Source organism: Mobula birostris, chromosome 10 (genome assembly GCF_030028105.1).
Source record: "Mobula birostris isolate sMobBir1 chromosome 10, sMobBir1.hap1, whole genome shotgun sequence".
Lineage (NCBI taxonomy): Eukaryota > Metazoa > Chordata > Chondrichthyes > Myliobatiformes > Myliobatidae > Mobula > Mobula birostris.
Genome location: NC_092379.1, coordinates 117,821,392 through 118,109,749, shown reverse-complemented (window position 1 = coordinate 118,109,749; position 288,358 = coordinate 117,821,392). Strand labels below are relative to the sequence as shown.

Genomic DNA, 288,358 nt, shown 5'->3' with positions numbered 1-288,358 from the left:
GTGCACAGGGCATCTCTTGATACAAAAGATTACCTGGGATATGCCATAAGCTGTGGTGGGGTGGGAGGAAGTGTGGCAAAGGATGTTGGTGTTGGTGGATGGGGTGCTTACATGCATGCGTACATGCATTTTACACAAAGTAAGGAAAATGCCTACGTGGTTCAGACCATAGTTTTGGGGAACAGCTTATATGCCAAATGAAGTGAAAGGCTGCAACTTGATTCTGTGGCACTTATATGTATAACATAAGAAATAATTGCGACAACAGGCATTGGAAGTTAATTGTCCTGGGAACATGTCACAGTTCCCCTTCAAAAACAATTTGCCTGCTGATATTATCAAGCACTCAAACCAATTGGCTCAGCTAAGTAGGTGGAACTCTGAAGACGGAAAAGGATTACATGTGAAACACATGAAGGTCTACCTCTCTGAAATTTTCACTGGTTTGATTTGAAGGTGATTAATCATAGGAATGGTAGTTAGAGTTGCAGTTTAGATCTACCATACTAGAGGGAAACATGTCACAAAGATTTTAAAGTTAAATACATTTTCCGATAAAGTATGATTTCTTTCAAAGGAGACGAGGGAGTGACAGGATCAAAAGTGAAAATTGTAAACATGTTAGCAGCAGGATGTGTTTTTCAGGTTTCTATTGCCTTTACCAAACGGTGCTTATAATACACCAGTGTAAACAACAGGATGGATATGGACAGACTGGTGACTGAGCAAAAATAAATCACAACTTAGTAATTTTGATACACTTGCCTTGGTACCTAACCCACTCGAAGTGTTGTTTTTAGTACAGGAGAGTCATACAGCATTGAAACATGCCCCTCAGTCTTACTTCTCCATACCAAACATGGTGCCCACCAAGCTAGCCTCACTTCAGAACCTGAATCTGAACCAGCATTAATATCACCAGCATATGTCGTGAAATTTGTTAATTTAGCTGCAGCTGTACAATGCGATACATAATAAATATAGAAAAAAAATAAGCAAATCAATTACAGTAAATATATATGTGCATATTAACAGTTAAATTAAAATTAGTGCAAAATCAGAAATAATAAAAGTGAGGTAAGTGTTGATGGGTTCAGTGTCCATTTGGAAATCGGATGGCAGAGGGGAAGAAGGTGTTCCTGAATCATTGAGCGTGCCCCTTCGGAGTTCTATACCTCCTTCCTGATGGTGACAATGAGGAGAGGGCATGCCCTGGATGATGGGGGTCCTTAATGATGAACACACCTTTCTGAGGCACTGCTCCTTGAAGATGTCTTGGATACTACAGAGGCTAGTACCCAAGATGGATCTGACCCATTTTACAATTTCCTATGGCTTCTTTTGATACTGAGCAGTAGCCCACTGCCACCCCCTGTACCAGACAGTGATGCAGCCTCTCTGCGGTACAGCTGTAGAAGCCTTCCTGTTTAGCACATGTCCCTGTAAACCCCTACTAACTCAAATGTTGTTAAAATATTGCTATTGCACATGCCTTAATCACTATTCTGGCAGATTATTCAACCATCAGGCTCTTGAACCAAAGAGGATAACTTCACCTGCCCTATTATTGAAATGTTCCCATTACCTATGGACTCACTTTCAAGGACTCTTTGCCTCATGTTCTCAATATTTATTGGATATTGGTTTGTTATTATTATGTTTTCTTTGTGTGTTTGTGTAGTTTGTTGTCTTTTGCGCACTAGCTGAATGCCAAAATTAGTATGGTCTTTCTTTAATTCTATTATGGTTATTATTCTATTATGGATTTATTAAGTATGTCCACAGGAAAATGATTGTATATGGTGACATATGCATATGTACTTTGATAATAAATTTACTTTGAACTTAGAACTTTATTCCTTATACACACTACCCTCTGTGTGAAGAAGCTGCCCTTTGGTCCCTTTTAAACCTTTCATTTCCCACCTTAAATTTAAGCCCAGGAGTTTTTTAGTTTCTCTTCTTGGGAAAAAGAATATGCATGATCACCCTATCTATGTTTGTATATCCTTCATAATTTTATACACCCTACAGTACGGATAAAGTCTTAGCTGCATAACCTCTCCCTTTAACGCAAGCCCTTGAGTCCTGACTCAGGCACTCAGGTAATTGAAGAAAATAATAATAAGAAATTATTTTGGAAATATTTAAAATGGAAAAGTTGACTTACTCCCTGAGAATTCAAAAAGAAAAATGTTATCAAATCTGGAATAAATGGATTGAATATATAACCCCAATGCGAGCAGACTTTAGATGACTCTCCTAATGATTTATACTGCTCTTCTCATCAACACAGTAATATTGCTAACGTAAGCACCCCTAGTCTAAATGTTTACTGTTTTTGTTTTCTTTTGGAAAATAGAGAATTAATACAAGTAAAGGAAAAGATTTGGGAAAGGGATAAAAAATGATAAAATTAAGTAAATAAGTACATAGGGATTGGATAATTATGTCTGGGGGCAGGAGCAAGCATGAACAAGTTAGGATATAAACACCTACAATGGTTGTTACATAGGCTTACATACAACATTTTGGACCAGAAAGAAATGGTCCAGAAGAGATATATGGAAACTATTGTTACTATGTTTCTTAACAACTAATACCATTACTTAGCCTAATAGATTAGAATTACCACTGTACATAATTATCTATTTAAGTGTCTAATTGCCTTTTATATCATCTCAATGTGTACTTAAGAATGTATAAATAATTAGTTTTATACTTATAAAAAAAATGGAAAAGGTTGTAAGTGTGAAAAAAGTACATGATACTTGTGAATTCCTTATCCAAATAAAAATAAAATTTAAAAAAAAGAAGAAAATAATATACAGGTTATTTATGATTATAAATTCATGAATGAGAATCACAGATGCAATGTTTTAGAGGGTCACAGATGTCCTAGCTATGTGGAAGATAACACATAAGGAATTTTGATTTATGGTGAGCATGTGTTGCTATTTTTGGGTGATTTTTACTGCATGGTCAAATATACCAAAGCAGGTCAGCCAGCATCTGTGAGGGATTAAACAGTGCTTGTGACTCATGGCAATGAATTCTAATTGGTAACTGGAAAAATAGAAATAAAATCGTTTTAAATTTATAAAACTTAATAAAATAAATTTTATATGATTCTAATTAGGCTACATCTGGAGTATTGCATTCATTACTGAAGTCTGAATTCCACTGGAGAGGTCAGAGTCCCGTTGTCTACGAGCTCACGAGTCCACTGGAGGCAAGAGGCCTAGAGGCCTGGAGGCCTGTCCTGGGTTGCAGGACTGCTTGTGAGTGTGAGTTGTTGGACAGGTGGGAGGACAGGAAGGGTTTGTTTTGCTGTTGTTGTTTTATTGCTTCTTGTGTTCTGTGTCGTTCAGCCAAGCATTGTGGGCATACATTCTTGGCGCCAGATTGTGTGGCAATGCTTGCGGACTGCCCCCAGCACACCTTTAGGTGTGAAATAGTGTCATTGAGACATACAGCACAGTCGCAGGCCGTTTGGCCCATCTGCTCCATGCCAAAACCATTTGAAGGGCCTACTCCCATCCACCTGCCCTGGACCGTAGCTCTCCAGACCCTTACTATCCATGTACCTATCCAAACTTAGCTTAAACTTTGAAGTTGAGCTCACATACACTACTTGTGCTGGCAGTTCATTCCACACTCTCATGACCCTCTAAGTGAAGAAGTTTCCCCTCACGTTCCCCTTAAACCTTTCACCTTTCACCCTTAACCCATAACCTCTGGTTGTAGACCCATCCAACCTCGATGTAAAAGCCCGCTTGCATTTACCCTATCTGCTTGGCACCTTGTTGAAAGCTGAAAGATGTCCACCCTTACCCTGACTTAAATACTAGGCCTTGTCAAATGCATGAAAAATCCCAAGTCTGGAAGTAGGACAAAGTTTACTAATGCTCCTGAAGTTAACTTCTGGGGCCGGAAGTCAAATTATTGGACTTGCACTGAACAGGTTTCTATTGCTTTCAATGGTTGACTGTGCTCATCATATTTGGCTTTCTTTCTTTAGAAGCAGCAACCAATAAAATTGTAAAAAAATTGGCCCTTGTAATAAGCAATTCTTTACTATATAAGGAGAGGCTTTACAAAAATATCTTAAGGTGTTTTTCTTAATTTTTGTGCATTTGCCTGATCCTTTCTTAGCTCATTACCTTTGGTTGCAATCTCTTGGCTTGATCTTGGTCCAATCTCACTGAGAGCACTTTTAAAATATATAGCCTCTTCTAGCCAGAAGAGTCATGGGATAATCTGTCTCAGCCCCCTCCCGAGCTGTCTGTCACCATGGAAGCCCCAGCTTTCAGATAATTTGATTCACTCAGCATGGTATCAGGAAATCCTTTCTTCACAGGGCATAGCAAAGGCTTGGTAGGATGAATACTGTATGTACTCCAGATCATGATGTGCTTCTAGTCAAGATGTTCCAATTTTCCTGCAACTGTGACACCATACAAAGCAGAATACTAACAAGGTCTGTTCTGTTCACACGTCAGGACAATTAGACCATATGACGATAAGATGTAGGAGCAACTTTAGGCCATTTGGCCCATAGAATCTGCTCCACAATTCCATCATGATCAATTTATTATTCCTCTCAATCCCATTCTCCCTGTAACCTTTAGCTAAGTCCTTTTACCAAAGTGCATGACCATACATTTCCCTGCACTAAATTCCATCTTCTACTTACTTATCCAATCTCCTAATCTATCTCAGCCCTTTACAGCCTACCTGCCCCTCTGCCTGACTTTGTATCATCCACAAACAATTGTCCACGCAGCCCCCCTCAATACTCAGAAAACGATGGCAGATTGAACCAACATTGCTATCAAATTGCATTAATGCACAGGTAATTTGCATAAAGGGTTTGTGTTTAGCAAGGATTACACCACACCTTGTAGCATTAGTCAAAGGGCAAACAGGCTGATTTCACAGAAGTGAGGTATTTGCAGTTTTATTTTAATTCTTAACTATTATTTATCATTTTTTCATCCTCTGAAATGAGACCCCTAAGATTTCTAGAAATTATAATTGTGAAAATCAATCTTAGAAACCGTTTGGAGTTGATAATACAAGGTGCTCCAATTAACCTAGACCTTGCCCCCTCTCCTTCCCATCCCATGCTGTCTAATATCCTGTCACTGCACTTCACCATTAACACTTTAAACCACTTTTTATAATGCTGCTAACATTGTAAATACACATTGGTATTTATGTATTTATGCTCATTTTATTCCATACCCATACTTTAACTTCTAACTTTATTTTTACATAATTCTTTATAATTTTTGAACGAGGTTTTTTGCTGGTTATGCCCTGACCAACGCACCACAGCAAATTCTTAATTCATGTAAATGTATCTGGTCAATAGAGTTGATCCTATATTCTTTGTTTGATTTCAAGTTCCTCTCCACACTTTGTGGTGCAACCTTGCCGTTTCTTCAGTGACTTATCTATTTTTTACGAGGCTGAGTTGCTAGCTCAATGCTCAATCCAGCATGGATGGAAAGCATGGTAAGGTGCTGGCCAGATTCGAACCTGGAACCACTCACATCGAAGTCCGGTGCAAATGCCCCTACACCACCAGCTGGCTAGTTCAAGTTCAAGCTGAAGTTTAATTGCCATTCAACCATACATGAATATACAGCCAAATGAAGTAACATTCCTCCGAGACCAAGTTGCAGGACACAGTACCAACGGTCACACACAGCACACGGCACCTGCGGCACATATAATTACGACGGCAGTAAACAAGTAGTCACGAAAAAATAATAATTTCGCCCAAGTCTCTGAGTTTCAAGTCCTGTAGATTGACGGCGCATGGGATGTTGTCCTGGGGTCATGTTTCAGCAAGAGCAAGCATGCGCAAGTGTAAGTGCAGTCGCAGACTAACGCAATCCACTGAGCGAATACTGGAGGCGAGCACCCAACCCGGCATGGTGCTCATAGAAAGCTCAGTAATCAAATAGCATACCACTTTCTTATTTCATATCAAATGAACTTAAAGCACAGAAGTAAATATAATTTGCTTGAATCCTCTGAAATATAAATTCAAACCACAAAATTTAATGATATGAATATATATGTAAAAGAGATATGGATCCAAAATGCCCATAATTTAAATTAGGCTGACATTTGGCTTAGTGCCTAAATCAAACAGTCCTGAGTTGATGCAGAATCAGGCAAGAGTGACCTCTAGTGGAGCCTCTGATTATTTCCTTGAGCAGCTGAATTTGCTATTTACGGTTCGAGTTCACCAAAGTGGAATACATTGCTCGTCATGGTAATTTTGCACATTTAGCATGTGTAACTGAGTATTCTTAATCTAATATGGTGAAGAAATTACAGTCATTGTGATCCTCTTGCTGTAGATAATAAAGCTGTAAAGGCATTCAAGGCTAATTAAGATATAATGTCGTCTTTGTAGGAATAATCTTCCTGTAATTATAATTCCTACTACGACTGAAATAAGTGTTGAAGTACCCTACTCAAAGTTCAAAGTAAATTTATTATCAAAGTACATACATGTCACCATATGCAATCCTCAGATTCATTTTCTTGCAGGCATAATCATAAGAGAATCAATGATAGACCACACCAACAGGGCAGACAACCAGTGTGCAAATACAAAAAGAAAGAAATAATAATAATAGTAATAAATAAATGATAAATATTGAGAACCTGAGAGGAAGAACCCTTGAAAGTGAGCCTGTAGGTTGTGGAAACATTTCCGTGATGGGGCGAGGCCATGTCTGTTGCTTTTTATAAGTTTTTCCGCACGAGGGTTTTGGTGCTTCCATACCAGGCCGTGATCAGTCAGGCAATATACTCTCCACCACATACCTATAGAAGTTTGTTAAAGTTTTAGATGTCACGCTGAATCATTGCGAACTGCTCAGGAAGTAAAGGCGCTGCCGTGCTTTCTTCACAATTGCTCTTACGTGCTGGGCCCAGGACAGGTCCTCTGGAATTGAAAGTTGCTGGCCCTCTCTATACCTGATCTTCCAATGAGGACTGTCTATGGACCTCTGGTTTCTTCCTCATGACATCGCTAATGAACTCCTTGATCTTGCTGACATTGAGTAGGAGGTTGTTGTTGCGGCACAACTCAGCCAGATTTTCAATCTCTTTCTGATTCATCACCACCCTTTGATTTGGCCCATGACAGTGGTGTCAACAGCAAACTTGGATATGGCATTGGAGCTGTACTTAGCCATGTAGTCATTTGTGTAAAACAAGTAGAGCAGGGGGGCTAAGCACACAGCCTTGTGGGGTACCTTTGATGATGGAGACTGTGGAAGTGATGCTGTTGGCAATCCAAACTAGCTGGGATCTGCATGTGAGGAAATTGAGGATCCAATTGCACAACAAGGTATTGAGGCTCAGGTCTTGAAGCTTATTGATTAGTTTTGAGGGGATGATAGTATTGAATCCCCAGCACTATTGGTAAAACCCGAAGTTTTGACGGGGTTCCATCCCCATGAACTGTTCAAAACATGTTGGTGATGAGGCCACAAACCAAGTTCCTTCTTGCCTGCAGCCGCAAAACAACCAGCCACAGCTCTCCTGAACACTCATTTATGGGCTGTTAATAAGTCAGGTATTTCTAAGCTGGTGAGGACCTGTAAATATAAATCTCTCTTACATGAAAGAACTGTGGGTCTACAGCGATGTTGATCTTGTACCAGAAGCTTTTAGGGATGTTCTTTTGAACTGACTTAATGCTCTGGTGCTCATGCGATCTCCAGGGCAATTCGGTGAGCTAGACTCTTGAGAATGCAGGTACAGCCAGGGGCAGTTGGAGATGGATAGATGCTGAGTTGAGGCCTGATGACAGAAGATGAACTCATGGTTAGCTCTATTACTCCATGCCAATAAAAGCATTGAGCAAAATTAAAATCGCTGAAGATGAGAGCAGAAAATGAACAGATGCTTAGCGACATCTGCCTGCATTTGACCAGTCTAACCTTGAGCAGGAGGTGTCTCATGCCACCAGCTTCAGGAGCAGTTGCTACCCTGCAGTTATTGGGCTCCTAGAGAGGCTTCTCAAGCCTCAATGCTGAATGGGTTCCGCAGTCTGGAATCACTTTTGGGGTCTCTGTAGTTCATGCTCTATGTGTTTCTGTTTACTTTTTTTAAACAATTTGATGATTTTATCAAGGCGTCAAGGACAAACCAGTGTTCAGCTCACTGCGCCGTGAGGCCTACTCACTTCGGCACTGAACTTCCTCAGTGGCTGTGGCCTGCTTCCACTAGGCTCCTGGACTGGCTTCACTCGCCTCAGTGCTGAACTGGTCTCACTTTTCAGGGACACTGTGGTTAATATTCTGTGTGTTACTTGTTTACTTTTTTTATTCTTTGCACAACTTGTTCTTTTATCGCACATTAGGCGGTTGACGATCTTTGTTGTGTGGTGTTTTTTAATGGGTTCTATTGTGTTTCTTGTTTTTGTGGCTGACTGTAAGAAAACAAGTCTGAAGGCTGTATATAACATATGTACTTTGACAATAAATGTACTTTGATCTTTGAAGGCTAAGGGCATTGCACACCATTTCCTTCTGCATATCTCCTTTCTTCCTACTTATTGATTCCTTCACAGAGATAGCCAGGTGTTGATGTAAGCTCCTATATTGCAATAATGTTCTCCAATGGTAATGATTCTGGCATGAGCCTCATGGCTGCCACCTATACCTCCCTGCTGCTCCTGAGGTCCTCCCATTACTATCATCACAACATTTCTGCAGGGTGCAGGGGCTCAAAAATGGTGATCAGGACATAGATGGTAGGATCTTGCCCAAGGACCACCTGGCCTTCCGATGACCTGTGCTCTCAGACACTATTTCACTCTTTCTAAATATCTACAATGACAAATTTTTAAGAAGTTCAAAATTTTTTTAAAAACTTCAAAAAACAGACATTAAACAATTGATGTAAAATACAAAGTTTGTATAAATATTAATTGAAAAAGGAAAAAGAACAATTTTGCTTTTAACTGATGTTTGACAAGGCCACTCAAAAGAATGGGGCTACATTAGATGCATCAGTAATGGGTAACGTAAAACTGATGGAACTGTTTATTTCCTACCATCATGCAGAAGGTACAGGTGCCTTAGATCCCACAACACCAATTTCAGGAACATTTATTAAGTTACAGTCATTAGGCTCCTGAACCAACATAGATAATTTCATTCACCACAATTCTAAACTGATTCAACAACTACAGACTCACTTCCAAGTACTCCGTACAACTCATGTTCTAGGTGTTATTTATTTTTTACATGCATAACTTGGTTTCCTTTGCACATTCATTGTTCTTGAGCCTTTATTTATGTGTACTTTACACAAAGTCTATGGTATGTCAAAGTTCAACTTAAATTTATTATCAAAGTGCATTTATGTCACCATATACCATCTTGAGATTCATATCTTATGGGCTGTAAATGCCTGCAAGAGAGTAAATCTCAAGATAATATATGGTAACATATACATATTTTGATGGTAAGTGTTACTTTATTTTCAACTTGAAGTGCATCTGATCACTTAGTTCAGTAATTTACTAACAACTCTTGAATTGCTTAGGCTGTGGAGATCTGGCATGACATCAAAAACCTTGACAAACTTCCAGATGTGTGGAGTGGAAGGTGTATTGGCTGGCTGCATTACAGCCTGGTATGGAAACACCAATGAATGGAAAATCCTACATGAGATAGTGGATTCAGTCCAGTACATAACTGGTAAAGCCCTCCCTACCATTGAGCACATCTACATGAAATGTTGTCGTAGGAAAACAGGATCTATCATCAAAGATCCTGACCACCCAGGCCATGCTCTTTTCTCACTGCTGCCATCAGGTAGAAGGTACAAGTGCCTCAGCACTCACTCTACTGGGTTCAGGAACAGTTATGACCCCTCAACCATAAGGCTCTTGCACAAAAGAGGATAATTACACTCATCTATTGAGATGTTTCTACAACCAATGATCTCACTTTACAGACTCTTTGTCTTGGTATTTCATTCTCTCGTTACTTATTGTTATTTATAGTTGCATTTCAACAGTTTGATGTCTTCTATGCTCTTGCACTTTCATTGATCCTGTTTACAGTTACTATTCTATAGATTTACTGAGTGTGCCCGCAGGAAATAAAATCTCAGGATTGTATGTAGTGGCAATTATGTACTTTGATAATAATAAATTTTATTTTGATCTTCGAACTTTGATATTAAGGCAAACTGAGTTCATTTGTACTATTCCTGCTATCATGGAGGTAAACTTAAAAGTTAAATCAGAACTTGTTTTTGAAATGAATGTACTGCGTCTTCTCGGGCTGGATTATCCTGCAGATTGGGAAATCTGCAAGAAACAAGTATATGATTAACAGCTGCGAAGCAGATTAAAGCCACAACGTGACTTATAATGAACGCACAAGATCTAATTAACAGAGTTTCAAGCATTAAGCTCTCTATGTGCCAGTGTCCCAAGCTTCTATGCCCAGTGGACTGTAATACCTGTCATTCACTTCAAAGTTTAGGGGAAGGAATATTTCCAAATATTCAACTTCATGTTTTCCATACCTAAAATAGTGTTTTTGTGTCAGGATAATCCAACGTGGATGTAATTCTGACAAATAGATGGAGTAAATTATCTTATTTGTATGGATAAAGGTTGCCAAAGCATACTATACATCAAGATTCAGTGATAGAAATTATAGCAGTTCCTTCATCATGACGCAGCTCATTAAGGAGAATTCATAGACGGCTGATAAATTAATACTATCCAGATTGTGAGATCACTTAGACAATGGATGAGATCCAAATCACACATGTGTGTATAATGTAAACTTGAAGAAATAGAGGAATACTAAGTTAGAAAACCACAGTGTGGCTCAGGACTCATTCAGGACCAAGAATCTCAAGAGGGTTTTGATAGAACCATAGAACATTACAGCACAGAAACAGGCCTTTCTTGGCTGTGCCGAACCATTTTTCTGCCTTGTCCCACTGACCTGCACCTGCACCATATCCTTCTATACACCTCTCATCCATGTACCTGTCCAAGTTTTTAAATATTAAAAGTGAGTCTGCATTTACCACTTCATCTGGCAGCTCATTCCACACTCCCACCACTCTCTGTGTGAAGAAGCCCCCCCCTAATGTTCCCTTTAAACTTTTCCCCCTTCACCCTTAGCCCATTTCCTCTGGTTTTTTCTCCCTCAGCCTCAGTGGAAAAAGCCTGCTTGCATTCACTCTATCTATACCCATCATAATTTTATATACCTCTATCAAATCTCCCCTCATTCTTCTACGCTCCAGGGAATAAAGTCTTAACCTATTCAACCTTTCTCTGTAACTGAGTTTCTCAAGTTCCGGCAACATCCTTGTAAACCTTCTCTGCACTCTTTCAACCTTATTAATATCCTTCCTGTAATTTGGTTACCAAAACTGCACACAATACTCCAAATACGAGAATATCAATATTAATACGAGAATTCGAGGTTAAAGACCCTAGCCTTGCTAGTTCTTCAGGATAAAAGGTTATACTAGCACCTCCATCATCCCACAAGCAGAGGAACCATTCGGTCAGTGATTCCCCAGACCTTTGTTTAAAACGAGCAGCCACCTAAAATAGCTCCTTATCATTATACTTCTTGTACTCGAGAGTCTGTACTCTCGGCTGCCCATGGACGTTTTTCTGAGAAGTCACCACAGCAGGCCGAGCCTGCAATGGTTCTGGGGCAAAAGCAGTTTCCCCCTCACCAAAGGACCGATTATCATTATCATCATTCCATATATCCCCATCCCAGGTGTCTGGGTCTCCCCTGGATAGCAACGTCGATCTTATCTTCATGGGATCGGGGGGGTATAATTCTGGCAGTGGGCCACCTCCTGATGTTTAATTTGCACTAGCCTACATGCCATCTTAGTTCCCTTCTCCTCAGCTTCCTGTGCCCTATTCTGACTGGTCCTCACCACTTCAGTCATTACTGAGCACCTCTCCTTCATAGCATTCACTTCATGCCGTGCACAATCCTGATTTGATGGAGACAGACGTGAGAAACACGGAGGAACATCCGGAGAAACTTCTGAAATGCCTGCTTCACTGCCACTGCTATTGTGCGATCGAGAATCTCCGGAGGGGAAGGCCCCAAATCCTCGGCTTTGCCTATTGCCTGTTGCCAGGGCCGGAGTCGAAGCACTCGGCAGAGATGGTGCTCGGTGCTTGGTGTCGGAGGCTCGAAGTTTTTGGACGGACTCAAGAGTCGGCTGTGGTCGGGTGCTTCCAGGATGCTGCATCGGCAAGTTTGCGGCGCTGGAAGCTCATGGCAGGGAGAGTTCTTCTTCCTTCTACCTTTTCTTACTACATGGTTGTTCTGTGGTTGGTATTAAGAAGTCCTGGAATGGGATTCCCTGTACATCAAAATGCACATTGCATCCACTTTTGTCTCCAAAATAATATTGTTTTAAGTGCAGTAGCCAGAGCTAAATGACGTCACAATGAAAGGATCCTGTCAAAGCTTTACAGTCCTGCTACATCTACATATTAAAAAGCAAATGAAAGGAGCAAACTCCAAGAACATCACTATCCTCAACAATGCACCTGACTTCTTGCTCCACCCTTGGATAAAAGCTCAAAGTTCAAAGTATAGACAGATACTTCATTGATCCCAAAGAAAGTTACAGTGTCACAGTAGCACAGATATACACATATTAGAAGAGAATTAAGAATGAATAAAAAATAAGTTACCACAAACAGTCTAACGGGAGGGAGCCTTCACTTCCCCGGCTATAGGTTGACTCATTGTAGAGCCTAATGGCCGAGGGTAAGAATGACCTCATACAGCGCTCTTTGGAGCAGCACAGTTAGTCTATTACTGAAAGTGCTCCTCTGTTCAACCAAAGTGGCATGCAGAGGATGAGAAGTATTGCCAGGCTTTTCTGTAGGGTCCTTTGTTCTATCACAGCCTCCAGTCTGTCCAGTTTGACTTCTATAACAGAGCCAGCCTTTCTAGTCAGTATATTGAGCATGTTGGCATCACCCGTGTTGATGCCGCTGCCCCAGCTCACCACCACATGAAAGATTGTACTGGCATCAACAGACTGGTAGAACATGTGAAGGAGAGGCCTGCATCCTCCAAAGGACCTCAGTCTCCTCAGGAAGTAGAAGTGACTCTAGCCCTTCTTGTACACAGCCTCTGTGTTGGTGCTCCACTCAAGTCTGTCATCCAGGTGCACCCCCAGGTACTTGTAGGTCCTCACCACATTCAAGTCCTCACCATCATAGTAAGCTGTCTGTGTGGTCTGCATGTCTGTATTGTTGGGGGAGAATGAGAGTCGCACATCCACCCTGGGGATCCTTCTTTATGGAGACAACTTCTCAGTCACTGAAGTCAAAGAAGCGGTGGGTGGTAAGGTCAAAGGTCCTTACAGGGTGGATTTTGAGTCAATGGGCAGGACAACATTCAGAGATTCATCTTTGAATCTGAATAACCATGTCTCAGTTGTCACTGATTTCATCAAGACCTGTGCAGACCTACCTAAACCAAAAGCCATAGATGAACTAGGAGATATGTGGCCTGCTGAGGGCTAGATCTGTGGTGTTCAAGACTGGTGATCCAGAATTATTCCTCAAGTTCAGGTATAACTTATGGAAGGCTATATTAACAGCCAGGAAACAATTCCGATTGAAGTTAGAGTTGGAAATGGATACTAGTCAGCTCTGGTAGGGTTTGCAAGTCATCACTACCATTGTGGATGTCTGTGATGCTTCACTCCCAGATGAGCTCAATGTTTTTTATGCACACTTTGAAAGGGAGAAAAAGAACTACACCTGTGTGAATCCCTGCAGCATCTGGTTACCCGTTGATCTCTGTCTTGGAGGCTGACGTTAGCACATCTTTCAAGAGGGTGAACCTTTGCAAGGCATCAGTTCTGATGGCGAATCTGGTAGGGCACTATGCCAATCAACTGTCTGGTTTTTCAAGGACATTAATCTCTCACTGCTGCAGTCAGAGGTTCCCAGCTGTTTTAAAAGGGCATGAGTAATAGGATTGTCTAAGAAGGCAGAATGAGCTGTCTCAATGACTATTACTCAGCTGCCTCAATGACTATTACTCAGCTGTCTCATTATGGAGAAGAGAAGTTCGGTGGGTAACAAAATGGATGAGTTCACGGCGCTAGCCAGGCGTCAGAGAACATTTCGGGAGTGCAGTGTTATGTGTTTCACTGGAATGGGGCTGCACAAGGACATACCTGATCAAAACTTTTCCATGGACGGCTTCCAGACCATTCGGGCTGACTGGAAGTGCACTGAGAGCGGTAAGCGTAAAGGAGTTGGGGGCTTACTGTTCTGGTTAACAACAGATGGTGCAATCCGGATCATATTACGATTGAGGAACGTGTTTGTAGACCGGATATTGAACTTTTTACTGTTGGACTTTGGCCATATTCCACTGAGATACAACACTGGGCGGCACGGGAGGTCGTTCCTGCCTGTGGCCATCAAACTTGCAGCTCCTCCCGTGGAGGATCAGACACCCTGAGCCAATAGACTGGTCCTGGACTTATTTTCCATCTGGCATAGTTTGCATTTTGTTGTTTGATTGTCTGTGGTTTTTGTATTGCTATATTTATGCTCTATTCTTGGTTGGTGCGGCTGTAACGAAACCCAATTTCCCTCGGGATCAATAAAGTATATCTATCTATCTATCTATCTATCTGTTACTCAGCTGTCTCAATGACTATTACTCAGCTGCCTCAATGACTGCACTCACAGCTTCTGTGATGAAGTGCTTTGAGAGGTTGGTCATGGCCAGAATCAATTCCTGCCTAAGCAAGAGCTTGGGCCTGCTGCAGTTTGCCTCCTGCCCCAACAGGTCTACAGTCGATGCATTCTCACTGGTTTTCCACTTGGCTTTGGATCACCGAGACATCAGCAATATTGATTACAGCTCAGCATTTAAAACCATCATACCCTCAGTAAGATTCAAAACCTAGGCTGGTGTACCTGCCTCTGAAACGGATCCTTGATTTCCACTTTGGGAGACCACAGTACATATATATCACCTGAGATTTATTTTCTTGCTGGCAAGACTCTTGTACCTCCTCCCTGATGGCAGCAGTGAGAAAAGAGCATGGCCTGGATGATGGGGATCCTTGATGATGGATGCTTTTTTAATGCAACAGCATTCCTTGTAGATGTGCTCAATTGTGTAGGGTGGGGGGGGTGGTTTTACCTGTGATGGGCTAGGCTATATCCACTAGTTTTTGTAGGCTTCTCCATTCAAGGACATTGGTGTTTCCATACTAGACTGTGATGCAACCAGTCAGTGTAATACAAAAAATGGAGATACAAAGGGACTTGGGAATCCTTGTGCGGGATTCTCAAAGGCTAATTTGCAGGTTGAGTCTGTGGTGAAGAGGGCAAATGCAATGTTAACATTCATTTCAAGAAGACTAGAATATCAAAACAAAGATGTAATATTGAAAATTTATAAAGCATCAGTGAGGCCTGAATTGGAGTATTGTGAGCAATTTTGAGCCCCTTATCTTAGAAAGTATGTGCTGAAGCTGGAGAGGGTTCAAATGAGGCTCACAAAAATGATTCCAGGATTGAATGGCTTTTCATATGAAGTGCTTTTGATGGCTCTGGGCCTGTATTCACTGGAATTCAGAAGAATGAGGGGTGATAGGACTTGATAGAATGTATGTGGAGAGGATGTTTCCTGTGGTGGGAGAGTCTAAGACCAGATGACATGGCCTCAGAATAGAGGAACGTCCTTTTAGAATGGAGATGAGGAGGAACTTCTTTAGCCAAGAGTGATGAATACGTGGAATTCTTTGCTGCTGTGGAAGCCAAGTCTTTATGTACATTTAAGGCAGAGTTTGATAGATTCTTGATTGGTCAGGGCATGAAGGGATATGGGTAAAAGGCAGGTGATTGGGTCTGAGAGGAAAATTGGATTAAGCATGATGAAGCAGACTCGATGGGCCAAATAGCCTAATTCTGCTTGATACCTCATGATCTTATGATAGCACCATGCATAGGCCAGAGAGATAAACCAAAGGAGGGTGAATAAAAGTGGCAAAGTGGCTGTAGTGTATGTAGCTGCTGTGACATCACAGAGAACTTGTTTTGTGTGCCGGCAGCTGGGGCATGTAGCGAGGAACTGCTGGAATAGATGTGGGAGGGTAAAGGAGATGATTTGTTACAGCTGTGGTTTCTCAGGCCGTGGTTGGAGGCAGTACCCTGAAAAATCAGGGAAGTGTGAAAATCACTCACCAAAGCAGGCAGAATCCAGAGCAGCATCCTTTCTTACTGATTTGGCTGCTGACCACATTATAGAGCTGATGAGGTCAGACGAACGGCTGACAGCTGCCCCTATTGCCAATGGTGGTCATCCACAGATCTACTTAAGAGGTTTATTAGGGGGCCAGCAATGTGAAATGTTAGTGAACATGAGGTCGTCAGTTTCGATAACTGATCTATCCTTGCTCATGACTGGAGAGGGGATCCACATTACCAGTGCAGGAGGTGAAACAAGGAGGTTGGAGAGAAGTCAGCCCCATGTGGTTGAAATAGAGGGAGTGCAGCTTCCTGCAGATTTTTAGATGTGCTCAAACAATGAAGGTATTATCCTGGGGATAGACACACTGAGTAAAGCAGGTGCTATCACAGACTCTGGAAAAGGAGAAATAACATGCAGAGACAGGAACAACGAATGTTTGTGACCCACAGAGCAGCTAACATGGCCTACTGAGAGACAGTCGCCCCAAGCAGGGAGGAGAGACAGGGCGATGTGAGGGAATCACGTCAGGAGGTCCCAAGGTAGGGGCCGAGTACAGTCAGAAGCTGTTGGAAGTAGTGCACTGGCCTGAGGAGGTTGCAGTGATTAAAGTAAAGGCTCACCAGAAAGGGGACAGTAAGGAGCAGAAAGTGAATGAGTGGGCAGACATCAGTGTGAGGAGGACAGCGGAAGAACAAGGAACTACCACTGCCAATTTAGTAAGATTACTTGGAGCTGTGAAAGACCTTTGAAACCACCTTAAAGTGTTGAAGGACCGAGCAAAACAACAGCAGCTCATTGCTGGTCAGAGAGAGCTGGAGGGAAATGAGGTTGTCCTCCCACTACCAGGTGACCAAGTCATGGTGAGGATGGTGCCTGACAGGCTGGTTTTGCTCCCAGACGGATGGGACCACAGATGGTACTTTTGACAAATAACACAAATATAATTGTGTCTGTGCGCACACTCGGCGAAGAAGTGGAAACACTGGACTCGGGTTAAAGCGTACAACACACCTTGTTGTCACCCCCAGAGACTGAGTGGGAGATCAGGTGTACCCGGTGACAGGGTCATTGCAGAGAACCCATGTGATAAACACCAGCCGGCTGCATCAGACCTGATGGAAGCAGACCCATAGCAAATACAAAGGCTGAGGACACTGAGAGCATGACAGAAAGCCCTGAGTAGCATGCTAAAGTGTAATGCAGGCTGCTTGCTGAAGACAGATGAATAGTTGTGCAGTGTAGAACAGAGAAGAACATTGGGTAAGTGGATGGGAAGGGATCTGAGTTACAGCAGAGACATCAGGTTCCACAACTTCGATGGCATGGCAGACTGAGAAAGAGAATGCAGTCACTCCAGCCTGAACGGGGAGTGAATACAAATGAGCTGGGCCCTTTCAGTGGGTGGGCCAATGATTAACTGGGCCGTCCAGAAGGGGGTGACACCGGGGAGAGGTCCTTACAGTCATTCAAATAGAGATCATCCCAATCCCTCCTGTGCATTGCTGAGCGGGCCCGTGAGCCTGATACATCTACCTTGCTGCAGCCCCTGACCAGAAGGCAACCACTGATAGCCACTGCAGAGATTTAGCTATCAGAAAATGAAGATAAAGAATGTGATTAAACATCAATTGGCCAGCAGGGAAAGAGGCAACAGGCACACAAATGACAAAACTGCATTTTAAAGACTGCTTGTCAAATTTCTGGAACAATCTCTGTTTGGAGTCTTGTAGGTAGTCATTAGGGATAATAGCGTAGATGTAGATGCACATAGGGCAACTGAGGAAGGGGTTCCAAAGTACAGAGCATTTTGGCTGCCCTATTTGATTCGATCCTCCTTAAGGTTTGGCCTTCCTCTAACAAATTTATTTTTGTCCAGAAGGTTCAAGAGGAGGGACTGTTAGGGCATATTCTGGAATTAGGGTGTATAGCAAATAGTAACTTCAACAAGTAACTTCACCAACCAATCTTTAGACCTTAATGTGGATTGCAGATTAAATTTAAAATACAGCCCTGAACAGTCAGTTCCTAGAGCTGTGGCAGCAGACAATTGAAAAACCAGGCAATGCTGATGAATGCTCACTTTGGGTGTCTGGAGTGTGGGTGTGAAGAAGGAGCTATGAAGATAATATGTAATTCAAAGGAAGCATTGTAGATACACTGTAAATAGAGAATTGTCCTTTGATCTTTAGCATATAAAATATTATGCAATATTGGGTCTCTTCCTCTGAAAGGGTCTCAATATGATGCCTGCTGCTCGTTTTTGTTGAAGAAAGCACCTCTGTATCCACCAGCTTCAGTCACTCTCTGGTAACTTTGTTCCCATAAAAATATTTATCTTTACCAGGCAGAAAGTCTCTACTAGCCTTGTGAATACTATTGAATAAATGCAGGACAGGGTGATGGGTGCCCGGGCCATGTCAGCTTGGACCAGTAGAAGGCCTTCAACAAGACATCTCACATGAACATGATGGACGTGCTCTTCAAAATGAGTTTTGGAGAGGGAATCAGAAACCTGGATCCAACTGCTCTAGATAAATACCTGTAGTGTAATCCAAATTAATGGGTCAGAGGCAGATAGTTTCCCCATTAAGTCTGGACTCAGACTCGTCCTCTCTCCCTTGTCTTGTTTGTGTGTTGCGTAGAACCCGTTGTCAGATCTGCAAGGATGGACAAGTGCATATGAGGAGTGATGATGTCAAGCAGTGGATGCACACAAGCCAAAGTCTCCCTGTGCATAGATAATGTTGCCATCTTCTACTCAAATCCACAGTCAGATCAATGCCTGTGCCCAGTTTGAGTTGGTATTGGGGGCCAAAGTCAACCACATAAAGAACGGCTCTTCAGAAACGAGATTGACCAACCCAATGTCCCCTTTACCACCGGGTCTGACTACCTGAAGATGCTGGGAATCTGATTCGGAGGAATTGAGGCATGTAACAAGAATTGGCTGGAGCTGATTGAGAAAGTAAAACAAAATTTGTTTCTGTGGAAGTTCTCCAGTCTGCCCTTTAGCACAAATATCTAGAAAAAGATGTCTGAAGTAGGAGAGCCCCGAGGTAGTCAAAGACACAAACTTTACAACAGGGATGGCCAACCTATGGTGCATGCGCCAAAAGTGGTGCATTGGATGATTAGAAGTGGCGCATTGCATCCCAGTGATAATAATAAAGAAGTAAGCCTACTCGTAAAAAGTATTAACCAAAAACCAATTTGTAGAAAAAAACAGGAATTCAAGTAGCTTAGCTAGAAATAGGTTTTACTGAGAATAAATCTAAAACTTAGCAATTATTTTTAGCGATTTTATTATTTCGTGCTCATCTTTTGGCGAAGGTTATCTTCTTTCACATTAATCTGTTTTCAATTTTAAAAATATTCAATGAGTCAAACTAGGAAAGAAGGACTTTTGTTCTGCAGCCGTTCCATAACTGTTCAATACACGTTTGATACTTGTTTGATCCTGAGGCGCCAGGCGTCTGCACCAGCGATGCGTCGCAGGTGTTTGCCAGTCAGTTTACAATTGACACTCGTGCACTACGGAGTTGTGCTTTGTTCGTCCTTTGTGAACATTTGCAGTTTCGTTCTTTTTCAAAAATTAGGCTTTGTTTTTACATTCAGTTACCCATCACAGTGCAAAAGAAAATCAGAAAGTGATAGTAAGCAGGAATTCAATGAACAGTGGGAAGAGTTCTTATTTATAGCAGGTCTGTCAGGAAAACCTTTGTGCGTTGTTTGTGAAAACACTTTCTCGCATAACAGAAGACGTTCTTAATAGACACTATAAAACACAACATCAGACTGAAATAGAAGGAAAACTGAAGCTAGTGCTTGGGTCTGAGCTACGGAAAGAATATGTGATTAAGAAAAAGGAAGAAATCAAAAGATGACAAAATATATTAAAAGTCTCATTAAGGTAAGTAATGTTTATCTTGTTTTGATATTAAATCAATACATTATGTAAAAATGCTAAATATGTCTATATCAATATATTTTTACAAGAATTGAAGGGGGGTACAAGAGTTGTATGGCTGAACTCGTGCGTGATAAAATTGACGCATGGAACGTAAAAGGTTGGCCATCCCTGCTTTACAGTCAACACGACAGATTCCTCCAAAAGAATCTTTGGGTACATCATGTCTGTGGTGGTACAGTGGTAAACAGCTAGGATACAGTGGCCCAGAGAACTGCTAATATTGTTTTAAGTCCTTCGATATCTTATGGCTTCAGGAAAAATATGGGTAATGAATCCTCTTCCCAAAATCACAGCTAATAAATCCATGAAGAATGATCACAAATTCTCCAAGCAATGTATCCTTTGGTTTTGGGAGAAATTAGGCAAAGCTTCTGAGAGAGACCATGTTGATTACATCCTGAGACAACCAGCTTTTAGTACCACTGCAAGGTGTTCTGTATTCACCTTGCCATATATCCTTTGGGCTGCTACACTCCTGCCACTGAGGAATTAAGAAACAAGTTCCAATTCTTAGTCTGCTGACTGACCTGACAGTTGCCCCAACCCTACTCTCATCCAACCACTTAACCTAATCCCTTACCCCTCCCACCCTGCTTCTGCACAAGTCTCCCTGGCAGAACCGTTCACCTCTTCCCTTCCCGGCAACTTTCAGACACTTGCATGTCTACCCAACCCCAGGACCTGCTTTTTAACTGTTGGCTGTTGTTACGATCGTTAAATATGGCTTACCTTTCAAGGGTCGTGGATCTGGGGAGTCAGCCAGTTAATGCAAATAAGAACCAGTCTTAAAGCAAAAAGAAGAGTTCTCAATGTATTTTAAAGATATTGAAACTGGCCAGCAGGTTTGCGACATTCTGATAACTATCAGGAACTATCAGAAAAGACAATAAATAAACATTTATGTTGATTGATCATCATTAAAACCCACATGATGAGATCAGGAATGTCATAAAGTGGTCATCTCTTGTATTAACACATAACTCAGCTACTTAATGCACAGGTCAGGACATGTCTGTTTTGTCTGCTGATACTCTGATAAACCATCCCTTAGCAATGTAAAAACAGAAGTATACTTTGGGTGTGTGACATTTTGTGCTTGGAACCCCTTGGGCCAGCCACTAGTATTTGAATGTTCAAAGGGGTTCTACTGATTGAAATGTACTGCCTTTGTAAATATGTAACCCTGGAAAAATTACCTGCTTATACTCAAGCAACACACATCAAAGTTGCTTGAATTTCCAGCATCTGCAGAATTCCTGTTGTTTGCTGCTTTTACTCAATATGTTCAAAGTAGGTAATTATAATCATCGAAACTGTACTGAATCATGGACTGCCATCTTTATGTTTGAAAAGTACAAAACCTCACTGTTCAACAGCATTTCAGGAGAGGAGAAATAGAATCTCCAGAAGATGTCCTTGAGAATGAAGATCTTTTACAGCTACTGTCTTCAGTCTCCAGTGGCTTATTCACGGTCACAGCGGCTGCCAGTTCTCCCTCTGCTACAGCTTACTGCAAATGGCCTCAAACACAAGTGCCACACTTTCAATGCATCATTCCTTTCAGTGATGGAGCCTTAAACCTGACATGAGATTGAAATCTACAATATTGGGTCCATAATTATCTAACCTATCTTTTTTCCTGCACTATAATTTCTGTGCTGTTATGTCAGACTCAGGACAACAAAGTGACATTAGAAATAGATATTAAATGCCATTTGCACATACAAAATGCACATAAAACTTCACAAAGGACTCCTTGCTAAATACTTCTGCAAATATTGTTTTTATCGTATATACAACTGACTGGTGTTGGTAACATGGTAGTCTAATAAATGGAACCTCTTGCTTGTGCAGCACCTCGGCTAAGTATCCACTTAAAGATAAAGATCTTAAACATTTGCTTTACCTGTCACGCGTAGATCAAAACATACATCAAATAAAGTCAGCAAGGATCGTAGGCAGAAGCTGGCAGGTGACACCCTGCTTCCGGCACCAGCATAGCATGCCCACAACTCACTAACCCTAACCGTACGTCCTTCGGAATGTGGGAAGACACCCGAGCACCCGGGAAAAACCACACAGTCATGGAGAAATGTACAGGCTCCTGCAGGCAGCAGCAGGAATCGAATCCTGATCTTACAGCTGCCGTGCTGCTGAGGCTTGTTGTGGTTTACCGATAATTCTCTGCACCTTTGTATCTATTTTTATGGCAGTAAACTGTGATCCAATTGATTAGTCTCTCATTCTTACTTGTACTTGGAAGCCTATGAGATTTTTAACTTGATAAGATATATGTATTCCTGATAGAATAAGTATACTTTACAGCAATTCTATTTTTCCTGTTTAACTTATGGTTCTGAATTTATGCTGTTGTGCTTTTGCAAGGCGCTCAGGTAACAAAAAAAACAGAAATCATTTATGGCAGAGACTTATACCCTTTCACAAGATAGATTGGTCTCACCCAGGGTTAGTTTGACCTTGAGGTCATTGCCATTCTGTCACATGGGTGATGTGAGGGTTTCAATCAATTCGTGTGGGCTGGTCTGTTTATCCTGAGTATGTGTCTGCCCAGCAGGAGTACTTCCCTTCCTTGATGCGCCCGACACTTACTGCAAACGCAGCTGCCCCTTGTCAGAATCATGTGACCAGTTCCTTTTTCTCTCTTCAAGTGCTTTCATTGCCAGGAAATCATAAGAGCAAAGGATAGACAAACAAGCATTACAGAATGTTGTGTCACCAATTATAATTCCATGTCATTTTATGCCGTTTGCATCAGTGGGAGTCTTCAGGTTGTTTTTTTTTCTCCCTTTTCCAGAGCTGTTGGTTCCTTACTGGAGTCAGTAAGGACACAAACCCAAAATGTTGTTTTATGTGTACACCATTTTTGTTCTGGTTTTACCAAATTATATCGCAAAGAGCGGAATTGATCCCTTAATGAGATTTATCAGACTAGACCTTACCCCTTCAGTAAATTATATCTCATTCTGTTTCCTTCAATAACGAGATATGTTTAAGGCACACACTTCACTATGGAAGACAGATGAGCTATTTGATTCACATACAAAGCATGTTTGTGTATCAGTACCACATCAAAGAGATGGATGTTCTGTTTGATATTCACCTACCCTTACAAATGGCCAGATCTATGATAAGCAAATCATTAGAGATGAACAATGCTGCCCACTTCTTGCTGAATATTTCCAAGAGCAAAGAATAGATTTACTCACTCTGTGCTTGAGGGCAGTGCTTCACTTTGTCCTGGGATAAAAGAGACAATTTTGCAATCTCAATACAAACTGCATTTTCCAGAAGGAAATTTATTATATATGTATTTCTATTATACTTAAGCTATTCAATTTGTCTGCTTCAACTGTACTTCAGTTAATGTTGTTTCCAAGTTATTTTGCATGACATAAGAGCATAAGAAATCAAAGTAGGGGAGGCCATTTGGCTCCTCATTCCTCCTGCGCTCTTCAAAAAGATCATGATTGACCATTTACCTCAATGGAACTTTCTGCACTAATCCCACATCTGTTCATAATCTAACATCTATAAAGCCATGTCTCAAATGTATTCAGCAACTGAGCCTCTAGAGCCTTCTTGGATAGAAATCAGAATCAGAAGAGAATCAGGTTTATTATCACAGCATACGTTGTGAAATTTGTTGTTCTGCAGCAGCAGTACAGTGCACTACATAAAAACTACTATAGCTTACAAAAAGAAATATAAAAACAGAAATAAATAGCGTAAAAAGAAAGCAAAGTAGTAAGGTAGTGTTCATGAGTTCATGGACCATTCAGAAATCTGATGGTGGAGGGGAAGAAGCTGTTCCTAAAGTGATCGTGTATCTTCAGGCCCATGTAACTCCTCCCCAATAGTAGTAATGAGAAGAGAGCATGGTGGATGGTGAGGCTCCTTAATGACAGATGCCACCTTCCTGAGGCATTGACGTTAGAAAATGTAAGGAGACTAATGTCCATGAACGAGATAGCTGTCTACAACCATCCACAGCTTTTTCACTCCTGTGTATTGGACCCTCTATACCAGGTGGTGATGCAACCATTCAGACACTCTCCATGGTACAGCTATAGAAATACGCTAGAATCTTTGGTGACATACCAAACATCCTGAAACTCCTAATGAAGTATAGCTACTGGCGTGCCTTCTTTGTGATTACGTCAATATGTTGGGCCCAGGGTAGATCCTCTGTGATGTTGACACCCAGGAACTTGAAACTGCTCACCTTTCCATTATTAGTCCCCTCGATGAAGATTGGTGTGTGTTCTCCCAGCTCCTCCTTCCTGCAGTCCAGAATCAATTCATCGCTCTTACTAATGTTGAGTGCAAGGTTGTTGTTCTGACACCACTCAACCAGCTGATCTATCTCTCCCTGTACGCCTCCTTGTCATTAGTTGAGATTCTGCCAACAACAGAGCATCACCTACAAATTTATCGATGGCATTTGAGCTCTTGGGAGAGAGCCGAGTGGTAGGTTAAGTACAGATGCACTTGTGCTGATTGTTAGATAGGAGAGGATGTTCTTCTGATCCACACTGACTGTCGTCTCCTGAAGAAAGTTCACAGGATTCACTATTTTCTGCGTAGCAGAGCTAATATTTCAAATTAATGAACCTTCATAAATAGAAGGAATTAATTTTAACCCAGTATATACAACAGAAAGAGGACAGAAGTGGCTAACACTCTACTTGTTACTACCATCAGGAGGAGGTACAGGAGCCTAAAGACACATACTCAAGATTTCAAATACAGCTCCTTCCCCTCTGCCATCAGATGTCTAGACTGTCCATGAACTCATGAATGCTGCCCCATTATTCCTTTTTTCACCATTCTTCTGTAGCCCCTTCCTGATGGTAGCAATAAGAACAAGGGATGTCCTGGGTGATGGGGGTCCTTAATGATGGATGTCACCTTTTTGAGGCATTGCTCCTTGAAGATGTCCTGGATACTATGGAGGCTGGTGTCCATGATAAAGCTGACTAAGTTTACAACTCCCTGCAGCTTATCTTGACCCTGTGCAGTTGTCCCATCTCCACCACCGCCACCCCGATACCAGGCAGTGATGCAGCCTGTTAGAATGGTCTCCGCAGTATACCTATAGAAACCTGCGAGCGACATAGCAAATCTCCTCAAACTCTGAATGAGATATAGCTGCTTTAGTGCATCTTTGAAGCTGCATCGATATGTTGGATCCAGGATAGACCCTAGACGTTGACACCCAGGAACTTGAAATTGCTCACTCTTTGCACTTCAGATCCCTCTATAAGAACTGGTGTGTGTTCCCTCATCTTACCCTTTCTGAAGTCCACAATCATTTCTTTGGTCTTACTGACACTGAGTGCAAGGCTGTTGCTGCGACCCCACTCCACTAGCTGATATATTTAGCTCCTGCATGCCCTCTCATCAGCATCTGAAATTCTGCCAACAATAATTGTATTGTCAGCATCGTCAACTTTATTGTCATGTAGGTCCATGACTACAAACTTGAACTTCGCTTGAAGTCTTTGTCAATTCATTCACTGAAGCTCATGTGAGAACATTTTAATGCCTGCAGTCAGACGTCCTTCCACTACCAGTCCACCCCTCCCACTGAGAATAAGGGTCCACAACAATACCTTGAAAAATGTGGACCTCTTCCTATCTCTCAAGGTCCATCTCTCAAGGAAGGCAGAAATTGATGATGAAATTCTTTCACAGACTTTAGCTGACTGAGGAAAAGACCCAAACCCAGTACAAATCTTGTCATACTGGGCACTAGTAATCCACGTTTTTCCATATGGAGGAACCTTAAAGCAATGGAGGGTTAGTGCCAAACTCCCCCAAGTCTACTAGTAGAATAAGTGAATCAATATTAGAGTCCTTTGCCAGCCCCATCCACAGCAATGGAGCCTAATTACATTCGGGCAACTCCAGTGGGCTGATCATGTCACCCACAAGCCTGGTATCAGATTCTCAAAACAGATACTCTCTTCTGAAGTTCTTTATGGCAGAAAAATAAGCTGGGCAGAGGTTATCTTTCAAATGCTCTCAAAGCTATCTTAAGTGCAACATCTCCACCAAATTTGTGGGAATCTCATGGAAACCTGTCGAATATTGAAAGTGCTAGAGAGAGTGGATACGGAAAGGATGCTTCCTTTAGTGGGGGCATCTAGAATCCGAGACCACGGCCTCAGAATACAAGGACGTCCCTTTACAATAGAGATGAGGAGGTATTTCTTTAGCCAGAGTGTGGTGGATCTGTAGAATTCATTGCCGCAGATGGCTGTGGAGGCCAAGTGATTGGCCTCTCAGAATGTGGATTTCAAAGACATGGACATTTATTTCTTATCTTCCCCGTATAGTAGTAATGGTGCAGAATCAGAATGTCTCACAGAGTTGGATTGATCTTGGAGAGGTTAGAGAGACTTGATCCCAAAGGAAATTACAGTGTCACAGTAGCATTACAAGTGCACAGGTATACAAGTATACAAATATTAGAAGAGAAGTAAGAAGGAGTAAAAGATAAGTTGCCTCAAACCCTCTAACAGGTGGGAGTCATCACTTCCCCAGCTATAGGTTAAAAAGATGGCACAATATTGGATATATTCAAGGTGGAGGTTGATAGGTCTTTGATTAATCGAAGCACCAAAAGTTACAGGGAGAAAGTGGGATAATAGGATTGAGAGGGATAATAAATCAGCCGTGATATAATGGTGAAGCAGATTCAATGGGCCAAATAGCCTATTTCTGCTCATATGTCTTATGAATCCTCGACATATCACCATTCAAAATGAGATGGCAGATGGTGGGGAGAAGCTCACCACTTCTTGGATTACCCCATCGAGCAGCTCCAGCCCCACCTATGGCAGCACTTAAATGCCCAACATTGTCGTCATCAGCCGCCTCTGAGCATAATGGATGAGAGTGGATGTAAGTTATCTTCGCACGACTGCAGGAACAGCATGTAGAAAGTGGACCAAGATTTTTAACCTTATTTTGTTATCTTCTTTGTCTTCTGAAAAGTATTGTCAGATACATGGGGGATATCTTACATAGGTTAAAGCATGTCGCTTTATCATGCAGAATTCATTAGAGCTAGATATTTGTAGCTAATTTAAATTTGAGAAAGTACATAAGTTTATTGAACTGTTCAAATGCCTCTTTACAGTACTTAGCTTACACCTGACAAGGAACATCTTCTTTTAACTCTTCAGCTTGGCAGCCATGTAAGTGATGAATTTGACGATGATGTGTGAACACTCTAACCTAGTGCTAAATAGGAGCTGGGTGGAGCAGTTATATGCACAGCAGCCTTGCTTGTTGTTAATCACATACCAAAATGTTGTGTGGACCATTGTTAGATAATGGCTCCTCTTTCTCCTCCACAATTATGGGTTCATCTGAAGTGGTTCCAGGCTTTGCTTTGAGATGGTCATCACTTCCTACTGAGGGGTCAACACAAGGTCATGACTTCTTACACTAGGTATGTTATCATTACTTCCCCTTTCCTTCCTAACATTCCACAAAGGTAATGTATAAACTGGGCTTGCATTGTGAGGCTTTCATTAAAACATTTTTGCATTGTGAAGTGTAACAAAAGCTTTTCTCTGCTATAGGCTCATTGGAGCTGATTTAGAAAACAGATGCTTGTGGCTGCAAATTCTAGCCTATAACAGAAAGAATTCTGGAGCATTTGGAAAGGGTGCAGACTGTGATTTTTCTTGCAGTGAAACCCACATCTGCTGTTTCTTACCTCCTGTAATTCAACCTCCTGTAAAGGAAGGTGTGCTTTTCCTTTTCATTTCTGGAAGTTCCATTCAGTAGCATTGCATTGAACGTACTTTGGAATTTCCTCTGAAAACCACTCCACCTCTCTGCCCCTCTTCCCCCCTTTATGGTGTCACTTAAAACTTCACTCTGTGAACAAACCATGGGTTTGTGAATCCGATTTAGTACCTCTGATGTATGTTGTGAAATGTATTGCTTTGAGACCGCAGTACAGAGCAAGATGTAACATTTGCAAGTTACAAAATATCGTAAATTGTATAAAATACAAACAATGAAGTAGTGTTCAGTGGGTTCATGAACCATTCAGAATCTAATGGCCTTTAGTCACCTTTCCTAATATTTTCATTTTGTGGCCTAGCACTGTTTATTTTGTATGATTGTGCATTAGTTGTGACATGAATAAATTCAAAGTTGCTCTTTGGCTACTGTTGGAATTTCCTGCAGTTTGTCCATTATAAACCACACCTCCTCAGACAAGTACAGAGATCTTAAACCTAGTATTTGGCCGAAAAGGGGGCTCATTGGGCTTCTCTTCTTTGGAAATCGATGATGCTTTAAATTTTGAATTCTAAATCTGGGTTGGCCCCTAGATTTTCCTCCTTCCTTCTACCCAGACCATATTCAAAGTACAAAGTAAATTTATTATCAAAGTACATATATGTCACCATATACAAGCTCGAGATTTATTTTCTTGTGAGCATACTCAGTAAATCCATAATAGCATAATAACCCGTAATAGAATCAATGAAAGTCCGCTCCAACTTGGGTGTTCAACCAGTGGGCAAAAAACAACAAACTATGCAAATACAAAAAGAAAGAAATAATAATAATAATAAAAAATAAATAAGAAGTAAATATCAAGAATATGAGATAAGGAGTCCTTGAAAGTGAGTCCATAGGTTGTGGGAACATTTCAGTGATGGGCAAATGAAGTTGAGTGAAGTTTTCCCCTTTGGTTCAAGAGCCTGATGGTTGAGGGGTAATAAATGTTATGCCTTGATGGCACATTGCTTCAGGAAGGCTGATGGTGTTGTTGAAGATGCCTGCCACCCTGATCATTCCCTTTCCTCTCTTCTACCTTCTGGGAGAAGATACAGGTGCTCGAAAAACCTGGACAACATGACCCAAGAACAGGGTTATCCCCACTGCTATCAGGCTGCTGAACAAATCACCTCCTTCACGTCCCCCTTCCCGATGGCGCTGCCATGTTCTTAGACTCATAATTCTGTTTATCGGACAGTTCTTCTGTTAATTTAGCATTTCTTATACCTCTTCGAACGCACAGCTACCTTTGCACCATTCTGCTTTTTTGTGCTCATCACACTATTTGTTGTTGAATTATTCTTGCCATGTGAGCAAGAATAAAAACATTACGTTGCACCTGGTGTGTATGACAATAAACCAAACTGAAACAAAAGCCATTCATGAATATCCAAATAATTCTGTCCTGTAAGGTTAGGAACAGTTAGGAAGTCACGCAGAGTCACAATTCCACCACTTTAAATGAACTTGCATGTTTTTTGATGTCTTGTCTCCAACCCATGTGTTTGTAAGGAGTTTTCCATTTTCTAACATAGCTTGCAGTTGGATTATAGAAAAGTGGTTCATGATTATATAAATTACTAAAGTCCTCTCCTTCAGTTTAACAATCATAAAGAATCATAATCCAAATCAAAATCAGGTTTACTGTCACAGAGGCCACTTTATTAATTACATCTGTACACCTGCTCATTAATGCAAATATCTAATCAGCCAATCATGTGGCAGCAACTCAATGCATAAAAGCATGCAGACATGGTCAAGAGGTTCAGTTGTTGTTCAGACCAAACATCAAAATAGGCAAGAAATGTGATCTAAGTGACTTTGACCAGGGAATGATTGTTGGTGCCTGACAGGATGGTTTGAGTACCTTAGACACTACTGATCTCTAGGGATTTGGATGCATAACAGTCTCTCAAAAGCAAATAAAAAGATTCAGGTTATGCAGCAGTTATGTGGGCAAAAGCACTTTGCTAGTAAGATCTTTTTAAACCTCAAAGGTGGTTTGAGAGGCTAAGTTGTGTATTTCTGTCCAAATTCACATGTTAATATGTGTGTATCCCTCAGATTTTTTGCACCTACTTAAGCTTTGTCTCTTTGGTTCACTGTTTTGTCGCCTTTGCTATATAGATGCAAACAGTAACTTTCTTAACTGTCATTCTGCAATTGGCTGGGCTAATATGAACAAGGGGAATAAAAAAAACTTTTTAGTTAAGTTGGCACCAGGTCCAAGAGGACATATGGTATAACCCCAAGTTCATTTTATACCAGTTACTATTTGGATTGTTGTAGAAGAATATCACCAAGATAATCTTGTATCTCAGTTACTGAACAAATTCCACAACGTTCAGCGTGCTGGTGATATTAAACCTGATTCTGATTTGCCCTGTCCTGATTGAAAAGATTTCGCCCATCTGCAGTAGCAGATTTGTCGGTAATTTCTTACATGTCATATTTACCTTTGTTATTGATTCTAGTCAGTAGGAAATTAATTTGAGGAGCTCCTTTAATCATGTTTAGATCGGAGATCTGATCTCTGTAGGAAAAGTAGATTCACTCCTTTATTGGGAGCAGATCCACTGGGTCAGCGTGTATGGTGAAAAAAAGATACATTCCACCAGTAAGATTTCCGGGGCAAAGCATCCAGAAGACTAGGGCATTAATATTCAGGAGATCAGCTGATGAGGAAGAATCTCTGTGTATTTGTTGTTAGCTGTACTCGACATACACTCTCACACACACTCACTCGCATGCTCACTCTCACTCTTGGCGACATGACCCTCACAACCAATATCATGTGGAGGCCTGAGACAGTTCTTTGGCCTTTATCAGCAGGAAAGGCAGCTGTGTTGGTTTTTATTTGCTTCCCATTATGTGCTTTAATGATCACATTGCTCCAAAGTAATTATTAACATCGCAGTGCAGCAAGGATTCTGTGTTTGATATCCAAATGAAAGAAGGAAGAGAATCAGCAGTAATATTTGTTTTGTATTCTGAGTGACTGAACAATCTTCTTAGCTGAAGTGCCTGACAAAGAAATCGTGCTCACTTGACACTTGGTTTTAAAAAATTTACTTCTAATTGCTTAACTGAAGTTTCCTAGGAAAGGAGAGCAGTTGGGAAGATTAGAGGCTGAAAATTATTGGACTGTTTGTCTGACGCGCTGTAATTTTTGGATGAAAAGCAAATGGCCTGGTATGTGCTCAGTTAGCCCACCTATAAATCATTGGATAACATTAAATGTGGCAGTTTATTTTCATATAAATTAGATATAATACTACAGAGCTGGAAAGTAAACCTTTTAAACAAGTGACTTATTGCTCATTTGGTCTATTAATCTTAGATAAAAGCTCTGGGACACAGTCCAAGTGACATATCAACTGCAACGTCATGTAAGAATTAATTTAGACAGTTTTATTGTAAAAGAACAGGCTCTGCAAATAGATTTGTCTGATTCAGTGGCTAAATATATGGAAGGAATTTGCCGGATGTTCCCTAATACTGGCTACAAGATAAAGTGCTATAGAGGCAATAAATCCCAGAACATTGTCAGTAGGTTCCTATCCTAAAGGCAAAGTGAATGCTCATTACTCAGGAGGGGAGAAAGATAAAGGTATTTTAGCAAGGAAAATTCCTTGTAACAGACTTCTGAGATTTTCAGTGAAAGAAACCATTTCCCTTCGCTGGGGAAAAAACAGAAAAACCTGAAAGTGAAGCAACTAAAAATGTCTGTTTGCTGTTTTATGTCATCCTTTTTAAACTTTGATGATGTTGCTCTGTGCATACACTCCATATCCAATGCACAACTAAGATTCTGAAATCCCCCTTGATGTGGTTATGTTTTTTGTACCACTAGAAACATTCAGACCAGAAGGCAGACAGGTCCAGATTTTTTGTCTCCTGGGCTCCTACTTGTATGTTTACAATCAGGAATGAAATGAGAAAATATATTTGGTCCTCAAACTTGTTTCCCTGGACACTTTCTAACCTGAAACAACAGTGTTGCTCTGAGGGAGTACTGCATTATCGGGGATGCCATCTATCAAACAGAACATTAATCTTTCTGCCCTGGACATAATAGATCCTATGACAATGTTCAAAGAAGAACAGGCAAATTAACCTTGGTGCCCTGGCCAATATTTATCCTACAATTAACATCATCAGTGCAATATTGTTTGTGAAAGCTTACCGTGCATATTAGCTATTGAACTATCTACAGTACAAAAGGTACCACACTTCAAATCATACTCCTCCTCCGTGAAGCAGTGTGGGAAGTTCTGAAGGGGACATGAAGGCCAAGTACTTCAGTCTTCAAATGGGGCTCAGTGGTTAGCACTAAGCTTTACCATCAGCTGCTAGATTGGGGTTCAATTCCCACTGTCAACTGTAAGGAATGTGCATGTTCTCACTGTGACCACATTAGTTTCTCCCAGGTTGTCCAGTTTTCTCTCAAATTCCAAAGACTTACGGATTAGAGTTAGTAAATCGTGGGCTTGCTATGTTGGCGCCAGAATCTTGGCGACACTTGTGGGCTGCCTCCAGCACATTCCCAATGCAAGCGGCACATTTTTTCTGCATGTTTCGGCGTTTTGATGTACATGTGACAAATACAGCTGATCTCCGTCTTCAGATTGTTGGCACCTTTAATCAACTGATCAGCCAGTAGTTACCATTATGGTAATCCACATAAAGATGATAATTCTGGGAAACATCAACTGCAGCTTGTACTGGGAAACTAACACATAGTCATGGAGTCCTAGAGCAACACAGCACTGATACTGACTCTTCAGCCCAATGAGTCCATGACAACAATAATCTCCACCTAGTCAGTCCCAATTTCTTTCATTCATACCATTATCACTTTAAGCCCCTTCCCTCCATGTATCTATCCAAGAGCTTCTTAAACGTACCTGCCTCTGGTGGTTCATTCCATACACTCACCTCCCTCTGTACAAAGAAGTTGCCCCTCAGGACCATTTTAAATGTCTCCCTTCCCACCTTGAATCTCTGTCCCCCCAGTTATGGGGGCTTGTGAAAAGAGGCATTAAATATTTCTAAGTCTGTCACTGAACACAATTTTATCTCTGAGTTTTTTACACGAGTACTACTTTTCACGCTGTTTTAAAAGGAAGTTTTCACATTTTTTTATAATTTGGAAAATGATATTAACAGGACATAAATAGCACAGTGCACGTGTCAGACATGAGAAAGCACAAAATGGAAATTTAATGTTCAAATAGAATTTGTGAATAAATGGAAGGTGTGGTATCACAGGTACATCATAAGTTCAGTTCTAAACAGACTGCTTTAGTCACATCCTGATGCGTACTTGGTTTTTCATGCGTACCATGCATGTTATTCTCTTGTAATGCTTTTGCTGAATGCTCAGCTTATGCGTATAGATGCTGTTGAATCTGGAGATGTTTTGATCTAGAAGGTTCTTCAGAACCCAAGAGTGAGTCACAAATTTTGTGATTATGTTCAACGTTCAACGTTCAAAGTAAATTTATTATCAAAGTACTTTATATGTCACCAGATACAACCCTCAAATACATTTTCTCAATTAGAATAATAACCATAATAGAATCAATCAAAGACCATGCCAGCTTGGGTGTTCAACCAGTGTGCAAAAGACAACAAACTGTGAAAAAAATAAATTGAAAGTAAACATTGAAACATGAGATGAAGAGTCCTTGAAAGTGAAGGAGAACATAGGAAGGAAAATGAACAAAGAAAGCAAGGTCGAGGAATTCTGCAGATGCTGGAAATTCAAGCAACACATATCAAAGTTGCTGGTGAACACAGCAGGCCAGGCAGCATCTCTAGGAAGAGGTACAGTCGATGTTTCAGGCCGAGACCCTTCGTCAGGACTAACTGAAGGAAGAGCTAGTAAGAGATTTGAAAGTGGGAGGGGGAGGGGGAGATCCAAAATGATAGGGGAAGACAGGAGGGGGAGGGATGGAGCCAAGAGCTGGACAGGTGATTGGCAAAAGGGATATGAGAGGATCATGGGACAGGAGGTCCAGGGAGAAGGAAAAGGGGAGGGGGGGGAAACCCAGAGGATGGGCACGGGGTATAGTTAGAGGAACAGAGGGAGAAAAAGGAGAGTGAGAGAAAGAATGTGTGTATATAAATAATGGATGGGGTACGAGGGCGAGCTGGGGCATTAGCAGAAATTAGAGAAGTCAATGTTCATGCCATCAGGTTGGAGGCTACCCAGACGGAATATAAGGTGTTGTTCCTCCAACCTGAGTGTGGCTTCATCTTTACGGTAGAGGAGGCCGTGGATAGACATGTCAGAATGGGAATGGGATGTGGAATTAAAATATGTGGCCACTGGGAGATCCTGCTTGCTCTGGCGGACAGACCGTAGGTGTTCAGCAAAATGATCTCCCCATCTGCGTCGGGACTCGCCAATATATAGAAGGCCACATCGAGAGCACCGGACGCAGTATATCACCCCAGCCGACTCACAGGTGAAGTGTCGCCTCACCTGGAAGGACTGTCTGGGGCCCTGAATGGTGGTAAGGGAGGAAGTGTAAGGGCATGTGTAGCACTTGTTCCGCTTACAAGGATAAGTGCCAGGAGGGAGATCAGTGGGGAGGGATGGGGGGGATGAATGGACAAGGGAGTCGCGTAGAGAGCGATCCTTACGGAAAGCGGGGGGGGGGAGAGGGGAAGAGAAAGATGTGCTTAGTGGTGGGATCCCATTGGAGGTGGCGGAAGCTATGGAGAATAATATGTTGGACCCGGAGGCTGGTGGGGTGGTAGGTGAGGACCAGGGGAACCCTATTCCTAGTGGGGTAGCGGGAGGATGGAGTGAGAGCAGATGTGCATGAAATGGGGGAGATGTGTTTGAGAGCAGAGTGGATGGTGGAGGAAGGGAAGCCCCTTTCTTTAAAAAAGGAGGACATCTCCCTCATCCTGGAATGAAAAGCCTCATCCTGAGAGCAGATGCAGCGGAGCCAGAGGAATTGCGAGAAGGGGATGGCATTTCTGCAAGAGGCAGGGTGAGAAGAGTAATAGTCCAGATAGCTGTGAGAGTCAGTAGGCTTGTAGTAGACATCAGTAGATAAGCTGTCTGCAGAGATAGAGACCGAAAGATCTAGAAAGGGGAGGGAGGTCTCAGAAATGAACCAGGTAAACTTGAGGGCAGGGTGAAAGTTGGAGGCAAAGTTAATAAAGTCAAAGGTTGTCTTATTCTAAAAACTAGCTCAGACTAGAGAGACAAAACACATTTCACTTTGACATGAAAAACACTTTTTCTGTTGAACAGTGTCAAAAAGGCCAAATTAAATTCACTGTAATTCAATGTTGTAAAATGATAAAACAAGAAAACTTCCAAGGAGGGTGAATATTTTTATAGACACTGTACATACAAAAGATACATAAAAATTATGAGCAAGCATAGGGCAGTTAAATTACAAGAAAAATAACAATTGTGCACTTTAATCTAACATTACAATACTGACCTTTAAGTTCACGTTTCCATGGACCATCCCAAGGTGACTGCACTGCTCAGGGAATCTTTGAGCAAAGAAAGACATTTGTGCTTGTTGGCAATCATTCCAGTCCCTGGACATCACTGCAGTAATTTCTCAGGGTGCATGCTAGCATCTACAGTGCATGTCTTCATCTGTCCAATTATTTTGGCTATTGAAGTCTTTGCATCCTTCTCAGTCACACAGACACCCATCTGTGCTTCAGTAATGAAAACACAGAGACGTTATTGATATACTATAGATTGTTAATGCTGTAGAACCAATCCTTGCAAGATATCAATAAGCGCAGGGTCCCAATCTGAAAACGGTCAATGGTGAAGCCCAATGCAGACCAGAGGGCTGATTTGTCTAGTACCTTTGTTCTATCACTGCAAAAGTCAAGATTTCTCAGTGGCTACCTATTTCCCATTCCCATTCTGACATATTTATCTCCTGCCAATATGAGGCCAAACTCAGGCTGGAGGCCTCCAACCTGATGGCATGAACAACGATTTCTCTAACTTCCATTAATTTCACCTGGTCCCTCCTCCTCTCTTTACTCATTCCCAATTCTAGTTACCTTCTCTTCATGAGCACACCATCTCCCTTTGCTTCCCCTTCTGCTTCCCACTCTTCCATGGTCCACTGTCCTCTCCTATTAGAATCTTCTTCAGCCATTTAACTCTTCCACTTATCCACTCCCAGCTTCTTATTTCAAAGTTTCATGGAAAATTCATTATCAGAGTACATACATCTCACCACATACAACCCTGAGATTTTTTTTTTGCAGGCAACTTAGCAAACCTATAGAACAGTAACTGTAAACAGGTTCAATGGATAACAAACTTCAAATGCAAATATAAATAAATAGCAATAAATAATGAGCATGAAATAACAAGATAAAGAGTCCTCAAAGTGAAAACATCGGTTGTGAAGAAGAATAAGTGTAGTTATCCCCTTTTGTTCAAGAGCCTGATGCTTGAGGGTAGTATGTGTTCTTGAACCTGGTGGTGCAAGCCTGAGGCACTTGTACCTTCTATGATGGGTGCTGCTTTTCTACATCAACGTTTCATGTAGATGTGCTCAATAGTTGGGATGGTTTTGTTCATGATGTAAAATCTAAGTCAATGTATTATCAAAGTATGTATATGCAACCATATAGAACATCAAGATTCAATTTCTTGCAGGCATTTACAGGAAAATAAGGAAATACAATCAAATTTATGAAAAACTGTGCATAAACAAAGGCTGACAAATGACCAATGTGCAAAAGAAGACAAATTGTGCAAATAACAAATAAATAATTTTGAGAACTTGAAAGTGAGTCTGTACATTATGTTATCAGTTCAGAGTTATGGTGAGTGTTCACATTGGTTCAGGAGCCTGATGGTTGCAGGGTAATAACTGTTTCTGAACCTAAGGATCTTGTACCTCCTGCCCAATGGTAGTAGTGAAAAGGGAGCATGGCCTGGGTGATGGGTTTCCTTGATGACCCATCTCTTTCTGTAGACACTTCCATCCTGGGCATTGGTGTTTCCATGTCGGGCCATGATGCAACCAATTAACAGAAGTAACACCAGGCCAAAACTGACGTTAACAGCTTCAGGAAGTCATTCCCTATTGAAGTATTAGGAGTAAAGTTCTGAGCAAACAGGACAATCTTCACTGTACCTCTTAAAGAGATACATCCTGAAAGAAGCAGCACTTGCTGCACTCGGGCATGGGAGGAATAAAGAATACTCCCTAGGAGCCAGAGAGCCAGAGACAGACTGTTGAAGTACCCAACACACAGAGAGTATGTTCTTTGTGTATGAGACCTTCCAGAGATACTGACAGATTTCCCAGGGACATCTTCACAATGACGTGGGTGTAGCCCATGAAGACTTGCATTTTGGGGAAGCTGGCAATACAGGTAAAAGTTCATGTTCAATCTGTCTGCTCTGTGGGCTAAAGGAAGGGAAAGCGAATTCTCCTCATCATCAGTGTAGAGGCTGCATTGTCGCCCTAGTTTAGCAGTCACCAGCTGAGAGAGTTGTGGCAGAGATCAGCTGCAGGCTGAGTGATCCGAGACTCAGAAGCTGAGTTTGACCATGACCTTGACCTTTACAGGCAAAGTAATTGAGATGCACATGCAAGGTTGTAGATAAGGTCTCAAGAGGTCACAGATCTCAGTGAGGACATAAAGTACATTTTGAATGGTGGCCCTTGAATTGAGAAAACCGGGCTGGTAAATGCTGGTTATTTTCTGATTAATTAGGAGTGATCATTCTTCAAACTAGTAAGGTGAACATCACACAGCGGATAAATGGTAAATGCTGCAGTATGTTTAGCACCACTTGAGGAAGTTTAACAATGCAAAGTAGTGCCAAGAAGAATGAAAATTCCACTGGGTAAATGAGATAAGTTTCTTAAAGTCACCAAAGATCCGGAAATTTGCATCAATTTGCTCTCTCCTAGTTAAACCAATTTCAAATGGCGCAATGCAAACTTATTGAAGTTTGGTGAACAACTTTCTAGCTCTGATTAATTTAACCCTTACATTTGGGATCAACTAAATAGACTTACTGCTGAGCACAGTGCAAATAATGTCCATGTTCTTTATTACTACCCCCGGGGCACGGGACATGCCCAGGACCGGACACAGTCTTAAAGAAGAAATACACTCAGTATTTTAAAAGGGAACTGCAACAACACAGGACAGCATTAACATAACAACATAAAGCGGTAGTTCAAACCACTTTCTTGTTTCCTTTCCCAAACTCAAGCTACAGTATATTCCCTTTCTCCATGTTTTCTGTCCTCATTGTTTTTTCAGTATGGAAGTAAGAACTAACACCCTGTTTCTGAAAGCACTTTAAAGCTATCTTATATGTTTAATATATGTCTTATATCTTATATGTTGGGTGAGAGAAACTGAAAAGTGTGGAGCATAATCAGAATGAGACAAAGAGAAGAATTGTGCAGAAGGAAGATGATGGCAGAGAAACTCAAAGATCTGAAGAATCAGAATTAGAATCAAAATCAGGTTTTTTATCACTTACATACTGTATGTCATGCATTCTCTTGTTTTGGGTAGCAGTGCAGTACTATGTGTGTGTGTCTGTGTGTAAAATGAGCGAAAATAGTGAGGTAGTGTCCATAGGTTATTCAGTGTCTGTTCAGAAATCTGATGGTGGAGGAGAAGAAGCTGCTTCTAAAACAAACTCCAGTTTCCTGTACCTCATCTCTGTTAGTGGTAATGAGAAGACTGCATGAGCTGGGTGATGGGGATCCATAATGATGGATACATCACCTTTTAAAGATGTCCTCAATGTTGTAGTGTGGATGAGATCACCGGAGAGACAGAGTTACTGGTAGATACAAAGCAGCTTCTTTATTCGACACAACAAGGTACAGCAGGCATCTTACGGATGGAGACGCTTTCCGCAGAAAGGTCTGCTAGCTCAATGTGGGCTTGATATTTATATGCTAAGCACAAAGGCAATCGCTACTTAAAAAGTTACAGACAATGCATAGACAATGCTTCCTCTTGAAGCTACATACAAAATATCACACCATCCTTTCCTTCCGACGCCAACATGTCTGGGTTGGTATCCACAGCCTTTAGGAATGTAAGTTAAGTCTACGATACATTTAGTTGGCATTTCCCATGCTAACATAGAAGACAATTAGTATTTGTAATGTATAGATAATACTGTCTTCGAAACTACAGCATCTGGTCAAACTACGGCGCCACAAGCATCTGGTATTTACACCTTTTTAGGAAGCACATTATTGTGGAAGTCTGGAGGCCAAAGTCATTTAAGTGTATACAAATCATCTACCCCAAAAAAATTCACTCTAACACTCAATGCTTGGAAAGCTAGAACCCATGATGGAGCCGGCTGAGTTTGTAACTTTCTGCAGCCGTTTCTGATCCCATGAAGTGGTCCTTCCATATCAGATGGTGACGCAACCAGTTAGTATGTTCTCCACATCTATAGAAATTGCAGTTGCTAGAGATCTGAAATATAAACAGAAAATAGTGGAAGCACTCAATAGGTCAGGCAGCATCTGAGGAAAGGAAGTGGAGGTATTGTTTCAGTTGGAAGATCTTTTGATAGATCGGGTCTATCAGACAAGAGTTGGTGAAGAGAGAAAGACATCAGTGACAAGCAAAGAAAAATAAAAAGGTGATTGAAAGAAAGTTATTTGCTGTATTTCACAGCTTCCATGAATCGTACCACCAACAAAATATCTTTCAAGTGCAGCCATTGTTATGATGCAAGAAAAAAGGTAGAAAGTTTTGCACACCAAGGTCCCATAAACATCAGTGAGATAATGGCCAGAACATTTGCTGTTATGATGTGAAGTGAGGGGTAAAATATTACCCGATATTCCAGAGATGCCTGCCATGCTCTTCTTCAAAGTAGTGCAGTGGGATTCATTCAAATGATGGGTCAGTGGGTCTTGGTTAAAAAACCCATCCTAAAGACACTATTACGTCAGGACAGCCAGCACTCTCACTGTGATTGTTAAAGTGGTATCAAGCTTGAACCAAAGTCCTTGTACCCAGTGACAGTGAAACCTACCTGAGGTGGTGTGACTGATATGATGATCCAGAAAAGAAAGGCAATCAGGAACCAGCAATGCAAGGTTGATGGGAGCTGATGAATGAAAAAGCTTAGGCTGCAGCTGACAATAAGCAAAAGAAACATTCTTAAGAATTCCGCTGTATTCAATTATCATGTTCTAAACAAATGATTTCTATGCTGTACTTCCCACTCACAAATCCAACCCTTTATGATATGAAAACACTCACTGATCCAGAGTTTGGCACAATTTGTCTAACCTCCTAGGACCCTTTCAGCATCATACGTGATCCCATCCTCACACAATCTCTGTGAGGGCACATTTTCTGTTGTTTCTAGAAAGCAATCCCAAATAAAGCATCTGGCATCTTCCCCCTTCCTTTTCAGTCCTGAAGAAGTTTCTTGGCCCGAAGCATCGACATCCATTAATGCTGCCTGACCTGCTGAGTTCCTCCAGCTTTTTGTGTGTGTGTTGCAGAAATAAAGCATTACCTGTTTCCTGCCCTGCCTAATCTAAAGGGAACCCAACTTTGTCACAGAAACTAAACCTATAGTCCCACTACCTCATGAATTCATGAATATGGTTCTCATCTAGTCTGAACAATTCATTTCCACTCCACGTTTTGTCAATGGAACACAACCTATGGAGATCTCATATTGCTCTCAAATGGGAACAACTTCAGGTTCTGAAGCAGTTACAAGAGATCTAGCAAGTATACGGGTCAGCACTTTGAGTTTGGTCTAGCCTTTGATCAATTTGTTTTACAAAATGAAAAAGCTTAGTGGCAGCACACTAGTATTATTTTGCATTTGCTTTTGGGAATACCATCCTATGCTTTTTTCACTCCATGTGGACTGGGAGTCTTTCTCAATTTATGGTCACTCGGGAGGCGTTGAGAAGAAAGCAATAGCATCATCACAGGATCTGCGTGTTCAGATATGTCTGGGTGCAAGCAGATGTTAAACAGTTTGATCCTCTTTGTTAGGTCCAGCAGAGATGGAAGGGGGTGGATTCTTTATCTTTCACCATTTATTTTTATGGCTTGCAATAAATCCCCAAGAGTTGGAACAACCTGTTGTGCACCTGTAACACAGCAGCTTGGCAATCAAGTGCCCTTCTGAGACATAACCCAAGGGCTGAAAACAATAGAGCAGAGGAGCTCAAACCTTGAGGCTGAATGGGGGAGGGGAAGGGGTGTTAAAACCAGCATAAAATGTTTCTCTGCACGAAGGCTAATTACTTAATTGTTTGCTCCAATGCTCTTCCGATGCAATAAAGCAGCTAATTAGACCAAGGATGTCAGACTGTGGTTCATTCAAAAAGAAATAAAAGTACCATAAAGAACTGGATAAATATTTGACAGATGAAATGAGAAACAGGACTTAAGTGAAATCAGATTATCTGTTATCTATTTAATGCAATTTTTTTAGCTGTGACAGGGATACTCAAGATGTAACTCAGAATTGTTTAATGCCATTTCCAATGCACAAGTGTAAAGGAGAATGATCTATTTGAAACTGTGGATCTGAAGCAGCCCAGAAAAATACAAAAAAAACACAGTAATTAAAAAAACAATAAATATGAATATATAAGATAGCTTATATATATATGTGTGTGTGTGTGTGTGTGTGTGTGTGTGTGTGTGTGTGTGTGTGTGTGTGTGTGTGTGTGTGTACATATAGGGTGATTGCATGTCCATAAAGTGACGCTGGGCACAGAAGTGTCTGTACATAAAGTGACTGACAGGAAATAATAAAGTAGTAGTGGGGGGGTTGTTGAGGGGACAGTTAGTGGGTGGAGGTGTTGATCAGCCTTCCTGTATTTGAGTCTGGTGGTCCTGGTATGGTTGCTACATCGCCTGATGGGAGTGCGACAAACAATCCATGAGCAGGACAAGTGGGATCTTTCATTACATTACTGGCCCTGGTATTCACTACCAACCCAGCCATAAATTATAAAATGTGTACATCACAAAATCTATGAGTTATACACTTAGAATGCAGCAGGCCAGACACCATCTCTAGGAAGAGGTACAATCGACGTTTCGGGCTGAGACCCTTCGTTAGGACTAACTGAAAGAAGAAATAGTAAGAGATTTGAAAGTGGGAGGGGGAGGGGGAGTTCCGAAATGATAGGAGAAGACAGGAGGGGGAGGGATGGAGCCAAGAGCTGGACAGTTGATTGGCAAAAGGGATACAAGGCTGGAGGACCATGGGACGAGAGACCTAGGGAGAAAGGAAGGGAGAGGGGAGCACCAGAGGAAGATGGAGAGAAGGCAAGGAATTATTGTGAGAGGCACAGAGAGAGGAGGGAAAAAAATGAAAATAAATAAATAAGTAAATAAATAAATAAATAGATAGATAAATAGATAAATAGATAGATAGATAGATAAATAAATAAGGGATGGGGTGAGAAGGGGAGGAGGGGCATTAACGGAAGTTAAAGAAATCAATGTTCATGCCATCAGGTTGGAGGCTACCCAGATGGAATATAAGGTGTTGTTCCTCCAACCTGAGTGTGGCTTCATCTTGAAAGTAGAGGAGGCCGTGGATAGACATATCAAAATGGGAATGGGATGTGGAATTAAAATGTGTGGCCACTGGGAGATCCTGCTTTCTCTGGTGGACAGAGCGTCGGTGTTCAGCAAAACGGTCTTCCAGCCTGCATCGGGTCTCACCAATATATAGAAGGTCGTATTTGGGACCACCAGACGCAGTATATCACACCAGCCGACTCACAGGTGAAGTGTCGCCTCACCTGGAAGGACTGTCTGGGGCCCTGAATGGTGGAGAGGGAGGACGTGTAAGGGCATGTGTAGCACTTGTTCCGCTTACAAGGATAAGTGCCAGGAGGGAGATCGGTGGGGAGGGATGGGGGTTGATGAATGGACAAGGGAGTCACATAGGGAGCGATCCCTGCGGAATGCAGAGAAGGGGGGGAGGGAAAGATGTGCTTAGTGGTGGGATCCCGTTGGAGGTGGCGGAAGTTACAGAGAATAATATGTTGGACCCGGAGGCTGGTGAGGTGGTAGGTGAGGACAAGGGGAACCCTATCCCCAGTGGGGTGGTGGGAGGATGGGGTGAGAGCAGATGTGTGTGAAATGGGAGAGATGCGTTTGAGAGCAGAGTTGATGGTGGAGGAAGGGGAGCCCCTTTCTTTAAAAAAGGAAGATATCTCCTTCATTCCTACACTCTGTCCTACGCTCTGTCCACCAGAGAAAGCAGGATCTCCCAGTGGCCACACATTTTAATTCCACGTCCCATTCCCATTCTGATATGTCTATTCATGGCCTCTTCTACTGTCAAGATGAAGCCACACTCATGTTGGAGGAACAACATCTTATATTCCCTCTGGGTAGCCTCCAACCTGATGGCATGAATATTGACTTCTCTAACTTCCGCTAATGCCCCTCCTCCCCTTCTTACCCCATCCCTTATTTATTTATTTGTTTGTTTGTTTGTTTGTTTATTAACTTGTTTGTTTATTTATTATTTTCCTTTTTTTTCCTTCTCTCTCTGTCCCTCTCACAATAACTCCTTGCCAACTCTCCATCTTCCTCTGGCGCTCCCCTCCCCCTTTCTTTCTCTCTAGGCCTCCCGTCCCATGATCCTAGTGAGGTTGAGGCCTACTTATAACAAAGTCAGAGTAGGTGGAGCAGAGTAAAGTTGGAATAAAGGAGGGAAGGCAGATTTGGTGCTTCTCCACCTAAACCGAGGGCGAGGTTTGATTGATCTAAACGCTGAGCCAACTTGGGAGCATTGAAATGTGGCGGCGGGTTCCAAGCCCAGAGTATATTGATGCAACAGGACCCAGGTCCTAGAGTGAGGAACGACCCGATGTGTAGATGATTTAAACACAGGGCCAGATGGATTGAGAAGGCACGGTGTTGGGGCCAGAAGTGAGGGTCTGGCTGGTTCTGCTCGCTGCTCAGTGATGTTTACTCTGCTTTCCGCTGCACTGAGGCTGAGGCTGTGGGCCTGCTCTGGGCTTCGAGTCTGAGGACTCACCTTTGCTCTAAATGCTATTTGCTTACTTCTATTGTTCACGCGATTTTTCTTTCTCTCTCTGCTCCTTGGGTGCTCGTTGGCCTTCCTTTCTTTAATAGGTTGTTTTGGGTTTCTTGTCTTGTGGCTGCCTGTAAGGAGACGAATCTCAAGGTTGCATAATGTATACATACTTTGATAATAAATGTACTGTGAACTTTGAACAGTGAACATATGTTATGAAATTTGTTATTTTGTGGCAGCAGTACAATGCAATACATTAAAATTCACTATAAGTTTCAATAAGAAATATATAAAAATAAATCAATAAGGAATACAAAAAGGGAGCAAAATGATAAGGGCAGTGTTCAGGGGTTCACGGACCATTCAGAAATCTGATGACAGAAGGGAAGAAGCTGTTCCTAAAATATTGAGTGTGTGTCTTCAGGCTCCTGGACCTCCTCCCTGATGGTAATAAAGAGAAGAGGGCATGGGCTTAGTGGTGAAGGTTTTCAATGATGGATGCTGTCTTCCTGAGGCATGTTTTGAAGATTAATTCGTGGTGGCGAGGCTAGTGCCCGGGATGGAGATGGCCAACGTTACAGCCATCTGCAGCTTTTTTCAATCCAGTGCGTTGGAGCTTCCATACCAGGCAACAGCTCAGAGTGCCTTTTCAGGTTTTTGCCCAAATGCTCAAGCTTTTCAGCATTTCTCCAAGTAACTAATTGTGTGGCTCAGCGTTCAGAATTTCTTTTTTTGACAACATTTCTGCAATGGGCTTTATGACTCTTACAATTCATTAAAGGTGCTTTATTCATAATAGTTGTTAAAATCCTTTATTTCACAACTGTGAAACAAAATTGTTGCAGGAAAGCAGCATCCATCTTCAGGGAGCCCCTGCTACCTAGGTCATGCTCTCTTCTCACTTCTGCCATCAGGAAGAAGGTGTAGAAGCATCTGGATTCACACCACCAGGTCCAGGAACAGTTTTCACCCCTCAGTCATCAGGCTCTTGAACTGAAGGGGATAACTTCACTTAACCTCACTTGCCCATCACTGAAGTGTTCCCATATCCAATGGGCTTACTTTCAAGGAATCTTCATCTCATGTTCTTGATATTTATTGTTTGTTTGTTTGTTTGTTTATTTATTTATTATTTATTTTTGTGTTTGCTCAGTTTGCTAGTTTTTTGCACTTTGGCTGAATGCCCAAGTTGCTGCAGTCTTCCAGTGATTATGGTAATTATTCTATTATGGATTTATTGAGTATGCCTACAAGAAAATGAATCTGAGGGTTGTATATGTACTTTAATAATAAATTTACTTTGAACTTTAAATGTTGAGTATTGAACTGTAAATATCTTTTTTTAGATTTCACTTCCGTAAATGTCGATGTTAACTAACTATATCGAATTCTGGCCCAATAGTATCTTTTCTCTAAAGCTCCTTGAAATTTTCAGTATCTTACATCACGCATCACCTTTCCACCCCTGTTATCATTGCACTACAACTACTGTACAGAGTCTTGCCATCTTCAGAAGTTTTCTGATGACTCTGCCATAGTTGGTTGCATCAGCAAGGGAGATGAGGCTGAGTACAGGTCTACGGTAGGAAACTTTGTCACATGGTGTGAGCAGAATTATCTGTAGCTTAATGTGAAAAAGACTAAGGAGCTGGTGGTAGACCTGAGGAGAGCTAAGGCACCGGTGACCCCTGTTTCCATCCAGGGGGTTAGTGTGGACATTGTTGAGGATTACAAATACCTGGAGATACGAATTGACAATAAACTGGACTGGTCAAAGAACACTGAGGCTGTCTACAAGAAGCGTCAGAGCTATCTCTATTTCCTGAGGAGACTGAGGTCCATTAACATCTGCCGGATGATGCTGAGGATGTTCTACAAGTCTGTGGAGGCCAGTGCGATCATGTTTGCTGTTGTGTGCTGGGGCAGCAGGCTGAGGGTAGCAGACACCAACAGAATCAACAAACTCATTTGTAAGGCCAGTGATGTTGTGGGGATGGTGGTGTCTGAAAAGAGGATGCTGTCTAAGTTGCATGCCATCTTGGTCAATGTCTCCCATCCACTACATAATGTACTGGTTGGGTACAGGAGTACATTCAGCCAGAGACTCATTCCACTGAGATGCAACACAGAGCATTATAGGAAGTCATTCCTGCCTGTGGCCATCAATCTTTACAACTCGTCCCTTGGAGGGTCAGACACCCTGAGCCAATAGGCTGGTCCTGGACTTATTTCCTGGCATAATTTACATATTACTATTTAATTCTTTATGGTTTTATATTGCTGTATTTATACTCTATTCTTGGTTGGGGCAACTGTAACGAAAATCAATTCCCCTCGGGATCAATAAAGTATGACTATGACTCACCTCGTGTACACCGACTGTGCTCTGTGAATCCTGAAGACCTTTAATTCTGGCTATATCACGATTTTTCTACCACTGGTGCTGCTCCTTCATCAGTCCTGCCTCTGCTATTCTCTCCCTAAATTTCCCTACATTTTAAAGATTATTTTGGTACCTTCATTTTTTTTCTTCTCTTAGTTTGAATGGTTTTTATGATCTTAGATCCAAGTGAAATTAGGCATTTCTTTTGCTCTGATCCCCCTAAGATGGTGCCAGAGGATTTTACACAGGATTTATTTGAATTGCTCAGTTTTGCCGAAGGACAGTAGGATGCCAGGAAAATGAGGCTGCCCAGCAGACGCTGTGGCTCTTGCACCTACACCTCAAGATCTGCAGGGCAAGAATGCAATCCACCCAGATATCGTTGTAGTCACTGCTAACATGGCGACCCATTGTGAAAGCCTCTCTGACCTCATGATTCAATCACAGCATGCCGCACCTTACATCATATTTTGCCAAAGTGAGTCAGGGCTGGCACCTCCTATTTGTCCACTTCCAAACCAAATCCACCTGATTATGTGTGCTGTTCAGCTCTCGACGACTCTGCACTGATATAAGTAAAAATGCCAAACTTAGCCATCCACTGCAAGGGCACCAGTGGTTTGTGTAGCATAAAACCTGCTCTTTTACAGAATTCTGGCAGCTTTCCTGTGTTTGAAACTCAGTTGCTATCCAGTAAAGGTACTGCTGTATTGGCCAGAGGGATGGCATTGTCAGTGGTAAACAGATCTTATGGGTTCAGCAACCAAAAAAGGTCAGATGCTGCACCATACTGATCAATGACTGTATTTCTGACTCTTTTTCCTTTATCCCAATCTACAAAAGACAATAATACCATACGGTAAATGAGCAGAATTAGGCCATTTGGCCCATCATATCTGCACTGCTATTGCATCATGGCTAATTTATTGTCCCCCTCACTCTATTCTCTTGCCTCCTCCCTTACTAATCAAGAACCTATTGACCTCCACTTTAAATATACCCGATATCTTGGCTTCTTCCTGACTTCATGATGCTCATACCTCTTCAAAGGTCGATAATGGGTTTAAATACTCATAAGTACTCTTTGGAAGTGCTCTGAATGATTGAATGCCTCAATCAGCCTTTAATTGTTCATTTCATTTATAGTTAACTTTAATTATTTTCCCGCTACTGGAAGTGTTAGATATTTTTGACCTTGCATTATACTACAAAAAAATGCTTTTTCTTTAACTATCTATTTATTATCATGGGACAAAATGAATTTGAATTTGAATTGAATTGAATTTATTTTCTTACATCCTTCACATACATGAAGATTAAAAATCTTTACATTACGTCTCCGTGCAATGTGCAACTTATAGTAATTTGTAATAAATAGCATGTACTTGTTTGCATGTTACACACACCTGTTAGGGTGCATTCTCCAGATACCTTATAAGGTAACCGTAGCCTTCAGCCAGGAGCAGATGTCATCAAGTGGTTCCCAACCTTCACAGAGTGTTACGACCCTTAACCATGACACCCTCCAGTTGGTGGGCCGGCAGGGGTGGCCAAGTCACTGCCCATCTGCTCCTGGATTCCAGCTTCCCTTCTCTCACCTACTCCAAATCCAACAAGAGGCTCGTTCTGCCTCTTCCCCCATCCTATGAGCTGCTTGTTTTTTGCTCCTTTTGTCCAGGCCCAGAGCTGACAACAATCGCCACGTTGATTTGGCTGGGAAACCTCTGCAGCCGATCTCCACAGGGAACAACCATGCCTGCCATCCCTTGTCTTTACACTCCTGCACTAAGGGCTGGTACTTCAAGGCCTTTCTCTCGTGGGCCTCTTCCCATCCCTCCTCCCTTGGCACAGTCAGCTCAACCAGAATTACTTTCCTGTCTTCGGTTGACCACAGTACAATGTCCGGGCGTAGGGTTGTGTGCACCACGTCTGGGAACTGCAACCTCCTTCCCACATCGACCCCCATCTCCCAGGACCTGGTCGTTAGCAGAAGATTGGGTTTCGGTTGTTTTCTTACGAAAGATACACAACAGAACGGTTATTATAGCCTAGAAATACAATTGTATCAGTGTGAGTTAATCAGTCTGATGGCCTGATGGAAGAAGCTGTCCCAGAGCCTGTTGGTCCTGGCTTTTATGCTGCGATACTGTTTCCCGGATGATAGCAGCTGCAACAGTTTGTGGTTGGGATGACTCAGGTCTCCAATGATCCTACAGGCCCTTTTTACACACCTGCCTTTCTAAATGTCCTGAGTAGTAGGAAGTTCACATCTGCAGATGCACTGGGCTGTCTGCACCACTCTCTGCAGAGCCCTGTGATTGAGGGAAGTACAGCTCCCATACCAGGCAATGATACAGCCAGTCAGGATGCTCTCAATTGTGCCCCTGTAGAAAGTCATTAGGATTTGGGGAACCATGCCAAACTTCTTCAACCATCTGAGGTGAAAGAGGCGCTGTGGTGCTTTTTTCACCACACAGCCGGTATGTACAGACCACGTGAGATCCTTGGTAATGTTCATACCGAGGAATTTAAAGCTGTTCACCCTCTCAACCCCCGATCTATTGGTGTTAATAGAGGTTAGCTTATCTCCATTCCTCCTGTAGTTCACAACCAGCTCCTTTGTCTTTGTGACATTGAGAGAGAGTTTGTTTTCTTTACGCCACTGTATCAGGTTGATGACTTCTCTGTAGGCTGCCTCATTATTATTTGAGACAAGGCCAATCAATGTAGTGTCGTCAGCAAATTTAATTAGCAGATTGGAGCTGCGGGTGGCGACACAGTCATGGGTATTATTATGAATGTTATTCCCATTTGTTTTCCATTTTTCCAGTCAATGCAGCTAACCCTTCGAAATGTGAATCATAATGCATATAGTCTTCAAAAATGCAGATAATTTGATATTCTGCTTATCATGGAACAAAAAAATCTAGAATAGGACCTGAAGACATCATCCAAGCTTTGTGGTAAACTATCTGAGGTGTTGGTGCTGTGGAATTGTGAATAACTTCACTTATTACAACTCAGAGTTGATTGTACAACTTGCATACTCACCTCAGGGACTCAAAGTTCAAAGTAAATTTGCTATTAAATTACATATATATCACCATATACAACCCTGCGCTTCTATTTCCCGTGTGCATTCACAGTAAATACAAGAAACACAATCAAATAAATGAAAGCCCACACCCAACAAGGTGGACAACAACCAACGTGTAAAAAAATTAAACTGTGTAAATATAATATGAAAGAGAAAAAAGAACATAATAATAGTAGTAAATAAATAAATATGCAATAATTATTGAGAACATGAGATGAAGAGTCCTTGAAAGTGGGGCAGTTCAATGGGAACAGTTCAGTGTTGGGGTGAGTGAAGTTATCCCTCTGGTTCAAAAGCCTGATGCTGAGGGGTGCATGTCCTGAGGTTCCTGTATCTTTTTCCTAATGGCAGCAGTGATAACAGAGCATGGCTTGAATGGTGACTGTCCTTGATGATGAATGCTGCTTTCCTGCGACAGCACTCCTTGGATATACCCTCAGTGGCGTAGAGGGCTTTACATGTGATGGACTGGGCCATATCCACTACTTTTTGTAAAGCTTTCCATTCAAGGGCATTGGTGTTTCCATACCAGTCTGTGATAAACCAGTCAATACACTCTCCACCACACATCTATAGAAATTTGTTAAAGTTTTAGATGACGTGCCAAATCTACACAAAATTCTAAGAAAGTAGAGGTGCTGCCATGCTTTGTTTGTAAAGGCACTTACATGTGTTGTTGCAGGACAGCTCCTCTGAAAAGTTAACAGTGAGGAGTTTAAAGTTGCCGACCCTCTGATTCCCTGATGAGGAGAGGCTTATGGACCTTCAGCTTCCTCCTCCTGAACTCAATAATCATCCCCTTGGTCTTGCTGACATTGAGCGTGAGGTTTGCACCACTCACTTACAACTCAAGTTCTCAAAATTTTATTATTTACAAATTTGTCTTCTTTTGCACATTGGTTGTTTGCCAGCCTTTGTGTATATTTTTAATATAAATTCTATTGTAGTTGTTTTATTTTTCTGTAAATTCCTGCAAAATTTAAATAGGTAACATATATGTACTTTGATAATAAATTTTATTTTGACTTTGATGGATATGCCATTAGATTCACTTTATCAAGAGTTTATCTAATAATGGCTATTTTCAGTCAGCTCAGTGGCTATGTGCTATTAATAAGTGATCAGTGGGAGGGAGCTTGTTTACACTCATTGAACAGGAAACGCAAACTCACTATTGCCTCATAGTTCAAAGGTCACCTGAACCACTTTAGTAGATTTAGTCTAGCTGCAGGTAATTATAATCTCACGACTGTGTGTTGTTCTTCCCTTGAGCCTGAAGCAGGATGGAAACTTCCCTTAATATCTATACTTAAAATTTAGTGACTGAAAGCTTATCCAGCAATAATTGCCAATGGATTGTTGTAGTCCTACTAAAAAAGAGATTTGATTTAGAACACATATTTACCAATCTTGGGCCTATTATTTAGGCAACAGTAGCTATAAATGGAGATTTCTAATTTGGATGATTATTAGTGCAGTTCATTAGAGCCACTCACTAATGGTTAAATCTACAAAGATTGAAAGTGTTTGCTTTCTCTACTTAAGTAAAGTTTCATATGAACCTTCAACATCTTCCTCAAGAGGCTATATCTGAATCAATAACTCTGCCCCCTAATTATTGCAGCACCTTGCAGTAATTCAGATGAGCTCAGCTAACTCAACACAGTTTCTCATATATACATCAGAATGGCTTGATGCCTTACTGCAGAAAGTTAAATTTGAAACCATTGACTGGATGTGTTGCAATTCTTCAGTTCTCCACCAGGTGTCTGCATAGTCTTGTGTTCAGCCGCATTTCATGGGGTTGTCACAAAAGCTGATCAGCCACAACAGTTCGCCATTAAAATTGAACGTACTGATTGAGTAAACTGATGTTGTGGTGAATATCTTTTGGTATCATTTCACATTATTCCAGAAAAATTGTAGTTTTATCAAAACCACTATATTTTAAAAGAGCCTGAAAAGATGATATTTTTTCAGAAAAAGCTACTTTCCCATCTCGATATTTATTGCTTATTAATTAATTATTATTATTATTTCATGTTTTCTTTTGTATTCGAACATTTATTGTCTTTTGCACACTGGCTCCCTGCCCTGCTGGGTGCAGGCTTCAATTGGTTCTATTATGGTTATTGGATTTATTGAGTATGCCCACAAGAAAATGAATCACGGGGTTCTATATGATATGTATTTACTTTGATAATAAATTTACTTTGAACTTTAGGTATTGACTGATTCTTGAGATAAACCATAGATCCCAGCAAAAAGAAGTTATTTTGTGAATTTAAGATTTCTTAAAACACTTTAAAATGAACAAAACATTTTTGCAAGTAGACCTTTCTGTAATATTCAAAATGTTGACAGTTATTATACACATAAACTATTAATCAAAACAGATAAGGCTGGAAATACTCAGTAGTCAGGTGGTAAGTGTAGTGGGAGAAACAGATAATGTCGCAGGTTGATTATTTTTCTTCTCTTGTGCAGTCTCTTCCCACTCACTTCCATGAGGTCATCAAGATTCGCTGGAAAGATAAGCAAACCCCCACCAGCATGCTTTGATGAAGAATCTCAGCCTGAAATGTCAACTGTGTTATTCCTCTTCATAGATACTCACTGACTTGCTGAGTTTTTCCAGCATTTTATGTTGGTCAGTATCCTCAGCCAGGCTGTTAACTCCAGTATTGAGGCCCTTATTACTTGGCCAGCATCACTGGGAAAGACTCGTCATTCCACACCTGACTCCAGTTTTCCAAAGCAGATGCTCTGAGATCTGTTATATGCCATGTCTAGGATCATTGGATCCACTCTGTGAGGTATGGATCAGCACTTCAGATATCGGAAGGAGATAGTTGAGGAGGACTCTCATGATGCCTGCCCAAAGTCTCTCTGTGCTTACCACAGTCACGTCATCTCCTTTCCTGAACATGGGTTTCTGCAAGGAGATGTCATCCCTGCGTTCACCTGTTAACTTCTACTCTTCACAAATGTGGACAGCGAGATTAAGGAATCATGACAGAAGTTTACTGGCTTTAGAACTTCAGTGTAGATTTCACAGCTGCCAAAGTGTTTTAAACATAGAACATAGAACAGTACAGCACAGTACAGGCCCTTTGGCCCACAATGTTGTGCCGACCCTTAAACCCTGCCTCCCATATAACCCCCCACCTTAAATTCCTCCATATACCTGTCTAGTAGTCTCTTAAATTTCACTAGTGTATCTGCCTCCACCACTGACTCAGGCAGTGCATTCCACGCACCAACAACTCTCTGAGTGAAAAACCTTCCTCTAATATCCCCCTTGAACTTCCCACACCTTACCTTAAAGCAATGTCCTCTTGTATTCAGCAGTGGTGTCCTGGGGAAGAGGCACTGGTTGTCCACTCTATCTATTCCTCTTAATATCTTGTACACCTCTATCATGTCTCCTCTCATCCTCCTCCTCTCCAGAGAGTAAAGCCCTAGCTCCCTTAATCTCTGATCATAATGCATACTCTCTAAACCAGGCAGCATCCTGGTAAATCTCCTCTGTACCCTTTCCAATGCTTCCACATCCTTCCTATAGTGAGGCGACCAGCACTGGACACAGTACTCCAAGCGTGGCCTAACCAGAGTTTTATAGAGCTGCATCATTACCCCGCGACTCTTACACTCTGTCCCTCGACTTATGAAAGCTAACACTCTATAAGCTTTCTTAACTACCCCTATCTACCTGTGAGACAACTTTCAGGGATCTGTGGACATGTACCCCCAGATCCCTCTGCTCCTCCACACCTCTAAGTATCCTGCCAGTTACTTTGTTCTCTGCCTTGGAGTTTGTCCTTCCAAGGTGGACCACCTCACATTTCTCCGGGTTGAACTCCATCTGCCACTTCTCAGCCCACTTCTGCAACTTATCAATGTCTCTCTGCAATCTTCGACAATCCTCTACACTATCCACAACACCACCAACCTTCGTGTCGTCTGCAAACTTGCCAACCCACCCTTCTACCCCCATATCCAGGTGGTTAATAAAAATCACGAAAAGTAGAGGTCCTAGAAATGATCCTTGTGGGACACCACTAGTCACAATCCTCCAATCCAAATGTACTCCCTCCACCATGACCCTTTGCTTTCTGCAGGCAAGCCAATTCTGAATCTACCTGGCCAAACTTCCTTGGATCCCATGCCTTCTGACTTTCTGAATAAGCCTACCGTGTGGAACCTTATCAAATGCCTCACTAAAATCCATGTAGATCACATCCACTGCACTACCCTCATCTATATGTCTGGTCACCTCCTCAAAGAACTCTATCAGACTTGTTAGACACGATCTGCCCTTAACAAAGCCATGCTGATTGTCCCCGATCAGACCATGATTCTCTAAATGCCCAGAGATCCTATCTCTAAGAATCTTTTCCAACAGCTTTCCCACCATAGACGTGAGGCTTGCTGGTCTATAATTACCTGGACTATCCCTACTACCTTTTTTGAACAAGAGAACAACATTCGCCTCCCTATGATCTTACATTCTAGTTTTCATGACTTCTTATCAGTTGGATTGGCATCAGGCCCACCTTGGTATCCTTGATATGTTCCCCTTGTCCCTGCCTTTCACTGGGTTGGGATCTTGGGTGTTTGGCTGTCACGGCTGTCTGAGATGCTGAGCATTCTGCAGACTCTACTAACCATCTGTTCTGCAGACTATGGATTTTCTGCTGGATCTCTGGTTCAGGTATCTGTGAAATTCTCTGAGGGAAACTGGAGCTTTCAATCCAACAATGCCTTTTGGTCAAGGCTAATTTTCTCCTCAACTCATTCTCTGCAATAGCTCTTTGTTCATGGCAAAGCCCATATCGTGAAGAAAGTCTGTATTTAGCTAGCTATCTCCTGCCCATCATGTCCCACTTAGGGCATCAATGTTTGATTTCCTGAACAATGATCATGGCCTTTATGTCTGGTACTGATGCTCCAGATCTCAGACTTCACAGTGGTAGTTACCTGTGTGAGGTTTCTTTTAATATTGGGGCTCTGTTGCATATCGACAACCACCATATCCTAATGCAGTGGCAAGGAATTGGAGATGAGCTCTTCTGGATGGAATAATCTAATAATCTTATACATTTGGGGGCAGACATATGAGTGTAACCAAGTTCCCAAGGTTTTCTCTCTCTCCCTCCCACCCCCCTCTCTCTCTTTCTCTCTCTATTTCTCTCTCTGTCTCTCTCTTCCTCTCCTCTCCCTCCCCCTCCCACCCTGTCTCTCCCACTCTCTTTCTCTCCTCCCTCTCCCTCTCCCCTCTCCCCCTTCCCATCTCTCCCCCTCTCTCCTTCTCTCTCTCCCTCCTCCCTCCTTCCCTCTCCCTCTCCCTCACCCTTTCTCCCTCATTCCTTCTCTCCCTCTCTTTCTCCCTTTCCCCTCCCTCTCTCCCTCTCCCCTCCCTCTCTCCCTCACCCCCCCACACAGACAGACACACACACACACACACACACACACACACACACACACAAAACCCAATCCTGATCCCAGGCACACATCTGAATCTCATTCTGAACCTTTGACTCTATCGTGTACATGGTCCCCATTCCCACATTACTCCTGAACCTCAGCTGCAGCCATGATGATTGTGCTGAACATGATGCCAAATCAAATTAATCCCATCTGCCTGCACATGATTCATATTCCCCCACCCCACTCCACTCAGTATATTCTTGTGACTATCTAAATGCCTCTTAAATGCCAGTGTCATGTCTCCTTCCACCAACACCCCCGGCAGTGTGTTCCAGCACCTACCACTCTCTGTGTGAAAAATATTTCCCTGCACATCTTCTTTAAACTTTCCCCCTTTCACCTTCAAGCTATGCCCTGAGCTACTCGATGCTTCTACCTTGGGAAAAGACTCTCAATATCTAGCCTACCCATGCCTCTCTTAACTTTATAATCCTTTATTAGGTCAGATTAGACCAATTTTCTTCTTTTACTTTTGGACCTAATCCATCATCTAAGTCATTTCTAAATATTATAATTGGTTGTGGTCTAGCTCAAATTTATTCACACCCTGTCAATCTGAGCACACATCCATGATCCTGTAACCCGAGACTCTGGTCTCCTGTTGCATAGCCAACTTCATAGTCATAGTCATAGTCATACTTTATTGATCCCGGGGGAAATTGGTTTTCATTACAGTTGCACTATAAATAATAAATAGTAATAAAACCATAAATAGTTAAATAGTAATATGTAAATTATGCCAGGAAATAAGTCCAGGACCAGCCTATTGGCTCAGGGTGTCTGACCCTCCAAGGGACGATTTGTAAAGTTTGATGGCCACAGGCAGGAATGACTTCCTATGACGCTCTGTGCTGCATCTCGGTGGAATGAGTCTCTGGCTGAATGTACTCCTGTACCCAACCAGTACATTATGTAGTGGATGGGAGACATTGACCAAGATGGCATGCAACTTGGACAGCATCCCCTTTTCAGACACCGCTGTCAGAGAGTCCAGTTCCATCCCCACAACATCACTGACCTTACGAATGAGTTTGTTGATTCTGTTGGTGTCTGCTACCCTCAGCTTGCTGCCCCAGCACACAACAGCAAACATGATAGCACTGGCCACCACAGACTCATAGAACATCCTCAGCATCGTCCGACAGATGTTTAAGGACCTCAGTCTCCTCAGGAAGTAGAGATAGCTCTGACCCTTCTTGTAGACAGCCTCAGTGTTCTTTGACCAGTCCAGTCTATTGTCAATTCGTATCCCCAGGTATTTATAATCCTCCACCATGTCCACCCTGACCCCCTGGATGGAAGCAGGGGTCATCAGTACCTTAGCTCTCCTCAGGTCTACCACCAGCTCCTTAGTCATTTTCACATTAAGCTGCAGATAATTCTGCTCACACTATGTGACAAAGTTTCCTACCGTAGCCCTGTACTCAGCCTCATCTCCCTTGCTGATGCATCCAACTATGGCAGAGTCATCAGAAAACTTCTGAAGATGACAAGACTCTGTGCAGTAGTTGAAGTCTGAGGTGTAAATGGTGAAGAGAAAGGGAGACAAGACAGTCCCCTGTGGAGCCCCAGTGCTGCTGATCACTTTGTCGGACACACAGTGTTGCAAGCACACGTACTGCGGTTTGCCAGTCAGGTAATCAAGAATCCATGACACCAGGGAAGCATCCACCTGCATTGCTGTCAGCTTCTTCCCCAGCAGAGCAGGGCGGATGGTGTTGAACGCACTGGAGAAGTCAAAAAGCATGACCCTCACAGTGCTCACTGGCTTGTCCAGGTGGGCGTAGACACAGTTCAGCAGGTAGACGATGGCATCCTCAACTCCTCAAAGACAGTTCAATATTTTTCTCTCAGCTGTATGAGCTGTAGCCTTAGATATCAAGCATTGGTCAAGGACTTTCTCACACACTTTCTGGCGGTCTGTATCCTTCAATCACTTCTTTCGCAGGTTTAGGCTTAAATGAGATTGATGATCTGTGCTGAAGGTCCAAAGGCAATTGCAGATGAAAAAAAAAGACAGAATGAAAGACTTTCCACTGGCAAACCCTGACATGGGTCATTCAAGGAAAAGGGGATGCAGGTCTGCCAACTGGGAAATAGTTAGCAATGATAAACTAGGATATCAGAATGGGGATGTTGGGTTTGTGTTGAGGGTATTGATACAGAGGGTAGTTCAGGGAGGGGGTGCTGGTCATAGTGACACTGCTGGCACCAGTTTACTGGTGCTCTAGTGGGGCACTCTAGTCCCTTCAAGCTTCATACTTATGTCGGTTATCTATGGTGCCAGTTGAGAAAAGAAAATGCTGAAGAAAATCAGCAGTTCAGGATATCAATCTGTGGAATGGAAAGGAAAGTTAACATTTTGGGTTGATAACTTTACATTCCACTTAAAACATCTCCGCAGATGCTGCCTGAACTGTGGAGTAGATTAAAACATTGGCACAACATCGTGGGTCAAAGGGCAGACGTGGCAGAGCAGACTCGATGGGCCGAATGGCTTACTTCTGCTCCTTTGTCTTGTGATCTTGTGAAAGGGCCTGTACTGTGCTGCACCATTCTATGTCCAATGTTCTATGTACAGAATATTTAATCTTTATTTCAGATTTCCAGCACCTGCAATTTTGCTGCTTTCTGGACCAGTTTAGAAAATATTGGTTTGACTGTATGTCAGCCTGATTTTCCCAACTGCAACTGGCCTTGTGCATTAAAAGCAAACCCCCACTGCTTTATGGAGGCCTCTAACAAGTGTAAGGCTACTTATTTGCACATGCAAAAGCCTGTTTCAGATGCAGCCTATGAATATCTATCCTTTTGGCTTTGCCAAAGAAGTTGACAGTACACTTCTGTCTCATATTGAGTCAATGCTTTTTGTCAGCATAAGCTGCCTTTGAATTCCCAACTAATGGCAGGTAAAATATTAGGGTCTCCTGTTGCAACATTAACCAAAGGTCATCAACTAAAGAGAGCAAGAGAAACATTTCTGGTGAAGTAATCACCTTATTCGCTCTTGAAAGCCATGCAGTTGATCACTCATTGAGAATACCTGACTCTATCAGAGTAGCAGAATCACTGAAATCTAAGGCAAAAGAGGTATTTCAGCCACTTATGTCCTGGCTAGCTGAGCTCGGAATGAATTCCGCTCCACAGTTCTTAGTCCGTAACCCTGTAGAATATATCTCTTCTGCTACTGATACAAATACATTTTTTAAAAATGTGGTCAGATTTTCTGCCTCCACTCCCATTTTCCGGATCTTGTGCTCAAGAACCCCACCCCTGAGTTTGTTATACAGTATACTCCCTCAAATCTTCGGCTAGTTAATTTAAATCTCTGCCTCTTAGTCATAAACCTCTCCACTAAGGGAAATATCCTTTCTCTTGCCGTCTCTCCACATAACTATAATTCTCCAGCTCAGACAATGTCTTCGTAAACCTTCTCAATATTCTCTCTTGCAACATTGCATTTTTACTGGAGTGTGGTGACCAGAGTTGCACCCAGACCTGCAGCCAGGGAATAAGTAACATTTTATATAGTTCTAATGTGACCTCTTCTTGCTTGTATTCTATTATTCAACCAGTGAATACAAAAAAGAAACTGTTTGCCTGTTTGCTTTCTTCACTACCTTATTCTCTTACTAATTTCAAGAATTAGTGAACATGTATTCAAAGACCCCCCCCCACACACGCACACATTTCTCTAAATATCCTTCCATTTAGCATATATTCCTTTCCCTGTTTGCTCTTCACAAAAATGCTTTCCAACACCTGTACGCAGCAAATAGTCCATTGGTCTTTTCGTTTGGCCTAATATCTTTTTCATCACTGACAATATTTTGCCAATGGTGGTTTCAAATTCAGAATTTCTAATCATGGACCCTACATACAATTATTTACATATACCACAAAAAGCATTGATCCAATATGATCCTGGAGGAAACCCACAGCTTAGACTTCCAATGCCCTTTTCTTTATTGAGCAATCATTGCTATCAAGATTGCTATGATAGTCATAGTCATAGTCATAGTCATAGTCATAGTCATACTTTATTGATCCCGGGGGAATTTGTTTTCGTTACAGTTGCACCATAAATAATAAATAGTAATAAAACTATAAATAGTTAAATAGTAATATGTAAGTTATGCCAGGAAATAAGTCCAGGACCAGCCTATTGGCTCAGAGTGTCTGACACTCAAAGGGAAGAGCTGTAAAGTTTGATGGCTGCAGGTGATCACCAATTCCATTGTCATCTTGTCCTGCGACTACAGAATTGTAGAAAATGAAAGAAAGAGATTTCAGTTGTTCATTTGCTTAAATTCATTTAAAAAGTGGATAAATTTACCGCCCAGCTCAGAAAAGTTTTGATCCTACTCTATGTAATTTAGAAATCTAGTCATGTTCAGCAGGCTCTTTATACTTGTTGTGGCCATCTTCTCTGCCAGTCTAATCCAGCGGTAGGACTCTCAACTTTCAATAAGAATATTTTGACTTAAAACTGTATTCCAGAAAGAAACACGTAATCTAAGCTAAAACACTCAACAGGATTGAAAGAGATTAGATATTGTACTGCATTTCTGTTCAGGCAGAGATTCAGGATCCACTAGCGTTATCTGAGGCATAACACAGTAACTCTAACGCTTCTCTCAATAAGGTTTATTGTTTAATTGACACCATCAAATGTAATGTATCTGTTGATATATGTCATTCCTCCCTGTGGGACATCACTTGGCAAACTTGCAGCAATGTTTACCGGCAAAGTAATACTGGCTGCATTTCCAACCAATTCATTAACTGCGAAGTGACTTGAGGTGATCCCATGGGGTGCTTTGAGGTGATTCAATGTGAAGTCCCATTGTTGATCCAGTCTAGTCCTTTACCATTTCAACAAGTTACTGAAATGAAATAACGCATCATAAAATCAGTGTTCAGGCACTTCTGAGTGACAGTCTTGCTAGCATGATAGCTGCCCTAAAATGAGGAAGTGACCAAAAGGATTGATGGATTTCATTTTTTAAGGAGATGATAAAGAGGGTGTCTACATGGACATATGAAAGCCCTTCGACAATATCATTCATGGTAGGTTGGTACTTAAGGTTAAAATACAAGAGATCCAAGATGAGATAGCAAATTTGATACAGTATATGCCTGATTTTAAGAGGTAGACTATAGAAAGGGAAAGTTGCTTTTCAGATTGCATACCTGCAACCGGTTGTGTGCTGCAGAGACTGGTACAGGGTCTTCTTATTGTTTGACATATAAATAATTAATTTGGAAGAGAATGTAAGTAGCATGATTATTAAGTTTGTAGGTGACAATAAAGTTGTGACCATTGGCAAAGGTTGACTGCAACAGGATTTAGATCATCTGGGAAAGTAGGCAAGGAAATGGCTGATGGAATTTAACTCAGGCAAGTGCTAAATGATGCACTTTGGGAAGTTAAACCATGCCAGGATATACACAGTGAACGGCAGGGCTCTGGGGAGTATTCTTGAATAGTGGGACACTGGATTACAACTACATGGGTTCTGAAAAAGGTGACATAGCTAGACAGAATGGCGAAGAAGGCATATGGTATGCTTGCCTCCGTCATTTGACATATTGAATATAGGAGTTGGGGCATCATGTTACAGTTATTCAAGTCGTTAGTTAAATGGCATTGTGTATTGTTCTCATCATCACATTCTAGGAAGGAGGTGAGTAATCTATTAAGGGTACAGAAAAGATTCACAGGAATGTTGGCTGGACTGGAGAGCCTGAGTTATAACAAGTGATTGGATAAACTGAAACTAGTGTCCCTGGAGTGGAAGAGGCTAAGGAGAGACCTTTATAAGATTATAGGGGGCAGCAATAGCACAGATAGTCACAGAATACTGTATTCCTCAAAGAAGAGGGAACAAAAATGTCGGGCCAAGACCCTTCACCAGGATTTATGTGTCCTGAAGAAGGGTCTCGGCTTAAAATGTTGACATTTTACTCTTTTCCATAGGTGCTGCCTGGCCTGCTGAGTTCCTCCAGCAGTTTGTGTGTATTACTCTGATTTCCAGCATCTGCAGATTTTCTCTTGTTTGTGGAAAAAAAGTCAGGGTATCATTTTACAGAGAGAGGGGAAAGATTCAGAGGAGATCTGAATTTTCATGGATTGAGCTGCCACAGGAGATGACAGAAATATGTACAAATAAAAGACATTTTGACCAATACATGGATAGGGAAGATTTTGAGGGATATGGGCCAAATGCAGGCAAATTGGACTAGTTCAGCAAAACACTTGGTCGGCATGGACAAGTTCAGTTGAAGGACCTGTTCCAAAGCTGTATAATTTTAAATAACGTCGGAGGGACCTGTGTTGAGGATGCTGGGGAGGGAGGAGTGCTTATACTTCCTAACTATCCGAGGTGTGATGTTTAGGAAGTCTAACACCCTGTTGCACAGTTGTGTAGCCCAAGGAGTACGAATTTGTTCACCAAGGACTGTGGGGCAATACGGATGAATGCCAAAATGAAATTCAGAAACAGTATTCTGACGTAACTGTCCTTGTTTTCTAGGTATCTCAGGGCTAGGTACATAATAGATGCTATGGCATCTGTTGTAGAGCGGTTCTGTTGGTAAGCATATTTGTGAGTGCCCAGTGTGGCAGGACTAGAGTTTTTGAGATGTACCAACAGTGTCAAGCAGAGCTGTGTCCTCGCCCCTACTCTGTTCAGACTGCTATGTGCCACGACGCTGTTCTCTGCTCTCTCACAGACTGATGCAGGAATAACAATTCGCTACAGGACTGAGGAACGCTTCTTTGATCAACAGCTCAACAATGTTGATGCCTTCACCTCCCTGGGAAGCTGCATCACCTCCTCCTGTAGTCTAGATCAAGAGGTCACAAACAGACTTGCAAAAGTTAGGGCAGGCTATGGACGTGTGTGTGGGGAAAACGTGGTGTCTGGCTGAAGACCAGGATGACAGTCTATAGAGCGGTCAATCTGACTTCTCTGCTCTGTGGCTGTGAAACATGGACCCCATACAGGAGGAACATCAAGATGCTTGACCAGTTCCAACCGCATCTCGTGGCAAGACAGAGTCCCCACCACAGAAGTGCTACGAAGGGCCGAGAGTTGGCACAGAGACACTGATCATGAGGGCTCAACTTCCATGGGTTGGACATGTGGTTCAGATGGAAGACAATTGCCTTCCAAAGATGGGATTCTTTTCCGAGCTGGCACATGGCAGAGAGGCCCCACAAAGTGCTATAAAGACTGCGTGAAAGTGTCCTTGAAGGCATGCAATATCCCTGTGACTGGCTGGGAAGCCTTGGCCAAAGACTGCAATGCCCGGAACCTGGCAGTCTGCAAAGGCACCCGCACATTCGAAGAGCAGCAGCTGAAGGATCTCATTCAAAAGCTCCAGGACTGCAACGAGAGATGACCTGACCCTTCAATGGCCATAACATGCCTGACCTGCGGGCGCATCTGCGCTTCCCAGTTTGGGCTTCACTCTCATCAGAGACATCACTGACGTCATCGTCGTACCCAACGGACTTCCAAGAAGACCAGTCTTTCAAAGCAGTTCATGATGACTGGTGCCTGTGCCACCAAGGTGGTAGTCATTTAGCTCTGAAGGTGTAGAGTTCTTTGGTGCTGGGATGATGGTGGTTGATTTGAAGCATGTGCGAACAGCAGCTTGGATGAATGAAGTGTTGAAGATATCCATGAAGAAGTCAGTGACCTGGTGTGCACACTCCCTGAGTACTTGGCCTGGGATGTTATCTGGTCCAGCTATTTTACAGGGGTTTGACTCTCTGCAGAGCCCTTCTCACATCTGCTGCCAATACAGACCCGGGAAGGTGGGGGCTTTCGCAGCTGGCATTATGTTGCTTACTTTGAAGAGCGCATAAAAGTTGCTTAGAGCACCGGGGTGGCATCACTGATGCTGTCAATGCTGTCGGTAATGCCTGTGATGCCCAGCCACATCTGTCAGGGATCATTGTCAGACAAGTGTTCACAAATTTTTTGTGTGTAGACGGTTGTTGCCTTCCTGACTCCCAAGAAGAGGCTTTTCCTGACTGCTCTGAGAGCTGTTCTGTCTCCAGACTGGAAGGCAGCATCCTGGGCTTGTAGTAAGGAGCAAACCTCTGGATTCAGCCAGGGCTTCAGGCTGGGCTGTGAGATGACTGTTTGTGAGGTACCAACATCACCTACACACTTACCAATGTAGCCGGTGATAGGTAAGGCATATTCCTTGAGCTTTCTTTTGCCAGTTTGTCCTTTTTAGTGATAAGGCATATTCAATTGCCACGTTTATTTGAGGCAGCTTTACGTTTGAAAGTTTTGGCTTTCTTTGTCGTTGGTACTGATGAGTACCAATGATATGTGGATTGCTGGTTAATAAGCTGTTGTAAATTGTCCCTTGTGGGTGGTTGAAGGGTAGAATATGAGTGGGCTGTAGAGTCAATGGGAATGCAGAGAAGATACAATTAAATTAGCATAGGATAATGCAAATGATTGCCTTGATCATTGCCACGGACTCTGTAAACTGAAGGATTTGTTTTGCTGCTATATGCCTCTATGATTCTTTAACAAGCAATCTGAATGTACTGTATGTAAAGGAATGTTTAAATTTCTGTGGGGAAATCTTACCAAAATTTGTTTGTAGCTTAAAAAGAACATAGAACATTGCAGTACAGTACAGGGCCTTCGGCCCACAATGTGCCTTACTAACCTACTCTTTGATCAATCTAACCCTCCCTCCTTCATAACCCTCCATGTTTCTTTATCATCTGTGCGCTTAAGAGATTCTAAAATGTCCCTAGCTCACTCAATCTATCTTCATAAGACATGCCCTTTAGTCTGGGCAACATCCTGGTAAAAATCTAGGTAGCACCCAGTAATGTTGAATAAGGGAAAAAGGAGAAGCAAGGATTGATTTGGCTGTCATTTCACCTAATGGCTTAAACAATTTATTTTCAGCTTCTTTCAGCTATTTTTTAAAAAGGTTAAAAAAGCAATATATGAAATTCCAGTGATTTGTATTCTTAGAACGTGGAGAAAGATTCCCAGCATAGGATGACATTAAAATAGATGATCAGAGATTGCTGTCCATTGTCCATTTTTCATTAATATAGAAATGAAAGAATTAGATATTAAAATAAAAGCACTCCTGCATCACTGTCTGGTATGGGGTGAGGGGGGAGCTGCTGCACAGGACTGAAAGAAGCTGCAGAAGGTTGTAAATCTAGTCAGCTCCATCTTGGGTACTAGCCTACAAAGTACTCAGGACATCTTCAGGGAGCGGTGCCTCAGAAAGGCAGCATCCATTATTAAGGACCTCCAGCACCCAGGGCATGTCCTTTTCTCACTGTTACCATCAGGTAGGAGATACAGAAACCTGAAGGCACACACTCAGCGATTCAGGAACAGCTTCTTCTCCTCTGCCATCCGATTCCTAAATGGATATTGAACCCTTGGACACTACCTTACACTTTTTTAATATACAGTATTTCTGATTTTTGCACATTTTTTAATCTATTCAATATACATATACTGTAATTGATTGATTGATTGATTGATTTATTACTATTATTATTTTATTTTTTTCTCTTCTATATTATGTATTGCATTGAACTGCTACTGCTAAGTTAACAAATTTCATGTCACATGCTGTTGATAATAAACCTGATTCTGATTATGAAAATGAAAATAAAAAAAACAGAATAAGTAGAAAGTCAGGCAATGATGTGGAGAGAGAATCAAGGGTAATTGTTTAGCCATAGTGGGGGTGTCTAGGACCAGAGGGCACAGTCCCAGAATACAAAGATGTCCCTTTATAACAGAATTGAAGAGGAATTTCTTTCGCCAGAGGGTGGTGAATTGGTGGAATTAATTGCCACAGATAGCGGCAAGTCACAGGGTATATTTAAAGCTGGGGTTGGTAGGTCCTGGACACAGCATGTAAATGGAAGCATGGCAGCGCCTCCACATCATAGGAGTTTGAAATGATTTGGCATGACTTCTAAACTTGGACAAACTTCGTTAGCTGCCTGTTGGAGAGTATATTGACTGGCTGCATCATTCTGTTATAGAAACACTAATGCTTTTGAACAGAAAATCCTACAAAAAGTAGAGGATACAACCCAATCCATCAAGAGTAAAGCCCTCCCCACCATTGAGCAACATCCACGCAGAGCGTTGCCACAGGAAAGCAGCATCTATCATCAAGGAGCCCCAGCACCCAGGTCATGCTCTCTTCTTGCTGCTGCCCTCAGGATAGTGTACAGAATCCTCAGGACTCATAGCACCAGGTTCAGGAACAAGTATTACCCCCCCTTGAACCAAAGGGAATAACTTCACGCCCCATCACTGAAATGTTCTCACAACCTAGGGACTCACTTTCAAAGACTCTTCATCTTATGTCCTCGATATTTATTGCTTATTTACTTATTCCTTTCTTTTTGTATTTACAGTTTGTTGTCTTTTGCACAGTGGTTGTATGCCCAGCTGGTGCGACCTTTCATGATTCTATTAAGGCTATTGGACTTATTGGGTATGCCCACAAGAAAGTGGATCTCAAGGTTGAATATGGTGACATATATGTACTTCGATATTAAATTTACTTTGAACTTTGAACTTTCTTCTTATGATCTTACGGCCATTATAAGTTAATTGTTCTTCATTCTCCAAAGATGTTGTCTGGTCTGTCGAATATTTTTCACACTTTCTGCTTTAAAATTCATAATGCAAAATAAAGCCTTAGTAAGACTTTGATATTGGTTTCACAGTAGATGGAGAATCTTTCCCAAATTTGACTCTCCTGCCGCACAATAATATGAAAGCAATGATCCTAAACCAAGAGTCCATAATAAACACAATCCCAATGCAGCTCAGACTCAAGCAGGGTTGTGTCATCATTGTAACCTTAGATTTAATCGTTCTCATTACAATTCTGCACTTCATCTCTAAATAATTTAGCTAATCTATAGCATGAACAAGAAACACCTTGAGCCTTTTCCGTCTGTGTTTTAGGACAAAGCCCATCCCATCAGTAATATACGAGTGATATTTTACTTATGTGCACTCTCAGAGCCATCATTGATTCTCTGACTTTCTTCTGCACGCTGTATCGATAATGACCCTGTCTCTGCAGCTGATCGTACATAGGGAGGGATATATGTTTTCTGCATCCAACAAGTCCATCGGAAATGTGCACAGAGAAATTTACGTAAAACGCAGAGATCAAAACAAAATACTTCATCGATATTTGCGCGATTCGACAGATTGCAATTCTAGAAATTTCTATAAGCATAGATGCATCCCAGAGAGAAATTAGGTACCTGGCAGAATTACTAAAGAAGCAATAATTTTAAAGAAACAATTATTGTACACAATTTCTTATTCTACACTGCTTCCCTTTTGTTTAAAGAAAGAAGCTTCAAAATTGCATTAACTTATTTGAAACTTTCCATGTTTTACAAGCCTCTCTGTGATCTTCCCTGTGTTAATTATGGTGACTTGTAGATTCTCCAGATACTGTTCAGTCTACACACTGTGCTATTGCCTCATCATACTCTCAACAGCAAACCACACAATGCACTTCAGGAGCATCTTAAACCTTACTCCATTCCTGAGTATCTGATGTGGAATAAATAGGACAAGTTGCATGCCATCTTGGTCAATGTCTCCCATCCACTACATAATGTACTGCTTGGGCATAGGAGTACATTCAGCCAGAGACCCATTCCACCGAGATGCAGCACAGAGCGTCATAGGAAGTCATTCCTGCCTGTGGCCATCAAACTTTACAACTCCTCCCTTGGAGGGTCAGACACCCTGAGCCAATAGGCTGGTCCTGGACTTATTTCCTGGCATAATTTACATATTACTATTTAATTATTTATGGTTTTATTACTATTTATTATTTATGGTGCAACTGTAACGAAAACCAATTTCCCCCGGGATCAATAAAGTATGACTATGACTATGACAAAGAGATTTTGCAAAATCTATTCTCAACTTGCACTAGATATTTCCCAGTCTTTCACCACCACTAATTCATCAATAGACCATCTCTGGACCTTTAAACTAAATACCAGTACACAAACACTACTGAAGGTTGAACCCCTTCTTTTATTTCTTCTCCTCCACTTTTTCCTCCAAATTGAGTTGGGCATTACTTAACCTCATTTCAGGTTTCCTATTCATTAACATTTCAACAGGAGGATGTCCTGCATTCAACCGGAGAATGTGCAAGGTGTGGTTCAGTAGCATTATGACATTGTTCCAGATGAAACTTCAGAAAATGTAATATTGTTAGCCGTGGCCGAAACTTCCCATGGGACAATGACATCATTCATATTTTTCATACAAATGGTTTCATGAACAGGTATCATTAGTCAATGACCTACTTCTTCAATGAATGCTTTTACCCTGTGAGCTGATCTGGAAGCTGTGTTGAAGAGAAGGAAACTGCCTTATTACATTACTGATCAGGAAGTGATCATATTGAACAGTGGGTTGTTAACTCATATAAATTTTCAAGCAGAGACCCAAACTGGTAGACAAAATACTATCTCCTTAAGATAATTGCACTGCAGAAGAGACAGTCATTCATCTCTTTGCAAACTCTGGATTTTCACACTCTCCTCTTTTCTCAGGGCACTAACCCCACCCATGGCCTGAGAAACCACAGCTGTAACAAATCATCTGCTTTACCGTCCCATGTCAGGAGTGTCTTGCTACATGCCCCACCTAATGGCACACAAAACAAGTTCTCTGTGATGTCACACCAGCTACAGTACATTCACTACAGCCTCTTTACGACTTCTCTTCTCCTTCCTCTGCCATATCTCACCCGCCTGTGATACTATGGCTGAATAGGTCGATCCCACTGCCAGACATCCCACCTCTCCCGCAAGTTCCGGGAGTCTCCCGCATATTGATAGTGGCTCCCTGATGCCCGGGAACTATATACAATATCCCAGAAATTGATTTTTTTGAGAGGGAGAGGGAGCATCCTGATTGGTCTCTCTTCATGCTAAGTAGACCTATCAGTTTTCTCTTTGGGCGGGCTTTACAGTCGACCTCAAAAATAATGACAGTGTTGCTTGCTGCTCTGTTTGCAACGGTGACTTTTCTATTGCCCATGGTGGGTTAAAATGTAAAAGACATGTTGAGGTGAGTTTAACAGGTGTCATTCGTTCATTAGCATAGCTAACGTTATATAAACTAGCTGGCTAGCTGCTAAGGAGCTACTCTATTGATGTCCTACGTGATGAGGCCAAACTCCCTGTAGATTTGCTTAAAGTTGTAATAGAATAAATGTGATAATATAATATAATATAAGTACATATTTCAAAGTCACATTTTCTGCATATACCCAACTTGGTTTACGGATTAGACAAAATCACTAAACAAAGTATTACATACACTCTTGGAGGTCGACCGGGGTGGGGGGATATATGGGGTTGCGGGGGGGCAGGGGTGCTACCTCCCTGAAATGAGTTTTTGCAGCGTGGGATGTCTGCACTGCTATTCCTAAATCTAAAACTTCCCACTATGCTGAGCTCTGCTCTTCCTGAAAACTCCCAGGATTATCCAACCCTGAATACTTCTCATACGCTCAATATTTACAATATTGAGGACATCATCAAAAAAAAGGAAGTGGCATTCAGCATTAAGGAATCTCATCATCCAGGACATGCCCTCTTTTCATACAACAATAGGGAGGAGGTACAGGAGCCTAAGTGTTTTAGGAGCAATTTCTTCCCCTCCACCATCAGATTTCTAAATAGTCCATGAACCTTGAATATTAACTCACTAGTCCTCTTTTGCACTAATTACTTCTGTAGTTTTTGTAACTTATTGTAATTTCATGCCTTGCATTGTACTGCTGCCTCAAAACAAAAAGTATATGATAATGAAGCTGGTTCTGATTCTGATACTAATGTCAAAGGGATAGGACACCAGATTGCTTGCCCAGCTGGTGTAATTGGATGCCTGTACTGTAGCTGTAGTTGGTCTAGATCTGACCCATACACTCTGTTAAATATATCTATAAGTATCTGGAACTTCATCTGTCTGCACTCCAATGTGCTAAGGTCTTCCTGTTTCAAACTCAAAATCTTCCTTCTGCAGTTATTATTCCTGAGATGCCCCTATTGATATCCTTGGAAGTTCTTCTTTACTTTCACCCTAGGAGAATATTCATTGTACTTCTGTCCAGGGTCCTCATGACTCCAAGGTTATCCATTCAAGGATTTGGTAAACAAGGCACATCTGTTGTTTTGTTCCCTTATCCACCCTTAATTTAGCAACCTCTGCCCTCAAAGATCGAGTAACTTAGACCTTGGGTGCCTGTTGATTCAGCTGTCCAGTTCAACTTTCAAAATAGACTGTGGAGTTGACTTCTTTTCCCTTTATGCTCCTGTAAACCAAACTTCAGCTGTTAACCTTACCGTTATACAATGGAACTCTTTCCTGTGATATTCATTGGTTCTTCACTGAATGCACTTGCATATGTGTATGCTGGGAGTCCGATGTTGTCAGCATCGACTCATTCACTGAACTCTTTGAGGTAATGTACTTCCCTCTCAACATCCACAAAACAAAGATCATCTAAAGTAACTGACCCTGCTGTACCACACTGCCCATGATGGTCAGGATCAATGACAGGTCCTTGGGAAAACATAGACCATTTTCCATATCTCGTAGGATATTTTTCGGCTAACACCGATATCAGTGATGAAATCACCACCTGCTCCATCACTCCAGCACAGCCTTTGGCAGCACTTAAGCACCAGACACATGAACAATCTAGGGTTGACACTGCAGAACACTGGTGAGCTACCAATAATAAATACTCCAATCTACAGACAGAGCAAATATCAGCATTTTCTCCCAGGTCAATGCCCCCAGCACAGAAGTCTCAACACCCTTAGTCAACTCCAATGGGCGGATCACATTATTCCTATGCTTGACATCAGATCCCTGACACAAGGGTTCCCAACACTTTCAGGGCAAGACAGTATGAGCGGAAAGGGCAGTATTGTTCAAGTTCTTAAAGTTTCCTTGAAAGAAATGCAGCATTCTCACCCATTACTGAGAATCCTTGTCCCAGTGAGCTGAAGGAGCATTCAGATGGCACATTGTTTGTCAGGAGCATGCAGAAGCTGAGTGAAAACAACACTAGGGGAACATCATGCCCAACTCTCCCTACCTGCCTACCTTGGCTCACATCTGGCAGAGTCTGTAGAGCCCACAATGTCTCTTCTGCCACCTGGGAGCTCACCAAACAGGAGTGGCATCTGTTCATCCTTGGCTCAATGGGACTGCCAAAGAGGGAGGTAATATTTCGGAATTTTGTGATGCTACAGGCATTGCCCTTTCATAAGCTCAGAAAAATGTTGGCAATAATTTATTTTACAATTTGAGAGAAGCAAATATAAATGAAAAAGAGATCAGCACTGAATCCAGCTCTATTAACTGTGCCACAGTGTTGATCATATAATGTCCATGCGCCCAAAGCTGTAATCTTATGTCCAAGTGCAAAGATTGTTTTAACTATTTGGTAGTTATGGGTGAGTGGTAGCAATTTCTGGTTTAATTTGGTTGATGTGCCTGATTCATTTTGTTTGTTTCTTTGTGTGGGAAGGGGAATTTCGGGGTCGATGTGCCTGATCCGCTTTGTTCTTTTTTTTGTGCAGGGAGGGGGATTTGGAGGTTGATGCTCATGTTGCCTTTCTTTTCCTTCTCGGTTTCATGGCTACCCAGACGACTGAAGAACTTCAGAGTTATACCCTTTGAAAATAACTGAACCTTTGAACCTTTGAATTTGGTGTGTTGATAAGAACATGAGAAATGGGAACAGATGTAGGACATTTAGCTATTTAAGAATCCCTACATGGAAGGATTATTGCAGGCAAGTCGGTGGAGTGTTGGTCGAGGTCTATGATAGTTGCATATACCTGGTGGGTTGAAGGCCTGTTTCTATCCTGTACAACTTTACTGCTCTATAAAATAAAAAAAATGATACTGTAAATCTAAAATGTAAATATGAAATACCAGAAATAATAATGAGGGTTCTGATGAAGATTCCTGGATCTGAAACATTAACCATTTGTCTTTTCACAGATGCCATCTGATCTGCTGAGTGTTTCCAACATTTTCGATTATTATTTTGTATTTCCGGTGATTACAGTTTATTGGACTTTTATATACTGGAAATACCATGCAGGCCAGTCAGCATCAACAGAGAGGGAACAAGTTAAAACTTCAGCTCATCATCAGGCTTCAGGAAGTTTCTATTTTGACTTCAGAACGGATTTTAAATCCTGCCGTAATTTCAGGCTTCCTGCATTTTAAGTTATTTTGGAAATGATGCTATGTTTTAAACAGGTGCCACACCTGACAGTTCTGTCTGGGAAATTCATCCTTTTTAAAAACAACACAAAACGTAGTGTTGACTTAACGTCGGGAGGTATTAGTTATACTGGACAGATTTCCACTGAATATTGTGAATATATAATTCCAGGTGTCTGCCTCTTGTTTTGGATTGATTTTAAGCATGGCAAATCTAAGCATTTACCAGCAAATAACTTAGTTGCTAACCTTCCTAAAGTGTACTCATACTTCAGAGCTAATTATTAAAACCAAAGGCACGATCACACATTAATGGGGCAGAAACCTCGCAGGGTGGCTAGCTGACGTGCAGGTCTCAGTGCTGACGCTGCCCGCCTCCCTAACGTCAGTTCCTTTCATTAATTCCACACCCCCCCCCCCCGCCCGAAACAGGACTAGGTGAAGAATGGGACTTTAGGCTCAGTTTTAATTGTGAACTTGGCCACCACGGTGACTCATTATCACGGTGAAAGTGGTGTAACTGGGTGCTATACTTGCCGGGAGAAGGACTGATCGATGTTTTAAAGTACTTGTTGGCAAAAAGAAGACTTTTTTCTCTGTTCCTGCTCGCTCAAAAGAGGACTGGTTGGGTTTTGCTAATTCCCTCCCACTTTCCGGAAAGGTTCTACAGGTAGGTTTCAAAACTAAGGTTAGGTGGCGCGTCAGTTGCTGAGAAGTGTTTAGCTGACTGGTTTCAGATTCAGCCACATTATCTCGCTGTCCTTTATCCTTCTTGCGCCGGCTCTTTGTTTCAGACAGCGGCAGCTTGGCGTTAGCTCGGGAACTGAGGAGAATTCCAGGTAGGTGTCGAGGGAGGGACGCGTGGTTTCAACCGCGAAAGGCGGAAAAGACTCGTCTCTAGTTCAGTGGTGAGCGGCGGAGTCTGCAATTAAGGTTTTATTTATAAACTAATACAATTCGAAAGTCCATGACTCTAAAAGCAGTGAACTTGCACCGAATTGGCAACGGTGAATAAGACCCAAGTGCAGGGTGGGTTTCCACAGATGGATGTGGAAGTCGGTGATAGGGAAAGGCCCTTCGGCGCATCGAGTCCGTATTGACCATCGATCGCCCATTCTATACTAATCCCACACTCGCATTAATAATTCTACTTCCCCGCTCACCCCCTAGATTCTGACACTCGCCCACACGCTAGGGGGAACCTACAGCGGTCAATCGATTTATCAGTCCACATGTATTTGAGACGTGAGCAAATCTTGAACCCCACACAAAGGGAGAATGAGCAAACTCCACGCAGACAGTGCCTGAGGTCAGGATTGATCCCGATTCTCTGGATCTGTCAGGCAGTGGCTTCCCGAGCAATACACCATGTCGGTCAGACCCAGGCTTTTAGATCGTGCTGTATTTATCCCAGGCGACGGGGCTACTGTGTACAGATCGGCGGTAGGATAGCTACCAGTGTAATAATTTACAGAAGGATATTACGATGAAAATGTATCAACATGGTTCTGTGAATGTCAAATCATTTACTGGTCCGGACACCAAGGAACAAGTTCCTGTTGTGAATACTTATTAACGTGACACTGTTAGGCACTTGCGGTTATTGACAGAGCCACCGCAACCGCGGAACTATTGTAGGCGACGTTAAATCAAGGGCTTTCTGTTTGAAAAGTGTGGAAACGCCTCAGACCGACTGGTATCTGATTTGCCTGATGTAAACCACCCTGTTAAAATGTTCTATTTGTGGACCACTGGAAGATTTGAGCGGACAAAAGAGGTTATAGTGCAGCAATGTGTTCAAATTTATGGATATCTGTATTTAATAGAGATTATCTATATAATCTCCAAATCTACGTTTTAAAGGCTTGCCAAGTCCTTCAAAACCATCGTTTTTACATTAGTTTGTAATGTTGTACTGTGTTGTACATCAAAACAAGCTGTAAATTGGCGCCGGGGTGTCGATGTTTGGAGTTAACTTCTCAGAATCCTTGGTGCCCTGGGGTCAAAGATGACTTTTCTTTCATGCTGTTCTGACGTGACTGAAGATGGAATGTGGGGCAAAGATCCGTAAAGTGTCTGGTGAAAAGTTTTTAGGGGAAAGGCAGGAAGGAACTTGCAGATGAGGCTGCAGTCAGGTCAAACATGATTTTATTGAATGGTGGAGAAGAACTGAGGGGCATCTTCTGCACCTAATTCATATGTTCCCACAGATGGGGTGGAGATGAGTAGATGGATAATTTGAGAAGTGATGCATTGCAGGGTTTCTCTCTATTCCGGACATGTTCCAATCAAAGTAAATTTGTAATCAAATAAATGCCCTTGCGGGCATTCATAGTAAATAGAAGAAGCACAATAGTATCAGTGGAAGACCACACCCATCAGGATGGGCAAATAACCAATGAGCTGAAGAGAACAAGCTGTGCAAATACAAAAAAAAGTAGTACCAATAAATAACTAATTAAGCAATAAATATTGAGAACATGAGATGAAGAGATTTTGAAAGTGTGTCCGTAGGTTGTGGGAGCAGTTCAGTGATGGGCCGTGTGAAGTGGAGTGAAGTTATCCCCTCTGGTACACTGATGCTCGAGGGGTAATAACTATTCTTGAACCTGGTGGTGTTGGTCCCAAGGCTCTAGTACCACCTTCTTGAAGGCAGCAGTGAGAAGAAATGGTGGTGGGATGGGTCCTTGATAATGGATGCGCTGCTTTCCTGTGAAAGCTCTTAGTGTAGATGTGTTTAATGGTGGGGAGGGCTTTGCCCATGATGGACCTACTTTTTCTTGGCTTTTATGTTCAAGGGCATTTGTGTTTCCATACCAGGCTGTGGTGTAACCAGTCAATATACTCTCCACCACACATCTATAGAAGTTTGCCCAAGATTTAGATGAAGTGCCAAATCTTCGTAAACTTCTAAGAAAGTAGAGGTACTGCCATGATTTACTTGCAATAACTTGCATGCTGGACCCAGGACAGATCCTCTGAAATAATACCACTGAGGAATTTAAAGTTGCTGACCCTCTCCATCCCTAAGCCCTGATGAGGTCTGGTTCATAGATCTTTGTTTTCTTCCTTCTGAAGTCAATAATCACCCCTTGGTCTTGCTGACATTGAGTGAGAGGCTGTGTTTGTGGCATTGCTGAGCCAGATTTTTAATCTCCCTCCTATATGCTGATTTGTTATCACCTTTGATTTGACCTACGACAGTGGTGTCATCAGCAAACATACATATTTATGACTGACAAAGTTGTGAAATTTATTGTTATGTCGCAGCAGTACAGTGCAAGATACAAATGACTGAAATTACAAAAATATATAAAGAATGCAGAAGAGGCAGAAAAGTGTAAAGTTAATTAACTGCTTCACAGAGGGGAAGAAGCTGTTCTAAAATTTTGAGTGTGGATCTTTAGGCTCCTGCATCTCCTCCTCAGAGATAATAATGAGAAGAGAGCATGTCATGAATGGTAAGGGTCCTTAATGATGGTTGCTTCCTTCTTGAGGCACTACCTCCTGTAGAAGTCCCTAATGATGAGGATGGTTGTGCCCTTGATGGAGCTGGTTGTGTCTACGATCTTCTGTAGCCTCTTTCAATCCTGCACATTGGAACCTCTGTACCAAGCAATGATGCAACTAATAAGAACATTCTTCACCGTACAATTATGGAAATTTACAAATCTCCTCAAGCTCCTAACAAAGCTGGCACACCTTCCTTGTGATTGCATGAGTGTGTTGGGCCTAGGGTAGATCTTCCAAGATGTTGATGCCAAGAAACTTGAAGCTGCTCACTCTTTCCACTGCTGACCTGTCAATGAGGACTGGTGTGAATTCTCCTGACTTCCCCTTCCTGAAGTCCACAATCAATTGCTTGATTTTGCTGGTGTTGAGTGCGAGGTTATTGTTCAGATATCACTCTTGTATGTCTCCCTGTCGCACTCTGTGCTCCTCCCAACAACAGTAGTGTTATCGGCGAACTTATAGATGGTATTTCAGATGTGCCTAGCCCCACAGTCATGAGTGTAGAGAGATCAGAGCTGTGAACTAAGCACACATCTTGGAGGAATCCCTGTGTTGATGTCAGTGAGGAGGAAATGTTATTATTGATTTGCACCAACTGTGGTCTTTTGATAAAGAACTTGAAGATCCAGTTGTGGAGTGAGGTACAGATGTTCAGTATTGGAACCTTGTTGATCAGTACTGAGGACTCGATGATGTAGAATGCTAGACTGTGATTGATAATCAGCTGTTGTCTGTGTACTCCAAAGTCAAATGGAGAGCCAGTGAGGTTACATCTGCTATAGACCTGTTGTGGGGGTAGGTGAATTGCAGTGGGTACAGGTTATTGCTTAGGCAGGAACTTATTCTAGCCTTGACCACATGGATTTAATATTCTCCTTTTGCACCTTCAGTAGTCGTGACGGAGGGAATTTCATGAGTTTGTAGATATGTTGCACTTTTCTGAGAGGTCTCAAGAACATTCTTGAATCTTTAGCTCAATCTGCTTTTCTCTGTTGCATTAACAGGATGTCTGCTTTGGGAGTCTGGCATTGAATATCAGAAAATAATTAGAAACTCTTGCTGGGGATGTTGACCTGGGTTTGCTTAATTTCTCCATGGATTTGGAGGATTTTGCGGAAGCAAAAGTTGGGTGATAACTCTCTAGTGCTTTCTAGTGCCTACTATAGTTGCTATGGTCATGAAATCAAGCAGGATGGCAGGGATTTGTGTGTGTTTGTGTGTGTGGTAGACTGTGAAGATTTTGAAGTCTTGATCTTAAAGCACATATTTTCACAACTTGGTCAAAGGTTATATTTGTACATTTATATGAAAGGCAATGTACCAAAAATGCTCTACTGATGTTGTATTTATTTCCAGTTGCTGCCTACCTCAATTTTTACTTCAGCATTCTCCACAATACCTGTTTAACTTAATGATGCCATCCCAACAAGGCTGTAACTGAACATTTACTTGTAGGTTCTATTCCCTAACTGGTTTACCTTGCTGCTGTCTTGCTACCTAGACTCAAACAGATACAATTGATTGGTGGTGGGGGGGGGGGGGTTGCACGGGGGAATCTCAAGAAATTCCAAATGGAAATGATGGAAATAATAACCAGGCAGGATCTGTTTCTGATGATCTATAGTCAGTTGACTGCTGTTACCAGTTTTCACTAAGGTCATCCGTTCGAAACACTGACTCATGTTTTCTTTGGTTCCACTGATGCTGCTGAACTTGCTGAGAACTTCAGTTCTTACTGCACAAGTATATGAAAACTTGGATCACAGCTTGATTGTTTTTAAATTTGATGAAACTCAGACCTAATGACATCATTTACTGTGGCAAAGCATGTGCACATATCAGTCGTTAGAGAACAAATGCCTGTGGAGTTAGAGGTAAGCTAATGGTGAGGAATTAGTGTTAATTAACCAACAGAAAACCCGATTAGTGGGTCTTTTTCAGATTAAAACAACAATATCCATGGGGTTCCACAGTGATCTGAATGGCCATGGATATTTCACATTAATAGAACATAAAACATTACAGCACGGTACAGGCGCTTTAGGTCAGAATACTATGCCGACCTTTTAACTTGCGCTACGATATATCTAACCCTTCCCTCCTACATAGCCCTCCATTTTTCTGTCATCTATTTACCTATCTAAGAGTTTCTTAGATGTCCCTAAGTGACTCTACCACTACCCCTGGTAGGATGTTCCACACACTCACCAGTCTGTGTAAATAAAAAATTTGACATCTTTGGTATCTCCCCAGTACTTTCCTCTGATCACCTTAAAGTTATACCCCACTGTATTAGCCATTTCCGCCCTGAGAAAATGTCTCTGACTGTCCACTCAATCTATGCCTCTTATGATAAGACCACAAGGTATAGGAGCAGAATTAGGCCACTCGGCCCATCGAGTCTGCTTCACCATTTCATCACGGTTGATCCAATTTTCCTCCTTGTCTTAAATGTAAACAAAGACTTGGCCTCCACAGCTACCCGTGGCAAAGAATTCCACAGATTCTTGGAACAGGGGTACCTCTTTTTCCCTTATAAGGGAGAGAGAGAGCCTGCAGTATGTTGAATTACCGGATGAACGAGCAGTCTTTGGGGTACTGCAAGTCTGTGTCTTTATTGATGCTTGCTGCATGCTTGAGTGCTTGGTGGGGGTGGCTGTTGCTTTCTGCAGGTGGGGGTTTGGGGGGTGCCAATACCTTGCTGCTGCTTGTGCGTGGTGGGGGGGGTACTTTGGGGTTCTAAAAATTGACTGTCATTCATTCTTTGGGGCTCTCCTCTTTTTGTGGGGATGTTTGCGAAGAAAAAGAATTTCAGGATGTATATTGTATACATTTCTCTGACTTTAAATATACCTATTGAAGATTTACCACTCTCTTGCTAAAGAAATTCCTCTTCATCTCTGCTCTGAAAGGACACCTCTCTATTCTGAGGCTGCGTCTTCTGGTCTTAGACTCTCCCACCATAGCAAACATCCTCTTCACATCCACTCTATCAAGGCCTTTCACCATTTGATCAGTTTCAATGAGGTCACCTCTAATTCTTCTGAATTCTCATGAAACAGGCCTCGAGCCATCAAACACTCTTCATATAACAATCTGTTCATACCTGGAATTGTTTTTGTGAACCTCCTTTGACCCCTCTCCAGTTTCAGTACATCCTTTCTAAGGGGCCCAAAAAGTGCTCACAATACTCCAAATAAGGCCTCAGCAATCCTCTTGAAATGAATGCTAACATTGTATTTGCCTTCCTCGTCACAATCTGCAAATTAACCTTTAGAGAATCCTGCACAAGGGCTCCCAAGTCCCTTTGCGCTTCAATTTTTCGTATTTATTTTCTCCATTTGGAAAATAGTCAACCCTTTCATTTCTTCAACCAAAGTGCATGACCATACACTTCCCAACATTGTATTCTATTTGTCATTTCTTTGCCCATTCTCCTAAGTCCTTCTGTAGCTTCTTTTCTTCAAAACTACCTGCCCCTCCACCTATCTTTATATCATCTGTAAAAAGAATTAGTCCCAACACAGACCCCTGTGGAACACCACTAGTCACCGGCAGCCGATCAGAAAAGGTTTCCTTTATTTCCGCTCTTTGCCTCCTGCCAATCAGCCATTGCTCTATCCATGCTACAATCCTTCCTGTAATACCTTGGGCTCATAGCTTGTTAAGCAGCCTCATGTGTGGTCCTTGTCAAAGGCCTTCTGAAATCCAAGTACACAACATCAAGCAATTCTCCTTTGTCTATTCTGCTTGTTATTTCTTCAAATAATTCCAACAAATTTGTCAGCTAAGATTTTCTCTCGAGGAAATCATCCTCACTGTGGCCTATGTGCCTCATAGGCCATAGGCTCTTGTGCCTCCAAGTACCCTGAGAACTCATCCTGAATAATCAACTCTAACATCTTCCCAACCATTGAGGTCAAATAATTGCCCTATAGTTTCCTTTCTTCTGTCTCTCTCCCCTCTTGAAGAGTGGAGTGACATTTGCAATTTTCCAGTCTTCTAGAACCATTCCAGAATATAGAGATTCTTGAAAACATATTTCTAATGCCTTCATGATCTCTTCAGCCACCTTTCAGAACCCTGGTGTGTCCACATCTGGTACAGGTGACTTACCTACCATCAGATTTTCCAGTTTCCGAAGAACATTCTCTCTAGTTAAAATAACTTCACGCACTTCATGACCCCTGACACCTGGAACTTCCACCATACTGCTACTGTCTTCCACAGTGAAGAACGATGCAAAATACTTATTCATTTTGTCTGCTGTTTCATTGTCCCCCAGTCCTCTAACTTCCCACTAATTTTTGCTGTATTATATGCCCTCTCTTTGGCTTTTACGCTGGCTTTGACTTCTCTTGTTAGCCACAGTTGATCCATCTTTCCTTTAGAATATCTTTTTTTCTTTTTAGGATGTATATATCCTGTGCCTTCTGAATTATTTCCAGAAATTCCAGCCATTGCTGCTCTGCCTTCTGAATTATTTCCAGAAATTCCAGCTATTGCTGCTCTGCCATCATCCCTGCCAATGTTCTTTTCCAATCAATTCTGGCCACCTCTTCCCTCATGCCTCTGTAATTCCCTTTACTCAACTGTAATACTGAATCAACTGACTTTAGCTTCTCCTTCTCAAATTTCAGGGTGAATTCAATCATATTATGATCACTTGCCTCTAAGGGTTCTTTTACCTTAAGGTCTGTAATCAATTCTGGTTCATTGCACAGCACCGAATCTGGAATCGTTGATCCTCTAGTGGGCTCAACCAGGAACTGCTCTAAAAGCCATCCTGTGAGCACTCTAGAAATTCCCTCTCAGGGAATCCAACGCCAACCTGATTTTCCCAATCTATTTCCATATTGAAGAACCCCATGACTATTGTAACACTGCACTTTTGGCATGCATTCTATATCTCCCCTTGTAATTTGTGGGCCACATCCTTACTACTGTTTGGGGGTGGAGGTCTTTATACAACTCCCATCAGGGTCTTTTTACCCTTGCAGTTCTTTAGCTCCATCCACAATGTTTCAGCACCTTCCAACCATATGTCACCTCTTTCTAATGATTTGAATTCATTTTTTACCAGTGGAGCAACACCATCCCCTCTGCCTTCCTGCCTGTCCTTTCAATACAATGTGTATCCTTGGACATTAAGCACCCAGCTATAATCTTTCAGCCACAATTCAGTGATGCCTACAACATCATAACTGCCGATCTGCAATTGTGCTGCAAGTTCATCTACTGTATTCCATATACTGCGTATATTCAAATACACTTCAGTCCTGTCAACAGCCTCTTCTCACTACACATTGCCTCTGTTTGTAAACTGCCTATATCATCTTCAGCCTTTCCTTCGATACTTCTTGCATTGAAATATGCGCAGCTCATGACACTAGTCACACCACACTCAATCTTTTGACCCCCAACTTTGATCTCTTACCAAGATCTGCCTCTATAACCTCTCCACTAACTGTTCTGGCACTCTGGTTCCATCCCCCTGCAATTGTAGTTTAAACTCCACTATGCAGCGTTAACAAACCTTCCTGCTAGGATATTAGTCCCCCTCCAGATCAGATGCAAATCGTCCCTTCTGTGCAGACCTGACCTTCCCTGGAAGGGAGCGCAATGATCCAAAAATCTTATGCCCTCCATCCTACACCAACTCTTTAGCCATGTGTTAAACTGTATAATCTTCCTAGTTCTGGCCTCACTAGCACGTGGCATGGATAGCAATCCTGAGATCACAACCCTGGCATCACAAGACCAGGAGACATAGGAGCAGAATGAGACCATTCAGCCCATTGATTCTGCTCCCCCATTCAACTTCTACCTTAAATATGCCCATGGACTTGGCCGCCACTGCAATCTGTGACAGAGCGTTCCACAGATTCACTACTCTCTGTCTACAAATATTCCTCTTTACCTTTGTTCTAAAAGGTCACCCCTCGATTCTGAGGCCCTGAGTTACTGTTGGCTTGAAACTGTCTGGCCATTCTTCTCTGTAAACTCTTATTAACAGGGCATTTTCACCCACAGAACTGCCACTCACTGGATGTTCTTTTTTTTGTTTTTCACACTATTCTCTATAAACTCTAGGGACTGCTGAGCATGAAAATCCCAGGAGATTAGCAGTTTCCTAGATACTCAAACTACCAACAATCATTCCACAGTCAAAGTCACTTAGATCACATTTCTTCTCATGATGATGCTTGATTTGAACAACTGAACCTCTTGACCATGTCTGTATGCTTTTATGCATAGTGTTGCTGCCATATAGTGGACTGATTAGCTATTTGGATTAATAAGCATGTGTACAGGTGTACCTAACAAGTAGCCTCTGAGTGCAAGTAATTAATTGGGAAATAGCTGAGTTTGTTTCTCATCATGAACTTGGGACTTAATTATTTATCTGCATTTCCTTTCTCTGTAGCTGTTACACATTACTGAGCATTGTTATTGTTTGTCTTGTTCTACCTCAATTCACTGTGTAATGATTTTATCTGTATGCACAATGTGCAAGGCAAACTTTTCACTGTATCTTGGTGCATGTGATAATATTAAACCAATACCAATTCCAATTCCAACAACTGGCCTTTGACCTGCTTGGGGAGGCATGTTCTCTTAGTACTGCAGAGAACTGCCTGATTATTGTAGTCATAACCCAGAATCACAAGAATTAATTTAACCACCAGTAACCCAGTTCCTGTTTGAATTTCTGGAGTAGTGCATTTCAGCCTTTATTCTCCCTGCCAGAGAAGACAAATTCTCATATGAAAAGGTATTGAAAATATAACACTGTACTTATTGCTTACTTAGTCATGCCAAAGTATCCACAAAATAACTTGGAGGGATGAATGAGCAATAAAGTGGAGTCTAATGTGGAAAATTTGAGAAGAAAATCAGAATTTTTAAAAAGGTGCCCATGCTATATGGCTATGAAATGGTGAGAACTGAGTTAATGATTGCGTATATATAGTATGATCTGCATATTGTGTTTAGAAGACGCAGAAGGTAAACATCCTGAGATAGAGCAATTAAGGCAACAAATGGTATTTTGTAAGGGTGTTGGAGCAAGGATATCCTGCTGAGATTGTACTGGGCTTTGCTGAGACCATATTTTGAGAGCTGTTTAGAATCTACAGCTCTGTGACTGAAGAACCATTATGTCAATGTAGTGTGGATTTCCAAGATTGCTGTTCCATCCCAGGAGTCAGTGCAGAGCCTGAGATTCAGTTCCCTCTTGGTAGGGAGGCAGGAACAGGAAGTTGCAATCTTAAGGATCAGGCGTTGGCCATTTAGGCCTGAATTGAAGAAAAAAAAACACTTTACCTGGAGTATTGTAAATACAGGTGTCCCCCGCTTTTCGAACGTTCGCTTTACGAAACCTCACTGTTACGAAAGACCTACATTAGTACCCTGGTTTTGTTTTCAGAAGGTGTTTTCACTGTTACGAGGAAAGGCAGCGCGCGATAAAAGGCAGCGCGCGCCCCGAGCAGCCACTCTCCCCCGGATTCGGAACTGCATTCTCGCCGGCATTGCTTAAACACGTGTCTGTGAGCAGCCATTTGCAAGATGAGTTCTATGGTATCGGAAAAGCCTGAAAGAGCTCGTAAGGGTGTTATACTTAGCATAAAACTAGACATAATTAAGCGTTTCGATTGTGGTGAACGAAGTAAGGACAAAGTGAGTTTGGCTTGTGGAAGCTGATGAAGATGATGTTGAAGAGGTTTTGGCATCCCATGACCAAGAACTGATAGATGAAGAGCTGATGCAATTGGAAGAAGAAAGGATAACAATCAAAACCGAATGCAGTAGCGAAATGAACGTGAAACAACTGCGTGAGATTTTCACTGCAATGATAAGTACGACTTTAATTTTGAAAGGCTACATAGATTTAGGAGATATTTGCAAGATGGTTTGAGTCCTTACAAAGAATTGTATGATAGAAAAATGCGCGAGGCTCAGCAGTCAAGCAAGCCTTCCACAGCAGACGATGAACCTCGACCTTCGACATTGAGGCAGGCAGTCATAGGAGAAGATGAGCTGCCTGCTCTAATGGAAGCAGATGACGAGATGACACCCCATTGTCCCACCACCCCAACACCCAGGCTCGGACAGATACCGATTCGCGGAGAATGCAGTGGTAGCCGGGAGGCACACAGCACATCTTTAAGAAGAAAGCAGAAATAAACATGCTAATTAATTAGGTGCCGCCCGACACGTAATTGTCGGCCCAATCGGAAATCAGCACTGATCTGGGCCGACAATTACGTGCCGGGCGGCACCTAATTAATTAGCATGTTTATTTCGGCTTTTCTCTTAAAGATGTGCTGTGTACCTCCCGGCTACCACTGGACCCCTGCGTGCTTCGCGGCAATGTATTGGTCGGCGGCCTGGAGGGTGGGGACCACTGCACCACCCAACCTGCGACGACTCAGCCTAACACACCATCATCAGTGTGCTCGGCGCTGAACCAATTCTGATAAGTGATACTACACTGTACATACATTATTTCTACTTTATATAGGCTGTGCATTTTTACGTGTTATTTGGTATGATTTGGCAGCTTCATAGCTTACAGGTTACTGGAGAGCGCTTGCGCCGTGTTTTTGCCAACAGCGCTTGCGTGAGATTTTCTGCCGACAGCGCTTGCGTGAGATTTTCGCTCCGGAGAACAGTGCAGTAATGATTGTGGAAAAGTATTTCTACTTTATATAGGCTGTGTATTTATCATATCATTCCTGCTTTTACTATATGTTACTGTTATTTTAGGTTTTATGTGTTATTTGGCATGATTTGGTAGGTTATTTTTGGGTCTGTGAGCGCTCACAAAATTTTCCCATGTAGATGGTAATTGCTTCTTCGCTTTACGACTTTTCGGCTGATGAACTGTTTCATAGGAACACTGTACCTTCGGATGGCGGGGGAAACCTGTAGCTGAGAATGGACGTATGGAGAAATGTGGTGCATAGTCAGGGTGTATATTCAGGGCTGTGTCAATAGGTTTTGGATAGTTAAGGTGTCAAGCCACAGGTTCAGATTAATTTTACTTAATTCTGGAATATTCTTGAGGGAGGCAAACTGCAAAGCCTTATTCTGTCTGTACTATTTGTATCACAAAGATTTAAGATTTGACATTTCGATAGTACGAGTGACGGAGACTGAAGAAGAGACTGGACAGAGACTTTTTCCCCCTGGGGCTGTGGAGATTAAGGTGGGGGCCATGACTGAGGTATATAAAATTGAGGGGTATGGACAGAGAAGACTGCAGGAACTTGTTCCCCGATCAGAGATGTGTAAAACTTGGCTTAAGGTTAGGGTGATGGGTAAAAGATTTAGAGGGGATATTGGGGAGATCTTTTCTTCACCCAGAGGGTGGAATGCACTGCCAGGAAGTGCAGAATTAGACTGTCAGACAGCATTTAAGGAATGTCTGGGCATGAACTAAAGGCTGGAAAATGAGCTGAATATGGTTGGGTGCACTCTGGTTGGCATGATTGTGGGCTGAATGCTCTGTTTCTATGTAATTTCAGAATCAAATAAGTTGTACTGTTAGTTCAAATCTGTGGGACTAGAACATTCTGGTTAATTAAGATAAGGGTCTATTAAAGAAAGCTTTTCATCAGTTTGACCACTGTGGGCTCGGCAAAGATTCATCAGATTTATAATTCAGATATCACAATGCTCTTTCCTAGATGTCGTAATTTGACCTTTGTAGCTCTTGGCAGCTTCCAGAAGTAGCTATTCGCAGATGGTTGTTAGTCACAGTTGCCTGTTGCACAATGTGATTTGGATTCCATACACCATTCTTACATCTCTCATTATCACCTTCTGACTTCCCCACCCCCTTCCCTCTTTCGGTCCCTTACTTTAGAAAGATATTTGGAATTAAAAGTAGTCCAGTAATGGAGAGTTGAGGTGGGAGGTTTGCTCTATCAAGAGAAGCTGAACAGACTGAGCCTACATTCTTTCAAATTTACAAGAATGAGCGTGGTCTACTTGACAAGACCCTAACGGATAAGATTTCTAGATGTTTTTCCTCTTGAATGAGGGAATGCAGTTTCAAGGTAAAGGCTTGCTCATTAAAACAGAGATATAGAAATTTCTTACAGAGGGTGCTGAATTTCTGAAATTCTGTACCTTAGAGTTGCAGAGACTAAATCATTAGAAGTATTTACAGGTACATTTTTGAAAGTTCAGGGGATTGAAGGCTATTTGGATGTGCACAGAAAAAGTTGAGGCCTAAGGAAGAAGAACCATGATTAGACAGATTCGTGGGGAGGGCCTGAGGGGCCTGCTCTTATTTCCTTATGGTCGTCTTTAGTTTGTGCTGATGACCCCTTTTCTTCATAGGAGATTCAAGTATTCCAGTATTTTGGAAATGATTTCAAAAAAGTCCTTAAGATTATGATTTTGTAGCCATTTTATAAAATATTATAATCAAGATTTCAATTCTGCTTATTATAAACAGAATGGTCATTGCATGTGTGTGTGGAAATACCTTTCCAAGGTGGTCTATGATAAATTGTTAAATGTGCTTATTTGGAATTAAGCCTATATGTATTATTTTTACTTATACTGAAATCCAAAATGCTGGAAGTATGTGGTAGATCGGGCAGCAAGATTATGAAAAGTGAAACAGTTAACATTCTCAGTCAGATTTTGAAATGTTCACTTCATTTCTCACTCCAGGGTGTTTTCAACATTTTCTGTTTTATTTTTGTATCCAAGTTCCAGTATCTGCTGTTTTTAAATTTTTATTTAATCTAGCTCATCATTGGACAAATGTATATTGGCCATTGTATCCGGCCATGGGTGACATCTGCATTGGTTTCATTACTCTTATATAAGATCAACTTTGGTTTTAAATGCTTCATTCAGTGCTTTACAGGAAGAGACTTTCAGACTCTGCCTAGAGTGGAATAGGGTACATACTTGGAAAAAGTTCTTAAAACTTCTGAACATGTACCACTAGGCTCAAGAACAACTTCTCTCCCATCGCATAAAGATGAATTCTTGATCTCTCAATCTACCTCATTGTGAGTCTTACACTTTGTCTAAATGCATTGCACTTTCTCCATAAATGTAACACAATATTCTGCATTCTGTTTTATTTCCCCCTTTTTTTTTACTGTTTTATGTACTTGTGGATGGAGTGATCTGTTTGAATGTACAAACAAAGCCATTCACTGTATCTCTGTACATGTGACAATAATATATCAATTACCTGTTTGAGTGAGCACTACATTTCAAATCAGGCTATCCAGCACTAAGACTGCATGCCACTCGGTTAAGAAGTCTGCTCTGCAATTCCATCATGGTTCATTTATTATCTCTCTCAACTCCATTCACTTGCCTTCTCCCTGTAAAATACACTACCTATCATCCTTTAAATATACCCAATGACCCACAGCCATCAGTGGCAATAAATTCACAGGTTCACCTCCCCCTGGCTAAAGAAATTCCTTTTCATTGCTGTTCTAAATGGACATCCCTCTATTCTGAAGCAGTGCCCTCTTGGTCCTAGACTCTCCCGTTATAGGAAACATCATTTCCACATCCACTCTATCTAGCCCTTTCAATATTCTACAGCAGGGTTTCTCAACCAGGGTTCTGTGAGAGGTCACTAAGGGTTCTGCGGGAGATCGTGATTTAAAAAAAAACATTTTTTGAACTTCGTGCAATGTGCGATGCTATTACTCGCAGTGGTGGGCAGTGATCGAGCACCTGAGTTAGCAATCTGTTAGAGGTTTCTCACCCCAATATGGCAGTGTGCAGAAGGACCGTGTTTACTTGATTGAGTCTATGCAGATAGGGCAGGCCGCTGGTAATTGGTGAGCACTGTATTGCACAGAGGGGAGGATGGTAAGTGTATTTTCCAAGCATTGAATGGACTGGCCCAACTTGGGCTGGAACGTCACCCTCTCCCTCCTGAGTTACCTCCCCCAACTTCCCCTTAAGCACCGTTGCCTAACTTCTGGGAGCGAACAAACTACCAGTAGAGTAGAAAATTAGAAGGAAATTTTCATTCTAAAGACAGTCCAGAGTGGTGATTTTTGAAAAGGAGTGTGAGATGGAAGAGGAGGATTCTAGACCTCAGCCTACAGACAATTCTGATAAGGTTAATGATGAAGAATTACAGTCTTCGGAGTCAATTCACTACGCTAGTGCAGCAACGAACACAAAAAAAAGTCCGTCTTTACAATGAAAGCTACTTATCAATGGGTTTTACATGGACTGGTGATCCAAGTTGTCCAATTCCATTGTGCCTAGTCTGTGGTAAACAACTTACAAACCTAACAATGGCTTCAGCAAAACAGTAATCTACAAATCACAGTATTGTGACATGTATGACACTGGTTATTTTAAATGACTGTTGGAAACTCAAACAGATTTAAGGTTTTGAAACCAAGGTCAGTCAGTAAAAAGGTTCAGGAAGCAAGTTATTTAATAGCTTTAAGACCAGTTCACTCAGGAATGTTTTAAAAAAAACTGTGAAAACCTGGACAAAGAGAACACCAATCTCCTGCTACGTACAGAAATCCAATGGCTTAGCAGAGGGAGATGTCTCAACAGGGTGTTTGAGCTGAAAGGAGAAATGCAGGAGAACTTTCAAGAAAATAGTAGATCAGATTTTGGTGAGTGCTTTGAAGATGAAAAATAGCTGCAGAAACTAGCCTACATAACAGACATTTTTCATCATTTGCACAAGTCTCTGCAAGGCCCTGGAGAAAATGCTTTGACTTCACGTGACAAGATTCTTGGATTGTAAAGGAAACTAAATTTTTTGAAAAATCATGTTGCAAAAGGTAATCTTGAAGTGTTTCCTCTGCTGCTTGGCTTGAGAGTGAGGAAGGATGTTAGAAAGTCTCGAGTTTTATTGAAAACCATCTGGAAGAACTGTAGAACAAAACTGAACAGTATTTTGCCTCCCTTGTAACACACGTGTATGACAGGGCGAGGGACCCTTTCTCTGAATCCTCTGGTCAGCCTGAGAGCTTGACTTTGAGAGAAGAGAAAGAACTTTGTGAGCTATATACTGATCATGAACTCAAAATGAGATTTACTGACCTGCCCCTGAACAAGTTCTGAATTTCTGTGAAAGAAGACTAGCCTGCCATCTGTAGGAAAGCAATGAGCATTTTGCTGCAGTTTTAACTCCTAACATGTGTAAGTAAGCTTTTTCCTTGTTAAACAAGCATCAAGAGCAAGGATAGAAATCGTCTCATTTTAGTTTAAGGTGAAATCCGTGTGTGCTTATCTCAAGTTCAACCCAGAATTGAAAGATTTATTACAAGTCAAGTCAAGTCGCCTTTTATTGTGATTTGAACCATAAGCTGCTGGTACAATACACGGTAAAAACAAAACAACGTTCCTCCAGGACCATGGTGCTACATGAAACAACACAAAACTACACTAGACTAAGTGAGACAGCACAAGGCTACACTAGACAACACAAAAACTACACTAGACTACAGACCTATACAGGACTACATAAAGTGCCCAAAACAGTGCAGGGCAGTATAATAATTACTAAACAAGACAATAGGCACAGTAGAGGACAAATTACAATATAATAATAAATGATGTAGATGTCAGTCTAGACTCTGGGTATTAAGGAGTCTGATGGCTTGGGGGAAAGAACTGTTGCACAGTCTGGTCGAGAGAGCCTGAATGCTCCGGTACCTTTTGCCAGATGGCAGGAGGGAGAAGAGTTTGTATGAGGGATGTGTGGGGTTCTTCACAATGCTGTTGGCTTTACGGGTGCAGCGTGTGGTGTAAATGTCTGTAATGGCGGTAAGAGAGACCCCGATGATCTTCTCAGCTGACCTCACTATCGGCTGCAGGGTCTTGTAATCCGAGATGGTGCAATTCCTGAACCAGGCAGTGATGCAGCTGCTCTCAATACATCCTCTGTATAATGTGGTGAGGATGGTGGGTGGGAGATGGACTTTTCTCAGCCTTCGCAGAAAGTAGAGATGCTGCTGGGCTTTCTTTGCTCTGGAGCTGGTGTTGAGGGACCAGGTGAGATTCTCCACCAGGTGAACACCAAGAAATTTGGTGCTCTTAACGATCTCTACGGAGGAGTCATCGATGTTCAGTGGAGAGTGGTCGCTCCGTGCTCTCCTGAAGTCAACAACCATCTCTTTTGTTTTGTTCACATTCAGAGACAGGTTGTTGGCTCTGCACCAGTCCATTAGCCGCTGCACCTCCTCTCTGTATGCTGACTCATCGTTTTTGCTGATGAGACCCACCACGGACGTGTCATCGGCGAACTTGATGATGTGATTCGAGCTGTGTATTGCTGCACAGTCGTTTTACTTTATGAGTTTTTAGAATTTATGAAAGGGAAAGAAAGAGATTAATTTCAAGAAATGTAAGCTAAGCTTAACTATCTATTTTTTTCCAAGAAAGATTGGCTATAAATTCATTCTCTACTCGAGCATTGTAAGTTATTTTTGGATTATTATATCTACATCTCACTGATCATGCTAATGTACGGTGAGCTGTAGATATAATAATTTTTATGCAGGGGTTCCCTGAGACCAGAAAATTATTTCAAGGGTTCCCCCAGGGCAAAAATGTTGAGAAATGTTGTCCTATAGGTTTCAATGAGATCCCCCAATATGTTAATCCTTTCATTCTTGGAATCATTCTTGTAAGCCTCTTCTGGACCTCCTCCAATGCCGACACATCTCTTCATAGATAGCGGGCTGAAAACTGCTCATAATACTCCCAAGTGCAGTCTGACCAATGCCTTATAAAGCTTCAGCATTATATCCTTGGGAGCCAAGCGAAGCTCCGAAGTTGCAGAACGAACTCTGTTATAGGTATGAACATTTGAAAGTGAAAAGATAAATTGATAGGAAACTTTGCAAGGAATGTGGCTTTGAAAATAAGTGCAAGGGTAAAGGTGCAGAGAGAATGTGTAAAATCCTTGGTGTTGTCTGGTTGAGGTGTAACCAGGAGTGAAGGACGAGATGTGAGAAAGTGAATGACACTAATATTATTTATAGAACCAAAAAGTTCAAGTTGCTATGAAAACATACAAAAGTTATGCAGGGTGCTGAGTCATTTTCACTGTTGGAAGCCAAAGGAATCTGAGGGGACTTCTTTAAAACTTGTTCAGCAAGTTCTTATCAAGAACATTGTTTGTCAGAGGAATTACCTAAATGTGTTCCCAAGAACTCATAAAGAAAACCCAAAGATATGGGAAACAAAAAACGCACAGAATTACTTTTGGTATATGATTCCATCATTAAGTTTGGGACCTGGAAATAAGTGTTCTTGGAGCAGGTAACTGATGACCTGGGTTATCTCAAAGGAGCTGACTAACTGATTGTCTTGCCATTATCGCCTGCAGAAGATCGATCCAACCTTCCTGCCTGGAAATTCTTGGATGGGTCCAAGGAGAGTTCAAATGCCCCATCTAGGTCTCCTTGAAAACCTATCTAGGTATGATTTACCAGACACATCCTTGTTTATCACTTTGTTGCTCTGAAGGCTGCACAAAAATGCAGGCCAGGGCATCCCATTATCACTATTAAAATCTTTGTTAAATGAATATGGGAATTGTAAACTGAGCCAACATTTAATTGTCCATTCCGAGATGCTCTTGGGAAGGTGGTACTGAGCTGACTTCCTGAACCATTGCAGTCCTTGAAATGTGGGTATACTACAGAATCATAATTGTTCTGTGTCCCAGGTTCACTCACAATTTTTCAGGGTGAAGAACATTATGCCAATATCCAACCTCTTTTCTAACACAGGTACATTGGTGGATATTGGATAGGGAGAATGCAGGAGATGATAAATCAACCACGGGCGAGTTCCAGGACTTTGACCTATTGATGGTGAAGGAATGGCAGTATGTTTCCTAGGTGAGATGGTGTGAGGATTGATGGGAACTTCCAAATGATTTCCCCATGCTTTTGTTGCCCTTGTTCTTTGAGCTGGTAGAAGTTATGGGTTTATAAGGTGCTGTTATAAGGGCTCTCTGTGAGTTACTCCAGTGCATCCTGCAGATGAAATGAACTGCTGCTTCTCAGTAAGTTTGTTCAGAATGTAGATGAGTCACAGACACAAAGGTTCCAGGCCCTTCCCGAACTAAAGGAGGTCCCAGACAGGTTTTGGTAATGTGTCACAGCTGTCTGTATCACCCTCTTATTTGGGACTAGGATATCCATCTGTATTCCAATTCTAGGTTGTTACTCAGTGATTCCTACTGGAAGTACTTTGACTGTATGCAATTTCTGTAATCCTTGAGATGCAGGGGGGAAGGACTGGTTCCTGTGAAGGTATATCGATCAACAAGGAGTCAACAGTTTGGAGGGAGAAAAGGGGAATTATACCCTAAACAATATATTACCCTGCATTTAAAAGTTTATGAAAAGCAAATGTATTACAACTTAAACAACAGGAATTCTGCAGATGCTGGAAATTCAAGCAACACACATCAAAGTTGCTGGTGAACGCAGCAGGCCAGGCAGCATCTGTAGGAAGAGGTGCAGTCGACGTTTCAGGCCGAGACCCTTCCTCAGGACTAACTGAAGGAAAAGTGAGTAAGGGATTTGAAAGTTGGAGGGGGAAGGGGAGATCCAGAATGATAGGAGAAGACAGGAGGGGGAGGGATGGAGCCAAGAGCTGGACAGGTGATTGGCAAAAGGGGATACGAGAGGATCATGGGACAGGAGGTCTGGGAAGAAAGACAAGGGGGGGGGAACCCAGAGGATGGGCAAGAGGTATATTCAGAGGGACAGAGGGAGAAAAAGGAGAGTGAGAAAGAATGTGTGCATAAAAATAAGTAACAGATGGGGTACGAGGGGGAGGTGGGGCCTAGCGGAAGTTAGAGAAGTCGATGTTCATGCCATCAGGTTGGAGGCTACCCAGACGGAATATAAGATGTTGTTCCTCCAACCTGAGTGTGGCTTCATCTTTACAGTAGAGGAGGCCGTGGATAGACATGTCAGAATGGGAATGGGATGTGGAATTAAAATATGTGGCCACTGGGAGATCCTGCTTTCTCTGGCGGACAGAGCGTAGATGTTCAGCAAAGCGGTCTCCCAGTCTGCGTCGGGTCTCGCCAATATATAAAAGGCCACATCGGGAGCACCGGACGCAGTATATCACCCCAGTCGACTCACAGGTGAAGTGTTGCCTCACCTGGAAGGACTGTTTGGGGCCCTGAATGGTGGTAAGGGAGGAAGTGTAAGGGCATGTGTAGCACTTGTTCCGCTTCCACGGATAAGTGCCAGGAGGGAGATCAGTGGGGAGGGATGGGGGGGGACGAATGGACAAGGGAGTTGTGTAGGGAGCGATCCCTGCGGAATGCAGAGAGAGGGGGGGAGGGAAAGATGTGCTTAGTGTTGGGATCCCGTTGGAGGTGGCGGAAGTTACGGAGAATAATATGTTGGACCCGGAGGCTGGTGGGGTGGTAGGTGAGGACCAGGGGAACCCTATTCCTAGTGGGGTGGCGGGAGGATGGAGTGAGAGCAGATGTATGTGAAATGGGGGAGATGCGTTTAAGAGCAGAGTTGATAGTGGAGGAACTTATTGGTGCAACTTATTTGTGCTTTGTGTATAAAAAATGTTTGCAATTATATTTTTTGTTCGTGTGTGTGTGTGTGTGTGTGTATATATATATTTACAGTACACTTTATTCGTTGCCAGGTGGGGCTCAGGAATAGACATTTTTTTTCCAAGTTTCAATCATCCTTGAGGTTGCTTTGAATCATTCTTCGGGATTGCAAAATTATACAGTATGTTTAGTGTCTGTTTGAGATGTTCATAAAATGTAATGTAATATTTCAAATCACCCGTTGCTATTTGATCTCCATATATATTCTGTATTACTAATCAGTTCATATTAAAGCAGCTCCACCCAGTAATATGTTTAGACTGTTGTTATCGTAGCTGAGTAAAATGCAGATTGGAAGTGCAGTTGATGATAGATGGTGGACTGTTGTGTCGTCTGGAATTCAAGTCAGGGATATCCCAGATGTTCTTATCTGGGACAGACAAAATTTTAATGAGACCTCTTATTATCTCTCATAAGTTGATTTTAAAATTGTTGTGCTTGTCCTTCTTGTACTATGCAATTGTTGGCAGCTACTTGTCAACAAAATATAAAGGAGCTTCTTGTTGAGGAATGTGGATCTGTATCCATTGAAGAACTATTGTCTGATGCTGCCTGGCCTGCTGCGTTCACCAGCAACTTTGATGTGTGTTGGTTGTATTAAGAAGGCAGTGACTTTTTTTTACTATTTGACTTTCTTAATGTGTTTTGGGGGCAACATTACATTGGTACAACCTGAAGTAAAACTGATCCAGTCAGGGAGGTATTTCTGTTGGGTGTGTTTTACCTTCGTCAAGGATCTCGTTTTTTTTTCCTTTTCCTGTGGTTGTCACTAGATCGTGCTCAGGAGTAAAAACCCTTGTCATTGTTTTGCTGATCAGCGACGCTCAGGTTACATACCCTTATTCTTGGCTTGGCTTTAACTGTCTGTCCACAGGACAGAGGCCAGAGATTATCCTTTATCCCAAAGAGATCAACACCGTGTTACTTTATTCACGTACCATCCCTTCAGCCTTATTGTTGATGAGATTTGTAGAACCAGACTTCCAGCAAGAACTTTGGACTTGATTACTGACAGCTGTTCATAGTAAAGAATGAATAAAGGAAGAGGTGGTTGTACTGAGTATATATGGCCATTCCTGTTTGTGCAGGCCTCTGGAGTTGTACATTTCAAATGTAAAGCGTGATTTTTGGCAAGATGTTAGAAGCCTGCTAGTTACCACACAACTACATGTTGCTCAGATGCCTATTCGTCTGTGATGACCCAGATGAATGAAGGAAAAATCCCCTTAAAATGTACACAATGAATACAGAGAGTCCAAAATACATAGCTTTCCAATGCTACGGAGGAGAGTAACTCTCCATATTTTGGGCCTAGATCTCTTAGGGTCTGCCTAGCATCAGAAAACGTTTGGGTATAGAAAGGAATCCAAGCATTTGCTCCATCTAAGAAAATTAACTAAGAAGCTTTTGTGTGATTTATTTTACACCCCTGCAGCATTTATAACTCTATTTCAAACTGATGACAAGATGAATTAAATCAATGAGCAGCAGCAAAGTGACAGAAAATAGAAGATGACCTTAACGTGTGTCTCAGTGGAACCGACCTTTTCAGGCTTGTATATAAAGCCTGTAAATGGTAATGTACTGCTTACATCAGATCAGTCAGATTGTGTGCTGAATGGGAAGACAATGCTTTTTACTGCTTGAATAATAGGTAGTGATGAAGGACTGTCCTAATTTTTCATATTTTTTTTTGAAATCTGGGTAGATAATCTGCAAACAGAGGAACAAGATTAAGTTACATTAACCTCACCCTAACTAAGGGTTAATGTTACATGTATGGCACGATAGCATAGCGGCAAGCTTAACCCTTTATAGCACCAGCCATCGGGGTTCAGTTCCTGCTGCTGTCTAAGGAGTTTGTATATTCTCCTGGTGACCACGTGGGTTTCCTCTGGGTGGACCAGTTTCCTCTCATATTTCAAAGATATTCAGGTTCGTAATTTGAAGGCTTGCTATGTTGGCACCAGTAGCATGGTGACGCTCCACAGCACAATCCTCTGATTGTGTTGGTTATTGACGCAAGCAATCCACTAAATGCTTCGATGTTTCATTGTACATGTGACAATTAAAGTTAATATTTAGTGAGATAAACCAGCGTGAACCAGTTGCTGGAATAGCAGAACCATAACTTGGTCAAAAGTCCATGTAAGTAAATGTGGACCACAGAAATGTTCCATTCTAGACACGTTGGTAGCTGTGAGATATTTTAATAAGTCAGCTAAAAATTAGATTATTTTCCCCCCTGAACGCAAGCTTTATTTATATAATGGGGAACAATAAGCGCTGACCTTGGAAGTCAGGGGTTGGATGTGTGTGGAGAGTACATTCCATTCTATCAGAGCACAAGGCTTGAAATGTTGTGGACTTAGTGTTTCAGGTCCCTGGGCTTTGAGTGGGGTAAACTGTACATTATCCATTAAATGATCTTAGTCTCATTAAGTACTCCTCCTAAATTCCAAATAAGAAGAAATTTTCGAATGGAAGGAGGACACTACCGTGGCTGACAAGTGAAGTCAGTGCCAAAGTAAAAGCAAAAGAGAGGGCTTACAAGGACGCCAAAGCTAGTGGGAAGATAGAAGATTGGGAAGATTTTAAAAACTTGCAGAGGGAAACTAAGAAAGTCATTAGGAAGGAAAAGAGGAATTATGAAAGGAAGCTGGCAACTAAAATCAAAGAAGATACTAAAAGCTTTTTTAAGTATATAAAGGGTAAAAGAGAGTTGAGCGTAGATATAGGACCAATAGAAACTGATGCTGGAAATATTGTAATGAGAGATGCAGAGATGGCAAAGGAACCGAATACATATTTTGCACCAGTCTTCACAGTGGAAGACAGCTGCAGTATACCAGAAATGTAAGAGTGTCAGGGAAGTGAAGTATAGGGGAATGAGCAAAGAAGTGGCAAATGAAATACAATGTTGGAAAGTGGATGGTCATGCACTTTGGTGGAAGAAATAAACGGACAAACTATTATTTAGATGGAGAGAGAGTTCAAAACGCAGAGATGCAAGGGGACTTAGGAGTCCTTGTGCAAGATACCTTAAAGGTTAACCTCCAGGTTGAGTCGGTGGTGAAGAAGGCGAATGCAATGTTGGCATTCATTTCTGGAGGTGTAGAATATAAGTGTATAAAAGCAAGGAAGTGATATTGAGGCTCTGTAAGGCACCCATGAGACCACACTTGGAGTATTGTGTGCAGTTTTGGCTCCTTATTTTAGAAAGGATATACTGACATTGGCGAGAGTTCAGAGAAGATTCACAAAAATGATTCCAGGAATGGAAGGGTTACTGTATGAGGAACATCTGGCAGCTCTTGGGCTGTATTCCCTGGAGTTCAGGAGAATGAGGGGCGATCTCATAGAAACATTACGAATGTTAAAAGACCTGAACAGATTGGATATGGCAAAGTTATGTCCCATGGTAGGGGAGTCTAGGATAAGAGGGCAGTACTTTAGGATTGAAGGACCTCTATTTAGAACAGAGATGTGGAGAAATTACTTTAGTCAGAGGGTGGTAAATCTGTGAAATTTGTTGCCACGATCAGCTGTGGAGGCCAAGTCACTGGGTGCATTTAAGGCAGAGATAGATAGGTTCTTGATTAGCCAGGACATCAAAGAGTATGGGGAGAAGTCAGGGGAGTGGGGATGACTGGAAGAATTGGATCAGTCCATGATTGAATGGCGGAGCAGACTTAATGGACCAGATGGCCTACTTCTCCTATATCTTACGGTCTTATGGTCTAAATCCTACTTGATTTTCAACAAAACTCATCTTGAGTTTTCATATCCCTAACAAGTGCATAAGTTGCTTTATTGGGAAATAAATATCACAAATGGTCATTGTTTTATGTATATTATGTATGAACTATCACTGCCTATCCTTATAGACTCATGAAGGTGATGGAAAGTGAGCTGGATAATTGTAAGAGGTGGGAGTCAATCACACCTGTGAATTTGTAAAAAGAGTAATGTTGCAGAGTATGGAGAGGTAGACCATACTGATAGCAGTTTGTGGATTTCCACCTTCAGCCACAGGTACAAACAGATATCAGAAGTTTTGTACTGCTTTAGGCCCTAATGGCAAGCATATGAAAAGTACGTATGAAAACTCCTACAGCTTCGTCCATAAATGAACTGAAATGTCTTCTACATGTTAGACATTTGCAAAAGAAATTCTGTACTTTATTGTGTTTGTTCCTATCCCATATGGGTCAAGGTTGTCGCTGGAATAAGGTTTGGAACACACTTTTTAACATTTGGTTATCCTATACCTGAATTTTTACGGTGGGTGCCAGTGAATGATACGTCTCAAGGAGGTGAAGGAGCTAGATATTTCATTTTATTTTAGCCAGACTTTAGCTGGGAGTGATTGGGGTGTGAATACCAATATACATGCTCACGGAATTTCCTTATCCCACGAGGCAAGATTGTCCAGTTCTGTGCAGCACAGTGAGAAGATTGTAACCGATTCCTGCCACAATTAATTCCATGCATTGTGATGAAAAATATCAACTCCTGTCTGAGAAATGAGTGGGATCCACTCCATTTTGCCTACCACCCACAACAATTCCACACTGATGCTATTTCATTGGTTCTTCACTCAACTCTGGAACACCTGGAAAGCAAAGATGCATATATCTGGAAACTCTTTATCAATTACTCGGCCATTCAATATTATCATCTCCTCAAACTAATCAATAGGCTTCAAGACTTTGGCCTCAATACCTCCTTGTGCAATTGGATCCTCAATTTTCTCACTTGCAGATCCCAGTCACTTCAGATTGGCAAATATATCACCACAATCTCCAGCTGCACAGGTGAACCACAGGGCTGTTTCACAAATGAGAAAATCTGTAGATGCTCGAAATCTGAGCAACGCATGCAAAATGCTGGAGGAACTCAGCAGGACAGGCAGCATCTATGGAAACAAGTGCAGTCAACGTTTCGGCCCTTTTTTCCATAGATACTGCCTGTCCTGCTGAGTTCCTCCAGCATTTTGTGTGTGTGTTGCAGGGGGCTGCTTGCTTAGCTGTCTGCTCTACTCAGTTTACACTTATGACTGTCAGGTTAAGCACAACTCCGATGCCTATTTCCGTTTGCTGACAACACCACAGTCGCTGGCCAAATCAAACTTGGTGATAAATCAGCACATAGAAGGGGAGATTAAACATCTGGCTGAGTGATGCCACAACACCAACCTCTCACTCAATGTCAGCAAGACCAAGGAACTGATTATTGACTAGAAGTGGAAGAAACCAGAGGTCAATGAGCCACATGGGGATCAGGAGTGGAGCAGGTCAGCAACTTTAAATGCCTTGGAGTGATAATTTCAGAGGAACTTTTTTGGGCCCAGCACGAAAGTGCAAGTATGAAGAAAGCATGGCAGCACCTCTACTTCCTTAGAAATTTGTGAAGAGTTGCCATGTCATCTAACACTTTTACAAACTTCTACAGATGTGGTGGAGAGCCTATGGACTGGTTTCAACATGGAGACACCAATGCCGTTGATCAGAAAATTCTGCAAAAAGTAGTGGCTAGGGCCCAGTCTGTCAGAGGTGAAGCCCTCCCCACCACTGAGCACACCTACACAGAGTGCTGTGACGGGAAAGCAGCATTCGTCATCAAGGACCCCCACCACCGAGGCCATGCTCTCTTTGCGCGGCTGTCCTCAGGAAGGAGGTACGGGAGCCGTACATTCCTTGCCACCAGATTCAGGAACAGTAATTGCCCCTCAACCATCAGGCTCTTGAACCAGTGAGGATAACTTCACTTACCCCACCACTGAATTGTTCCCAAAACCTATGGACTCTTCATCTCATGTTCTCGATAATTTTCCGTATTTATTATTTTTTCCTTTTATATTTACACAGTTTGTCTTTTGCGCATTTGTTGTCTGTTCTGTTGCGTGTGATCTTTTATTGATTCTATTTTGTTTCTTGGATTTACTGAGCATGCCCACAAGAAAACTAATCTCAGGGTTGTATTTGGTGACATATGTGTACTTTATAAATGTACTTTGAAATTTGAACAAGATATCACAGCAACTCATTACCCGGTCACTATTAAATTATTGTCTGTGGGAACTTGTCCAAATTACCTTGATCTTTGAAATGTGACAGCAGAACTTGTAAAAAATACTGAGAGATGATGTTCTGAAAAAGAGATGAGGTGCTACACAAATTTCCACACGTTCAGACTCTGATGGTCAATACATTACACATCTCTGTCACTCATGCCAATTATCTTTCTTTTTAGTTTCTCCCAAAGTGATCACTGGGTACTAACAATTGATTCATTGTAGAGAGTGAGAAGTATTGACATAAAAAGCAGTCAGTCTCTTGCACCTTTGGTATCTTTTGCTAATGTGAGCTGTTTTTGCTTGAATGAAATCACTGGAGAAAATTACTGGTAGATACAAAGCAGCTTCTTTATTTGACAAAACAATGTACAGCAGGCATCATATGGAGACGCTTTTGGTGGACAGGTTTGCTGGCCCAGTGTGGAGCTTGGTATTTATGTGCTAAACACAAAGGACAATTCCGTATTTACAAAGTATACACAATACTTTTTTTTGAAACTACATACAAACTCCACACCACCTGATTTACATCCATCCCTCAGACGCCAGTAGTGTCTACACTGGGATCCACAGCTTTTAGGAATGCATTGTTCCAAACTGAATGCACAATACATTTACTTGGTATTTTATGTGCTAAACATAAAGGACAATCCCATATTTATGAAGTATAGATAATGCTTTATTTGAAACTGCATGCAAACTTCACACCTTCTGATTCACATTCATCCCACAGATGCCAGCATCAGCTGGACTGGAATTCACAGCATTTAGGAATGCATTGTTCCAAATTAAATCCACAGTACATTTTCAAGGAACAGAAGACTGGTAGCCAAAGCCATTTGCTAAATGTAAATGACCTAAACCAAAAAATCACTCTAACATGAACCATGTGTAGGAGCCACTCATACTCTGACAAGTAGACTTCAAAGCTAACATTTCTTTGAAGGGTGAAAATATCCTGGGACCACTGGGAAATGAATTGAGATTTAAATGCTCAAGCCTGCACTGAAATTTTCCGATGCCCTATAATAGTTCTTTGCTATTGATAGCTCTTTTGCCCTTGAGGATTCATGGTACAATGGGTATAATTACAAGGGCTAGGTTAATTTAGAAAAACGTTATTTAAATACTGTTACACTGCTTTCCTGTTTCTAAACAGAAAATCTAAAAGAAAACAATTGAATAGTGAATTGCGTCATAGTCATGATTCATAATGGCAGGTACCATCACTCTCAAAACATAGTCTGGAAGACCAGAGGAAATTTAATAACTACACTGTCAGGATTAATTAATTCTGATGTGGTTATTGGAATAAAGTTCAAACAGGACAGCCTTGTGCGGAATGGGAATGTTATCCCCTTGTAGTTTTTGCTATCCCGTGTATTTACTGTTCCAACAGCAAAATGTCTCTCTCTGAAATGGCTCACTTACAAGAAAATATGGAAATCTCTTCAGAAAATGATCTCCAGACTGCTAATCTGAGGATTCAGGAGTCATACTGAAACAGAGAATTTCTGTGCATTTGCCATGCAGCTTGATCTGAGGAAAGAATTTCAAAAACTCCATATCTGTGAATTCGGGGACAAATGTGCCAGATTGCTGGAGTTACTAATTGAAGTGAATGCTGGAATTCATGTAAAGTTAAAGTCAGTTCCTTGCATTCAATTTGATAATCTTGAAGCACACTTGTTTTACACTTCTGCGTAATTTACTTCTTTACATGCAATTCTCTCCACCGCTTCTAAATGGGCTGCATTTGCAGAGAGCTCTCTGTCGTTCTGTGGACGGATTCCATTTTGGAGCCTGGACTGATTCTTCGCTGATAAAACAACTTGTTGTTACTTGTGCTGCAGCTAAACTCTCCTCTCCCTATGTTGCTGATCGATATGCTTTCCAGAGAAGAAGCTGAATCCTTACCCATTTGTTTACAGGCTTGATTGTCCCAGGATAGATTAATTTTAGAACACTTAGTCATATCCTGGCTAATCACTGAAGAGAGCCCAAAGAGCAAAATTAAGGATAACACAAAGCAAATACTGGAGGAACTCAGCTGGTCAGGCAGTATCTATGGAAAGGAATAAAAAAATCGATGTTTTGGGCTTCCTGTTGGGAATGTCTACCCTGTGGGAACATATTATACTCAACCATTATTAAGGCCTGTGTCTTGTATATTGCAGAGATTCTTTTTATTGAATGCATATACAGCCAGCATTCTGTAATTTCTAACAGCTTGTTCTGTCTTATTGAATTCTGTGTCTGGACAATTTTAGAACAGCATAATTCAGTAAGTTTTTAATGAGCAATAACACTTGCTAATTTAATTGGCCTCTTGGATTGCTTTACACACTTTTAACCAAGTTATTGTCATAGTGGTATTTTACACAAAATGGAGTTTATTGTCAGTAACAGCAGCCAAGACTGTTATTGTCAGGGTGGAAGGTACTAACAACTAGTTGAAAAGCTGAGGAAGGACCTGCCCTTTTTATTCCCTGAGTTAATGATGGTGCAGTCAAATTCCCTTTCAGGGAGGTGCAGTAAACATCAGGGAAAGAATGCTGGTATGACTGATGATGCAACTCAAGGCTTGTTCAAAGATGGTGAAACCAGATCAAAGATCCATGCTTATCTTGGTGTTACATAGAAAGGTGTGGGATCCATTTGGCAGCAGAGGCAGATTAGAAACACATTAATGGCCCTGGTCTGCATACTGAATACGGCTGTAAAGAGCAAGGGGCAGGTTCGGGTAGAGGAATAGTGAAATATTGAAGCCAAACTTGGAGTTAATGATCTGTAGGTTGTACAAGGAAGAGAGCACACAAGTATAAAGAGTTTCATAAATTGAAGTATGGGAAAAAGAATGATTACTAGTGCATTGAATTAACCCAGTGTCATTAATTTGTGAGTTCATAGGAAAATTGGTGTTGCAGTTTAATCCTTGGTTGAAATGAGTTCAGAACTCCTTATTAATGGAAGAATCAGATCAGAGATAAAACCATAAGACATGGGAGCAAATCAGGCCATTCGACCCATTGAGTCTGCTCCTTCATTCCATCATGGCTGATTCATTATTTCTCTCAACCCCAGTCTCCTGCCTTTCCTGCATAACCTTTGACTCCCTTACTAATCAAGAACCTACTAACCTCCGCTTTAAATATAATCAGTGACTTGGCCTCCACAGCTTTCTGTGTCAGTGAATTCCACAGATTCACCACTGAATCAAAGGTTGTATTGAGCATTAAATAGATGATTTTACTTAAATCCAAAAAGACAAGTTCAAAGCCCGAGTTCACTTGAGTAGCTGAAAGTTCCATTATGTTAAATGGAAAGAAATGGGTCAACTAGGCATCAAGGAAAAATCTTTGCTAATGAGTGATTGTTTCCCACCAAGTAGGTTCCTTATATTTATTGACCTTTCATATATTGAATGCTTTGTGTTTATTGAAACGTACTTTAATGTTTTGATCTTTTATTTTCTAAACTGATGAATTCTGTACTTGTTACATTAGATCTGACTCTCCCACTCCTGGCTCCCCTCAAGCATTCCTGCATCCTTGTGCCAATCTATAGAGCGATGTTTATGATCCAGGCCTAGTATAGTTGTGTTTATTTTTGATGTATTTCAATTTGACATCATACATTGTGTTTTGGACTGAAAGCTTATCCTGACTTGCAAACAGGATGTGCTGACTGTTCCTGTGGATTCCTTGCTGGTTATTTTAAAAATGATTATTTTGATATTGTAATGTGATCCTGGTACTAGGTGCGTGATACTCTTGCCATTCAATACAGTGCACAGCAGGTGATTCTACATTAAGGTGTAGAGGAGTTGGGGTAGGGTGCATATTTCACTATTGCCAAATGTATTAGGAATGAGAACTGACAGCTGAAGTTGTGTTCTTAGTGACTTGGATACCCAAAAACCATATGATCATGGACTTAATGTAGTCTAATCTGGGTTAGCTATTACCTCCAGCATTTATGTGTGTTGCTCTGGATTTCCAGCATCTGCAGAATCTCTTGTGTTTATAAATTACTGTTTTTTTCTGTGTAATTACCAGGTAACTGTCTAATCTCAAATTTGTCAGTAAGCCCTAATTGTTCATTGTAAAACTGCAAGAAGTATGTGTTTATGTTCGAATTGAATGGGTTGGTTTTCTTGAAGGTTTGGTAACAGATTCTTCTATCTAAGTCCAGACATTGATCAAATGACATGAGTTGAATTCTTTTGGAGTAGTTAGGAAGTTTAATTCATCAATAAGTAACAAACTATGCACTGTACCAGGACCCTGAAACTATGGAAACTTTGTAAGAATTCATCTAGTTAATTCTCATCCTTTGGGAAAGGGTTATGCTATATTTCTGCCATCCTTGTCAGGTTTATTTGACTCCAGACCTGCCTATGCTTTTGATGGTGGTCATGTGAAATGACCTAAGAAATCATTCATTAAGCTCAACCAGTGACTGGAGATGGACAGTAAATCCCTAGCTTGCTAGTGCTATCAACATTGGAATAAATAAATAAAGCCCCTAATTAATCCAAACCTTGAATAAATATCACTGTTGTAATCAGATGTTTTTGTTTGTTTTAAACACAGTATCTGATGTATTTGAAACTGAAGAGATGAATGATTACACTGAGCGACTCGAGAGGTAGGAATCCTTAGCTCCAGTCTCTCCGTGTAGTCGTTAGGAAGAGGAATTTGTAAGAGATTTCGTGAGTGCTAGTTATGTTGGCATTGATAATAGAAATTCATGAAAATAAACAAAAATAGAAGCAACTGCATGCGATTCATCCCTTCAAGCTTGCTTCACCACTCAATAGGACCAACTTTATCTTTTATCAAAATGATATTCCACTCTACCATCCTCCTACTTAAGTACATCCAGCAGCTGAAGGCTGATATATACTTGTGCGTCAAATGTATGCCGTGGGTACGGTGTAACCGTGTACCCTATGCTGTACTCTATGCCGAACCCTATGCCGTAGCCTAACGCGCCCAAAATGTAACTACGCGTCGCGGCGACGCAGACCGAGACAACTGTGATTGGTCCGCTTGGTAGCATCGCATCTCCTCCTACGCTGCAATAGCTTCCCATTGGGCGACTGAAGGGCAGGGAAGGAACTTTGGCTGCAATGCTTTCCATAAAGCTTTACAGACCTCCAAAATTATGGAGGACCCTGTGCTTGACGCCAGTTTGTAGCTAGTTGCGACAGCCTGTTGATTTCCACCTGAAGCTAAAACTCGAATGCTGATTGCCAGTCTCTGAGTATATATACTGTGTGTACACAGATGCGAAATAAATGGTTGGAGACGATGAACCAAATCGTCAAAACTACCTGCCGACATCCGAAAATATTTGAAATGCATTTCCCCGTCCATGTCTCTCAGTGGCTGGAGAAGCAAAGAAAATTCACCCTCCTTCAGTTTCAGTCGCGGTTGTTTGAAGTTTGAATTTCTTTGTGTTGGGTTTCAACACGAAGAAACTCAACACCATGGCATAGAAACCCCACTGCCAACTAGCGTTTTGGCGGTGAATAGCAGAGCGACGCAGACACACCAATGCACAAGTATAAATGCTCACAATGGCGTAGCCCACTTGCGTAGGCTATGGCGTAAGCTAGTATATATACAAGTATAAATCAGCCTTTAGCCTACATAAGCTTGTGTGATAAAGAAGGTTTACAACCTTTGAGTGAAGAAACTTCTCACCTTAACCCCTACCCAGAATATGACCATCAGTTGTATTCTGTAGTATTACCAGGTGGCATTTTCTTCTGCATCTAATTTCTCAGAATTCGTTTTGATGAGATTTTGTCTTGTTCTTCTAATGCCCTAATTAATACATGTCTGACTGTACAAATCATACCTTGTATGACACAAAATACTCTGCAGATGCTGGGATCAAAGCAACATTCACAATATGCTGGAAGAACTTGGCAGGTTGGGCAGCATCCGTGGAAACGATCAGTCAATGTTTCGGGCCGGAACCCTTCGTCAGGAGTATCATACCTTGTATGACACTCCTGCCATCCTAGAGATATCAGTGTGATGGACTTTCATACACTCCCTCTGTGGCAGGTATTGGTAAGGGACTTACAGATTGACAATTAGCTTTACTAGTCACATGTACATCGAAACATAGAGCGAACTGCAAATAGTACTCGAGGTGTGGTCTCCTGTACTCAGAAACTCTCTCATTCTTATCCACTTGCTGAACCTGAATGTTTGCTTTCAGTGATTGGTCTCGTGCAGGGAGACTTGGATTCTTTTGTGCATCAACCTTTTCCCCAATCTATCACCATTTAAATCTCCATCTTGCCTTTCAGATTCAGATTAGTTTAGTGTCATACATCAGGGTGCAATGAAATTCCTTGCCCACAGTAATCTCACAGAGTAAACGGTATGCATGGTCATACTGAATACAACAATGAGTGCAAAAGTAAGTGTGTTTTTTCTAACCAAGGAGCCACATTTGACCTCTGATTAAACTATTCAAACTGCTTTGAAGCACATTTTCCACTACAGTCACAAAGCATGGGGTCGAACACCACACTTCCACAACCGGTTCACTGGTCCACACCCATGTGTGTAGACTTGACTTGTGCGTGGACAAGTTAGCCAGTGCGAAGGCTGAGTTTGCTGACATGGAAATGCTTGGCATTTTACACAGGCTGAATAGCCCTTGGGCTTTACCCCTCCACTTGGTCCCTAAGCCAGACAATGGTTGCCATCTGTGCGGCGACTATCACCACCTTGATGAAGCCACCACCCTCAGTGGGTCCCACGTATTCACCACGTTTAGCCAGAACGATAACTTTTTCTGAAGTGGATTTGGTCAGGGGCTACCATCAAGTGCCTGTGTGTGCTGAGGACATTTCCAAAAACCCGGTTTGGCCTACTTGAGCCTCTGTGCATGCCGTTTGGGCTGAAAAATGCAGAACAGACTTTACATTGACTAATGGACACCGTGCTAAATGACTTAGACCTTCCTTTTAGTTACCTGGACAGCATACTTGTTGCCAGTACACCCAAATCCAAACACATCACAGCTCTGCACACTTTTCAAGCATGTAACCTGACATGGACTGATTATTAGCCCTGCTAAATGCAGCTCAGGTTGTCTACTGTTAACTTTCTTGGCCACCACATCTATGCAGAAGATGTGACACCCCTGACGTCAAAAATCGCTGCTATTATGGACTTTCCACTGCCCTGCACTACCAAAGCACTTCAAGAATTTTTAGGTATGGTGAATTTCTATCACCATTTCATTTTGGGAACTGCCGAACTTGTATAGTATAAGTTTAGGACCCTTGTATAGTGTCCTAAAAGGCAGTGTCCCTAATCGCATGCTTGAGTAGTCACCAGACATGACCAGAGCATTTGGTGACACCAAGTGAGCTCGTTTGAACGTGACCCTACTGGTGCACTTATCACCATCACTACTGATGCCTCAGTCTATGCTGTGGGTGCTGTGCATAAACAGTTGGTTGGCGACTTTGTGGCAGCCGCATGCCTTCTTCAGCGGCAGTTTGTCTCCCACCCCCGGTCTCTTGCCCCCCCCCCCAAGATGATGTACAGCACATTTGACCGCGAGCTTCTCGATCTCTATTTGGCTGTCTGCCATTTTCAGTTTTTACTGGAGGGCCAGTATTTCACTGTTCATTGACCACAAACCCTTGTGTGTGCGATGGCCAAAGCATCAGGCCCTTGGCCTGCTGGGTAGCAACACCACCTGGCCTACTTTTCAGAATTCACGACTGACACGTAGCTTTCTGAAGGGGAGAATAATACTGTGGATGATTGCTTCTTGGGGCCAGGCTGCTGTGGAAGCCATTCGCATTAGGGTTGACTATCCCAGGTCCCAGCATGGTAGCCTTCCAAGCTACCGGCCCAGAGGTCCAGGCTTGCAGGACAGGAGTCACAGAATTGTGGTTGGCTGATGTCAAGTTCGGGGATGCAGACGCTTCTGTCCTGTGCAATGTCTTAACTGGTCAACCTCGCCCCATAGTGCCTGCAAACTGGAGCAGTACTCTTTTTACGAGGGGTGATTGATAATTTTGTGGCCTAAGGTAGAAGGAGTCAATTTTAGAAAACCTAGCACATTTATTTTTCAACATAGCCCCCTCCCACATGTACACACTTAGTCCATCGGTCATGGAGCACATGGATCCCTTCTTTGTAGAAGTGGCCCACAGCAGGGGTGATTGATAAGTTCATGGCCTAAGGTAAAAGGAAATGGGTTAAGCCTGCTTTATACTTCTGTGTCAACGCGTCGCCATAAGGTCTGCGTCGCCACAAAGCCAACGCGGAACCCTGCATGAGAGCTTGCATTGCTGCGACACGCACCTCTCCCAAAATGTAATCGTGCGTTGCGGCAACGCAGCACGCAACAACTGTGATTGGTCCGCTTGGAGCATCGCATGTCATCCTACGCTGCAATAGCTTCCCATTGGGCGACTGAAGGGCAGGGAAGGAACTCTGGCTGCAATGCTTTCCATAAAGCTTTACAGACCTCCGAAATTATGGAGGGCACATTTCGCATGAGAAAAAAGCCTCTCGCATCTTGTTTACCCCGAGACTACCATGACCATGAAACCTTGTGCGGGCAGCTGAGTGCGCATGCGTGACGTGCGTGAATTGCCCAGCGACGCAGACTCACCAACACACAAGTATAAATGCTCACAATGTGCGTAGGCCACTTGTGTAGGTTACGGCATCCAGTTAATGCAGAAGTATAAACCAGGCTTTATACAGCTCTCGTTATATGCACGTGCAGTTCAACTCTGAGTGAAAATGCAGAAAGTTTGAAGTTAATAACTAATCTCCTTCTACCGTAGGCCACAAACTTATCAATCACTCCTGCTTTGGACCACTTCTGGAGGTCCAAGACGCCGACTTCTACAAAGAAGGGATCCGTATGCTCCATGACCACTGGACTAAATGTGTAAATGTAGGAAAAATAAATGTGTTAGGTTTTCTAAAATTGACTCCTCCTACCTTAGGCCACGAACTTATCAATCATGCCTCGTAATGCTATTCATGGCATTTCGCATCTGGGCGGGAAAGCTTCACAGAAACTGGTTGCTTTACAGCTTTTGTGGCACAAGCTTAGTAAGGATGTGCAAGACTGGAGTGTCAGTGGGTGAAAACTAACCATCATGTTTGGGCACCGTTGGCACCTTTTGATGTCTCTGAGCAATGGTTTGAACAGGTCAATGTGGACTTGGTTGGTACAGGTCAATGTGGACTTGGCTGGTACTCAGTTCCATCGCCCTCCCTACCATGGTGGACCGTACAATTCATGTCAGACCACTGGGCCGCAATGGCCCAAAACCTAGGCATTGAATTGCATCACACCACGGCATATCACCCGCAGTCCAATGGCCTGTGCGAGCGGCTTCACCGTTCCTTAAAGACTGCTCTGAGGGCCTCCCTGATGGACAAGAGTCTCCCGTGTGTCCTGGGACTCAGAATGGCTCCAAAAGAGGACCTACAGTTCTCCATAGCTGACTTGGTGTATACCAGCTGCTACGGGTGCCAGGTCTACCTCCCATCATGGCATACAACACTCTTGGGTTCCAGTTGACCTACATTCTATTTCATTCATTTTTGTCCTCGATACACATCAACACCCCCTTAAGCCTCCTTATGATGGCCCAGGTCTAAAAAAATTTTATTATAGATAGGAAGGGTAAACCTGAGTGTATTTCTGTAGATCCGGCCCACCTTAAACCAGCCCACCAAAAGCTGGGTGTTTCTCCTACTGTACCCCTGATCACACATGACCGTGTGCATGTCAGCACCCTTCTGGGTGAGTCAACAACACCTAATGTTACTCCAACCAAGGCAGATAGGACCTGAGCCAACTACAAGCTCCGGACAGACTCAGAATGTTGGTTTTGGTGAATTTTGGGAGGGTCTGTGTAGGGTAATGTAATGGGTAACAGGTCATTGTTCATAATAGTAACTTTTCTACATAATTCACAAACACCATCATTGAGCTGTTGTATTCACTTAAAGAAATGATATCTGATGTCTGACGTAATGATCTCTGTCTAAGGTGACTGTTTTTGGTTTGTTGGTACATAAATTGACTTGCATATTTTATTCATAAAATCCTACGTTCCGAAGGTTTAGTGAGTCAATTAGTTTCCATCTTGGCTAGATTATTACCCACAAAGCCATTAGCTTTACATTTCCATTCTGAAGTCTGCAGAACCATAGAAAAGTCCTTCTGAAAATCCAAATACACCACATTTATTGGTTCTCGATTATCTGTTCTACTGGTTACATCCTCAAACATGTCTGGTAGATTTGTAGATTTTTCATTTTCACAAACCTATATTGTCTTTGATTTCAGATTTATTTTCCAAGTGCCCTGTTATTACATCCTTTTTGACAGACAAACATAGGCTAATAGATCTGCATTTCCTGGTTCTCTTTATTTAGACCATGGGATTATATTTCACACCTTCCATTTTTTTCAGACACCAAATTTTGGAAGATGACAACTAGCCACAAGTTTGCAGATGACAGGGAGCCATAACTTGAATATCAATGAGTTGGAGTAAAGGAAGGAGATAGTTTATTAAGATGTGGTGTCATGACAATAACTGTTCCCTTAATGGTAGCAAAACAAAAGAGCTGGTCATTGACTTCAGGAAGGAGACAGTGCACAGTGTTGAGGTCAAGAGGGTTGACAGTTGTAATTTTGTAGGAATGAACATCACTAATGGCCTGTCCTGGTTTTACCACCTAGAATCCACAGCGAATGAGGCTCACCAACTAACCTACTTCCTCAGGCGGCTAAGGAAATTCAGCATGTCCCTGTTGATCCCTACCAATTTTTGGGGGTTGCTGGGGTGGCGTGGTTCAAAGGGCTGGAAGGGCCAACTGTATCACTAAATAAATAAGTAAATTTTTATTCACTGCACAGAAGTTTCCTATCAGGATGCATAACAGTTTGGTATGGCATCTGCTCGACAGGTGACCACAGGAACCCTCAGAGTTGGGAACACAGCTCAGCACATCATGGAAACTAGCCTTCCTTTTATGGACATTGTCTCTACTTAGTGATGCAGCCAGCAAAATCAGAGACCTCATCCACCCTAGACATTCTTTCTTCACTCTTCCATTGGCAAAAGATACAGAAGTCTGAAAGCATGTGCTGATAGGCTACTATATTTTGTATAGTTTCTTTTGTTTAAATACAGAACCTTGGCCCTGGGTTAAACTGTTTTACTGTTCACTTTATTCAATAATTCATTCATGTTACATTCCCTGAAGCGCCATGTGCAACAAGATTATTACCTGACCTCATTTGAGCCAAGTTTAAGACAGCCATTTCCCTGGTTAGCTCGCTCAAGTTACTGGTCCTTCTTACGCACTCCTGGAATTTATCCTCCATGGTTTTATTGCTAATTTAGTTTGACCAGTCTATATATGGATTAAAATTGATCACAGTTACCCTCTTGTTCAATGGCTCATCCACACTGACAAGAATTAGATTAGAAACTGGAGGACACGGATTTCGGACAACTGGCAAGCAAAAGGAAAATTGAGGAATTTTCTTTCCAATGAGTAAGTTTTTGTTATGGGATCAATTAATCATTAAGGAAGCAGATTTGATAAAAAGTTAGATTTACAGTTAAACTGTAGACTGTTGGGCGGAAAATTTAGGGAATGCAATTAATTTATGAGATCTTTCAAGGAGCTGACACAGGTATGATGGGGTGAATGTCTTCTTGTGCAATACAATTGTTTTACAGCATAAGTGAAGAGTATTGCTCTAAATCGAAAATCATTTCATTCAAATGCGGTAGGAGAAATAGAGAAAAGGCTGCTTCTTCCTGCTTCTGCAAGGATGCAGACGAGCTAACAGCACGAACAGAGTAAAATTGCAAGTGCATCATTTGGAAGATACAGTGTTTCTGATTTCTACTTGCTTTGCCTCTGTTATGTTATACTCCATTGGATACACACTTGAGAAAATTGTTTAGAAGTCAAGTCACCCAGAGGTTCACCCTCCCAGAAGGACTCTGCAGTGCAGTTGACTGACATTGCAGTCTCCATTTCCTGACGACAACAACAAATACAAGAACACTTGTGCATCCCATGTTTAATATTGTGAGCATGATACTTTGAGCAGAGGTGGAATTAGTGGCTTTGCCACTATTGAAGTGTTGTACACATATCTGGGTGGGTGAGGGTAAGTCCATTTTATGCTGTAATGAAGGGAATATAAATAAATAGGCATGGTGGGCTTGTTGAAATCACTGGTAATTCTGGCTCGGTTGAATCTACATCCTTAGCTTGAGTTACTGTATGACCTATAAACTGCATTGAAAATGGAAAGCACTGCAGATGCCGAATGTCAGAAGGTCAGTCAGCATCTGTGAGAAGTTTTGGGTTAGTCCAAAATGTTGACTCTAAGACTCTTAGTCACTTCTGACAAACAAACATGGATCTGAAATGTTAATTCCATCTCTCATTCCTGGCTTGGCTTGTTCTAGTGTTTCCATCATTTGCTTTTTTTCCCTGTTAAACTGCATGTTTGTTAATGATGTTGGATTTCACAGTGAGTATTCACTTGATTGATGTACTATTTTTAAACTTTCTCTTTTGCAGTAAATATTGGCTACCGGTTGGCTTAGAGCGTCTGAGAAGGAAGAGTAGCACGTCAAGAAGTTTTTGATACTGTGGGGATCATGAGTGACGCAGTTGTTGAAGATGCAAGCTCTGCCATGAGCGAATTGTGTTATGAGTGTGGTCAGGCTCATATGGTCCTGGAGAACCACCTATACGATTATCAGCATGAAGTGGACGATGAACTAGTTTGTCACATTTGTCTCCAGCCATTACTGCAGCCTCTGGACACTCCGTGTGGTCATACATTTTGTTTCAAATGCCTGGAGAATTTCCTACAGGAGCAGGATTTCTGTCCCATGGATCGTAAGAAGCTTCACTTCCAGCACTGTCGGAAATCTAGTTTGCTAGTGCGTAATCTCCTCGATAAGCTAGTTGTTCACTGTCCATTTCGACTGGACTGCGATAAAGTGATGCAACGCTGTGAGCTTGACCCTCATCTCCAAAATAGGTGAGTATTACACGTTTCACTTTTATTGCAGCCAACATGTGATTATGACCTAGAGAATGAATTGTGTGCAGCAAGTATTTGATATGACCTACTTAACCAAAGGAACAGGTGGCCTGAAATTTAGAACTAACTTTGTCAGGGTGGAAAGGAGGCAATCTGACGTGGAAAGAACTGATTTGCATTGATCTGTCATATATGTATCAATGTTTAAGAGAAGTTTGGATAGGTACATGGATGGTAGGTTATGCAGGGCTATGTTCCCAGTGCAGGTCAATGGGAGTAGTCCTTTTAAATGGCTCTAGATGGGCCGAAGAGCCTGCTTCTGTGCTGTACTTTCCTATTTTCTATAACTCTTTAACTCTAAATCTACTCATATTAAAAACAAAAAAAAATTCCCTGCTTAAGTACTGTTAGATCTCCTAATTAAAATCAACACCTAGCCATCAAAAAAATTAAGATTTCAGTGCCATTTATTTTCTGTAAAGACCTCATGAAGTACCTTGTGAAATTTTCTAGTAATGCAGTTTTAGGGGCAAATTGAAAGATCACATGGAGCTGCTGTTGGAAATAATGGGTAATTTATTAAAACCTGATGTGCCCTAGAAGCCAGCTGAAGCTACCTGAGCCAGGAAGCTGCTAAAGCTGATCTACCTGAACACGAATTTAATACGGCGTTGACAATATTACCAGTAAAACCACAGTTTGATAACAATGGCGGCTAAAGGAAGACTTAATTAAGTAACAGACTAGGTCCTCATTACAGAATAGAATGATTATCCACAGGTCTAACAGTAAATCCAATTTTCTGTTACAATGGGATCATACCATAACAAATTTCACAACACATGCTGGTGATAATACACCTAATTCTGGTTCTGATTCATAGTTAGTGAAGCTCCTGAAACTTGAGTGTTATCGCTGCTGCATTCCATGCCTGCAATTCCCTGTTACCACATTAGCACAATCCACATTCCTATTTACTAGTTATTAGCCTTTGTTATTCTTTCCCCTAAAACAGCAGTGTGGCAACTTTTTCTGCAGGGGTTTCCTCTGCCACCCAAATGACAAAAGCACCAACTGGTATATTATTGAGTTATCATGTAATAAATCATTGGTTGATTTTTGCCTTCATTTACTTGACCAACTTCAACCAAGGTTGCAAGGGAACACTACAGCAAGTTTCTCAACATGCAACTGTAACAAAAGCCAATTTCCCCCGGGATCAATAAAGTATGACTATGACTATGACTATAACTAAACTCCTGGAACAGGGGGAGAAGAAGAAACGTCGATTAAGATTCTTGCTCCTGATTTCTGCTGGAGCACTCACAGGTGGTTGTCATGTGAAGATTCATTGAACATGGAACAGTACAGCAATGTTGTGCTGACCTTTTAACCTACTGCAAGATCGTTATAGCACTTCTGTCCCACAAAGACCTCCATTTTACTTTCATCTATGTGCTATCTATTAGTCTCTTAAACTGCCTCCGCCACTATGCCTGGCAGTGTGCTGTATGCACTTCCCACTCCATGCAACAACAAACCCATCTCTTATTGAGGTAGTAGTGAACCTTGTGGTCATTTCTGCTCTGACCACTTAATGTGATGACTTAACAATTGATTTGAGCTTCTGAAAGAATAGTAGTAGCCTGCTTGTATTCTTCCTGCTTTACTTTTTTTGTTTGTAATATTATGCTGTTAAATTTATTTTAGTTATATTAACTTTTTGCTTGTTATGCTTAATTAATTTAATACATTTTGAAATTTTCTTTTGCATCATTGGTGAGGGTCTTAATGGCTAGAAACTTGTATAAACAGGGCTTTAAAGACCTTGTGTACAAAAAAAAAGTTAACTGTTGTACAGAAGGTGAATATAAGCCAAATATCAACAACTGGGCTTAAAAGGATAAATTATCGTTCTGGTGATCTTCCTACCAGGGCCAGTGTCTATGGGATTTAAAACAGTTCTAGGTGAGATGTGCCTGGTGATCTCTGTGGCAGAAGATGAGATTCAGCTCCAGTGGGAAAATGGCTGGTGTTGTGTATCCTTTATTTACAGAGAAATTATCACATGGAATGAAGCTGTTCATACTGGTCTCACCCAATTTCCTCTTCCCTGCTGATCTCATCCTTTCTTATTCATTTCCCTCGTCAATGCCATGAATGACTATTAACTGCTTCCCCAAGTTACAGTGCATTGCAGATTTTAACAACCTATTATTGTTTTTTTAATTTAAAATTTCATCTAATTAAATAAAAATCATAGCACTTAGCAGGTCACTCAGCATGTTCAGGAAAAGGAAAAATTTTAGCAGTTTGGGTAAAGGCTCAGAAGGGTCTAGCTCTTCCTCGAGACTCAGCTTGTTGACTGTTCCAATTTTGTTAGTTGTGCTGCTGCTGGTGTGGATTTATGCCTCTTGAGTAATGAGGCTGTGAATTCCTCTTCGGTGATTTGAATGTAGATGATGTTTAAACTGATGCCACAGTGCTGTATTGTTGCTGATGTCTTTGGATGATGCAGGTCCCCCGCTTTACAAAAGTTCGCTTTACGCCACTTCGCTTTTACGAAAAACCTACATTAGTACCTGTTTTCGCTAACCGAAAGAAATCCGAAGAGGATTTTCTCTTTTACGAAAAAAGGCGCCCGCTTTAAACTTGTGTTTGCCCTGAGAAAGACTACCATGACTGTGAAGTCTTGCGCGGGCAGGTGTGTGCGCGTGCGTGTACGTGCTGTTTTTTTTCTACAAATCGGTTCTTGGCTAAATCTTTTCCAATTCTGGTAAGTGAAACTACACTGTACATGCATTATTTCTACTTTATATAGAAAAAAGGTGCCTGCTTTAAACTTGTGTTTACCCCGAGGAAAGACTACCATGACCGTGAAGCCTTGCGCAGGCAGGCGTGTGTGCATGGGTGTACGTGCTGATTCTTGGTATGATCTGGCAGGTAATTTTTTGCGTTTGGGAACGCTCAGAAATTTTTCCCATATAAATTAATGGTAATTGCTTCTTCGCTTTACACCATTTCGGCTTACAAAAGGTTTCATAGGAACACTCGACTTTCGGATAGTAGGGGGAAACCTGTATATCAAACCAAGGCACTGTTTTGAAGACCTTTTCGGTCTGGGACAACACAGTGACTCCTCGATCCGTGTCACTGTTGGATGCTGTGATATTGTGGCTAAGTTGCTAGACAAGTTTCCAGTGGTCTGTACAATTGATTCAGAGACAGAAGTTTGAGTCCTACCCCATAAGGTGGGGAAATTACTTAGCAATGAGAAACCATGCTAGTATAGGTAATAGTGACCAGGATGTAAACATATTGTGATTAAAAAGCTCACCTGGTTTGTACATGTCCCTGAGGGGAAGGCATCTGCTATTCCTACCCAGTCTGATTTGTATATGACTCCAGGCCCACCATGTGGTTGACTCTGACTGGCTCCTTGTTCAAGAGTTAGTTGTGTCTAGACAGGGATGTCCACATTTCATAACTGAGTTAATAAATCAAACTAAAATACCTGACAGAGTTATTATATCAATGGTGCTTGAGTCATGTTAACTACGTTCAGCTGTTAAGAGACTCAGAATATAATCCATTGGCTGTGAAACATAATTGGAGATGTTCAGGTAGAGGAGAGCACATTGTGAAAATCTTACTAATAGCAGACAAATTTCTGCTTTTCATCTTGTGAGCATATTGTATCAAGTGCTTGCTGCCTTTATTCACGTTGTTGGAAACAATTATGTTCTGAACCAGACAGCTGATTTGTTATTTGTCAGCATCTACAGAATCTTTTGTGTGGCTGATTAGTCATCATACCGTCAATAATCCTCAATAATTCTCTGCGATGCCTGCCTCATCCTGACTGAGGACTGTGTGGAAACTGGAAGAGTAGGTGAGGGAGTTGGTGGCTTTGCAGAGCAGACAAGAAGGTCTCTGTGTAGGAGGTAACTATGGATACAGGAAACTGGTGAATGCCTTCTTACTAGAAGAACAGGAGGCAATGCTTTGCAGCTCTGGGATGTTGAAAACTGACGTGTAGAATTTTAGCACAAGCTTCAGAAATAACTTCAAGTGCTCCTGGTCTGCTTGAAACAAGGATGTACCAGATGAGTTACAGGTTGAATAGATTAGAACTTTATTTTCTGGCTAGTAGGAGAACGAGGAGAGAATTGATAGAGGTATATAAATTTATGAGGGTATAGACAGGATAAATGCAAGCAGGCTTTTTCCCACGGAGTTTGGGTAAGATCAGAACTAGAGGTCATGGGTTAAGGGTGAAAGGTGAAATGCTTATGGGGAATATGAAGGAGGTGGTCTTCACTCAGAGCATGGTGCGAGTGTGGAATGAGCTGCTGGCAGAAACGGTGGATGCAGGTTCGATTTCAGCATTTAAGAGAAATGACCACGGATGAGAGGTGTACAGAGGGGTATGGTCCAGGTGCAGGTCCATTGGGTTAGGCAGAATAATAGTTCAGCATGGACTAGATGGGCTGAAGGGCCTGTTTCTATGCTGTAATGCTGTATGCCTGACTCCATGAACTTGCTGTTCAGTTGTGTCAGTTGAGCAAGTGTCAAGTTGCCAGATGGATTATTATCTATTGGCATGGGGCATCTTTAAGTATCTAAGACAAATTATTTATTGTGGCTGTTTTATATTGAAGCTTGTCCAGTTGCATTTTTGTTTTGTTAAAGCTATTATGTCTTTCTAAAATGTAGGCCTTGCTGGCTCTGTTGTCCTCTACCTAAAATGTCTTTATCCTCTGAAATCTTGTGCTGTGTTTTGGATAACCTCGGCCAAGCAAGTGTCACCAAGACTCTAACAAACTGTGTTACTAAGGTTCCTGGCTGCACCTTTGTGTTCCAATAGCCTGACCTGTTGGCCAACTCTATTAATGAGACAATAGCGGGAGTGTTTGAACATTGACATCTGGAATGAAAAGATTTGATGAACGAGATACCTTCTAGACCAGTGGTTGTTTGTGCACTTGGGTGGAACTTAATCAGTGCATTAATAGCTCATTAATATCAATGCACTGATCAGCAACTCAGCTGGAATCACAATACATGCTTCTGGGTCACTAAACTACAGCTTGGCATTGCCACTGTGTACCTTGGAGTCAAAAGGAAGGTAGAGATTGCAATCTGTTGTTCCCCTGCCGTACTGTGAATATCACCGCCACCTTTCTTTTTACATCGTACATCAACGATTTGGATTATGGAATAGATGGCTTTGTGGCTAAGTTTGCTGACGATACGAAGATAGGTGGAGGGGCCGGTAGTGCTGAGGAAACAGAGAGTCTGCAGAGAGACTTGGATAGGTTGGAAGAATGGGCAAAGAATTGGCAAATGAAGTACAATGTTGGAAAGTGTGTGGTTATGCACTTTGGTAGAAGTAATAAACGGGCAGATTATTATTTAAATAGGGAAAAAATTCAAAGTTCTGAGATGCAACGGGACTTGGGAGTCCTTGTACAGGATACCCTTAAGGTTAACCTCCAGGCTGAGTCAGTAGTGAAGAAGACAAATGCAATGTTGGCATTCATTTCTAGAGGAATAGAGTATAGGGGCAGGGATGTGATGTTGAGGCTCTATAAGGTGCTGGTGAGACCTCACTTGGAGTACTGTGGGCAGTTTTGGTCTCCTTATTTAAGAAAGGATGTGCTGACGTTGGAGAGGGTACAGAGAAGATTCACTACAATGATTCTGGGAATGAGAGGGTTAACATATAAGGAACGTTTGTCCGCTCTTGGACTGTATTCCTTGGAGTTTTGAAGAATGAGGGGAGACCTTATAGAAACATTTCGAATGTTGAAAGGCATGGACAGAGTGGATGTGGCAAAGTTGTTTCCCATGATGGGGGAGTCTAGTACGAGAGGGCATGACTTAAGGATTGAAGGGCGCCCATTCAGAACAGAAACGCGAAGAAATTTTTTTAGCCAGAGGGTGGTGAATCTATGGAATTTGTTGCCACGGGCAGCAGTGGAGGCCAAGTCATTGGGTGTATTTAAGGCAGAGATTGATAGGTATCTGAGTGGCCAGGGCATCAAAGGTTATGGTGGAAAGGCGGGGGAGTGGGAATAAATGGGAGAATGGATCAGCTCATGATAAAATGGCGGAGCAGACTCGATGGGCTGAATGGCTGACTTCTGCTCCTTTGTCTGGTCTTACGGTCTTTCTCAACCACCCTCCCCAGCATTACACTAGTCTCATTGAGGAATTGGGATTAAGATTCACCTCTGAAATGGACTCTGGGCCTTTAGCTATGTGGAGCAACAGCATCCTTCTGGTATGGTCCTTCCAGTCAGATTCCAGATTTTATTTTAATCCATCCATTCCATTTGCATTTAAAACTGACACACCCAATGATGTGCTGTGGGCAGCCTATAAGTGTCACTATATGTTCTGGCGCCAACAGGGCATGAACACAATGTTCAACACAACCAGTAGCAACAACAACAAGACAATAATAACAGAACGAAGCAGCCTTCCCACATTTCATAGTGGTCACCTCAGCTTTTCACTTTAGCCATGGCACCATTATACTTATAGCATATTTATTTATTGAGGTACAATGTAGAGTTCGAGCCACACTGTATCAACCACTATGTCTTTGGACTGTGAGAGGAAACCAGAGCACCTGGAGGAAACCCACACAGTCCAGGGGAAAATAAACAAACTCATTACAGGCAGCAGTAGGAAATGAAGCCAGGTCACATGTACTGTAAAGCATTGTGTTAACTACTACACTAGTGTGTCGCTCTGTGTCATTACAAGTGTATTGAAACCTCTCTGCATATATAGGAGTTTGCAAGAATACAAGTGATCCTTCATTTCTACTGGAAAGACCAGAGCTGTATGTGTTCCATCTATACTTGGGTCTTGGTAAAGAGAGGTCCAAAGATTCGTGACCAGTTGCTCTCCTTAAGTGTCTAAGATCCATCTCCCTTGAGTGGCCAGGGATGTTTCAGTCCTTTGTTGCTCTCTTTTCTGACCCTTGCTAAAACTGTCTTACCATACGATTGTTTACTGAAGAGTCAACTCCTTTGGGATTTTCTGAGTATTTATTGAGGGCTTTTGGTGTAGTCTATTCGAGTTGAGTGAGGTTTGCTTAGTAGTTGGAAGGCAAAGCAGAAATAATCCAGTGCTTTTAAGGATGGCAGGGCCTAATGAGTGAATTGCAGTATTCATTGCTTGATCCCCTCCCAACTGTGGACAATATAAACAACCACATTAATGAAAGAGATTTATTCCAACTTCGCGGCCTGCTTTAAAGCCTTTCCGTTCCCGCCCTCCCTGGGGCGGGACTGCTGTGGGGAATGCATATTCCCAGACTCTTTCCGCGTGCAGGATTTTCCCCCCGCTGGTGAAGATGGCCTGGCGCCCTTTTTGGGGCCAGCCCTCTGCCTGCGCGCGCTGTTGTGAGCTGGTTCGTATGTGCTAGAAAGTGGGTCGCCACACTCTTGTTATTTTTTTGCTGCTATTTATATTTGTTCACTCATCCTGTTTACAGTTACTGTTCTATAGATTTGCTGAGTATGCCTGCAGGAAGAAGAATCTGAGGGTTGTATGTGGTGACATATATGTACTCTGATAGTAAATTTTGCTTTGAACTTTGATATTCAAGACATTAGATAACCCATTTTATTTTATTGGTGGGGGGAGGGTGGAAAACGGGACTGAGTGACACAGGGAGAGATGGGAATGTAGATATAACAAAGTTCAGCCGTAATGCTGTTGTTTGGCCGGGCAGATTCAAAGGATCATTTGACCTACTCTTCTGCATCTTTCTCATGTTTAAATTGTACCTTTTTTTTTTGAAATCCCCGTTTTCTGTAAATTCCCAGTGAACTCCAAAAATTACCTCATTAGTTCTGTCAGAATCTCAGTGCTTCAGTCGTCTTACACAGGATCAAGCAAAAGATCACTTTGATCCTATATCTGGCACTTTTATAAATGGGATTAGTTATTAGAAGATTTGATGCAAGTAAAAATAATTAACTTGCATAGCCTTTTTTCACACTTTAACATTGAACACAGATCAGTACAGCAGAGTACAAGCCCTTAGGCCCACAATGTTGTGCTAACCATCACTCCTGCCAGTATATTCCATTCGCTTACCACTCTCTGTTTTTAAAAAAAAACCTATACTTTGCTCCTATCCTCATATTAGCCATTGCTGCCCTGTCAAAATAAAGTTCTGAATGTGGACTTTATCTGTGCCACTTATCATGTTATACACCTCTATCATGTCACCTCTCATCCTCCTCCGCTCCAAAGAGAAAGGCCCGAGTTCAGTCAACTTTTCCTCATAAGGCGTGCTCACTAATACAGGTAGCATCCTGGTAAATCTCTTCTGCAAGCTGTCTGAAGCTTCTACCTCCTTCGTATAATGAGGTGACCAGAACTGAACATAATACTCCCAAGTGTGCCTGACTAAGGTTTAATAGAGCTGCAACATTACCTTGTGGTTCTTGAACTCATTTCCTCAATTAAAGAAGGTCAATATATCATATGCCCTCTTAACCACCTATCAACTTGTGTGCACCCTAACATCCCTCTTTTCCTCCACAGTGCTATGAATCCTTCCATTAACATTGTATTCTGCCTTCACATTCAACTTAAAGTCAATGTCCTGTTGTAACCTATCCTGTCAATGTCCTGCATCCTGTCCTATTGTAACCTATAAGACAGCCTTCTACAATATCCACAACTCCACCAACCTTCATATTATCTGTAAACTTACTAACTCACCCTTCCACTTCCTCATCCAAGTCATTTATAAAGATCACAAAGAGCACAGGGTCTCAGTATAGATCCCTGCAGAGCACCACTGGTTGTTGACTCCCTGCAGAACACCACCGGTCATTGACTCCCTGCAGAACACCACTGGTCATTGACTCCAAGCAGAACACGCTCCATCTCCTATCACCCTGTGTAGGCAAGCCAATTCCGAATCCACGCAGCAAGTTTTCCTGGATCTCATGCTTCCTGACTTTCTGAATGAACCTACCATGGGGAACCTTGTCCAATGCCTTACTAAAATCCATATACATGTAAGGGGGTTTCGTCTCTTATGTTACTGCGTAGGCTAATTAAAATGGCTTCTTTGTTATGTTATACTGGGGAATCCTTCTTTGTTATGTTAAATGCTGAGAAAGTCTCTAGCTAGACATTTGCTTGGGTTAATACAGATAGCAGGGTGCTATTAGCCAATGGGTGTTCATGTTATCGTTTTTTTCCGGTGATAATGCTGTCTCATATGACTGGGGATGGGGGTTTTTAGCGGAGAGTCGGAGGAGAGACGGAGAGGACGGCGGATGTGCGAAAGGCTCCGGTCAATCACGCCGGGTGGTCCTGAGCCGTGAGTCGACAGGATCCGGGTGGTCGTCAGGAATTTATTGAGCTCCAACGGTTGTGCATGAAGAACTTGGATTTTGTTAAGTCTGGCGCCTCTTTTTCCATTACTTTCTTTTCTGTATCGAATTTATATTAATTTCATAGATTTGGTAATATCTATAAAGTGTACTTGGCAAAACGTACTGTGTGTGCTGGCTGATGATCGATTCGGGCGGCAGTGGTGCAGCAACCGACTCAGTGGGAAGCGTTCAGGCCGGTGCTGGGCGGGATTTCCCCTAGACATATACAAGCCAATATAACTGAATGTTACATACACAACAACCGCAGCTCTACAGTGAGCTTTGTCACACCTTTAAAGAATTCCATTTGTTATGTCATTTCTTCAAAGAAGTCAATCAGTCTACTGAGGCATGATCTGCCTTCCAAGGCCCTTCTTCAGGACTAGCAAGGAAGGGGGAAAGAAACCAGAATAAGGAGGAGTGAAGGAGTATAAGCTGGAAGGTGATAGGTGAAGCCTGGTGGTGGAGCAGGGGGATGAAATGAGAAGCTGGGAGGTGATAGGTGGAAAAGGTAAAGGGCTGAAGAAGAAGGAATCTGATAGTTGAGGAGAGTAGACCATGAGAGAAAGGGAAGGAGGAGGGGCACCATGGGGAGGTAATGGGTAGGTGAGGAGAAAAGGTAAGAGGGGAGTCAGAGTGAGGGAGGTGGGAGGAGGGAAAATTACCAGAAGTTAGAGAAATCAATGTGTTCATGCCATCGGGTTGGAGACTACCCTGCTGGAATATGAGGTGTTGCTCGTCCAACATGAATGTGGCCTCCTCATAGCAAGTAGAGGAGATCATGAATCAACATACCAGAAAGGGAGTGGGAATTGGGATTAAAATGATTGGCCACCAGAAAATCTTAAGCACAAGAGATTCTATAGATGCTAGAAATCCAAAGCATCTCACACAAAATGCTGGAGGAACTCAACGGGTTAGGCATCATCTTCAGAACTGAATAAACAATTGACATTTTAGGCCAAGACCTTTCTTCAGGACCTGAAGAATCCTGCTTGTTGCGGATGGAGCAACAGTGTTCGACAGAGCAGAGCCTCAGTCTACATCAATGTAGAGGAGGCTGCATTGGGAGCATCGGATACAGTAGATGATCCCCAATCAATCTGCAGGTGAAGTGAGCCATGAATCGAGGAGAGGGAGGAAGTAGGTGAGCAGGTGTAGCACTTCTCCTTGTAGGGATAAGTCCCAGGAGGGAGATCTTAATATCAGACTCAGGTTTATCACCGGCACGTGTTGTGAAATTTGTAAACTTAGCAGCAGCAGTTCAATGCAATACATAATATAGAAGCAAAACAATATCCTGAAGAGGAAAGCTTCATCGTAGGAACAGATGCAGCAAAGACGAAGAAACTGAGAAAAGGGAATGCCATTTATGCAGGTGTTAGGTGGGAAGAAATCAAGATAGCTGTGAGAGTCAGTAGGTTCATAAAGAGATATCAGTAGACAGTTTGTCCCCAGCAGTGGAGACAGAAAGATTGAGAAAGGGTAGAGAAGTGTCAGGAATGGCATGAATTCTCGAAGTGTTGGTAGTTGACGTGTCAGGTCAGTGACCTTTCATCAAGACTAGGTTAGGAAACCACAGATAACAGGGGTGGGGGTAGGATGGTAAAGAGAACAAAAGGGAATTGCAGAGCAAGACAGAATAAGGAGGTGTGACTGCTGGCTGAGAGAGGATGCTAAAGCCAGTTTGTTAATTGCAAGGATCTGCCTGAAAAGATGTAAGTAGGAGATGAATGGAAACATTAGAGAGAAAAAAGATGAATTTATCTTCATCTTCAGTAGAATGCTTCCCTAACGCTAATAGATCTGTTTTGTTAGTGAGATTTTCTATGCTATTAGAGTGGTGTAGCATAGGAATGGGCCATTTGGCCTGTGATGTATGTGCTGTGCCCAATAACAAGTAAATTCTGCCTATACAAACAAGAGAAAATCTGCAGCTGCTGGAAATCCAAGCAACACACACAAAATGCTGGAGGAGCTCTCGGCAGGCCAGGCAGCATCAATGGAAAAGAGTCCAGTCGATGTTTCAGGCTGAGACCCTTCAGCAGGACTCCTACACGATGTCCGTATTCCTCCATTCCCTGTCTGTCTAACTGTCTCTCAAATGCCTTCTGTATTGTCCCACGTATCTTATAAGCTTCCGCCACTCACCTTAGATAGGGTGTTTAAGGTGAGTGGCAGAAAGCTACTCGAGTATTGGACATTTCTAGCCTGGGAATCAGATTCTGGCTGACTATACCTCTCCTAATTTTATAAACTTCTATCAGTCTGACACTCTCGAGAAAGCAATCCAGATTTGTCCAAACTCTCTTTATAGTTAACATCCTTTAATCCAGAAAGCATGTTGGTAAATCTGAGGCTTTATAAGGCATTGGTATATAAGGCAAACTTGGAGTATTCTGAGCAGTTTTGGACCCTTTAAGTGCTGTAAGGATGTGGTGACATTGGAGAGGGTGAAGAGAAGGTTCACAAGCACCCAAAAGAAAGAAAAATAGACTTGTGTATATATAGATATACTGTAATTCAGTTTTTTCTTAATATTTATTTATCATGTATTTCATTGTACTGCTGCTGTTCACAACATACGCCAGTGATATTAAACCTGAATCAGATTCTGAAGATCCCAGGAATGGAGCCAAAAGGCCTAATTCTGCTCCTATGTCTTATGGCCTTAAACCTCTTTTAATTCCTCGCCAAAGCCTCCCTCTGGAAGTTTTATAAAACTTTGGCTAGACCACACTTTGCTATTACAACTTTGCTTCTTCGATGACTTACATTTATTCCTTAAGAAGTGTTTCTCCTCCTCAGTCTCAACTGGCAGTGTTATTTTCTGTGCATCTGGTCTTGCTCATTTTCCCCACCTCCACATCTTCTGTAATTAACATTACCCTCAGTGAGGTGTCATAACAGACACCTTACCATTCCCTCCATAACTCTGCGGGTTACTCTTTCATCTATTTCCAATCCTATCAAAATACCCAAAGTTACTGTTAATTAAACTACCTGCTATTTCATTTTAAAAATCACTCCCACATTTAGCTCTTTGTAATATTGGAACACTGCTGTTTTGTGGGTTTAGTTACACCCAGCATAATTGAAATGATAATGATAGGAAATTGAATACGGAGTATTTTCCTTGTCTTGGCAAGGCAGCCACATTTTGATCTGGGCTATGAAGTGGTACTGAAACCTGGAGTGCCTTTTGTGCTGGATTCTCACCCATTGATTATGTGATCCACCACCCTTCCATTTGCTTTAACCACCACTTTATTTTTTTAAAATCCTGTCTGATGACTTACTAACAGGTCTTTTATTTTATAACTGCGGTGTGATCTACAAACAATAACACTGTAACTTCTGTCTCCTGGTGTGGATTGGCTCTAGAGAGTTGTATTTAGCTATACTGTACATCTGGGACTCTTAAGAGAGGGGAGCTGAATTAGGCCACTTGGCTCATCAAGTCTGCTCTGCCATTCCATCATGGCTGATTTATTATCCCCCTCATTCTGTTGTCTTCACCCCATAACCTTTGACGTCCTTGCTAATCAAGAACTGATCAACCTCTGCTTTAAATATACTCAATGACTTGACCTCCACAGCGTCAGTTGCATTGAATTCAACAGATTCACTGCACTGTGGATAAGAAATTCCTCCTCTTCTCTGTTCTAAAAGGACATCTATCTATTCAGAGGCTGTGTGTGCCCTCTAGTCCTAGACTCCCCTACTATAGAGAACACCACTGTATCTAGGCCTTTCAATATTTGATGGGTTTCAATAAAAGTCCCACTTATTCTAACTCCAGCAAGTTGTGCTAGCAGATCGGGCCATTTCCTTGGCCTCCCCTACTGTTGTGATGAGGCTGCACTCAGGTTGGAGGAACAACATCTTGTATTCCATCTGGGTAGTCTCCAACCTGCTGGCACGAACATTGATTTCTTTAACTTCTAGTAATGCTCCCCCCCACCCCCCTTTCACCATTCCTCATCCCCTTTCCACCTCTCACCTTATCCTTGCCTGCCCATCGCCTCCCTCTGGTGGTCCTCTCCCCCCCACCTTTTTATTTCTTCCATGGTCTTTTATTCTCTCCTTTCAGACTCCCCCTTCTCCAATCCTGTATCTCTTTCACCAATCAATTTCCCAGCTCTTTACTTCATCCCTCCCCATCCTGGTTTCACCAATCACCTTGTGTTTCTCTCACCCCTCCCCTACCTTTAAATCTACTCCTCATCTTTTTTTCTCCAGCCCTGCCGAAGGGTCTCGTCCTGAGACTTTGACTCTAGTTTCTTCCATAGATGCCACTTGGCCTGCTCAGTTCCTCCAGCATTTTGTGTGTGTTGCAATGATTTGCACTGCTTGTTTTCTTTCTCTTTCTCCCCATCTACAAAACCTTCCGATTTGAGTCAATTGAGCCCAATGCTGGGCTTCATTAGAGCTACACAGAACCAATCACTTAGATGTAAGTAGCAAGCATCTTTTTCCCTGTCTTTACTAAAGCCAGCTCTCTTAACATCATGGCCCGCTAAAGACCCTTGATTTGATAGATATTTGTGAATTAACATGTTGTCAATCGTTTGTTCTACAGATTGTGGAATGCTGACGGTAATACAGTGCATAAATAATGAGTTGAGAGCACGATGCTAAGCTACAAACCAATTGGTTTATGCCATCCAGTGGTGCGTTGTTAGCGTATAGCCTAGACAGCATTGTAATTGTAAGGTTTTGCAGCGCTTTTGTAAGAGCTTCTAGTGGGAGCTGGTCCAACTGGAAAAATGGGGTGATAATAGATAGAATTAAAAGCAGACAAGTGCAAGGTGTTGCACTTCATTAGGATCAACCAGGGTTGGTCTTACCCAGTGAATGGAAGGGCATGGAGTATAAAACAGGGATCTGGAATACAGGTCCATAAATTCTTTGAAAGTGGTGGCACAGGTAGATAGGGTCATAAAGAAAGCTTTTGGTACGTTGGCCTTCATAAATCAGAGTATTATTGAGTACAGGAGATGGGATGATACGTTGAAGTTGCATAAGGCACTGGTGAGAATTTGGAGGTTTGTGTGCAGTTTTGGTCACCTCCCTACAGGATAGATGAGGTGAAAATACGGCAGAGAAAACTTACAAAGATGTTGCTGGGACAGGAGGACACGAGTTATAAGGAAAGATTCAATAGGTTAGGATTTTATTCCTTGGAACAAAGAATATTGAAGGGAGATTTGATAGAGGTATACAAAATTATGAGGGGTATAGATGGGTAAATACAAGAAGGCATTTTCCACTGAGGTTGGGTGGGGCTACAACCAGAGATCACGGGTTAAGTGTGAAAGGTGAAAAGTTTAAGGGGAACACAAGGGGAACTTGTTCATTCAGTGTCATGAGAGTGTGAAGTGAGCTGCCAATGCAAGTGGCGCATGAAAGCTCAGTTTCAACATTTAAGAGAAGTTTGGATAGGGATATGGAGGGCTAAGGTCTGGTTGTCGATTAATGGGAGGAGATAGTTTAAATGGCTCAGCATGAATTTGATGGGCCAAAGGACTGCTTCCGTGTTGTATTTTTCTATGATTCTGTGACTCTAAAACCTTGCATTTACTGGTTTTGGATTTCCTATACAAGCTGATTGTATAAGTTTGTGGCCTAAGGTAGAAGGAGTCAATTTTAGAAAACCTAGAACATTTATTTTTGAACATAGTCCCCTCCTACATTTACACACTTAGTCCAGCAGTCATGGAGCACACGGATCCCTTCTTTGTAGAAGTTAGCGTCTTGGACCTCCAGAAGTGGTCCACAGCAGGGATGATTGATAATTTCGTGGCCTAAGATAAAAGGAGATGAGTTATTAACTTCAAATTTTCTGCATAATCACTTTCTGCAAAGAGTTGAACTGCACGTGCATGTAACGAGAGCTGTGTAACTCATCTCCTCCTACCTTAGGCTGCGAATTTATCAATCACCCCGCGTGTGTGTGTGTGTGTGTATAATATATATTTTATACTTATATATTTTTTATGAATCAATTTTATATTTGAAATTTTAAAAAACACTGTAAAACACTGCCAAATGGTTCCAATTGCTTTTAGACTATAGACTACATGGAGTCACGATGAAGGCTCCAAGAAACTGACTGCAGTTCAAATGAAACAGGATTTATTTGATTGTGTTGGGGCTGAGCTGATTGTCATCTTGAACGAATGCTGCTGGCAATTTGGTGTTGGTTTCTGTTCAAACTCCGGATGGAATTTGCACTGGTGATGGCTAGGTTAAAGAAAATTCCCCATGACAATCCATTTGAAAAGGAGTTTTATTGAGCTCCACCCCCCCGTAACATAAAAGAATCCGACTTCTTAATGCATTTTAAGATGTATTTTGATAATGTTACAATTTGAATCCATCCTTCTCAACTGTTTGAAGAATAGGATTATCATCTGTCACTGGAAAACAATTCTTTTGAGATCTGACCATGAGAATGAAAAAGCAAATATGTATAGATTCTTTAGGGATTTGTGGTGGTAGTAGCTTTCTTGATTTGAATGGATAATCACACAGTTGTAATTGTGAATTGTTGTCCTCCTGTCATGTCATTTAACTGTTAAGAAGTGTCAGATTAGCTCAGTGATTATTGGTTATGAATATGATGATGTGGGATCAGTGAAGTACTGCAAGAGTGCTTCACTGTTGAAGGGTTCAGGGATGGGGTGGAGGAGTTGTAAGGGGCTAATCTGAGGCCGATTCGTTGCTTAAGTCTTTGCCTCCATGATGGAGCACCTTGACGCTTGATTTTTACCTAGCATACATTATCCATATAACTTTAAATAGACAGATCTGATGTAATTACATTTTCTTTTTTCATTAGACTTTGTACAGAATTGCTGTCAATATATTTTAAATAAACCAAGTAATTAGTTAGCCGTGAAGAATGAATAAATGCAAAGTTATTCATTTTCTGGAACATTCTTCTGAGAATGGAATGTGAGATGTATTTGGCTGCGTGTTTGGTGCTGGATGTGGAATGCAATGACAGCTTGGTGTCATGTAGACTGTTTTATATATATTTCCTCAAACTTAGATTTCACAATAATACACTTGCTCAAACTTGCTGTTTGTCGTAGTGTTTCTACTATATTTTGGATACCAGGGTAGAGGGAGTCCTGGAACCACAATGGTGTTGGTGGAAGGTTCCTGAAATGTAAGGTGGGAGTCCGTGACACGACATGGCATTTTCAAAAGCCTCCACAGAGATCTGAAAGCTACAGTCTCAGAAATAAATGTATTTTTTTTCAAGATTCACATTTGATAATTTGATCATGGTTCATTGCTTGTAACTTGTTAGTGCACTGATGAAACTCTAATTCTTTTAGATGCCCCGGTCTGATGAAGTATCGAGTAAAGATTGAACACAAGCGACAGCCCAGCTTAAAGGGAAACCAACACCCTACACAGGATGACACAACCAGGGCAGCAGAAGGCTCGGCAGCTGCTGCTGTTTCCCTCCAAACAGCTGACCCTGGACTTGTTAACCCTGCATTTGAGGAAGATCAGGAAGAAGATGGTAAGAGTTGCCTCTGGAACAAAGTAAATAGTTTGGCCTGGAGAGAATTGTTTAAAGAAAGTGCTGGGAATTCCTTGTTTTTTTTCTTTCAATTTTTCTCTGGTTTTCAGAGGATTGTTAACCTCAGTTTTACTCTGGGTCGCAGCCCCCTCCTTTCGGTGTATGGCACTTACATTCGTGAGTTCTCAGATGGATGATTTAACAATCCAATACAGGCTTCTGTGTCCAGAGTGTAAACCAAAACAGCAGCCCATGACTTTAAAAGAAAGCCACTGATCTTTAAAATTGATAATAATCATGTAGCCCCCTGGCCACTCTCAGGGTCGATCGGCTCGCTGTCGTCTAGGGAAACAGCCTCGGCCCCGCCAAACTGGATAACTTGTTTGTGTGGATGCTGTGTGAGGTACCCCACCCCGCCCAAATAACAAACAATACACCAGATGCAATTAAATGATATACAGTTTATAGATATTACTGGAACTATATAATTAAAAGAGAATAAAATATAAAAGGAAAATAAAAGGCGCCACACTTATCAAAGTTCAATCTCTTCGTGCACAAAAACCGTTGGAGCTCAAGGACCTTCTTCTTCACCCTGCGACCCCCTCGGACCACCTCGGACCACCTCGACCGGCCGCCTGGGACCAACAACGGTAGTCGACCAGACGCTCCACATGAGTCCGTCTCCGTCTCCTCGCCGAACGTCCCGCTCGGGGTCCGACCCCGTTAGCGGACTCACAGCACCTCGTCCATCCTCTGTCTCGCTCTCCCGCCTTCTGCCCCCAAAACCCCCTCGCAAACAGTATCTTCAAATACACCAAAACCATAACAACTATTCCAATTGGTTAATAACGTATTTCTTATCACCCTCTAAACCACAACAAGCTGCTAGCGCAAACTTTCTCAGCGTTTAAGACAACAAAGCCGCATTCCCCAGATTAACATAGCAAAGACGCCATTTTAATTAGCCTCCGCAGTAACATAAAAATCGAAACCCCCTTACAAACATAACACATTTATAGAGCACTTTACATACAAACAGTGTAGTACAAACTTGTGTTACAATGGGATATGATGCAAACATAAACATAAAAGACAAAATGATGTTAGTTAAAAGCAAGGTATAAATAAGTTTTGAGCTTGTGTTTAAAAGTGTCAACTAAGTTTGTATCGGTATTGAGTTACACAGTCTAGGAGCTTTTAGATAAAATTTAATAAATATCCAAGGGTAATTTGAAAGTTCTTTTCTGCTTTCTGATTGGTTTTAAGATGCTTGAGTGCCACCTGAATGTTATAATAGGCACCCCCCTCATTATTTTCTATTCTTATTAGGTCCAGACCGGTGACACCTCTGTCTCTTCCATCTCCTTCAAGTCTTGCATTGCTGTTTCTTGAATTAATTAAATTGTATTCACTACCAATTAGGCAAGGAAGACGCTAAGTAAATGAAATAAGTGTTTGAAAATTGACTGATTAATAAATGGTGGCTGTGGAAACAAAATCGGAATGGGGGGGAGTGAAAATAATTAAACAAATGGCAGATCATGAGACACAGTGGACACTGAGGGAGTGAATCAGTTAACTTTCAATAAAGCTGTGCAAAAGAAAATATCGTTAGGCTTTGGGGACACATGAACTAGTAAAGTAAATTAAGTATCCTCTGGTTCAGGAAACAAAGGTCATTTGAGGGGAACTGCAAGACAATGAAGAAATTAATGCAATGACCAGCGCCTTGAGCAATAAAGTCAAGCTCCAGGGATGTAAATTGTAGTTGCCCTGTCCTCTTGAACCCTTCTTTGTCCACTTCATTGTTATATCAATCCATCTCATGCACTTTCACATTCATCTTTTTTTCTTCTTCCATGAATCCCAGTCTATTTGAAACTCCACCTATCCTCCTCCGCCTCCTACTATCTCACTATGGTCATTGACCTGGGAATAATAGCAAATAATTCTGTATGCTAAAAAATTGGAAAGGTATTCTATTTTATAGTAATGATATCCCCTGGAATCTAACTAAAGAAAGGAAAAGCATTGTCCAAAATAGGTTACTTTTGCTGCCCTGTGCTAGGATTTAATAGGGTATCGTCTGTACTTCATATAAACTATTTCAACTTCAGAAGAAAGACCAACACAAGCAGTACAGTAAGAGGCAAAATACAAAGATAAGGTACTGAAAACACTCAACAAACCAGCCTGCTTCAGTGAAACCAGTTCACATTTCAAATGACCTAAAATACTAATCAAGCTTTCAAGTCGGATTAAATGCTGCCTAACCTGTTATATGTTTTGAGGATAACAGGTGATTTGTTTTTATTTCCATCAGCACTGCAATCTCATGAGAGCCCTCTGGTTCTCGGCTGATTGCCAGTTCACATGGAATATGGAATGTGAACTGTGTGTTCTGGTGATTAGAGGAATCGTTGTGTCTGGAGCCACCGAAGTGAGTGCGCACCATGGCTTTTGTTTAAAAATGCACAATGATGTTTACTCTCACTTTTTTCTGTGGCGATTCCAGAAATTCCAATATTGCAAAACTTCAGAAAAACTGAAAAGCGAATAAATATTGTTGGGAAAGCTTGATTGGTCAGATGTGTTTCCTTCTGACCAACTCTGAAATGGAAATAACTGTAAACAGGAGCTGCCTGACATGACAAGTGTTCCTAATACCTTTTCTTTATATGGACTATTTCTTGTACTAATTTATATTTAATAGCCTCATTAATTGTCATCACAGGCTGCTGGTGTTCAAAATTCTCAAGAGCAGTGCACTTCAAATTGAGAAACTTTGTCCATGTGCTATTAAAATTCCACACTTAATTGCTGAAAATGCGGTGTAGTGGGATTGGCAACTTTTTTTAACAATATTTTGGTACATAGCTTACTCGGCTAGCAAGAGTGGTATTTATTGCCTGTCCTTAATTCTGAAAAAGGTTGGGGTGAGCCTTCTCGAGTAGTTCTTCCACAGTGCTGTGAGATTTATACCCAGTGACAAAGAAAGGAATAGGGAGATATTTTCAATTTAGTGCCTTTGCCATGTGTGAATTTGATGTCTAAATCAATGCTATATGTGTTGTATGTTTAATATTTAAGTAATATTTGAATAATATTGTAAATGTATTGTTTAATTAAGCATTCTTTGTTTACATCATTTTGGTTATATGTATGAAGTACGTGAATGACATGCCAGGAATGGCATGAATTCTCGAAGTGTTGGTAGTTGACGTGTCAGGTCAGTGACCTTTCATCAAGACTAGGTTAGGAAACCACAGATAACAGGGGTGGGGGTAGGGTGGTAAAGAGAACAAAAGGGAATTGCAGAGCAAGACAGAATAAGGAGGTGTGACTGCTGGCTGAGAGAGGATGCTAAAGCAGGTTTGTTAATTGCAATGGATCTGCCTGAAAAGATGTAAGTAGGAGATGAATGGAAACATTAGAGAGAAAAAAGATGAATTTATCTTCATCTTCAGTAGAATGCTTCCCTAACGCTAATAGATCTGTTCTGTTAGTGAGATTTTCTATGCTATTAGAGTGGTGTAGCATAGGAATGGGCCATTTGGCCTGTGATGTATGTGCTGTGCCCAATAACAAATAAATTCTACCTATACAAACAAGAGAAAATCTGCAGCTGCTGGAAATCCAAGCAACACACACAAAAAGCTGGAGGAGCTCTCGGCAGGCCAGGCAGCATCAATGGACAAGAGTCCAGTCGATGTTTCAGGCTGAGACCCTTCAGCAGGACTCCTACACGATGTCCGTATTCCTCCATTCCCTGTCTGTCTAACTGTCTCTCAAATGCCTTCTGTATTGTCCCACGTATCTTATAAGCTTCCCGCCACTCACCTTAGATAGGGTATTTAAGGTGAGTGGCAGAAAGCTACTCGAGTATTGGACATTTCTAGCCTGGGAATCAGATTCTGGCTGACTATACCTCTCCTAATTTTATAAACTTCTATCAGTCTAACACTCTCGAGAAAGCAATCCAGATTTGTCCAAACTCTCTTTATAGTTAACATCCTTTAATCCAGAAAGCATGTTGGTAAATTGGTAAATTTGCCTTATATACCAGTGCTTTATAAGGCATTGGTATATAAGGCAAACTTGGAGTATTCTGAGCAGTTTTGGACCCTTTAAGTGCTGTAAGGATGTGGTGACATTGGAGAGGGTGAAGAGAAGGTTTACAAGCACCCAAAAGAAAGAAAAATAGACTTATGTATATAGATATACTGTAATTCAGTTTTTTCTTAATATTTATTTATCATGTATTTCATTGTACTGCTGCTGTTCACAACATACGCCAGTGATATTAAACCTGAATCAGATTCTGAAGATCCCAGGAATGGAGCCAAAAGGCCTAATTCTGCTCCTATGTCTTATGGCCTTAAACCTCTTTTAATTCCTCGCCAAAGCCTCCCTCTGGAAGTTTTATAAAACCTTGGCTAGACCACACTTGGGTATTACAACTTTGCTTCTTCGATGACTTCCTTTTGTTCCTTAAGAAGTGTTACAATGCCACGTCATGCGCACGCCTCACAAAGTAAAAATGAACTAAGACACAGCCAACAGGTCCCTTGATTTTCTGACAATTAATTTTTATTTTTGGAGTTACTAAACATGACAGGGTGGTAGCTCTGTATTATTCCCTTCCAGTTGGCTTGATATGTCTGTCTCACGACTGCCTAGATTTTCCCCAGCTGCTCCAGTTTACTTCTCCATTCCAAAGGACGTATGGTTAGGGTTAGGCAGTTGCGGGAATGCTAAGTGGTGCCAGAAGACTGGCATCACTTGAAGGCTGCCTAGCACAATCCTCGCTGATTTGAGTTGACACAAATGATGCATTTCACTGTATGTTTTGATGTACATGTGACAAGTAAAGTTAATCTTGGATCTTAAATATTAAAACCTGCTGGAACTTTAGAGGACAGGTAATAGCCGACCACATTTCTGTGAATTTGGAATTACAGATATGCCAGCTGTTTAAAGGTAGCATACATGCAGACATCCCACCTCTCCCGGAAGATCCGGGAGTCTCCAGCAAATTAATAGTGGCTCCCTGATGCCCACAAATTATATACGATGTCCCGGAGATTGATTTTTTTGAGAGCGAGCATGAGAGAACGCGCGCGAGAGAGAGAGTGAGCGCAAGAGCAAGAAAGCAAGCACGAGAGAGCGACCACGAGAGAGAGCGCGTGCGCGCAAGAGAGTGAGAGTGAGAAAACAAGCGCAAGAGAGGGAGAAAGCAAGTGTGAGAGAGCGAGCGCGAGTGAGAGCGACCACGAGAGCGAGAGCAAGAGTGAGAGAGTTCCAAAAAAAGTCAGAGTGGCAGAGTGTTCCAAAAGAAAATATAAAACGTGCATCACCCCAAACTACACTAAAGTGTACCCCTGCCTAATAGGGGTCAAAAATAATGACAGTGTTGCTGGCTGCACTGTTTGCAACAGTGACTTTTCTATTGCCCATGGTGGGTTAAAATGTAAAAGACATGTTGAGATGAGTTTAACAGGTGTCATTCGTTCATTAGCATAGCTAACGTGATTTAAACTAGCTGGCTGGCTGCTAAGGAGCTACTCTATTGCAGACATCCCACCTCTCCCGGAAGTCTCCTGCAAATTGATGGTGCTACCTCCCTGAAATGAGTTTTTGCAAGGTGGGATGTCTGTACGTGTTCATTGGCTATATTTAAGAGGGAGTTAGATATGGCCCTTGTGGCTAAAGGGATCGGGTGTATGGAGAGAAGGCAGGTACAGGGTTCTGAGTTGGATGATCAGCCATGATCATACTGAATGGCGGTGCAGGCTTGAAGGGCCGAATAGCCTACTCCTGCACCTATTTTCTATGTTTCCATTATAGAATATTGTTTTTGCCACACATTAAAAGCTTTACTGGTGAGTACTGATAAATTAAAAATAAAATGAACTTGAATTTAAATTGTACCACTCCCGTGTTAGTGTTTGAGCTGCTGATTGTGTTGGTTTTGGATTTGCAAGCACGGTAACTACACAACATTCTGACTTGGAAATGCACTCAGTGTCCACTTTATTAGGTACAGGAATGGAACCCGTGTGGTCTTCTGCACACTACTGTTGTAACACATGGTTATTTGAGTTACTCTCACCTTCCTGTCAGCTTGAACCAGTCTGGCTATTTTCTGACCTCCCTTATTGACAAGGCATTCTTACCCACAGATCTGGATGTATTTAATTTTTTGTACCATTCTCTGTAGATGCTGGAAACTGCAAAAAAGAGAAAAAAACAAACAACAACCCCAGGAGAACAGCAGTTTCTGAGATATTCAAACCACCCTGTCTGGCTCCAGCAATCATTCCACAGTTAAAGTCACCTGGATCACATGTCTTCCCCATTCTGATGTTTGGCTGGAACAACAACCGAACCTCTTGACCATGTCTGCATGCTTTTATACACTGAGTTGCTGCCATGTGACTGGCTGACTAGATATTTGCATTAATGAGCTGGTGTACAGGTGTACCTCATAAAGTGAGTGCATGCCTAATTTTGCAAGGGCTTGTCTCGGTGAGGGAGAAAGCAAAGCATTCGTGAGCACAGCAATATGCCTAGGGTGTTTTGTTTATATACTTCAGTTTTCTGCAAGTTCCTTGTTCATGCTGCTGAAACACGGGATGAAGTTATTGAACATTTTGTATTAAGAAATACCTGCTGTAGGTGTTTAAGCCTAAAGCAGTCGAGGGTGGTAATGTCATTTTAAATTTAATGTTTTGCTGTCAGCACTAGATTGAAGAGCTTTGTTTCAATTTATCTGTTTAATATTACACTAAAAAGGCATACCAATAGTAAACTTATAATGCCATATAGAAACTATTTCTGATGGTTAGTTAGACATGGAATAGTCTAACTATTAGAACAGGCAAACTTTTAATATTTGGACCTACACACTAGAAACACCAGTTAATCTTAGGCCCATTTGTTTATGTCAGATCAAAATGAAGTTTGTTGTTATGTGGCAAGTACATGTTAGCACAGGTGCAATGAAAAGCTTACTTGCAGCAGCATTACAACATCAGAGACACAACGTGCCAGATTATTGAAGTTATAATGGAGCCTGTGAAGAGGCCGGTACACAGAGGTATCTCGTGGACTAGCCACTATCTCACTGATGGTGGAGCAGATTCGGAGACAAATGGAAAATAAACAGCTTGTTCCTGTCTCTCGGATTGTTCTTCCTGCCCATAGCCTGACCTGTCAGAACTCTAGTCAGATAACAGCCTGAGTACGTGCATTTCTGATCGACACATTATAGGAAGGATGTGATGGGACTGGAGAGGGTGCAGGTGAGAATTACAGGATGTTAACCCCTGTGAGGAATAACAGGATAAGTCTGAGTTTGTTGTTTTTTTGAAACAGTGGGCCTTAGTGGGGGACTTAATTGAAGAGTGTAAATGGTGTAAAGTGAACAGGAAGGAACAGGAGGGATTAAAAAGCCAAAGGGCAGAGTTTGGCAGGATTACCATGGAGAGGAGAAAATTTATTTTCATCCGGTAGTTGGCAGCTATGTTCCTACCTGAAAGGGTGGTAGAGGTGGAACATTCATTGCATTGGAAAAGTACCTGGATGCGTATTTGAGGAACAGTGATCTAGGGGGCTACACACCCAGTGTGATGAGACTTTTGATCAGCACAGAAAAGGTGGGCCAAAAAGACTTGCTGCTGCCATCGAGAAGGAGGTACAGGAGCCTTGGGTCCCACACCATCAGATTCAGGAACCTTTCAACCATCAAGCTCTTGAATCAGCATGAATAACTTCACTCAGCTCAACACCGTACTGATTACTGAACACAATCTATGGAATCACTTTCAAGAGCATTACAGCTCATGTCCTCAGTATTATTTATTTAGTTATTTTTTATTTGTTTTTTATATTTGCACAGTTTTTCCCTTTTGCACATCAGTTGCTTATCAGCTTTCTGTAGTTTTTCATTGGCTCTGTTGTATTTCTTTGTTCTACTTTGAACGCCCTCAAGAAAATAAATCTCTGGATAGTATGTGGTGACATATATCTACCTTGATAACTTATTTTGAATTTTTTTTTTGATTTCTGTTACATCCTGTAAGTCATCCTTTTATTATAAGCTCACAATGCTTATCTGTAAATTAATGAAGTCAGGATAGTGGGTCCTTTTAGAAAGAGATCTCAGCACATAGTCTAGGACTGATCCAGTGCGGTATTGAAATGAAGGGTGCTGTGTAAAGGTGTAATCTTTGTGTTGTGATATTAAGCTGTGGGCCAGTTTTCAACCTTGGCTGAGCATTAAAAAAAGTCTGTGACACTATCTTGAAGATCATGAAGATTCCTTAATGAATGTCAAAACAATAATCTGTTCTATATAACTTTACTGGTAATGACAGCTTGGAAATTTGCAGCATTTCTTCCACAGTGACTGCATGATTTGCATGACTAAAGCTCCTCAGGGCATTGACGACATGAAAGAGATTTTAAAAAAACTTTAGTTTCTTTTACTCCTGGATGCTGTTACATTCTACAATTGGTGCTCGCATTTAAGTACTGAAAAGTAAGCTGTTAATTGTATGTTGTCTTTCTGTTGGTTTGCTCCAATCATATGAAACTCAGATGGCCTTGTGTTATTATAGATTTGCCTCGGTTGTCCAGTCTTCTGGCAGAAACTACCGTAGTTGAAATTCATCGCACGGACCCTCAGGAAGAGCTGGGAATTCGGATAGTTGGTGGGAAAGACACACCACTCTGTAACATTGTGATCCAGGAGATTCTTCGTGACAGCATTGTTGCTAGGAATGGAAGGCTTGCACCTGGGGATCATATAACAGAGGTAACTGGCTGACGGCCAATCCTGCTGCATATAAATCTGGTGAGACAAGCAGCAAATGCTGCAAAGCCGCAGGTGTTATCCTTTTTTTAAATTACTGGATCAGCCTGGAGCTGTTTATGCCGTACCGAATCTGTGTGAAATTCTTTGAAATAAAAACAACTGCTCAAGGAGGGAAATGGGTCAATAGGATTTTCATTTTATTAACTGGGTGATGATTTCAGGGTAACTTGATGCATTAGATGCAAGGCTCCTATCTTTGTGACTGCATCAAGTTCCTGCACGAGGTTACTATTCATTTCATCTCGCTTCCCCCACCTAGAAACCTTCCCCCTCTCCTGGTTTCACCTATCACCAACAATCACTCTTCTCCCTACAGCATCTTATTCTGGCTTCTTCCCCCTTCCTTTCCGGTCCTGATGACAAAATGCCCAAAGTGACAGATCTGAGCCCAAAACGTCAATTGATTATTCCCTTCTATAGATAATGTCTGACCTGCTGAGTTCTATCATTTTTGTGTGTTGCTCTGGATTTTCCAGCATCTGCAGAATCTCTTGTGTTTATGAGTGTACAATTTATGAGCAGAAGCAGACCACTTGTCTCCATTTGGCTCCACTATCTTATAAGCTCATGACTGCCCTCAATTCCATATTCATGTAGTAATCTGTAACTGCCTTCATCTCAATGTTGACTGCTTCCACTGTCCTTTGAGAAAGACTATTCCAAAGGCCATGCCCTTCTAAGAAATTTCACCTCATCTCTAGGTCACTTGCCACTCACAGTATACCTTCCACCCCCTCATTCATGATAAATATGCGTGAAAGATAACTCAGATTCCACCATCCCTTGAGGGAGAGAGAGTTACAAATAGTCGGAATCCTCTGGGAGATAAAAATTGTCTTGTCTCTTATGTGGGCAACACCTCATTTTAAACAGTGGCCTCTAATTCTTGATTCCCACACAAGAGGAAACATCCTCTCTGTATCGACTCTGTCAAGGTGAGTTTTAACAGCTACAGCTCCTTTCTAGCAAACTGCCCTAAAGGCAATACAACTCATAGCAGAGTAGAAGTTGCAGTTTTATTCAGATTATGAAGTTAATGGTTATTTATTGAGAATGGACATTCTTATGCTAAGAGTAAAAATATTGTTCAGGTCTATGATATACTGGAGCTCTAGGTGGGGTATGGTATAACTAGAAGTCAATCAGATTACAGTAATATAAATTGGAAAGAAAGCCTCTCAGATTAAGAGTCAAGATTTATCTCAGCAGTCCGTGGCTAAGTTATGTGTTCGTATCTACAAGCAGAGCATAACCTCACAGTTTCTCGTCGTATCTTTCCATTGCATCAGATAGCCTAGAATCCTGAAATTAAGCGACGTTGTTGATACTTGGCCCCGCTATTGATGAATGCACAAGAGTACCATCTTTTAAAAAAAATGCAGTAAGCCCAACAGTATAGAGAATACTTCTTGATATTTGTCCTGAATTCCACCTGACACTCTTATCACTGGCTTGTTGATACTGGCACAGAGTAATCCTGGTTCCTTGGCCCTAGTCGTGTTTCTTGGTCAATCTTCAAAATAGGCTACTTCAATTTGAGACACTTGGTCCAATTCCAACAGCAAAAAGTTGTCCTAAAGTTGCAGGCTGTTTTATTTTTTGTTTTATGTTATTATTGTAGATTTTGTCATGGACCTTTTATCTTATAGTCTGGAATGACTAACTCTCCTAGCAAGAGTGCATCTCAGAAGTTCCCTCCAGAAGCAAAAATATCCCAGTACCTCTTCCTGTCTCTTACTCAAGTTTCAGTTACAACTCCTTTGGTCCTAGCTGGCCATTCCATGCCTAAAATTTATGTTACCACTGATCATCCACTTTCTGCAGTCATCTTGCTCTACCTCTTCCTGCTACCCACTCCAGAACTCCTCACTTTCTCAACAAATGCAAGAACTTGGTTGGTGTGAAGATCGGGGGTTGCCGGATGCCAACGTTAAAATCGGCCATAAACTGTTTTGCTCAAGAAGCTGCTTATCTGGCGTTCTTATCTTATTCCTTCCTTTCCAGGTGAATGGTATAAATATCACCAGTGTTCCACACAGCTACGCCATCCATGTGCTGCGGCAACCTTGTTCTGTCTCTCGACTCTCTGTGCTCCAAGAGAGAGGATTTGCTGTTCGAGGATCTTCACAGGAAAGAAGCAGCAGCAGCAGCAACAGCAACACACAAAAGCAAACTGTGCATGTCACCTTGCATAAGCGAGATCGCAATGAGCCACTGGGTATAAAACTAATTCGGAAGGGAGATGAGCCTGGAGTGTTTATCCTGGATCTTCTAGCTGGTGGCTTGGCTGCTCGAGATGGAAAGCTACATAATAATGATAAAGTGCTTATGATTAATCAGCAGGATCTCAAAAATGGAACCCCAGAGATGGCAGCACAGATAATACAGGTAAATAAAGCCTGTGCTCTTGAACATAAAACATAACATCACATTATAGGCCCCACAGCCCTGATACTGTGTCAACCTTTATAACTTATTGCAAGATCAATCTAACTCTTCCTTCTCATATAGCCCTTCATTTTACTATCATCCATGTTCCTATCTAAGTGTTTCTCAGATGCACCTAATATATCTTCCTCTACCATCACCCCTGGAAAAGAGTTGCTTGCACTCACCACTCTCTGTGTTTTTAAAAAAAAACATACCTCTGAGACACCCCTATGCTTTCCTCCAATCACCTTAAAATGATGCTCCCTCATTTTAGCTATTTTTTCACCCTTTGTGAAAAGTTTTTATCTATTCACTTGATCCATGCCTCTTACCATCTTGTGTACCTCTTTGAAGTCAGCTCTTATCCTTCTCCTCTCCAAAGAGAAAAGCCCAAGCTTGCTCAACCTTTCTAAATGAGACATGCTCACTAATCTAGGCAGCATCTTGGTAAATCTCTTCTGCACCTGCTCTAAATGTTAGGAGCAAAAGTGGTCTTGGATCATGGCGAAAGAAGTTCATCCCTTTTTTATATAAATCAAATTGTTGACTTTTTTTTACTGTATTTCTTGCTACTCTCCCTTTTCTTTCTCTCACCTCTGTACTACTAGTTCTCCCTCTTCCTTTAGTACTCTTCTCATCCTTTCCTCCAGATGAAATAGCTAATAGTAGCATTTTAACAAATAAACAATGTTCAGACTAGAAGTTATATTCAGATTCATTTATCTGTCACATGTACATCAAAACATACAGTGAAATTTGTCATTTTCACTAACAAGTAACATAACAGTGCAATGGAGGCAGCCTGCAAGTGTGGCCACACATTCTCACACCAACAAAGCATGCTCGGCAGAACACAGCACACATCAAGTAACAACCAACAACAACAAGAGAAGCTCTTTTCCTGCCTCCCACCCACGTAAATACTCAGTTCTCCAACCCCAGGTCAGGCCATCTACAGTTTTCAGCGGGTTTCTGGATCTGCAGACGTTGGGCTTCAACTTCCAATGTTAACTCATTGGTTTGTGCAGAGCTCCCGTAATGCCACTATACTCTGAATAACATGGTCAGCTTGTAAGTCAGCCTTAAGGTCAAAATATAGTCTAATTCAATGAATTGTGAAATACAGTCGTCGTCATCATCATTATTTGCCATGTCGATGACGTAGGCGATCATGGTCTTTGACCATGATTGTTCTTGGCAAATTTGTTTTACAGAAGTGGTTTGCCATTGCCGCTTTCTGGCAGTATCTTTTCGAGACAGGTGACCCAAGCCATTATCAATACTCTTCAGAGCTTGTCTGCCTGGTGTCAGTGGTCGCATAAGCAGGACTTGTGATATGCACCAGCTGCTCGTACAACCATCCACTACCTGCTCCCATGGCATCAAGTGACCCTGATCGGTGAGCGGGGGTTAGTAGATGCTGCACTTTGCCCAGGGGTGACATGCAGGTTAGTGGAGGGAAGGAGTGCCTTACACCTCCTTTGGTAGAGATGTTTCTCCACCTTGCCACCCATATGAAATATAGTAGATGAATAAATTACTGTTCCTCTCTCTTTTCAGTCTAGTGAGGGGACTGTCAGCTTTATAGTCCAGAGGTGCCTTGATCAACAAAGCCCAGAAATTATTGATGAAGTTGGCTCGAGCAATAACAGTCCCTCCCGGCAGCGTAGTAAGCCATTGCAACAGCATTGTCGTCGACGGTCCCACTACCAAAAGGTAAGTCATAGAAACATAGAAACATAGAAAATAGGTGCAGGAGTAGGCCATTCAGCCCTTCGAGCCTGCATGGCCATTTGTTATGATCATGGCTGTGGCTGATCATCCAACTCAGAACCCTGCACCAGCCTTCCCTCCATACCCTCTGATCCCCCTAGCCACAAGGGCCATATCTAACTCCCTCTTAAATATAGCCAATGAACTGGCCTCAACTGTTTCCTGTGGCAGAGAATTCCACAGATTCACCACTGTCTGTGTGAAGAAGTTTTTCCTAATCTCAGTCCTAAAAGGCTTCGCCTTTATCCTCAAACCGTGACCCCTCGTTCTGGACTTCCCCAACATCAAAAACAATCTTCCTGCATCTAGCCTGTCCAATCCCTTTAGGATTTTATACGTTTCAATCAGATCCCCCCTCAATCTTCTAAATTCCAACGAGTACAAGCCTAGTTCATCCAGTCTTTCTTCATATGAAAGTCCTGCCATCCCAGGAATCAATCTGGTGAACCTTCTTTGTACTCCCTCTATGGCAAAGATGTCTTTCCTCAGATTAGGGGACCAAAACTGCACACAATACTCCAGGTGTGGTCTCACCAAGGCCTTGTACAACTGCAGTAGTACCTCCCTGCTCCTGTACTCGAATCCTCTCGCTATAAATGCCAGCATACCATTCGCCTTTTTCACCACCTGCTGTACCTGCATGCCCACTTTCAATGACTGGTGTATAATGACACCCAGGTCTCGTTGCACCTCCCCTTTTCCTAATCGGCCACCATTCAGATAATAATCTGTTTTCCTATTTTTGCCACCAAAGTGGATAACTTCACATTTATCCACATTAAATTGCATCTGCCATGAATTTGCCCACTCACCCAACCTATCCAAGTCACCCTGTATCCTCTTAGCATCCTCCTCACAGCTAACACTGCCACCCAGCTTCGTGTCATCCGCAAACTTGGAGATGCTGCATTTAATTCCCTCATCCAAGTCATTAATATATATTGTAAACAACTGGGGTCCCAGCACTGAGCCTTGCGGTACCCCACTAGTCACTGCCTGCCATTCTGAAAAGGTCCCGTATATTCCCACTCTTTGCTTCCTGTCTGCTAACCAATTCTCTATCCACATCAATACCTTACCCCCAATACCGTGTGCTTTAAGTTTACACACTAATCTCCTGTGTGGGACCTTGTCAAAAGCCTTTTGAAAATCCAAATATACCACATCCACTGGTTCTCCCCTATCCACTCTACTAGTTACATCCTCAAAAAATTCTATGAGATTCGTCAGACATGATTTTCCTTTCACAAATCCATGCTGACTTTGTCCGATGATTTCACTGCTTTCCAAATGTGCTGTTATCACATCTTTGATAACTGACTCCAGCAGTTTCCCCACCACCGACGTTAGGCTAACTGGTCTATAATTCCCTGGTTTCTCTCTCCCTCCTTTTTTAAAAAGTGGAGTTACATTAGCCACTCTCCAATCCTCAGGAAATAGTCCAGAATCTAACGAGTTTTGAAAAATTATCACTAATGCATCCACTATTTCTTGGGCTACTTCCTTAAGCACTCTGGGATGCAGACCATCTGGCCCTGGGGATTTATCTGCCTTTAATCCCTTCAATTTACCTAACACCACTTCCCTACTAACATGTATTTCGCTCAGTTCCTCCATCTCACTGGGCCCTCTGTCCCCTACTATTTCTGGAAGATTATTTATGTCCTCCTTAGTGAAGACAGAACCAAAGTAATTATTCAATTGGTCTGCCATATCCTTGCTCCCCATAATCAATTCACCTGTTTCTGTCTGTAGGAGACCTACATTTGTCTTGACCAGTCTTTTCCTTTTTACATATCTATAAAACCTTTTACAGTCAGTTTTTATGTTCCCTGCCAGTTTTCTCTCATAATCTTTTTTCCCCTTCCTAATTAAGCCCTTTGTCCTCCTCTGCTGAACTCTGAATTTTTCCCAGTCCTCAGGTGAGCCACTTTTTCTGGCTAATTTGTATGCTGCTTCTTTGGAATTGATACTATCCCTAATTTCTCTTGTCAGCCACGGGTGCACTACCTTCCTTGACTTATTCTTTTGCCAAACTGGGATGAACGATTGTTGTAGTTCATCCATGCAATCTTTAAATGCTTGCCATTGCATATCCACCGTCAATCCTTTAAGTGTCATTTGCCAGTCTATCTTAGCTAATTCACATCTCATACCTTCAAAGTTACCCCTCTTTAAGTTCAGAACCTTTGTTTCTGAATTAACTATGTCACTCTGGTGTGGCAATGTCATTATGGCAAATGACTAACACTTGCGTGGGCTTCCCACCTGCATCACAGAGACCATTGAAAGAACAAACAAACAATGGTTCTGAATGCACCCAATTATGTACATGCAGGATCTTACTATGATGGATGTCTCTCATGACAGTTCAAATGAGCTGGAAAGTACAGAAATACTGTGTGTTCCTGTTGGACAGATCAATCTGATTTTCCAGGTGGATGGAAATATTGGAAGCTATTCTAATTGAATCCTGTTCTTTCACTCAGCAAGGCCTGTTAAAATAAAACCAATATCATCAGCATCATAAACAAATTACAAAGTAAAATGAGTTTAACCTTGGGGTGTGAGGTGCATTTGCAGTAAGAATAATAAGAGGAGGTGTTGATAATAGAATGAATCCATAATTTTAAGAGGACATTGTTTCTCAAACATACTGCAGAGGATAATTTCAGGTGATAATTAATGGTTACGGATGATACATTGCAAAAATATTAGTTATTGTTGAGTTATTGTTTAGATGCTCCCAGTGTAACATGTGTAAACTAAGATTTTGTACCTGTTGGTACAATTGAAACCAATGCAGAAAAAATTGTATTTACATATCGAATCTGAATTCTGTGCAGGTTTATTGAGGGGGAAGAAAATTAAGAGCTTTGAAAAAGCTGGGAGCTTACAGTCGTTGATGGAGTCCCTCTTTTGTTTAGTGAAACCTTAAGGAACCACTGATTTCTTTTTGGCAGCTTGAGAATGTAACATGTAGACACATAAAAAATGAATACATCTGTATTAACAATTTTTCCCAGGTTTCGCTTTTAGTTATGTAAGTTAATCTGGTATTCGGAATATAAAGACTCCAATTCTGTTCTGTTCATCAGTTTGTAATTCATACCATTCATAAGCATAGATGTATCATGCCTTTTTGATCCATTGGAAGAAGTTTTTATTGTCAAAAGTTGATCACTCACTCCTGCAGCTTCTCCAGTGATGATTTCTGTACCTGCAGGAACAAGGAAATGGGTATGGCATCTGTCAATCAGTCCTGGGTATGGTAGCCAATAATAAAGGAGCAAGTTACAGTATTTTATATCACTGTCATGCTGATTAAAAGTAGAACATAGTTAACTAAAGGGAAGCTGGGAAAAGGAATTGAAAGACTTTCTTTCACCATTTAATGAGATCTGCAGCTAACTCCATCTACCTGTGCTTGCTCCAGGTTGCTTGTTACTATTTGTTTGGTAAATGCCATGTGTCATGCATTTAAAACTACTGATTGACTTTATCATTAGCTGCTGTTCAAATCTCTAATCGTCCTGCACGTTTTCCTGCTTGACTGCTGGGAGGTCTGGTTCTGATTTCAGACTGGTCCTGACTCCAAACCAGGAGAAACAATCAGCTCCCCTTAATATCTTATTGGCCCCCATCACCCAGGGCATGCTCTCTTCTTATTACTACCATCAAGAGGGGTACAGGAGCCTGAAGACACAGACTCAACATCTTAGGAACGGCTTCATCCACTCCACCATCAGATTTGTGAACAGACAGTGCACTACCACATCAACACTACTTCACTACTTTTGTCATAGTCATACTTTATTGATCCCGGGGGGAAATTGGTTTTCATTACAGTTGCACCATAAATAATAAATAGTAATAAAACCATAAATAGTTAAATAGTAATATGTAAATTATGCCAGGAAATGTCCAGGACCAGCCTATTGGCTCAGGATGTCTGACCCTCCAAGGAAGGAGTTGTAAAGTTTGATGGCCACAGGCAGGAATGACTTCCTATGATGCTCTGTGTTGCATCTCGGAGGAATGAGTCTCTGGCTGAATGTACTCCTGTGCCCACCCAGTACATTATGTAGTGGATGGGAGACATTGACCAAGATGGCATGCAACTTGGACAGCATCCTCTTTTCAGAAACCGCCGTCAGAGAGTCCAGTTTCATCCCCACAACATCACTGGCCTTACGAATGAGTTACGAATGTGCTACTTATTTAATTTTTACATGTATTTCTTATTGTAATTTATACTTTCTTATGTATCGCATTGCAGTGCTGCTGCAAAACAATAAATTTAATGACATTTATCAAGGATATTAAAACAAATTCTGATATCTTAAAAGCTTCATTCAAATCATACTCTTACCTTCCCTGCTCCGTTGACTCAATCTCTTTTCATAAATCAGCCCTGGACTTCGAATAGTAGTCTGATTCAAAGCTAAAATATCCTACAGAATGAATCTATCCAGGATTGGTCTTGCTACTCCAGTTAATGATCTAACCAGTGCTTTGTATAATAATGGTAAAACTTCTACCTTTCCCCCCCTTCCCCACGCCCCCACCGAGTACACCAGCCTCTTAGATATTTGATTTTCTGCCTCTGCCAAAGATATTTTCTTGATCAGTGTAGTATATCCCAAGCCTGCTTGTGCCTCCAATATTTCTAGTTTTACACTGTGAATTACCTCATATTTGGCAATATCTAATTCTGTTTACCTCAACTTTTCCCAGTTATATAAACTCTTAAAAGTTATTCTGCAACTATTTACCAACTAATGGTGCAGCCTATTTTTGTGCCTCGGCTATGAGTCTTTTCACTTCATTGTCTAAGGAGTTAGCAAATTGGTGCGGAGTATCTTGTTGGATTCTACAGGTCACGTTCTGTCAATTAGAAATCCTGAGCATTTCTGTGTCTCCCACCCTCAGTTTGATTCTAAATCACTTCCCTGATTATATACAAATGAGCATCTATCTCAACAAAATCTATATTACACAAAGATATTGCTGAGACTAGAAAGAATAAACCAGGGTTCTTTGTTGAGAGACAGAACAGAATGAAGGGTGATTAAGTTACAGGGCCTGATTAAGAGTCAAAAAGGATATTCTTCTTTCAGCCAGGGAGTCTAAACCAATAGCTATGTATTTAATGTAATTTGTAGAAGGATTAGATGGGACAAAAGTTTCTTTTCACTTGGTTGATAAAGGTCTAGAATTCACTGCCTCAGAGTGTGGTTGAGACAGAAAACCCCATCCCATTTAGAGAGATTGAAAGGATGAAAGGATACTTTAAGAGTTATCACCTGTAGGAGAAAGGACAGATGCTGAAAGAGGGATTAGGCTGGCAAATGAGGAGTTAACTAGCTTGACACACTTCTTTAATAATGAAATCTCTTCTTATGTTTGCCTCTTATTGGTGGCCATATTGGACAAAAATAGATATTGTGGGGTGGCGGTTTGTCATGCCCATTTTATGGGCAGGATATTTTTTAAACCACAAAGATAACAACAAACAATTAACTTCAATAGCTATAATCACCTACTTTACAAGACCTTATATTCCGTCTGGGTAGCCTCCAATCTGATGGCATGAACATTGATTTCTCTAACTTCCGTTAATGCCCCTCCTCCCCTTCTTACCCCATCCCTTATTTATTATTATTTCCCCTTTTTTTTCCCTTCTCTCTCGGTCCCTCTCACAATCCCTCCTTGCCTGCTCTCCATCTTCCTCTGGGCTCCCCTCCCCCTTTCTTTCTCCCTCAGCCTCCTGTCCCATGATCCTCTCATATCCCTTTTGCCAATCAACTTTCCAGCTCTTAGCTTCTTTCCCCCCACCTCCTGTCTTCTCCTATCATTTTGGATCTCCTCCTCCCCCTCCCACTTTCAAATCTCTTACTATCTCTTCTTTCAGTTAGTCCTGACGAAGGGTCTCGGCCCGAAACGTTGACTGTACCTCTTCCTATGGATGCTGCCTGACCTACTATGTTCCACCAGCATTTTGTGTGTGTTACTTTAGCAGGTAACTTTGCAGAACTGAATTACATATTTACAATGGTTGTACATCCCAATTAGCTGACACCTTTGAATATTTAATATTCATGTCTGTTTTGAAAGTTTCTGAGCACAAACTCCAGACACCCAAAATACTGCATAATCCTTTTGTCACCATGTTGAGGGATGACTCCATGAATATACAGTACACGAGCCAGAATATTAAGTGACAGGACCTGTCCTGAATTGCAAATTAAGAGGCAGGGGTACAAAATTAACAATGTATTAATATAGAAAATGGTCACTTAATGCCTTCCCTGATCTCATCTGGAAGTTTGAATGATCACTAATTAATACGAACATGTCTCTCTTGTCTTATCCTGGGTAGTTGAATAGGACAGAATTAAAATGTTCAACACTCGATGATTGGTTGAATTAGCCTTAATGTATCAGTTGAAATTAAATTGTGAACAGGTTTTATTTCCTGACTACTAGTTTGCATTTTAATTAATACATAATTATGTTATGCATAATTCCATAACACCCGATTAATCCTTTGACCTCTGTTACCTTTAGAGGCAATTATTGCCTTCAAAAGGGAATAGGAAAAGCTCCTTGGAGAATAATTTGCAGAAGAATTGGGCAAAAGAATTGGGAACCGCGTTGTGGTAATAAGAGCTTGCATAGATTCAGTGGTCCATAAAGATTCTACAATATCCTTTTAAGTTAGTTTGATTGAGACTTTGTGCTGGCAGTAGATAGGTGGCAAAGCTATTGAGATTTCTGTTGCATGCAAAATTTGTTAGACATCCCTCGGATTATGAACTTCATTAGGACAAGCACATAATACTTTTAAAATCCGCCCCCCCCCCCCCCCCTTTCCTGAACAGCCACAGACAGGGAGAAGGAAATATTCATTTAATTTTAGGGGTAAACTATATAGTTTATTTCCGCAACCTAATTGCAAATCTCTTCATAATAATTATCTTGGCTATTGATTTGCAAATCTATAATTTATCATTAAATTTGAGATTATTTTAAAATTCTCAACAACAAAATTCCAGGAACACTAAAACTTGGTAACAGAAGGTCTAAAACCATTTGAATGTGCAAACTGGGCCAAAATACTTTGTTTTAAAACAATTAGCCAACTACCTATGAATTGAAAATCTGGATCTTTATTCCTTTAATCCCCTTACTTGATGTAATCCTGTTACTCAGTGTCAGCAAGACCAAGGAGCTGATTATTGACTTCAGGAAGTGGAAACCTGAGGTTCATGAGCCAGCCCTCATTGGAGGATCAGAGGCAGAGTGAGTCAGCAACTTAAAATTCCTCAGTTATCATTTCAGAGGACCAGTCCTGCACCCAGCACATAAGTACAATTAGCAAGAAAGCATGGCAGTGGCTCTATTTCCTTTGGAGTATGTGAAGATTCGGCATGACATCTAAAACTTTGACAGACTTCTATGGATGTGTAGTAGAGAGTATGTTGACTGGTTGCATCACAGCCTCATTTGGAAACAGAAATATCCTTGCCTGGAGCTAGCTAGTTACTGCCTGTTATGCCACTGGCATTTAGGGCAGCAATGAAGGTCCTCCATCTCTGACGGTATTCAGGGCTTCCTTCATTATGCCAGAAGCTCCCTCTCGGTTTTCACTATCAGTCATACAAGTCTGAGGGTGGAGACTCAGGAATACCATCACACACAAAGGTAGAAGGATTCTTCATTGCTGTTTTGATAAGCTTTGTTTGACCAGTCAAGGTTGTTAGCCTTGAGCTGAACCCCCAGATGTCTACTCTCTGACCTGTTTGGCATGGGTGACCCTACCAAGAGCCAAAGCAAAAAGCCCTGATTCCAGCCAACATAGCTCTCTGAGTCATTGAGGCATGCAAGCCTGCAAACCCTACGACAAGGTCATGGTCCCTTGAAGGGCCCTTTAACAAAAAAAAATCTACAAAAAGTAGTGAATACGGCCCAGTCCATCACAGGTAAAGCCCTCCTCACCACTGCTCATATCTCCACGAAATCTCGCAGGAGCAGCATCTGTCATAAGAGACCACCACCACCCACGACATGCTCTCTTCTCACTGCTGCCATCAGGAAGAAGGTACAGGAGCCTCAGGACTCAAACCACAGGGTTCAGGAACAGTTATTACACCTCAGCCATCGGGATCTTGAACCAAAGGGGATAACTTCACTACATTATTGAAATGCTTCCACAACCTATGGACTCACTTTCTGGGACTCTTCATCTCATGTTCTCAAATTGTATTGCTTATTTATTTACTTATATTTACTCACTGGTTGAACACCCAAGTTGGTGTAGTCTTTCATTGATTCTGTAATGGTTATTATTCTATTATGTATTTATTGAGTATGCCCACAAGAAAATTAATTTGAGGGCTGTGTACAGTGATATATGTACTTTGATAATAAATTTATTTTGAACTTTTGACTGTAATGTTATTTCTCTTTAGGATTTATTGCAGACTTCAATGTGCATAGAGAAGGCAGTTCTGTTAAAAAAGGAACCTCGTGAGTCACTTGGAATAACAATTTCAGGCGGACGTGAAAACAAATACAAGGTTCCGATATATGTGACCAGCATCCAGCCTGTTGGCTGCCTCTACAGGGATCGCAGAGTCAAGAGAGGTAATATTTTGAGAGTGGTTTTTGTAATTGCTACATCACTATGTATCACATTGATGGTCTAAATGTATGCTGTGCACCATTGTGATATGCTTTCAGATTTTAAGCCTCAACAGTTTGTATTGCTTTACATTGGAATCTGCTCATTCATCATCATCTTAAAAACGCAAACACAAGGAAATCTGTAGATGCTGGAAATTCAAGCAACACACATTAAAGATGCTGGTGAACGCAGCAGGCCAGGCAGCATCTCTAGGAAGAGGTACAGTCGATGTTTCGGGCCGAGACCCTTCATCAGGACTAACTGAAAGAAGAGCTAGTAAGAGATTTGGGAGGGGGAGGGGGAGATCTGAAATGATAGGAGAAGACAGGAGGGGGAGGGATGGAGCCAGGAGCTGGAACGTTGATTGGCAAAAGGGAATTGAGAGGATCATGGGACAGGAGGCCTAGGGAGAATGAAAAGGGGGAGGGGGGGGAACTTAGAGGATGGGCAAGGGGTATAGTGAGAGGGACAGGGAGTGAAAAAGGAGAGAGAGAAAAAGAAAAAATGTGTCTATAAATAAGTAACGGATGGGATACGAGGGGCAGGTGGGGCATTAGCAGAAGTTTGAGAAGTCAATGTTCATGCCATCAGGTTGGAGGCTACCCAGACGGAATATAAGGTGTCATTCCTCCATTCTGAGTGTGACTTCATCTTTACAGTAGAGGAGGCCATGGATAGACATATCAGAATGGGAATGGGACGTGGAATTAAAATGTGTGGCCACTGGGAGATCCTGCTTTCTCTGGCGGACAGAGCGTAGGTGTTCAGCGAAACGATCTCCCAGTCTTTTTCATGCCATCAGGTTGGATAATGGGAGACTGGGAGATTGTTTCACTGAACACCTACGCTTTGTCCGCCAGAGAAAGCAGGATCTCCCAGTGGCCACACATTTTAATTCCACGTCCCATTCCGATATGTCTATCCACAGCCTCCTCTACTGTTGAGATGAAGCCACACTCAGGTTGGAGGAACAACACCTTATATTCCGTCTGGGTAGCCTCCAACCTGATGACATGAACATTGACTTCTCTAACTTCCACTAATGCCCCACCTCCCCCTCATACCCCATCTGTTACTTATTTATATACACACATTCTTTTTCTTTTTCTCTCTCTCCTTTTTCTCCCTCTGTCCCTCTCACTATACCCCTTGCCCATCCTCTGGGTTTTCCCCCCTCCCCCTTTTCTTTCTCCCTTGGCCTCCTGTCCCATGATCCTCTCATATCCCTTTTGCCAATCACCTGTCCAGCTCTTGGCTCCATCCCTCCCCCTCCTGTCTTCTCCTATCATTTTGGATCTCCCCTCCCCCTCCCACTTTCAAATCTCTTACTAGCTCTTCTTTCAGTTAGTCCTGACGAAGGGTCTCGGCCCGAAACGTCGACTGTACCTCTTCCTAGAGATGCTGCCTGGCCTGCTGCGTTCACGATCATCATCATCTGTTCTATTTCTGGTTCAAACAGACTGCAAGGGACTGAAACCATGTTAAAAGTAATCATTCATCATTCAGTGTGGGTCCCCTATTTTTGTTCTCCAGCCATTAACTGTGTAAGGGGACTATTTCCACTGATGGAGTTTGAAACTTTTATCTTCTCAAGTGGAGATGTATTGCAAACAGTAATCATCAGCAAGTTATGAACTGTAGGGGTACAGCTAACACCCTCGTGTTTGCGACATTAAAACTATTGCCCAGCCACTGTATTAAAAAATTGCATTACAAAATTGGTGATTAGGAATGGGAATACTATCTGAGTTTCACTTCCCTAATATGAGGTACAAACCATTTTGGATTTCTAATCTCCTCCTATTCTGAGATTAGCTGATCACATAAAGACTAAGGATCAAACTTTGCATTTTCTGATCCTTTCTGATCAATTCCTTTTTCTTTGCAGTAGAGTACCATAGGACTCTTGTGCAGTGGTTTCAAGTGTGTTCACGTTGCTCGAATGGGACTTGAACCTAAAAACTTCAATTCTGAAGTGAGAGTACACCCAACTGAACTACAGCTGGCACTGCACAATAAAAAAAAATTCTGACCAAGTTCCTTCCCTATCTCTGGATAACCCTTGCTAGAAATACAGAATAGGCTGAAGCATAGGTCAACAATAAGCTGCATTAGTGGCGGACCAATCGATTTGAAGGGGGAAGAGAGAGCTTCGCACATGTTGAGGAGAAGAGTTTAAAAAAGGAATGTTCTGCAGGGATCGGTGCACCAATCGATTCATTAGCAGGAGCAAATAAAAGTAGGGTCAAAGCAGAGTGGCCATTGTGTGAGGGAATCAGTGTAGAAGTGGGAATTTGAAGCTTTGGTGAGGAGGCACAGGTAAGTAGCAAGTAAGGTTTTTGTAGTGGTTAAATAAAAAGTCACTAAATTACAGCTAATTAAATAAAGGGATGATGCAGGATCAGGTGATGTGCTATAGCTGCATGATGTGGGAGTTGGTGGACCACATCTGCAACAAATGTTGGCTGCTCGAGGAATTCGGGCTCAAAGTTGATGACCTGGAATCTGAGCTTCAAACACTGTGGCACATCAGGGAGGGGGAGAGTTACCTGGCACCATAGTTCAGGGAGCCATTTAAGAGGCGGGAAAGAAGAGAAATGTAGTGGTAATTGGGGATAGTATAGTCAGGGGAATAGACAGTTCTCTGTCGTGAGGCTAGAGTGTCTCGAAGGCTGTGTTGCCAGGTTTGGGACATCTTATCTGACCTGCAGAGGAATTTGCAGTGGGAGGGGAAAGATCCAGTTGTCGTGGTCCGTATCGGTACCTAACGGCAAGGGTAGAATGAGGAAAGTGGTTCTGCTGAGTGAATTTGAACAGCTAGGGACTAAATTAAAAAGCAGAACCTAAAAAGGTACCCATTTTAGGTTACTCTGCTTTACTACTTGAGCCACATGCAAGTTGTCATAGGGTCAAGAAGATTAGAGAGTTAAATGTATGGCTCAAGGATTGGTATGGGAGAAGTCAGTTTGAATTCGTGGGAAATTGGCACCAGTATTAAGCAACAAGGGAGCTGTACCAATGGGACAAGCTCCACTTGAACCATGATGGGACTTGGATCCTAGTGAATCACATAACTGTGGATAGGGCTTTAAACTAAATAGTGGTGGGGGGGGGTAGGTTCAACAGACTCAAAGTATGGATAAAGAAAAAATAAGAGAAAAAAAGAGAAAAGTAAGAGTAGAGTGAAGAAAAGTCAAGTGCAAAAGTTCTTTGAGGATATAATGAGCACAATGGATAGAGGGGAACATATGGATGTTATTTACTTGGATTTCCTGAAAGCATTTGATAAGGTGCCACATAAAAGACTTATCCATAAGAATGCATAGAGTTGGGGGTGATAAATTAGCATGGACAGAGGATTGGTTAACTAAAAGTAGTGTTGGGATACATGGGCGTGCCTCTGGTTGGCAATCAGTGATGAGCAGTGTGCCACAGAGGTCGGTGCTGTGCTCACAACAGTTCACAATATACATTAATGATCTGGAAGAGGGGGCTGAGTGTACTGTGCTGATGATACTAAATTGAATGGAAAAGCAAAATGTGGAGAAGATATGGAGAGACTGCAGAGAGATATAGATAGGTTAAGTGAGTGCAACCGTTTGGCAGATTGAGTACAATGTTGGTAAATGTGAGGTCATCCACTTTGGAAGGAAAAATGAAAAAGATTATTATTTAAATGGTAAAAAATTGCTAGGTGCTGCTGTGCAGAGGAACTTGGGGGTGCTTGTGCATGGATCACAAAAGGTTGGTTTGCAGGTGTAGCAGGCTATCAAGAAGGCAAATGGAATGTTGGCCTTCATTGCTAGAGGGATTGAATTTAAGAGCAGGGGAGGTTTATGCTGCAGGATACTGGTGAGGCCGCACCTGAAGTACTGCATGCTGTTCTGGTCTCCTTACTTGAAGGATATACTGTCTTTGGAGGTCGTGCAGAGGAGGTTCACCAGGTTGATTCTGGAGATGAGGGGATTAGACTATGAGGAGAGATTGGGTCACATGGGACTGTACTCACTGGAATTCAGAAGAATGAGAGGAGATCTTATAGAAACAAAATTATGAAAAGGATAGATGAGGCAGGAAAAATGTTTCCACTTGTACGTGAGACTTGGACTTGGGGACATAACCTCAAGATTCGGGGGAGTAGATTTAGGACAGATGAGGAGGAACTGCTTTTCCCAGAGAGTGGTCAAGCAGTGGAGGCTATCTCAGTAAATATATTTAAGACAAGATTGGATAGATTTTTACATTGTAGAGGAATTATCGGTTATGGGGAAAAGGCAGGTAGGTGGGAGCTGAGTCCGTGGCTAGACAGCCTACCCCTGCTGCTATTTCTTATGGCTGCTAAGATTGGCTTGGGTGGATAGTTAAATGCACACCTGATATGCTATTGGATTAAAATAGTACATTTAACATTACAGCACAGTACAAGCTCTTCACCCCACAATATGCCAACCTTTTAACCAACACTAAGATCAATGTAACTCTTCCCTCACACTTAGTACTCCATTTTTTTTGTCATCCAAATGCCTATCTAAGAGCCTCTAATGTACCTGCCTCTATCACCACAAAATGATCATGTTTATGATTTGCACATGAAGAATAGGTAATTGAATAACCGTTGTTTTCCTGTTTATATGCCACACGAAGCTCTGATAGGAGAAAATTTTAAACTGTTGGTAGTTAGCAAACCTAGGAGGGGTTCTGTTTGCTACTATTGATATGACTATCATTTTGATGCTTAATATTTTCTGCTACAGGAAATGTACTTCTGAATATAAATGGAGTGGACCTCACACAGCTGAGTTACAATGAAGCAGTGTCAGTTCTCAAATTGAATGCAGCCTCCTCTAGTGTGGTATTGAAAGTCCTAGAATTTCCTACTACAGAGATGTTATCAACATCAGAGGAGCCTTCAGAAGCAAGCAAGGAGAACAGTTATGACTGGTCACCATTATGGGTCATGTGGCTAAGTTTACCAAGGTGATGACTGCTTACAAAGTGATATGAAATTAAGGAATACTTATGTGCCTTAAGTTCTACAGTGGAAAAGGGAGGGGTGGGGTGGAGAGAAGAGAAAATGGTGATTTTCTGTTATGTAATAGGCTAGCAGTAATCAAGAAGAATGTGGTCATCCATCAGGCAAGCAAATAAATCACAACTTGTAAGATTTAATAAAAGCAAGTTGTGATTTAAAATTTAAATTGAATTTGAGAAAATTAAAGATACATTGGTTTGTTGGGAGCTTGTTATTCAAATTTAAACCATTTAATATACATAAAGCAATTGAAATCTAAACAAATAAAACTAAATATGCTCAAGCTAAAACTTTATTGCTGTACAGTACTGATGGCCTAATTTGTATTGAAATCTGGGGCATAACTGATTTAGTAGTCATAAAGAAAAGTCTCACTTAAAGTTGTCTACCCGTGTTAAAAATCATATTTAATATAAATGATCTTAATGGATAGAAAAATATTAACTGCCCTTGCTGTCTGTTTGCAGTTACCTTCACTGTTGCAATGACATTACTCTGTACAAGAGCAACTCTGAAAGCTGGGGATTTAGCATTGTTGGGGGCTTTGAGGACGGACAAGAAAACCAACCTTTCTTCATCAAAACCATCGTACCTGGAACACCAGCATACTTTGATGGAAGACTAAAGTAAGTGAAATTCATAATAAACAAAATGATGTTTGGCTGCACCAAACAAGTAAATTGGATACAAAGTTTTATCACTTAATTAGAAAAGCTTGGAGATAATGTTGCATGTAAGGCATTGGTTAGACTCTAGCTGGAATGATATGCAGAAATGGTCACCAAATCACAAGACTTGACAACAAAGGGATTTGTTATCTCCATTCTCAACTTTTTGGAAGTATCAGGGTGACCTAAAAGATTGGAATTTTATCAATGAGCACTACACATGAACCAATGTATTTCCTGCAGAAACCAGACTACAGATACTGGAACTTGGAGTAAAAAGTTAACTGCTAAAGAACTCAGCAGGTCAAACAGCATCCGTGAATGCAAAGGTTGACATTTCAGGTTAAGACCCTGCAAAAGGACAGTGTGTGGAAGGAAGATGAGCAGGCCATAGAAGTAAGGGGTCTGCCAATGCACATGGAGCTTAAAGGTGCAACTTGCAGCCTTCATTTGTCACTCAAATGGTAGCAATGATGCCCTACGTGCCTTGCACACAAGATCATTCTTTCCCCTTCATAGCACCTTTTGCTTGTAGCTAGTCATGGATCTAGATTCAAAGTCTGACATCTTCCTATAATTGGGTTCTTTTTTGGATATACATTTTTCTTGTGTAGATGAGTTTCTGAGCCATGCATTTAAATTAGGCAACTAATTAATTGCTAAACCAAGCTAAGTAAGTGAAGACAAGATATAGGTTAGACAAGACCTGAATACTTGCTTTTTCTTAAGAATACAAGTCTCAATACAAAATGTATTTTAGAGCTTTTATGTTCAGCAAAATGGTTTTTAATTTTCTCTATCCTCTACAGGTGTGGGGATGAAATTGTTGCCGTAAATGGTGTTTCCACAGCAGGAATGAGCAACTCGGCTGTAATCCCAATGCTGAAAGAACAGAGGAACAGAGTCACTCTCACTGTTGTCTCATGGCCAGGAAGTTGTGTATGAAAATGGCAAGACAAAAATTATCAAGATTTTAATCGTGAAAGAACAGTGCAAATTACCAATTCACCAAAGTGCATTTTTGCTAAGCAATTTTGAGCAGAATACTTGATACTTTATAAATTTTATTAAAAACTTTTAAAATAGCAAAGGTGCCGGGGTTTGTGAAGAAAGCCCTGCCATAAATTTCCAAATGTATGGCCAAAGTTTGAGTTTTGGTAGATACATCTGCCATGTAATTGGACTTCATGGAGCATGGATGTGCAACTCCCTGAAATGGGATTATTCATTGAATTGGCAGAAGCAGGATCAGAATATTTTGTCACAGACTTGGTGAGCATATTTTTAAAAGATTCATAATTACCTGCATATGTAGTCAAATTCTGCATTCAAATGCAGTTCATTTTTTTCTGATCTACTTCAATGTAGCAGTGAAAATAAATTCTGGAGGATGAACTCAAACTCTGTCTCTGCTTCCTTTCTTAGCAATGATATGATTTAAATGCTGTTATTACACAAATTACTTGGTGCTAACAAGGTAAATACCCATAACTATTAGGTAAGGTAGCGAGGAGGAGGAAGGAAATTATGTTTACAATTGACAATTGCTAGAATCAATTTTTACTCCAGTGGCATTAGGCTTGTATTCCTTATTCAAACATACAAAGTGACTTGACAGGGTAGATGTTGGTATCTCATGGGAAATCTCAAACAAGGAAGATAACTGCAAGGGGCAGGCTGTAGTTTCAAATGACAAGTAGAATTTCAACATGGAGGTGGTGTAGCTCTGGGTGATGGGAGCTGAATTGTTATATTGATGCAGAGGACAGAGAAAAGCAGCTCCTAGATCATATTAAAGTGTGTCCCAGACTTGAAGTGCCTGAGGGTTTACTACTCCTATTAGGTTCATATTCAAAACCTCAATGTTAAGGGGCAGTCCTTTCGGTTGTAAAAGGGTTGTCTTTAAATATGTAAAATTAAATAATCTTCAGTACTTATTATCTAGGTAGGTCTAACAAGCTTCTTAAAGTTGCAATTCAACCATATGAATCAAGATAGTGGTTCACTTACCCTTTTAGATTTGTTTCTGAAATTAGTACTTGCAATAAATTTGAATGATGGAGATGTAATTTTCTAGAAAACTAAATCTGTCTGCTTGAATTTGACATCCTAAATTACATGATAATCAAACTATTTAGAAAAAAACTTTTAATGTTTGTTTTACAAGCACACTTTACAAAAAAAAACAAAGTCTAAGTACATAGAAAGGTGGGATCAGGCTTCACATTGAACTATTAGGCATTAGAGTTCATGGAGTTGATTCTTCCCCACGGTGGTATTCACAGAACCAGCGTAATGAATATGACCTGATGCAGGGACCAGTTCAGCAAACGAGTTATTCCTTTGACTCTGCCTCAGGTGCTGTAGAACCTTCATCCGCAGCCTCTTTGTCTTCCTTGCTTCGTTTATTCTTCTTGTGTTTGTGACGTCTGTGACTTTCTCCCTCCTCGTTCTCGTGCTGCTTGCTGTGAAATTAAATAATCACCAGTAAGTATCACTTTGTAGTCCTGAGATCAAGTGCAGAATCAGCTGCTGTATGCAGATGAATTGTTGTACCAGTGGATCTAATTAATTGTTCAGGATTTGTGGTTCTTCTATCAATGTTTATACTTTTCCCAAGGCTACTGGAATCTTACTACAGTTATGAATATCTTAAAATATGTTAAAGGCTTACTTTGTCCCCAGTGACTTCTACTGAGAAAGTTATGCTGAAATCAGTAAAGCTGAGGACAAATATTATCTGGGTTAAATATTGTGGTCACCTATGCAGGCACCTAGAGATGAGAAAATAAATTGGTGACTGACCTCTACTCAATGCAAGCTACCATTGTTCATGTTCACATCTTTAATGGATCCAGCATAATTTTCTCAATAGAAGTCACTGAAGAGAAAAGTAAGTGTTTTTCTCCGAAAATCAGTGCCAGTAATTCTGGGCATTTGAAGCAAGGTCATTGCAGCATATTCTTGAACTAACCCTAGTATTTTCATGTGGTTTAATGCTTGCTAGTCTAGTTGCTGCCTTTACACACTGAGCAAGAAGAGTTACTTTTGAGAAAATAATTTGTTAAGTCCAGTCTTGGCAAAAAAAAAATTGGAATGACTCACGCTGAGGCTAGGTATATTAAAGCAGCCAGCAGGTAACTATTTAACTTTTCTTTCTTCATAAGTCTAGAAGTGTTTCTGCATTCTATTACACATTTCATTCTTTAGAGCTTCATAGTCAAGAGGAACCTTTATGGTGCAATGCCTGTCTTAACGTGGGTTAAAACCTCCATATCGTTGCCTTCAACAGATTCTATTTCCTTTTGATTCTAATGTTAGTAACTAAATTTTCCTTTATTACTTTAATTATATCTCTCCCTTTTATCAAAAGATCCACTGCTTTGTTTTCCTGGTCTATCCTTAAACGAAATCTACATATGAAAGAGTCTGAAGACCATGGGGTCCATGTTCGTATTCTGTGCTCGCTTGCTCTTTTCCCTCAGCACCACCTTCCTGCATTAACCTTATCTGTTTATTCATCTGGTGCTAGCCGGACAAAACATGGACGAAGTTTGGGGTTGGTGCTGTTGGTCAGAAAATGAGGCTTTAGATCACATCATCTGTTGAAAACCGCATGGTCGAGACAAGTTTGTCAAACTTACAGGGAGCAAAGCCTCTCAAGCAGGATGGCTCAATTTTAAAGAGCAAAGGGTTTTTTTTGTACAGTGCTAATTATTCTTTGTGTGAAGAAATTTCTCATCAATCCTGAATAATTGATCTCATTTGAGACTTGAACTATAGTTCAAGACACTTCAGGCAGTAGAAATATTATCTATCTACCTTGTCCAGCAGCATTGGAAGTTCGTATGCTTCAATGAGATCACCACTTACTCTTCTAAAACCCAAGTGAATCCTCAGACAACATTCCACCCCAGTAATCAAAATGGGTAATTTCTTAATTGTAATTTTCAAATCATGATTATGCAATCCCTTGAAGTAATCATTAGTGTCCAACTGGACCTCAGCTTGACCATATCACTAAAACTGATCTATATACTTTGGCTAAGATTAAGTATCAATGTACAAAATTTACGTAAGCAGAACTTCTGAAGAAGTACACACCGCCTTGATGACTTGTGCTTGGAATCATCTTTGTCTTTGTGCCTCCGTTCCCTGTGGCGTTCTTCTCTGTCTCTACTGCGATCTCTGCTCCGATGATACTCTCTGTCATAGTTCCGCTCTCTGCTGCAAAAACAGATAAATAATTGAGGATAGACAATATTACACATTTCTGATTAACTGGTACAAATTCCTAGTAGCTGTGTACAGCTAATGCTCCTGCACCAGCTGGAAAAATGGCATACAGAATTTAATGCAGACAAGTATGAGGTGTTGCACTTTGCAAGGACAAACCTGGGTAGGACACACAGTGAACGACAGGATACTGAGTAGTGCGGTAGAACAAAAGCAACTGGAAATATTGAGCCATCATTTCTTGATGTCACAGATAGACAGGGTCGTAAAGAGAGCTTTTGGCATAGTGGCCTTCATAAATCATAGTACTGAGTACGGGTGATGTTATGAAGTTGAATTTGCAGTTGGTGAGGCCAAATTTGGAGTACTGTGTGCTGGTCAGCTATCCACTGAGAAGATAATAGCTACATATAAGAATGAAAGCCTACAGAGAAAATTTACAAGGATGTTGCTGGGACTTGGGGACCTGAGGGGGAACATCTTCACTCAGAAGCTGGTGAGAGGGTGGTACCAGCTGCCAGCAGAAGTGGTGAAATGTTTCACTTTCAACATTTAAGATAAATTTGGAGAAGTACACAGATGGCAGGAGTACGAAGGGTTATGGTCCAGGTGTGGGTCAATGGGACTAGGTGTGTTGAATAGCCTGTTTCTGTGCTGTAGTGCTCTGTGACTCTGAATATCCAACCAACTGAGGAAGATTTTTTTAACTAAGAATGCAACTGGAATTTGGAATACAATGAATGGTTGGTGGAGCAGGTACTCTTTACAACATTAAGTATCTAGCTAAGCAATGAATCAACATGGTAATGAAGGCTGTGGCATGAGTGATGGTAAATGGATTTAGCAGACAGGTACTTTACATCTTACATGAAATATTAATCTGGAAGATCCTTTTCTATACTGTATGAGTCCTTTGATGATTCTAAAACATCAGAACAAATGAAAGCAAAATAATGGCTGAATATAATTTTCAGATTATTAATTGAGAATAATAATCTAAAACTATTTCTAAGATATTATCAGCATCACTTGTAATATTACTTGTCTCAGAGGCACAGCACATTAACTATTGGCTTGCAAGGAGAGTTGAAAGTTTCTCACCAGCAGTCATAGCAAAGAGGGAAGAAGTTCATCCACATGACATGATCCCATCACCTATCCTCATGCCAAAAGTAAACTTAAAGGGAAAATTTCTTTTGAGAAATATAAGAGTGAAAAGACAACTCTAATAATTGTCTCATTATACTTCATTTCTTACCCCAAGTTAAAAGCTGAAAGAACAAGACAACAACCCAAAGAATTTATAAATAATATTTTGAATAATTTATAAACACATGAGATTCTGCAAATGCTGGAAATCCAGAGTAACCCACACAAAATGCTGGAGGAACTCAGCAAGTCAGGCAGCATCTATGGAAAGGAATAAACAGTTGACAATTCAGGCCAGGACCCTTCATCAGGACTCGGCTGCTTATTCCTTTCCATCGATGCTGCCTGACTTGCTGAGTTCCGCCAACATTTTGTATGTTATTTTGAATAATCACACCCACTGTGTCTTGGAATAGCATTGTCACTACATGCCCCCGTAACTTAAATCCTGATCAAATCACTTTAATCTCATCCTGACTTACTATTCATTGTTGTAGCCTCTGCTTTATCCGCTTACTCCCAAATGGACTGCTCTCACCCTTTCTAAACAGCTTATGTAGTCAACTAACATTTTTGTTCTCAATTCTGGCACTTACCTATCTCTCCTTTCAGCAGCTAAGAGTTTTAATTTCAAGGAATCAAACTGGGAATTTACAGAAAGCGTGTTTCAATGACAGTAACCATGCAATTGTTGATTAATTACTAAACCCTATCAAATTTATTACTGCGCTTCAAGGAAGTAAATGTACCATTCTAACTGGTCTGGCCCCTATCCAATGCCTGAACTATCAACGTGGTTCTCCCAAAACTGCTTCTTCCCCTCAGGTGCAATGAGGCATGGACAACAAAATAATGACAATATCAGTGATGTCAACATCCTACAAGCAAAGAAAGAATAATATTTACTTATATTCAGTTGTTGTTGGGGTCGGGCCTCGATCTCGTTCACGATTTCTGTCTCGATCAGTTTCTCGTTCGCGGTCTCGTTCTCGTCGTGGGCCTTTGTACTCCCAGGGGCTATTGGTTGTTTTATCAAGTGTATTAATCCAGGGTGTTTGGGCTGTGGATACTGTTGGGTAACCAATTAGTCCAGATTCTGGAAAATAAATTTTAGGAAAACAGAGTGGACAATTAATAGCAAAAATCAAATCAATTGAGAAAGAAAGTCACAACAATCATCTTTTCAATAAGTGAATTAGTGAATAATAGACATAATAAACGGTTAAGAAAAATAAGTTTAAAAAAACTAAGTATGAACAATAAATTGAAAAACATTTAAGTAAGAAATCTCAATCGTACAGGCAAGCAAAAGGTTACAATGGCTACTTACACAAGATACCCAAGGAGTACAGAACTTCAATATGACAGTAGTTGGGTGGGGGGGTATGCAATGAGAGACAGAGGAACTGAATGACCAAAACCAAAATTAAGCGTTTTTAATAAAGATTCTGCACTTCAGGAAAATGTTATTGGAAGTACTAACTAAAATATACAACTTTAACATATACTGAATACACATCTTGAATATTAGATAAGGATATATCCAGTGAAATTGAATAACAATCACCTGTAGGATTATAGGGAAATAGAGGGGGTGGCCTGGTGTCATAGCCTGGAGGTGGAGCACTGGAAGAGCAGGAAGTTAAACACATTAGGGATCAGAAATAATATTCACACAATGTCAATTTATTACCATTATATCTTGCAAATTACAACATCAATGGAAATACAAGTGAAGTTAACCTACCAACAGCGCATCATGCAATACAAAGATATCCCTGAAAGGAGGTAATTCTATTCAACAAATTTAGTAAACTTCTATAGAGAACTTGAGTTTTACAGAACCCTTAAATTCAAATTAACAGTTTAATTTTCTCTTGTGCAACACCAACTGGTTTCAATTTCATTTTGAAATTAAAAGTTTATTTTTCTTAAGTTTCACACAATCTGTATTAGTTTTTAAACTCTAGATTTACAGTTGACAATATGGCGGACAGCGATTCCAGTCAAAAAGTACTGTCACCAGTTGGTGAAAAGATTGTTCAAGTGTGAATTACGAGTGTTGATGATCACATTTCCAATTTCTTGCCCCGATCACATCTACAAACCAATCTGAACCCTCTTCATTCAGTTAAGTAGAAACGAAATTCATCTGAGTCCTAACTTTAAGCCTGAGACATCATCTCTAGAAAGCAAATGTTTTTTTGCAGATCTCCTAGTAAATCTTTCTGTAGAACAAAGAGACCCAAAGGAGAGTTCCTCGAAAGAAAGACAGGGTAGTGAAGAAGTTGTTTGACATTCTTGCTTCACTGGTCAGGATATTAAGTAACAAAGTTGGGAAATTGAGTTAAGTGGTACAAGATGTTTGTAAGACAATATTTGGATCACCCTCCTAAACTGGAGAGAGTGAAAAAATGAATTATGAGGATGCTAAGACTGGAGAGTCTGAGTTACAAGAAGAGGCTGGAATAAGCTAGGACTTGTCCTTGGTGTGCAGGAGGCTGCGAGGTGATCTTACAAACATTTATATAATTGAAGATAAGGTGACTAGCCAGTTTTTCTTCCTCAGGGTAGGGGAGTCCAAAACTAGTAACCATAGATTTAATGACAAACAAGAGAAAATCTACAGATGCTGAAAATCCAAGCAACACACACAAAATGCTGGAGAAACTCAGCAGGCCAAGCAGCATCTATGGAAAAGAGTACAGTCGATGTTTCAGGCCGAGACCCTTCGGCTGGACTGGAGGGATAAAAAGCTGAGGAGTAGATTTAAAAGGTGGGGGAGGGGAGAGAGAATCACAAGGTGATTGGTGAAACCCGAAGTGGGAGGGATGAAGTAAAGAACTGGGAAGTTGATTGGTGAAAGAGATACAGGGCTGGAGAAGGGGGAATCTGATAGAAGAGGACAGAAGGGCATGGAAGAAAGAAAAGGGAGGAGGAGCACCAGAGGGAGGTAATGGGTGAGCAAGGAGATAAGGTGAGAGAGGGAAAAGGGGATGGGCAATGGTTGGAGGGGGCACATTACTGGAAGATTGAGAAATCGATATTCATGCCATCAGGTTGGAGGCTATCCAGATGGAATACAAGATGTTGTTCCTCCAACCTTAACGTGGCGTCATCACAAAAGTAGAGGAGGCCATGGATAGACACATCAGAACTGGAATGGTGGCCACTTGGAGATCCCGCTTTTTCTGGGTGAACAGAGTGTACTCGGCAAAGCGGGTACAATCTACGTCAAGTCTCACTGATATATGGAAGCACCAGACACAGTAAATGACCCCAACAGACTCACAGGTGAAGTGGTGCCTCATCTGGAAGGACTGTTTAAGGTCCTGAATGGTAGTGAGGCAGGTGTAGCACTTGTTCCGCTTGCAAGGATAAGTGGCAGCAGGGAGATCAGTAGGAAGGGGCAAGGGAGTCGCATAAGGAGCCATCCCTGCAGACAGCAGAAAGTGGAGGGGTTGGGGGTGGGGGGGAGAAGATGTGCTTGGTGGTGGGATCCCATTGAAGATGGCAGGAGTTCCAAAGAATTATGTGATGTACGCGGAGACTGGTGGGGTGGTAGATGAGGACAAGAGGAACCCTATCCCTGGTAGGGTGGCAGGAGGAAGGGAAGCCCCTTTCTTTGAAGAAGGAAGACATTTCCTTTGTTCATCCTGACAGTAGATGTGGTGGAGACAAAGGAATTGAGAAGAGGATGCAATTTTTACAAATAACAGGGTGGGAGGAGGTATATTCCAGGTAGCCATGAGAATCCGTGCATTTGTAATAGACATCAGTAAATAAGCTGTCTCCAGAGATAGAGACACATAGATTGAGAAAGGGGAGGGAGGTATTGGAAATAGATCAAGTAAATCTGAGGGCAGGGTGGGAGTTGGAGGCAAAGGTGAGAGGAGAAAAACTTAATATTGACAGAAGGTGGTGAATATATGGAACAGTTAATATGCAAGCCCACTGATTTTCCACCAGAATCCTAGTCTCAAAATTGGATCAGTAATGTTAAGTATACCTCTCTCACTGATCACTCTCACCCCAGCATGGTTGGAACTTAGAATGAGAGAAAAAATCTTGAAAACATCTGCTTAATTTCTCCAATCAAAGGATTTGACTGATTAGCCTTTCTCGGTAATTGCATCCTTTAACTTACATTTTAGATGTGAATTTTCTTTGTGCCTATTGACTATCTTTTATGATTAGTGTGTCTACATCCCTAGATCTTGTGAGCCTAATTTACAAACTAAGGGGGACTCTTCCTTGGATGAAGGGAGTCTATTAGGAGAAAGCAGCAATTAATATTTTATAATTAGCAAGTAAAATGGAGTAACTCTAAAAAGAATACATTTCTTTGAAGTGGGGCTCACCAATGCATGGGCCAATCAGACTATTATCCAAACTTTTTACAGAATTGTTCTGTTTTAACAAAATAGTGCCCTTAAACACATATTTATTACATGCCTATTCTGAAAGCTAATATGATATTGACTGTATAGTGGTTGAGAAATTACCTTAAATGTGACAAGAATGCAAAATCTTTCTTTCAGTACACTGTGCATTTTATCTCTGACAGATAATCAGAGACTTGTGATAACATATTTTAGCTTACCCTTCTACAGTTGGCAACAGTAAAGCTGGAGGGGGCACAATTGGTGGTGGAAATAACCCTGCATAAAAAAAGCAAGTTTATTTTACACAGCCAAACAAACTATGGTTCATTAAAACTACAAAGTTTGTTGTCTGGGAGAGTTTACACGTTAGATTTTAACTCTTTAGCAAGAGCTGTTTGGTATATTACAGTTTTTCCTCTGATCCAACTAGTCACTGTCAAGTGCAGAAATGACATGAATAATTGTACACTTTTCCCCAATCATTTCAACATCTATCTTGCAACTGGCAAAGCAGTGCAGATTGGAAAGTGACAAACCCTAATCCCAGATCAGTGCTGAGTTAGTTAAGTGTCAGCTTGGGCATCAATGAGGGCTTTGAAGTGCCTTCAACATATCACATTAAAGAGACGAACATAGACATTATTTTTCAACATTTTGCAAAAATGTGTCAGGAGTCCAATGTTCCTTCAGCCCTGGCAGCAGGTCTTAAAACTAGCTACTCAGTTTCTTTACAAACAAGACCCACACACCATACACTGTCCTCTTGCATTGCAATAAACAGTTAACTTATCAGGAGTATTTGAGGAAATGTTGCAAGAGGCAAGTGCATCTGTACTATCCATGCACATGTTCAAGTCAAGAAATTTGAATTTTACACATGTGGGTTCAGATGGGCTCATATAGAATTGTGTTCGTTATTAAGTTATAAAAAATCTTCAGTTAGAAGAGTTCTCCTTGGTCAGAAAGTTAAAGGTGACCCTGTATGAAAGTACTAATTATCCTTTTAACCCTCTGCACCAACTGTGAGATCATCTAAAATTGTTCCTAACATTTGTAAAATCAACTCCAGAATGGAACTCAGTGGGAAAAGGAAGTTACATTGCTAACTGCAGCAGAATTATCAGCCTCTGATTGCAATGTTTTGAGATAACCAATTGCATTTCTCACAGTTGTATATGTAAATTGAATGCAGGATTACCTGGTAGAGACCCAGGTGGCGGCATTCCTGTAAACACAAGAAGTTTCACTGTCTTAAAACAAACCAAGTGCGTAAAAGAATATGCTGACTCGTAACATTCATTTTAATTGATAAAATGTTCTCCAACTACCTGGAAGAGAGGTTCCTTCTGAACCATCCCAAGACAGGAAATAAAAATATTTTTAAACTTAATAATAATGTTGCTAAGTTACAGTAAAAGGCACCAGTATAGTTACAATAAATAACACCAGACTATTGACACATTAATTCGACTAATAACCAAACATTTTGTTGAGTGCGCTCCCTAAAACCAAAAGCACATTTTAACAAGATGAATATAAATTCTACTGCATCCAAGAGATGTTTCAGTAGCAGTGCAAGAAGCGTTACACACTGAAACTGTGCAAGCTAATGATACACCCAAACAAAAGATAATGCAGATTTTATCTTAAACTCTTTTGCTAGTCAGATGGCAACAGTGATAACTTTATACAGTGTATAAAGTTAAATGCCAAAAATATAATTTTCCTTTACTAAGGGGCCTCTTGCTCAGGATTCAAAGGAGATACCCATTAATTGAGTTCAAAACCTCACAAAATAAACAAATAGAGAAAGTTTCCAGGTGTTTATCATTTACAAAAGCATCCTACAAACAACAATTTAGTTAATTTGATCTATAGTTCAAGGACAAGGAACTTGTGGAAGAGGACTGAAAATGGGCCATTTTGCTTGCTCGATGCAAATAAGAGGCCAACTGACTGGCACTTGTAATCTGTTGGATACATGAAATGATATGTAGGTCTACAAGTTTTCTTCTCCTCTTACAAACAATGTTGTTGCAATTAGGATGCAAATTACCTACCCAATTAAATTCAAGTGCATCTTCCCCTGTTGGGATAATTCATGGCTGTGGAACTCCTAGTAAGCTCAGGTCAGTGTTAGCAAATTATTCAACATGAAGACAATATACCTACAACACACACAAGAAATGCTGGTGGAACGCAGCAGGCCAGGCAGCATCTATAGGAGGAGGTACAGTTGACATTTCGGGCCGGAACCCTTCGTCAGGAGTTCGTCGGGACCCCCGTCCTGACGAAGGGTCCCAGCTGGAAACGTTGACTCTTCCTATAGATACTGCCTGGCCTGCTGCATTCCACCAGCATTTTTTGTGAGAGTTGCTTGAATTTCCAGCATCTGCAGATTTCCTCGTGTCTGCGACAATATACCTACACTCAGTTCCTCCCCCCACCCATTTTACATAGGTATATACATTTCAAAATCACCTCCTGATTTAGGGAATTCAAAAATAAATTATTATTTACAGACCAGGGACCAAATTAGCATCCTTTCTGATTTACGATGCCTACTAAAACAGCAAATAACATCTTTATCTACAGATCCAGGTGGGCAAAGTAAATTTCATCCTAATCACTCTTCTCTATTCATCTGTTCAGTAAGGTTATAAATAAATTCTGCTCCAATGCATTAAGAAAAGGCAGGAGAATGGGACGAGAAGGATAATAAATCAGCCATGATAGAACGGCAGAATAGACTCGATGGGCCAAATGGCTTAATTCTGATTCTACGCCTTAACAGATCAAGACTCCTCAACCTAATTATTTTAAATTGTGCAGTGTAGCAAATAAATTTAGAAAAAACTAAATTCAGTCTCTCCCTGGAAGTAACAATAACTGAAGTATTTAAGGGAAAATCATGAGATTAGAAGCAAGTTAAAATGTTTGACTAAATTCCCCTTAGCTATGGAGGTGGTAAATCAAGGTGCTCAAAACTCAAATAAAAAGTTACATTAGAGCAGATGATAAATAACATGCCAAACTGCAAATAGTGAATTTACAGCTTAGCTCTGGCAGAGTTAATTTTCTGGGAGCTGTGCTTTAAAATCGGTTTCTGTCAACAGAAATTCCAGTATTTATCCCTACCTGCTATTCTTTTCTTATTGAACCCTTATTTGGTAATATGAAATTAGAAATATCTATACCTAACAGCTCTTACCTGGTGGGTGCATGGGTGGCGGTCCACTTGTGACAGGAGGAGGTGGGTGTAAGAAATGAGGGGGTGGTCCAGGCATTGGAGGAGGAGGGCCTGTAGGCGCTGGAAATGGTGGTCTTTTGTTTCCATGGTCTCCAAGAACCTGTTCTCGCAAACGAAAATATATTGTTTTATACAACAGCAAGCTAATCTTTAATTTTCCCTTGAACTGAATACTCTCCTGGGTTATTTAACAAGGTACGTGGTAAATAAGCACAAGTACGGGTCTGAAGTCAAAAGGCTAGACTAATCTGAATGACTGCAGGTATTAGAAATCCGAATGAAAATCACAGCAAGTCAATCAGCATTATGGGGAAGAGAAGCAGAGTTTATGTTTCAATTTAAAGACCCTGAAATATTTATTTTCCCTTTCACAGTTGTTGCCTGCCTTGCTGTGTGTTTCCACCATTTAATGTTTGCATGCAGATTTCCTACCCTAATTCTACTGGTTTCACAAACATCATTACAGATACAATTGCTTCCTGATTTAAATAAATGCCTGAGCTTCTAGCAGGCAATATGTAAAGGTGCTAAATTTCTAATTACCATTCCATCTCAGAATTTGATCAGAATTTACTGAATTGTATATACATGTACTTAAAACACTAACATTTTTGTAACCACTGGAAGGGCCATTTTTGCTTTTCAAATGCCAAATTTTCTTTATCAACTTATATTCAGTACCCTAAGATAAAATCAGAATCAAGTGTTTTAATTCGGCAGTGACAAGTGCGCTATAAAAAATATTTTGTGCCTTTGCCCACCCCTTGCCTCCAGATTGTCAGGAGTTTTGTTGTTTTATATATACTGAAATTGTGCTAGCTTTCACTGGCTCTGATTTATTCTGGAATAAGTTCACTGAGCTCTTTACCAATCTGGAGGCTTCTCTTCCATTAGGCCCTTTTGCAGTTTAAAACAAAAACAATCTCACTGCTGATTTCCATAGCCCAGGTGCATGAGTTTATTGTACTGCATTTGCCATTTCTTTGCCCAATTCCTTAACCTACCTTGATCAGTGGATGCCAATTCTACTTGCTAAATATATTGCTACTCAGTTACGGTAGGAAGATCTTTCTCAAAGGACATCATTACTAATTATACAAGTTATAATGGCACAAAGTACCATTTTAATTTGATTTCAGCAAAGATTATGAAAGCAATACAAATGATTTCAATGACTTTCTGAATCAGGGAAAAAGTTTTCTGATTATCCAGTAGTATATATTATGCATTTTAAACCATTTTTAAAACTTTCTGCTAAAGAATGGCACTCCAGAAACCACCTCAATTAATTCTTTGCTAAACTGATAATAGGGTCTAAAAGCATCCTACTGATAGAATCTACGAACAAGAAATGGATATGTCTATTCATTATTTGCCATTGTTCACATCTGCTTCTGTGCCATTACAATAGTCAAGTCGGAAGATTCCAGAAACAACAAGTCAAATGACTAGCTAATATTTATGATCCAACTGTAGGATAAACATTGGCTGTGATGCTGGGGAAACTTTCTTCTTTAAATAGCATCACGGAATCTTTTCCATCTACCTGAACAAGCTGAAGGAATCCTGATTTAATTTTTGATTAGGAAAATGACAAGTCTGACAAAACCATTCACACATTTTGTATATAGTGTTACATTCTCATATAACACTTCTATTTAATACTGACCCAAACCAAGATTAACACCCACTCTAAATACCCTCTCATCTCTTCTGTTGAAATTATGATCTTGCTGCAATATTGTACCAAGGCACCAAACAGCTTACAAGCATATCAAAATTACACTATTCACAATGAAGCACCTCCATACAAAGCACTGAAGCTGAAATACGTTGTGTCCATAACATTTAACAGCAATGTATCCTTATAATGAGACACACTTGCTTTTAACAAAAAAAAATCTAGTTTTATTTGTCATTAATATCAGGAAGAAATTACTTTACCTGAATTGTACTCTCATCTCCTCCATGCTTGTCCCGCCGCCTTCCTTCTACTCTCCTGATGGAACCCGTGTATCCACCAATAACATCAATCGTGCCCGCAAGTTTTCTGGAGGAAACACTTAATTTTTACATTAAATCTGATAGTTCCAAAAAGTTGGGTCAAATAAAAATTCTGAGAATTAGTATCATTTAAAAATATCTGGTTAAATCAGATTTTCCAACAATGTCATATATACTGTAAATACAAATGGTCCCTGTGTAATGGGGATTGTGTTCCTAAAAAATAACCCATATCACAACTTTCCATAACATGCATGCATCAGGAAACACAAGCTGAAAGAGTAAGTTATTTATTTAAATGTTTTCATATTTGTAAATTCTGTAAGGACAGATTTCTGTTACCATAAGATAGGGGTTGCCTATATATAAACAATTCCACAAGCCACATCTCATGCATGCAAATGTTAAATGGTCCTGTGCTGTTGCAAAAATTAATTAATGGGAAGGGTGGGGAGAATGAAAACATTTGTGATGTTTCAAGATAATTAGGAAATAAAAGGGAAAACTTTAGTTTTCATATATTACTAATTTAGAGCATAGAAAAGCACAACAATGTACCAGCCCTTCAGCCCACAATGTTGTGTTGACCTTTTAACTTATTCCACAATCAACGTAACTCTTCGCTCCTACATAGCCCATAATCCTTCTTCCACATAAAAGTGTCCTAACGTCCCTAGTGCGTCCAACTCTACCACCACCCACAGAAATGCATTCCAGGCACTTATCACTCTCCGTATAAAAAAAATTTACCTCTCATATCCCCCCTAAACTTCCCTTCGCTCACCTCAAAAGAATGTCCTCTGATATTAGCCACTGCTGCCCGGGGGAAAAAAGGTGCTGACTGTCCACTCTATCTATGCTTCTTATAATCTTATGCACCTTTATCAAGTTGCCTCTCATCTTCCTTTGCTCCAAAGAGAAAAGCCCTAGCTTGCTCAATCTTTTATGCTGAGGGTTCAGCATTACTTCACTGCAATGGATAGGAGATGCACACAGATGCATAAAGAGTTTAGTCCTGAAAAATTACATTACATTTTCGAGTTCTTAGAAGTGAAGGTGAGTAAGGAGATTTACATGCAGATAATGTTGGCTTTGTCCAGTCACTAAAGGTTAACTCCAAATAACAGTTCAGATAAGATTATATTAAGCCCAGTAAAAACAGTGTAATACCTACGGCTACTTAAAGGTCCTCAGTAAACCCACTACCCACGATTATGCATCAGGTTAATACAATGCCATTGATTTCACTGGCTGTAAAAATATTCTATTTATTCATGCTAGATATCACTAAATTTTAGAGATTAAATGACGAAAGATTAAATTTCTGAAGGGTGATGAATATGCATTTCAGTATATTGTATAAAAATTAAAGATTTGGTGTACCATTTCCATTTTAGGTCATTATAAAGAAACAAGTAGTGAAAGAGGAATTTCTCGTGCATCGTTTTCAGGTTGTTACATCACTGCACTGTAAACCTGAATGCTAATTATGTTACATGACCGTTACAACTGGTTGAGACTGGTCAGATTAATGCAGATCATGGACTGATTTTGGAGTTGGGATTTTCCTAATCTGAATAGCTCAGGGTTGAATTTTACATTTTAGATTTTCTTCATTCACAATTTGTAATCTCTGACTGAAGCATTATCAATGTTAAGTATATTCTGAATTTACATTTCTCTATTAATCACCTAACAGCACATATCCATTAAGCATATGACAATAATTTCTCTTCACCTCCACCTGCTGTACAGACCTTTAAGACTTATTTAACATTCCAACTGAAACACTGGGTGACTTTAGTAGCTGTGCATCTTACCTATTGGGTGGTGGGCCTGCTTTCATCCTTCCTCCAGGTGGAGATGTGAAATCAGTCTTCAATTCCACTTTTGGCAAGTTGTTTTCTACATCCTTCTCCACATTGCCCACTCTCCCTTGCTGAAACTAGGTAAAAAGAACGTGTCTTAAATAATACCTTAAAGCAGATATGCAAAATTTTAACAAAGCCCTATCAGTGAAATCCATGGATGAAAGGATTATATGATAGTATGCACTCAAGACAATATTTTTCATACCTATGCCTACCAAAAGCTTATTTATTAAAACATTAACCATTTCCCTAAACATACATCCACATTTACCTATGCGATAACACCATATAAACCATTAAACCATGAAGCGCTTCGACATTTTGAGTACCAAATCAAGTGTAAAAAAAATGAGTTCTTTCTTTGCTCACATGCTACTGTAAATGCCAGGAAGAAAATCTGGGGCCCATGGAGTGTGCTCTGTACATTATCCTCAAATACCAAATGCGGACCATTGAACTGACACATTTTATTCAATACATCAACTTCTGACAAGGAGACTTCCTGAAGGTTCCTGGTTTCTTGTAATTAACCAATTCAAAACAAAAAACCTGGACTCATTACCTTTCAATGCAAAAGGAATACTCAAGTTATTTTAGTGTGAATTTACTCCACCCAAAGTATTTTTAAGATTTCTATATTCTATGACAGTTACAACTTAATCATTATCTGTTTTAGTTGTTAAACAACAAAACTTTTCTGTACCAATATTTTGTTCTCTGAACCAGATGCAACGACAGGATCAAGTCCTAACTGAAGTCTTCGTTGTTTCTCACAATAGGCTTTCCATGTTTCTTCATTGAAGCCATAGTTAAAATAATCTGAAAGGTCAGCTCCTAAGGAAAAAAAACATGGAAAGAAAATAGGTACACATTGCTTAAGGGCCAATTAATCCAACAGTAAATTTTCCCTCCAACTTTCCAAGTGGAATATTTATTTTTATTAACCTTGCCCTTCTATTCTGACATCCATCCATATAAATTATAGACAACACAGGATGCCATCATTTGCCCCACATTGTCTGCACTCGTTCTTGCCCAGGACACTCAAACCTGAACCAGTGCCTGTCTTTGTTGTTCTAGCTTCTTTGACAGAGATATGCAGTAACATTTCCTCAGAGAAAGGAATAATCCCCTGGCGATGCTGCCCATGAATGAGAAGTTCAAAGTTCTAAGCAAATTTACCCCGAGGTTCATTTTCTTGCGGGTATACACAGTAAATACAAGAAATGCAACTGAATCCATGAAGGACCGTACCCAACAGGGTGAACAAAGTGAAGGAAAATAAAAACTGCACAAAAATAGAGAAAAATAATAATAAGCAAGCAATAAATAAATATTTACAACAACAAACAACAGGAATTCTGCAAATGCTGGAAATTCAAGCAACACACATCAAAGTTGCTGGTGAACTGGGTCTCAGCCTGAAACGTCGACTGCACCACTTCCTACAGATGCTGCCTGGCCTGCTGCGTTCACCAGCAACTTTGATGTGTGTTGGTTGAATACATATTTACAGTTCAGTGCTGGGGCAAGTGAAGTTGAGTGAACTTATCCCCTCTGGTTCAACCGCCTGATGATTGAGAGGTAATAACTGCTGCAGAACTGTTCATAATACATGTACTATGAAATACATACATAACATATTTACATTTAATTATGTAAATCATATATTATGTTTTAATGTTATATTTGTGGGGAAAATTTCACTGTAACTAATTTCTCACTGTGTAATTTTGCCTGTATCAAAATCCGTACTTCTTTACATTCACAACGACTCAATATTCAAATACATTCATAAACTACAGGAAAATTGCAGTCCAATGATCCTAGACTCAACTCTTTCAAGCTCCAGAAAACTTCCTCTTTGGAAATTCCACTGGAACAGGGAAGTTGCTGAAATTGATGTCAGTTTTACAGAACTAGTTGTTTTAACGGTTGCAATCAAGAATTCTTGTGCTAAAACACACGAGAAAACCCCAGCCCAATCATTCTTGCCAGCTATGCCTCTGAGGAACTAGATAAGTAAGCCTGTTTATTGTGCATTTGCAAGGTAAACTGTGCTGAACACTGAAAGGCAAAACAAACTTACCTGGTTTCCTCCAGGGTTTAACTTCAAATGAATCCAAATCCACTTCAATCACAGGAATTCCATTGATGCTTCCAGGGGCATCAAGGTCAATGCCTTTAGAGTGCAGCTTTGCTGAGGCAAGAAAGAGAAGGCATTTACCACTATTTGAATTCTATATGTCTTAACCTGCATGATTCTTACATGCCTTTTCATGGATTTCCAGTAGTGACTACAGTTATCTCTATTTCCAGTAGTGACTACAGTTATCTCTACTTGCATATTCACCCAGCACTATCATATGGACTACTTGAATTTGATCAGATCCATGATAATATTACACTCATATTATATTTCCTTATTACATAGGCGGCTACTGGCACAGCACATCCAAACCAGTTGTCAGAGCAATTCAGTCACATTCTGACAATTATTTCTCTGCAACCTTTTCTCTTGCACAAGCCAATTAACACTACTCTAGCCACTTACATCACTTACTAGCCACATACGTTATGGGAAATTTACAATAGCTAATTAACCTAAAAACCAGCACACCTTTGGGACGAGGAAGGAATTCTGAGCACCCAAGGAAAATGCACACAATCATTCCACTTTGAAAGCTGTATAATGAAACTTTAGGTCATTGGTGCTGTTTGGATAACTGCAATATTTTCAGGGCCACTGCGTTTCCCTTTCATAAAAAATTAAGAGTGAACAAAATCTTTCAAGAGGTGGCATTTTTTTTAATGCTTAATCTGTGTGGACATGTAAACAGACAGAGAACAGACCTGGTAAATATCCGAGAATCTCAATTTTGAGGATCTGTTGAAATCTTCTTCACTGTCCATCGTCTACATAATTTCACTTTTACATGCAGAAATTGCTAAGTAATTTTTAAAATCACATGAAAAGCGAAACATTAAATGAATATTTAATCAATAATACACTAATGGGTTCAGCAATAAAATGTGCCATCTTATCTTTAATGTGTAAATTATTAAAACAGCTTTAGTTAGCTGAGCTCTTATGGTGATTTTTTACAAACTTTCAGCTTTAAGAACAATATTAGTTTTTAATTATTCACTGATGTGGCTATTATCATAGGCAGGCATGGAAAATCCATCAAGTTGTTCCAACTGGAAACATGTTCTACTACTACAGAATGTTTGCTATACCAGCCATTGGAGTAATCAGTGGTCAAAAATAAAAAGAATTTTTGTTCCTCCTCTTCTGGAACTATTGGAGCCAATTGTCAATTGAGATTAGCAATCCAACACAGAAACTAAATGGAAAACGCAAACACGAGGAAATCTGCAGATGCTGGAATAACAAGCAAAACACATAAAAGTTGCTGGTTGCCTGGCCTGCTGCGTTCACCAGCAACTTTTATGTGTTTAACTAAATGGAAAAAATGATTTGGATTTGTACCAAGTCCAGCTACTAAAAATAGATATTAACCTAGGTCAATTCCAATCATCATACATAAACCTGTTCAATCAACACTGATTAAATTTCTTTTCGGCTACTAACAAAATTACTGTATAATATTAGATAAACTGCTACTTAAAAACATTTACAAAGATATTCAGAACTGAATAGAACACAGAAACATTACTGAATACAATTTATCAACTTTTACATTCAAGCTCAATGTAATTGCACAATCAGAAAACACAGTAATTTCAAATTATAGTGTAACATTTTAAACTGTCTTGCATATTAAAGCAGAGCTGAAGTTATCCCTTTCCATCCATATGGCAACTCAATATACAGTACTGTGAAAAAGTACAAAATTTGGTTTTAGATGTTTTATTTGTGTCTTCTGCATTAGTGTGTAGGAGAAAAGCACAAATTTTAGATTTCCAAACACTTTCCAAAAAAAGGTAGCGACTTTTTTTTGTATTTTGCTAAAGAAAGTTACATATTAAGTTGCAGACCATTTGATTACTCTGTAGGTAGATAGCCTGGTGCTTGATCAAACAAAGATAACAAAGAGGTGCTAATCAGCGACAGATAAATACTTTATTGATCCCAAAGGAAATTACAGTGTCACAGTTGTATTACAAGTTCTCAGATATACAAATATTAGAAGATAAGTATGAAAGAATTTTTTAAAAAGGCTACCTCAAACAGTCTAACAGGAGGGGGCTCATCACTTCCTCAGCTATAGGTAGACTCATTAATGGCCAAGGGTAAAAATGACCTCATATAGTGCTCTTTGGAGCAACAACGTTGTCTTAGTCTATTACTAAAAGAGTTCCTCTGTTCACCCGTGGTGGCATGCAGAGGGTGCGAAATATTGTCCAGAATTGGCAGGATCCTTTGTTCTACCACAGCCTCCACTGTGTCCAGTTTGACTCATATAACAGAGCCATCCTTTCTAATCAGTTTATTGAGCCTATTAACATACCAAGCTGCAAAGCATGTGCTACCGGGCCACGAGGAAACAATACAAGTCAACTGCACCTTTCCTCATTCCCTGCCACGCACTGTTGAACTTGAACCCCACCCCCCGTCAGCCGGTCCGCAAGAATATTGTCAATATTAAACCGGTCTGTGGTGCAAAAAAGGTTGGAGACCCCTGGCATAGAAGACTGTACAGGCAACAACAGACTGGTAGAACATGTGAAGGAGTGACCTGTATACTCCAAAGGACCTCAGTCTCCTCAGGAAGTAGAGGTGACTCTGGTTCTTCTTGTACACAACTCTGTGTTGGTGCTCCACTCGTCCGTCATCCAGGTACCCGTGGGTTCTCACCATCATTAGTAATAGGGACCAGTGCAGGCTTAGTCTTCCTAAAGTCCATCACCATCTCTTTTGTCTTACTGATGTTGAACTGGAGATGATTCACCTTGCATCATTTGACAAAGTCCTCCACCAAGGCCCCATATTCATCCTCCCATCCTGCCTTTATACATACTATTGTTCAGTCATTATTTCTGCAGATGACATGACTCAGTGTTGTATTTAAAGTCTGAGGTATAAAGGGTAAACAAGAAGAGAACCAATACAGTCCCCTTTGGGGCCCCAGGTGCTGCTTATAGCCATGTTTGACACATAGCTCTGAAGCTGCACAAACTGTGGTCTGCCAGTCAGGTAACCCATTATCCAAGATAAAATGGAAATGCCAACCTGCATTGAACAGAGCTTTCTCCTCAGCACGAGGGCTATATGGTATTGAAGGCACTTGAGAAATCAAAAAACATGATCCTCACAGTGCTGCCCTGCTTATCCAAATGGGAGTAGGCCCTGTTCAGCAGGTAGATGACAGCATCATTGACTCCAATATGGTCCTGTAAGCAAACTGCAGGGGATTGAGTGCTGATCTGACCAGGGGTCAGAAGTGAGCCAAGATCATTCTCTCTTGGGTCTTCATGAAGTATGAGGTCAAGGCCACTGGATAATAATCATTCAAGGTTTTCAGTTGGCCGTCCTCAAGTACTGGAACCACACGATGTTCAGACTCAGATTAAAAATGCGCTGGGTAACTCCACACAACTGCTCAACAAACTCCTTCAGGATCTTGGGGTTCTTACCATCAGGTCCCAATGTTTTGCCGTGTCTGAGTTTTCCCAGAGCCCTTCTCACCTGCTCAGTAGTGAAGGCAAGTCCATGATGACTGAGGAGTTGGTGGAAGGTGGGGTCTGGGGAAGGTGAAGATTGGGACGACAGCAGTTGGTGTGTGGAGGTGTGAATGGTAGGTGGAAGGGATGCAGATGGTGGTAGTCTGTGTTGCTCATCCATGTGTTGATGAGTTGAATGAACTAAACTAATTAATTGAAACAGCAATCAGTGTAGAAGGAACCAAACTGGGCAAAGGACAACCCAACTAAAAGGTGAGGGTATGACAGATGTGACAGTTTAACCTTCAAATCATCAATTCTTACACCATAGCAAGGGTGAGCATAGCAACAAGACACAAGGTGGTCACCCTACATCTGCAAGACCTCTCCCAAGCTGAAATTTCGCAGCAGATGGGAGTTTCAAGATGTGCTACCCAAGTTCTTCTGAAGCAAAGCACAAAGAAACGGGCAGGGTTGAGGATCACAACCGCATTGGTTGGCCACAGAAACTGAGTGCAGCAGAGAAGATATACATCAAACTAACATCCCTCCTAAATCAGAAGTCCAGCACCGCTATCTGCTCAAAGTTCACAGAAACCTTTGGAACCCACGTACCCCTCTACAGTCTGTAGAAGTCTTATCAGAAGTGGTCTTCATGGAACAGTTGCTGCCAAACACAAGGACTGGGGTGTTGAATAATGGCAGCAAGCGCTCTAGACTGACCAGTCAAAATTTGGAATTTTTGGCTCAACAGAAAGCAGTTTGTCTATAGAAGAGCTGTACAGCGTTACATGAATGAGCCAACATTGAAACACATTGGAGGTTCCCAGCAGGTTTGAGGCTGCATTTCTGCAAAGGGAGTTGGTGATCTGGTCAGAACTAATGGGATCCTCAATGCTAAGAAGTGTAAGTATTTGCTCATCCTTCATGCAATACCATCAGGGAGGCGTCTGATCAGCCCTAAATTCATTCTGCAGCAGGACAACGTCCTTAAACACAGGGCCAAGGTCATAGAGAACTATCTTTAGCGAAAAGAACAAAAGGTTCTACAGCTGATGGAATGGCCTCCATGGAGTCCTGAACTCAACATTATCGAGGCTGTCTGGGATTATCTGGAGAGACAGAAGCAAGTGAGATAGCCAAAGTCTGCAAAAGAATTGTGCCAAGTTCTTCAAGATGCTTTTAACAACTTACCAGCTGATTTTCTTATAAAACTGCATGACAGTCTACCTACTGTAAGAGAACTGTGTTTCAAAGGCAAAGGGTGGTCATACCAAACATTGATTTGTTTTAGTTTTTTTTTACTGTTTACTGCTCTTTATAGTAAATCATAGTTCAAAGTACATTTATTATCAAAGTACATATACTATATACAGCCCTGAGATTTGTCAAAACAAAGAAATCCATTAGAACCCATTAAAAAAGACAATTAAACACCCAATGTGCAAACTGTGCAAACAATAAAGCAAGCAAATAACACTCAAAACAGAAGTTCATAAAAATGAGTCCACAGCCACAAAACCAGACATCACTGCAGCCGATCCAGAAGTCCATTGTCTGAGGCCACAGCCTTAGCTCTGTGCAGAGGTAAGTAAACCTCGTGGAGTAGCAAGATGAACACCAGTTCATCCTTCACCTCCAGCCCTGACACCCTGACCTTTACAATCTGGCCTGGCATTGAAAGTGGGCATGCAGGTACAGCAGGCGGTGAAAAAGGCGAATGGTATGCTGGCATTCATAGCAAGAGGATTCGAGTACAGGAGCAGAGAGGTACTACCGCAGTTGTACAAGGCCTTGGTGAGACCACACCTGGAGTATTGTGTGCAGTTTTGGTCCCCTAATCTGAGGAAAGACATCCTTGCCATAGAGGGAGTACAAAGTAGGTTCATCAGATTGATTCCTGGGACGGCAGGACTTTCATATGATGAAAGACTGGATCAACTAGGCTTATACTCTCTGGAATTTAGAAGATTGAGGGGGGATCTTATTGAAACATATAAAATCCTAAAGGGATTGGACAGGCTGGATGCAGGAAGATTGCCCCCAATGTTGGGGAAGTCCAGAACGAGGGGTCACAGTTTGAGGATAAAGGGATAGCCTTTTAGGACCGAGATTAGGAAAAACTTCACACAGAGAGTGGTGAATCTGTGAAATTCTCTGCCACAGGAAACAGTTGAGGCCAGTTCATTGGCTATATTTAAGAGGGAGTTAGATATGGCCCTTGTGGCTAAAGGGATCAGGGGTATGGAGGGAAGGCTGGTACAGGGTTCTGAGTTGGATGATCAGCCATGATCATACTGAATGGTGGTGCAGGCTCAAGGGGCCGAATGGCCTATTCCTGCACTTATTTTCTATGTTTCTATGGCACTTAAATCTGCAGTCCTTGGGTTGTTCCTCGCTCTTGGACCCGGGTCTGGGCCACGCCAACTCAGCTGGCCTCAGTTCTGCCACATCGAATCACCTCCAAGTCCACTCCAGCAAAGGCCAAACATTGGCTCATTCCCTGCTTTTGAACTTGGGCTCTGCCACATCGATTAGGCCTGTACCCATTACACTGCAACTGTCCTGCACCTTTGAGACTTCAGTTCGCATTGCAAAACTGCCAGGTTATACAGGCAGTACATAAGCTCAGCTCTGAAAGGGAGGTGACAGGCTATTGATTGCAGTGATCGTACCCAACAAAAAGTGATTAATACAGTAATTTATAGTGTGTTTTGATCATTGGAAACTTTTCATTTATTTTTGAAAGCATCTTTACAGAATTTTTTTGCATGTGCCCAAGACTTTTACACAGTACTGTATGTATATTGACTCACACTTCCTCAAGTCATATAGTTTCAGATAAAATGTAAATTAATATCATCTTTCCAAGCAAGTCATGGTTTAAGAATAGAAATAACTGCTCAACAAAAAATTTGGCTTGCAGGAACAACAGGTTATTAAGAAGGCAAACGGAATGTTGGCCTTCATTGCTAGAGGGATTGAATTCGAGAGCAGGGAGGTCATGCTACAACTATACAGGGTACTGGTGAGGCCACACCAGGAGTACTGTGTGCAGTTCTGGTCTCCATACTTGAGGATATACTGGCTTTGGAGGCAGTGCAGAGGAGGGTCACCAGGTTGATTCCACGGATGAAGGGGTTAACCTATGAGGAGAGATTGAGTCGCCTGGGACTATACTCTCTGGAGTTCAGAAGAATGAGAGGGTATCTTATGGAACTGTACAAAATTTTGAAAGGGATAGATAAGATAGAAGTAGGAAAGTTGTTTCCATTGGTAGGTGAGACTAGAACTAGGGGACATTGCCTCAAGATTCAGGGGAGAAGATTTAGGAAGGAGATGAGGAGAAACTGTTTTTCCCAGAGAGTGGTGAATCTGTGGAATTCTCTGCCCAGGGTAGAAGTGGAGGCTTCTTCACTAAGTCTACTTCAGAAACAGTCAGATAGGTTTTTACATCGTAAGGGAATTAAGGGTTATGGAGAAAAGGCAGGTAGATGGAGCTGAGTTTATGGATAGATCAGCCATGATCTTATTGAATGGTGGGGCAGGCTCGATGGGCCAGATGGCCTACTCCTGCTCCTATTTCTTATGTTCTACGTTGCACTATTCCACTTTTGATTAATATTTTTGTCAAACCGTCATCATCTTTTCCAAGGTTCTCAATAGTCTTCTTTCTTTTGTGTTTAATTAACTTGAAATCTTATATTATTTTGAGTTACTGAGCTCCCTAATTCTACAAAGATCTGAATATCTTTTACACTTCTCTATGGGTTTGACAACCTTCTACCTTCCTCAAACAATCTTATCACTTCTGTTCCTGCTCATTTTCTCTTCAAACAACCTAAGGATCCATGAACCAATTCCTAAACTAAAAAGTTATAAATACAAAAGCTGTAATCTTAAAATTGTGCAAAGGACAAGGGATTAATGCTACTGGTGATAATGTTCTCTCTCCAATCATTTACAATTAAACAGAAGTTACTGGTGTATATATTATTTTTGAGCTAATTTATTTGAACAGCAAAAAAATATGACTGTCCACCTCCTCATCTCTGTAGATCTCTGCATTAAAGGATTATATATAAAAAAAACTAAACCTAAAGATAATCCTGGAGGTTTAAGTAAGGTTCTCCCCTACCCCCCGGAGAATTATACAAGACTTTAGGAACTCAAATTAGTGGAATGAACTGACTGGTAGCAGATGCAATAATTATGCAAAGAAATTTGATGACACATGCTCTATTAAAAAAAAAGGGAGTAAATATTAGAAGTAAAAACACTGAATAATGTAGCTAAACATATACCTATGAAAACATATTTAAATCTTTCAAAGTGGGAATACAGAAGAATAAAAGTGACGTATTAGCCCAATTAGATCACTGTAAATGGTTCAGGACATCTCATGTCCAATTAGAGGACACGAAAACAATGGAGAGCATACAACATTAATCATCCCAGCTTTGGGTCTAAATACAGGTAAACAAAAATGTTGAGAAAATAATTGGAGATACTGAAGATGAAAATCAAATATATTTCTAATGAGTCTACAGTATTTCAATAGAGCAAGCAGAAAAAATACCATTTTCTCTGGCCAGAACTCAAAAAATGTAAAACTTGTTACAAGAAGAGGAGCAAGATAAGAGAAGTTTCTTTGTACTGGGTTATTAAGAGCTTTTGTGCCAGCAGTAAGTCAGAATGAAACATGGTATTGTTTTAAGAATAAATGGATGCATTAAAAAAAAAGATCCAGAGGTATGGGATCTATTTTGGGGAAGGTATGACTTATACAAAAAAGATGGATTACACCTGAACTCAAAAGGTACTAATATCCTGGCGGGATTGTTTAATATAGCTGTTAGGGAGGGTTTAAACTAAGTTGGCAAGGAGAAGAAAACCAAGGTGTTAGGGTCGAGGAAGAGGAAAATAGAAATAAGTCAAAAATACTGTGCAGCAAAGATGGCGAGAAGGACAGGCCGGAGAATATACAGGATAATTTGCTGCAAAATAGAAATATAGCAAAATCGGCAACAGATACTGATATAAATATACTGCACTTAAATGCATGCAGCATTAGAAATAAAGTGGATGACCTTGCTGCACAGCTGCAGGTTATAAGATATGACATTGTGGCCATCACCGAGTCATGGCTAAATGATGGATGTGATTGGGAGCTGAATATCCAAGGATACACAATGTATAGGAAAGATAGGAAGGTAGGTAAAGGGGGTGGCGTGGCCCTGATGGTAAATAACGATATCAAATCAATAGAAAGAAGGGACATAGGATCAGAAGAGGTAGAATCCTTATGGGTAGAATTACGAAATAGCAAGGGTAAAAAGACACTAATAGCAGTTATATACAGGCCTCCAAACAGCAGCTGGGATGTGGACTACAAGTTGCAGCTGGAAATAGTAAAAGCGTGTCAGAAGGAAAATGTCAAGATAATTATGGGGGATTTTAATATGAAAGTGGATTGGGAAAGTCAGGAAGGTAATGGATCTCAGGAGAGGGAGTTTGTAGAATGTCTACAGGATGGCTTTTTGGAGCAGCTTGTCCAGAAGCCCACCAGGGGATCGGCTGTTTTGGATTGGGTGTTGTGTAATGAACCTCAGGCGATTAGGGAGCTGGAGGTAAAGGAACCTCTTGGAAGTAGTGATCGTAATATGATTAAGTTCAGTTTCAAATTTGAAAAGGAGAAGCTGGTATCAGGTGTATCGATATTTCAGTGGAACAGGGGAAATTACAGTGGTATGAGAGAGGAACTGGCCCAAGTCGATTGGAAGCTAAATGGAGGGACGGTAGAGCAGAATTGGATGAAATTCCTACAATAAGGAAAATGCAGGAAAAATATATTCCAAGAAAAAAGAAAATCATGAATGGAAAAATGGCACAAATGTGGCTAACGAGAGAGGTTAAGGCAAAAATAAAAGCAAAAGAAACAGCGCACAAGGAAGCAAAAATTAATGGGAAAAATGAGGACTGGAAGACTTCTAAAAACTTGCAGAAGGAAACTAAGAAAGTCATTAGGAAAGGAAAGATGAATTATGAAAGGAAGTTGGCGATTAACATAAAAAAAGATACTAAGAGTTTTTTTTAAATATATGAAGAGTAAAAGAGTGACAAGGGTAGATACGGGACCGATTGAAAATGATGCTGGAGAAATTATAATGGATATCAAAGAGATGGAGGAGGAACTGAATGAGTATTTTGCATCAGTCTTCACAGTGGGAGACATGAGCAATATTCCTGATAGCCAGAGGTATCAGGGAATAGAATTAGGTACAGTCAAGATTACTAGAGAGAAAGTGCTTGGGAAGCTAAGTGGACTAAGAATAGATAAGTCTCCCGGTCCGGATGAGGTGCACCCAAGGGTTCTGAAGGAGGTGGCTTTGGAGATTGTGGAAGCATTGGAAATGATCTTCCAGGAATCAATAGACTCTGGCATGGTTCCGGAGGACTGGAAGGTCGCAAATGTAGTTCCGTTATTTAAGAAAGGAAGGAGGTAGCAAAAAGAAAATTACAGACCTATTAGTCTGACATCGGTAGTTGGAAAGATATTGGAGTCAATCCTCAAGGACGAGGTTATGAAATACCTTGAGGTGCATGACAAGATAGGCCGAAGCCAGCATGGTTTCATGAAGGGAAGATCCTGCCTCACCAACCTATCGGAATTTTTTGAGGTAATCTCGAATAAGATTGACAAGGGAGAGGCTGTGGATGTTGTGTATTTGGATTTTCAAAAGACCTTCGATAAGGTGCCACATATGAGGCTGCTTAATAAGATGAGAGCCCATGGAATTACAGGAAAGATATTGAAATGGGTGGAGCATTGGCTGATAGGCAGAAAGCAAAGGGTGGGAATAAAGGGATCCTATTCTGATTGGTTGCTGGTTACTAGTGGTGTTCCGCAGGGGTCAGTGTTGGGGCCGCTTCTTTTTATGATGTATATCGATGATTTCGATTATGGATTAAATGGTTTTGTGGCTAAGTTTGCGGATGACACCAAGATAGGTGGAGGAGCAGGAAATGTTGAAGAAACGGAAAGGTTGCAGAGAGACTTAGTTAGTTTAGGAGAGTGGGCAAAGAAATGGCAGATGAGATACAACGTTGACAAATGTACGGTTGTACATTTCGGAAGAAGAAATAATCGGCAGATTATTATTTAAATGAGGAGAAAATTCAAAAATCGGAAGTGCAAAGGGACTTGGGGGTCCTCGTGCAGGATACCCTAAAGGTTAACCACCAAGTTGGATTGGCGGTAAGGAAAGTGAATGCTATGTTGGCATTCATTTCAAGAGGAATAGTGTATAAGAATAAGGAGGTATTGATGAGGCTCTATGGGGCATTAGTGAGACCTCATTTGGAATACTGTGTGCAGTTTTGGGCCCCCTATCTTAGAAGGGATGTACTGATGTTGGAGAGAGTTCAGAGAAGATTTATGAGGATGATTCCTGGAATGCAGGGGCTAACATATGAGGAGCATTTGTCGGCTCTTGGATTGCATTCATTAGAGTACAGAAGAATGAGAGGGGATCTGATAGAAACGTTTCGAATGTTGAAAGGGTTGGACAGAGTAGATGTGGAAATGTTGTTTCCCTTGGTGGGTGAGTCCAGGACAAGAGGCCATAGTCTTAGAATTAGAAGGTACCCAGTTAAAACAGAGATGAAGAGAAATTTTTTTAGCCAGAGGGTCGTGGATTTGTGGAATTCGTTGCCACATACAGCTGTGGAGGCCCGATCATTGGGGGTGTTTAAAGAGGAGATTGACAAGTATCTAATTAGTCAGGGTATCAAGGGATATGGGGAAAAAGCCGGAAATTAGAACTAGATGGGTGAATAGTTTAGCTCATGGGGGAGCCGCGGAGCAGACTTGATGGGCTGAATGGCCTACTTCTGCTCCTTTGTCTTGTCTTGTCTTGTATGAAAAGGGGCAGAACAGTGAAATTGGATTGGGATTCCTTTTGCAAAGATTAGCCCATACTGGAAGGATTTACCTTGTCCCTTCAATATTGGAAATTTCTGTGATCTAATTTCAACTATATTGGTTATTAATGTGAGGTCCATAAATAAATGTGCATTCTGAATCAACTACCACCATTTATTCACTAATTGCTGAATAAACACCTTCACTAACCTGCAGAAGAACCATATGTGCGTCCACTCTTCAGATTCAAATTCATTGGAGTGCCCCTTTGTAAATTTAAAGCATTAAATTAAAACATTTCCTAAAACATAACTTAAAAGAAATTAGTTAATCTCATACACATTTAAATTATTTAATCAAATATTCCACATCAGTGTATGCTTGTAAAAAATACCAACAAATTTTGGTATACATTTTATTAAAAAAAATTTCTTACTTCAAAAAGGATGATTATGATAGTCAGAAGGCAGCATAGCATAAATGTGTATTTTTACCTCTTATTTATTCGCATTATAATGCAGGTCATTTCACCCATCCGATTTATGCTAGTGCCTTGAGAAGCAATCCTATTAGCCCCATTCACACTCTCATTTTGTGAATCCCTGCAACCTAGTCCTTCAAGCACATGCCTACCATTTCCACTTTGATTCTCTCATTGACATATTCTTTTTTCCCCATTAACTTACACTTGGAGCTAATTTACACCAGCTAATAAACCTACCAGCATGCTTTAGCGATCAGAGGCAAATCTTAAAACTTCCTACAGACAATACCTTGGTGACTTCAGCTGAGAGGCAGCAGTGCGACCTGCTGCACCATTGAGCTACCTTCTCATGACTACAAGTCATCCCTAGAATACTTTGCAATCAATTAATTAGTATCTGGAAGAATTTCTCTGGTTAATTTGGACACAGCAAAATGATAATTACCAGAAAATCAACTAAGTGACTAACTTTACTAGGTACAGGAGTGGAACTTAGTGTGACTTTCTGCTGCTGAGCCTATCCACTTCAAAGTTTGATGTGTTGTGGGTTCAGAGATGCGCTTTTGCACACCATTGTTATAACACATGGTTAGATGAGTTACTGCTGCCTTCCTGTAAGCTTGAACCAGTCTGGCCATTCTCCTTTGACCTATCTAATTAACAAGGAATCTTTGCTTATAGAAATGCCACTCACTGGATGTTTTTTTGCTTTTCCCACCAGTCTCTGTAAACTCTAGCGACAGTTGTATGTGAAAATTTCAGGAGATCAACAGTTTCTGAGATACTCAAACCATCCCATCTGACACCAACAGTCATTCCACAAACAAAGGTCACTTGGATCACATTTCTTCTCATTCTGATGTCTGGTCTGAACAGTAGCTGAACTGCTTCACAATGTCTGAATGCTTTTATGCATTGAGTTGCTGCCACTTGATTGACTGATTAGATAAGTACATTAATCAGGTGTACAGGTGTACCTAATAAAGTGGCCACAGAGTGTATACCTTAACAAAAATTGAGTAACAAGAATCTACAGATGCTGAAAATCTTCCTTTTTCTGTCTTCAGAGAAGCAATTGGATTCCCCTTGTCTTCACCTTCCACTGCTTCCCAGCCACTTCATTCAACAGATAATGCTGCATAATTCCTATCATATTTTCCCATCCCACTCCAGTAAAGAATGCTCACCTCATAACCTCATCATTTTTTCTTCCATCTCTGCCAACACACATTCCCCTTGCAACAGTTTTCCTTACAGCCACAGCAGATACAAAAACCTACTCTTCTCCTTTCCTACTATTCAAGGACCAAAGGACACAACAGCACAGGAACAGGCCCTTTAGCCCAAGATGTTGTGCTGAACTAAGTAAATGAATCCCTTCTGTCTACACAATGTCCATATCCTTTCATTCTATGTACATTCATTTGTCTATGAGCCTCTATCATATTGACTCCACCTCACCCCTGCCAGTTCATCCCAGGCATGCAACACTAGGTAAATATCTCCTTTGAATTTACCTCCTCTACCTGAAGTGCATGCCCTCTAATGTCAACTCTGGGGAAAAAAAAGATAGTGCATACTTGTCCTTGGTCTTGTCAGAAATGGCACAAAAACAGCTGTTTCCAATTAACTCTCCCTACTTCCTGCATGATACTTCTGTAATATGCCTAGCTTCAACTATTACTCTCTGACAAGGTCCACACTTATCTATAGCTACCTTAAAACTTAAGGAATTGTGATCACTGTTCCCCCCCTAAACTGTTCTCCCATTCAGTCATCCGATCAGGCTTATTACCTAACAGGAACTCCAGTATGGCCTTTCCCCTTGTTAGACTACCTACATATTAATTTAAGAAACCGTAACAAATTCTGTTCTGTCTAAAACTCCTGCAGTGAGGTCCCAGTCTATAAGTACTCCTTCTCAGTGAAGCAACAAGTCTCCTATACATCATCCCCGTTACTCATCAAAAAAAAACTTTAAAAATGTTAGTCATTATGCTAAATTTGAAGTCAGAAAGATAAATTTAAGAAGTTATGTATGAAGAGAACATTAAGGAGTCAAATGGAGATACAATTAGATTAATTAAATAGCCTAAATCTGCCAAATGGAGTATAAAATACAAGTAATATTATTTCAGTGGTGGAAGTCTGCAGAGCTCTGAGCTACGGAGAAAACTGACTCTCAAAATGCAGATGCAGTAGATAGGAAACTTAACAGAAATGTTAAAATATCTTCATAGGGGAATTGAATTCAAAAGTTCACAGAATGTACCTCAGTGATATAAGCCGTTACCATGTCTAGAGTACCAAATACAATATTAGACCCTTTCTTTAAGGTATGTTATTAATACAGTGGACATGGGCTCAAAGAACAGTTATTGCACAAGTAGCTGGAATTAACTGGTCATTTCTAATGAGCTTGGCTTATATTCACTTAAATTTGGAAGAGTGAGAGGCAACAGGATTGATATGGCGAATGTGAAAAGGCTGTGGGAGGATCTAGCACTAGAAACAAAAGTGGTCAGCCACTTGGTGGAGAATTAAGATAGCTCCTTCCCTCTCAAGAGCATCACAAGTCTTCCTCAAAGCGTAGTGGAAGTAGAACAGCAGAAATAGGAGACAGGTAGCTAGATAAGTAACAGGGTGAACGGTTAACACACAGAATGGAACACAAAATTAATGTTACATCAGATCAGGCACAATCATTTAAAATTGTGCAGCCGACCAACAGGTCTGAGCAGCTTACTCCTGCTCTTAAATTTGAATATGCATGCCAATATATTTTTGCATGATACAAGACGATGTACATTATTTGATAGTCACAATGTGGTTTCCCTTATATTGGAGTTACAGCTTCTGTTCAGCTTGCAGGGTGATCCTGAGCTTTTGTTGCCCACCATTTTAATTCTCCATCATACTCTGGCCTCTGACTCTAAGGAATTTTGATGAACAGAATCTCACATTTCAACCAGTCCTCAGCATTCATTTTGCATTATTTATTAGTTTTGTAATTTCCAGTCATTTTATATCTTTCTGCCATACTGCCGCCACAAACACTAAATTTCATGACTTATGAGCCAGAGATAATAAAAATGATGCAGCTCCTGATTCAGGTACCCAACTTTGCTAAATCGAATGCAATGTTAACTCTGTTTTCCGCTCTTCACAAATGCTAGGTGACATGCTGAACATTCCCATCATTCTCTTTATTTTAGATTTCCTACATCACCATGTAGTGTTATTTTGCAAAAGTCATAGCTGTCTAGGAATGTGCGATTTTGGGAATGAAGTGATTGCTGTGGGTATAAAGTCAAGCAATTAAGTTGATCTTGGGTTATTAAGAGCTTCTAAATCTTATTTCTAGCTGTTTGTTTTGAAGTAGTTATCAAGAGTGGAAGATGATGAGAGCTTTTTTCTTGATGTGATAGACTTGAGGATTATTTAACAAGAAAACCAGTTAATGGTGGAAACATAAATTCAGACAGGAGAAATACACATTTGAAGACATTTAGGAATGTGAAGGATGTTGATTTGTTTTTTTGATGAGGTGACTAGAGTGATTGATGAAGGTCAGTCTGTGGATATTGTCTAAATGGATGTAAGGTGTCTGACGAAGTCCCTCCTGGAAGGCTCCTCCAGAAGATTAAGATGCATGGTATCGACAGTGAAATGGCCGCTTGGATTCAGACCGGCTTGCCCACAGAAGACGGCAATGGTTATGGTTAAAGGGAATGGTTATGGTTAAAGGGTTATGGTTAAAGGTTACTAGCTGGAAGTCTGTTATTTAGTGATCTTCTGCAGGAATTTGTACCGGGACCTCTGTTGTTTGTAATGTACAGTATGGCAATGACCTAGATGAAAATGTAGACGGATGGGTTAGCAAGTCTGGTGGGGTTGAGAACAGCATAGAAAATTGGCAAAGAAAACAGCGAAATATAGATCAGTTGAATATATGGGTGGAAAAATGTCAGACAGAGCATAGCCCAGCCAAACGTGAAGTCCTGTACCTTGGTAGGCCAAATGTAAAGAGACAGTACACTGTTCAGGGCCTTAAAAGGTGTTGATGAGCAAAGGCATCTTGGGGTCCAAGTTCATAGCTCCCTGAAAGTGGCTACACAGGTTGATAGGGTGGTTAAGAATGTATATGGCATGCTTGTCTATATTAGTTGAGGCATTAAGTTCAAAAGACAGAAAATTATACTGTAGCTGTATAAAACTCTAGGCAGCATCTAGAGTATCTAGGTAGAGTACAGGGTAGAGGACTCTGGATAGAGGTAGTACCTTTGATGTCTGGCAGCTGCACTCTATCTAGTAGGGTGGACAGGCTGGTCCTCATCCGTCTCCTAAATTTCTCATGTCTGCTCCCAAGTGACACACCCTGGTACACCACTTCAGCTGGCGGGCTAAACGACAGGAGGGGCTGGTGTTAACACACAGCCACTGGGCAAAGGTCTTGCTGATGAAGTCACCGGCCAGAGTGAATGAGCCCTTCGCAGAACTACATCGGCCCTGTGATCAAGGCCAAGGAGAGCCACCGAGGTGTAGGACATTGGCTGTGGTCTGGCCTGAAGAGGGATGGGTGCTGCCAGGTCTCACTAGCCCAAGACACGCGAAAGCGCCCCTACAACCCATAGGTGGGTAACGGGATCAGACGCGAACTGAGAACATTGCATACAGTTCTAGCCACCCCATTATAGGATGTCAAGGTTTTAGAGAGGGAGCAGAAGAGGCTTACAAGGATGCGGCCTGGATTAGAGGATATGCACGATGACAAGAACCTGGACAAACTTCTGTTTTTTTCTCAAGAGCAGAGGCTGAGGGAAGATCTGACAGAGGTTTATAAGATTAGAGGGGCATAGATAGATTAGATGAAGAGCATCTTTTCCCAGGTTTAAAATTCCTAATACCAGAGGGCATAGGGGACAATTTCAAAGGAGACAGGAGATGGGGCTTTTTTTTAAAATTATTATTTACACACACACTGAGTGGTGGGTGCTTTAAATGCACTGCCTGGGGTAGTAGCAGAGGTAGATACATTATGGACTTTTAAGAGATACTTGAATAGGAACATGAATGTGAGGAAAATGGAAGGATATGACATTGTGTAGGCAGAAAAGATTCGTTTAATTGGCCATTTGATTACTGATTTAATGGGTTTGGTACAACATTGTGGGCCGAAGGGACTGTTTCTGTGCTGTACTGTTTTATGTAGCAGTAAAGTTATTTCCAAAACCACTATTTGTTACTTTACTAACTTCAATGAAACATATTTACTTGAGTGAAATCATGCCAACTCACATATACTGTGGTGCACCCGTTTTAATGTTGCCAATGGTGACCTTCACATCATCATCATCGCTGTCACTATCACTGTCGTCCTCATCACCACCATTTTGTGACACCTAAAAACATAAAAAAATCCTTTACAATCATAAGTGTATTAGTATCCTCTTGATGCAAGTAAGGACATAAATATGTTAATTTTCTTCTCAAAGTGAGATACAATGCCTGGTAAAAGTATTCAGCCCCTAACCCTTTGTTCAAATAAATGAGTATTACAAACAGGGATTCTGATTAATTTAATTGAGAGTTTTTATTTGTGAATTGTGTGCTCCTTTTTCCACAGTAGAGCCCAAAAAATGGAAAATTGTAAAGCATGAAAAACTAAGATGTCAAAATCTGAAATACCAGCAGTTCAAAAGTATTCATCCCCTTTTGCTCAGTACTCAGATCAATCATATCTCGCAGCTATTACAGCCAGTAGTCTTTTTTGAATAAATCTCTATTAGCTTTGCACAATGTGATGGAGCAAGATTTGCACAGTCCTCCTTGCAAACTTGCTCAAGGTATGATAGGTTAGTTGGAGAGGGGCGGTGGAGAGCAATCTTGAGGTCAGAACTCTGACTGGTCCGCTCAAGGAGATCAATTTTCTTGTCGCTCTGGCAGTGTGCTTTGGGTTACTGTCCTGCTGATAGATGAACTTCCTAGTTTTAAAATACTACTAGGAAGTGTTTTTAGGATCTCTCATCTTCCCATCAATCCTGACCAGATTTCCAGTCCCTGCTGCACAAAGCTACTTCCGCCATACTTTACAATAGGGATGGTGTTAGTGTTGACGCCAAAAAGTTCTACTTTAGTTTCATCTGACCACAAGACTTTCTTCCATATCCTTACAGTATCTTCTAAGTGATGCTTTGCAAAGTCTTTACAGGCAAGTGTTTTTTTAAGCCAGTGCTTCTTCCTTGCCACTCTTCCATAAATACCCATTTGTACAAGGCCTTAGAGATTGTGGGGTGATGAACTTCATCTCCAATTGCAGCCAGTGATTTCTGCAGCTCACTCTGAGTGACTGCTGGCATCACAGAAGCCTCTTACAAATGCCCTTTTTCACCAGTGAATAGCTTTAAGAGAGGTGGTGTGACATAAACAACGTGGCTGTGGTTTCACAATGGATTTCAGTGAGCTCTGAGGTACGTTCAGTGCCTTTGAGATGATCTTGTAGTCTTCCCCAGATTTGTGCTTCTTTATTATCACTTTTCTGACCTGCCTTGAATGCTCTTTTGTCTTCATTTTGGTTTGGTCTGTTGAAAATCTACCATACTGTTGGATCGCAGAGAGAAGGGGTGTTTATTCTGATGAATTCACTGAAAACAAATCCTCCAATTTTCTGCATCATTGAATTGGGTGAGTTGGTAAGGTAATACTTATTGCACTTGAGGAAAGTTAGCATAGTAATTACAAAGGGGATGAATACTTTTTCAGCCTCACAATTTTGGTTTTTAAATTGTTGACAAGTTTTGGAAAGATGCACAATACTTCATAGATTAGCTCAAAAAATCTTACTTCAATATATTTTAAAATTAGAAAATGAGACAGTAACATGTGTAAATAGTTGTGGGGGCTGAATACTTTTTCATTAAGCACTGTACATGTACTCAATTCAATTTGTTGCTGCTGGTGGTTGTACCTAAAGCACAATCAATTTATTTGGTTTATTCAGTTGGGGAAGGACCCTGCAGCACATTGGCACACTGACATTTTAAGAAATTGCTGAAATGCAACAGCTGGCAGATGAGAAAAACCTTTTCTGCGCTGACTGATAGAATTTGCCACGAATAAAGCCAGCAAGTCAACTTCTAAGTGGTTGCAGCACATAATTCAGCTAGCTATCATTTGCCTGGCAATGGAATCGCAAAAAAAATGGCCAACGCAGGAAATGGAAACATTATAGTGACAGCACAGATGGCTCTTTTGACATGGGTTTCACAACATTGTTGAGAAACAATGAAAAACTATTTTCAGCAAATAATTTTCCATTTCTGATTAAACAAATAACAATAGTATTCATATTTAGCAGGAATTCTTCACAGAGAACAAAACAATACTGATCTCAGCCAACAGTTCCAGACATAGGCTTTCTGTGGTGACCACTGAATTAAGGTTGCATGCAAGAAACAAAAGTGAAATTCCTCTTCTTTCCATCATTTGCTTTTGCTGCCCCTGTAGACCTGTTGTTCTCCTTAGTGAGATCAATCATTAAACTTATGCTGATCTATTCATGATATCCAATGAGCAGAACAGAGATGTTTTTAATATACTGCTTTTATTGCCACTCAGCTGCTTATCAAGGAATTGAAATACTTAAAAGTTAAATTTCCATCAAGAAAAGAGTGAATAGTGTTAAATTTAGTGCTGTCCAATGCATTACCTATTTGTATGGTGGAAGGTGGTGCTCACACAACATTTTAGTAGTATTTAGATGAGCACTTCAGATAGTCTATAGGCTCCCAAATAGCCATCCGGACACCGAGGAGCAGATAAGCAGGCAGATTTTAGAATGGTGCAGGAAATACAGGGTTGTAGTTATGGGTGTTTTCAACTTCCCTCATATTCACTGGCAGCTCCTGACTGCAAAGTGGACAGATGGGGCTGAATTTGTCAGGTATGTTCAAGGATTCCTGACACAATATGTGGACCGGCCCACCAGAGGAGAGGCCATACTGGATCTAGTTCTGGGTAATGAACCTGGTCAAGTGGCAGACCTCTTAGTGGGGGAGCATTTTGGTGAGAGTGACCACAACTCCCTTAGCTTCAGCACAGCTATGGAAAAGGATAAAAACAGACAAAATGGGAAAGTGCTTAACTGGGGAAGGGCTAACTATGAAGGGATGAGGCAGGAACTAGCGAGAGTAAATTGGAAACAGATGTTCAAGGGTGAAAGCACAGAAGTAATGTGGAGGAAGTTTAGGGGCCACTTGTGCAGGGTTCAGGATAGGTTTGTCCCACTGAGACAAGGAAAAAATGGTAGGAAAAGGGAACCATGGCTGACGAAACACGTGAGGCAACTCGTCAAGAAGAAGAAGGAAGCATATGTTAGATATAAGAAGCAGGAAGCAGAAGGGGCTCATGAGAAAGATAGGGTAGCCAGGAAGGAGCTTAAGAAAGGACTTAGGAGAGCTCGATGGGGGCATGAGAAGGCCTTGGCATATAGGAATAAGAAGAGCCGCAAGGCATTTTATGCATATGTGAAGAACAGAAGGATGACAAGAATGAAGGCAGGGCCGCTAAAGGATAAAGAAGGCAACATGTGCCTGGAGGCAGAGGAAGTTGGGGAGGTCCTAAATGAATACTTTGCTTCAGTATTCACAAGTGAAAAGGACCTTGATCAGGGTGAGGTCAAAATAAAACAGGGCTGTGTGCTGGACAATGTGGAGATTAAGGAAGTAGTAGTGTTGGATCTTCTTAAAAACATCAAGATTGATAAGTCCCCAGGGCCAGACGTGATATACCCCAGGTTGCTGTGGGAAGTGAGAGAAGAGATTGCTGGAGCAGTAGCTATGATCTTTGAATCCTCTTTGGCTGCAGGGGAGGTGCCGGAGGATTGGAGAATGGCAAATGTAGTTCCCTTGTTTAAAAAAGGTAATAGGGAGAATGAGTCTTACATCGGTGGTCAGCAAACTATTGGAAAGGATTCTTAAGGATAGGATCTACGAGCGTTTGGAGAAGTACAGTCTACTCAAGGATAGTCAACATGGCTTTGTGAAGGGAAGGTTGTGTCTCACAAGCCTAAATGAGTTTTTTTGAAGAGGTAACAATGCGGGTAGTGTGGTAGATGTGGTCTATGTGGATTTTAGCAAGGCATTTGAAAGGTCCCCCATGAGGGACTCATCCAGAAAGTCATGAGGCATGGGATCAGTGGAACCTTGGCTGTTTGGATAAAAAAAAGTGGCTTACAGTAAGAAAGCAGAGGGTAGTAGTGGAAGGAAAGTATTCTGCCTGGAGGACGGTGACTAGTGGTGTGCCGCAAGGATCTGTCCCGGGACCCCTGCTCTTTGTGATTTTATATAAATGACCTGGATAAAGAGGCGGAAGGATAGGTGAGTAAGTTTGTGGATGACACGAAGATTGGAGGAGTTGTGGATGGAGCTGTAGGTTGTTGAAGGTTACAAGAGGATATAGACAGGATGCAGGGTTGGGCAGAAAAGTGGCAGACGGAGTTCAACCCCGATAAGTGTGAGGTGATGCATTTTGGAAGGACAAACCAGAAGGCTGAGTACAGGGTTAATGGTCGGTTACTTAAGAGTGTGGGTGAACAGAGGGTCCTTGGGGTTCAAATCCATACATCCCTCAAGGTCGCTGCACAGGTTGATAGGATAGTTAAGAAGACCTATGGGATGCTAGGCTTCATTAATAGGGAGATTGAGTTCAAGAGTAGAGAGGTCATGTTGCAACTCTACAAATCTCTGGTGAGACCACACTTAAGAGTATTGTGTTCAGTTCTGGTCACCTCATTATAGGAAGGATGTGGAAGCTATGGAAAGGGTGCAAAGGAGATTTATCAGGATGTTGCCTGGATTGGAGGCAAGGTTAGCAGAGCTGGGACTTTTCTCTTTGGAGCGTAGAAGGATGAGAGGGGACTTGATAGAGGTCTACAAGATTATGAGAGGCATAGATAGGGTGGATAGTCCAAAAATTGCAGTAATAGGATGAGTTTGTAAATTAATACACAGAACTACTGAAATAATATCAAAAATATCTTCCCAATATTTTTCTAGAAGAGGACAAGACCAGAACATATGTTTCAAGGAACCTCAGAATTACATCTATCACAAACAGGATTTATATGGCAGTAAAAACGAGCTAACTTATCCTTGGACATATGAACCACCTCAAGTTGTATCAAAGCGTGTCTGGCACACACTGAAGTATTAACTAGTTGAAGAATTTTCTCCCATTTCTTTGTAGGTAAAGATATCTGAAGTTCTCTTTCCTACTCATTCTTAATTTTATCAGAAGTACCTAAGCGTATTTTCATAATTAAATCATAAATAAATGCTATTAAACTCTTCTGATAGGGATTTAAACTTAAATTTTTTTCTGTAACAGTGATAGACTCCAGTCATTTATCTTCATCAGCTTGTCGTCTAATTACATTTGTTAGATTAATAGCCAGAAGATCCATTTTACTTAAATGGAACGATTCCAATCCCCCTACTACATTTCAATGGTTTTCCCAAATGACAGCATGTTTAAACTTGGAAAAAATTAGAAGCTGTACTATGGATCCTTCGGTTAAATTTGAAGAAACTTAGAAGCCATTTATTCAATATTTTCATATGATGTAAGCTGATCCTTTCTGAATCCTTTATAGTAATCTTCTGTTCATGCATAGAGGAGTGGAGTTAACGACAAATAATAATTTTAGCCGATGAAATATGGCAGCCCAATCTTCCTTTGTTTTGTTTTAGTTTAGTTTTTTTTAAGTTTAGGATTTTTCTTTATAAAATATGTTTTTCATGGTTAGTTACTAAGAGATTGTGAGGCTAAACTACATTTGTTACTCGGAATCTGTGCTTGTACATGTTAACTGTTATTAATGTAATCCCGATCTCTTTGTATCATTATTATTATCGTTGTTATGTTTATTAATTTGAAACTTAATAAAAAGATTGAAAAAGAAAGATAGGGTGGATAGCCAGTACCTGTTTCCCAGGGCATGAATAGCAAACACCAGAGGGCATATGTACAAAGTTAAGGGAGGAAAGTTTAGGGGAGACATCAGGGACAAGTTTTTTTTTTAACACAGAGGGTTGTGGGTGCCTGGATTGACTTGTCAGGGATGGTGGTGCAGGTTAAAACTTTAGGGGTATTTAAGAGCCTCTTGGATAGGCACACAGATGAAAGTAAAATAGAAGGTTACGGGGTAGTGTGGGTTTAGTACTTTTTTTTTAAAAGAATACATGGGTCGGCATAACATCGAGGGCCGAAGGGCCTGTACTGTGCTGTAGTATTCTAGTGTCTAGTATCACTTGAATTGCAAAAATCACAGAACATTATGGATGAAGTGCTGGTTAAGGAGATCAATGCAGGTGGATAATATATAGTCAGCATGGACACGGTGAACCAAAGTACCTGACGTCATGTCATATAACTGACAAATATTGCTACTGCAGATCCTCTGTCTCCAACCTTGGTTTCCTCCGCTTTTTGTTTTCTCAACAAATGTCCTCATCTTTTAGTTTTGGACCTGGTGTCAGCTATCCCCATCATCCATAAACAATCAGAACAGCTGTCTTTTGGGGAAATTTCTTCAAATGCCAGTTCATGAAACTGCAACCTAATAGCCATGATTTTATTCCCCTCACTTATGGAGTCCTCAATCATTTTGATGGAAGATTGACCTAATATTCAGAAACATATTGCTTGTTTGCTTTCTTTCACAGTAACCTACTAACGCAGGCAACATTAAATATCAGTAAAATGTATCTGAATTGAATAATATTGACACACAATACTTCTGTTATCCTCATCAGACCACCTTTCATGAGGTCTTTTGTTTGCTCACTCACAGCACTTCAATTTATGAACCTCTGCCGGACTATCCATAGTGGCTTATATTTCACTATTTACAGCCAGTAAAAGCAGAAATTGTCTTTTCAGGTTGATAACCAGCTTGCCAAATAAAGAACATGAATATCAACTACCTCATTCGTTAAGTTCTACACTCACTTATCAGCAAAATGGAGAAAATAATATCTTATCAGTGCAGCTGTGTCAAAGGCAGTACTTAAGTATAAAATGCCAAAAGCATTCGTTGCAATCTTTTCAATTACTCCTACAACTCACTGGGATAATAAAATAATATTTTTAAAACTCTTACATGGAATGCAAAATTACACACTGTAATATTTCAATCTTTTAATTGGAATGTATTTAATTTAGCCAATTAAATAAGGAATGCAATCTAATGATGCAAATGCCATTCTAAAACTTACACCTTCAGCCATTTCTAAGTTGCTGACTTTGAATTCAGGTGACGTTTCCTGCAGTGGTTTTACAGAGTCTTCACCCCTGCATAAACAAATATATCAAAATGAGTAGCCAAATTTAATCAAAATATAACATTTAGGATGAAGTCATTTGACACACTTGAAAGGTCATTTCAAGCATAACACCACAGTTCCATCCAGGCTTGACAAGAAGCTCAGAGACCTCGGCCTTGGCCCTGCCTTGTATAGCTGGATCCTGGACTTTCTGTCAGATCGCCAGCAGGTTGTAAGAGTGGGTTCCCTCACCTCCAACCCTCTGACTCTCAATACAGGAGCCCCTCAGGGCTCCGTACTGAGTCCCCTCCTTTACTCCCTGTATACATGACTGTAATCGCCACCCACAGCTCCAATCTGCTAATTAAATTTGCTGACGACACTACATTGATTGGCCTTATCTGAAACAATAATGAGGTGGCCTACAGGGAAGAAGTCATCTCTCTGACTTTTCTTTCGTCAGGAAAACAACCTCTCCCTCAATGTCGCAAAAACAAAGCAGCTGGTTGTGAATTACAGAAGGAATGGAGACGGGCTAACCCCTATTGACATCAATGGATCTGGGGTTGAGAGGGTAAACAGCTTCAATTTCCTCAGCATCCACATCACCGAACACCTCAAGTGGTCTGTATACACCAGTTGTGTGGTGAAGAAGGCATAACAGCGCTTCCGTCACCTCAGGTGTTTGAGGAAGTTTGGTATGGACCCCCAAATCCTAAGAACTTTCTACAGGGCACAATTGAGAGCATCCTGAGTGGCTGCATCACTGCCTGGTATGGGAGCTGTACCTTCCTTAACCGCAGGACTCTGCAGAGAGTGGTGCGGACAGCCCAGTGCATCTGTAGTTGTGAACTTCCCATGATTCAAGACACTTGCAAGGACAGGTGTGTACAAAGGGCCCATAGGATCATTGGGGACCCAAGCCATCCCAACCACAATCTATTCCAGCTGCTACCATCCGGGGAGTGGTACCACAGCATAAAATCCAGGACCGGCAAGCTCTGGGACAGCTTCTTCCACCTGGCCATCAGACTGATTGACTCACACTGATTTGAGCGTACTCTATATTACATTGACTGTTCCATTTATTATAAATTATTATACATTACTGTGATTGCACACTTAGATGGAGACAGAACAAAGATTTTTATTCCTCATGTATGTGAAGGATGTTAAGAAATAAAGTCAATTCAATTATGTAACTACATTCTTTTCTTTATATTTAGCATTAATCCTTTATAATCGTTGCTTGGAAACCAGCAGTTATAGTAATATTTGATGCAAGAATCTGTGCCTTACTTGTTAGTCCAGATAATGTGGGTCCATAATCATTTGCCCACCACATTTCCTCTAATGTAGTGGATTGCGCTTAATTGGGCTATTGGTTCATTGGGGCAGCCGCTTATTTAGGACAACTCTTAAAGAACAAAAAATAATCGAGAAAATTGCCAGGACTCCCTTTATTTGGGATACTGTGCCACTTAATTGGAGCAAGAGACTGGTGTCAAAAAAATACTAGAATGTTACAATGAAAATGAAGATTTAGAGGATCCAACTGTTGATAGCATTGTACGAAGGCAGTCCATTATCCGCACTAGGTGCCTGTGCTGATTTTGTTCATTGCGTACAGTAAATGAATTCCCTATGGATAAGAATTAGGGAACTAATACAGTTTTACAGTATGGTAATGTTCTCATTTGTTCATTTTTTTCATTTAAATACACAATTTGTTAGACTGCCATTTTTTAAATATACTTTTTAACTATTTCCATTAAGCTTAGGCTAATTGAGGGAGTTTCTTAATTGGGACAAAATATACTGGTCCCAATGTGTCCCAATTAACTGGAATCCACTGTAGCTGATTTGAAAATTATCAGTATAAACAGAAGTATTGTTTGTAACATGCTCCTTTGTCAAGATAAACGGCTTGCAAACTCTAACGATAAAGCACAAAACATTCTTGCCAGTTATGTTTCTTGGTAGAATTTTTACGTGCAATGCTATTGAATTAGAATAATTTTTTCCCAGATGAAAAAAAAATCAAACTGCTTCTGTTTAACCTGCAAAATTTTCATGTCAGATTATACTATGAGCAAGAAATTCATCATGTTTGCACCTCACAGAATGGGAGTAAAAGGAAAAAAAAGGAAAGATATTTTTATGGTGCAAGTAGGCAGTTAATTAAATATCTTTCCCAAAACAAATATTAAGATTCACAAATAACAATACTATACATATTTGAAAACCCACTTTCTTTCATTTCATGCCAAAAAAAATGCTTTGCTGAGCTCAGCAACAATAGTAGTTGTGGCAATGACAGCTGGACAAGAAGTATGTCATATCAAGCAATGTTTTTTACAAAAGAAAAAAAATGAACGTGCATTGTCCAGATTGGTATTTAAAACTACAACTTAAGCAGTATGTAAATATTTCAAAAACATTTAAAAATATTCAAGATTCAGAAAAGTTACATAGAGGACATTCAACTTATAGGCCACTTAGTTAAGTGTCAAAGCATCATGGGTATCAAAGATTAGAGTTAGAAAGCCCTGGCAGAATAATTTCCATAACAAAAAAAACACCTTACACATAGAGCCACAGAGAAAAGACTTAGGCAGATTGAAATAGTGTTTCATGCTAAGACATTGATCATATCTGAAAAGGTAAATTATTAAATAAGACATGTCCAAAAATACAGTGATGATAAAAAAAAACACAAGGAATCAATTAAAAGGTTTCAAGTGAATGGTTCAAGTTTTGGAATGATAGCTCCATTGTACTGAGAAACAACATTCAGGTTCCGAACAAAAGTAATACAAACCACCCAGTGGAATATTGTATATTAAAATTGAGATACTTACCCATCAACCAAAGCAACCTCTTCTTGTTTACCCGGATTTTCATCTGTAAGTAAAAAAGTGGCATAACTCAGCAAACAAATTAATTTAAAATGTAATAATTTTGGAAAAATAACCAACACTGTGACAAAGTGCAATCTTCAGATTGTAATTGAGGTGTATAATTCACCAGCTTTGAAATTGCAACAATGCAAAACTTAAATTGCAATTGAAATCCAAATGTCATTTGTTTCTCAATTACACTGAACTGATGAAGTGAACGGTATTGCAATATTCAGAATAAAGTTGGTTCAAAAAACTCTCAGGTGACCTCTGCCTCTTTCTGTAGAGTAGCTTAATTACAGTCACGTAAAGAATCAGAGAACTGCTACACACTTTGAGGTAGTTAAAAGAAAACTTTAGTCTTCTAGGGGCTAATGCAGAAATGGGTGACAAATGCAAGTCTCTGTTCATCTACCATTCACAGAGTCTGAAGACTCCAAAGAACTCCTCAGAGGCTGATCCTCCAATTATGTGGCCACTTAAGAAAAATACTTTCGACCTGGTGCTGCTCTTCAAGTTTATTGTCATTCAACCATTTGGATGTATACAGCTAAACAAAACATTGTTCCTTGGTGGCTAAGGTACAAAATACAGTACATAATAATCACACACAGCACATATAATCCAACACATACAGTAGTCACAAAATAATAGCACAAATACCTGAGTGGCAGTCTGAAGATTAACAGGTTGACAGAATATTTATGCAAAACAATATAATGCTTACTGACACTATAATAATAAAACAGGCAGTTGTATAAATAAGTGAAAAACAGCAGCAATAAAAGATACTAAGTGACCAGTACAGGATGAGCGTCTGATTGGAGAGTGGGAGATCAGTGACAGAGCACTCCACTATATTTGCCAACCAATGATTCCTGAGAAATCACCTGTAAACTGAACTAAAAATAAATAGAAAACTCAACTTTGTGTAAATAGTACAGCTATTTGTGGTGATGAAAAGATTAATTATGAACTGAGACCCAGCAGAAGAATCTTTTGCCAGTGCACCAACTTTGTAAAAATATCCGTTGACTCTGAACTTTCCCCTAGATTTGATGAAGTTGCTGCAATTACTCACTGATTGTCAACTATGCTTGCTGTGGAAAATGCAAGCTTAAAATTCATCAGGTTAATAACTTTTTAAATTAGCTTTAGGTTCCTAGAATAACAGACGCCCCTTTCAACCTCGAAACCTACCATTTTACATGTGCCAATTCTTCACAAGATAAGCCATTAAAATGTAAAATAAAAATTTTAATTTTCTTATTTTTTATTCCCTGCTTTTTCTTTATCTATTTTGACCTTCTTTCCTTCTCTATTTTTCTTTTTTGCTTCAGTCTCTTATTACAGAAACGGGCTGCTGGTCTTGTTCTGTCATAACTACACTCTGTACTTGCCAGATGGACTGCCTCAAAGATCTGGCTGTTTATTTACATGTAACCTTGCACCTTACAGCTCAAAATGGATTTGCCCAAATTACTGAAAGTATAAGATGAAAAAAAAATACAATCTGGGAACTGCTGAACTACTGTTTCCTTGTGTTTTGTTCATTCAAGTGCAGGTTTATTTCTTAAATGTAGTGAATGTATCTCATTCCACCAGCAGCTCTACAGCAACTTCCAGATATCAACCATTCTGTTTTTTTATATAAAAAAAAATTTCCCACAAAACCCTTTTAAAACTTTTTCCTTTTATTTTAAACCAATGCCCTCTTGTTTTTGATACCATGGTAAATTCAATTCTATTACAATTTTATACACTTCTGGCAGGTCACCTCATGGCTTCCTTCAGATCAGGAAAAACAAGTGAGTCTATCCAATCTCTCCCTGTATCTCAAATCCTCCAATCCCAGTCAATTTTACCAGCACTCTAATCCAACACAATCACATCCTTCCTGTAATGAAGCATACCATTACACAATGCTCAATTCCATTTATAACTCCTTGGATAATAAGGCTGCAATGAAATTGTTTGATATGTACCAGGCAATGATTATCTTCAAGAGTGACCAACATTCAATTACATTATCATGATTGTTCTTGTCAGCAAAATCCCAGCATCTATCATTGACCAAACACTCAATCAGACCTGCCACTTAGGTACAGTGGATACAAGATCTCCATCCAGTGCTACTTTTGTAAGACATTCCACCAACGGTGAAGCCCAAGTTGGGTACGAAAATGTGCATGTTCCCCCAGTTTGCACTCTATTAGGTACACATATTTACCTGCTCGTTACTACAAATATCAAATCAGTTAATCATGTGGCAGCAATTCAATGCATAAAGGCATACAGACATGGTCAAGAGATTCAGTTGATCAAACCAACATCAGAAAGGGGAAAGAAATGTGATCTTATGTGACATAAGGCTCTTGAACCAGAGTGGATAGCTTCGCTCACGGTAACACTGAACTGATTCCAGTCTATTGACTCTACAACTCGTTTTCTCAATGTTTATTGCTTATTTATTTATTATTATTCTTTTTCGTATTTGCATAGCTTATTGCCTTTTTGCACATTGTTTTATTTGTTGGTCCATCATATGCAGTTTTGCATTGATTCTGTTGTGCTTCTTTGTATCTACCATGAACGCCTAGAAGGAAATGAATCTCAGGGTAGAGTATGGTGATGTAGGTACTTTGATAATAAACTTACTTTGAATTTTGAACTAAGTGACTTGGCTGTGAAATGCTGTTGGTGCCAGATGGGGTTGTATGAGTATCTCAGAATCTTCCGATTTTGTCTTTTATGCACAAGTCTCTAGAGTTTACAGAGAATGGTGCAAAAAACAAAACCATCCAGTGAGCAGCAATTCTGTGGGCAAATCACTTTGTTCATGGGAGAGGTCAGGGGAGGATGGCCAGACTTGGTCAAGCTGACAGGAAAGCAACTGTAACTCAAGTAACGATGTGTTACAACAGAAGTGTACAGAAGAGCATCTCTGAACACACATCAAATCCACTTCAACTTGCCTACTGCAGATGTCATCTCATTGGCTCTTCACACAACCCTGGAACATCTGGACAGCAAAAATGCATACACCAGGATGTTCTTCATTGATTACAGCTCAGCTTTTAATACCATCATTCCCTCAAAACTAATCAGTAAACTCCAAGACCAGGGCCTCAATATCCCTTGTCCAATTGGATTCTGGATTTCCTCACATGCACAGACCCGAATTGGCAAAAACATCTCCACAATCTCCATCAGCACAGGTGCACCTCAGGGATGTGTGCTTTGCCCCCTGCTCTATTCACTTTACACCAATGACTGTGTGACCAAGCACAGATCCAACACCATATTCAAGTTCGCTGAGGGCACTACTGTTGCGGGGTGCATCAAAAGGGGTGATGAATCAGCATACGGGAGGGAGATTGAAAATTTGGTTGAGTGTTGTCACAACAACAACCTCTCACTCAATGTCAGTACAGCCAAGGAACTGATTGTAGACTTCAGGAGAGGGAAACCAGAAGTTCATGAGCCAGTACTCAGAGGAGCAGAGGTGGAGAGGGTCAGTAACATTATATTCCTGGGTGTCACCATCTCAAAGGAGCTGTCCTAGACCCATCATATAAATATAGTTGCAAAGAAAGCACAACAGCACTGCATGTCATCAGAAATGTTGACTAACTTCTATAGATGTGTGGTGGAAAGTGTATTGACTGGCTGCATTATGGGCTGGTATGGGAACACCAATGCCTTTGAATGGAAAATCGTACAAAAGGTAGTGGATTTGGCCCAGTATATCACAGGTAAGGTCCTCTTAAACATCGAGCACACCTACGTGAAACATTTAGTCGTAGAAAAGCAGCATGCTGTCTGGCCTGATGAATTCCTACAGCATTTTGTGTGTGTTGCTCAGATTTCCAGCATCTGCAGATTTTCACTTGTTTGTGATCCTTCATCAAAGATCCTCACCACCCACATCATGCTCTTTCCTCGCTGCTACCATCAGGTAGAAGGTACAAGTGCCTCAGGACTCATATCGCCAGGTTCAAGAACAGTTACTACCCCGCAACCATCAGGCTCTTGAAGAAAAGGGGATTGCTACACTCAATCTATTTCTGGTGTCCCACAACCAATTATCTCACTTTAAGGACTCTTATATTGTTATTTCATGGTCTTGTTATTTATTGCTATTCATTTATATTTGCTGAGTATACCCGCAGGAAAAAAGAATCTCAGGTTTGTTTGTGGTGATATATATATACTCTGATAATAAGTTTTACTTTGAACCTTGAAGTGGAGGGGCTATAGCAGCAGAAGATCATGAACATAGGCTCAGTGGCCACTTATAGGTACAGGAGGTACCATGGAGTCTATACATCACAAAAAACGCAATTGGTCAGCAATCTGTGCACAAAATGCTGCACTTTGGAGAATATTTACGGCAAAATATCTTGCTAATATTTCACTGACATCACAGTATTTCATTGTAAATAATAAAAATCAAATTCTTAACAGATCATGAGAGTTTTTCAAAACCCCAAAAATTCAAATTCCGTTTACATATTACTAACTGAGTGCTATTTTTTCCCCACTAATGCAAACATCTAATCAGCCCAATATTTAGCAACCTGAACCAGGAAGGACAGATTACTACTTTAACTCCAGGTTACATTTTTAATTTAGTATACAGCTTAAAATGCACAATGAAATTGCCTTTGCACTGGAGATATCAAAAACTAACCGGTTGACCACTCTTTGCCACCACTGACTCTACAACAAACACACGGGACTTCCATTTTTCTGTCACTTTGCTTCTGATCACTGTCCCTAACCCTAATGTTGGAAATCTTGTGCAACACACACAAAATGTTGGAGGAAAAGAGTCCTTAAAGTGAGATAATTGGTTGTGGGACTCAAGTCAGGCAGCATCTATGGAAGTGAATAAACAAGCCCTCATTTCAATCTGAAACCCCTCACCAGGACTGAAGAGGAAGAGGTCAGAAACCAGAATAAGGTTGGGGGTGTGGGCAGGAGTACATGCTAACAGGTGAAAGGTAAGACCAGATGAGGGGAAGATGTGTGGGGGAGGGGGGAATGATGGAAGAAGGTGGGAGGGGATAGAGGAAAAAGGTGAAGGGCTGAAGGAATCTAATAGGAGAGAATAGTAGACCATGGACAAAAGGGAAGGAGGGAAACCAGGGAAGTAGAATCAGGCCAGGAGAAGGGGAGGAGTCTATCCATGGCCTCTCAGGATGGAAGACCAACACCTCACATTCCATCTGGGTAGCTTCCAAGTTGATGGCATGAGAATCAATTTCTTTAGTATCCAGTAATTTTTTCCGCCCTCCCTCCCTCTCTTTTTCCATTCCCCATTTTGGTTACCCTCTTACCCCTTCTCTTTTCCTAATCTGCCCATCACCTCTCTCTGGTTTCCCTCCTTCTTCCCTTTCTTCCATAGTCCACTGTATTCATCTTCTTTAGCTTTTTACCTCTTCCACCAATCCCTTCCCAGCATTTTCACTTCATCACTCTACCCACCATCTTCCTCATTTGCTGTCACTCACACCTGCCAGCTTAGACCACAAGACCCTAAGACCCAGAGTTCACTCTGCCATTTCATCATGGCTGATCCCAGCTTCCATTCAACCCCATACACCTGCCCTCTCACCTTATCCCCTGACGCCCTGACCAACCAGAAATCTATCAACTTCCACTTTAAATACTCTCGTGAACTTGGCCTCCACCGCAGTCTGTGGAAGAGCATTCCACAGATTCACCACTCTTTGGCTAAAAAAAAAAAATTCCTCCTTACGTCTGTTCTAAAAGGTTACCTGTCCATTTTGAGACTGTGCTCTCTAGTTCTGGATACCCTCACCAGAGGAAACATCCTCTCCACATCCACTTAATCTAGTTCTTTTAACATTCAATAGGTTTCAATGAGATGCCCATGCATACTTCTAAATTCCAGTGTGTACAGGCCCAAAGCGCCTCATTTTAACCCCTTCATTCCCAGAATCATTCTCGCGAACCTCCTCTGGATTCTCTCCAATGAAAATGCATCCTCTCTGAGATAAGGGACCCAAAACGGTTGACAATACTCCAAGTGCAGCCTGACTAGTGTTCTATAAAGCTTCAGCATTATTATTATATTCTATTCCCTTTGAAATAAATGCCAACATTGCATTCACCTTCTTCACCACAGACTCAACCTGCGAATTAACCTTCTGGAAGTCTTACACACGGACTCCCAAGTTCCTTTGCACGTCTGAAGTTCAAATTTTCTCCCCCATTTAGATAATAGTCTGCACTATTGTTCCTTTTACCAAAATGCATTATCATACATTTCCTAACCCCGCTACCTTTTCATTGCGGCTTCTGACCACCCCCCCCCCACCAACTTTCCAATCATGATGAAGGGACTCGAGATGTCGACTCTTTATTCCCTGCATTGATGCTGCTTTACTTACTGAGTTTCTCCAGCATTTTGTGTGTGTTGCTCAACAACAAATTCAATCACTTCAGATAATAAGATCTTACAATCCTGTATTGCGTATTTCCTGCATTTTTCTTTTCCCTCGTCTGGTATTTTAGATTTAATTTGTCTCCTACTAAATTTCCTCCATATGTACCTTCAATCAGAACCACCATATGTAATCTCCCTGATCTCCATTCTTTCAGAGCATCCTTTCATTTTCTACACCCATTCCCCTTTCCTCACCCCAAACACATTTCTGACATTTGATAAATGGCCATCAATCTGAAATCATAACATTATTTCTTTCTCCACAAATGTTGTTTGACTTGCAGTCTGTTTCTGTTTCCACCTCATCTGCAATATTGTGCCTTTAGTTTAATTTTGAAGTTCAAGTTTATTGTCATTCAACCATACTCATGTATACTGAGAATATTTCTCTGGACCAATGTACACAGCACAGATAACTCACACAGATTATACACAAAGTAATATTACTACAAAGAAATTAACAAATAATATTGTGCATATATGCTACAAGTTAAAAAATAAACTGTATAACACTAGTGGTGCTTCATACTTCCTAACTGGTAGACCACAATCTGTGTGGATCGGAAATAACATCTTCACCTTGCTGACAATCAACAATGGCACACCTCAGGATGTGTGCTTAGCCCACTGCTCTACTTTCTGCATACTCATGGCTGTGCGGCTAGGCACAGCTCAAATGCCTTCTATAAATTTGCTGACAATGCAACTATTGTTGGCAGAGTTTCAGATGGTGATGACAGGGTGTACAGGAGCGAGATAGATCAGTTAGTTTTGTGGAGTCACAGCAACAACCTTGCATTTAATGTCAGTAAGACCAAAGAACTGATTGAGGACTTCAAAAAGGTGAAGTCAAGGGAACACACACCAGTCCTCATAGAGGGATCAGAAGTTGAAAAGGTGAGCAATTTCAAGTTCCTGGGTGTCAATATCTCTGAGAATCTATCCTGGACCCAACATATCGATGTAGTTACAAAGAAGACACGACAATGGCTATATTTCATGACGAGTTTGAGGAGATTTGGTATGTCACCAAGGACACTCGCAAATTTCTACAGATGTACCGTGGAGAGCTTTCTAACTGGCTGCATCTGGTATGGGGGGGAAGGTGCTACTGCACAGAGTTGTAAACTGAATCATTTCCATCATAGGTACTAGCTTCCATAGTATCCAGGACACCTTCAAGGAACGAAGGTTCAAGAAGGCAGCATCCATCAATAAGAATTCCCATTACCCAGGTCATGCTTTGTTCTCATTGCTACCATCATGGAGGAGGTTTGGAAGCCTAAAAGCACACACTCAGGAAATCTTCCTGAAAGCCTTTTGCAGTCAGAAGTTTTGATTTGCCTTTCAAGCAATCCTACGAGCAGTTCTCTCGGAAAGTTTTCTTGGTCTTCCAGACCTCAACTTGACCTCCCCCATTCCTGTTAACTGCCATTTCTTAATTACATTACGAACTGAGGAAATGGCTACCTGAAAACGCTTTGTTATCTTCTTATAACCTTCTCCTGCTTTGTGGGCATCATTTATTTTAATTTTCAGAGTGCTAGGCAGCTGCTTGGAGGAGCCCGTGGCTGCTGATTGTTGGGACAAGGTTTGAGGAGTCAGGGTATTTATAAAGCTTTGAAATTTGCATCACCTGGCCTTTCTTGACAATGACTGTGAATAGGCCATAGCCCTAACAAGCTAATTAAGGTCTGAGACCTTGGTAAAAGTTATCTGAGAGCTCACATCTCTTGGGGTGCCCAAACCTTTGCATGGTGCTCCTTTCCTTTTTTTCACTCTAAAATTGTACAAAACAAAAATAATACACTAATCTTGCTTAAAATGTTGAGAAGAATGTTTCATCTTTAACTTTATGACTTTTGGAGATCAGTTCATCTTCTACTCACTTAACTATTCACAGTAACAGAAATTTTGACCAGGGGTGCCCAAAATTTTGCATGGAACTGTACATTATATGGTCATATAGCTCATTGTCATATAACTATATACCTGTATATAAACTGGACTTGATACACCTGAGAGCAATTGTGAAACCCAGTGCCAACACTACTTACAATGGAAGGGCATTAGATAGGTGAACTACAAAGACCACAGTTAAAATATTTGAGATACAAGGTGGCTAGTGGAATACGCACATATCATAAAAATCTGAGAAATATGAAGATTTAATGTATTTTGAAGCACAACTCTGAAAGGAACACGAGCAGAGAACATACAAGACCATAAAACAAAGGAGCAGAATTAGGCCATTCAGCCCCTCTAGTCTCTTCTCCATTTGATCATGGCTGAATTTAAAGTACATTATTAAAGTATGTATGCAGTATACAACCCTGAGATTCACCTTCTCCACAGACATCCATGAAACAAAGCAAACCATGGAACCTGTTCAAAGCAAAACATCACTGCCCCGCCACCCCTCCCCCACTATGCACAAATGGCAACAAGAACGAATGAGCAAAAACACAGAATATAAAATACAAAATCCAAAAAGTCAGCGCGGCATTTACTAAGAGTTAATTTCCCTCCTAGCACCATTCTTCCTTCTTCCCTTCTTCCTGTGACCTTTGACACCCTTACTGATCAAGAACCTATCAACGTCTGCTTTAAATATACCCAGTGACTTAGCCTCTACAAAAGTTCAAGGTAAATTATCAAAGTACATATATGTCACAATATACAACCCCGAGTTTCATTTTCTTGTGAGCATACCCAATAAATCTATAAATAGCAATAACCAAGTCAATGAAAGACCGCCCAACTAGAACATTCAACCAGAGTGCAGAAGACAACAAATTGTGCAAATGCAAAACGAAGAAATAATAATAATAATAATAATGAATAAATAAGCAATAAATATTGAGAACATGAGATGAAGAGATTGAAAGTGAACATTTCAGATGTGGAAAGTGAAGTTGAGTGAAGTTAAGCCCTTTGGTTCAAGAGCCTGATGGTTGAGATGTAGTAACTGTTCTAGAATGTGCTGGTGAGTCCCAAGACTCATGTACCCTCTTCATGAGGAAGCAATGAGAAGCAAGTATCCTGAGTGATGGGTCTCCGTGATGATGGATGCTGCTTTCTTGCGACAGCGTTTCATATAGATGTGCTCTAGTGATGGGGTGGGCCTTACCTGTGATGGACTGGGCTGCATCCACTACTTTTGTAGGATTTTCCATTCAAGGGCATTGGTGTTTCCACACCAGCCTGGATTGCGGCCAGTCAATATCTCCACTACATAGCTATAGAAGTTTACCAAAGTTTTAGATGCCACGCCAAATCTCTGCAAACTCCTACAAAGTAGAGGTGCTGCCTCATAATTGCAATGAATTCCACAGATTCACCAGCCCCTGTGGTTAGTTCGTTTTAAATTGTAGGTGAGGTTGAGCAAAGAGATTAAAAAATGCAGATGGGAACCTCAGCTTTCTAAACAGGTACAGAGCAAAACAGCACAGAAGTCATTATGGAATACTGATTGGACTGCAAATTAAGTTATGAGTTTCTTCAGAAAGATGTGAAGACTATGGATAGGATGCCAAAGAAACTTACTAAAACTATACTGAAATTCTGCAGAAGTAGGTGCTATACTTCCTGTAACAGAGAAGGTTACAAGGAAATCTAATAGAGGAACTTGCAGGATTATGAAGAGTAGGGGGAGGTAGCAATCAAGAAAGCAAAAGAACCAGAAATAGAATGAAGATGATTAGTAAAATAACCAAGATAAAATAGGATTTTTTTTGTTTTTACACAGCAAATTATGGTCTGTGATGCATCAGCACGATTGTTAATTGAAGCAATTCAATTAGCGTGCACAAAAGTCTTGGATAAGTAGCTTAAAAAAATGTTGCAAGTCTGGAGAGAGGGACTACTTGGGTTGTTCTTACATACAGCCAGTACACACTCAAGTCGTCTTAGGGCCTCCTTTCCTACTGCAACCATTGTGATTCTGGGATACCATCTTTCAGATGAGACGTTAAACTAAGGCCCTCGGGTTGACGGTGAAATTCCCAAGGCACAATTACCAAGAATAGATGAGTTATCCCTAGTATTTTGGCTGATGTTTATACATTTGTTTATTCGACCTTGCAGTGCAGAAACTCGTTCTTGCGTTTCACATTACCCACCAGAGACAACTTCCAAAAAGTACTTCTCTGGTTGCAATGACCCCCATGACAGAGTTAAATAGTAAAAACCGGAATAATATATGGGACCAACCCGTCCTTTCTAGTTAGCTGGCGACCCTATAAGCCAAATACAAGATACTACACTTGTTTATTACAACAGATTTCTAAATAAAAACTTAATGCATTCCTCCACAAGCTGCCAACTGGTGAGAGAACTCAGTGGTTGTCCCTCCCTTTGCGATAAACTTAGAAGCTTGGAGTGCGTCGAGTGAATTGCTTGCAAGCGTTCTACAGTGCATGAGCAAAGAGTAGACAGCGTTAATGTTCAAGCAACCTTGGAGAAGGGACAGTGCGCGCATTTTGTTAGGCCAACACAAAGGATTTCGACCCTTTAAGGGAAGTGTTTAGTCGAGTACATGCACCGTTCGCAGCCCCAAGAGGTTTCCTGCGGGCTCGCACTAACTCCGTCCAGAGCATTTACCGTGGGCAAAGAAAGGACAGGCTCACCTCCGTACAACCAGCTCTCCTCCTCATCGTCCAGGCCGCTGCCACTGCCCGGTGCTGCCGTAGACTCCGCGGCCGAGCCCAGCGCCTCCATGTCGGTGGCCATTGCCGAGTGTTCGGGGGAGGGGGGTGGTGGTGGGAGGTGAGGTAGAGGCCGAGTTCGACCGACGGCACCAAAAGCCAGCACACGAAATTGAGATCTTAAAGACTGAGAAAACGTCGCTGGGCCGCTCAGTCAGTGGCGGCCAGTATCGAGGAGCTCACCCATTCCCGCTGGCGTCTGCCGTACGCTCCACTCTACCAAGACCGTACCGCCATCCCACCGGCGCGCACCTCCGCTAGGTCATAGCGCCCACCCGCTTTCGACCTCAATGGTACAATCACAGACCCACACCACCCCATAAGCGTTCATCTTTAAAATAAGTATTGTTTAAAAAGAGTCGTTATCCCCAGCATGTTTATAAGACAATTTTCTGTCTGTCAGGGTTAGGTTCTATTAATTTCCAGCAAAACAATTTCCCTTTTAAAAATTATGGTTTCACTTGCTTTGCAATTCTATCAAAATTAATTAACTTTACATGTAAATCCATTGGTATTTGCTACAATGATTTTAAAGTAATCTTAATAATACATTTAAATAAATTAGCATCATTTTGAGTCATAGTCATACATTATTGATCCCGGGGGAAATTGGTTTTCGTTAGAGTTGCACCATAAATAATAAATAGTAATAGAACCATAAATAGTTAAATAGTAATATGAAAATTATGCTAGTAAATTATGAAATAAGTCCAGGACCAGCCTATTGGCTCAGGGTGTCTGACCCTCCAAGGGAGAAGTTGTAAAGTTTGATGGCCACAGGCAGGAATGACTTCCTATGAAGCTCTGTGCTGCATCTCGGTGGAATGAGTCTCTGGCTGAATGTACTCCTGTGCCCACCCAGTACATTATGTAGTGGATGGGAGACATTGACCAAGGTGGCATGCAACTTAGACAGAGGGCTAGAATATTGCAGCATTCATCATCAGGGACCCTCACCAGCCAGACAATGCTCTTTTTTTGCTACTGCCTCAGGACTAACACCACAGGATTTGGAAACAGTTATTACCCCTCAACCATCAAGCTCTTAAACCAATGGGGATAACTTCACTCAGCTCCACTCCCATTCAGATATGTCCATACATGGCCTCCTCTACTCCCATGGTGAGGCTAAGGAGCAACACCTCATATACCGTCCAGGTAGTCTCCAGCCCCTTGGTATGAACATAGAATTCTCCAGCTTCTGGTAATTCCCTCCCCCTCCCTTCCCCTATCCCTATGTCACTCTGTCCCCTCCCCCAGCTGCCTACCACCTCCCTCTTGGTTCCTCTTACTACACATTGTGCATTCCCCTATTCCTTCTTCACCTTTCCTGCCTATCACATCCCTGCTTCCCCTCCCCCACCCCTTTATCTTTCCCCTTACTGGGTTTTCACCTGGAACCTACCAGCCTTCTCCTTCCCACCCTCCCCCCCCCCACCTTCTTTATAGGGCCTCTGCCCCTTCCCCCTACAGTCCTGTCAAAGGGTTCCGGCCCGAAACATCGACCGATCTTTTCCACGGATGCTACCCGACCTGCTGAGTTCCTCCAGCGTGTTGTGAGTGTTGCTTTCACTCAAATCCAGTTGCCCCATAACTGAATTGTTCCCACAACCTGTGGACTCATTTTTAGGAACTCTTCATCTCATATTTATTGCTTGTTTTTTATTATTTCTTTTTTTTCATTTGTATTTGCACATTTTATTGCCTTTTGAATATTTGTTGTTTGTCAGCCCCGTTGGGTGCCATCTTTGGTTCTTGGATTTACTGAGTATGCTTGCAAGAAAACAAATCTCAGAGTTGTATAGGTGTTCTAAGGTACTTTGATGATAAATTTACTGTGAACTTTGAAAAGTGAGGATGTGATGCTGAGGTTTTAAAAAGAGTTGATCAGACTGCTTCTGGAGTATTGTGAACAGTTTGGGGCCCCATATCTAAATAAGGATATGCTGGTGTTGGACAGCATACAGAGGAGGTTTACAAGAATTATCCTGGGAGTGAAAGGGTTAATGTATGAGGAGTGTTTGATGGCTCTGGGCCTATGCTGGCTACCATTTCGAAGAATGAGCAGAGCATGGGGGTGGGGTTTCTCATTGAAACCAGTATTGAAAGGCCTGGATAGAGTGGACATGGAGAGGATGTTTCCAGCAGTGGGAGAGACTAGGACCTGAGAGCCTAGCTTCAGAATAAAAGGATGTCCCTTTAAGATAGAGATGAGGAGGAATATCTTTAGCCTGACAGTGGTGAATCTGTGGAAGCCACATCATTGTGTATACCTGTATACTGTATATAGAGGTTGATAGGTTCGTGGTTAGGAAGCATATCAAGGGTTACAGGGAGAAGGCAGGAGGATAGGATTGCGAGGGAATAATAAATCAGTGATGTCTGAATGGCAGAGCAGACTCGATGGTTCGAATTGCTTAATTCTGCTCCCATGTCTTAAGGTCTTAAGACAAAAGAGACTGCAGATGCTAGAATCTAGATCAACAAGATGCTGGAGGAACTCAGCATGTCAAAGTCAAGTTTATTGTCATATGCACAGGTACATATATGTACAGTGCATTGAAAAATTGACTTGAGCAGCATCAAGGCATGTGGAATCAAATTTCAGCATTCACAAAAACACGTTAAACATCAAATATACACAATTTTTACAAGAAAAAACAAAATTAGAACAAAAAAATCGATTGTAGTGCAGTGATCAAAGTTGTCACGGTGTTGCTGTACTGAGATAGTGATTAGGGTTATGCAGGTTGGATCAAGGAGGGTTAGGCAGCATCTATGGAAGGAAATAGACAGTCAACGCTTCATCTGAATGCAGAATTATTGATTTAGAAAAGGGATATTGATTTTATGATTTCCCAATTTCACATTTTCTTGTTTTCACCCCTTCTTCTTTATGTTCATGCTCCTAACTGTATAACTTGACAGTGATTGTTAGGGCTAATTCCCTATGGATAATTAGGTCACATGGTATGCAACACACTGCAGCCGATCTTTATATTCACTTGCCGAGTGCTGTATGGCTCTTCCAAAGCACTTTAGGAACTGGAAGTAGCTCTTAAAAGGTCTCTGTTGGACACCACAATAGTCTTGCTGTGTATACATGCTTGAGTTCTAGATTAAATTCCAGAGGAATGATGTGAGGGCTGAACATCAAAATGTTAAACCTTGACTTGTTAAGGAGCAGAGGAATATTGCAAAGTGCACAAAGCCGATCATGAAATCTCAAAGATTAGGAAGAGCTGCAATCTGAATAAATTCTGTACATATTATCTGAATCATATTTATTAACATTGAAACATGTTGTGAAATATGTTATTTTGCAGTAGATAGATCTTCTGTTGTTGCCCAGGAACTTGAAGCTGCTCATACTTTCCACTGCCGTCCCCTCTATGAGGACTTGCATACGTTCTCCCAAGTTCCCCTTCTTGAAGTCTACAATCTATTATTTGGACATGCTGACAGCTCCCGCCCTTTCTTCTTACTCTTCTCTGCCAAGACGGAATTAATGCCATGACTCCCCAGTAGTGATCTTTGTATTCTCCACCTACCTGCATCATGACTCCATTTTATACTCCTCATGGAATACTGAAATTTTAGGCAAATGTAAGAATATTCTATAAAACAGTTTTGCAACAACAGCTGGAAAAAATAATCCTGCAACTAATTCACGAGTAGTTTATGATCTCTTTAAGCATCGTTGGTTAGGAAGGCTCGGGAGAAGCTTGGCATCCTTCCTGCAGTTTAACATTGTCTTCAATTGTACAAGGTTAAGACACTCTAATCAATGTCTTGGCAGCTTTTGGTACAAATCTACATTGCAGGCTGAATATTCATAATCTGCTTGCTTTATATTCTGTGGATGATGTTTGTGCATATGTGCAAACCTGTTCAGATAAATGGAATCTGACACATTTCCCATTGGATGCATGCCTATGCATCTGAGGTGAGGCTGTTTGGTCTCTGATGGCATGAATGCCAAAGCCCAGTTTCACACCTACTATATCAAAGTCACAACAACTAGAAGTTTCAGAATTTGATTCACAGCCGTCACAAAGTTAGCTAACCTCAGTGAGACCAATGCAAAAATTAGTATTGTCACCTCTAGCCTAAATAGCAAAATAAATTCAGAATTTTTCTAATCATGATGGAAGGAGGCCCATGCCTATATGGCCAAGAGTTGTTATTATATTAGCCATTACTAATAAGCAATATGATGGCATCCTTTACCTGGCTCATGTATTCTTTTCTGGCCTGAGAATTGAATGAGTGCAATGGTGCTAAGTGAAACTGAGACAAAATTGCACGGTGATGCACATCAATCAGATTTGACATTTGCAGGTGATGTTTAGATTCATAGATTTACACAGCATTTAGGAGGCAATATAATTGTTCCAAGACGTTATGCAACAGTGAGATAATTTTGCCATTTAATAAAGGAGCTGGTAGTCATAGTGGTGATACAAACTGTAATGTTTTAAAAATAGACCAGCAGCAAGAGACTTTACACTGAGTCAGGTTTTAATGTTAAAACCACTATCTTTATTAGTATCTACTTATAATATCGTAACTTAACCAAGATAAACAAATGTTAACAGTGTTTGGGGAAATAAAGCTTAAAGTCTTAAGATGGTAAAGTAGGGAAAGTTCAGTCATCCACAGAATAAGTGATAGGAGAGAGATATTTGTAATCCAGGGTGAAACCTAGAGAAAAGGTGGTTATGTCGAATTTCCCAGGTAAACAAAAGTATCATCCTTGAAGATCTTGTCTGTCGTTTTGTTCCAAATCCTCATACAAGTTATCACTGAAAGTGATCTGTCACAGGGATATCGTCTTCAAGGGATTACCACACAACGTACCCAGGCAAGGGTTAACACACGAGTGGTCTCCACAGGATATCCCAAAAAAAACACTCCTTTGGGATTATACAAAGTGACCGACACACATTCTGTTATGCACTCCATGCTGATGGTTAATCCACATGAGAGAGTTCCAAGCCTCAGCTGCGACAAGCTGAAGCTACCAGCTTCCCAGTTTCTCTGTCTCTCCCTCTTGAATGACTTCTGACCGTGACTGTGTCCTTGTTTTAGTTAAACAAGCTGCAAGTCAGTCAGTGAACAACATCATAGTCCCACCTCATTTAGGCGGTCTTGAAGTGACAGTCCACAGTAAACGAAACCTGCGGGTTCGTAACAGTGGTAGGTGTAAAACTGTAACTCTCAATGCAGCTGAGCAATCTGGAAGACTTGTCAGCCAAATGGATTCCATATCCAGATTCTGAATGAAATGTTGAAAGGTGCTACACTGTTTGATACCTTTAGCAATCCTGCAGGTAGAGCACTACAGCAATATAACTGGTCAAGACTAGATGGGTCAATTTGGCCTAGGATATGCTTCCTGTTTCTGTCCCAAACATTTTCTGAACCTTCAATGTCATTCCAATGACAGTTTGACCACCTTCTGCTCCCCATTTATTGTTTGCTACAGGAAGCCTTGAAGACAATCAGAAGGAATAGCCAAGTCTTTATGTATATTTAAAAGAGGTTGATAGACACTTGATTGGGCAGAGCATAAGGGATATGGGGGAGGGGGGGAGGCAGGAAATTGGGGCTGAGAGAAAAACGGATCAGCTACGATGAAATGGTGGGACAGACTCGATAGGCAAAATGGCCTAATTCTGCTCCTATATCTTATGGTCTTCTGGAATATGGGCATTAAGTATGAAACTAATGATTCAGGAAACACAGAGAAACCTTAAAGGAACTTAACAAATTGGAAAACTATGTAATCCTCTGATGTCAAACATGTCTTTGATTCTGATTGGCTGGTGGATCAGAGCAAATATCAAGAGATTCTCTATTCTTAATAGTGTTTAGAAAATGAGAGAGTATAATGGAAAATGTTGAAATGCCAGGAAAACATTCGAAGTCTGGTTGTGCTATGGTTGAGATGGGGATAGTTTTCAAGGATGAGTTTCAAGAGAAAAAGAGCCATCAGATCACCCTCTTTTCCTTGGAGTCCACAGGTTCATTTTCCAAATGAGTTTGCCCTGGGAAGAAGATATAATGTTTTGGCAGTTCTTCCAAAAAGCTTACAGAAGAAGCTCTGTAATTACCAGCCTTAAGGAAAATGGAGACAGCCTAATCTTGCAGCTTGTCTATTCTTCACTATTAACACCACACATAAGCCCGCCTGCCACAAATTCCTGGCATCTGTATTGAAGGTTTTACATGACAGTAAGTAGGAGGGCTTAGACCAACTATTTACTCTGGACAAGATAATGAGGTCTGTCCATTCCTTTAAAGCAATAAAACTCCTTGAAGGGATTGTTTGCCAAAGGATTTGTACTTGGCTCAGTGAGATTGGATTGGCACAGAGCTAATCTTTGTCAACACATGAAAAGGGAAAAAAGTTAAGAAATTAGCAACCAATTTCACAATTCAATGTAGATTACATATTGTCTAAGATAATATGTAATCTACATATTATCTTTGTTCTGGGGTTGGTAATTCATTCAGATAAGATCTATTCTGTACACGGCAAGATGACTTCTGAGAGACATGTTACTCAGTGGTAGTACCACAAATAAAGGGTGTATGGTATCGAACAAACTTATTATGATCTTTTATTAACGAATAGCTTTTAAATTGTAAATAAAAGGTATGATTGATACTTAAATAGCTAATGGACAAACCATACAACTGAGTCTCTGTTTCTGTTAATTGCAGTCACCATCATTCTGAGCCGTGGCGTATGATATATCCTAGACCATGATTGTTCTTGGCAAATTCTACAGAAGTGGTTTGCCATTGCCTTCGCCTTCTTCTGGGCAATGTCTTTACGAGATGGATAACTCTAGCCACTATCAATACCCATAAGGGATTGTCTGGCATCAGTGGTCGCATAACCGGGACTTGTGATATGCACCATGTGCTCCCTTGACTTCATGTTACTGATTCCGGTAGGGTCTTTATAGTTAACCAAGACAGACTGGGCAACAGCATCTTCCCTCAGGCTATGAGACTAAATAATACCTGCCACTGCTGTGGTCTCCTTACTAGGACAGTGAGCTATTTACTGCTTACCTGTGCTGCACATTACATGCATTTGAATTATATTTAATAAATTATTTATGGTAATATTTTGTGTTATGTGTTATGTATTGTGATCTGGAGGAACATTGTTTCATTTGGTTGCATATATGTACAGTCAGATGACAACAAACTTGAACTTGAACCTGAAGTTTCAGTACTTAGTTTAATGCTCTTCATATATTAGTCACCTCAGAATCAAGTGAGAGAGCAGAGCTGTGAAGCTTCTTCTGAAATTAGTAGTATGAAAATTCGCCAACAAATGGTGCCAAAGATGGATTTGGTGCAGACAGCTTTACCCTTCAATTAAAAGGGTGAGAATAAGGGAAAGCTTAGGTAAACCTCAAAGATTTAAGAGAATTTCAATACTTTAATAAGTTAATTTTGAGTGTTTTATTGCCTGTAAATGTCACAACTGGTGTTTCTGATATTTGAATGAGTGATGGGCATAGCTGAACCAATTATGAGATTTCTATAATATTTACAGTGTAAAGTTATCTTTTTTTCCCCCCAGGATAAAGTAAAGTAACCAAATCTGTGCAAAACACTTCCTTTAAAACGATGCGAACTAGTGCTCTGAAGAAAAATAACTTAAGAAAATATGATTTTACCTATTCAATTTGATTTAGTTAGCAAGCAGTGAACATCCTACCATCTCCATCTTCTTTAGAGGCTGAAAAGGGTATAGCATATAGAAATTAATTGGTTTTAATGACTAATATGCAATCCCTTAACATCACTACCTACACAGAAATCCATTACACAAAATTAAAACGTTGGGTTGATTGTATTTTTGTAATAATTACATTAAGATTTAATAAGGGCACAATGAAGATTGGAAGAAAATCAAAACATCATACTATATTTAAACTTACTTTATTTATACATATTGATAAATGACTTGGTAAGTTGAAAAACATCAGCTGAAAATAATACATTCCAGAAATAGACAAATAGCTAACAGTTTAACTATAACAACATGGACTTTGGGAAAGGAGTGGAGAAGAGAAGAAAAGGAATTCAATCATAGAGATTCAAAAAACTGTGTTAATGATTGTTTGAGCTAATAGCCTGTTAAAATTTTCTAATGCCATGTACAATTCACAAGTACAGCATTTTACTGTTTTGGCCAATACTTTTTTTTCACAAAACACTGGATTTTTAATCACGTACTTATCCATTGCACTACAGTACATTCAACATTTTAGCATGTAGTTTGAATGGAAAACTTGAAATACAGTACAAAAAATAATGATCAGGTACTTATTTCTTCTCTTCTCCTGCTTGTTTAATAATAAATACGTAAAGCCAACATTACACAAATAATGTGAATCTTTGCAAATTTAACTCCTTATTCAAATGAAAATGTATTTATATCCATCTGCTGACATCACTTAAAAAACTAACATGCACCATTTGGTAATTAATGTATTAAGTAATGTTACTAAACAACTAAAATGAATTAAGAATGTGTGTTCTGCATTTTTCACTTATAAGGTTGACAGCAAATAATAGTTTTCATTTTGATGTAATTTACAAGTGTCGAATCTATCATGCATTATGATCTTGATTGTTGGAACAATTATTTTGTTTTTGAAACTGCTTTTATCCACAAGCAGGTTTGAAGAATTTGCATCCTCAATAGTATAAAACTGCAATTCCATTTTTGTCATTCTGCAGTTTAGATCCATATGTGGCACATTCAAATAAACAAAATTCAAAAATAAACATTCCCTTCCTTCCAAAAAGATCAATCCATTTTTTAAATACAGGCTTTTAAAAGACATTGTGTAGGAATATCAGGCTTCACAGGTATTGCCTGAAGATTTCAAATTATTATTACATTACAGTATTTTATCCATTTATGACAAAAAGTTCTGGCAAAAAGCACAATTAGGCAACAAAAAGCAAGTACGCAAGAAACTTCCGGATTGTGATCCAACATGCCAAACACACAAGCTTTTAAAATCTGATGTGTATTAAATTTTACCTCATAATTAGATGGTGGTTATGTCCTTTCTTTCCTATTGCAAGGTTTAGTGACTGGTGCATGTACTTATTTTAAAACTAATCCACCCAAAACTGAAATGAGAAAATATAATACAGGATCTGGTTCACTTCCCTTATACAAGTCGACCTTCACTAATCCGACCACCTGTGATCTGGTTCCTTCGATAATCCAGCACTGATTATGCTTAATGTGATCCTTCTGTAATTTGGCATTTTCACTAATCCGGCACTCCTCAGGTCCCAATGCTGCCGGATTAGCGAAGGTCAACCTGTACTAGTTTGTTGATTATAAACTAAATGGTAATCAACATGCTTTGTGTACCTGGGAACCTATTTGATTCATTAGGAATTACCATGAAATTATCTTGGTCAATTGTGACTTGATATATTTGTAATCCATAAACCTTTATAATAGTTTAATCCTGTACTTGTACTGAATTCTGTTATTTTAGATTAACAGGCAAAACTCTCATTGATTTCAGTAGATTGGGCAACTACTCCCACAGGTATAACCACAGTTATTTTGGCACTTCCAGCAGAACTCAACCAATTTTACTCAGTTTAATAACTAGTTAAAATTTGCAACTGACAATTTTTTAAAAATTCTAGAAATTAAAATATGGCTTACTGTAAGGGAGATAAGGGATGGAAGTTGAGTGGAAGGGAGCAAGTAGCAAAAATGGATCCTTAAAGTACTACGTAAAAAGTGAATTGACTTGACTATAGTAATTTAGGCATCTAGGAAAAGCCAAGTTTATGGGCCCATCTTTACTTATATTATCAGATTCTTGAAATAATTTACCAGGATGTAGAGCCAAACACATTAACCACATTAAAAATGTGGTTGGATACGGTGACAGAAGATTTAGGGTACTACAAGATTGGTTTCATTGCATCAAAAAGGTCAACTTCCTAATCTCTAACACAAAAATAGATTACCCTCTACAATCAGAAAAATGTTGTTCTGAATGCAATACATATCTGGATTGGGTTCACATGTTCTGTGATAATACAAAGAAAACCTCTGTTACTCCTAATTAATTTCTTCAATCAAAAAGTTACCGAAAAACCAAAAAAAAAAGGAAATTTAAATTCAATTCTTAAAAGTTCAGATGATCAACTTTTCATTAAGAGGTATAATGCTGTTTTAAATATAAAATCTGCAATGCAAATTAACATTGCAGAATGTTCAGTAACATATATATCCTTACTAACATTTTCTCCTCTATCTTTGGAGATGTAGATATTCCCATTTCATAAGAGCATGCTTTGGAACAAGAAGAATTAATATATATATATATTTTATTGAAGTATGGATTGATAACAAATCATTCCCTACAATAATAACTTCCAGTGTTCAATCAGCCTGAAAGTAATACTTAACAGGAATCAAACTTGAGGGTTACCAACAAAGACAAGAACACTTTCTCAAATCAATATTTTAGTAAATTTAAGGGAGTACTAGCAGGATAAAGACAAAGTAAACAGATTTTTGGCCCGTGAGTGTTGGGTGGGAGTGGTTAAGGACTACTTATCACTGGAACCATAAGAAAATAACCTCCTTTAATTGCTACGTGCTTGTTCCTTCATCCATTTACTGAAATCACCAAAATGAGATACAACATTCAATTTTATTTTCAATGATTAGCAGAGTAAATGACCAGAATACTTGAGAAATTCAGTTGCTGTCAGAAGTATTAGGGGAGAAATTAGTTTTGGTCGTGAGCATATTAATCATTACATGTACTTGCCTCCAAAATCTTAGTTCCATTTAATCCAACTTTCAGGAGTCAGGCACACTGTAGTTGATGCTTCCCATCAATTTCACACTGGTGACCTAATTATTACTCCCCTGATATGCTTTATCCATTACACTTCCTTGGTCACTTTCAAATGTAGTATATATTAGATTTGTGTTTTTTTAAATATATATACTTCAATGGGAGTAATTGTTCCTACAATAATACCAAGGCACTTTCTCTTCTGGTTGCATTGCTAATCTCATTATGAATACAGAATACAGATTGAGATCTACGCATTATCACATTTAATCAAAAATGTCCTTCTACATTTCAGTATTTGGGGATGTAGTAAAAGAGCAACATCTGTAAACATTAACATACCACACTGTACAATATGAACTGAAGCATTATGTACAAGACTGAAATTCTTTCAAAGTGAAACAACTCGGTCTTCATCGAGTGAGTGAGTGCAACACTTCAAAGAAAGAAAATAATACATGTGCAAAATATGCTTGTGAAGGAAAAAGTACATTAGGAAGGTATCTACACTCACTACAGTAGATTACTCTTAAAACAGGTGTATTGGCAGTCATCTGTTCAGGTATCTACAAGGCACTCAGGGCAGGAATGATATGCTTTTTCTTGACGGTTGGCTTTTTTTCTTAGTCCGGTCGGAATATAGGAAATTTTGGTAAGAATTCTATTAGTATTACCTATAAAGAACAAGAAGAAGTTACTTTGTCCTTAAACAACATTTAGCATTAAACATTCTCGAGACAGTAAAACAACCTAAAATGTGTATTTATAAACACATACATAACACATTTTAAAAAAAGATACTCTATTCTAAACAAAACAGGAGAGTAACTACTTCAATATTTCTACCTAATAAAGTGACAGTTTTGTTTGGTATAATTCCTCAACATATTCATGGTATTTCTATATCTGACCAATACGTAATTGCATTTGTCACATTATTGGCTAGAAGGCATATTTTATTAAAATGGAAAGATGCCACTTTGATACAATGGTTCTCTCAGGTGACATTATGCCTTAGTTTGGAAAAAATTAGAAGTCGAACTTTTGATCCTAAATTTGACTTCGAGAAAAGGTGGGGTTCTTTTGCCCATTATTATCATTTGACTTGAGTTAATAAAGATGGTCCTTTTCTGATGCTTGGTTATATGGATTTGGTTGGCGGTTTGATGTCTTTTTTTTAATGGAAGCTTGTATGGCGCATAGCTCAGAGTTTGTGCTCCAAATGGGTTTCCCCCCCTTTTTTTTTAGTTTTTAGGGGTTTTCTCTGTTTTAGTTACTAGGGGTTCTTTTTTTTTTCTCTCTTTCCTTTTTTCCATAAAAAAAAAGCTTTAATACTTTGTTTTTTGATTATTATTGATATACTGTTCAGCTTGGTTGATAGTTTAACTCTTATTCTACATATGGATATGTTATCTTGATTATTTTGATGTATTTTTCTCTGTTGTTGATTTTCAATAATAATTAATAAAAAGATTTAAAAAGAAAGTGAAAAAAATATTTCGACCAAAGCTATTCTTGAGGCAACCATTAAAAATCAGAAACAACAAACAATCTGCTGGTGAAACTAAATAGGCCGAGTGGCATCTCTAGAGGCAAAGAAATTGTCTACATTTTGGGTTGAAACCCTGCATCAGGACTGAGAATACAAATTGATTAGAATCAGAATTAGGTTTATTATCACTGGCATATGTCATGAAATTTGTTAACTTAGCAGCATCAGTTCAGCCAGGATAATGAAAATAGGACTGCTCTGACAGGAGCCCAAATTGATTGGAGGACTGAGGGTAAAAGGATAGTGGCCAGGTCAATGATATATTGAGGCACCAATAAAGGGAAGGCAGATGGAATGAAGTGGAGGTGAAGGAAGGGTAGAAGTGGAGACAGCTATTGGAAGGTAACAAGCAGGAAAACTGTTCCTGTTCCACCACACCCCTTCTCCACTTTATACATAGTCATACTTTATTGATCCCGGGGGAAATTGGTTTTCATTACAGTTGCACCATAAATAATAAATAGTAATAGAACCATAAATAGTTAAATAGTAATATGTAAATTATGCCAGTAAATTATGAAATAAATCCAGGACCAGCCTATTGGCTCAGGGTGTCTGACCCTCCAAGGGAGGAGTTGTAAAGTTTGATGGCCACAGGCAGGAACGACTTCCTATCACGCTCTGTGCTGCATCTCAGTGGAATGAGTCTCTGGCTGAATGTACTTCTGTGCCCACCCAGTACATTATGTAGTGGATGGGAAACATTGACCAAGATGGCATGCAACTTAGACAGCATCCTCTTTTCAGACACCACCGTGAGAGAGTCCAGTTCCACCCCCACAACATCACTGGCCTTACGGATGAGTTTGTTGATTCTGTTGGTGTCTGCTACCCTCAGCCTGCTGCCCCAGCACACAACAGCAAACATGATAGCACTGGCCACCTCAGAATCGCAGAACATCCTCAGCATCGTCTGGCAGATGTTAAAGGACCTCAGTCTCCTCAGGAAATAGAAACGGCTCTGACCCTTCTTGTAGACAGCCTCAGTGTTCTTTGACCAGTCCAGTTTATTGTTAATATGTATCCCCAGGTATTTGTAATCCTCCACCATGACCACACTGACCCCCTGGATAGAAACAGGGGTCACCGGTACCTTAGCTCTCCTCAGGTCTACCACCAGCTCCTTAGTCTTTTTCACATTAAGCTGCAGATAATTCTGCTCACACCATGTGACAAAGTTTCCTACCGTAGTCCTGTACTCAGCCTCATCTCCCTTGCTGATGCATCCAACTATGGCAGAGTCATCTGCAAACTTCTGAAGATGACAAGACTCTGTGCAGTAGTTGAAGTATGAGGTGTAAGTGGTGAAGAGAAAGGGAGACAAGACAGTCCCCTGTGGAGCCCCAGTGCTGCTGATCACTCTGTCGGACACACAGTGTTGCAAGCACACGTACTGTGGTCTGCCAGTCAGGTAATCAAGAATCCATGATACCAGGGAAGCATCCATCTGCATCACTGTCAGCTTCTCCCCCAGCAGAGCAGGGCGGATGGTGTTGAACGCACTGGAGAAGTCAAAAAACATGACCCTCACAGTGCTCGCTGGCTTGTCCAGGTGGGCGTAGACATGGTTCAGCAGGTAGATGATGGCATCCTCAACTCCTAGTCAGGGCTGGTAAGTGAACTGGAGGGGATCTAAGTGTGGCCTGACCATAGGCCGGAGCAGCTCCAGAACAAGTCTCTCCAGGGTCTTCATGATGTGGGAGGTCAATGCCACCGGTCTGTAGTCATTGAGGCCGCTGGGGTGCGGCGTCTTCGGCACAGGGACGAGGCAGGACGTCTTCCACAGTACAGGAACCCTCCGGAGCCTCAGGCTCAGGTTGAATACATGGTGAAGTACTCCACATAGCTGAGGGGCACAGGCTTTGAGCACCCTGGTACTGACACCCTCCGGTCCTGCAGCCTTGCTTGGGTTCAGACGTTTCAGCTGTCTTCTCACCTGTTCAGCTGTGAAGCCCACCGTGGTGGTTTCATGTGGGGAAGGGGTACAGTCATGAGAGCAGGCTGGGGGACTGTGAGGAGGGGTAGGAGGGGAGAGTGGAATATGTGTTGGTTGGGGGCCGACAACAGATGGCTCATGTGGGGGATGGGCAGGGGCCACAATGTCAAATCTGTCAAAGAACAGGTTAAGTTCATTGGCCCTGTCCACACTGCCTTCCGCTCCTCTGTTGCAAGTTTGCCGGAACCCAGTGATGGTCCTCATCCCCCTCCAGACCTCTTTCATGTTGTTCTGCTGGAGTTTCCACTCAAGCTTCCTCCTGTACCTGTCTTTAGCCTCCCTGATCCTGGCTTTCAGGTCCCTCTGTATTGCCCTCAGCTCCTCCCTATCTCCATCTCTAAATGCCCTCTTTTTAGCATTCAGGATGTCCTTAATGTCCTTTGTCACCCATGGCTTGTTATTTGAATAACAAAGGACAGTTGTCAGAACATTGCAGTCCACACAGAAATTGATGTAATCAGTGATGCACTCAGTGAGCCCATCAATATCCTCTCCACATGGCTCACAGAGTGCCTGCCAGTCTGTCATCTCAAAACAACCCTGGAGCGCCTCATAAGCCTCTTCCGACCACTTTCTCACTGTCCTCGAGGTTGCAGGTTTACTCTTCGCCAGAGGCACGTAGCAGGGTTTTAGATGCACCAGGTTGTGATCTGACCTTCCCAGTGGGGGGAGGGGAGAGGAGCTGTATGCATCCTTAATGTTAGCGTACATCAAATCCAGAGTCCTCTCCCCTCTGGTTGTACAGCTCACATACTGCGTGAAGTTGGGCAGCGTTCTAGCCATGGTAACCTGGTTGAAGTCACCCGAGATGGTAATGAGGGCACTCGGGTGCTGGGTTTGTAATCTGGCTATGACGGTGTAAATGCTGTTACACGCCGACGTTGGGTAAGTGACTAGTTCCACTCTCTGTTCTTAATCTTAATGCAGGGCTTCTTCCCTCTCCCCAACCCTCTATAGATGATGTTTGACCCATTGAGATCCTCCATCAAATTGTTTATTGCTTCAGAATTCAGCACTTATGCCTCCATTAAGAATCAAATGTATGGAGCTGATGACTTTACTAACCTTTGCATCCTCCCTTCACTTTAACTCTATTTTCACTGTGACAGATTAGCCAATTGCAAATAGAGTAGCTGCCAAAACACATTGTTGCCCACCCAGGGACATTGGGGATGTATTGCTGAATGAACAGCTCCAGTTCTTGCAGTGAAAATAGACTTACAGGTGTTTCAGGATTTTGACACAGCAAATCCAAATAAGGCTAGTATGCAACACATGATTTTCTGGAGTGGGGATGATAATGTTTGTAGGTTGTGTTGTTGCCATGCGCCTGGTGTCCTTGTCTTTAGCAGCAAGAGCTTGCGCAGTTGGAAGTGAATGTTGAGCATGGTGGATGAGTTGCCAATGAAGCAGGCTACTTTAATCTGTACAGTTGCAAACTTTCAGAGCCATAATTGCATCCATCTAGGAAAATAAACTGCATTTCACTCTGCTCATAACTCACATCTTTAGATGGGGAGGGTGATATGGGCTCTGAGTCAGAAGAGTCCCTCAAAACAGAATACCCAACTTTTGAATGGCTTTAACCACAGTGAAAACATGGCTGATCCGGCCAAGTTTCTAGTCAAAGGTGACGCCAATGATTTTGACAGTGGGATAACTTGATAATAGTAACTGATTGTCAAAGAGAGGTGGTCAAATATTCTTCCTGGTTATAGTCAATGCTTTGGATTTGCATAATAAGTGCCAATCAAAAATCTAACTTCAGCTTGAATATGGAATTGCATATGGAGTTGTATGCAATCAGTAAACATCTTCTGAAGTCATGATGCAAGAAAATCATTGGATAGAGAAACATCCCACCTTAGCATGAGAAACTTCTCCGAAAAGGTTCTGAAGCTGAGATAATTGGGCAACAGCCCAAGTTTCCTTTCCGCACATTATAACTTAAATGTAGAGTTTTCTATGCAATTCCTGTTAACTTTGTTTTTCCAAGGAATCGATTAAGTCACTTCTGGACAAATGTTGTTTTAAAGGAATTTTCTGTAACCCAACATCAGGAATTAAATTTTTTGTCAATATTTGGGCATAACTCTAATGAAGTGTGCAGAAGAGCATTCACAGCAAAACCCAATATAACTTTGGTGAGCAGGTGCTGTTTGAAAGTACTATTGACCAGGGTAATGGTGATTAGAGAGTAGGCTAATGGAACAACTGCTGCAATAATGGGGCACTCGCTAATTTGTTTGCTCTCTTTCTGTGATCAGGACGTCCCGATTTCCCTCTGTGTTCAAGTAGATGACAGTGTTGTAGCAGTATTGAAAGAGTTTGAGTAGAGTTGCAGCTAATCGTGAGTTAGATAGCAGGGAAGGTTCAGACATAAAATGGAGACACTGCCTAGTAGAGCAGTCAACAAAGGAGTGGTCATTGACGGAGTGATCTGAGGCAGAGTGGTAGGGCCAGGGGTCTGGGATATTCCTGATCGAGTCCATGATATCCTGAAGTGGAAAGAAGAACAGCCAGAGGTCGTGGTACATATTGGTACCAACAACATAGGAAAAGGGAGGAGGTCCTGAAAACAGACTACAGGGAGCTAGAAAGGAAGCTGAGAAGCAGGACCTCAAAGGTAATAATCTTGGGATTACTGCCTGTGCCACGTGACAGTGAGTATAGGAATAGAGCGAGGTGGAGGATAAATGTATGGCTGAGGGACTGGAGCAGGGGGCAGGGATTCAGATTTCTGGATCATTGAGACCGCTTTTGGGGCAGGCACGACCTGTACAAAAAGGACGGGTTGCACTTGAATCCGAGGGGGACCAATATCCTGGCAGGGAGATTTGCCAAGGCTATTGGGGAGAGTTTAAACTAGAATTGCTGGAGGGTGGGAACCAAACTGAAGAGACGGAGGAAGGGGCAGTTGGCTCACAAATAGAGAAAGCATGGAGACAGTGCGAGAGGGAGGATAGGCAGGTGATAGAGAAGGGATGTGCTCAGACCAATGGTTTGTGATGTGTCTATTTTAATGCAAGAAGCATCATGAACAAAGCAGATCAGTTTAGAGCATGGATCAGTACTTGGAGCTATGATGTTGTGGCCATTACAGAGACTTGGACGGCTCAGGGGCAGGAATAGTGCCAGAATTTAGACGTTTCAGAAAGGACAAGGAGGGATGCAAAAGGGATGGCGGGGGGTGGGGGTTGGTGTGGCACTGCTGATCAGAGATAATGTCATGGCTGCAGAAAAGGAGGAAATCACGGAGGAATTGTCTACTGAGTCTCTGTGGGCGGAAGTTAGAAACAGGAAGGGGTCAATGACACTACTGGGTGTTTTTTTTATATAGACCACCCAATAGTAACAGGGACATCAAAGAGCAGACAGGAAGAGAGATTCTGGAAAGGTGTAATAATAACAGCGTTGTCGTGGTGGGAGGTTTTAATTTCCCAAACATTGATTGGCATCTCCCAAGAGTGAGGGGTTTAGATGGGGTGGAGTTTGTTAGGTGTGTTCAGGAAGGTTTCCTGACACAATATGTAGATAAGCCTACAAGAGGAGAGGCTGTACTTGATCTAGTATTGGAAAATGAACCTGGTCAGGTGTCAGGTCTCACAGTGGGAGAGCATTTTGGAGATAGTGATCATAATTCTGTTTCCTTTACCATTGCATTGGAGAGGGATACGAACAGACAAGTTAGGAAAGCGTTTAATTGGAGTAAAGGGAAATAGGAAGCTATCAGGCAGGAACTTGGAAGCATAAATTGGGAACAGATGTTCTCAGGGAAATGTATGGCAGAAATGTGGCAAATGTTCAGGGGATATTTGAGTGGCATTCTGCATAAGTACATTACAATGAGATGGAAATGATGGTAGGGTACAGGAGCCGTGGTGTACAAAGGCTGTTGAAAATCTAGTCAAGAAGAAAAGAAAAGCTTACGAAAGGTTCTAAAAAACTAGGTAATGATAGAGATCTAGAAGATTATAAAGCTAGCAGGGAGAAGTTTAAGAATGAAATTAGGAGAGCCAGAAGGGGCCATGAGAAGGCCTTGGTGAGCAGGATTAAAGACAACCCCAAGGCATTCTATAAGTACCTGAAGAGCAAGAGGATAAGACATGAGGGAATAGGACCAATCAAGTGTGACAGTGGGAAAGTGTGTATGGAACTGGAGGAGATAGCAGAGGTACTTAATGAATACTTTGCTTCAGTATTCACTAAGGAAAAGGATATTGACGATCGTATGGATGACTTACAGCAGATTAAAAAGCTTGAGTACATAGACATTAAGAAAGAGGATGTGCTGGAGCTTTTGGAAAGCATTGTGTTGGATAAGTCTCCAGGACCAGACAAGCTGTACCCCAGGCTACTATGGGAGTGGAGGGAGGGGATTGCTGAGCCTCTGGGAATGCTCTTTGCATCGTCAATGGGGACGGGAGAGGTTCCGGAGGATTAGAGGGTTGTAGATGTTGTTCCCTTATTCAAGAAAGGGAGTAGAAATAGCCCAGGAAATTATAGACCACTGAGTCTTACTTCAGTGGTTGGTAAGTTGATGGAGAAGATCCTGAGAGGTAGGATTTATGAACATTTGAAGAAGCATAATATGATTAAGAATAGTTAGCATGGCTTTGTGAAAGGCAGGTCGTGCCTTAAGAGCCTGACTGAATTTTTCGAGGATGTGACTAAACACACTGATGAAGATAAAGCAGTAGATGTAGTATGGATTTCAGCAAAGCATTTGATAAGGTATCCCATGCAAGGCTTATTGAGAAAGTAAGGAGACATAAGATCCATGGGGACCTTGCTTTGTGGATCCAGAATTGGCTTGCCCACAGAAGGCAAAGAATGGTTGTAGACAGGTCATATTCTGCATGGAGGTTGGTCACCAGTGGTATGCCTCAGGGATCTGTTCTGGGAACCCTACTCTTCGTGATTTTTATAAATGACCTGGATGAGGAAGTGGAGAAATGGGTTAGTAAATATGCTGATGATACAGAGGTTGGGGGTGTTGTGGCTAGTGTGGAGGGCTGTCAGAGGTTATAGCGGGACATCAATAGGATGCAAAATTGAGCTGAGAAGTGGCAGATGGAGTTCAACCCAGATAAGTGTGAGGTGGTTCATTTTGGTAGGTCAAATATGATGGCAGAATATAGTATTAATGGTAAGACACTTGGCAGTGTGGAGGATCAGAGGGATCTTGAGGTCCGAGTCCATAGAACACTCAAAGCTGCTGCGCAGGTTGACTCTGTGGTTAAGAAGGGATATGGCGAATTGGCCTTTAACAACCGTGGGACTGAGTTTAAGAGCTGAGAGGTAATGCTACAAGCTATACAGGACCCTGGTCAGACCCCACTTGGGAGTACTGTGCTTAATTCTGGTCACCTCACAACAGGAAGGATGTGGAAACCATAGAAAAGGTGCAGAGGAGACTTACAAGGATGTTGTCTGGATTGGGGAGCATGCCTTATGAGAATAGGTTGAGTGAACTCTGCCTTTTCTCCTTGGAGCCGGCGGAGGATGAGAGGTGACCTGATAGAGGTGTACAAGATGATGAGAGGCATTGATTGTGTGGATAGTCAGAGGCTTTTTCCCAGGGCTGAAATGGCTAATACAAGAGGGCACAGTTTTAAGGTGCTTGGAAGTAGGTACAGAAGGGATGTCAGGGGTAAGTATTTTATGCAGAGAGTGGTGAGTGTGTGGAATGGGCTGCCAGAGACGGTGGTAGGGGTGGACGCAATATGGTCTTTTAAGAGACTCCTGGATAAGTACATGGAGCTTAGAAAAATAAAGGGCTTTGGGTAACCCTAAGTAATTTCTAAAGTAAATACATGTTTGTCACAGCATTGTGGGAAGGGCCTGTATTGTGCTGTAGGTTTTCTATGTTTCCAGGCACACCAATTTTTACCTCTATAGCCAACTTGTCATTAGGACTGACAGCCTTTGTTTCAGCAAGTAGGCTCAGCTATTTCTTAATACATTACACTGTTTATTGTGATGATCGCGTCATCAGGAGGAAAATAGATGAATCATCCATTTTCAGATTCAGATTAATTTATTTATCACATGTACATCCAAACATACAGTGAAAAAGCATCATTTGTGTTAACAACCAACACAACCCAAGAATGTGCTAGAGGCAGCCTGCAAGTGGTGCCACACACTCCAGTGCCAACTTTGCAGTTTTGACTAGGAATGATGTCAAAAGCCTTAACTTATCTTTTGTTCGCATATGATATCTATACTCTATGCTATCCAGTGGACCCCGCTACAAGTTGTTCATGCATGTAGTAGGCTTGAATGAGATTAAATTCAGATGTGAAACTCTCCAGCATCTTCTTCACATATGACATTGCCTAAGCTCATGAGAACAGGTGAATGTCAATGACCTTAAAATTATTACCAGTTACTTGCATCTCCTCAGAAGACACTAACAAGCTATATATACACACATGTAAAAAATTGTATGACTAGAAAGCAGTTGTACTTACATATTCCATCATGTTACTGGACTCACATTTCCTTTTACTTAACTTCCAGTGCAACCCAAGCTAATTCCAAAACAAGAAAAGTAAATTTAATTGAGGAGAAATTATTACGAGACAAAATTCATAACAGTGAATAATGCAAGACTGAAGGTGCTGTATTTAAATGCACATAGCATTTGTAAAAAGGTGGACAAACTCGTGGCGCAATTAGAGATTGGTCTGTATGATGCTGTAGGCTTCACTGAGTCATGGCTGAAAGAAAGTCATAGTTGGGAGTTTAACATCAAGGGATATACTTTGTATCAGAAGAACAGGCAGGAAGGCTTAAGCAGTGATGTGGCTCTGTTGGTAAGAGATGGAATACATCTTTAGAAAGAGGTGACATAGGGTCAGAGAATGCCAAATCTTTGTGGGTGGAGTTCAGAAAATGCAAGGGTGAAGAAAAACATTATGCAAATCATATATAGGCCTTCAAATAGTAGCTAAAATGTGGGATTGAGATTGCAAAGGGTACTGGAAAAGGTATGTAATAAGGGTAATGACAAAATTGTAATGGGAGACTTCAACATGCAGCAGGATTGGGAAAATCAGGTTGGTGTCAGCTCACAAGAGAGAGAATTTGTTCATAGTCATAGTCATACTTTATTGATCCCGGGGGAAATTGGTTTTTGTTACAGTTGCACCATAAATAATAAATAGTAATAGAACTATAAATAATTAAATAGTAATATGTAAATTATGCCAGTAAATTATGAAATAAATCCAGGACCAGCCTATCGGCTCAGGGTGTCTGACCCCCCCCCAAGGGAGGAGTTGTAAAGTTTGATGGCCACAGGCAGGAGTGACTTCCTATGACGCTCTATGCTGCATCTCGGAGGAATGAGTCTCTGGCTGAATGTACTCCTGTGCCCACCCAGTACATTATGTAGTGGATGGGAGACATTGACTAAGATGGCATGCAGCTTATCGACAGCATCCTGTTTTCAGACACCACTGTAAGAGAGTCCAGTTCCACCCCCACAACATCACTGGCCTTACCAATGAGTTTGTTGATTTTGTTGGTGTCCGTTACCCTCAGCCTGCTGCCCCAGCACACAACAGCAAACATGATAGCACTGGCCACCTCAGACTCGTAGAACATCCTCAGCATCGTCTGGCAGATGTTAAAGGACCTAAGTCTCCTCAGGAAATAGAGACGGCTCTGACCCTTCTTGTAGACAGCCTCAGTGTTCTTTGACCAGTCCAGTTTATTGTCAATTCGTATCCCCAGGTATTTGTAATCCTCCACCATGTCCACACTGACCCCCTGGATGGAAACAGGGGTCACCAGTACCTTAGCTCTCCTCAGGTCTACCACCAGCTCCTTAGTCTTTTTCACATTAAGCTGCAGATAATTCTGCTCACACCATGTGACAAAGTTTCCTACCATAGCCCTGTACTCAACCTCATCTCCCTTGCTGATGCATCCAACTATGGCAGAGTCATCCGAAAACTTCTGAAGATGACAAGACTCTGTGCAGTAGTTGAAGTCCGAGGTATAAATGGTGAAGAGAAAGGGAGTCCCCTGTGGAGCCCCAGTGCTGCTGATCACTCTGTCGGACGCACAGTGTTGCAAGCACACGTACTGTGGTCTGCCAGTCAGGTAATCAAGAATCCATGATATCAGGGACACATCCACCTGCATCGCTGTCAGCTTCTCCCCCCAGCAGAGCAGGGCGGATGGTGTTGCACACACTGGAGAAGTCAAAAAACATGATCCTCACAGTGCTCGCTGGCTTGTCCAGGTGGGCGTAGACATGGTTCAGCAGGTAGATGATGGCATCCTCAACTCCTAGTCAGGGCTGGTAAGTGAACTGGAGGGGATCTAAGTGTGGCCTGACCATAGGCCGGAGCAGCTCCATAACAAGTCTCTCCAGGGTCTTCATGATGTGGGAGGTCAATGCCACCGGTCTGTAGTCATTGAGGCCGCTGGGGCGCGGCGTCTTCGGCACAGGGACGAGGCAGGATGTCTTCCAGGAATCCTCCATGCCAACAAGATGGCTTTTTAAAGCAGCTTGTGCTCAAGCCTACTCGGGGAAAGGCTATCTTCGATTGGGTGTTGTGAAATAACCCAGATTTTATTAGTCAGCTTAACATAAAGGAACCCCTAGGAGGCAGAGATCATAATATGATTGAATTCATACTGCAATTTGAGAGGGAGAAGCCCAAGTCTCATGTATCAGTATTGCAATGGAATAAAGGGAATTACAGAGGCATGAGAGAGGAGCTTGCCCAGGTAGATTGGAGGATACTGGAGGGGGATAATGGCAGAATAGAGGTGGCTGAAGTTTCTGGGTATCATTCACAAGGTGCAGGATAGATGTGCCCACAGGAAGCAGTAGTTCTCAAATGGCAGGGGTAAGCAACTGTGGCTGACAAGGGAAGTTAAGGACTGCATAAAAGCCAATGAAAGGGCATACAAGGTAGCAAAAGTGAGTGGGAAGTTGGATAATTAGGATGCACTTAAAATCCAACAAAAGGCAACTAAAAAAGCTACAAGAGGAGAAAAGATGAAATATGAGTGCAAACTAGCTGATAATATAAAGCAGGATACTACAAGTTTTTTCTGTTATATAAAGAATAAAAGAGTGGTGAGTGTTGATATTGGACCACTGGAAAATTATGCTGGTGAGGTAGTAATGGGGGACAACGAAATGGCAGATGACTTTGCTTCAGCCTTTAACGTGGAAGACAGTAGCTGTCTGCCAGAGGTTTGTGAGTGCCAAGGAGCAGGTGTGAGTGCCATTGCTATTACAAAGGAAAAAGTGCTAGGCAAACTGAAAGGTCTTAAAAGGTGGATGTCACCTGGACCATACGTCCTGAAAGAGGTTGCTGAAGAGATGACAGATGCATTGGTCATGATCTTTTAAGAATCACTTGATTCTTGAATGGTCCCAGAGGACTGCAAGATTGCTAATGTCACTCCATTCTTTAAGATGGGAGGAGGGCAAAATTATATGCCAGTTAGCCCAACCTCAGTATTTGGAAAAGTGTTGGAGTCCGTTATCAAGGTTTCAGGGTAATTGGAGACTAAAGGTTAAAATAAGTCAAAGTCAGCATGGTTTCTGTAAAGGGAAATCTTGTCTGACAAATCTGTTTGAATTCTTTGAGGAAGTAACAAACAGGGTGGACGTCATTTAACTTAGATTTTCAGAAGGCATTTAATAAGGTGCCTCACGTGAGGCTGCTTAGCAAAATAAAATACTATGGTGTTGCAGGAAATATACTGGTATGGATAGAGGAATGGTTGACAGGCAGGAGGCAGCAAATGGGAATAAAGGGGGCCTTTTCTGGATGGCTCCAAGTGACTAGTGTCCCTCAGAGGTCAGTATTAGGACCGCTACTTTTCACATTGTTTATCAATGATTTATAGTGGAATTAATGGTTTTGTGGCAAAGTTTGTGGATGATACAAAGATAGGTGGAGGGATAGGTAGCGCTGAGGAAGCAATTTGATTGCAGCAGGACTTAGACAAATTGTAAGAATGGGCAAAAAAGTGGCAGATGGAATTCAGTGTTGGGAAGTGTATAATAATGCATTCTGGTAAAAGGAACAGTAGTGCAGACTATTATCTAAATGGGGAAATAATTCAAACATCAAAAGTGCAAAGGGACTCAAGACTCCTCGTGCATGACTCCCAGAAGGTTAATTCACAAGCTGAGTCAAAGCGCCAAATGCAATGTTGGCATTTATTTCAAGGGGAATAGAATATATAAACAAGGAGACCATGCTGAAGCTTTGTAAGACACTAATCAGGCCACACTTGGAGTATTGTCAACAGTTTTGGGTCCCTTACCTCAGAAAGGAGAGGGTCCAGAGGAGATTCATGAGGATAGCTCCGGGAATGAAGGGTTTATAATATGAGGAGTGTTTGGCAGCTTTGGGCCTGCACTCACTCGAATTTAGAAAAATAAGTGGGGATCTCACTGAAACCTACCAAATGTTGAAAGGACAGGTGGATGTGGAGAGGACGTTTCCTCTGGTGGGGGTATCTAGAATTAGAGGGCACAGCCTCAAAATCGAGGGGTGACCTTTTAGAACAAAAAGACCTTTAGTAAAAAGACAGGTGTAGGGGGTTGAATGGGATTCAGGATCAGCCATTTCGAAATGGCAGAGCGTACCTTACAGGCCGAATGGCATAATTCTGTCATATTGTCAAATTTCAAGTGCAAAAGTAATCAAACCTCAACTATCAACAATAATAAAAAAATCAGTGAATTATTAAACCATCTGCTTGCAGAATATTGGAGGATTTTGGTGACTCAATTATCCTTTTCCAATTCAATGCTCATTCTGCACTCTCTCCAAAGACTCAACATCCTTCTTATAATGGAGTGACCACAAATGTATGTAATCCTCCAGATGCGGTCTAACTAGAGTTTTATAAAGCTGCAGCATAACTTCCCGACCTTTGAACTCAATGCCCTGACTAATAAAGGCAAGTATGCAATATGCCTTTTTACCCACTCTATCAACCTGTGTAGCCACTTTGAAGGAGCTATGAACTTGGATCCCAAAATCCCTCTGCTCATCAATATTGTTAAGGGTCTTGGCCGTAATGTACTACCTCTTTACATTTGAGCTATCAAGGTGGAATGCTTCACATTTGGCTGGGTTAATCTCCATCTACCATTTCCCTGCCCATTTCTGCAACAGATCTATATGCTGCTGTATTCTTTGCTATCCACAACACCACCAATCTTTGTCTTTTGGAACATGAGAGGAAACCAGAGCACCTGGAGAAAACCCAAGCAATCACAGGGAGAAAATATGAACTCCTTACAGATTGTGGTGGGAAATGAACCCCGTCCTTACAGCTGACACTGTAAAGTGGGGTGCTAATCACAAGCTACTGTGCTGTCCGAATTTCATTCAGCCCTCCCTAAAATAAACCTTCACAGTCAATCAAATGATAATTCTAATTCCTAATACAATAGTTTGACTGTGAAGAAGATAATTTATTTAATTATTTACTGATACAGGGCGCAGTAGGCCCTTCAGGCCACGTTACCCCAGCAATCCCCGATAATGGTGATTAACTCTAACCTAACACAGGACAATTTACAATGATCAATTAACCTACCTGGTAGGTCCTTGGACTGTGGGAGGAAACCGGAGTATCCAGGAAAACCCACGCATTCCAAGGAGAGGATGCACAGAGACACCTTACAGATGGTGCTGGAGTTGAATTCCAAAGCCCCGAGATGTACTAGCATCACATTAACAGCCGTGCTACCATGGCGGCCACATTAATATAGTATTAATATTTTCCCTCAGGTCCAGATGTTAGTGTACAAACAAAATAGAGCGCCACCATGTGGAAATTACATTGAAAATCCACACTGATAACTTTTAATCAATAGCCTGCAAGAAAGCTTCATTTTCAAGTGATAAAATAACAGAATTATAATGTGTGAATACACAATGCATAATTCCTGAGTTTTTACCTTGTGATACAATCTGTTGTTTTCCCACTCTAACAGCTTTTGTATTGATCTTCTAGTCTGGAAAAGACAGAAAAGAAGATATTCTTTTAGCATTATACTTAACACAAAGCATTTATACAATAAAGCAGACAGTAAGGTAAATAAAGATTAATTCTGCAAAAAGTTATAATTTTGCTATAACATTAGAAAAGCTGCTGATCACAAATTTGATAGTTCCACATTTACCTATTTAATCAAATTCTGAGATATAATAACAAATCTACTTAAAAATCATATAGACCAAAACATTTTTGACACTATTTACATAGTAACAATACTATTAAATAGCAAGAGTATTAAGTTCAAAATATTAATGGTATTAAGTTCAAAAGTTCAAAGTAAATTATCAAAGTACATAAACATCACAATATACAACCCTGAGCATTCATAGTAAATCTAGGAAACACAATAGAATAAATGAAAGACCGCATCCAACAGGATGGACAAAAACTAATGTGCAAAAGAGAACAAACTGTACAAATACAAAAAAGAAAAAAAAGTAATAATAATAACCAGTCTAGAAATTTTACAAAGAAAAATAAGAATGGAAATGACAAATTTTTAGAAAACACTATATACACTCAAATGCATTTAGATTAACGTTACCTTGGACAGGAGGAGGAAGAGGAATGACAGACATTAAAAAGCTACACAATAGTCAGATAAAACTTCTAAGGATATATCTTCATCAACAAAAACAGGAATCAGCGCACCATGTGAGCACATGCAATTCTGATAAGTAATACACACTTCAGAACTTAAATGAAAGCACAACCAAGTAAAATGAAGAAATTATCACTACAGAAGAAAAAGTTAACCAAGGTAAGAGCATGCCCCTCCATGGAAGACATCCCTGTAACCTGAGCAAAATGAGGAAACATCGAACATCTGGCTTAGAGACCTCTTCCCAGAAACAGAGAGGTCCCCTGTGGCAATACAGGACCAGGCGGTTAACACAAAATTTATCAAAAATATATAATAAAAGACCAACAACTTCAAGATGATAAATATAGAAAATGTTAAGAGCAACCAGGAACAATTCAACTCACTGCAGGATTCTATAGCTCAATCAAGTGGCAAACATCATTCACCAAAATCTTGCTTTAAAATACGAACTCATAAAAGACACTATACCTTATGATAAATACAAGCCTGATCCAGTTTAGAGTCAGAGTCCTACAAATTATATTACAACCGATCCTTTATTACAGATAGTACGATCCATAATAACTGTCCGGAAATAATATTACATGATAAACAAGAACAACTTAATTAATAGATAAAGCCATTCCAAACAACATAACCTACAGAAATCAATAATGAAAACCACCAGAAATATGCTGAATTAAAAGAGGAAATTGAAAGACTATGAAACATGAATAGGGTATACATCACTATTGGGACAATATCTACAACTGGTATCACCCCAAAGTTATTACACAAAAGCATTAAACAGTTAGCCCTACAAAGCAATACTTACGAAAATCTCCAGAAAGCTAAAGCCCTGAACTCCGCTAGAATAGTCTGAAAGTTCCTAACAATTGGGAAATGAATGTGCTTGGCTATTTCCACAGCTCAAGTTTTATCAGCTTGAGCTGAAGAAATAATAATAATAATAAATTAATAAGTAAAAGAAATTCAAAACATGAGATGAAGAGTCCTTGGAAGTGAGTTCATAGGTTGTGGAAACAATTCAGTGAGGGAAATCGGGTGAAGTTATCCACTCTGGTTCAAGAGCTTGATGGTTGACAGGTAATAACAGTTTCTGAACCTAGTGTTGTGGGTCCTGAGGCTCCCGTACCTCCTTCCTGCTGGCAGCAGCAAGAAGAAAGCATTAATAGGCATTAGCATTAAAAAGGAATTTCAGGAAATTAGGAAGTCAGATAGGTGCATGAATGAAAGAAAAATGGAGAGCTATGTGGGAGGGAATCATCAAGTTGAAAGGTTGGCACAACATCATGGGCCGTGGGGACAGTACTGTTCTATGTTCTGAAGCAAGCACAGAAGAAAATCTTTTTACAAAAAGAGAAAATAGTGGAAATGCTCAACAAGTCAGGGAGCACGAGTAGAAAGAGATGGAAATAATGTTTTAACATTAAGAAAATAGATAATTTGTTTGTAAATTCACCATTCTTAGGAATTATAAAATGTGTTGCAAACATTTTATACAACTTTTTGCAGAAGAAGAAATATAGTAATACAATGAAAATAACACTTCCTCCTTACATGTACCTCCTACATGACAAAATGGCTGAAAAGGTTTAATGGGCTAAATGGCCTAATTCTGCTCCTATATCTTATCATCTATGTCTGGTGCAATATTACAATGGCAGTGATTTATATCTGCAGTTGAGAAACTGCGAAGTCTACAAACCTACAAATAATCACTTCATGAGTAATATTGCAACAATTACTTTTTGTGAGGTGCTGGAAGTTAATAGGGAATGTTCCAAAGACAAGTGTAGTACAACAAAAGAATGCTCTGAAACATAAACAAAAACAATATTCCTGGTCAAACAGCATCAATGGAAAAAGGAAAAACAGCATTGACATTTCAGGTTGATGATCTTTACTCTGAACAAAGGTGTAAATCAAACAGTTTTCAAGTTGTAGCGATGTAGTGGTGAATAAAAATGTTCTATGACAGAGTGCAAGTGTTTTTTTTAAATTTACTAATAACAGTAATTTGGAAAAATTAAGCACTGTGCAATGTCTGAGAGCTGAAAATTTAATAACAACATCAAAAATCAGCACAGATAATTGTTATTCAAAGTCCATCAATTTTCAAACAAGTGTGATAGGTAATTATGATCAATTGAATTGCAGTGAGGAATAGTGGGGATGTAGTGGGTGGATGAAACAGCACCTTTTTCCATATGTTAAATTACAGTGAAGCTGAATGCTCAAGTAGGCCAATATCCTTGTGCAAATACATAAAACAACTTGGAGCTACCAACATCATCCACTTTAACTCTTTATCCAGGTACGACTGTACTCCTGTAATATCAACTCCCTCTTTATTTAATCTAGACATCTGCATCCTTTAATCCCAATAATTTACACCTGCTGCTTCTTTTCTTCGCTTTTGGAGTTCTGTGCAACCTCTGAAACTACTTTTTACTTCTGGGTTTTATGTTAATCATAGAATAAACAGCAAATACTTGTAAAAGCCATGAGAAATGAATTTTTGGAGGGATCAGAATCAGGTTTATTATCACCGGCATGTGGCGTGAAATTTGTTAACTTAGCAGCAGCAGTTCAATGCAATACATAATCTAGCAGAGAGAAAAAAATAATAAATTAAATAATAATAATAAACAAGTAAATCAATTACACATATTGAATAGATTTTTAAAACTGTGCAAAAACAGAAATACATTTTTAAAAAAAGTGAGGTAATGTCCAAAGATTCAATGTCCATTTAGGAATTGGATGGCAGAGGGAAAGAAGCCGTTCCTGAATCACTGAGTGTGTGCCTTCAAGGCTTCTGTACCTCCTACCTGATGGTAACAGTGAGAAAAGGGCATGCCCTGGGTGCTGGAGGTCCTTAATAATGGATGCTGCCTTTCTGAGACACCACTCCCTGAAGATGCCCTGTGTATTTCGTAGGCTAGTATCCAAGATGGAGCTGACTAGATTTACAACCTTCTGCAGCTTCTTTCGGTCCTGTGCAGTAGCCCCTCCATACCAGACAGTGACACAGCCTGTCAGAATGCTCTCCACGGTACAACTATCGAAGTTTTTGAGTGTATTTGTTGACATACCAAATCTCTTCAAACTCTTAATAAAGTACAGCTGCTGTCTTGCCTTCTTTATAACTACATCGATATGTTGGGACCAGGTTAGATCCTCAGATCTTGACACCTGGGAACCTGAAGCTGCTCACTCTCCACTTCTGATCCCTCTATGAGGATTGGTATGTGTTCCTTCGTCTTACCCTTCCTGAAGTCCACAACCAGCTCTTTTGTCTTACTTACGTTGAGTGCCAGGTTGTTGCTGCAGCACCACTCCAATAGTTGGCATATCTCACTCCTGTACGCCTTCTAGTCACCACCTGAGATTCTACCAACAATGTATCGTCAACAAATTTATAGATGGTATTTGAGTTATGCCTAGCCACACAGTCATATGTATACAGAGAGTAGAGCAGTGGGCTAAGCACACCTTCCTGAGGTGTACCAGTGTTGATTGTCAGCAAGAGGATATGTTATCACCAATCCGCACAGACTGTGGTCTTCCGGTTAGGAAGTCGAGGATCCAATTGCAGAGGGAGGTTCAGAGGCCCAAGTTCTGCAACTTCTCAATCAGGATTGTGGTAATGGTATTAAATGCTGAGCTATAGTCAATGAACAGCATCCTGACGTAGGTGTTTGTGTTGTCCAGGTGGTCTAAAGCCGTGTGGAGAGACATTGAGATTGCATCTGCCATTGACCTATTGTGGCAATAGGCAAATTGCAATGGGTCCAGGTCCTTGCTGATGCAGGAGTTCAGTCTACATGACCAACCTCTCAAAGCATTTCATTACTGTCGACGTGAGTGCTACCTGGCGATAGCCATTAAGGCAGACCACATTATTCTTCTTCTTAGGCACTGGTATAACTGTTGCCTTTTTGAAGCCGGTAGGAACTTCTGCTCGTGGCAGTGAGGGGTTGAAGATGTCCTTGAGTACTCCCGTTAGTTGGTTGGCACAGGTTTTCAGAGCCTACCGGGTACTCCACTGGGGCCTTCCGCCTTGTGAGGGTTCACTCTGTTTAAAGACAGCCTAACATCAGCCTCTGAGACAGAGATCACAGGGTCATCAGGTGCAGCAGGGATCTTCACAGCTGTAGCTGTGTTCGCCCTTTCAAAGCGTGACTGGAAATATTGGAAGCCAAAAAGAAAAATACTTAGGCAAACGCTCTACAGTTCATATCACTCAGTTGCAAACAAATAAGTCACGGAAAAAAGGAGAGACTGCTGTTTTGCAGCACACTGCCTTAGGAGATGTGAACATTTACACAGAGAGAGAGAGAGTGAGAGTGAGAAATACATATATATATATATATATATATATATATATATTTATATATTTATTTCAGAGAATATAAATATATATAAATATACACACACACACACACACTAGACAATGGGGTGACTGACCTGTTGGGGCACCCTTTGAGAGAAGGGTAGTGCAGTCTGATGTGAAAAGAATGAACATTAAATTTTCCTGAATGCCACTGGTATCGCTTTGCTTTGGAAACTGAAGTAGAAAACTTCAATTTATTAAAGAAGAACGACACATAGCAAATATAGCTCCTCCTCGTTAAACGAAGGAAACTTTTGATGGCATCATTTCCGGTTTATCTGCCACCCTTGTGCCTCTTGTTGTCATTCTGGAGACGTGCAGTCCTTTCATCCCCCGTCTCTTCATCTCTTCTGCTATTTGTTCTGTCTCTGATCCTGGAGATGTGCATTTCTCAGCCTTTTTGTCTCTTCCTCTCTCCTCCTTCTGTGCCTGTTTCTATCATTCTGGAGACGTGCAGCCCTTTCGTCCCCCATCTCGTCAGCTCTTCTGCTGTTTGTCTCTGATCCTGGAGATGTGCATGCCTCTCCTCCTCACTCTCTTCTTCTCTCATCTTTTTTTGTCCTGACTCTTTGATCCTAGAGTCTTGCGGCCCTGGCCTCATCCGATTCTTGTTCTCTCCCTCTCCTTGCCGCTTCCCGACGACGTTTGGCGTCATCTCTTGACCATAATGTCCCCCTTCCCTTTCCATGCGGCATAATTAGGCTGACCATTTTTTTTTTACCCTTATGCTGGATAGAAGATACAAAGCACTAACACCAAAGAATGCTGATTATTCTTGATGATGTGGTTGGCGCTCTCCTAAATGGATGTGATATAGTCACCACTGTCCTTTGACTGCAGCAAAGGGTTTTATGGGTGTCGCGAAGTATGTCATTACAGTAAGATTTAATTATCTCTTATTGACGGGTGGCAGTTAGATCTGTCCCAATCCTGCACATGCTGATGGTGATGAGCGTAATGTGACCCCTCGAAATAGAGCTGCCCTGCCCTTTTGCTTCGGTAGGTGTCACTGCTGAGACTGGTCGTGCGCATGTGTCGGGCTGTCGCGTCCCAATTTCCACGATGGCTGATCGGGTCTTGGGTGAAAGCCAGCCTGTTGATTTTTGGCGAATGAGCAATTTTTTATGAATATATAACCCTGAACTTGGCTTGCATTCTGTAAATTAGCGCATTTTAATTCAATTTAGCCAAAAAAAGTGCCGCTGTAATGCACCGTTTGTGCTAATTGGAGGTCACAAACAGACAGAGCATGAGAGTTTTAGTAGTATATAGATGGGATAGATATAGATATACACATACACACAGACATATATAAACATGCACACACACAGTGGTGCTAGAAAGTTTGTGAACTCTTTAGAATTTTCTCTATTCTGCAGAACATGACCTAAAATGTGATCAGATCTTCGCGCACGTCTTAAGACTAAATTAAGAGAACACTAAAGCTGTTAATTTATTTATTGAGAAAAATGATCCAGTATTACATGTATTTGTTGGAAAAAAAATGCGAACCTTTGCTTTCAGTAACTGGAGTGACACCCTTGTACAGCAATAACTTCAATCAAATGATTCTGCTAAGTGTTGATCAGCCCTGAACATAGGCTTGGAGGAACTTTAGGCCTTTCCACCCTACAAAACTGCATCAACCCTGGAATGCTGGTGGACTTACTTGCATGAACTGCTTGATTCAGGTCCTTCCACAATATTTCTATAAGACTAAAGTCAGGACTTTGACTCCTCCATTCCAAAACATGAAATTTATACTTTATACTTTATTGTCGCCAAACAATTGATACCAGAACGTAAATCATCATAGCAATATTTGATTCTGTGCTTCCCACTCCCTGGATTACAAATCGATAGTAAATATTAAACATTTAAATTATAAATCATAAATAGAAAACAAAAAAATGGAAAGTAAGGAAGTGCAAAAAAACCGAGATGCGGGTCCGGATATTTGGAGGGTACGGCCCAGATCCAGGTCAGGATCCGTTCAGCAGTCTTATCACAGTTGGAAAGAAGCTGTTCCCAAATCTGGCCGTACGAGTGTTCAAGCTCCTGAGCCTTCTCCCGGAGGGAAGAGGGACGAAAAGTGCTTTGGCTGGGTGGGTCGTGTCCTTGATTATCCTAGCAGCACTGCGCCGACAGCGTGTGGTGTAAAGTGAGTCCAAGGACGGAAGATCATACCAGGTTGTGATGCACCCTAGAAGAATGCTTTCTACGGTACATCTATAAAAATTAGTGAGGGTTTTAGGGGACAGGCCAAATTTTCTTTAGTTTTCTCAGGAAGTAAAGGCGCTGGTGGGCCTTCTTGGCAGTGGACTCTGCTTGGTTGGACCAAGTCAGGTCATTTGTGATATTGACCCCGAGGAACTTAAAGCTTTTGACCTGTTCCATTTGCGCACCACCGATGTAAATTGGGTCGTGCGGTCCGCTACTCCTTCTGAAGTCAACAAGCAATGCCTTCATCTTGCTGACGTTGAGGGATACGTTGTTGTCTTCGCACCATGCCACCAGGTTCTTAATTTCCTCTCTGTACTCAAACTCATCATTACCCGAGATACGGCCTACTTTCTTCTGCTTTAACCATTCTTTGGTAGACTGACCTGTCGTTGTCTTGTTGTATGACCCACTTTCTCTTGAGCTTCAGTTCACAGATGAATACCCTGACATTTTCCTGTAGAATTTACTGGTACATTTTAAAATTCATAGTTCTGTAGCCCCCTGGCCACCCTCAGGGTCGCTCGGCTCGCTGTTGTCTAGGGAAACAGTCTCGGCCCCGCCAAACTGGGTAATTCGTTTGTGTGGATGCTGTGTGAGGTACCCCACCCCGCCCAAATAACAGACATTACACCAGATGCAATTAAATGATTTACAGTTTATAGATATTACTGGAACTATATAATTAAAAGAGAATAAAATATAAAAGGAAAATAAAAGGCGCCACACTTATCAAAGTTCAATCTCTTCGTGCACAAAAACCGTTGGAGCTCAAGGACCTTCTTCTTCACCCTGCGACCCCCTCGGACCACCTCGACCAGCCGCCTGGGACCAACAACGGTGGTCGACCAGACGCTCCACACGAGTCCGTCTCCGTCTCCTCGCCGAACGTCCCGCTCGGGGTCCGACCCCGTTAGCGGACTCACAGCACCTGGTCCATCCTCTGTCTCGCTCTCCCGCCTTCTGCCCCAAAACCCCGCGCATACAGTATCTTCAAATACACCAAAACCATAACAACTATCCCAATTGGTTAATAGCACCCTCTTATCACCCTCTAAACCACAATAAGCTGCTAGCGCAAACTTTCTCAGCGTTAAAGCACAACAAAGCCGCATTCCCCAGATTAACATAACAAAAATGCCATTTTAATTAGCCTCCGCAGTAACATAAAAATTGAAACCCCCTTACACTCTCCCCCCACCAAATAAAGTCATGTCCTCATGACTTCTAAATAACTCGCCACCCAGTCCTACAGACACACAACACACACATACACAGATACACACAGTGACAGTGCTCCCCCAAACAGTGGACCTTACTCCCGTCCCACGGGCGCTAAATAGGCCAACCTATCTGGGAGCTTCTTAACCCTCTGAGACCTCCGTACCCCCTCACCTAAACCCACAAGGCTCAGACACTACTAGGGATACCCCGGGCCTGCTTGCCAACTCCTCTCTCACTCAGGCCACCACTACAGCTCGTAGCCCCCTGTCCCGTGGCCGGGGCCCCGCCTCTCCTCCTTCCTGATCCTGCCGTAACTCAGACTGCCCACAGCTAGCCCTCCCCACTACACCTGACTCAGTGGGAGAAGGGCCAAAGGTCTCTTCCTCAATCACGGGGAAGTTAGCGAAAGGCAGCATGTACCACATGTGCAGCACATCATCCTTCAAATCCGTATTCTTCCTCATTCCTTCGATCGGTAGCTGCTGTTTGAGTTTCTCCAAACTGAAACATTTAGCTGGGGCTACCCCTTCAGCCTTCTGCAGTCGAGACGTCAGCTTCTTCGGGGACTCCTTCAACTCTCGCCACAGCCTCAGCAGTTCTGACTCAGGGTTCCTGGCCATCTCAATCTGGGACGCAGTTACCCCACCAGCTTCTTCCACCCTGACCTGAAAAGCAGCAGTTAAAGGATGTTCAGCCTCCGGTTGTTTCTTCCTGAGGACGTCTTCCAGGTCAACTTTCAGTTTTTCCACTTCATTTAAACTCACGATAGTCATCTTCAGGTTCCTTTCAAGCGTCCGCCTCCCTTTTCCGAGATCTGTCCTCCATTTCTTTACCTCCTCGGGAGTTTAGTCAAACTCCCCTCCCTGGGCTCTCGGTTTCCTGTTGACCTTAGTCGGAACACTTCCTTGATCTTCCCCAACTTGTAAATCTTCCAATCTGTTCTGAATGGACGTCTTGAGTTTCTGCTGATCCCTTCGAAGGTGGGTCATTGTTTCTTCTCGCTGGATTAATTCGTCAGTATATGACCGCAGTGCGGTGCAAATCCCCTCTCTTCCCTGTGTCTCATTCAGATTGACAACCTGGGTTTCCATCCCCCGGTCCACCACCGTCTGTCCCAACACCAGGAAGTTCAACTGGTATGTCGGGTCATTTTCCTCACATTGCACCAAACTCCTCCGGCCAAAAACTCCTCCACATTTGACACTTCGCTTCGGTCGCCCGGGCTCAGCCACTCGCCTCGCCTCATAGTCCCCCCAGGCAAATCCAAGCTCTAGGCAGTCATCCACATACGTCAAAACTCCACACACCTTCACTTCCCCCATCGTTTTCCTCATGCCCCGCGGGAAGGATGCAGGGGCTCCGGATATGCCCTTGGGCATCTTTTCGGATCGGAAGAATCCTAGGGAACTAGTAAAGGCCATCTTCGGCTCAACAGCCGCACTCCTCAGGATCTGGCAACATCCACCCCTCAGATGCAGCACATTAAACCACGTCGCATCATCCACACACACGCTGCCTTCATCTTCCACGCCGCCAGGGTCCAGTTGCCGCGACCTCTCTCTCACTGAGGTGTCTTCAGCGGTCAACTCCCCTCCCTCGTGGTGGTTCGGAGCATCTACTAAGAGGGTCTCACCCTCAGCTACTTTCCCCAAGCCGTACCACCGCTGGGTCTCGTTTAAATTCGGTACCGGCTCAAGGCTGCTACACATGTCCTCAGAAGCAACTCGACACGCTGGGTGCCCAGAAAATGCCTCCATGAACTCCAGGGTCATTAACCAATCATCGTCTTCTGGATAATTACCGGCACTGGTACCCAAAGTCTCCAGTGCCCTTGTGGTTGTCAAGGATAAATGCTTCAGACACCGGTTGTAAAACGAACTGTACAACAACTTGATCTGTGCGCCGGGGTCGAGGATAGGTTTAGCATCGCTTCCCTCTATCCATAATGACACCCTGGGGCGTGGCCCCTCTAAGCCTTCAGGAATAGGGTCTTTTCCTTGCGGAAGTTCAGTGGTACATTGCTAGGAACGTGCTTCCCCAGAGACCGCAGGCCGTACCCCCACTGGGCCTCCACTAAGTTTCCCGACACCTCTCTGATCAGCTGAACAACTGATCCCCTGAAATGATCCCCCTGGCACTACAAGCAATTTAGCCGCCCTCCTCGCCAGAGAAGACACACTGAAAACTTTCCCCCCTCTTTCAAATAACTGACAGCTGTCACTCCGGTGTAAGTGAACCTGACAGCTCTAACACCATCACTAGCCCGCCTACTCAAACTTTCAACCAATCCCTGTCGCTCTCCCTCAACCAAGCACTGCCACTCATCTAACAACTGAGAGATCTGCTCCGCCCACGTCTCACACATCTCCGCCCCTCCTGGGGTGGACACTATCCCCAGTGCCAGGCGGAGCCTGCCAGAGCTAGAACATTTATTCGCAGACTCTACCTCCAAATCAGACCACTCTTTCCTCTCTCTCCCAACTGCATGGACAGCCCCGAGTGCCACCTCTAACTCGTCAATGCTAGTCTGAACTCGAACAAAGACCGCACCCACAACGCATACAGCAATCAACAGCAAATAACCCACAGAGACACACATTACAGATTTAAACAGGGCACCCACACAGCATACCAACAGACTCAAGCAACCCGGACAAAGCCCCCACAATGTAGCCCCCTGGCCACCCTCAGGGTCGCTCGGCTCGCTGTCGTCTAGGGAAACAGCCTCGGCCCCGCCAAACTGGGTAATTCGTTTGTGTGGATGCTGTGTGAGGTACCCCACCCCGCCCAAATAACAGACATTACACCAGATGCAATTAAATGATTTACAGTTTATAGATATTACTGGAACTATATAATTAAAAGAGAATAAAATATAAAAGGAAAATAAAAGGCGCCACACTTATCAAAGTTCAATCTCTTCGTGCACAAAAACCATTGGAGCTCAAGGACCTTCTTCTTCACCCTGTGACCCCTCGGACCACCTCGACCGGCCGCCTGGGACCAACAACGGTGGTCGACCAGACGCTCCACACGAGTCCGTCTCCGTCTCCTCGCCGAACGTCCCGCTCAGGGTCCGACCCCGTTAGCGGACTCACAGCACCTGGTCCATCCTCTGTCTCGCTCTCCCGCCTTCTGCCCCAAAACCCCGCGCATACAGTATCTTCAAATACACCAAAACCATAACAACTATCCCAATTGGTTAATAGCACCCTCTTATCACCCCTCTAAACCACAATAAGCTGCTAGCGCAAACTTTCTCAGCGTTAAAGCACAACAAAGCCGCATTCCCCAGATTAACATAACAAAAATGCCATTTTAATTAGCCTCCGCAGTAACATAAAAATCGAAACCCCCTTACAGTTCCAACAACGATGGCAAGCCATCCTGGTCCTGAGGTAGCAAAACAGGCCCATGTTTCACAGATGGGATGAGATTCTTATGCTGGAATGCAGTGTTTGCTTTTCGCCAAACATAAGTCTTTTCACTTAAGCCAAATTAGTTCTTTTTGGACTCATCCAGCCACAGAACATTCTTCCAATAACCTTCTGGCTTATCCACATGGTCTTTAGCAAACTTCAGACAAGCAATAATGTTCTTGGAGAGTAGTGGCTTTCTCCTTGCAATCCTGCCATGCACACCATTGTTGTTCAGTGTTTGCCTGATGGTAAACTCATGAACACTGATATTAGCCAATGCAAGAGAGGCCTGTAACTCCTTAGACGTTACCCAGGGGTTCTTTGTGACCTCCTGGAATATTACATGCCTTGCTCTTGGAGTGATTTTTATTGGTCGACCAGCCCTGGGGAGAGTAACAAAGTTGTTGAATTCCCTCCATTTGTACACCATCTGCCTGACTGTGGATTGGTGGAGCCCAAACTCTTTAGAAATGTTTCTGCATCCCTTTTCCAGACTGAAGAGCATCAACAACTTTTTTCTCTGAAGTCCTTAGAAATCTCCTTTGATCAAGGTTTGTCACACTTCCAAAAACCTGGGTGGTGAAGATCCAGGTTTATGTTCTTTAAGCAGGGCAGGACGTCCCACACTCAACACCTGATTGTCATCCCATTGATTGAAACACCTGACTAATTTCTCCTTTAAATGACCTGACAATCCTAGAGGTTCACATACTTCTTCCATTTTTCTCAATAAATAAATGAAAAGGTACAATTTTTTGTATAATTTATCTAGTTTTACTTGAAGATCTGATCACATTTTAGGTCATATTTATATAGAAAAGTCTAAAGGGTTCACAAACTTTCTAGCACCACTGTGTGTGTGCATCTCAAGTGCACAAGGCTTTTGAACAGTACTGTAGTAATTTTATGTATCACACTGTACTACTGCTGCAAAAATGAAACAAATTTCATGATATATGTGCGTGATGGTAAGCCTGATAAGGGTCTCTATTGTGGACTGAGAGTGGGAAGAGGGCAGGGAGAGGCTAATCATGGTTAGGAAAAGGGGAAGGGAGAGGGAAGGGAGTGGGAAGCACGAGGGAGACTTTCTGTAATGATTAATAAACTAGTTGTTTGGAATCAAATGACCTTGCCTGGTGGCTCAGGCTGGGTGTGTCTGTACCCATGCCACTGCCCAGCCGTTATACTCCTCCTCTGCCACCTGTCCCATTATCCTCCCGCAGTGCTCCACCCTCACCATTCCCAACAGATCTCCTGCCTCTGGGAACATATTCTAGGCACCTACCATTCTGAGCAACCCCCTCATCTTAAATCCACACCCTCTAGTATTAGACATTTCAACCCTTGGGAAAAGATACTGATCATCTTCTCTATCAGTATCCCTCAATTTTATAAACTTCTATCAAGTCACCACTTAACCTGTGCTGCTCCAGAGAAAATAACCTTATTTTGTTTAACATCTGCTACAGCACAAACCCTCTAATCCAAGCAGCATTATGATAAAGCAAACTTAAGACATCTTTTCTACAATGGAGTGACCAAAATTGAATGCAATCCACTAAATAAGGCCGCACCAGAATTTTAATATGATTTCGAGGTAGTAGAAGAGAATACTTTGTCCTCAAGCAGCATAATTATGTCAAGACATGATGATTGACAGATACAAAGGATTTAGAATGTGTGTCTTATCAACTGACAATTCTCAGCTAACTAGTTCTTCAAATTGCGGTTTGTGCTTATGATCTACTTTGACATTAAAAACTCTTAACTTAGAAATCTGATTGTCCAAAGCTTTTTATTTCAGCACCACACAGCTGAAAATGTGGTTTGGATGCTCTTTAGCTCAACTTATATAATTCCTGAAATTCCACAGGGGACTTCCAAGTGTGCAAGATGGTGCAAAATGGCGCTGGTGAACCACAGCAACGTGTTGTAGGTAGCTTCCAAAGCTTCCAAATGTGCTACTTCTGACCCGCTCTTACTGCAATCCCGAGCCTGTAATTTCCCTTGAATAAAAGTACTTTTGAACCATCTTAACAAACTAGTGATTCCACAATCTTCTGAAGGACTTGACAGACTTAACTGTCAAGCATGCAAGTATGGCACCTTTAAGCAGATGAAGGTACATCGCCGCAACCAAAAGAAAGGGAGGAGAGGAGGACTCCAAGCTTGGCTAAAATGCTGAAGTATGAAACTTCCTCTACCCAGTACCTTGTTAGCAAATGTACAGTCAATGGACCCACGGGATGCATCCAGTCCAGATGGGGTACCTGGCCGAGTACTAAAGACCTGTGCTGATCAAATTGCTGGATTGATCACCGATATCTTTAACCTATTGCTTCGGCAGTCTGAGGTACCCAACTGCTTCAAGCAGGCTTCAATTACACTGTGCTTGGGAAGAACAAAGTAACCTGCCTCAATGACTAGTCCACTGCGATGAAGTGCTTTGAGAGGTTGGTGTTGTAGCACATCAACTTCTGCCTGAAAATGAATTTGCATCCATTCCAATTTGCCTACCGTCACAACAGGTCAACAACAGATAGCATTTCATTGGTTCTTCACTCAAGCATGGAACATCAGAAGAGCAAAGACGCATATATCAGGATACTCTTCATTGACTATACAGCTCAGCATTCAATACTACCATCTCCTCAAAACTAATCAATAAGCTTTAAGACTTTGCCTCAATTCCTCTGTGCAACTAGATCCTTGATCACTTGCAGACCAGTCAGTTCGGGTTGGTAAAAACATCTTCACAATCTCCATCAACACAGGTGCACCACAAGGCTCTGTGTTTAGTCCTCTGCTTTATACTTATGACGGTGAGACTAAGCACAGCTCCAATGCCATATTTAAGCTTGCTGATGTTTGCTGTTGATGGCTAAATCAAAGGTGGTGACAAATCAGCATATAGGAGGAAGACTGAAAATATCACTGAATGGTGCAACAACAAAAACCTCTTAATGTCACAAAAGCAAGAGCTGATTATTGACTTCAGGAGAAGGAAACTGGAGGTTCATGAGTCAGTACTCATCAGGGGATCAGTCAGCAATTTTAAATTCCTCTGTGTTATCATGTCAGAGGATCTGCCCTGGGTCGAGCACCCAAGTGCCATTATGAAGAAATCATGGCAGTGTCTGTACTTTGTTAAAAGTTTGCAGATTCAGCATGTTATCTAATACTTTGACAAACTTCTATAGATGTGTAGAGAGTATATTGACTGGTTGCATCACCGCCTGATATAGAAACACTAATGCCCTTGAACGGAAAAGCCTAGAAACAATAGTGGATATGGCCCAGTCCATCAGTTAAAGCCCTCCACACCACTGAGCACATCTACATGGAGTGCTGTCATATGCAGCACCCACCACCAAAGACCACCACCATCCAGGCTGTGCTCTGTTCCCACTGCTGCTATCATGAAGGTGGTACAAGAATCTCATGACTCGCACCACCAAGTTCAGGAACAATTATTGCCCCTTACCCATGAGGGCCTTGAACCAGTGTGGATAACTTGATTCAACTTCATTCGCTCCATTACTGAACTGTTCTCATAACCTACTGACTCACTTTTAAGGACATTTCATCTCATGTTCTCAATATTTATTGCTGATATATATTTTTTTAAATTTTGTATTTGCACACTTTGTTGTGTTTTTTTTACATGGGTTGTTTGTCTGTCCTATTGGTTGCGTCTTTCATTGACTCTATTGTGTTTTTTGTACTTGCTGTGAATGCCCAAAAGAAAATGAATTCCAGAGTTGGACAGTATATATTAACATACATGTACTTTGATAATAAATTTACTTTGAACTTAAACTTTGAAGTGTCTGTTGCATTTCACATGTCATCATTCTCCAGTAGCAATTAACTTAATGCTGGTGTCAGAAGCCCATTAAAGCCAACTCCTATACACTGGCCTTTGTACTTTCCAAAGTCTGTTAGCCAAAATTAGCCCAGGCCTAGATCCTTCAATGGCTCAATCTTTACTACACCCTACCCTCAAAGGGATATCCATCAAGTGACCCCTCTTCTCTCCCTACCAAGTCTTCTGCTTCTACCCACTCCCTGGTCACCTTGATATACAGTGTACAAATCTGCTCAACTATGATACTTGTTCTGTAGCAAACAAAGTTTTCGACCTTGGGCATCACTATTGTTTGCAAAGCTGGTCCATAGCCAAAATAGTCCTGAATATTCACAGAATGGCCCAAGAGCAGATTATAAGATAGCTCTTGTACATTTCTTGATAATTGTATTATTAGCAGGACTTATCTAATTTACATCAATAAAGTTAACTACATCCCCGTTATAATTGTCAAGTCTTCAATAATATTTTGCTGATATTCACAAGCTTCCTTCATAAAAACAATAAATTTAGAAAATCCACAAGTTTGAATGTTACATTGTGTTTAATTCTTTAAATCCTCAAAGTTGTAAAATTTTATGGCATTTCTATTGGAGCTTCAGCAAATTTGTCATTACACCAAGATACAATATACTAAATATTATAGTTTACTTCCTGTAGTAACATAAAAATTCTCTCAGAAAAATAGAAGACTCAAACATTCATCTACCTGCTAATTTCAACATTAGTTAAGAAAGCCCTTGAGGTGTTAGAATCAGCTTCAGTGCATCAGCCACTACCCAGATGATAGCACAGGCAAGAGGATTGTTAGTCCAATTTCACTTCATAAACTTGAACACAAACTTCATTATAACATTTCACTGATGGAAAGTGTCATAATTTTGTGTAAGGCATTACAATGAAATGTTATTTGCTGTTATTTACTGTTGCAAAAGAACAGTTCAGATTACCTTGAACAAGAGCAGAGAGTATTCCAGATACTCTGGCTGACAGGGATCACTTACACAAATCAAAGTGAAGCCTGTCTGAGCAAACTAACTGCTAAGTTTCCTATGCTACAGCACCTACAAATCTGAGATGTCGTGAAAAAGGATGCATTATAATGAAAATGTTTCTGACTATGGCCAACTTAATATAGTCTAAATATGTAAGACTGCTGCATTGTCAGTTCTTTTACACATCAAGCTGAAATCTTATCTGCCTATTCAGCACAACAAACTAAATAGCAATAGTCCTCCCTCAATCAATACTACCCCAATTTCTACTATCTGCTAAGTGCTACAAATATCAATGTGTGACTGTCACTTTTTGCCAACATAATAATCACTTCTGTTCAAAAGTTTCCAAAGAGGAATGCACGTTGAATAAATACACCAACATTCACTTCTAGGCAGGTGCACCAGTCGCTACATCCAAGTTCACCTTTCTGGCAGAAAATGTTACTAACATGTTTTAGTACAGACTTTAAGAGCAGAATATACAAGTGTTATCTCCTCATTCTCTCATTAGAGAGATACATTGTAAAAACAGGGTATGTAACTTCCTTTGTTTATCCTGGCATCAGTGGTGTCTAAACAAAACAACCATCCATCCAATGATAGAAATCTAAGGTTCACTAGAGCAACACTGTTCCATCTGAATGCCTTTTGTAATACAACCTCCTGGATGAAGAGTACAGGAATGAAATTGAACAGCTGGTTCAGCAGTGTCACAACAACTTCTCACTCAATGTCAGCAAGAATAATAGAACTGATTATCATAATCTAACCTAATCTATGGACTTCAGGAGGGGGAAGATAAGAGAACGCACATCATTCCTCATTAAGGGGATCTACTATAGGTCCAATGCAATAATGCAATCACTAAGGCGGCACACCAGTGGCTCTATGTTATTCGGAGCTTCAGGATGCCACTGAAGGCTCCTGCATTTTCTATAGATATAAAGTGTATAAGTACTCTGGTTGCATCACAGGCTGGTATGGAGGCTCTAATGCACAGGATTGCAAGAGGGTTGGTGACTCAGTCAGCTCCATCGTAGGCACAACACTTCCCAACATTGAGGAGATCTTGAAGAGCTGGTGCCTCAAGAAGACAGCATCTATCACTAAGGATTCCCGTCATCCAAGAGGAGGGACAGAATCCTGGAGAGGAGGGACAGAATCCTGGAGATCCAGACATAACAATTCAAAAACAGCTTTCCCCTTCCACCACCAGATTTCTGAACTGTGAACACTGTCTCATTTTATTTTACACAATTTGTTTAATTTTGTAATCTATAGCAAAGTCTTTGCAATGTACTGCTGCCGTAAAACAACAAATTTCACATCATCTTGTGAGCAACAGTCAGCAATAACAAATCTCATTCTGATTATTTTCTCAGTTGTCCCTTAGGGTCAAAGATGACTTCAATCAACTCCAGTTCTGCTGGACTGACAAGTCCCAAGTGAAAGCCACGGACTCTGCCCCACATGGCACAAGTAAATATTCCACATATAGGTTGATTGGATTACTTCATATTTTACTTGCTGGTTGTAATTATTCCCAGAGACTAAGTGTGTGGTCCCATCTTCCATGATGGTTGAGTTGTCTTGGTCTGGGGATTCCAATAAGTCAGGGAGAATGTTACAGCTTCTCAGAGAGATTTAAGCATGTTCCCAAAAGTGTTTGCTGTCCTCCTGGAAATCATTAGCCTCAATAGAGATCACAGTGAAATGTTTGTTTCATGAATCTAGTGTCCAGCCTGAGTGTATGTGCATCAGACAAATATTGGGAATGGTCAGGGATCATTGCTACCTGAGGTCCTGGTTCCTAATCATTAATTTTCAACAGGCAGCTTAAAGTTATGCTGGTACATTGGAGGTATGGTAGATTTTCATATTGATACTTTCTCTTTCTACTTTCAAAATATGATAAGTGATTCAAGTTAATCGGGATCTCATCACAGATCTTGATTATTAGGGGGACATTGTGTGGCAGGGAAGATTATTGAAGTTATTTTGTCTTAGAACGGTTATCTCTAGGTTCATGTACTTCTATGCTTCAAGAAAGGATTCAATGATTTTGGAGATCCATCTCCAGCTTTGCATACACATAGGCAGCAAGTGTGTAATACAGCAGAGTCTGGTTAATTGGGACACATCAGGACTGGTACATTTTGGCCCAATTAAGCGGCTGCCCCAATTCATTGAGGTTTCATGGAAATAGTAAAAAAAAATAAAAAGCTACCATTGAGTAACTATTTATGCATTTAAATAAAATACAAAACTAATTAGAACATTACTAATACTGCTAACAGTATCATAAAGCTGTCTATTAGTTCCTTATAGTTATTAACAGAGAAATTCATCCAGATTATGCTGGTACATTCTTTTGATTCACTATAAATGAACAAAATCAACACAGACACTTAGTGTAGATAATGGACTGCCTTCATTCAATGCTATCAATTGCATCTTTCAAATTTTCATTTTCCTTGTAACATTCAAAATGATTGTCGATACCTTCGTAGTTCATAACTTGTAAGTAGTGAAATCATTTCATTTTAACTCCCAGTTGTATCTGGGATCTCCAAGCATGAATGCATGAAAGCGCAGTGAACAAAACAGTTCTGAATTGTCTGACTGCTTATTCTTGCCAACTATTAGTGACAAAAAAAATCAGTGCTTTTGAAGACACACACACACACACACACAACTGATGCTATTTAAAAACAGTTTGCTCTAAGCATGGAGTAGTATCTAACAGCTACACAGGCACACGCGCCTGACACTAGTTACAAATTGTTCGGCAACAGTGTTCTGCCCCAATTAAGTGGTATAGCTCCAAGTAAACAAAGGGAATCCAGTTATTTTCAATTAGTTTTTGTTCTTTAAGAGTTGTCCTAAATAAGCAGCTGACGCAATTATCTGATGGCCCAACTAACTAGTATCCACTGTATTGTTCAGTAAGTGAAATAGATCGGGTATGGAGTGAAGATGGCAAAGGTTGAATGGTTGATTAATTCCATCCTATCAGGGAGATTTCTGGGAGGTGAGGAGATCTATTTTCAAAGAGGAATTAGAAAATCGTTAGTGTAATGGCATGGCATTACATTCCAAAAAGAGAGTATAACCACCTATGCATGACATTCAGTTGCATTACCATCACCAAATCTTTTAACATTAAAAAAATTCTGAGTGGAGTTGATCATCATTGACCGCATATTGAACTGGATTAGTCACAAATGCTATGGCAACAAGAGCACATCACAAGCTGGATATCCTCTGACAAGTCACTTACATCCTGATCACAAAATATTCTGCAGATGCTGGGGTCAAAGTAACACTCACAAAATGCTGGAGGAACATCAGGACTGAAGGGTCTCGGCCCAAAACGTTGACTGTTCATTTCCATGGATGCTGCCTGACCTGCTGGGTTCCTCCAGTGTTTTGTGCGTGTTACTTACATCCTGATACCTGAAAGCCTTTCCACCACATATAAAGGCACAGGTCATACTATCTGCTTGACTGGCCGAGTGCAACTCTTACAAATTTTAAACAGATGAACATACAGGAAAGACAAAGCAGCCCATTTAATTATTACTCCATTATAATCCAAAACATTTGTTCTCTCCATTGACACACCATGGCTGCAATATGTAATTACTCTCATAATTTTTTTTTATATTTTCCAAACAAATAAGCTCTACCAACAAGGAAGACCAGAGCAACAACTACATGGGAAATGGCTTGGAAATATATTGCTATTCCTTCATTTTTATTGGGTACAAACCTTCAGCTATCTTACCAGCCACGTCCTGAGTGTATCTTCTAGAGAAGAATTGCAGTGGCTCAAGGACAAGGGCAACAGGGAGTAGAAATAAATGTGCAGAAGTCATTGGTGAGAATCATGGGTTGCATTACATCCTAGAGAAGAGGATGGTGACAATTTTGAGGAAAGCCTTATTCAAGAAGGATCCTCTATAATCCTCCAGTGGTCTTTTGTGAAGTCAAAGATGACTCTATATTATGGATGATGGATCTTCTGCTATTTTTCTTAGATTTGTTGCATGATGAAGATCATGTCAATGGTGCCTCTTAATAGTCAGGACCTGTCTTGTGATTCTGTGAGGAGCAAACAACCACTGGGAGGAAGCAACTGAGGAATAATGACCTTAACCCATTGCATCACAATGTAAAACACAACCATAAACAATTAGAAAAGAAAATCATTAACCCTCTACAATCATTAAAACTAATTAACTGCTACAAATGCAATAAATAATTTACTCAAAAGATGACTTATTAAAAACCCACACAAAGTGCATCGATGTGAATCCCCACACACCATGTCAACATTGATGGAGGCAAAAAAAAGACAAAAAGCAAGAACCTAAGTTATTAAGAGACAATTATATATTTACAGTGAGGAGTCAAAACAACAAAAGACTTAAAATTTGTTGGAAAAATCCTGAATGGAAATAAAGTTCTGAAAAGTGAGTAAAAGACACTGAGGATTTTGAATTTCAGCAAATGGTAGAGATGCAGATATTTGAAGTTTAAGGCAAACAAGACCAGGTAAAAAAGAACAAAGATTGCATTGATAAGAAGTTGAATTAGGGAAAGAGAAAATGAAAAATATTGTATCATGTAAAAGAAACTGCAAACAAATTAGCTTATTTCTTATCCTGGGATACAAAGAGTTTTCCTAAATGTAAAACCACGGTTCTAGATAATTTAATATGTTGTCGAAAAGAAATATTTCACATTAAATAAAACAGCCAAATGCCGAGATCTTTGAAAATTATTTTGTAAACACAGCAGAAAACAGGCTAGTCTGTATGTGTAAAGGCAGGTAATGTTATTGAGTGTGTATTCTTCAACTAGCACCTCAAATAATCATGGATAATAGCAGCAACACATATCAAAGTTGCTGGTGAACGCAGCAGGCCAGGCAGCATCTCTAGGAAGAGGTACAGTCGACGTTTCGGGCCGAGACCCTTCGTCAGTAGAAGGGTCTCGGCCCGAAACGTCGACTGTACCTCTTCCTAGAGATGCTGCCTGGCCTGCTGCGTTCACCAGCAACTTTGATGTGTGTTGCTTGAATTTCCAGCATCTGCAGAATTCCTCGTGTTTGCATGGATAGTAGTAGTAGTCAGTTGCAAACCCTAATGATCAAACTGTCTGCCAATACTTGGAAAAGATTAAACATGGACACCAGCTGCTCAAGCAAGATGATTGTTGTGTATTTAATATATCAGTAATATTTGAGTAATATTGTTAATATATTGTTTGATTATATAATACATTATATATTATAAATATATAAATTTTGCTTATATAATTCATTATGGTTATATGTGCAAACTACATAAATGATATACATCACCTCGTCATACAATGTGTGCCTTGCTTAAAGTAAAAAACAAACATACATGAGTTATCTCCTGGTTCCCTTGTTTTCCTCTCAATTGGTCTTATTTTTCGGAGTTACCACATATAACAGTAGTGATCAGTGGAGTAAAGGAAATTACAGTGGAATGAAAGAGAAGATGGCCAAAGTAAATTGAAAGGAGATGCTGACAGAGATAACAGCAGAGCAGCAATGCTGCGAGTTTCTGGGAAAAACAAGGAAGGTACAGGATAGATGTGTTCCAAAAACAAAGAATTACTCAAATAACAAAATAGTACAACCATAGCTGACAAGGGAAGTCAAAGCTACTGCAAAAGCAAAAGAGTGGGCATACAACAAAGCAAGAGGTAGTGGTAGAGACAGTGGAGGCATTAGAAATGATCTTTCAAAAATCATTGGACTGCAAAATTGCAAATGTCACTCCACTCTTCATGAAAAAGGAAGGCAGTGGAAAGGAAAGCATAGACCATTTAGCGTGAGCTCAGTGGTTGGGAAGATGTTGGAGTCAATTGCTAAGGATGAGGTTATAGAGTACTTGATGACACAGGACAAGATAGGACAAGGTCAGCATGGTTTCCTTCAGGGAAAATCTTGCCTGATGAACTTGTTGGAAGTAAATTACAAGTAGGATAGATAAAAGGGGTGCAATGGTTGTTGTACGGTATATTTGGACTTTCAGAAGGCCTTTGACAAAGTGTCACATACGAGGCTGCTTACCAAATTAAGAGTCCGTGATAATACAGGAGAGTTACTGGCATGGTTAGAGCATTGGCTGATTGGTAGGAGATAGCGAGTGGGAATAAAAGGATACTTTTCTAGTTGGCTGCCAGTGACTAGTGGTGTTCCACAGAGGTTGGTGTTGGGACTGATTCGTTTTATGCTATATATCAATGATTTAGATACTGGAATAGATGGCTTTGTTGTCAAGGTTGCAGATGATATGAAGTTTGGTGGAGGGGCAGGCAATGTTGAGGAAACAGGTAGGCTGCAGAAGGACTTAGACAGATTAGGAGAAGTGTCATGCACTATGGTAGTAGAAATAAATGTGCAGACTATATTCGAAATGGGGAGAAAATCGAAAACCCTGAGATACAAAGGGACTTGGGAGTCCTTGTGCAGAATCAGAATTGGTTTTTATCACCGGCACGTGACGTGAAATTTGTTAACTTAGCAGCAGCAGTTCAATGCAATACATAATCTAGCAGAGAGAAAAAAATAGCAATAAATAAAAATAATAAGAATAAACAAGTAAATCAATTATGTATATTAGATAGATTAAAAAATGCAAAAACAGAAATACTGTATATTTAAAAACAGAAGTGAGATAGTGTCCAAAGATTCAATGTCCATTTAGGAATTGGATGGCAGAGGGGAAGAAGCTGTTCCTGAATCGCTGAGCGTACCTTCAGGCTTCCGTACCTCCTACCTGACGGTAACAGAGAGAAAAGGGCATGCCCTGGATGCTGGAGGTCCTTAATAATGGACAATGCCTTTCTGAGATACTGCTCCCTAAAGATGTCCTGGGTACTTTGTAGGCTAGTACCCAAGATGGATCTGACTAAATTTACAACTTTCTGCAGCTTCTTTCGGTCCTGTGCAGTAGCCCCTCCATACCAGACAGTGATGCAGCCTATCAGAATGCTCTCCACGGTACAACTATAGAAGTTACCCTAAAGGTTAACTTGCAGGGAGAGTCAATGGTGAGGAAGGCAAATGCAATGTTAGCATTCATTTCAAGAGGTCTAGAATACAAGAGAAGAGATGTGATGCTGAGCCTTTATGAGCACTGGTGAGGCCTCACCTTGAGTACTGTAAACAGTTTTGGGCTCCTCATACAAGAAAAGATGTGCTGGCATTGGAGAGAGCTCAGAGGAGGTTTACAAGGATGATTCCTGGAATGAAAGGGTTATCATACAAGAAACGTTTGATGGCTCTGGGTCTGTACTTGCTGGAATTTAGAAGGTTGAGGGAGGATCTCATTGAAAAATTTCGAATGTTGAAAGGCCTAGACAGAGTAGATGTGGAAAGGATGTTTCCCTTGGTAGGGGAGTCTAGGACAACAGGGCACAGCCCCAGGATAGAGGGATATCCGGTTAAAATAGAGATGCAGAGAAATTTCTTTAGCCAGAGGGTGGTGAATTTGTGGAATTTGATATCACTGGAAGCTGTGGATGTCAGTTCATTGGGTGTATTTAAGGTAGAGCTTGATAGGTTCTTGATTGGACACTGCATCAAAGGTTATGGGGAGAAGGCTGGGGAGTGGGGCTGAGGAGGGGAGAAAAAGGATCAGCCAAGATTGAATGGCAGAGCAAACTCGATGGGCCAAATATCCTATTTTTTGTCCTATGTTTTATGGCCTTTTGGATTACTGCTTTTTGCACATGTACAAGAACAAGAAAATCAGTATTTCTTTGAGAAAGGCTGAAAACAAGGCTTCATAAGTACACCAACTTATTAGCATTAGTTTGTCCACAATTTATGAAGAATTGCACACTACTTACTCTTTTATTAAGACAGATGACAGGCCACAGACTGCAGCCCAAGGTGCAACAGCAACATAAACAACCACAAAGAAGCCACTTCACATTGATGGGAAGATTTTTCTTTAAGCATCCATTTACCCGACCAATGCTCGTTTTATACTCTTCTGGGGCCACCTGTACCAGAAAGAATGAAACAAAATGATGATGTCTGTAGCAAAACAGGTACATTTTAAATTGTTCGCAAACAAGTAAGAAACATCTCTTTGACAGATATCAATGAAACAAACCCCATTTACAGTTTTCAGTTCATTTGTTCTTGTGTATACTACTTAAATACAATGACAATACTGTATTGTAACCTCTACCTGAAACTAGCAATCTGCTCTGTTCACTTTGCAAACATTCAATTTAATTGAAGCATTTAGTGAATTCAATACAGAAGAGATGAACAAGCTATCTATATTCTTACAATTTTCTTAAATCATTCATTATCCATTTTTCTATTTGGCTTCAAAATGCAGGAAAGAAATTAATATAATGAGATTTTAATTTATTTGTCCCCTCTATTCTCATACCCTCCCTTCACGTATTCTTAGACTATTTTCTGGTAAGATTCACAGTAAAACTATTTTCTGCTAGTCAAAATTATGAATGCTATATGAATATTATTTAAAATCAGATATATTAAACTCCCAAGATGCAATAATCATTCCATACTTATGGACATCATATACTGGACTTCTTATTTTGAAAGATGTCTAATGAGACAATGAAGTAGCATACCAGTTTTTCTCCAGACATATAAGGTAATGTGATTATTTTTTTAAATGGAACAATAGAGTTTACAAAATGTTTTTTACATATTACTGCTCCTTACAATTTTAAGCACCAAAGCAAGTGATCACCTAAATAACTGAAGATGAGCAAAAATATTCTAAACAGCATGCTAAGTCTTGCATTACCCTTTAAAAGGGGGTGGGGGTAAGTAAAGAAACAGGTGCAAAGGGAAAAACAAGTGCTCATTAATTTACTTTAAACTAACCAAGGCAGAGGTGCTCTGTTTTCCCATTACAGATATCCTCTAGCTTTTTGAACGCCACCAGTTTTTCTCCAGACATATGAGGTAATGTGAGTATTTTTTAAATGGACACTAACAACAGAGTTTACAAAATGTTTTTTTCCATATTACTGCTCCTTACAATTTTAAGCACCAAAGCAAGTGATCACCTAAATAACAACTGAAGATGAGCAAAAATATTCTAAACAGCATGCTAAGTCTTGCATTACCCTTTAAAAGGGGGTGGGGGTAAGTAAAGAAACAGGTGCAGGGGGAAAAACAAGTGCTCATTAATTTACTTTAAACTAACCAAGGCAGAAGTGCTGTTTTCTCATTACAGATATCCTCTAGCTTTTTGAACAATGAAAACTGATTCCATATTGAGAGCCATTAACTGTGATGCATTAAAATTGGACTCACTGTTTCAGCAGTTGGGCCTCAAATGCAATGGGCATACATAGTTTTGAAACTTACTTAATATCGATCCAGCAGTTATAAAAGGCAGGTTATGATTCTCTTTGATAGAAATGAACTAAATACTTCTTATAACTTGTACAAGACACCTTAATAGAAATGTTCAAATATTAATGCATTTGCAAATATAATCAAAAGTCAAAAAGCACCTTTGAATTATTAGCAAATAGCAATATATTTATTAGAAACAATGAGCTGTGTACTTTGCTGCAAAAAAAGTGCAAATAACTATTCAGCTACTGCTCAGGAAGCATGATTCCCACACTTCAAATGAGCCATACTTCCTCCTACATCTATATTAGACCTGCTAATAAAACATGGTTGTAACATTTTACGACAGGATGCAAAAAACACTTCACAAATAGTGAAAAGACTGGCAAAGCCCAGCAGGCTAACCATACCTCTTCAATCATAATAAACCCTGTAATCTATCAACTGTCAGGTACAGTCACAATGCAACTTGGTTTATTGCTTGCACTTCTCTGCAATGCACAACCACCTCTCAAAAGCCCCTGCTTTGTTGCACATTTAGAGTAGGAAGGCTCTTCCCCCCCCCCCCCCCCAGTAAGTATTAGTGTCTAGTCATCTAGTGAATTCCTAGGTAGTTGTACATTACAACATACATGGCATTAATCTATACTTCAGTTCTAATGTTGTAATGGGAGAAAGCAAAGAGAAAGTACTGGTCAAGAACAAAATTATGATCATAAGTTCTAAGCAAACCACTGAAATGAAAGCTCATGATTATACTGTACTCATGATAGCTTTAGTTACAATCTATAGTTAAAAAACATTTGTTTAAATACAGATAATTACTCAAAAACCTACAGTGTTAATTATTATGCTGAATTTCTGCACCGATCCTCTTCCCCAATCCACCTAACCCACCCCCCTCCCCGGCTGCCCCTCAGTCATCTAACCACATTTTTCTACCAGGGCAGATTAATACTGTGAGCATTTAAACCACAAAAAGCTACTCACTTTGATTCCCATTTTTATGTGGCATTTGTTCAATCTCAATTTCTTTCAAAGATTGAACTGATCACTGCTGGAAATATTCAAAGACAGACAAACTCTTTGGGAGATCTGAGGCAGTTTGCAGAACTGTAATCGAACCAGCATTCAATACTTTCGGAAAGGAAAAGATGGGGTTGGTATTTTGGGAAAACACACAACATTCCTCAGCCAAATTTAACTCATTAATTATCAAATTAACATTTGAATTATGTTTAATCATTAAATATAATTTGAATGAATGGAATAAAGGTCAGCAATTTTTGGAGAATTAAGGGGGGGTTACTTTGAAGAATGAAAACAAAGACCTTTAAATGCTTTGATGTGGATTAGTCACCAAAAACGATGCAATCCTACAAAACTACTAGCAGCAAATACTGAAGGCTTTGGAAAGTTTCAATTATTTTTGTGGCCATTATGATCCTCTATGAAAAAATGCTGCACTAACCCCTAATTAATCCTGAAATTAAATTAATAGATATTCACCATGTGGCAAATCAGTAGATACCCCACTTTAAAGATGGTACCTCTGTCAATGCAGCTGAGTAGTGTAGTTTTGATTTGGGATTTATGCATTCAAATCTCTGGATCTGAATCACAACCTTCTGACTCAGAAGAAAATATTTTACCAATGGATCACAGTGAACAGAATTACAGTACTTTGGCATTTTCATTTGTTATGCAAGTTAGCTGTATGAATCATAGATTGATGTAACTGTATCACACCCATAATGATGATTTTGCAACAGAAAGATGCAGAATACAAATGTAAGCAAAAGAATGAATTATTTTTGTCAAGGTAGTTACTGAATAAAGACTGACATCTTCCTAAATTCACCAAACATTAAACTAGGTCTTAAATAATAAATTCAGGAGTTGGTAATCTGAAACCTTCTATACAATGAAAACCCACCGTAAATGTTCTTTCCTAACCCTGTTTTCTTACCATTATGTGACTTTGAACCTATGATAATCAAAACAAATTCAGATTAATTGTTGCTATCAAAGAGAGAAACAAGAAATTAAAATGCATCTAACTGCTAATAACTGGTATGTATAAATAACTGGTATGTCAGTGGATTTTCATATATTACTGAGTCTTCGAGCCAAATGCTCAAATTGTTTGCCAATTTTAAAAAGGACAATAATTAAACTATTAGTATTCATTTTAGCCACAAAGACTACAGAAAGCAGGTTCGATATTATCCTTCATGATCCATAGCTACAAAAGCCAAATTTATAAGCTCATCTGAAATAATTGATCTGCATGAATCAAGGACCACACATGGAATCTGGTCTATATGACCCAGTTATTGCGACCAAGAGGTATGCAAAACATCTCCTTTTGTTAGTTCAGTGGAAGGAACTAAGTACATCAGGAAAAGTTCTGCTTAATCAGTATGGATCAGTTTAGTTTCAGGTTCTCTGAATAGATTTTGGACAGCAATGCATGTTGTGTAGGAAAGGACAGAAAGAAATTAAGATACTAAAAGAGGAAAATTGCCAGTTTTTTTTAATACAACTCACCTTCCCTGTGAGAACTGAAGGAAATTCGGGATCAAATTTGTTGCTGAGGCCAAACCTAAAAAAGATAAATAAAACTGTTTAAGATCCACTTAAGGAGGATTGTATTTCACAGTAAATAGAGATCGAAAACAGGAGAGACAGAGTGTGTTAACTTCAACTTGCAAAATAACTTCATGTAATGTCTCTCTAATCTCAAATAAGAACAGACTTATTTGAATCAATGAGGAAAATATCATCGAGGATGAGTTAATGACATGGTACCAATTGGGAATGAAATAAAATATAAAAGTTTTAATTTTTTTTTCCCTCCTCAGAGTTGATACATGTACATTACAGACTTTCTGGGGGAAAAAGGCTCTTCTGTCTTTCTAAACAAACATCAACTTTCAATCCTAAATATGAGATGAAAAGACTTTCCAAAACTCTCAAATTTTAAATTGTAGTCTATTTATGTACAGGTGTCCCCCGCTTTTCGAACGTTCGCTTTACGAAACCTCACTGTTACGAAAGACCTACATTAGTTCTCTGTTTTCGATATCAGAAGGTGTTTTCGCTGTTACGAAAAAAGGCCGCTCCTCCCCCGGATTCGGAACTGCATTCTAGCCGGCATTGCTTAAACATGTGCCTGTGTGCATCCATTTGCAAGATGAGTTCTAAGGTATCAGGGCCGACATTTACATGCCGGGCGGCACCTAATTAATTAGCTTGTTTATTTGGGCTTTTTTTCTTAAAGACGTGTTGGGTGCGTCCCGGCTACCGCTGCATTCTTGGCGGTATCAGTCGGCGGCCCAGAGGGTGGGGGCCACTGCACCGCCCCAAACTCCGACGACTCAGCCTAACACACCATCATCAGTGTGCTCGGCGCTGTCTTCCCAATTCCCGTAAGTGATACTACACTGTACATACATTATTTCTACTCTATAGGCTGTGTATTTTTAGGTGTTATTTGGTATGATTTGGCAGCTTCATAGCGTAAAGGTTACTGGAGAGAGTGTTTCTGCCGAGAACACTTGTGCCATGTTTCTGCAAAACAGCGCTTGTGCCATGTTTTTGCCGAGAACACTTGCGTGAGATTTTCGCTACGGACAACAGTGCAGCAATGATTGTAGAGAAGTATTTCTACTTTATATAGGCTGTGTATTTATTACATAATTCCTGCTTTTACTACATGTTACTGTTATTTTAGGTTTTATGTGTTATTTGGCATGATTCGGTAGGTTATTTTTGGGTCTGCGAATGCTCACAAATTTTTCCCATATAAATAAATGGTAATTGCTTCTTTGCTTTACAACATCCTGGCTTACGAACCGTTTCATAGGAACACTCTACCTTCGGATGGCGGTATACGTTTCAAAACACCACCTCAATTCTACCTCTGATCAGAGCAGTATATCTAAATTGTAAAGCAAGATGATATAACACAAAAGAACCAACTGGTATGTAAAAAAGTAGAAAAACTATAATAAAAACCACAAACACAAGAAAATCTGTATATACTAGAAACCCAAAGCAACACACACAAAATGTTGCAGTCCCGATGAAGAGTCTTGGCCCGAAATGTCAACTGTTCACTATTTTCCATAGAAGCTGCTTGGCCTGCTGAGTTCCACCAGCATTTTGTGTGTGTTGCAATATAATAAAAAGACATGTTTCAAACCAACATATCTACTTAGGACATTTTCCAAAATGAGCAGAAACCATTCCCATTGGGATTCCTGATTTACTACTAATTCAACAGATATGCAGAAGAAATTTTGATTAATTGTATGAAAAATATCATGATTTTAAACGTAGGCAAATAAAGCTTAGAAATAGTTTGATATAGCAGGAAGATTGCACACTATATACAAAAATCGAGGAGAGAAGGAAACAATTCCTGTCACCTTAAAATTCTATTTTATCTTAGAATTGAGTGCACATGAATATCTGTAAAGGTCACAAAGGTCTGTTTATGGTAAAGAACAATTTAAACATTATATTCAATTGCAGGAAGTATTGAATGGTTTAAATATTGTGGGTGGCACGGGAGCATAGCAGCTAGTGCAAAGCTTTAAGTGTCAGGGATCACCAAATAGGGTTTGATTCCTGCTGTTGTCTGTAAGGAGTTTATACATTTTCCCCTCAACCATGTGGGTTTCCTCCAGATGCTCTGGTGTTTTACCACATTCCAAAGATGTACGGGTTAGGTTGGGGGGCAAGCTATGTTGGCACTGGAAGTAAGGCAACATTTGTGGGCTGCCTACAGTACTTTTTCGAACTGTGTTGGTTTTTGATGCAAATGACACATTTGACGGCATATTTCAATGTTCTGATGTACATGACAAATAAAGCTAATCTTTAATCTTTGTCTACAATCATATAATCCAAACTATGGATTAGATCAGAAATACAGTAAAGAGTGGGATGGGGGAGGTAAATAAGTACATAATTTTTCAACATAAAACTATTTCACTGAAAATATCACCAATCCTAAAAGTTATTTGATTTCTACATTTTTAAGCCTTGTCAGTAAGTAAAAAATCTTGCAATAGATTTTTATTGAAGTAGAATTAAATTAATTCTCAGAATAATTTCTTCGGCAGTTTGAACGTGGCATGACTGCGCAAGTGCATGAAGGTTGGCCCGTGAGAACAGCTGGAGAGTTTAAAAAGCAAGCAGATTGAGAAGGGAAAGGTCATTTCTTCGGCAGTTTGAACGGGGCACGACTGCGCAAGCGCGTGAAGGTAGGCCTGTGAGAACAGCAGGAGAGTTTAAAAAGCTAGCAGATTAAGAGAGTGCGCGACGGAGTAGTGGGAGATAGAGTAGGAAGGTTTTGGCTCGAGAGGATTTGGCGAGCAGAGGCTGAGGATGAGCTCGCTCCCAGTGAGGTAAGGCCAGGTAAGCTCCTTTAATTAATCTAATTAATTTAGAAGTAGGTAATGAAGGCAGCAGTTAGGGCAGTCGAGTGCTCTGTTTGCAGTATGTGGGTAGTCAGGGCGAGCACAATTGTCCCTGATGACTACACCTGTAAAAGGTGCATCTAGCTGCAGCTCCTGACAAACCGAGTTAAGGAACTGGAGCTGGAGCTGGATGAACTTCAGATCATTCGTGAGGCAGAGGCAGAAATAGACAGGAGTTTCAGGGAGATAGTCACCCCTAAAAGTCAGGAGACAGGTAGCTGGGTGACTATCAGGAGAGGGAAGGGAAATAGACAGAATGAGCAGAGGCTGTTCCCATCAATTATAAGGATACCGTTTTGGATTCCGTTGGTGGGAACGACCTACCAGGGATAAGTTGCAGTGGTCACGTCTCTGGCACCGAGACTGGACCCTCAGCTCAGAAGGGAAGGAGGGAAAAAGAGGAGAGCAGTAGTGATAGGGAATTCAATAGTTAGGGGGACAGATAAGAGGTTCTGTGGGAGAGATCGAGAATCCCGGATGGTCTGTTGCCTCCCTGGTGCCAGGGTCCGCGATATCTCAGATCGAGTTCTCAGTATTCTCAAGGGGGAGGGTGAGCAGCCAGATGTCGTGGTCCATGGAGGGACCAATGACGTGGATAGGAAGGAGAAGGAGGTCTTGCAAAGAGAGTTTAGGGAGTTAGGTGCAAAGTTGAAGGACAGGACTTCCAGGGTTGTGATCTCAGGATTGCCACGTGCTAGTGAGGCTAGAAATAGGAAGATAATGCAGCTAAATACGTGGCTAAGGAGCTGGTGCAGGAGGGAGGGCTTCACGTTTCTGGACAATTGGGCCTTGTTCCAGGGAAGGTGGGACCTGAACTGGAGGGGGACTAACATCCTTGCGGGAAGGTTTGCTAGTGCTGCTCCGGGGGGGGGGGGGGTTTAAACTAGATTTGCAGGGGGAGGGGAACCAGAGTGTTAGAGCAGATAGTGAGGTGGAGGAGGATAAAGGTCATGCGAGAACTGCATGTACAGTGCATGGAGTAAGGCCAGATCTAACATATAAAGAGGCTTTGAGGAAAGAGAAGTAGAATAAAGGATGTAAAGGTAGTAAGGTAGAAGGGCTAAAGTGCATGTACTTCAATGCAAGAAGCATCAGGAACAAAGGTGATGAACTGAGAGCTTGGATACATACATGGAATTATGATGTAGTGGCCATTACAGAGACTTAACTGGCACCAGGGCAGGAATGGATTCTCAATATTCCTAGATTTCAGTGCTTTAAAAGGGATGGGGGGGGGTGGAAAAAGGGGAGGGGGGTGGCATTACTGTCAGGGATACTATTACAGCTACAGAAAGGGTGGGTAATGTAGCAGGATCCTCTTTTGAGTCAGTATGGGTGGAAGTCAGGAACAGGAAGGGAGCAGTTACTCTACTGCGAGTATTTTATAGGCCCCCTGGTAGCAGCAGATATACCGAGGAGCAGTTTGGGAGGCAGATTTTGGAAAAGTGCAAAAATAACAGGGTTGTTATCATGGGTAACTTTAACTTCCCTAATATTGATTGGCACCTGATTAGTTCCAATGCTTTAGACGGAGCAGAGTTGTTAAGTGTGTCCAGGACGGATTCCTGTCACAGTACATTGATAAGCTGACTAGGAGAATGCCATACTAGATCTAGTATTAGGTAACGAACTGGGTCAGGTCACAGATCTCTCAGTGGGTGAGCATCTGGGGGACAGTGACCACCGCTCCCTGGCCTTTAGCATTATCATGGAAAAGGATAGAATCAGAGAGGACAGGAAAATTTTTAATTGGGGAAGGGCAAATTATGAGGCTATAAGGCTAGAACTTGCGGGTGTGAATTGGGATGATGTTTTTGCAGGAAAATGTACTATGGACACGTGGTCGATGTTTAGGGATCTCTTGCAGGATGTTAGGGACAAATTTGTCCCAGTGAGGAAGATAAAGAATGATAGGGTGAAGGAACCATGGGTGACAAGTGAGGTAGAAGATCTAGTCAGGTGGAAGAAGGCAGCATACATGAGGTTTAAGAAGCAAGGATCAGATGGGTCTATTGAGGAATATAGGGTAGCAAGAAAGGAGCTTAAGAAGGGGCTGAGGAAAGCAAGAAGGGGGCATGAGAAGGCCTTGGCAAGGAGGGTAAAGGAAAACCCCAAGGCATTCTTCAATTATGTGAAGAATAAAAGGATGACAGGAGTGAAGGTAGGAGCGATTAGAGATAAAGATGGGAAGATGTGCCTGGAGGCTGTGGAAGTGAGCGAGGTCCTCAATGAATACTTCTCTTTGGTATTCACCGATGAGAGGGAACTTGATGACAGTGAAGACAATATGAGTGAGGTTGATGTTCTGGAGCATGTTGATATTAAGGGAGAGGAGGTGTTGGAGTTGTTAAAAATACATTAGGACGGATAAGTCCCCGGGGCCGGACAGAATATTCCCCAGGCTGCTCCACGAGGCGAGGGAAGAGATTGCTGAGCCTCTGGCTAGGATATTTATGTCCTCGTTGTCCACGGGAATGGTACCGGAGGATTGGAGGGAGGCGAATATTGTCCCCTTGTTAAAAAAAGGTAGTAGGGATAGTCCGGGTAATTATAGACCAGTGAGCCTTACGTCTGTGGTGGGAAAGCTGTTGGAAAAGATTTTTAGAGATAGGATCTCTGGGCATTTAGAGAATCATGGTCTGATCAGGGACAGTTGGCATGGCTTTGTGAAGGGCAGATCGTGTCTAACAAGCCTGATAGAGTTCTTTGAGGAGGTGATCAGGCATACAGATGAGGGTAGATTAAATTATGAGGACATGCAGTCCTCTTTTATTGGCATTTAGTAATGCATGCATTAAGAAATGATACAATTTGTTCCTCCAAAATGATATCACAGAAACACAAGACAAGCCAAGACTGAAAAAACTGACAAAAACGACATATTTGTAACATATAGTTACAACAGTTCAGGCAATACCATAATTTGACAGAAGAACAGACCATGGGCATGGTAAAAAGTCTCAAAGTCTCTCGAAAGTCCCATCATCTCATGCAGATGGTTGAAGGAAGAAACTCTCCCTGCCATAAGCTTCCAGCGCCGCAAACTTGCCGATGCAGCATCCTGGAAGCACCCGACCACAGTCTGACTCCGAGTCCGTCCGAAAACTTGGAGCCTACGACCAGCTCTCTGACACCGAGCACCATCTCTGCCGAGCGCTTTGACCCCGGCCCCAGCAATAGGCAATGCCAAGGATTTGGGGCCTTCCCCTCCGGAGATTCTTGATTGCACAGTAGCAGCGGCAGCGAAGCAGGCATGTCAGAAGTTTCTCCAGATGGTCCTTCATGCTTCTCACGGCTGTCTCCATCAAATCAGGATTGTGCACGGCATCCTAGTTCACAAATACAATATCATTCGGAGCGGCCGCGTGTGCTGTGTCACGCCGCCATGTTCTCCTCTGCCCCCCCAGTGGATGTGATCTACATGGATTTTAGTAAGGCATTTGACAAGGTTCCACACAGTAGACTTATTCAGAAAGTCAGAAGGCATGGAATCCAGGGAAGTTAGGCAAGGTGGATTCAGAATTGGCTTGCCTGCAGAAAGCAGAGGGTCCTGGTGGAGGGAGTACATTCAGATTAGAGGGTTGTGACTAGTGGTGTCCCACAAGGATCTGTTCTGGGACTTCTACTTTTCGTGATTCTTATTAACAACCTGGATGTGGGGGTAGATGGGTGGGTTGGCAAGTTTGCAGATGACGCAAAGGTTGGTGGTGTTGTGGATAGTGTAGAGGATTGTCGAAGATTGCAGAGAGACATTGATAGGATGCAGAAGTGGGCTGAGAAGTGCCAGATGGAGTTCCACCCAGAGAAGTGTGAGGTGGTACACTTTGGAAGGACAAACTCCAAGGCAGAGTACAAAGTAAATGACAGGATACTTGGTAGTGTGGAGGAGCAGAGGGATCTGGGGGTACATGTCCACAGATCCCTGAAAGTTGCCTCACAGGTAGACAGGATGTTAGCTTTCATAAGTCGAGGGATAGAGCTCAAGAGTCGCGAGGTAATGACGCAGCTCTGTAAAACTGTGGTGAGGCCACACTTGGAGTACTGTGTCCAGTCCTGGACGCATTGGAAAGGGTACAGATTTACCAGGATGCTGCCTGGTTTAGAGAGCATGCATTAGATTAGATTATGAGGACACTCAGTCCTCATTTATTGTCATTTAGAAATGCATGCATTAAAAGATGATACAATGTTCCTCCAGAGTGATATCACAGAAACAGAAAACAAACCAAGACTAAAACTGACAAAACCACATAATTATAACGTATAGTTAAACAGTGGAAAGCAATACTGTAATGTGATAAAGAGCAGACCATGGGCACAGTAAAAAAAAGTCTCAAAGTTCCAATAGCCTCATCATCTCACGCAGACGGTAGAAGGGAGAAACTCTCCCTGCCATGAACATCCAAGCGCTGCAAACTTGCCGATGCCGCACAATTGGAAGCACCCGACCGCAGCGGATTCTGAGTCCGTCCGAAAACTTTGAGTCTCCGACCAGCCCCCCAACACCGAGCACCCAGCGCCATTCTCTGCCGAGCGCTTCGACCCTGCCCGCCAAGCAACAAGCAAATCCGAGGACTCGGGGCCCTTTCCTCCGGAGATTCTGGATCACATAGTAGCAGCGAAGCAGGCATTTCAGAAGTTTCACCAGATGTTCCTCCATGCACTCACGTCTGTCTCCATCAAATCAGGATTGTGCACGGTACCCTACTTGACAGATAACAGATATCACCACTGGAGTGGCCACTGCGAGCTGTGTTGCGCCACCATCTTCTCCTCCCGCCATTATGATCAGAGATTAAGGGAGCTAGGGCTTTACTCTTTGGAGAGAAGGAGGATGAGAGGAGACATGATAGAGGTGTACAAGATATTAAGAGGAATAGATAGAGTGGACAGCCAGCACCTCTTCCTCAGTGCACCACTGCTCAATACAAGAGGACATGGCTTTAAGGTAAGGGGTGGGAAGTTCAAGGGGGATATTAGAGGAAGGTTTTTTTACTCAGAGAGTGGTTGGTGCATGGAATGCACTGCCTGAGTCAGTGGTGGAGGCAGATACACTAGTGAAATTTAAGAGACTGCTAGACAGGTATATGGAGGAATTTAAGGTGGGGGGTTGTATAGGAGGCAGGGTTTAAGGATCGGCACAACAATGTGGGCCAAAGGGCCTGTACTGTGCTGTACTATTCTATGTTCTATGTTCTAAAATTTGTGCATGTTTGTTGTCAATGTGCAGCTAATAAAATAGCTATCCTGCTGGATGTAAGGTAACCAGGATACTCCACCCTACATGATATCACCTAAAACATGCCACTTTTCACATGTAGCTTCAATACACTTGTCTCTAATCTCATCTATATTTCAGTGTCCTGAACTAGTAGAGAAACATAACTGGACAGACCATCATTTTCAGTGATGATACAAATTCTTCCATCATAGCAAATGCCTACAATAGATTTACTCGTGCTCAAGACCACCTCTTCCAATCCTTCTAAAACGATTCAGGTTGTGGGGCAAAGTTCATTCTGCTACTACTGTGCATGGATGCCCACCAAAGTGTCAAGCTGAGCCGAGATTCTTACGCTGCTTTTCCCCATCTACACACAATCATGTGATGTGTATATCACCAGATGTAAACACAACATTCTCTTTTCGGAAACAAGGCCCAATTAGGAACATCCAAGCTGGGATATAGTTGGTAATAATTCTGTGAAATGCATTTCCAGTGAATGTCCTTCTCCAAGGCATTGCTGTCATTCTACATAATGCATAAATGTCCTGTCAGGGTGAAACACTTAAATTAGATCAAGATTATGTTTATCAATACCTGATTATATCAATACATGATTATGTTTCCATTTACTGCTTACTACAATTGTTATATGCAATGTGGTGAGACAAGTCTGGCGATCATAATGCATTATTTTCAAGCTAATTATAGAAAAGGATAGGTCTTGTCCTAGAGGTGAAATTCTAAATTGCAGAATGGTTAATTTTGATGGTATCAGAAAGGATATGGCAAGTGTGGATTCGAACAGGTTGTTTACTGGCAAAGGTGTACTTAGTAAATGGGAGCCTTCAGAAGTGAAATTTTGAGAGAACAGAATTTACATTTTCCTGTCAGAATAAAGAGCAAGGATAATAGGTTTAGGGGCCCTTAGTTTTTGAGGGATATCGAGGCCCTGGTTCCGAAAATAAAGGTGGTGCATAGCAGGTAAAGGCAGGTAGAAACAAATGAAATACTTGAGTACAAGATGTGCAAGAGAACACTTAAGAAGGAAATCAGGAGAGCTAAAAGGCATGGGGTTGCTCTAGCAGACAAGGTGAAAGAGAATCCTAAGGGCTTCTACAGATAATATTAAAAGCAAAATAATACCAAGGGACAAAATTGATCCTCTGGTAATCTATCCGTGGAGTCAAAAGTGATGGGGAGATTCTAAATGGATATTTTGCATTTGTATGTATTCGGGAGATGGACATAAAGTCTATAGAAGTAAGGAAAAGCAGCAGCAAGGTTAAGGGCCCTATACAGATTAGAGAGGAGGAGGTGTTTGTTGTTTTGAGGCAAATTAAGGTGAATAAATCCCCAGCACCTGATCAGGTATTCCCTTGGACCCTGTGGGAGCCTAGTACAGAAGTTGCATAGGCCTTAGAAGAGATATTTACAGCATCCTTATCCACGGGTGAGGTCCTGAAGGAATGGAGGATAGCTGGTGTTGTTCTGTTATTTAAGAAAGGCTCTAAGAATAAGCCAGGAAACTGTAGGCTGGTGAGTCTGACATCAATAGTGGGAAAATTATTGGAATATATTCTAAGGGACCTTATATATAAGTATTTGGACAGACAAGGACTTATTATGGATAGTCAACATAGCTTTTTGCGTGGTAGGTTGCATCTAATAAATCTAATGGAGTTTGGTGAGTAGTAGGAAACCGAGAAGTATGATAAAACAGAGGGATCTGGGAATACAGATCCATAATTCATTGAAAGTGGCATCACAGGTAGATGGGGTCCTAAAGAAAGCTTTTAGCACATTGGCCTTCATACATCGATGTACGAGTACAGATTGAAAGAGTGCAGAGAAAATTTACAAGGATGTTGCCAGCATTATAGGGAAAGGTTAAATAGGTTAGGACTTCAGTCCCTAGAACATAGAAGACTGAGGGAAGATTTGATAGAGGTACACAAAATTATCAGGGGTATAGATGGGGTAAATGCAAGCAGAATTCTTTCACTGAGATTGGGTGAGACTACAACTAGAGATCATGGGTTAAAGGCATGGGTGAAAAGTGAATTGTTTAAGGGGAAGCAGGGAGTAAATAAGGTGCTTGAGGAGTATAAGAAGTGCAAGAAAATACTTAAGAAAGAAATCAGGAGGGCTAAAAGAAGACATGAGGTTGCCTTGGCAGTCAAAGTGAAGGATAATCCAAAGAGCTTTTACAGCTATATTAAGAGCAAAAGGATTGTAAGGGATAAAATTGGTCCTCTTGAAGATCAGAGTGGTCGGCTATGTGCGGAACCAAAGGAAATGGGGGAGATCTTAAATAGGTTTTTTGCATCTGTATTTACTAAGGAAACTGGCATGAAGTCTATGGAATTAAGGGAAACAAGTAGTGAGATCATGGAAACTGTACAGATCGAAAAGGAGGAGGTCCTTGCTGTCTTGAGGAAAATTAAAGTGGATAAATCCCCGGGACCTGACAGAGTGTTCCCTCGGACCTTGAAGGAGACTAGAGTTGAAATTGCGGGGGCCCTGGCAGAAATATTTAAAATGTCGCTGTCTACAGGTGAGGTGCCGGAGGATTGGAGAGTGGCTCATGTTGTTCCGTTGTTTAAAAAAGGATCAAAAAGTAATCCGGGAAATTATAGGCCAGTAAGTTTAACGTCGGTAGTAGGTAAGTTATTGGAGGGAGTACTAACAGACAGAATCTACAAGCATTTGGTTAGACAGGGACTTATTAGGAAGAGTCAACATGGCTTTGTGCATGGTAGGTCATGTTTAACCAATCTATTGGAGTTTTTCGAGGAGGTTACCAGGAAAATGGATGAAGGGAAGGCAGTGGATATTGTCTACATGGACTTCAGTAAGGCCTTTGACAAGGTCCCACATGGGAGGTTAGTTAGGAAAATTCAGTCGCTAGGTATACATGGAGAGGTGGTAAATTGGATTAGGCATTGGCTCAATGGAAGAAGCCAAAGAGTGGTAGTAGAGAATTGCTTCTCCGAGTGGAGGCCTGTGATTAGTGGTGTGCCACAGGGATCAGTGCTGGGTCCATTGTTATTTGTCATCTATATCAATGATCTGGATGATAATGTGGTAAATTGGATCAGCAAATTTGCTGATGATACAAAGATTGGAGGTGTAGTAGACAGTGAGGAAGATTTTCAGAGCCTGCAGAGGGACCCGCTGGAAAAATGGGCTGAAAAATGGCAGATGGAGTTTAACACAGACAAGTGTGAGGTATTGCATGTTGGAAGGACAAACCAAGGTAGAACATACAGGGTTAATGGTAAGGCACTGAGGAGTGCAGTGGAACAGAGGGATCTGGGAATACAGATACAAAATTCCCTAAAAGTGGCGTCACAGGTAGATAGGGTCGTAATGAGAGCTTTTGGTACATTGGCCTTTATTAATCAAAGTATTGAGTATAAGAGCTGGAATGTTATGCTGAGGTTGTATAAGGCATTGGTGAGGCCAAATCAATCTGGAGTATTGTGTTCAGCTTTGGTCACCAAATTACAGGAAGGATATGAATAAGGTTGAAAGAGTGCAGAGAAGGTTTACAAGGATGTTGCCAGACTTGAGAAACTGAGTTACAGAGAAAGGTTGAATAGGTTAGGACTTTATTCCCTGGAGCGTAGAAGAATGAGGGGAGATTTGATAGAGGTATATAAAATTATGATGGGTATGCATAGAGTGAATGCAAGCAGGCTTTTTCTACTGAGGCAAGGGGAGAAAAAAACCAGAGGACATGGGTTAAGGGTGAGGGGGGAAAAGTTTAAAGGGAACATTGCAGGGGGGGCTTCTTCACACAGAGAGTGGTGGGAGTATGGAATGAGCTGCCAGACGAGGTGGTAAATGCGGGTTCTTTTTTAACATTTAAGAATAAATTGGACAGATACATGGATGGGAGGTGTATGGAGGGATATGGTCGGTGTGCAGGTCAGTGGGACTAGGCAGAAAATGGTTCGGCACAGCCAAGAAGGGTCAAAAGGCCTGTTTCTGTGCTGTAGTTTCTATGGTTTTTCTATGGAATATCAGGGGTAACTTCATCACTTAATGAGTGGTGAGAATGTGCAAGTGCAAGTGGTGGCTATGGGTTCGATTTCAACATTTAAGAGAAATTTGGATAGGTAAATTTGTAGGATGGGTACGGGGGGGTGCTATGGTCTGGGTGCAGATCAATGGGATTAGACAGATTAATAGTTTGGTTTGGACTAGATGGGCTGAAGTATTTTTGTGCTGTAGTGTACTATGACTCTTTTAGGTAGAATTCTGACACCAAATAGCTGTGAAGCTCTCAGAAGTTGTGCATTATATCGTTCAGTTATTTCCACTTTTAGCAGCTGTTAAGAGATGGGTATGCAGCTGCCTCTGGTTCACTGCATCGTCCCAGGGCTATCTTGTCTTCCTGTTGTCATATGCCTGAATATAAAACTAAAGAATATTTGCTGATGGTAACAGCCAGATGAGTTTCAGTCATAGTAGTTGCTTGACAGATGAGCTTGAAGAAGTACATAGATTTTAGTGAATGGGTGTAACTGGAAGATAATATTGAATGTAAAGTGAGATATGCTGGAGCAGATGGGAAGGACTGGAGTAAAGGACACACTAGGATATAGGTAGACCTGTTATACTCACTTCTCCTGATTTGATGAGGTTGTTAAAAATCACATCAGCAGCAAATCTGAGAACCAGGAACCACATTCCAAACTTCTATTGCATACACCTGTCACAGGTAGACTCTTTTTCCTTTTACTGATAGGTAAGAAAGGTGACTGCAAACTCCTTACATGTGCCAGCACGAATTTCAGCAACATGCTATAAAACCAATATAAAAACAAAATCTGGCCTTGTTCATTTGCTCTTAAGATTATATTTCCAGAGTTCTTTTAAATGGCAACAGCAAAGTCAAAGGTGCACCAAAGTGTTAAAACTTAGCCCTGAAATTGAAAGATTATCTTTCAAATTGATTTTTGTTGTTTCTTTAGGTAGTGTTACTTTCAAAAGTACCACCTATGATCAGAAAATTTTCAAATCAGGTAAATCTTTTTACCTTTAACACAAACATTAAAAACATGAATTGAGTGGTGGGGGGGGGGAGGAATTTAACATTTGAAAGTATGCAATGTTCCCATAAAATAAACTCAAAGTAAATTTTTCTTCTCAATTTAAAAGGTCTCACCGTTCTATGAAAAAAAAGTGTCACAAACTTCATCCAGCAAACTTAAAAGAGTAAAACGGTAAAAGGCCAATATATTTGATGCCCCGATAGTGGATTAATGATTACAAAATTGCCACAATTAGGGATTTGATGCAACAGTCAATACTTTCAGAATTAAATCTCCCTCTACATCTATAGTCACATCACTGAAATCTATCTTTCAAATGATTATTAAAGAATTGAATACTGTTGTGAAGAGCTCAAAGTTGCCATCCTTAAAGTCCTGAGGGAATAAGAGGAAGGAGACAACAAAGCTTTGGAGTCTGGTTGAACGCCCAGGTTGGTGCGGTCTTTCATTGATTCTATTATGATTATTTTTTATTATGGATTTATTGAGTATACCCGCAAGAAAATGAATCTCAGGGTTGTATATGGTGACATATATGTACTTTGATAATATATTCACTTTGAACTTTGAAATGAGTTACAATGGGATGCTGTCTATCACTGAAGAGCAAAACTGATACAATTGTGGAAGCAGCATGACTCAAAAACCTGCTTACAGGGAGATGGATTAGCACAATACAAATTCCACCATCTGTTTCTAGATGATTACAATAGCACTTGGTCAAAGTCTGAAGTTTGAACGTGGATTATTATTCTGAGATACATGTTGGATGTTTCAATACACCAGAATCCAATATAAATATATTGATATTTAGTCTATTGTATAGCAATGCATCTGCTATACCACTGGTACAATAAACTTTCCTGAATCACTACAGCAAGGCAATTTTCATCTTTCCAAATAGCAACTTGACACAAACTTTAATTGAAAGGAACAGAGGGCAGTCATGTCTAAAAACGTCAATACCAGTCCTGGAATTTACCAATTGATTATGTTTCAACTCAGAAATAAACAACAGCAATGCATAATTACTAATGATTTGCCCTTCTGTTTGACAGGCTTTCATAAATTCTATGTTTTGTTCAGATATTCAGTATACTATTAGCTCTGCCAAATGGTGCTTGACAAGAATTGAGAATAATTAACATAATACATTCACGAAATTTAGATATCTTTATTTCAATACTAATGTAGTCATGCCAATATATTTTTCCCTCCTATCAAATTTGATGTAACATTATTCTACCCACTTTCACAATTTGTATTTTTCTTTATTAGGAATGATAATGTCCCTTTGTGTTTGTGTCAAATTTCTGAATCCATGTTAATAAATATTAAAACCAGGGGCCTCCCCTAACACTATCCACAGAAAACTTAGCCCAACAATTCCCAACATTATGCTGATTTTCACTAAATATCCACTACTTTCAGGTAAAGAAAACTTTACTAAATGCATTTGACAGCCAAGGGACATGCAAACACAAAATGTTCCATCGCTACGAGGAGTGCAATACATCAAGGAGTCAAGCAGGCTCCTCATTGCCCAGGTTAAATGTAGGTGCTGATTCTATAGTGATCTCCAAGTTTCAACTAATTAACTTAAAGGATTCTCATTCTCATTTCCATTTCTAATATCTCAATTTCCATTGATTAATAAATATACTTATTAGAAACAACAAATTTAATACCCCATCTCCCTTATTACATGAGAATAATTATCATTTGCCTACAGAAATTCATTTGATTAATCTATTTCTATCTGTTGGCAATTTGTAATGAATTAATTTCAAAATTACTTAATTCTATTTGGATTATTACATTTAGGATTTTCTTCTGTAAATGTGGTGAAAGTAAAGAGGAATTTAACAATCATGTCCACAACTTTGTTTTGTTGTAACAGAAAAATCAACACAGCATTTTATTTTGTATTCATTTCTCCGTTCCTCCTTAAACAATTCAACACTTGATTTTTCCACTCCAATATATTCCCGTATGTTTTATATTAATCTGAAGACGATTTAGTTCTCTCTAACTTCCTTGCTCTCTTTTTAAAGTCCTGTATCACAGTCTGATATTTTATTACCTTCCATTTGCTGTTTCATCTGCTGTTTGTGAGAAAGGATTCAGTGCTCCAACATTTCACAAAAAGAACTAAATCTCTTCTTTTACTTTCAACAAACATATTAAAGTCATGTTCCATTGTTCATGAAACAACTCTCCCTATAAAAACCCTTCACACAAACACTTCTGTAATTCCTGGTATTCTCAAAAACCTGCTGTAATTATTTCAGTATCTTGATATAATTGCTCATAAAAACAAATTTATTCCCAACGGAAGTAATTATTCATAAGAAGGGAAGTGGTGATTCAACATTGTTGGGCCTAGTACAAAGCCCATTTTTGTGATTTAACTTTTTGTACATATTCACAAGCATAGTTAAAACATTGTTTTGATGTTTGTGTGCATTTACTTATCATGCTGGAAGTAGGATGAATGTAGTCAGGTTTACAGAACAACAATCACAGCACAGGAGGCCATACACCTTACATAGGTAGGAACTCACTTCTTTCCATTTCTCCAAATCTACATTTTTATATGAAGAATATATTCAATTTTTTTTAGAAAATTAATATTGAATTTGCTTCCATTTGTCATTCTTGCAACATGGTCTAAAATATAAAATATAACAGCTCACTGCATAATCAAATGCCATGGATGTCATCATTTCTATTTCCCAGATGTCAATTACCCTTATCAGGTCACAACATGCCTGTGGAAGTTTCCTCAACACACTGAATCATGAATCGCTCATGCAATATCCTGAATAACTTGGAATCCTGAAATCAATTTTATTGATTGACTAGAGTCACAAATAGACTATTTTCATTTTTTTTCCTTTCCAAAGAAAACAGTCTTGCATTGAATTCTGACTTCACAAATTAACTCTGCCTTTACATATTAAAGATATCCTCCTTTAAGCTGCACCTGTTGGTACTTACTCAGACCACATCAGCAGTACCTTCCAAACCTGTAGCTTCCACCACCAAAAAGAACAAAGGCAATAGGTGCATGCAAATACTACCACCTGCAGTTTCCCTGCCAGGCCACACACCATCATGACTTGGAAATAAATCACCATCCTACTTTGCTGGTCTAAACCCTGCCCATAAGAACTGCAGCAATTAAAAAAATGGCTCACCATCATCTTTACAAGAGCACTGGAGGCAGGCAATGAATGCTGGCCTTGCCACCAATTCCCAGCTACCTGAAAAAAAATTCTCATCTCCCATGAAATCATTCCCTTCAATTTACAATACTGCATAATCAGATTCACATTCACTCCACTCGTCCATTTAAAAAGTCCACACCCAAGCACTATGTGAATAAATCTCAAAAAATGTTCAAAGCATGAGGTAGCAATTTACCGAAGCTCCTTGCTGAACCATTTTCCCCCTCTGTACAAGGATGCCAAAGTCTAATGCAGAACCTTCACCGACAACAATGTCACTCATCCGTAGCCAAGACAGCAATCAGATTTGAAGAACAGTGGACCTTTATGGCTCAAACAACAGTATGCATTTTCAATATTGCACGACATTGTGTACACACATATATTAACTCCAATCTATGACAGGTGTTCATTTACAGCAGTCTGATTTACCCACACTCAGGAAAAGCTTTAACAATTTTTCACTTGGAAAAATCTCCAAGTAGTTGGAGAAAATACTAATGGTAAAAAAAGATGTGCTGTCAAAAAATGTGATATTCTCTTAAAATATCATAATCACTGAATTGCATATAACACACACACAAACCATAGTTTAAACACACAGTGCAAAATAACTGAAATAAATCAGGTGACCAGTATTACACGACTACGCTATATTTAGTTTCCTTATTTTTTAAAAAAGGTATTTGAAGTGGACAACTTCTCATGAGACAATAAAGACATTCCCAACACACCCCCACTGGACACAAAAAATAAAATGACATTATTTTGGAGAATTGAGGCAAGTTACTCCTAGTGTCCTAACTAATGCTTACTTCTGCTATATCAAATAAAGCAGATTACCAAGTCATTTTTTAGCATTTCTATTTGGGTGAGCTTGCTCTTCTCAAATTGGCTGCTGTGGCACTTACACTACAACAACTACACCTACACTTAAAACATTTAATTGGCTGTGAAATGTTTTGTGACATCCCAAGGTCATGAAGTAACTGTGTGCAAGCATATTTTTTTCTTCAGCAATTCCATATTAGCAGCCTATTCCATTCATTAAAAAGTTAATTTCTTGGAGTTCTCATATTCCTCAAATTACTTGATTTGTATCAGAAGTGTCAAATCTCAATATAATACCCTGCTTTTTACAACACAAAGGTGCTGAAACAGCAACGTGCATTTCCCTCCCCGCAGTATCGCCCTCCTGCATTAATATACAAGTCAAATTTACTGTTGACCATCTTCTTAAACAAACAACAGTTTTAGCATGTTAAGCCACATCACCAAAATTCATATTTGTTAAGTGAGATGGATTAGTTGAACATCAAGAAACAGAAACATCTGAAAAGGTATTGGTTCAAACATTTCCTGCAAGATTCTTCCTACATAGGTATAACCTGTATAGTTCTACTTCAAACAAAAAGGGAGGTGCATTTATTCAAAGCCGATGATCAAAGCATTGTAACACAGGGCAACACTGCATCGCTGACTAAATCAATGGAATCACGAATAAATATCACAGAATCAACACAAACGCAGGGCTTTAAACCTTCGGACGAACAAATCACAATAATTTGGGTTTAAAATGGGACGCCCATTGAAACGTCATCGCGTGATCAAAATTAAATGCTATTTGCTTGAATAGACTAGCAGCCAAAACGTTCAGGTTACATAAATTTCACGAACCAGTTTCCTACTGGTGACAGAATGCGAAATGATGTGACAACTGCTCGGGGGGGGGGGAATCAGATGGTTTTACAATAAATTGTAATGTCATTATAAACGTGCTAATAGCTGAGAGTGGTAACAGGCGCCAGGAATTTAAAAATACTGTAAATTCGAGATTAAACAGGAAGCGATCTGCAAATTACAAGAGGAGCCCGAAGCCACTGCAGTGCTGTCGCTCTCCGTGGAAGCGTCTGCGCGTCCCTTGCCTGGTTACAGCGGGGCCGGCTCACTGTCAGCAAAGGCCGGGTCCCAGCCCGACTTCTACCGGATGGTGGTGGTGGTCTCCACCATACCCCTGCATCACGAGAACTTACACTGTGATGTGGCCTGCCCCTCGCACCACCACGGGATCCGGCGTATATCGGATCAGATGCTCGTCCATCACCACCCGCTCGTCCTCCTCGTCCAGCTCGTAAATGGTATCGAAGTCGGCCATGTCGGACTGAGGGGCACGAGCCGTCCCCGCGTCTACGCTGGGCGCGTGCGAGGGTTGGAGGGGAGGGCCTTGTGCGTGAGCGCGCGTCGGTTACGTCATAGACGGCGCAGGGTGACGATCACGTTGCGCATTTAGCAGCTGCAAGGGGGGGGAGGGGCGTTAGCGCCGAATGGAAGGCTGACGCGGGACTCCCGTTGTTGACGTTGTACTTAAATGGCAATCTTGCAGACCGTAGAGGTGCTCAATTAGTTCTCCTGGGTTAATACATTGGTGCGAAAGATCAGCCTTGTAGCCTTTTTCAAGGAGGAGTCTATGTACTGTATTCAGGTAATCCCACGCACGGTAGATGCCTGTGAACACGCGAAACATCGGGCAGCCAAAGGTGATCGGAATCCGAAAGGAAGAAACGTCTGCGGCACTCGGCTACTATATGGTCTGAAAGCATAATGTATGTTTGCAGAAGGGGTCAAATTTAACTTGACCTACTGAGTTCCTTCAGTATTTTATAACTCCAGACTATGCCATTGAGTCAATAACAAAACAATGGTTAAGCAACAAATAACCAAAAATGGCTCGCAGGAATATATTGATGGGAATTTCCAGTTTTTGAGTATGTTGCAAACTGGATTAGGAGACGTGTTGATTTATTATTCCCACATGTATCAAGATACACAGTGAAAAGCTTTTGTTTTGCATGGCATTCTGACAGATCATGACATGCATATTTACAAAGAGAGAGTGAAAAGAAAACAAAAAATATATTGTGGGGAAAGTACAATGCAGTAAATTATGGGATTAAGAATTAATCTTTTAGTTTATGAGAAAGGATGTTCAATAGTCTGATAAAAAATGTTATAACCGCGATCCTTGAGCCTGGTGATATGTGCTTTCAAGCTTTGTATCTTCTGTGTGACAGGAGAGGAGAGGAGAGAAAACCTCTGGGGCAGAGGGGATCCTTGATTATGTTATCTGCTTTTCCAAGGTTGCCGGGAGTATAGATGGAAGATGCTCTGTCCGCCAGAGAAAGCAGGATCTCCC

The 288,358-nt window shown here is 41.0% G+C and overlaps 3 protein-coding genes across 9 annotated transcripts; 1 reads left to right on the top strand and 2 right to left on the bottom strand.

The window, feature by feature from the left end:
* Positions 1-71,867: 71,867 nt before the first annotated feature.
* Positions 71,868-157,605, top strand: lnx2b (ligand of numb-protein X 2b). Of its 4 annotated transcripts, XM_072270845.1 has the most exons (11): positions 71,868-72,114; positions 103,267-103,321; positions 111,304-111,772; positions 128,541-128,731; positions 137,356-137,552; positions 139,617-140,000; positions 141,603-141,758; positions 150,290-150,464; positions 155,259-155,481; positions 156,004-156,162; positions 157,014-157,605. In XM_072270845.1, the coding sequence occupies exons 3-11, from the start codon at positions 111,384-111,386 to the stop codon at positions 157,147-157,149; spliced, it is 2,010 nt and encodes a 669-aa protein (XP_072126946.1). In that variant the 5' UTR covers positions 71,868-72,114; positions 103,267-103,321; positions 111,304-111,383; the 3' UTR covers positions 157,150-157,605. The 4 variants fall into 4 exon arrangements, with proteins under 4 accessions (XP_072126946.1, XP_072126944.1, XP_072126947.1 ...); XM_072270843.1 differs by lacking the exon at positions 103,267-103,321; XM_072270844.1 differs by lacking the exons at positions 71,868-72,114; positions 103,267-103,321 and adding an exon at positions 72,161-72,283.
* Positions 157,606-158,335: 730 nt separating this feature from the next.
* On the bottom strand, positions 158,336-213,810 carry LOC140204269 (pre-mRNA 3'-end-processing factor FIP1-like). 4 transcript variants are annotated; one of them, XM_072270848.1, is made up of 16 exons: positions 213,462-213,810; positions 202,320-202,362; positions 199,411-199,486; positions 192,434-192,537; positions 186,862-186,917; positions 175,189-175,299; positions 173,803-173,933; positions 173,049-173,173; positions 171,169-171,286; positions 169,186-169,324; positions 167,173-167,199; positions 166,193-166,250; positions 163,157-163,215; positions 162,496-162,685; positions 160,309-160,428; positions 158,336-158,669 (listed from the first exon to the last, which is right to left on the bottom strand). In XM_072270848.1, the coding sequence occupies exons 1-16, from the start codon at positions 213,562-213,564 to the stop codon at positions 158,540-158,542; spliced, it is 1,590 nt and encodes a 529-aa protein (XP_072126949.1). In that variant the 5' UTR covers positions 213,565-213,810; the 3' UTR covers positions 158,336-158,539. The 4 variants fall into 4 exon arrangements, with proteins under 4 accessions (XP_072126949.1, XP_072126948.1, XP_072126950.1 ...); XM_072270847.1 differs by having other exon boundaries at positions 160,309-160,431; positions 213,462-213,809; XM_072270849.1 differs by having other exon boundaries at positions 160,309-160,431; positions 171,169-171,274; positions 213,462-213,809.
* Positions 213,811-221,529: 7,719 nt separating this feature from the next.
* On the bottom strand, positions 221,530-287,391 carry chic1 (cysteine-rich hydrophobic domain 1). The gene is made up of 6 exons (XM_072270841.1): positions 287,199-287,391; positions 268,710-268,764; positions 264,656-264,811; positions 239,930-239,986; positions 234,447-234,506; positions 221,530-225,096 (listed from the first exon to the last, which is right to left on the bottom strand). The coding sequence occupies exons 1-6, from the start codon at positions 287,318-287,320 to the stop codon at positions 225,046-225,048; spliced, it is 501 nt and encodes a 166-aa protein (XP_072126942.1). The 5' UTR covers positions 287,321-287,391; the 3' UTR covers positions 221,530-225,045.
* Positions 287,392-288,358: the final 967 nt, after the last annotated feature.

Coding starts and splice junctions, on each gene's coding strand:
- lnx2b (XM_072270843.1), top strand. CDS start 111,384: ATGAGTGACGCAGTTGTTGAAGATGCAAGCTCTGCCATGAGCGAATTG. Junction 155,482..156,003: donor ATGTGGCTAAGTTTACCAAG/GTGATGACTGCT, acceptor GTCTGTTTGCAG/TTACCTTCACTGTTGCAATG. Junction 156,163..157,013: donor TACTTTGATGGAAGACTAAA/GTAAGTGAAATT, acceptor TATCCTCTACAG/GTGTGGGGATGAAATTGTTG.
- LOC140204269 (XM_072270847.1), bottom strand. CDS start 213,564: ATGGCCACCGACATGGAGGCGCTGGGCTCGGCCGCGGAGTCTACGGCA. Junction 175,300..186,861: donor CACATATGGTTCTTCTGCAG/GTTAGTGAAGGT, acceptor TTCTTGCCTCAG/CAAAGCTGCACTCTAAAGGC. Junction 169,325..171,168: donor GAGATGAGAGTACAATTCAG/GTAAAGTAATTT, acceptor TTGCGAGAACAG/GTTCTTGGAGACCATGGAAA.
- chic1 (XM_072270841.1), bottom strand. CDS start 287,320: ATGGCCGACTTCGATACCATTTACGAGCTGGACGAGGAGGACGAGCGG. Junction 268,765..287,198: donor GGGGCAGGCCACATCACAGT/GTAAGTTCTCGT, acceptor TATCTTTTTTAG/GTTTGGCCTCAGCAACAAAT. Junction 234,507..239,929: donor ACAACAGATTGTATCACAAG/GTAAAAACTCAG, acceptor TTTTGGAATTAG/CTTGGGTTGCACTGGAAGTT.